This window comes from Haliotis asinina, chromosome 1 (assembly GCF_037392515.1).
Source record: "Haliotis asinina isolate JCU_RB_2024 chromosome 1, JCU_Hal_asi_v2, whole genome shotgun sequence".
NCBI classification, from domain to species: domain Eukaryota; kingdom Metazoa; phylum Mollusca; class Gastropoda; order Lepetellida; family Haliotidae; genus Haliotis; species Haliotis asinina.
The window spans coordinates 89,318,202-89,596,507 of NC_090280.1; the positions used below are offsets into that span (position 1 = coordinate 89,318,202).

At 38.5% G+C, this 278,306-nt stretch overlaps 1 protein-coding gene across 3 annotated transcripts; it reads right to left on the bottom strand.

The window, feature by feature from the left end:
* Positions 1 to 12,116: 12,116 nt before the first annotated feature.
* On the bottom strand, positions 12,117 to 132,452 carry LOC137254777 (P2X purinoceptor 4-like). 3 transcript variants are annotated; one of them, XM_067792552.1, is made up of 11 exons: positions 132,286 to 132,444; positions 80,739 to 80,895; positions 78,735 to 78,806; positions 75,827 to 75,902; positions 75,173 to 75,266; positions 73,421 to 73,507; positions 69,398 to 69,545; positions 64,566 to 64,696; positions 46,064 to 46,220; positions 45,207 to 45,308; positions 12,117 to 15,108 (listed from the first exon to the last, which is right to left on the bottom strand). In XM_067792552.1, exons 1-11 carry the CDS (start codon positions 132,420 to 132,422, stop codon positions 15,037 to 15,039), a joined length of 1,233 nt encoding a protein of 410 aa, XP_067648653.1. In that variant the 5' UTR covers positions 132,423 to 132,444; the 3' UTR covers positions 12,117 to 15,036. The 3 variants fall into 3 exon arrangements, with proteins under 3 accessions (XP_067648653.1, XP_067648652.1, XP_067648654.1); XM_067792551.1 differs by lacking the exon at positions 69,398 to 69,545 and adding an exon at positions 68,552 to 68,699 and having other exon boundaries at positions 14,153 to 15,108; positions 132,286 to 132,432; XM_067792553.1 differs by lacking the exon at positions 12,117 to 15,108 and adding an exon at positions 21,586 to 21,628 and having other exon boundaries at positions 132,286 to 132,452.
* Between the last annotated feature and the right edge of the window lie 145,854 nt (positions 132,453 to 278,306).

Consider the following 278,306-nt stretch of genomic DNA (forward strand, 5'->3'; position numbering starts at 1 on the left):
TATGAGATTTAAACTGTCAAGTCAAAGGCTTAAATAGCTTAAATTTAAAACATTTGATTCTGAACTTAAGAAATTTAAGAATAACCAGTACTATGACGAAGGATGCTTTTGTCATCGGTTCTGGAGTTTTAACATCTGGTCAGGAAACAGTTTCTGTCATATTTTTTCATTTTGAAATGTTGGTACTTACAAAATGCTCCTTTGAAAACTCTACATCAAGCCTTTTCTTTCCTTCAAGCATGGGTCCAGTGTTGTTGAGTTCCAACTGTTATTTTATAAACACAGTTTAAATCTTTTGGGCAGTGGGGTTGCCAAGTGGTTGAAGTGTTCACTCATCGTGACAAAGATCCCAGTTCAATTCCCCACATGGGTACAAAGTGTGCAGTCAACAATTGTTGTAGATGTGGAGTCCATTTCTGGTGTCTTCTACCGTAGTATTGCTGGAATGTTGCTAAAAGAGGCCTAAACCAATACTCACTCATTCATAATGGTTTTAAAGATTTTTAAATGATGCATATCCCATGGTTCAAAGAGGGCCCTTATCCTGTCTTGTCCTTGTTGTTTCATAGATGCTGGCTTATCTTACAGTTATTTATTGAATTGCAAATTGATGGCTTCCTGACAAATGTGTAGGCGTATTTTCAGTGTTTTTGTATCATGATAATAGTTTTTTTATGAAAGAGAAATGATTGATTATAAAATGTCTGATTTAAGGTCTCTCATTACAGTTATCCATTTGGTCTGTATGTTTTCAGGTTTTATGGATTTAGGACCCATTTAAATCATTAAATTTTCTGATGTTCTTTTATTTTTGTCTCAGTTATTGTGTTTAGAATTTTGGAAATTATGTTCAAAGATGCATGATAAATAATCTTTGGATACTGATAGTGACAGTAAATGAGTATTTGTTCTCAGCATTTTATGTATTTCAGAGAACACAGGTTTCCATTAAGAATTTTCCCCAATTAATATATAATAAAATTGAAGAGATATAAACCAAATTGACAAGAAGATTATCTAGTCCAGTGGTAAAAGTTGCAGCTTGTTACACCAGCAATGAGTTCTATTCTCAAATGATTGCTGTGTGTGCAGGCTCTTTTATACCTCTGTCAGTATTCATAACATCAGACACAAATGTCACAGATTCTACACATTGCACTTGGCAAATGATGAAATTAACCTTTCTACACCAGCACAGTTGTTTGAACATCTAATAACTGAACTTCAGAAGAAGCTGATGATATTCCTTTAACTTCTTTGTATGAAAACTGAGCATGTAGGCCATACTTGTGACAGGTATTGTTAAGTTGCTTCAATATGTATATTTTACATTTAGCGTATTAGATAAATCACAGTTATCACTGAATTCTCATTGTGTCAAGTTTTTGTTATGTTAGAAACTGTTAAGGAAACTCTGACCACATTCAGAAACACTTGTGTTGAAATCAGCAAATCCTGGAGATATCTATTTGTGAAAAATCTGGGACAGAAGTGCTTGTCCATCATAATCGTATGGGAAATAATTGGTTTCAAGCACCAGTTATTATCTCTCTTGAAGATCTTGGTAAGGATTGGTCTTCTAGAACCAGTGCTTGTCCAATCTTAAAGATCTAAGGATTGGTCTTCAAGAACTAATGCTTGTCCGAGATGAAGACCTGGGTAAGGATTGGTTTTCAAGACCCAATGTTACAAACTAGAATATTGCTGACAGCTGTGTTAAATAAAACCACAAAGACATGATGCTTGTTGCTGAAAGTGGTCTTAAACTAAAGTCACTCCAAAAGCAATTAATAATCATGAACTTCTCAATTTTTAAAAGAGATGATTTGTTCAGGATCACATGAAACAAATGAATAGTATTCACTTAATATTAGGCCTTATTTTCAATCTCACCAGTCTAGAATGATCGGCTTTTTAAATAATTTTCCATAACTTGTCATTAGTTCCTTAAAGTGAGCATGACTTTTCAGTGTCTAATGTTTACTTTCAACCTGTGCCTTATCAATGATGTTCAATCAGAATGTTTCACATTTTGTAAATTTGGTAGTTAAGCGATGTGAGAGAAAAAAAATTGTAAGTTGTTTCCTCATATTTGTGTGATAGATAAGTGGCTTTGTGACAAAAATATTCACATCTGTGAGAACAATGGATGCTGGTGCCATGGAAACAGGCCGCCATGTTGATATATGGGGAATCCCTAATAAAAGAGTATATTGAAAGAAAATGGCAGTGTTGCTGAATCCTCAGTTACTGTAGATGTGATATTGTAAATGATCCACTTTTGTATGTTTCCTTCCTAGTCTGTCAGCCATAAGTCTGTGATAGATATTCATTTTTTATTGCATGACAGATGTTTGTGGTTTACAAACATTGTACAAACACTTGTGTGATGTCATGGAGATTGGTCTTCAAGAACCAATGCTTGTCCAAGATGAAGACCTTGGTAAGGATTGGTATTCGAAAACCTGTGCTTGTCCTTCATAATCTTAGGATTGGTCCTCAAGAACTAATGCTTGTCCGAGATGAAGACCTGGGTAAGGATTGGTCTTTGATAACCAGTGCTTGTCCTTCAATGAAGATCGTAGGATTGGTCCTCAAGAACTAATTCTTGTCCGAGATGAAGACCTGGGTAAGGATTCTTCTTCTAGAACCAGTGCTTCTCCTTCATAAAGATCTTAGGATTGGTCCTCAAGAACTAATGCTTGTCAAAGAAGACGACGTTGGTAAGGATTTGTTTTTGAGAACCAGTGCTTGTCCTTCATAAAGGTCAAATGTTGTACAAACACTTGTGTGATGTGTGATTTTCTTTGATAAGATGTTGTCAGTCTATGCATGCCAAGAAAATGACATATTAATGACATGTATTTTTACAGTGCTTATGCTTGTAACCATAGTAACATAAAATACTCTGAACTGTATATTTTGCATTATAAATGTTCATAGAAGGAAATCAGGGAAGGCGATGTATAAAATGGCAATAGTCCCACTTGTTAAAAAATATTTTCATCCAAATCACTGTACCTAACGTGCAGTCTAAGTAAACTTATCCTCAGTACTTTTTGTTACACTCCACCACTGAGTCTAACAAAACCTTATGGGAGGTCGCGTCAGGAAACCTTTGAGATTGACCAATCAGAACACAGCTTACCAAATCGCGGAAGTGCACATTCGCACATACCTTATGAACTTTTTATCTCGAAAAGGTTCGTACCCGAACGATTCGGAATGCTATTTAGCATACGCTCGCTTCCAGGTGATGCACACGGCGTACGTACTGCCATGTCAACGGTGAGTAAACAGTCGCTGAAAATAGTGTTTTTGACAATATTCAAGGATGTTATCTTGCGGAAATATTAACTAATGGTTACCATGTCAACAGAAACCCCAAAGCGTATATACTGCAGGTCAAATAACTGTTAAATGCTGATTTTTATTTGTAGAGAGATCTGTGTTGGTGACCTGAAAGTCCCTCCGATCCCTAAATAGTAGTCGTTGTCTGATTGGTTAAGTCTATTTAACCATCTCGCCTTTGATTGGACTGTCATTGATTGCTCAAAGGTTATCTGACGCGACCTTCTAGGTTTTGTTAGACTCAGTGGTGTAGTGTAATGAAATACACTGAGACGAGGTTTACTTAGACTGCCTAACGTGATGCTGGTAATGTGGGTTTCAGCATCCAAACATGGCAGCAGGTAAGATCACTTGACGATGATTTCCCTTGAATTGACTATTTTCAACATGTATACAATCAACATTATTTAGCATACAGATAAACCTTGATTGTGTAAATTTAATTAATGCATTTAATTTGTGTTTAATGTAATTGTGACTGACTATTAAACAATGTTTGCATTCCCAGGACCATAACACTAGATAAAAATGTTGTTTTTAATTATTTACATGTATAATTTTTATAATAAAACTAACAATACTGACTAAACATCCAGACTTCTAGTTACGAACATCCTCATGTGATATTGATATTGCTTATTTTTCAAGATATAGACATTAATACACAAAATTAGTGCTTCAGTGTATTTGCACCATGATGTTTTGACAGTGTGCTAAATAATGTTGATTGTAAAATACACATGAAAGACTGCTAATTCAAGGGAAATAACCCAAGTTATCTTACCTGCCATCATGTTGGGATGCACAATACCAGCATCACCTTAGGTACAGTGAGAAAATGTTACAGGGTGATAATGTTTTGACTGACTGTGTCACTAGAGGTCATCATCAGAATGACTCATTGTAAGAAATATGTAGTTAGTCCAAATATGGATATGAAATATACTAAGGGAAAGAAGACAATGATCCACATTCAAGCACAGGTTAAGAATGTTAATGCCACTTGAAACTGGAATGTCCAGTTATACAAAACCACCTCAATCAGTCCAATATTGTGTGATCTATTCTTGGCTATGTTCTCCTGTGCACCTGGCAGAGCTAGAATTCTTCTGTTCCCCAAAGTTAAGTTTCAGAGTTTGCCAGTGTGATATTGGTACTTACTAGCTTGATCAATATACAGGCATCTTTACTGACTGATTTGGAAACATAGAAAGAAGTATTCTTTTTCTTGATTGCTACAACGTATAAATGATGATGGAAAATATTGTTTGACAATCTGATTAGACTGATGCCAGATCAACCAAATTCTTTCAGGTGTGATCTAAAAATGAGTATGAATTACGACACTTGGTATTTCATGTTTTTCTACTTAAATAGACCATTCAATGGATGTGAGACTAAATACTGGCTTGGCTTGGTCTTGACCCAGTCAAATATGAAACTGAACTTCCATGCATAGAGTGGTGGGGTAGCCTGGTGATTAAAGCGTTCACTTATCAGACCAAAGACCTGGGTTTGGTTCCCCACGAGTGCAGTGTGTGAACCAAATTTTTGGTGTTTCCTGTCATGATATTGCTGGAATGTTGTTAGAAGTGGTGTAAGACCTAACTCACTCTGACACTCACTCCTGAAACCTATGAAAGGCATTTGGTTGAGAGAGTTTAGATTTACACCACACTCCGCAATATTCCAGTTCTATTGCAGCAGTCTGTAGATAATGAGTCTGGACCAGACCATCCAGTGATCAACAGCATGAGTTTGAGTCTCAGTTTACCCTGATTTTCTGTCTAGGCATGTCAGCACAATAACTCATGCATGAGTTTCATAAAAAAAAGTAGGAAACATCTGAGACTTACATCAATTTTGGATTTTTGCAGCTGACAACCATGTATAATTAGAATAAAGTTCCAAGAGGCCATGCTCGCTGTAAATGAAATAATCACAAATATCCATAACTTCTGCTGCATAAATATGATCTGCCTACTGCCTATAAATAAATAGATAAATAAATATCTTTTTTTCACAGCAGATTGTTTATTAAAGATGTGTAGCTTTCCTGTAAACCCAAGGCTTAACCTGTTTTTCTGCTACAGGTACTAGAGTTTAGTTAGACTGAGTTTTAAACTACAACAGTGTATTATGAGGTAAGTTTGGGAGCTGAATGTGAAGCTTTGATGTTAAGCGATCTGATGTAGGTACGTGTATATGGTGACAGGATTGCAGTGTCTAGTAAGTAACAAGTAAGTATATTTTATGATTTGTAAGCACAAATATTCCATTTATCCTATCAACCTGTCTGCAAGTGAATCAGAAAACAGGCCAGGTGAACTCCCATACTGAACACTGATTCTATTGTTAAGATTGGATCAATTCCGTTGCTATGACAGATTCTAGAAACTCCATCAAAGACAGTTTACCTCCCAAGTTAGATTTCTTGTTCAGGACACTCAACATAGTTTTATTTTTATAGTGGGAAATTATTTTTAAAAATTCCAGTTCAGGTTTTTTTAAAAACGTGTTGATATTTATAAGACCATTGCTTAGGACTTGTAGGAGATTGGAACCACCAAACTAGAGGTGGCCATACATTGGACACCAGGTGTCTAATGAATTATACAACCCTTGTACATTCCCTTTGTAGCAGAGTCAACTCATGGCAGCCGAGTGATGGTAGCCGGAATAAACATTATACATAGATTTGGTAGAGTATGTTGTTTCTTTACGAAGAACAGCAGTCCAGCTACTGATCTGTTCATCATTGCAAGCATCACCCATTGATGGCTTCAAGCACATGTTAGAGCCTAGGGTGAACACACTACAGCTGCATGCATGCAGCCTCACCCAAGGTGGACGCATGACAGCTGCATGCATGCCACCTCACCCTAGATGGACCAAAGACAGCGACAGGAATGTAACCTCACCCAAGGTGGACGCATGACAGCTGCATGCATGCCACCTCACCCTAGATGGACCAAAGACAGCGACAGGAATGTAACCTCATCCAAGTTGGACAAGCAACAGCTGCATGCAACCTCACTCAATGTGGACAGAGCAGCTGCAGGCATGCAACCTCACCCAATGTGCACATATGGCAGCTGGAGGCAGGCATCCTTGCCCAAGGTTTCTGCATGAGGCATGAAAGCATTATAATTAATCGATATTTCCTTGATCAGCAGGATACTGACAACTAAGTCATCTGACTGCTTCTGACAACAATCGTAGAGATAAATTTTATTTCAGTTTATTCAGTCACAGAAATTAAGTAACAAATCATCACATGACAATGAAACCGAAACAATCACAGGAATAAACAATTAATCACATATACATTATAACTTAACAATTAAGTACATAAAACAATGCTCTGATAATCAAGTTGCCAAAAATAAACACAGACTACTCTGTAGCATCAACATTACTAAAACAAAGTGGACATATAAGGAGAGGATATATATATATGAAAGTGATAGTAATCTACAAGGCTATATTTCCTTAATTTTAACTAATCATCACTGATTTCAGGCCATTAACAATCTCAGCACTTAGACCACAAGAAACAGTATTAAACATTATTTACATTCCTTCAAATATTTATCATGTACTTTCAATACCTTCTAATTGAAGGTGATCAGCTCCTGCCCCTTATCGATGTTTACATCCATCAGATAGAGTGTTTCCACTGTTGGCACAAATTAAAACACAGATTTAATCCTGTCGATGAACGACATTCTCAGTAATTTGAGAAGTCTCTAGACATTAATTTCCTCCAAATACCTATTGTTTAGTGTCTGTACCAAAGGGGATGTTTTCAGACTTCCTCCCCAACATGTTAATATTACTCCCAAGACACACAGACATCAGGTCCACAGACACTCATGCACACATCGCCAGGACACATCTAAACAAATAAAAAAATTTTCAATAAAATCTGAAAAAGTTACAGAATTCCATAAAAAGTTTACAAACTACTAAGCCCAAGATTCAAATCATAATATTTGCTGTTGATGGAAGAAACAAACATTAACCTTGACTATAATCTGCTCGAATTGAAAACATACCAATGAATTTCACTTTAAACAAAAATGTAATTGGAACACACATAAAATGCAACACTGAGAACAAGGATTGGAGTTAGTTAACGCTCATCACGTCCCGCACATGCATTTGTTTCACTATTCCAACTACTGCGCTCACCCCCATGTAATACAAACCAATAATAACGATTTGAACATAAGATGAATACAATTCTGAGACTTCAATTTTCAGTTGGCATGGGATGATTATGAGGATCTATAGTTGGTCTACTCTTTTGTTTGAAGTGAAATTCATCAGTACGTTTTCACTCCAAACAGACTATAAACTAGAGTTCGGCGATGGTAACATTAGTTTGGTGATGGAAGTGTTAGTTCGGTGTTGGTAATATTAGTTTTTGATAGGTCTCCATCATCTTTTAAGTTATCCAAAAGCATACTAAAACCTAAATCCATCAAAAACACCTACCAGTGTGTCCATATGGGATGGACTACTCACTCTGGCCCCCCTGTGTGTGATAAACCTGAAGATGGTAGTGATTTTGCCCTGTTTACAAATTCATATTTTAACATTTCATTTGTCTGAAAGTTGTGTGTAGATCGTCTATTGTGTACTTTTCATAACATCACCCTCACAAAATAAAGGAAATGTGATCAATATCAAATCAAACACACAACCAAACAAATTACTCGACTACATTTTCATCAGCATTCCGTCAAAAACGTTTTCGTTTTTCGGCTTAGTGTAATCTAGTGATTTAGAACAGATTTTCTTGTAGCATATTGAGCAAAACGTCCTATTAAGAACATCCTGTAACATAATGAACATGCTGTAATCCTCACATATCTGATGAATGTGTGAATAAAAGACCTTGAGATCACGTGGACTTTCATACGTAAATTGTCTTTTGAAAAAAACCCAACAAAACAGAACCATTGATGCATCTTGATATAAACAGCCAATCAACAGCCATGTGTCATGCTATGCAGAGTGTTCTGCCAGCCTGTTGGTTGAAGGGGTCACTGTCTGTCTTGGGTGTAACATATAGGGTACATCAGTCACCTTTTGTCAGGAAATTATTTGTTTTAGTTTAGGGAAACATACTACATACTGTCTCCTACAATTGGTACCCTGTCATCTCAATCACACTGTCTGAGAAACCGGCCCATCTTAAATATGTCCCTGACCTTAAGATAAACAAAAAAAAAAAAAGAAATAAATACACAATAATAATAGCCTGACTGTGCCCAGTTAACCTGAACCCTCTCTGCTGCTCAATATCCTTAATCTGAAATAAATAAATAAATAAATAAATAAATAAATAAATAAATAAATAAATAAATAAATAAAAAGTAAGTAAATAAATAGATAAATAAATAAATAAATAAATAAATAAATAAATAAATAAATAAATAAATAAATTAACAGTAAAATATTTTGTCAGATACTTCTAAAGAAGAAGGTCATAAAAACAAGCAGAATTATGCGTTTTCAAAGCTAACAATAATAAAAATCGAATTATATTTCCAGTATTTATCATAGGAAACACACACTATCAACAAAATGGAATCAACAAAACACAGTGAATATATTCAGTAGAGTATTGCACTTACATCAGCATGGCTTCAAGAAACCTATTGCCAGAATGGCATTGACCACCCCCACATGACCATCACGTCAGAAATCACTTCTTAATATACTGCTACATGTATTTCCTTCCAGCTTTCAGGCATGATGATCTGCATCAAGAGATGTTTTCCGAAATAACGATGTCAAATGTACGCTGTCTATTATTCAAAATACAGTTTAAAAATTAAAGTGTGTTTTCCTCAGTTTTTTGACATTTGTTAAATATTCAAAATTGAGTAGCAAACATTTCATGAAGAATTCTGAGGAAGGCGACATTTTGACAAAGATTCTAATGTCGTCAAGTAAGTGATAACAACTTGAGAATCTGTGTCAAAATTGTCATCTTTCACAGAACAACAGAAGATGTACATCAATAAAAATAGCCATCCTCCTTCTTCATCTACTCAACTTCTGAAATGCCTATCAAAGATGAACATTTCACGGACAAATGCACATGAACACTTTCCCCTTAGGTGACCAGAAAGTAGTTCCACTTTAAAAAAACTTGCCTCATAGCTATAAACAGTAAATATCTGACACATGTAAAGTTGTCGTACAAGATAGTATAATCTGACTGTCCAGTCATGTGGTCAGGTTGCCTGATGGTGATAGGTCAGTTGTGCTGGAACACTACAATGAAGCATAACAAGCTCAATGACATTATACATCAACAAAACATGGATACTTAAAAGGATAGTAAAATATATCTATGTGACATACATTTGATCATCAGACTCAGTGACCTTGGTCAGTTGGACCAGTCTAGCAAAAACTCAAGATGTCTAGTCCTCACAAGAAGTTCAAAAAGAGGTTTTGTCAAACAACTCTAGTTACCATTAACATGGCAAAATCGGATGTTATTTGAATTCTGTTGACTAAAGTGTTACATGTACAATCTATATTCAATACTCAGCCACACACAAGATGTAAAGATGACAATTAATTTTCCCATTGGCCTCCAAGTCACTGACAATTGGTTTGTTCAAACATGATCACCATTTTAGCCTGGACAATTACAGTTCATTATGACTAAATTGTTCCAAATTTCAACTAAAACACACACCAAGAGGTTGAGACCCAAGAAAACAATTTGTTAATCCACCTATTCGTTACAAACACTGTCAACTATTTTTTGAAGTATTAATAATATTATGATTATTCTTCATTTTCAAGAAGACTATTCAGATGAACAGGTAATATTAAGGTTGAATTGGATGTACAAGAAATTAATGACATTTCAACCAGTATAACTAGCATTATGATACACACACGACTTCATGACTCCTCTCATACGTCTCTAACATCCCTGTACATTATAATTAGATTCACCATCTCAAGATAATCTGGAATACAGCATCTGTGTCACAGACGCTTGGATGTACCACAAGGTTCGAATTCAGGCTCCTTCAGAAACACTCACACAAACTTCAGTTTTCACACTTACATTATTTACACAAATGTAATATCTTATTGTTTCTGCAATAGACAGATACACAAATATTATACCGTATTTTTTCAACATTAATCTTTATCATTTACAGATTCATAAAAATTCACAATTGTTTTCTGTTACTTCTACATTAAGTCCTTTTCTTCGGAATTTCTGACAAACAAAAGTGAAATGAGTTGATTGACAGAAATTAAGGATTTTCATAAATACTTGAACAAGAGTATTGTTTTTAAGGAAATTAACCTTTCATCAACTGTATCAAGTGTCTTGCTTTTGTTTGGCTCCTGTCTGAAAATTTAGGAGGTGTATCAAAATAAATTAAACAATATTTTAGTAAAACCACTATGTGGTAAGAAACTATGTGTCAAGTCATTTTGGGAGTCAAGTACAGGGAGATCCCGTTCTTAACCATCATTATCTGGAAGAACATAGGATCCATGATTACCTAAGGGACACAACTCTGCAAAGAACACTGCGGTACCTTTGCCTGTGGTCCAATCATGTGCAATCATGTGACATACACGTATGATTGTCTTGCAGCTTTAATTTTAATGTAGACTATGGCTCTCAATCGACAACAAACAGGCAACTCTAGGACATTTTTCTGGAACCATCTTGATTCAATAAACGTGACCTTTGCTGCTAAATATACACCCATCACATAAAAAATAAAAACTGAAACATTCTACACAAGGACTAAAACTGTCACCCTCAATATACTACCTGCCAGTACGTTCAACAAAGAAATAAAGAAATATACATCAATAGTGCTGATCTTAAGTGGACAGTCTGATGTCAGGAAGCCACACCCCTTGTTTAATCAATGTTGTCTCTGTTTGAATGCAGCAGCCATAGCTGGTCAGCTTAGAGCCCTTATTCTCGAAATGTTCTTAGCCCTTATAATTCTTAACTTAAGAAGTTTACAGGGCTAGGAATGCTTCGAGAAGAGCTCGCCATCCTACAAATCATTGCTCAGGTACTCTGTGAACCGAAATGGCTGATGTCAAAGTGTTCTGTGGATTATGGTATTTTCAGGGTTGTAACATCTGATATCTGATTGGCTGTTCTCATGGGTTTCTGTGGCAAGCTTTCACAGTTTTTCAGGATTTTGGCACAACAGTCTCCCAAAGCACCTTTCGACTGTCTGTTGTCATGGTTTCCGTAGTCAGCCATGACAGGTTTCAGCATTTTGGCACAACAGTCTCACAAAGCTACACTTGATTAGCTGTTGTCATGGTTTTTCATGGCCAGCCATGACAGTTTTGGGGATTTTGGCACAACAGTCTCACAAAGCAACACTTGATTGGCTGTTGTCATGGTTTTTCGTGGTCAGCCATGACAGTTTTAAGGGTTATCGAAACATGGTCTCACAATGGACAATTTAATTGGCTGTTGTCATGGTGTTGTGCAATCACTCATGACAGTTTGTTAGGGTTGCAGCACAACAGTCTCACAACACACCATCTGATTGGCTGGCATCATGTTGATCCGCCACGACAGTTTCAAATCGCATCATGACTAATAGTTAACTTCTCCATAACAACCTATCATTATACGAGTCTTACTTGGTCAAATGCACATTTACATGATTCAGCCAGTGATTTCTTGGCTCATAATTAACTTCAAGAATAACAACATGATGTCATCATAACAGTTTTTTGTGGGAAAATGAATTAATTTTAAGTGTCAATAAAATGTTGTGACAAAAGCAGTCATGACTAACCTATGGTGCAGTGGTTGAAAGATACACAATACAAGTGTGGTATTTGGGGGGCTACTGTCCGACACTGTCCATATTTTACAGCATATTCAATTAATGTTGCAAGGCGAACAAGCACAGACAACGCAAGGCGTTACCTTAAATGATGTCTTGTAATATGATGAATGTTGAACAAATCTACATGAAATATTCTTTTGCAAAATGATTTTGGATATCATCTCATACTGTCAGACTATCTGTTTATCAGAGAATGGAAATAAATGAGTGAATGAGTGATTCAGTTTTGTTTTATGTTGCTTTGAAAACTATTCCAGTTGTATTATGGTGTGTAAAATTAATGAGTGAGTGAGTGACGTTTAGTTTCAGCAATATTCCAGCTATATGGTGGCAGTCTGTAAATAATCAAATCTAGACCAGACAATCCAGTGATCAAGAGAATGAGCATCAATCTGCATAAATAGGAACTGACGACATGTGTCAACCAAGTCAGTGAGCCTGACCACCCGATCCCAATACTTGCCTCTTGCGACAAGCATAGTCACCTTTTGTGGTAAATATGGGTTGCTGAAGACCTATTCTACCCCAAATCTTCACAAAAAGAGGGGGAGAAACTGATGCATGTCTGAGATGGTTACCACTTTGGTAACATTCATGAACAATGGTACAGACACAAACATACCTGGAATCATGATCAGGTCGAACAGGGACATGAACCTATTATCATACCCTTTAGGCGCCCCTATCTCTTGTCAAGTGGAAATAACTGATAATTGGTGAATACTTGGAACTGATGTTGCAATGGTTACTGGTTACCATGGAAATCACCAAGTAATGACAACATCATAACTGTGCATAAATTTCAATGTGAATTGTGTATAGATATTTAATATGAGCACATTTGGCATGGGAATTACAGAGTGAGTGAGCGTGTGAGTGATTTGTGTTTCAAGCCACTTTGAACAATATTTCAGCAAGATCACAGTATGAAAGAATGATGTTTGCGGAATGTCTGAATAAATACACTGTGTGCTACTGAAAAAAGTTAAAGAACATCCAATAATTTAACAAGGATTATAAGTATTATATCATATTGGGTAGGAATTGCAACACTTAACTCCAATCATGGATGTTCTAGTATATTATGTTTGATTAGTATATTATATTTGATGCATCTGCCCCTCTCCCCCTAAGATCAAGTCTAAATAATGTGTGACCCCGAAGAACTTAAAGCCAAGTGTGATTTCAAACAGCTATATTTACAAAGGATATACTGGACATGATTTTATGACACTGTGTGAACTAAGCATTCATTAACTGTATGAGTGAAGTTAGATTTATGCCGCTTTACACAATTTTCCAGCAATATCACGTCAGGGGACACCAGAAATGGGTTTCACATATTGTACCCATGTGGGGATTCGAATCCAGGTCCTCAGGGTGATGAGTGAGCACTTTAACCACTGGGCTACCTAGCCACCCCGAGAACTGTATGGAAAACCTCATGAAATATACAATCACTGCTAGAGCTAATGAGGACCTGACAGATACTCATTGACTTCATGTCACCATTTGTCAATCCAAATTGTGACCTGAAATGGGATGTGCTCAAAAATTTGAGAATCAGTTGTGGTAAGATCTGTTTTGAATGAGACTGATTTAGATTAAGTTTCATCTCAATCACATGTTACATGTCTTAAAGCTTGTGTTAAGCTGGATGGAGAATCATAAACATCGGACACACGTTGTCATGGGGATGAGATAGTTATGGTGATTTTATGTACATGGACTGCAGCCCAGGGAAGAAACACCTCTCTCCCTCCCCCAAAAACACTACTTACAAATCCAAGCAATCGCTAACACTACAACATAACAATAAAACATAATTTGTGTTGGTACAAGAAACACTAGGTCCACACATTCTATCTGAAGTTTCCTCCCTTGCATTGAAGCAATATTTACTTCTCTAAACATTTACATTCCTTTTAGTTTAATCCTCTGTGTTTTCATATGAAATTAATGATTTATTAATACTGTTTTGAACATTTTACACTTTTGTTAGACCCTGAAAATAAAAGATAAGAACATTAATAACATGGAAAATCATTAGGTGTTGAACCTGAGTAAAAATTTTAATCTTACATTACCTTTAAAATCACAGTAACAAGACTTAGTGAGAGTATCGTTGTTCCAGCAATATGACACTGGGGGTTACAAGAAGTGGGCTTTACACACTGTACCCAAGTAGGGAATCAAACCCGGGTCTTCAGTGACCAGCAAACACTTTAACCACAGTGCTATCCCACTGCCCCTAAATCACATGGTAAAGCCTTACCTGATGATGGGAGATTAATAGTCAAATTACATGCTTCAAGTAATCTAAGCCATATTTGTGATACACCAAGTGAGACTGGCACTCAGCATCATAGCAAAGTGCTGATTTCAGACACAGACAAAGTCTTGTTTTCTTTCTTGACCAAACATATTGATAATAACTTGTAACAACCTTGCCAAGGGGTTGATAAACTAGACTTACCTGCCCTTGTTTACAGTCATTTGAGTTTGAACACACAACAGATATTGGCTTCCTACACTACATGAAGTTTAGACTTAAGAGCATCTGCACACAATTACTACTTATTATTAATACTAGTCTCATACAAAATTGCTACATGATTCACACAATTCAGGAGATGCCAAGGGTCAGTTTGTATTTGTCTCTCAAGTGAATCAGTAAGTCTGCAATAATCAGAGGATGTGATGTCACAACACAGGAAATGATGTCACTGAGAGGCGGAGAGAGGTGTATATCACAGCATAGCACTTCAGTGGCTGGTTATTCTGGCATCTTGTGTGACTACTGTGGCAGGCTGACATTGACAGGGGGGTTATCTCCCTTGTTTTCTTTGTACTGGTCCTCCTCCATCACCTAGGCAACAAAATAAAACAAGTCTTTACAATTTTGAAAACACATGTTTCCAACATGATCTGAAAAGGAAGATTTGTGAAAAAACAATCAAAATTGAATTTCAGAACTTCATGAAACCTAAACAAAAATATTACAGAATAACTCTGGATTCTTAAAAATCAATCGTCAAATTTCTCTAAAATTGAATTAATGTTTACCCTTTGAAAACATGTATACACTATATTAATCATCTTTGATAACTTGGAAATTAGCATCTTTGAACAAAAGTCATTACATAGCCTTATCAAATATTTTGAAAATATGAATCGCATACATAACGAAAAAACAACCATGCAAGCATTCACGACTATAATCATAATCACACATACTTCAAGAAAACATCACATCATCATGCAGCTGTATCTGTAGTACAAATCATCAGAATCGCACTGCTTGTAATGTAATGTCGACACCAAATACTGCTAAATACAACTATTATTAGGTCTCAACAAGAGACCTGTTATATTTATGTACTAAAGTATGAAAGTATACTGAAAAAATAAAGTTTGGGGTCATGAAACTTTCACAACAAAAAATAACCATGATCACAAACTTCCTTTGTCCATCAAAGTTTGGCACAATCTGTCCATTTTATTCTGTCACAAGTAATGGACCCTGTCCATACAGATAAATTACATTAATATATTGCACATCAAAAGAAATGCAAGTTTTGAAAAAAAATGAAAAAGTAAGCATTCATGTTTGTCTGCTATTTAAAAACTTGACCAAAAACAGAGTTGCCTTTCTTTTGCTGTTCAGTATATGAAAGAACTTGGTGATCCTGCTCTTTTTGAGTCATACATCTTACTCACAATGAGAAACCTATACTGTAGTCATTTTTGCAAAATTCTTGATGATAACCTACATGCACTGCCTTTGGGGTATTAATATAAAGTAGTATTTTTCTAACAATCAATATTTTACTGCTTTCTTAACCTAGTTTATAAACAGCATGCATTTTTAAGAATTCATAACACAGCAATGCTTGTAATCTCACAAATATACACATAAATATGAAAAATATCTTGACTAAGTTTTTTATCAATGATTTCACTGAAAAAATGTGATCTAACCATGAAATAAACAAATACCAGTTTGACTGACAGCTCATGCATTTCTGAAGCATACATCACTTGACTGATCAGAATCTCACATACAAAAGCTAAGATGGGAGAAATAAAAAAGTAATATCTACAATGTTTTTATACGTTTGTTGTTTTTACCAGCTGTGGACCACAGCCATTCCAGTTGCGCTGCTTTAAAATTGATGAGAAAACAAAGTGGTGGAGTTTACTTGGCAGGTTCAATCTGTGTAGTGCTTTGTGTATTTACTGTTATCTATGGACACAATCCTGTCTTGAAAAACTCCCCATTTGAACTTGCTTACTTTGAACCTCACACTACACAGTGATGTGACAAATTTTATAAAAAAGCACTTAAAATAATTCTTGCTTTGAACCCAGGAGAAGCATTGTACAGCAACATTTTGACCCCCCCTCCTCCCCCAACTTCCTACACAAAAAATGCAGAAAAATGTATTGGACATTTTTATTAAAAAATGACTTTTTCAGTTAAAAATCAATTGTTTCAAATTGTCGAACTCAGATTGAAATTTGAGCAAAAACACAATTTTGTTTTAGAAATTTGGGGCTGTTTAACCATCAACATCTACAAAAGTATACCATGAGAGATTGATCTCTCTTTGAATCCAACAAGAATGATTGCCCCCATCAGCCGAATAAGAATATCACCCTGAACAACTTTCTGTCCTTGACCCCTACAAGAGTGTTCTGTCCTTGACCAAAGGGCACTGCCCTGACAGATTGTTGTGTCCTTGACCCCTTCCAAGGCACCACCATGGTGACCTTGATTGCGGTGACCCCACAACTGCACCATCATAATGGATTGCTGTCCACTTGACCCTTACAATGGCACCACCATAATGGACTGTTGTGTCCTTCAACCCTACAATGGCACCACCATAATGAACTGTTGTGTCCTTCACCCCTACAATGGCAACACCATAATGGACTGTTGTGTCCTTCACCCCTACAATGGCACAATGGCAACACCATAATGGACTGTTGTGTCCTTCACCCCTACAATGGCACCACCATAATGGACTGTTGTGTCCTTCACCCCTACAATGGCACCACCATAATGGACCTCTGTGTCCATGACCCCTACAACCATTACAGTCTGCTATATAAATCCCATGGTATACATGCAATGGATAACAGGAGTTATGGACAAGCAAAGAGCATTAGGAGACTACTCTTACGTATTACCTGTTTAGAGTGACTGGGCACCCATCCTTACACAAATCACCATAGACAACAAACATGAGGTACTGGGCACATGATCTATAGTTATTCATGTAAATGTGATGAACATTTTGAATATTTTGGTGTGTATGGTTGCTCACATCCTGCATATCATTCTGAGTGATTCTTTTTCTGATCAAGCACACTTAAGGGAGGTGATTCTTGCACAAACTATTGCACCACCAAAGAAAAGAAAACTGCCCTCTATTAAGAAGTGAGACAATGATAGAACTATGGGAAATATCCAAGGATGCTTCTGGTGACATTGCTGGACATGATGGATCTGCTATCTGTACAATGAAGCAAGTTCTAGTCATTGTATTTTATACAGTTGACACATTCTGAGAAATTCATGCATACTGGTATATGCTACATCAAGAACATACCTTCTTGAGAGAAGTAAAACATAAAACAGGCTTGATGAACATCTTTTTGGTAAAGCCCTATCATGGAAAGATGGGCATTATGAAACCCGTGACAAAGGATCAAAACCAAGAGATATCTGTACTCAAAACCAAGATCACAAGATAGGCAACTCACACAACGAATTGCCTGAGATGACTGACCATCTGTGCTAACTCCTGTGCTGCAAAAATTAGGAATTATGGCTCAGAGGGGAAGTAATGACAGAAGGCTTTGTTGTATGAGATCATGAATAATGAAAAACTGTAACAAAAACTGAAATATGAAATGCGACGGTCAATTGCTGTTAAAAACTAGAAAGAATCCTGCATGATTCAAAATGAAGTTCATTGCTGCTGATGTTGTCTTCATGATGCAAAATCACATTACTGACTGCATCACACTTCGATCAAGCAGACTTGAGACAAAAGTTACTGAATTTATCTTTATGACTCACAAGTTTATCTTCATGACTCACATGTTTATATTTATGAATCACATGTTAATATACAAGACTTAAATTTACATTCAAGACTCAAGACTTCATGACTCATAATTTCATACAGACATGACTCACGAGTTTATTTTCATAACTCGCAGGTTTATTTCAAGAATTAATTTAACATTCATGACTCACAAGTCTATATTCATGACTCAAGTTTATGTTCAAGAATCAAAGTAACATTCACGATTCACAAGTCCATATTAATGACAAGTCCATATCCATGACTCTCATATCTATATTCATGATTCACAAGTTTCTATTGATGACTCACAAGTCTATATTCATAACTTGTTTGTTTTCCTGACTTGCTATCATATAAATAACTCTCTCAAATGTGTTCATGACACTTGCAAAATATTTAGTGAGATGTGAGATGTGAGATGTGAGATGTGAGATGTGAGATGTGAGATGTGAGATGTGAGATGTGATGACTCCGAATGACCTACAGCAACCCTGTCCAGAGAGCATGCTAATAGACTCCACTGTGTAGCCAAGAGAAGAAGCAAAGACAGTAGAAGCAAGAGATCCCGATAGCTACCGTGTATCCACCACCAACATCAACATGGCGTATGTGAAACACAATGTTTTAACTTAACAGATTCTACTTTCAAGTCCAATAATATGATATAATAGGTTTAAATTATTCTTATCAATATTATGAGAACTGAAGATACAATACAAAATCCAAACAGAAGTTAACTTATATATCATTGATGAAATGCACTGCTAGTTCCTGGCTAATGCAAAGAACAAAGAAGGTCATGACAAGCAAATACAAGGCCTTTCAGAAAGCTAAATGTGTACTAATACAATTCATGAGTGAGTGAGTAAGTAAGATTTTGCAGTACTTTTAGCAATATTCCAACGATATCACATGCTGGGAACACCAGAAATGGGCTTCACATATTGTAGGGAGGTCGAACCCAGGCCTTCATTGAGACAATTCAGCACTTAAATCACTAAGCTACCCGACAACCCAAAATTATAAACAGTGAGCTACACTTACATGTATATATTTTACTTGTAAGTGGGCAGTGGGGGCCTGAGGAGAAGAGACACAAGGCTTCAAACACTGAACACATGTGGAGAATTGATTCTTACCCAGGCTTTCAGCGTGACCAGCTAACCACTAACCTCAAAAAGCTATCATGACAGGAACATCCTTTGCTTTCAAGGGTATTAAATATCTCTTATCTGTATCTATTCTGATTAAATGTCCTGGTCCTACTTTCTACAACAGCTTTGACTATAAACCGTATCCCTCATAAATTATCTCAGATAACTCCTACAGCTCGTGAAAGGGATTCATTTTGATTAGTATTTATGACAGGATTGTACCAATCAAATTTGGCTCAAAACACAGCACTGAGGTATACCGGGCTAAGGAATATATCTGGCTATTGAGCAGAGATCAGTTATGTATTACTGGAGAGAACTCAAAATAAGGTAAGAATATATATACAATAGTTATAATAACACAATACCTTGAAAAAAGAGGATGTGCAAGATTGAGATAGTCTTTAAAAATAATGATAATAATTATGACGATTATACCATGTGATATAAACAGTGAGTAAGTGAGTGAGTTTAGTTTTACGCTGCACTCAGCAATATTCCAGCTACATGGCAGCAATCTTAAATAGTCGATTCTGGACCAGACAATCCAGTGATCAACAACATGAGCATCGATCTGCGGAATTGGGAACCGATGACATGAGGCAAACAAGTCAGCGAGTGTGACCACCTGATCCCGTTAGTTGATTCCCCTCATGTTGGGAACCTTCAAGGGTCATGTGATATAAACACTGGCATGATATTAATATGACTACCACAAATAAAGTAATCATTTCCTTCTTGCAAACAGACTCTGCATATCAACATTACATTTTAATAACTTAAAACGAAATAATTAAGTGAAGGGTTCCATTGAAAAAACATACATGTCCCCATCTTGAAAAGTAGTACTGACTTAAAAATGACTTAAAATCTTGGTCTTTTTTTATTTTAAATCCCTAAGTAGTACACCGTTTTCATGAAATGAAAAATAAAATTTTAAGTACCATTGGTGATTATCAAGTGTCAGCTCATTTTGACAGTATTACCGGCAACTGATTCCCCCTTGATTATTAACCTTGGTGATAAAATAGAATATGGACCACTTTGGGGACAGTACGCATGGTCACATGCCCCATTAACCAATATACTGCTGGCCTATAAACGATGTCTAGACCAGACAATGATTGCTATGGGATTAGTATATTAGGATATTATGATAATTCATTCAATCAACCAAGTGACTCCGCCTGATTCCCTGATCGGGTTGTGTCACATAACTGACATTGGTTGCTGAGGACCAACTTCCAGGAAGTAACATGGTGTGTTGAATGTAGAATCACAGACATCTATATAGGCATGTACTGGTTGTGGACACTGGATTTATGGAGATTCTATCCACAGAAGATCTAGAATAATGGCAATTTTTATGGTTATAAAAAGACTTTTATTCTGTGAATGGTGACATTTCCACATAGATTCTAATGTCCTTGTCAAGCACATTGTCAGTTCTGACATCATTTGCTTGACAATGACAGTACAATCTGTGACAAAACATCAGAAGTTGTATATCCATAAAAACTGTCAGCATTCTTCACTAAATCAACTTGCAAAATGCACATCAAAGAAGTCATAGAAGATCTTGATAGAATTGGTTTCATGGAATTCTTAATTATGATACAGTGAATAGTGAGAATGCTTACCCGAGGAGCATATTGAATGAGTGAGTAAGTGAGTGAGTGTTTCAGAAATTTTCCAGCAACCTACAGATTATTATCCTTGGACCAGGCAAACTAGTGACTGAGCATCATGAATAGGGCAGACATTATATACCAAAGAGGAAAAGAAACACAACTGTATTTTTTTTTCTCTTTGTCAAGTTTGAAAGTAGAAGACCTAAACATGAATGCTTACTTTCATGAGATATGATTTTTTTCAAACTTGACTTTCTTTTACTCTTCAGTATGTGTACAAAAGCTTCCATGTAATTTGGATAAATGGAACCAATTCTGTCCTTGACATTTCCCAGGATACCATGGTTACTAAGAGAAACAAGACTTCTACACAGTTGGTTAGTTAGCTAGTTGTTTACAGAGATGTTAATATGTTCTATGTTATTTGAGTTATGAAACTATCATCATCATCATCACAATACTCACATCATCAGCTAGTCAATTTCTTCATACTCAGCAGCTCCCTTTGAGAAAATAACATACATACATATGAGGTCCTTTAAATATGAGCAAGTTTATACACTCTCTATTCTAGTCACAGTGTCTTCTGGAAAAACAGGGTTGAATGACTTGTTCAACATTTTGCATTAGTCTGGACTAGCATAAACACAACTTCTTGGACTAGTCAGTACTAGCTTCTGACTTTACTAAGTATACAAGAAATGTTTTGTATGAGTGAGCCTGTTTGGTTTGACACCATTTTATATATCAGCAATATCACAGTATCTGAAGTGAACTTCAACCATTGTACCCATGTGGGGAATTGTACCCAGGTATTCTGTGTGATGAGTGAAAGCTCGTAGCAATAGGCTACCCTAACAAAGGTGACATGAGATGGAAAGGTGTCACAGATGAAAAACCAGGAAAACTCAGGTTAGTGAATATATCTGAAAAAGTTTCCTTTGTGAATTAAGCCTTCTGTATAGCATGCATTTACTGGGTTTTTTTCCTATTGCTGTACGCATTAAAAAGAATATTGAATCACTGCATAGTTCCCTTAATTCTAAAGAAGAAAAAAAATAATCCTAACATTTAAGTATTCCACCCCATGTCTTAAAACTGAAAAAGAACTAGACTTCATTGTGCTAAATCTGAAATTAAAAATGTTGAGTGTTTAGCAAAGAAGATTCTTGGTCTCCCTCAAACTTTCTAAAGCTTCTCAAAATCACAATGAAACACTGGTGAAAAGAAAGATCTGCAAATTAAATTTGATAAAACATTCCAAACTGGTAACCATGGTAACAATGAATCTAATTTGAAGTTTACTAAATTTACAATGACATAGTGGGTGAGTTGTCTGGCAAATAGATGGCGACAGAATCAAACGTCATCAATTTAGATGCCAAACATTCTTGTAAACACTGAAGTTCATAGTGGCCATGTTGAATTATCCTGATCTCTTCCATAATACATAACTTAATCTCCATACAGTAGCTACTTTATGCCAGTGACAGTGGACATACAAATGATTTATCCGTGAATTTAGACACAAACCTTTAAATCTCGTATTTCATTTGAATATCTTAGAAATCATCATCAAATTAGGCTCTGAAATGATATATGCCATTCCAAAAAAGCACGGGATATTGGATTTACAAGATTGATTAAAAATACAAATGATGAAGCCAAGGAGGAAACAGATGATGAAGAGAAATGAAGAAAATGTGACAATTTCTTCCATTCCTTTGGAAATGTTTTATGTGTAAGGACATTAATTACTTTTTCTCATATGCATTGGCATAGTGGTATGGTCGTAAAATGGAATATCCCTACCTTTTTGGAATGGTATATTTTACAGATGTAATGGCCTCAACAGTCATAGTGTCAATAAAAATATACAAAAACATCCCTGATTTCACTTAGATTTTTTTTGTTCTGGTGATATCACTCACTTACAAACTGGTGTGTGTATTGGGTGAGTTGTCCAAGGCACCAGGCTAGCAATCAAGCGACCTTGAAGGTGCCAGGATCGAGCCCACCTGTGACCGGGTGTAAAAACCATGGACTCAGCTTTGTGTGCTGCCTCTCTTTCAGTGTTGTCACCACCCCTTGTGTACAGAACACAACCCTGTCCACTTAAATGAACCCACAAATCAATTGGTAGATGACCAGACGGTTGTCACATGAATACGTGCAAACACCTAGCCGTGGGTACAGCGATGTGCAGTAAACATGGACAAAGTATTGTGACTGTGTGTTCCAGTCCACCCAGCTGTGGGTACCTCATGAGTATGAGAAAGCCACATTAACTTGGTGCGTCTGGTGGGTAGCAAGAGTTGCATGATCCTCAGGGAGTCGAGACTGAAATTATGATGAGCCATTATGGTGGACATCCAACGATCAAGAGGAAACAAAGTGCCTTTGAGCAGTTGTACTGGATAATCTACACAGTATGTAAGTATGTATGTGCGTGCGTGCGTGCGAGTGTGTGTGTGTGTGTGTGTGCTTGTTCAACTAAAATATACAGCAAGCGTTATACCCATTAGTTTCTTATAAGGACTTTAGCTTGATTTTGTGTGTTTGTTGTTTAATCCTCTCAATGCTACCGTCGAACCCATTCGACAGGAGTGCAGGATAATGACATCTCCAAATAAAACTTGCAATAATTATTCAACGAGTCGGATTTACGTGTCATATGAATGATGTATGGAATGTGCTAATTCTCACCTTTTTAAATATGTAATGTTCAATACGTTTATATACCTTAAAACGAAACGCCCGCGAATTAAAAATGAGATCGCCGAATTTCTCGGCACGCAGTCGAAAATAACGGCCATTGTTGACTTCCAGCGCACCACGCCGTGTGGTACCCAGTCTAATATTTTCTTCATAATGAAATATTTTTTGATAGTTTAATCGATATTTTTTGTTCCTTGACGAAGAGAAAGCTCATAAGTTTCCCATTTTCTAAAAATTAGTAACTTTCGGCTCAAATAAATATAAACAAAACCAATCTCAATGTTATATCATCGATTGGACGAATAGAAACGATCATGGCAACGGCGGTAAACAAACAACTCCACATGTATCGTGATGCCGAAGAAAATGTGCCATCCTTTTGACATATCCAATTATTTTATCTGGAATTAATTACACGGTGTGAATAGGTAAATGTTATTGCCTCTGCACAGAAATTACCAGATTTAGCGATTTTATTTTGATTTGGTTTGATAAACCTTCCAACATTCACAAAGTTGACAGCCGTTGGTGACCCGAAAGGGCGCGGCCAAACTCGCGGTCTTTCTAAGTGACAAGATACGAAGGATGTTTGAAAATATGCGTTCATAAGCAGAATCTGAACTCATATACATTGCAAGAAAACGACTCAATACCTATATAATGCAGATCATGAAACAGTATCACAATATTTGTAATTGTACCCACCCTTGATGAAACCGGAAGCACGTACACGGCATGGCACTCGTGGAAGTAAAATGTGAACGAGTTGGAAAACGACCATTGATACATTTTCTAAACTGATTCAAATTCCCGTAAGATCAATACTATACACCAGAATTACTTTTCAGTCATCCTCAGTCATTTACTGTTAGTTGTGTTCAATAGCAGTTGTCATTTGTCGCTTGTGTTGTAGTATTTCTCCTGAAGTTAGCCGTCGATGTGTTGATCTTTAGTTTAGCAAATCCGAAGTCGATGATTTTCGCGGTCTATTTTTTCAAAGAATGTTCTGACACGGGGAGACATATAAATTGTCAGTGTGTCGTAACAATAACAGAATATTCTTCCGTGTATATCGTTACAAGAAGTACAATTTTGATGATTGAAGATGTCATGAAAAAAAATCATTTTTCCTTTTGCAGAAACGAACGAAACCAGAGCTAGTGTGAGAATGTAACGTACAGTAAATGTATTTCATAAAAATTAATTACTGCTTAGAAAACAACTGTCATCGTCTTTGTGAATCAGTATTTATTTTAGACATTAAAACAGCTAAACATCACATCTTTTGTTCACGAATTTGGAGCAAAATTGAAATTATTTTGTTACTCCAAACAGCAGAGCTTTCGGAGTTAATTCTGCCTAGTATAATGCAGGTAATGTTTCAGATCAAATTGTTTGACGTGTGTGCATATTTGTATAAAAAAATCATGTCATGTGGCTCAGTCCGTGGTTCCATAGAGCTTTTAGATATTGCACTAGTGCAATCTGAACTGCAAAATGTACCTCTTGTTTATGGCCATACTTTTTACTTTTTACTTTTTACTTTTTACTTTTTACTTTTTACTTGCACACTGTCTATGTTCTTATTTTACTGTTAAAACAGACTTCATCTGGGAAACAGACTGATGATCCAAACTCTTGGAGCAGTGATTACACTGACAGTGATCGAAAGACAGACTTATTTTTTTCTTGTGATGAAATTTCATGAAGTAATATGAAATTATCATACCAGATCTAGAATAATTTTGTTGTAGTGATGTTTTGAATATGGAATATCAAAACTACAAGTGACAGATAATTAAGTGTTGAGTAGGAGGTGCAACCTATGTTAGTCTTTGGCATCAAGGTAATCATGTGGTGGCAAGTAAATTTCTTTTTTCCTAATACTGAGCTCTGCAGTGAGTGGCTTTTGTTGTCCAGTTTGGAGATATTCTTTAAGATTTCAATTTGGATTTTTTTCATTGCCATGTGTATATGGCAAAGACATATATATCAAACGCTTCCAGATCTTTAACGGAAGACTGCTCATTCCTTGGCATTTTGTTATTCAAGGAAGACTGTTCTTCATGTTTCTTGTTTCATGATGGTTTAGGCTATTGAACACTAAATAATTGGAGTATATCATCATCAGACACTTCAGCAAACAGAAACAATCCTTGAAAGTTCATTAGACCCATTTCATTTTGTGACATTGTTCCTAAACCCAGGAAAAGACAATAAGGTAGAATAATATATATTTACAGAATATGAAGCCTGTTTACTTTCACCAGAGACAATATAACTTCTTATATGTATATGGTTTCTCTTTTATCAAATGATAACATTTTCTGATAAATTTACATGTACTGTTACTTCAACAACATAATTGACATTATTTGTCACATGCGATTCAAAATAATTCAGCAAACAAAGTGGTACTGTTGAAAACAAAAATAACTCATCACTCATGTGTATTTGATGTACATTTTGGCACGATATTATGAAGAAATAAAATACACAAAATAATTTGTAACCTCTATCCATATATTTTATGGCATACATGTAGTTGTAATAAAAAATTGTACAAAACTGTCAGCTTTCCACATTACTGAAAGACATTAATTAAAATTTGGTTATTTGCACGTTGCTAATGCATTGACAGATTTTAAGTGTCTTTGCCCTTGTCTATTTGAGAGAGAAAAATAATTGTCATATTATTAATATCATTTAACATATTAAAGTATATGAAAAGATTTAAAGTTGTAACCAGTTATGAAACATAAAGCACTGACAAATCTATCGTAATTATTCATCAAGAACGTTAATTCATTGCATAAAATTATGAATGTAATTCAACTTGTTCTAAAGTGAGACATATAATTTTCCCAATCATGTAATATGAAAGCAATTTTTATCAAATCATCTCCGATTTCATGTGAAACTATAACTGAAAATATATTTTTGTTTATAAAACATATATACTGCAGTTCTTACTACACTACATCGTCATAAAAAGAAAAGCATGAATGTTATTTTGAAACACAAATGCCACGCCCATATCCGCGCACCTGTTGTTGAGAATGATGTTTGTACACGTTTCTGTGTTGGACCATGTGAAAAAAAGAATAAGCTGGGATCAACATGCATCACAATTATATCTTTGCTATCTTTATATTCAGTGGACAATAAAGTAATGTGCCTAATATGAACAAAAATTCAAATAAAAGATACTGAAAACTTGCATCTGCAGTGTTGATCGACTACTGTTTCCGGGTCACGGGAGCATACAAGGTCAAACTGGTTCGGCTATGTGCGAATTATATAGTCAAAAATACACCAAGAAAATTCTATGAGCTCTGATTAATCACTTTAAACAGTTATTTGTGCTAAATTCAGACGAAATATCTCCAACTTTTCTGTTCATATTCAACAGCGAATGAATTTCATCAGGCAATCCCCGTCTGTGACATCACATCCGGTGACCTTTGCACTTACTAGAAAACAAGTTAGATTTCACGATCTTAATTTTCGTCCGTCTTTCGTCATGCTAAACGGAAAATGATACATGGAACACTTGTAGAATGAGAAATTCTCCCTCTTTCACCAGGTCTTACACAGAAGAGTTCTGTAATCTTTCTTCTGACCAAAAAAGCTATATTTTATGTAGGAGTTCGACGAAGCGCGCCATGTTTGTTTTTTAGTATGCGTAACACGATTTAACACTGTCTTTTTGTGGGTTTGTGCAAAAATTAATGAACCATAAAACTTGATATTTGCACTCATGAATGCTTATGAATCATATATTTTATTCGGCTATTTTCATTACATGACACGTTTAAATAAACGTAATAGTGCCATTTCAGTAAGACCTGTCATGACATCGAAAATGTTATTTGTTTACGACGAACGTTTTCGATTATTTTTTTTTCAGAATTATTTTTTAATTTGTCGTCGCGCGGATATTTGCCGATACAAATATACGAAATTAAAGTCAGATACTTATGAAATATCAGTAGTAAGAATATTGAAATCGGTTTGCGATAATTGGACAATTTATACGGTTCCTAGTATAAAACGCATCCGGCTACCAATCGAGTAATTCAGGTAAATTCAGGAAAATTTACTATATTTATGTTTGTCTTGTAATTAATATCTGTACGTTTGAAATTATCTGGATATTTTTTGATAATAATGTTTATTTTTGTATGTAGTATTAATGAGCTGAATATTTTTTCAGTTGTCCCTTATTTAGTGACGCACTGAGTGTTTGAAATCACCCACCCTCTTATTAACGCCTTATGCTGAAATTAATTCAGCAGGCTAAAGGTTAAAGCCGCACTCATAAATATTCCAGCTATATGACAGCGGTCTGTAAATAACTGAGTTTGGAACAGACAATCCAGTGATCAACAGAATGAGCATCAATCTACACACTTGGGATGACATGTGTCAACCGAGGCAGCAAATCCGACCACCCAATCTCGTTACTTGCCTCTCATGACGCTCAAGACCGCTCAAGAGGCCATTTGATATATATACACATATAATCCCGGCTTCACAGTATTCCCAACTGTATCATGTATATGGAACGCCTTAATGGAACAGTATAGAACATGAGTGATGTTCACTCAACTAAAGAAACATCAGCAACATCAATCATTTCATAAACAGGAACATTCTGCAAAATCAGTCTAGCAGCAAACCATTTTTTTCTCTAAGCCCGATTACAAAACTTTACACTTACATAGTATTGTGGGCTCTCTGAACCTTTTCAGCAACAATCATGTGTCAACCCCGGCTTTTTTTTTATTATTATGGTAGCCATGCCCCTGTATGATGCTACCACCAAACCAATAATATTCACAAACTATGGAATTAGTGACACATTGTTCAGAAACCAGGCACCAAACAAAACATTTTTTTACATGTAAGCCTGTTAGGTTGCAAAACTTTATAAATTTAGATAATATTGATAGCTTGCTCAACCTTTTTAGCAACAATCTAAATGGCATTGTGTAATCAAAATCATGTGGAAGCCCAGGCTTTTCTTAATAATGGTAGCTACGCCACTGAAAATCTTGTACATTGCATGTAACCAGTCCAGTTACTGTTATGTATATTTTCAAAGATATCACTTATTGCAGAACATTGTCCACTAATTGTGCAATATTTTATACCAGTTGCACAGTATTATATACTATCTGCACAAAACTTCATAACAATTGTACTATACTGTATACCAGCTGTACAATATTGTACACTATCTGTTCAATACTGTACAGCAATTAAACTATTCTTAACATAAATTGTACAATACAGTATCTCAGTTGTACAGTACTGAATACAATCTGTTCAATACTGTACAACAGCTATACTATGCTTAAAAGGAACTTACAATACTGTTACCACCTGTTGGATACTATGTACAACCTTGAACTATACTGTATACAATCAGTGCACTGTTGTATACAAACTGTCCAAAATTGTACACAATATTATGAAAGAACAGTACAATATAATCCACATGATGGCTCAAACATTATACGAGACAAAACACTTCCAGGATTTCCATTTCCCAAATGACGACCAAGCTCCAAGACCATCTTGCTCCAGAAAACATTATCACACATTACAGACAACAGATTTAATTAGAAGCTCTGAGCTCAGTAGAAAAACCACTGAAGACAGTTCACAACGACGTGGTATACACACCTTTTGAAAAAGCATTATAGCAAGAACAATGATGACCTTAGGATATTTGACAATATATGCCACACAGCTGCTTCAATATAATTATTTCAATACGGCATTGAATGACTAAAAAACAGACATAAGTAACACACACCGCATGCATGTACTGACGCTTTGTCAAAATGGATGTTTTTCGTGACTAACTTGCCACCATGCTTTGCAAACAGACAGAACTGACACAACAAGAGAAACAACATATAACTTGTTGTAACGATACTAGTATCTACACCATCACCACAAATGGTTTACATACTGCTACCTTTGGGCCCAACTTCAAAATAGTTCTGGATGAGGAAGCGACATGAATGAAAAGGAAGGGATCAGTGAGTCTACACATAAATCTACACATCCTACACAACCATTCTAAGACAGGGATATACTGAGTTGGTTGGTTGGATGGTTGGTTGGTGCCACACTCAACAATATTTCAACTACATGGCAGTGGTTTGTAAATAAATTCGTCTAGACCAGGCAATTTAGCAATCAACATCATGAACATCGATCTACGCAATTGGGATATGATGACATTTGTAATTGAAGTCAGTTAACCTAACATGCTGATGCTGTTGGTCAACTCTTATGACAAGTATGAGTTGCTGAACACCATTTCTAACATAGGTCTTCATGTAAACTACAAAAAGGATATGTTGGGAAGTAACTGTGAAAGAAAGTTGTTGTTAACACCTCAGTCAGCAGTATTCCAGCTGTATCATGTCTAACCCAAGCACGATCCAGTTCAAAATATCGAACATTAGTGAGTTTAGTTTTATTCCGCTTTTAGCTATATTCCAGCAATCAATGAGTAAGTTTGAGAGTGAATGTGAATTTAATTTTACACCATTTTTAGTAACATTTCAGCAAACATGACAGTAATGGCTACAACACACTGTAAACATGAGGAACCAAACCTCGCTTTTCAGTGTAAAGAGCAAACACTTCAAACACACAGCTATCTGATTGGCCAAGGAAAACCCACCTGGAGACAAGGAAATTGGGGACATTCTGCCAGGAATCCCCAAAGCAAAAGCAATTATGGGGACCTGTACAAGCTGGGGACAGAGGCACAGGTCTTTCCATGTCAAGTTTTACTTATACTGTAAGAAAACTAAATTAGAAAGTTGCTTTGCTAGTATGGAATATGAGTGAGTGAGTGAGTTTAGCTTTACGCCTCACTCGGCAATATTCCAGCTATATGGCAGCGGTCTGTAAATAATCGAGTCTGGACCATACAATCCAGTGATCAACAACACGAGCATTGATCTGCGCACTTGGGAACCGATGACATGTTTCAACCAAGTCAGCAAGCCTGACCACCCGTTAGTCGCCTCTTACGACAAGCATAGTCGTCTTTTATGGCAAGCATGGTTGCCGAAGGCCTGTTCTACCCCGCGACCTTCACGGGTCATATGGAATATGATGCTGTAAAAGCATATCAATGGAGGAGAAATGGGTTGTAAGAGTATGGATGTAGGAGAGCAGACTTCAGATGTAGGACACCCTAGAATCACAGCTACGCTATGTCTAACCATCAAAGTCATCCATAATTTTTCTATACATTTCTCATTTCTATCCTTCCTTCCCATGAGAGTATAGGAAATAATATGGACCATATATTGTTTTAAAATGTCTTGTAACTTATTTTTGATACATTTTAAAGCTGACGTGACTTTGGAAAAGTCTTTAAAATAAAGCATGATGAGTCGCTTTGCTTTGGAACAAGCTTTTTAAATGAGTGTGCATGGTTGAGGGTATGGCTTTTAGCACATATATGTCTTGAGTGATGGGGAAAACAGAAATATGAAAGTTTTTATCATTTCAGGTCTGAAAGAAAATTCAGGGATGGCAGAAGAAGGGAACACATAGACTAATCTAATATCGATTCAAACTCTAATCACTATTTCAGGGACACTGTTTACTTCACATCACTGACAAAAACATCCTGCTAAATGCCACAATCTTTCAGTTAAATGACAGCAGTCCGTAAATAATCGAGTCTGGACCAGACAATCCAATCACGAGCATTGATTTACACAGTTGGGATACGGTGACGTGCCAACAAAGTCAGCTCGTCTCACCACCCAATGCCATATGTGCTTCTTACAGGGATGCCAACCCTAAAGTGTTGTAAATAGTAGTTTCAGGGATCAAAATTAGTAGTCTGACCATAAAATTAGTTGTCAAATAAATACTTAAAATCAGGATGGATTCTGAGAAGGACGGTATGACATTAATCAAGAGAGCTTTAACTTCACATACCTCCAACAGCAGATTTCCAAATTATCAGTATTAAATTTCTTCTTGCCAATTCTTTTTGGCATAAATGTACTTAACTGACAAAAATATAAGTTTGTGTCTACAGATAAGAACTGTCATGAAGTTTATTCAAATTCTGTAGAATTTCTAGTGCAATCGTATTTGCATCTCTGCTCTTATGACAAATGGATTGCTGAACACCATTCTCTGGTAAAGAACTCCTCTCTTGAGTAAGTGGGTGAAACAAACATGGTTTCATGTCACTTTTAGCAATAATACAATCATGTCACAGTAGGGGACACCAGAAACAGGCTTCACATATTGTACGTATGTAGGATATCGAATCCTCTGTGAGGAACGAACGATTAATCACAAGGTGAGCCCACCTCCACTCAACCTTCTTGAACAGGCAGCTTTGATTCTATACTCCCAAAGGAGCTGAGAGTTAAAACTGAATGCAACTGATCACATGAGAAGGGAAAAAAGAACCTCTGAACAGCCTAGCTGGAACTTTTATATAAACCAATTCTTCTCCTCAATATTGCTGTCTGAAATCTAAAATTTGCCTTTATTCTGGTCTTTAATGTTGTTCGCACCATACCTGAGCCCTTGGTCCCACCACAGTTGTGAAGAATGGTTGACGATAGGTTTTAAAATTTATTACCAGAGTCAGTTTTGCCTTTCTGCCATTTCAGCAACCACATCATATATTTTCTATAAAATGAAATTCTAGAGCACACTCCTTTCCTATTTCAGTGAAAGAGTGATCTGTATGACAGACTGGCATGAGGGATGCAGCGACCAATAGCACTGTCAGAACATGACCTTCTACCGGACAGCAGATAAAAACATATCAATGACAAACTGAAATGGAAATAGATGATAACACTGTCACAAATTTCAACCCAGTGGTGTCAGAGAAAGATATATTGATGTCTATAAACCCATCCCTTGTTTAGACCTTCATGAACAATATATGTTGTTCACTGGTCGCAAGGGGGACCATGGGCTCATGTACCCTTGAGGTTTGTTCATGTTCCCTGAGCTCGCAGGGACCTGAGTGAACAACATATTCATCTTACCGAACACCTTAATTTTAATTTTGAACTGTTTGAATCTGTTGAATGCGAGGTGAATTGCCATTTTGCAGATAACACAAGGTAAACAGATTTAGAGTTATCTCCCTTCCATCTATTTTCAATCACAAAACATTGGTAATTTCCATGCTTGATGCGTGATTCAATGTTATTCGAGGTACCATGAAGCACCAGAGGAGTGCGGAATTCCCAGAAAATAATAGAATAGCGCTCAGCCAGTCAGAAAGCGACATTCATGTGTGAGGTAAGGTAATGCCAATTAGCAGACGTTGTCATCACATCAGTCCCGAGAAGAAAACCACAGCAGCACCCGACCAGTTGAGACCCTGCCAAGGATGTAGTCAAGAGACCCAGCCACATATGCACTGGAGAGAACCTGCCAAGGATGTAGTCAAGAGACCCAGCCGTAGATGAAATGGAGAGACCCTGCCAAGGGTGTGGTAAAGAGACCCTGCATTGGCTGCAGTGAAAAGGTCCTGTTTTGGATAAAGTGAAGAGCCCTGCATAGGATGCAGTGAAGAGACCCTGCCAAGTATGGAATGTTGACACCCTGCCAAGGATGCAGTGAAGAGACCCTGCTAAGTACGGAATGTTGACACCCTGCCTAGGATGTAGTGAAGAGACCCTGCCAAGTACGGAATGTTGACACCCTGCCAAGGATACATCGAAGAGACCCTGCCAAGTACGGAATGTTGACACCCTGCCTAGGATGCAGTGAAGAGACCCTGCCAAGTACGGAATGTTGACACCCTGCCTAGGATGCAGTGAAGAGACCCTGCTAAGTACGGAATGTTGACACCCTGCCAAGGATACATCGAAGAGACCCTGCCAAGTACGGAATGTTGACACCCTGCCTAGGATGCAGTGAAGAGACCCTGCCAAGTACGGAATGTTGACACCCTGCCTAGGATGCAGTGAAGAGACCCTGCCAAGTACGGAATGTTGACACCCTGCCAAGGATGCAGTGAAGAGACCCTGCCAAGTACGGAATGTTGACACCCTGCCTAGGATGTAGTGAAGAGACCCTGCCAAGTACAGAATGTTGACACCCTGCCTAGGATGTAGTGAAGAGACCCTGCCAAGTACGGAATGTTGACACCCTGCCTAGGATGCAGTGAAGAGACCCTGCCAAGTACAGAATGTTGACACCCTGCCTAGGATGTAGTGAAGAGACCCTGCCAAGTACGGAATGTTGACACCCTGCCTAGGATGCAGTGAAGAGACCCTGCCAAGTACGGAATGTTGACACCCTGCCTAGGATGCAGTGAAGAGACCCTGCCATAGATGCACTGGAGAGAACCTGCCAAGGATGTGGTAAAGAGACCCTGCCAAGTACGGAATGTTGACACCCTGCCTAGGATGCAGTGAAGAGACCCTGCCATAGATGCACTGGAGAGAACCTGCCAAGGATGTGGTAAAGAGACCCTGCCAAGTACGGAATGTTGACACCCTGTCTAGGATGCAGTGAAGAGACCCTGCCATAGATGCACTGGAGAGAACCTGCCAAGGATGTGGTAAAGAGACCCTGCCAAGTATGGAATGTTGACACCCTGTCTAGGATGCAGTGAAGAGACCCTGCCATGGATGCACTGGAGAGAACCTGCCAAGGATGTGGTAAAGAGACCCTGCCAAGTACGGAATGTTGACACCCTGCCTAGGATGCAGTGAACAGATCCTGTCAAGGATGCACTGATGACACCCTGTCAAGGATGCACTGATGATGTGCCGCCAAGGATACATCGAAGAGACCCTGCCAAGGATACATCGAAGAGACCCTGCCATGGATGAAGAGAAGAGACCCTGCCATGGATGAAGTGAAGAGACCCTTTCAACTGGGTGTATGGATTTACCATATACACACTTGATTTTGAATGAACCCACAAAACATGCTGCCCTTGAAAACCACTGACACAAAACAGCTCATAAGCAAACATAAAGAGTAAGTGAATGAATGGATACCTAACTTTGAAACATGAACCTTGTATCTCTTCAGTGAACAAAACACATTTCTGGCAAGAACTGTACCAACATGCACAGTTACCTCTTTATGTATTACCAATAGAATATTTGCAGAAATACCCCTTACAAAACTTCAAAAATCATATCTGAAAACTAGGTGGAATTTGAAACAGGAGACTTACAAGATCAAACAAACCTCATCAAATACAGGAACAAATGTTGGAATCCATCAGTGTACTTACTTCTTCCAAGGTCAAGGTAGCTGTGCAGTGTGACTTACTACAGACATTACAGAAGGGCCAAGGAACATGAAAGTTTATCACAAACGAGTTTGTCAGTCCTGTTTTTCCTTAGAAATTGTTGTCATCTTTAAAATACTGAATCCCAATGTCCTATAACTGAAAACCAAGATGTTTCAAATATTTCATACCTGTTCTCGATGCTAAAAGGATTTTAGCCCTTCTGAATGGTTTCATATCTGTATTCCAAGTTTTATAATTGAAAGCCAAACCATTTCAGCCATTTCATACCTGGTCTCTATGCCCACAGACATAAAGCCAAGACTTTTGAGTTATTTCATACAGGACATACAACAAAGATGTTTCAATGATTTCTTAACTGTATTGCATGTCCTACAACTGGAAACAAGAGTGTTTCAATGATCTGTTCCTATCCCATGAAAAACAAGACTTTTCAGCGCTTTCATACCTGTTTTCATGCCGTAAGATATATAACGAAGATGTTTCAATGATTTCAACCTTTTCACCATGCCAATTAATGATTTCATGTCTGTATTCCACCTACTACAATTGGAAACAACAGTGTTTCACTGATTCCATATCTGTTCCTGTCCTATGAAAAACAAGACTTTTAATGGTTTCATACCTGTTCTCCATGTCCTGAGACATAAAACAAAGACGTTTCAATGATTTCACACCTGTATTCCATGTCCTACAAGTGGAAACAAAAGTGTTTCAATGATTTCATATTTGTTCGTGCCACATGAAAAACTTTTCAATGATTTCATACCTTCATGTCTTCATGTCCTGGACATAAAACGAAAATGATTCATGATTTCATACCTGTATCCCATGTCCTACAACTGGAAACCAAGGAGTTTAAATGATTTCATAGCTGTTCCTGCCTTATGAAAATCAAGACTTTTCAATGATTTTGTACCTAAGATAAGTCTTATCTCTAACACAGCAACATTTGTACAAAGCTGAGTACATCAATCTCAAACATCCAACATAGTTTGACCATATGTGCAATCAGGTGAAACAACAGCAAATTGCAGGGTAATGTCATAAGCCAATCACGTTGAAAGAAGCATGGAGGGATAGATACATGACCTTGAACAATATTCAAACAGCTGGAAAAAGCACAATGATAAAACCGCCATAGATGCTGAGACCTTGAAAATGACAGACGAACAGACACACAGGTAGACTTCAGCCACAAAAGGACACAACTGGTGAAAGAGAGCAAGTGAGTGAATGAGGGAGAGAAATAAAGAAAGAAACCAACCTGTATTAGTAAAGAAAGAGGGACTGAAGGGAGGAATACGTGGTTAATCTTCTTCAGTCATTGTTCCGTACTGGAACTGTCCTGCCTTACAGTCTGGGGAACCTACTAGCTCCACCTGGGAGAAGACAAGGGAAACATTACAAGGGAGGTCACTCTAATACTCAGCTAAAACATGCTGTAGCAATGTACTACATCAACAAGGTCAAGTCAAGGTCATGATCAGACAAGATACAAAAGGAAATACATTTTACAGTACAGAATACAAGGGTTGAACAAGACATCTACAACAGTGGGGTTTGCAATAGCTTTTTCTTCTGATGTACCATTATTGTTTTGGTCTGATAAAAATCTGAAATACTGAAGCTCTGAACAAAAAAACTGAAACAGAGATCCCAATCCATACAAGGGATTTTCTGCTTATAAACTATTGTGGTGTCAGTGCTTGATAGGAATATAAGAAAGCATTTGAATGTATCATACTTCTCAACATACACTTGATCTGCATTTGTGGATTTGCCACAGTTTGCAGCAGTATATGTGTATCAGATCAACTCCTTATTCTAGCCTCTGCTGATGATTTCAGTCTGGTTACAAATACATGTCCCGGTACATGTCAAGGTAATAATGCATGCTTAATCGAAGAGCAAACACATTATCTATAGAGGAACAAATGCATGTTGTGTCTTGGCATAAATGAATGTTGTGTCATGTTACAAATGCCTGTTGTATCTTGGGCAAATGCATCAATCTATCAAGGAAGAGATACATGTAGCGTCATGGTATAAATGCATGTTTTGTCAAGGTACCAATGCGTGTCTCTCTGGTTACAATTGCATGTTCTATCAAGACCCACATTGTTTTAGCTAGCTGCAAATGTATGTTGTGCCTGGGTACAAATGTCTGCTTTGCTAAGGTGCAAATGCATGTTCTGTCAATCTACACCTGCATGTTCTATCAAGCTACAAACACATTGTTTTGCCAAGGTACAAATGCATTTTCTATCAAGGTACCAATGTATATTCTATGAAATAACAAATACATGTTTTACCTAGGTATAAATGCATGTTCTGTCAAGGTACCAATGCACATTTTACCAAAGTGCAAATGCATGTTTTATCAAGTTACAAATGCATCATCTGTTTTGAAAACTTTATGTTCTGTATGGAAAAAAATCTATTCACATTTATCACCAAAACATTTGAAGGAGTTCCATCATATCAATGTTCATAATTATTTAAAGTTCATCTAACACTTATCCTTAGTTTTCTTCTTTTTGTCTTGAGAAGGTATAATGAAATTGCTTCCTTTTCCCATGACATTTAACAAGGGCCTACCTGCATCCCAAAGATCTTGCCATGATAAACCTAGCAAAGCAATCTGCCAACAACCAGTATCAGTGTCCACTATCAAAAATTGAACTGCCAGCATTCCAGAGATCAACATCTTCTAATAATTAAATATCTCAGAAAATGATCACGTTGCCATAAGGTTTCATTCCAATTGCTAACGGCAACCAGTTTTGATGAGAGGCTAAAGTTTCATTGTTGTTGCACACGATACCCTCTAAGCATGCCAAATATCAAAGTAGCATTGGCTTTGTCATTTCATTTCCAGCTGCATAATAAAGACATATTCTATATTCCAAAAGCACATCATTAAAGTCAGTTTCTGTTACAACTATAGATAAAGAGACTAGAGCTCACCATATTTTGAGGAATAATAATAAGGTCTGAAAGGGCATATTTGATAAAAAATCTCAGAAAAACAAACACCAGAAGGTTCTAAACAATGGCCAGCCTCACAGCACATTCATTTAACTACACTTATGCATGGCAAATGGCTGGTCTAGTTGTCTAAGGCGTAGCAATTCTTCTGGGCAGAGTTACGTCCCTTTGGCAAGACAGGAACCTAAGAATGTTGCTTCAAATTCCAGTTTTTCCAGGTTGTTGCTAGGTATGTCAGCTCTTGGATTTCAGAAAGTGGTTCAAGCCTTGATCATTTCTGGTTCTACTCCATCATAAAGTGGTCTCCCTTTCATACAACTAGCATATGGTTCAATCTGCCTGAAAACCCCACTTCTGTCATCCACCACACATACATACATACATGCACAATGGCAACGGCTGTACGATTATGTTAAACATGACTGCTGTAGCGATAACCAGAGCAGAATCAGTGAGTGAGTGAGTGAGTGAGTTAAGTTTTATACCGCTCTCAGCAATATTTTTAGATCTATATGGGGGCGGTCTGTAAATAATCGAGTATGGACCTGACAATCTAGTGATCAACAACATGAGCATTGATCTGCGCTATTGGAAACCAATGACATGTGTCAACCAAGTCAGCAAGCCTGACCACCTGATCCCGTTAGTCACCTCTTACAGTCGCCTTTTATGGCAAGCATGGGTTGCTGAAGGCCTATTCTACCCTGGTACCTTCACTGGTCAGCAGAATCAGTAAATAATCAACTATCAGTGGCAACCCAAACTACTGGGATAAGATCATCAGTCCTACATGGCATCCCTAACCATAAGGATAAGATCACCAGTCCTACATGGCAGCCCAAACCATTAGGATAAGATCACCAGTCCTACATGGCAACCCAAACTATTAGGATAAGATCACCAGGCCTAGATGGCAGCCCAAACCACTGCGATAAGATCACCACCCCTACATGGAAACCCAAACCATTAGGATAAGATCACCAGCCTACATGGCAACCCAAACCATTAGGATAAGATCACCAGGCCTAGATGGCAGCCCAAACCATTAGGATAAGATCCCCACCCCTACATGGAAACCCAAACCATTAGAATAGATCACCAGCCTACATGGAAACCCAAACCATTAGGATAAGATCCCCACCCCTACATGGAAACCCAAACCATTAGGATAAGATCACCAGCCTACATGGCAACCCAAACCATTAGGATAAGATCCCCACCCCTACATGGCAACCCAAACCATTAGAATACGATCACCAGCCTACATGGAAACCCAAACCATTAGGATAAGATCATCAGTCCTAGATGGCACCTCAAACCATTGGGATAACATAAGAAGCATATCGGATGTGATAAGACACATCTGAGGACCTACTCCTTCCACAATACATGTACAACAAATCTATCATTGAGCTAGCTTCATCATCCCATGAACCAGGAGTGAGTGAGTTCAGTTTTACGCCAGTTTTAGCAATATTCTACCAATATCACGGCAGGGGACACCAAAAAATTTGCTTCACACATTGTACCCATGCTGCTGAAGAAGAGGGGAATTACACCTTGGATACCTGGAGTAACAGTTTCATCATCCATCATGACACAGCTAACACAACCATAACACAAAACAGCATCTTACAAATGTTCAACACAGCTATTATCTCCTGGACTAATCTATTGTTAAAAAAAGCCCATTCATATTAAATATTCTGTTCTTTTGAAAGGGGAAGATAACTCCTGTTCAGTTGCTTGGGAAAATCTTTATCATTTTGTGACACTTGCAATACAGTTGAAAATATAGATCCACGACAAGCATAATTGTTAGGGACTGATTTTCACCATTTGCTTAGACTAGGGCTGGTAACTCTAACTCAAGGACTGATACATGCAGGGTAGACAACTCTAAATACAATTCAGGGTGCACAACTGTAAGTCTGAATCAGGGCTGACAACTCTTGCCACACTATAGGGTAGTCAACACTAACCATACTTCCAAGTTGACAATTCAAATCACACTATGTACTTCTAACAAAATTGGTGTGTTATACAATAAATAAGAAGTTGCCATCTATATACTTGTCTCATATATTAACAAACTTCTAAATACCCCTAAAAAACCCATACTAACTAAATATACAAAATTACACTCATTTAGATGTGTCCCTGATTATTAGAGCTGGTCATGTGTTCAGTTCCTCGAACACTGAAGAAGCTGTTATCAGCTACAAAAACATAAATCATCCCACTTTATCATGGTTATCATGATTATAACATTGGCACAGAAACAATCCAGGACTACTAACTATAGAGGAAGAAACCGATACAGCATGATGTGACAGTAACACACAAATGACCACCTATGCAATAGCAATGGTCAGCTTCGAAACAAATCTGCAATTATCCCACACATTACACAGTTGTGGATTCTAATCATGACAAAATGACAAACTTGTGAACTAGTTCTTTGACAATTAACCTATAAAAATCCAAACACAAAGACTACTTGCCAAAAAAATGTGAATGTATGTAGAAATTGTTGTTTTACTGACCATGTCTTGTCATGCTACTGATGAAACCTTCATCATATTATCCAGGACTATGTAATCTACCACAACCTCTTCCAGTAGGCCGCTTTCTCAACACTGTGCAATCACAATCCTTGCTACCATTATCTTCTCCAGCTGTTTTACCATCCACTTGGCATACTGACAATCAAAATTGTGTAAAAACAGAAACAAAACTGGTCTTGTATGAAAATATAGATAACAACTTTGGGGCTCCTGCCACAATAGAAGATGAGATGACGCATCCTTGGCATAATTCAAGGACTTCCATTGAACAGAAGGAATGTCAGTGAAGGACATGAATTAATGAGACAGAACACAAACGTCAGAGAATTTTGTGATGCAATTGGTGTACATTCGTCAATGGAAGGGAAGGGACTGGAAATTGAAGGGGCTTAACAGAAGGGAAGGAAATCAAACTTCATGGAGTTTCACAGAATAGAAATAATTGCACTCCCAACTTCAAGGGGTTCAGCAAAAGAGAAGGAACTCCAACTTCAAGAGGCTCAACAGAAGAAAAGGAACTGAAACTTCAAGGGGTTCAATGGAAGAGAAGGAACTCAAACTTGAAGGGGTTCAACAAAAGGGAAGGAAATCAAACTTCAAGGAGCTCACGAAATACAAGTAAATGAACTCCAACTTCAATGGGTTCAACGGACGAGAAACAAGACAACCTTAAACTACGCCAGGGAATTCAACAGAAGGACTTCACTTCAAGAGAACAAACCCAGTCTTCAGAGACTTCAATGGAAGAGAAATAATACAGCTTCTGAAGAATTAGTTTTTGTCTCTGGTCAAAACTGTAAGCCCCCAAAATATCAGAATAAACCTTGTGTCTTACATTCTTGGTTTGTAGATTTGCAGATCTTCAAATAAAAATTCAGGAAAGAATAGAGAATACTATCAAGATGGAAAACAACTATGTCTGTGCATGTTAACCTCAAATACAAATATAACATGAATTATCAGTATTTCCCAAACATTCAAGCAATGCTGTATGCTAGCCTCAAATTCAAACTTCCTGAAGACTTGTAAATTCTTCTGAATCTTCAACAACATGCACAGCACCATGGGAGATAACTGTGAGCAGAGAGTGAATGTCTACTTTGTGTTTATGCTGTTATTTACAACACAGCCATTGCTGTCAACAATTAACACTGAACCAAACAATCCACTAAGAAGTCATGAACATCTGTCTACACAACTGGGATACACAGACCTGCATCAGTCATTGTTTACTTGTCATATGTTGCTGACATATTCCAGCTTAAAGGCAGTGGTTATCCCGATGCTGTGTGTGTGAACACATCATAACATAGATCACACCTGTGCCACAGAGCAATCACAAACACTAATAGCTATCATCAAAACCAATGCTTCACTGTGCATTTAACTCACTATTGGGTTAGTTCAGAGCAGTCAGGCAGCCTGTGTTATTGTAGTAATTGGTTGGTTGGTTGGTTGGTTGGTTGGTTGGTTGTGAGTGAGTGAGTGAGTGAGTGAGTGAGTGAGTGAGTGAGTGAGTGAGTGAGTGAGTGAGTGAGTGAGTGAATGAGTATCAACCAAGTCAGTCAGCCTGACCTTGATCCTCTATGTAGCCTTTTGCAATAAGTACTGGTTGCTGCTGCAGAGGCTTTCTTCAAAACCAATGCTTCACTGTGCATTTAACTCACTATTGGGTCAGTTCAGAGCTGTCAGGCAGCCTGTATTATTGTAGTAATTGGTTGGTTGGTTGGTTGGTTGTGAGTGAGTCAGTCAGCCTGACCTTGATCCTCTATGTAGCCTTTTGCAATAAGTACTATACTGGTTGCTGCTGCAGAGGCTTTTTCCAAAACTTTACAGCAAAGTCGTCAATTTGGAACCATTTTCAGTTGATCTCTTGTACAATCACATCTGAGACCTGCCAGTGGCATTGTTTCAAAAGAAAGGAAACAACAATTTCATTACCTTAAACCATGTGTAACACTTTCACAATAAAATGCAACACATATTGCAATATGCAAACACATATCACAATATACTGCAATAAAAAAAATTCAGCAATACCCAAACATAATAGGCAATGATCAATGCTCTTGGATTACATTAAACCATCAACACAATGTTCACTGGAACTCCTGTTAGCCTTAAATACCTGTATCATATGCATCTCATGTATTAAAATATACCTTATGAATGTTCAACCACCTGATGAAAAGGCAACCCTATGGAGAGTGAGTGAGTGACTTTTACACCATTTTTAGTAACATTCCAGCAATATCATGGTGAGGAACACCAGAAATAGGCTTCACACAGTTTGTACCCATGTGGGGAATTGAACCCGAGTCTTTGAGTAAGATGGTAAGAGGGAAAAGGAGAGGAAAAGTGGAAGAGGAACTGTTCTAATCCAGAAAACCACATGGGTTTCAAGTCATGCTAGATTGGCCCGTACTAAATCCTAGTGGTCAATAACATAAGCATTGAACCATGCTGTTAGAAAATGGCAGTACTAAACAGTAAATCACCAAGGTCTGACAATGCGTCCAACCAATCCTCATATCCCTTAAAAATCCTCATATTCCTTGAACATGCACATTATACAAAGGGCTCCCATCCAGTCACCGTGAGCATGGTGTGAGAATAGGCGAATTATTTGAATACTGTACTAAAACCTTACAGTAAGCACTGAACACAAATGACAAAGTCGTATGTCTTTAGATGATTGAGTGAATCTGTTTAGTTTTACGCTGCTTTTAGCAATATTCCTGTAATTTCATAGCAGGGAACACCAGAAATGGGTTTCACAAATTGTACCCAAGTGGGGAATCAACCCTTGACCTTCACCAAGACAAGTGGAGGCTTTAACCACAAAGCCACCACAATGGCCGTTTCCCATTAAATCTGAATAAAGCATATATATGTGTTTTACAGCATGGGTCCAATGACAGAATTTCTGCTTCACATAGCAAAAAATTTTCATTTAATATGACAATTCAGAGGTGAAAAATGTCAAAACGTCATTATTTCTGTAACATGTCTCTATATTGTTGAATTGTATAACAGATTAACTGATTAAAATATGACACATTTCTATGATAGGTCAGACTACTGTCTGACAACTAATCATACAAAATCTTACAAGCAGAATGACCATTATTTTAGTAATGAAGTATCTGCAATTTCACTGAAGGTCTACTCAAGATAATTTGTAACCAGTGAACTAAAACTATAAAAAATGATTGATATGTAACATGAGTTCTGAAAGGTCAATGCTATAAAGTTCTGACCATATAATCAACATATATGGTTACAATTTGAAAATGAAACCTTTGAATGTATCTCTGCACTACTGGGTTAATACTGTTTTTCAGGGCATTGTCATCTGTAGAAGCCCTAGGTCAATTAACTCCCCTATCCTGCTAAAGTGGATAGAATATGCATTGAAAATGACAAAACACTATCATAAATTTAATAGTAAGTTCAAACAACTTACTTGCAACGAGCAGTTGACCCAACACAGTTAGATCATGGAAAGAGAGTTATGATATTATGGAGCGTGTTAATGATCTGTCGTTAAGGAATCCGCGAGCCTAATTCATTTCCATCACTTCTGATAACAGAGAGAGGTTTCATTATAATATCATAAATGTTAGCTATGACACTATGATTTATTAATCACTGTCAGATTTAGTCAGTGTACACATAACAAACATGTTGAAGAAAAGGAACTACTTTTTCTGTCAATTGTGCAAGTTCAAGGGGTCATATGATTAACCTTTGACCTAGAGAAACCTTGACATGGTTTAAATAATGACTTTCTTTCACGAAAAACAGCATAACACAGGTTGAATTAGAATGGGAATAACTGTACCGTGTTTGATGAATTACACAGCAGCAAATTTAACGTTATATCAGCTCCGCTTACGTGTCAAACTCAGTACAGTTATCCCTAAAATATCACCCATGGCATAAATGAAAAACGATTATCAATATGAAATTACTTAAAATACCATAATTAAAGTATCATAATGAAATATACTTATAATTTACATAATCAAAGTTGTGTCCATAAAGATGGACTAACTGTCCATGTTCCGGGTGTTCTTTTTGTTAGTGAGTAAGTATGGTTTTATGCCGCCTTTATCAATATTCCAGCATTATCACAGCAGGAATTACTAGAAATGGGCTTCACAATGTACCAATGCATGACAGCATTACAAATGACCACTTTAACCACTAGGTTCCTCCATATCCCCCTTTTTGTTAGTACTCCTTGCACAAACAAGTCCCCATTCAAGCTGATAACTCTCACATATTTGGGATATATTTGCAGTGTGTTTCTCTGATACAAATTATCAATACATAGCTAACAGGCATTTATCTCTATGACCAACATCAATAGCCAGCTCATTGAGCAAAATCATAATTTAATTTAACAGTATTCCAGAAAATACATCTCCATGATAAGGATCTCAAGATGAGATGTGGACTGGTACAATGAAGTAAGGTTAGATTTAAGAAGACCAATGTTACCTCGTAAGCGTCGTCTCCTGTCACGGTTAGGTACTTCTTGTCCCGGTAATACGTCCTTGCTTTCAGGAAGTATAGAACCACAACATCACAGACAATTGTGGCCTGAAAAAGACAACAGTGCTTAAAAGACATCCCACCATTTTCAAGTGTATAGAAATCAGTGAAAATGATGTGATGAATAGACCCATCTGTTTCAAATCCATCAAATGTCTGAGATAGAATTATCTACTTCCATTGAGAAGTTAGTCAGTGAGGTTAGCTTACACTGCTTCAATAATATTCAGTCACCATCACTGAAGATTCTTTCTACTGTACAGCCTGAATTACCTAGGAAAAGGCACAATAAACCATTCTGTAAACCACAGGTAAAAAAGGCAATGAAGTGGGTCCAACCCTCCCCTTCAAAACATAATTTGACCTGCCTACCTTGATCTTCATTGGTGGCACACACTATGTAACTCTACACCCACTGCAATGGTTTTTAAGTAATCAAGTTTGGATCAGCTAGTCCAGGGAACAGCATGATCAGCACTGATGTCTGATCTACACAGTTGGGATATGACAACATGTTTCAACCATGTCAGAGAGCCTGACAAACTGATCCTGTTAGTCAACTCTTACAACGAGTTTTCATTGCTGAATAGAAATTCTAGCTGGGATCTTCATGGATACAAGATAATATTACTGGCAAACTGGAAAAACATTCTTCTTTAACTATATAGTAGCTTTGCCACAAAGACATACACAGACCTAACACTTTTAAAAATGAAAAGAAATTAACAAACTTAACCTCTTTTTTACGTATTTATGCTAACATTATATCTAAGCCTGTAGATAGTTATTGAAAGTATACTTACTATAGACAGCAGTGCCAGACCACTGCCAATGTTCAGTAAAAGAGGCACAACGTTGAACTTGCCCGCCCGCCCCTGCACGGTAAGGATGAACCTGATACCATAGGCCTTCACCAAGGTCCGCTTTCTCACATTCTCCTCCATATAATGTTCCGCATACCTGGAAACAATTAACACAACTTATACATGGCCGATGATACTTGCAATATTCTAGCTGTTTGACATACTGCATTTGGGGTTCACTTTTCCATTGAAGTACAGTAGAGATTCTATTTCTTTTTCCCTGTTTAATACCATCTGGCATTTGAACCCACACTCTTTAGGCATTAGGCAACTAACTGGAAGGCTAACTATTCTCAAAACGTTTGTAGCCCTACTAACTGCTTAATCCCATTCCTAACACAATGGTGATCAAAGTTACGAATTTTTAGGTTTACACTGGTTTCCAGGATAAGGGTTCAGAGGTAAGTGTGTGAGTGAGTGAGTGAGTTTACTTCTATGCCACACTCAGCAATATTCCAGCAATATGGCGGCAGTCTGTAAATAATCGAGTCTAGACCAGACAATCCAGTGATCAACTGAATGAGCATCCATCTGCACATTTGGGAACTGGATAGTTACCTCTTACGACAAGCATAGTTACCTTTTATGGCCAGCATGGGTTGCTCAGGACATATTCTACCCTTGACCTTCAAAGGTCCAAGGGCCCAGAACATAAAGTTACTGATACAACACAATTAGTCACTACGACATCTACCAAAAATTTAAAGTGTGACAACTGTTAGTCTAAAAATAGCTGTCAGCTGTGTACACGTTTCACTCCAACTAACAGCTAATTCAGTTAAATATGATCAGATTTTATAACTTCGAATCATTTTGACTCAATGATCCGAAATTACATCTTAAGCAATCATATCGTTAGGGAACACATATCCAACTACAATGTGATCCTAACACATTTTTCTACATACATATTTAATATAATAATAAACAAATTAATAATAAAAAAAAAAAAAAAAAAAAAAAAAAAAAAAAAAAAAAAAAAAAAAAAAAAAAAATAAGAATGACGGTACTAAAATCTACAAGTGGCAGGCTGTGCGCCATGGTCCTTTCATAGATTTGACTAGTGGTGTTTCAAAACCTCAAAGCTAAAATGATACTAGATTACACTGATCTTGGTCTGCAATCTGCATCTGAGATGTTCATGACTCTAGGCTTTCTCTCATATTACTGGAATACTGTTTACAGGGTGTTAAATCCAACTCGGTAACATAGTAAATCTCAAAGTTTCAACTGACAAGAGAGAAACAGAATGAGAAAAGTTCATGTTCAATTGTCCAGCTGTTTCATATGCAAGTAATCAGAAATAATATTAATCTTGAGCTGTTAACTGCCTTTACGATGTTACTGTAATCACACTTGTATATGGGCACTGTATCTCAGGTGATGCAAGTAACGTACATCACCAGTATCCCACTATGGTGGCAGGTAGATCGCTTGGCGATTATTTCCCTCAAATTAGAAGTCTTCCACGTGTTAACAATCAAAAATACTGATGTACGTAACTGTAAGTCTGAATGTCGGTTGAGTCAGCTGGCAGTTACCAACATCCTCGCATGATTTTAAAACTGCTTGTTCTTCCACATATAGACATTAACAAGCACATTTCGTGGATGTTATGTATTTGCACCATCAAGGTTTATCAGCGTGCTAAATAATTTTGATACTATACACATGGCAGACTGCTAATTTGAGGGAAATAACTTACTAAAAATCCATCACATTTATGTCCAAATATGGATAATCAGTAGGCATAGTGACCATCATCATAAAGGAAGAGCTTGTAGATATAGAAAGTTCTCACTAAGCTACCATGTTTAAAGCCATATTCTGAATTGTGCCAAGCTGCATCAATTGACCTAGTTTGCAACTCAGATCGTTCTCCATAAACCTTGCAACATTATATTGATAGTTTCTGTCCGATGATGAATGTCGAGGAAATAATGGCGCCCAATTATGGTGAAATTGTAGGAATGATAAATCTTCGCTTCTTAAATGGAAAGTCGTAAAGGCCATTAAGCAGCGCATTCTGGCACTCAAACATTGGTCCATGTGAGACGTACTTCTAGCAAGATATTAATATTTGAATGATATCCTGTTTTATACAAGGTCATAATTATTTATGCACTCAGTTTACTGTTAGTGAAAAATCCTGGTTGGTAGGTCAGGAATAAACAAAACATAAATTTTTTAATACTTTTTTCAGCTCTTTAAGGCCAGATTGATTTTTTGTCCTCAGAAAACTCAAAGGTAGGAGGGAAAAAAAAACAATTAAAATCACCAATCAAAGTAATATTCCATCTAAGTACTCAAAGTATTTTAGGTTTGACAATTTATGAAGTGTATATGGGGTGAAAAACAATCTAATCATTTTGGCCAATGAAAACATTAGGATTTTATTTTTTGAGCGGGGAAAATTCACTTTTATTTTTTTTTCTAATTCTTGAAAAAACACAGCTGGTGGATCTGTAAAACACAAAATAAAATTCAGGAAGTGACTGTTCATAATTTATGGCTCAGGGGTTGATGATTTTTCTGGAGAAGCAGGGCCTAGATTTCTAAGCTCTCTAACCGCTAAGATAGTTCTAGGTGCCATACATTAACTTTTACTTACGACTGTCGTAGCACAAAGACAGCTTCGAAAATCTAGGTGCAGAAAAGTATGCACTATGTCAATGATAAGTTTCTAGACTGATACGCACTGTGTTCACAGTAGGGTATTTGAAGAGGAAATAAAATCATAAATATATAGTCCTGATCTTAAGTGCACGTAATTTTCATTACAATCCTGCATCAAAATTTCAAAATTTCTTGGATTTGCTATTTGTTGCTGTTTTGATTTTTTAAAATTTTAATCATTTCTTATAATTATGTAGATCAGAATCTATGCTTCTAAAACATGCACGCAAAATATTTTTTGCATGTTCTTATTATTTCTTTGCATGTTTTAGAATTTTTTTTGCATGAAAAAGGCAAGTTTCTGCACTAACACAAACACAGCATACACCTAGTGAGTTGTATGTATTATATGTAAGTATTATGGCACTAATACATGACGTGTTTAGGAAAGTTGACTGGGATGAGCAGTAGCAGCGGCACCTTGGTTGTTACACAGTGTAATTTAACTTCATGGTCAAACCTTGAGGAATTTCAGTGATATTAACAGGGTGATATATTATTAGTTTCTCTAACTAGTGGTTACTCTGAGAATAATTACCGAACACTTCTCCTGCTGGCTGTGCTTGTAAAACCTACATGTTTTCAATGTTTATTTCGACAGACAAAACGTGATTGGGGATGGTAAACCAGTAAACGATTCTGACAAATTGTCACAAATGATCATAAAATTAACCATGTGAGTGAGTGAGCGAGCGAGTGAATTTGCTGCTTAATGCTGCCCTTAGCGATATCCCTAGTATATGGTTGAGCTCTGTAAATAATTGAGTCTGAACCAGTCGATCCAGTGATCAACGGATCGAGTGAGCAAGTGAGTGAATTTGTTGTTTAATGCTGCCCTTAGCAATATCCCTCCCATATGGTTGAGCTCTGTAAATAATTGAGTCTGAACCAGTCGATCCAGTGATCAACGGATCGAGTGAGTGAGTGAGCGAATGAGTGAATTTGTTGCTTAATGCTGCCCCTAGCAATATCCCTCCCATATGGTTGAGCTCTGTATATAATTGAGTCTGAACCAGACGATCCAGTGATCAACGGCATGAGAATCGATCTACGCAACTGGGATATGATCACACATGTTAATCAAGTCAGACAGCCACCCAATATATGCTGATAAAGATTCCAACTGTGCATTCTATTGAAAGTCATCTGAATAGATCGTGTCAATGAAAATAAGTAATAACACCGCTCACATGCTTAAATAAGGAAATGTTTGTTTCCTTGCCTGTCTTCCAGTAATCCTGACTAGGAGAAAACTATCACCTCAAAACTGACAAGTTAGATTTTAGCGACACAACACTTTTCATCTTCAGATTAACTTCCTGTAACCTATTTCACATTTATTGCCTATTCCAGAGGGATACAGAGAAAACGGCCCCCAGCTAAAACGGCCCCCAGAAAAATCGAGAAAACAGCCACTGCTCATGACAAAACGGCCCCTAAGCCCGGAGAAAACAGCCTCTGTGTCTAGAGAAAATGGCCAACATCAAAGGTGATTATAATATTGAAGGAAGAGAATGTGTGGGTGTTATATTATTATAATACTGAAGGTTGGATAAAAAAGAAGACAAATGTGAGACAGTGTTAATATTGTTATTATAATATTGAAGGAGAGATGAATAAAAGTAAAATTAACTACATATGGTTTTCTGCTATAATGGCCATTTTCTCTGAGCTTATGGGCCGTTTTCTCTAACACCAATGGCCGTTTTCTTGTGAGCGGTGGCCGTTTTCTCGATTTCTGTTTTGGCCGTTTTTGTTGGGGTCCGTTTTCACTATAACCCATTCCAGAAAAGAAAAGAATTTTGATCACTCAACTGTAGCTGTACCACCTTATAGAGAACAATCTTAATATGACAATCAAAGATGACAGTAGTGGATTTACTATCACCTGAGAGCATGGATGCTCAATGAAAGGGCCCTGAAACATTTTGCTAGTTGAAACTGTGAAATATCTGTTAAAAATATGACACTAGAGTGAGGGTCTTGAACTGAATTCTGGCTTCAACAGGAAGCCAATGCTGACTGAAGTCTGTTGAACATATGGCACAACATTATACATTATCAAGTTAAACATACATTCTGAGAATTCTTTTCTAGCATTCCCCAACATAAGAAAAGACAAGGCTAAGACGTAGATGAATTGCTCCAGGAACATGACACCAATCTATCTGCATCTGTGTATGACATGAGTTGCTGTGTACAGAGACCCACTATTAATCTGACTGTACAACATTTATGTGCACTTTTTTTGTGCAGATTTTTCCCAGTCTTCACTCTTAGATTTCACACTGTATGACACAGTACATGCATCGAGAATACATACAATCCAGAAATTGTTACCTATAAACTTTTAAATGAATAGTGATATTTTGAAATAAATGAATATGTCCTTGTATTGTTAATCAGTTTGTAGACATTTTTCAGCATTGGACTTCAACCTTGTCTGCTGAACAAAATGAAAGAAGACAATTGTCTTAATATCCAAACATATAAAACACTTTTATTGCAGAGCTGATTACCATCATTTTACATAAAACATTTATGATAAAACAGATATTAGTCTTAATACAGAAATCAGTTTTAATTAAATGCAGAGAACTGGCTACAGATGACTAAGACATTTTACATAAAAATATATGCACTGCACAGACAAAGTAATCTATCTTCCATAGAGATTGTGAAGAATTTAACTTCCAAGTCCTGTATGATCTTCAATATTCTGTCTACACATTGTGAATTGTCATCATCACATACTCGGCAATTTAAAACCTTACAATGTCCATTTTCAGTGTTATTAAATCCATCAACATTGCCTTCTGGCGGACATCTCAAACAGTCTCAGAAAATAGCAAGTTAGCCAGTCTCCATTGAAACAGAACATTCTTTTTTTTCAGAACATTCTTTAATGCTAACCCAGCAGCACCCAGTTTGTTCATTTTCACACTCAAATGACATACTTCAAGCAAACCTTGTATTACCACTCTAGCCCTGCTCTTCACTTCAAGCTAACCTAGTATTACCACTTTAGCCCTTGCTCTTCACTTCAAGCAAACCTTGTATTACCACTCTAGCCATTGCTCTTCACTTCAAGCAAACCTTGTATTACCACTCTAGCCCTTGCTCTTAGCTTCAGGCTAACCTAGTATTACCACTATAGCCCTTGCTTTTCACTTCAAGTAAACCTGGACTTCTCAGTTTAGCCCTTGCTCTTAGCTTCAAGCTAACCTAGCCTTGCTCTGCAAGCAAATCTAGTATTCCTACTTTAGCTCTTGGTCTTCCCTTTATAAATATAGTATTCCCACCTTATCCCCTGGTCTTCACTTTAAATCAAATCTAGTATTCCCACTTCAGCCCTTTTCTTCCATTTGGATCAAATCTAGAATATCCATTTTCTCCCTTGATTTTCACTCTGGACATAGACATTATTTCCACTATGTAGCTTCTCAGCAATCCCATCACCTACTCATGAACAGGACAGTTCCCACCTAGTCCAACAAGTCATCAAGGATGTTTTGCCACTTCAACACTTCAGACAGGGCCATCTTCTTGTCAGGCTCATACTTGTACACATTCCGATATACACATCTGTAGAGGACTTGTCTCAATACAGCCTTGGGAACAGACTTCAGGCTCAATCGCACCATGGTCATAGACTCCAGATCTATTGCATACTCTTGCTTCCCCTTAATGGTTTCATACACACAGAATTCATCTGGGTTATCTTCATCATCAATTCGCCAAGATTTGGCTCCTTTCTGGTACTGAAAACCCTTCATGATGAAGGGTTTGGTTGTCTGTGCTAGAACTCCAGCTGTGACCAAATCGTCAAAGAGTGGTGGACTACCACAACTGGAATTCTCTGATAATGTATAGAAGATAGGGGTAGCCAAGGTCTTCTCAGATGACGGACTGAAGATAGGAGTCAAAACATTGGTCATGTCGTTATTGTCTCTGCTCGAGGTAGTTGGATTTGGGGTCGTCTCTACTGATGGGGTAGAAAGGCTGGTCCAGAGGTCATTCTCAGGTGATGGAGATGGAATGATTCTCGAGGTCTCATCAACATTTGAGGTGGCAACTATTTTCTGTTGCATGTTGCAGGTGCCCTTTGTCCCTTCACTTGGCGATGAGAACCCAGGAAAAGAATTTGCGCCAAACTGAAATACACTACTGACTGGTGACATCTTGGAGCTCTGAAGCTCTGATGAGCTCTCCAAACTGTTCCTAGGTTTCTGTGGTCTGGTTCTTGGTTTCACTCCAGACCTGAACACCTTGCACTTTGGTGTCTGAGTGCTGGCATGACAACCCTGATGACAGTCTGGGTCTGTCTGAGTGTCCCTGGTCTCCTGCTGACCCAGATCTGTTTGAGTGGTTACCTCCATGATGCATTCACTGTCTCTACTGCTCATCTGAGTAACTTGTTCCTTTTGGCCTGAATTATCTGTGGACTCAGTTTGTGACCAACCATCCTGGAAACATGTTGCAGCTGTTTGGGTATTAGCTGCTTCTGTGACATCTGGTGAATCAGTCTCCATTGTACCTTCCTCAACATGAAGAGGTACCCTAAAGGAGTGTGTCTGACAAGCAAACTCACTAAGGGCTTGACTGGAATCTGTTTGAACTGAAATAGTTTCACCTTGAGGATGGACTAAATTATCAGTTTGGGAGGCAATGTCACTACTGCCTTGACTTGAATCTGTCTGAACTGAAATAGTTTCACCTTGAGGATGAACTAAAGCATCGGTTTGGGAGGCAATGTTACTATTGACTTGATTGGGATCTGTCTGAACTGAAATAGTTTCACCTTGAGGATGAACTAAATTATCAGTTTGGGAGGCAATGTTACTATTGCCTTGACTGGAATCTGTCTGAACCGAAATAGTTTCACCTTGCGGGAGAACTAAAGCATCGGTTTGAGAGGCAGCATCACTCTGGGTTTGACTGGAATCTGTCTGAACCGAAACAGCTTTACCTTGAAGATGAACTAAATTATCAGTTTGAGAAGCAATGTCACTGAGAGTATGAGGGAAAATGGTTTGTCCGGGAGCATTCTGTTTAGAAAGCATTGCAATGGAATCACTATTAAAAGATTCACTAAACGCCTCAGTTTGTGCTGAAACAGACTTTGCTTGAGAATGCCCGGTTAAGCAAACAGAAGTAGATCCATTGAAGGCATGAAAGGTTGGTATCAACCTGTTCTCAACTTGTACTGCACTGCTAACACTTTGGGTGGCTGCACAATTACAATCCAACACTGATCCTACTTGTACAAACTTGGCTTCAACTTTAGTGTCAGTCTGTGTCCAAACACTGACCTCATGGACACCTTGACTGTGAGCTGAATAATCTGTCTGGGTTGTCCTTCCATAACTGGACACTGTACTCCCAGCCTGTGTGGTCCTGTCTTGACTTGAGTGTTCTGGGTAGTAATCCGTCTTACCAACAACCACAGCTACCATCCGCCGTAGAGGACTCTTGTTCAGGGACTCGGTCCTTACATCACTCTTTGGTTGGGGAGGTTTCTTCTTCAACAAGTTTGCGAAAAACTTCTGTGGTGTCTCTGCCTGATGAAAGGTCTCAGTTGTAGGAACATACTTCAAAGGTGTCCGAGCAACAGATGTAAGTTGACTTTCATAATTTACATGACACAATCTTTCAGATAAACGTTCTTGTTGCTCAATATTCTTGTCTCTCCTAGAAACTTGGGCACTTTCTTTGTTGAAACTTTCATGTTTGTTTCCATGTGGTTTGGGGTGAAACTTCTTGGCCTGTCTGCTGTTGTCAAAAGAAAAGCAGAGTTTCACCTTGTTGTCAGTCTCCTTGAAGTACCAGGACTCTAAATAGAATTGGGACTGTTCCAGTAGATGCTCAACAGCCTTCTGTGGTAGACTCTCAGCAAGTGATGATGTCAGCATGTTGATTCAGAATGACAACAGGAAGGTTCAACAATACTTTTATACACAGGTGAAAACAATGCATGTCTCAACATAGCTCGTTAGTGCTAATTGATTCCACATAGTAACGTCACTGTTCAGATAACCTCAATGGTATTAAGATAATCTCTTTTGGTTGAAGAAAGGGGCCATATCATAAGTGGCTGGGGCAGATGTAGATGAGGTGTGACATGACTGATTATTGGTTTAAACATTTCTTAACAATATTCCAGCAATATCACAGTGGGGCACCAGAAATTGGCTCCACACATTGTACCCATGTGGGGAATGAAGCCAGGTCTTTTGATAATGATGAGGGAACACTTTAACCACCTGGCTACCACACAGCCCCACGTGTAATAAGAGATACACTGTGGACATCTACTAAAAGCAGTATTTACAAGGTGTAAATGAAATCTGGCAGGAGTTTCATATATGTCTTTGTGTGTATCTTATGCAAATGAATTTAAAACATACATACACTAAGGGTAACAAATAAGGCAACATCTGAAGAAACAAATTTGTATATTCTTTTCTTGGTTTCTTCTCAAGCTTTGCATTACACGCTACTGAAAATATGGAAATAAAGGAACACTGCCATGAAGAGGTGTTATCTGGTTTCCCTCAATATATGTATAAAAGTTGGTTACCCTCAATATATGTATAAAAGTTGGCTCTTGTTTTATTTATGGCAACTAATATTTTTGATATGGCTCCTAAGCAGACAATTGTTTTAATGATCACCATGGTCCATTGCACCCATGGTTTTTAAACAAAGGTGGCTGCACAGTGAGGTCAGCCTGCCTCCTTAGCCCTGGGAGACAAGTGGCATCAATCACTGATGAGGCAACCTGCTTAATTAGCTCATTCACCCTTTGCTTCTGCAATTAAGGACTATCAATAGAAGCTCCACAGGCTTTAAGAAAGTTAACTGTTTGTGTAAAGTGGAATTTAATTAGCCATTGTTGTTTATGGTACTCCATGTCTTATTGAGGTTGACAATAGCTGACAACTTCAAACAAGAGCTACATCTATCAAAGAGACACTAAACACAACAATCCTTTGATGAAAGGGAGACTTTTGTGACATGTTTTCAATGACAGTGATAAAAAATATACCGACTTTTGACAGATTGTGCAACATTTTTTCAAGACCAAATTTATCACTTTAGCCTTAGAGGTTTAGGTTAGATGAATACATCACCGTAATAAAGATTTACTTTAAAAATTATTTCACTAATATGACTTACATATATGTTTATTTCTAATTTTATTCTTTATATACATTTAGTTATACCTTTCTTTATTCATTTATTTACTCATGCTTAAATATGAACAATACTGTTTCTATACATACGATTTATTTTCTAATCACCTTATAATTACCTGTTGAAAACAGTTTTAATTACATACACACATCTGTCTATTCATATATCAACTATAAACTTTAATTACTTTTTCAATAAAACATTTGATAACAGCAACTAGCTTACTTTTTACTCCTTATAAGTATCCCAAGAGTCACTGTTTCTTAAGGTGTTCCATTTCTTTTCAACATATTTACTGTATTTTCTAAACACATAAAGAATTATTATGGATGACAACTTCTTTATAATCTTTATCATAATGTTTCAATCTCAAGCAAAGCATCCAATGCATGCAAATATGACTTCTAAAAAGTTCTAATCTAAAAATATCAAATGCAAAACAATTAGTTTCTCATAGCATATCATATTATAGATTGGATTACACTTTTTCAGTAAAGTACAGATTCTAGAACCTCCTCTATTTTTTGTGTAAGTGGTGGCAGAGTGGGTTAGATATCTGACTTAGAGCACTGATGATTTGGTGCCTAATTGATTAAGTGTTACCCCCAAAATAACATGTTAGATTTGAACACTTCCTGACAGTCTATTCCATAAAATTAATCATTTCAAAACCTAAGTCATGAACATACTGAATAATAAGTACAGTAACTATCTGGAAATTATGTGCAAATGAATTAGTCTTATGGAATTTACACAGATACAAAGGAATACATTGACTTGACAGAAACTACATACATGCAACATTTTTCAGCCTGTTTCTCAAGTCAGTCACACAAAAGCAATACTTCATGTATGTCAAAATACTTAGATTCACAGGCAAAAAAAGATTACTTATCTGTGATATAAACAATCAATTGTGAATACAGCCTCAGAGAATTTATCTGAGTTCAGAAGACAAGCAAGCAAGATGGCTGATAAGCTGTTACTGACATTATTGAAGACATTGATGAAAACCTTGGGGGAGAGAATTTCACTTCAGGACAGTAAAGCAGATTTCTCTTAAGTACACAGATTTTCAATATGTTGAGAGAAACCCATGAAAATGGGCAACTGTTTCACATTTCAGTGTTAATTCCCAGCCTGGATTTCTACCATTTCAGTTGGTATAAAATGGGTGGTTTTACACTTCAGCATATTGACATAGCCAGTGTTTTCAGCAGAAACATAAAGTATTCCACTGACCTTGAGTGGGCTATTTGAAAATTTGAAACAGTTAAGGTCACTCTATTTTGCATAAAAGATATTTCATCCTGAATGTTAAGAGACAACTCATGCCATAATCAGAAGACATTTCTGCTAAAAACTGTCCATTGTACAATCACTACTTCTGTCTGTCAAACTGTTACTGCCCTAGCTTCTCCCATGGGTCCAGCTATTTAAAAATGAATTACTGAAATCCTGACTTTTTTCAATAAACCCCATTTTTTTGTCTCCCATATCAGAAAATTGGTACCTTAGGATGTCTTCTTGATTAAAAAGTCTAACACTCCCCTAGGTTCTAATCACAATGGTTAAGCCAAACCAATTTTATTTCTTCTTTTACATATTTTTGTCCTCAAGACTGGAGATGGAAATAAATAAAAACAAGTATCACCAGTCAAAGTAAAATTGTTTTAAATACTATAAAGTATTTTAATACTGGCAGTTTATGAAGTGTATAAGGAACAAACACAAACTAGGAAACATTTTCTTGTAAGTTTACATTTTTGGGCAATAAAAACATGAGTATTTTATTTATGAGCAAAAAATTGTTCTCCTCATCTTGAAAAAATATGACAGGCGGATCCATAGAGCAAGAAATAAAATTGGTCTTGCCTTATCAGTTTAAACAAGCAGTAGACTGTCACTGCACAATATTGATTTTTTTCAAATAGTCTGAAATTGCTTCTCACTCTTTGCAATACTAAAAGAAGTTTAGAGCTACCCCATCTATTTTTATTTTCAGCTTAAAAAAGAATTTGAATGATTAAAACAGCAGAAGTGAGATTAAGCAAATGTTTGAAACAAATACTAGTCCCCTGTGAAGATCTGCCTTCAAATTGGTCTTCAGGACCCATACTTGTTGCAAGAGGCAACTAATGGGGTCAGGTGGACAGTATTGCTGACTTTGCATGTCATTGTATCCCTGTTGCATAGATCATGCTATTGATCAATGGATTGTCTGGCCTAGACTTGATTACTTACAGACCACCACCTCCATCACTTTTGATCATTTTAGTCTCTGCTCTCTGGAAACTAACTGCCTCCATATTTTAGCTAGGGAATCAGTTATGGGAGACAATGCTTAGTTTAGTCCTTTTAAAGTTGAGTGACCTTTGTTCAGAAATGTCATCTTGATGGTTAAGTACAACTGTAAATTTTCAAGAAATTTTTGAAAAATTGCAATGATCCACAGAGAAAAAAATGCATGAACTTTGACAATAAGAAAACTCTCTTGTCAGATTTCACAGATTAGGAAACGAAGCTTGCTGAGTTAATTGCTCCAAATGCTTTTTGGAGTTGAACTAACTGAATTAAGTGAACAAGATTCTGAAGTGCTTTTCACGAACCGTCTAACAGAGAACACAGAATACAGATGAGTTGATAAAACTTTGAAATGCTCAGTTAACAATTTGATGTGTTTGATGTAGGCAGAAACTCAGATGAGATTACATTTATCATCTATAATTCTCATCTTTGAACTTTTAAATTAAACACTCCTGGCTTCAAACAACTGCATGATTTCCTTTGTTTAATTATATCAGTTTTCTGCATCAATTTCTGTCTTCTGCATAAATTTCTGAGTGAGTGTTGTTTCTGTGTCTGTTTTCTGCACTAAGGTTCCAATTCTTGTGGCTAAATGTTTCCTTGTGCTAAATGTTCTTGTTCAAATGCTAAATGTTCCTGTTGGTAAATGTTTCCCCATGCTAATTGTTCCTGTTCCCAATGTTAAATGGCAATGATAAATTTCCTCATGTTAATGTTCCTAACATAAATTTTTCCTGATACAAAATGCTTCCTCTGAAAGCTCTTGATTGTAAATGTTGCTGACTCTAAGTATTCCTGTTTTAAATGCAACTATACAAGTATCACATGATAAAAAGGAGACGAAGATGGAAGACATGAACCTGTACTCCTATTGTATGTTAATAAACCCTAAAATACTTCTGTTAACTGTTATGAACATTCATCAAACACAACTGCATATCTGATCATTTGCACACAGAAAACTGTAAATCGAACATGTCGGAATCAGTGACACCATTCAACACAAGTTGGAATCAGTGACACCTTTCACCACAATATTACATCAAGCCCTATCCATTCTATCATCGGCTTATCTAGTAACAGTTAGTAGGTAAGACCAAAACTTTCCTTGTATTCTTGGAAAAATAAACTCCAGAGTAATTGCTTGATTAGCCCATCAAAGACTATAGAAGGGTTCACAACAGAGTTTAGGAAATAACAGCCAATAAGTTTCAATGTACTCAAGGTCGACAACATTGATGGAACAGAACCAACTCAAGATGGAAAGGATGACATTCAGGTTTAATCATCTGCTTCTGAACCAGTCAGGACAATATCTCACAGCCAGACATACTCATCGTGAACTTCAACACGATATCTCGATACATTTGTCACCATATTGCTCCTTGAAATTCACTGTGTATTTTCCAATTTCCAGGTCCTGAAACACTCACAGGTGAGTGAAGAGTTGAACCATGAAATCATTCAAGAGTCGACATTTCAATTTGAATAAGGATCAGACACCTTTTCGAAGATTATGTGTTCTTCTGTTTGAGACACACCAGGAGAAATAAGATGTATTGCCTTTCAAGGACATTCAGAAGTGGAAGCATAAGTAAAGCCAGATTCATGGATATCAACTTCTTTATTGTGGGCAACACAATGTTTCAGAGTGTATGCTTGCTCCTTCATCAGGTGAATTGTGGGTCAGTACCAACGGGGCTATATATACAGAGGCGCTACAAAGAAAACATGTTGCCAGTAATGAACTAAAACAGCATGGTAATAGGCTTGATGGGATACAGCACAAATAGGAAGAGGCCAGTGGTTCCCTAAAATAACAGAAGGACAGTGATGCACTAAAATAATGATGGGGTAAAAAAAAAAGAAGCATCGCCATTCATGAATAAGTGTATGGATATGGATATATCAGGTGAATGAATGGCAATGGATGAATGTGTGTCACCACATCCATCAATCATCCATCAATCCATTCATCCATCACACCCATTGCTCAAAAATCATCTATCATCCAGAGACACATCATCACCCATCATCTATCCTCCCATCCATCCACCCACCCACATATCCATACACATATTCATCCATCCACCCACCCACACATTCATCCACACCAAACCCACCACCAGAAATCCATCCATCCATCCCTTTGTTTCAACACTTGAACTTTGATGTCGCAATGAACTACACAACACCCAGACAATGATGTGTTGGTAGTAACATGTGATAAGAAGCAGCCTACCAACCTACTCTGCTACCGTCCCTACAGTGCACCAATCTCTGAACAATGGGCAATCCCTACAAGTTCCTTTAGGGTGTTTACTTGGTCTCCCAACTTAAAATTCTATGAAGTCTATCAGTGCTATAATTACCCTTACATCAGAGACTTGGTCTCAGTTTCACACAGGGCACTAATCATAACGTCTAGCTTTGAATGACTCATACCTCAAGCGCACTGTACCTCCCTGGGAGTATACCAAGTGACATTTCCTAAAGCCCTGATCATGTTGTTTAGTTGTCTTGACGTGACATTGGGCAATATATATATAAGGTCATTCTGACTCGAATGCAGACTCTGTCCAGCTCAGAGAATTAATGCAAAGTTCACGTCTCATCACACTGCTTTTGTAGATATGCATGCCCACGATAAGTTTCAAATTTGGGCGAATCATTCGTGTAAATGTAAGTGATTATTTTGTTTCATTGCTGTTTATAACTACACTGGGCAATATTCCAGAAAGATGTTGACATGACTACACTTTGCCATTTAGAAATGTAACACTGAGGGTGTGGATTATAATGTATCCCAGATGGGACTATAAAGCTCAACAAAAGTATTAGATTCTGTAATTTTCTGAGAAAGCGTAATGCCAAATATACTCAGGAAAAAAATAAGGGATCATATGAAAGCTCAAGTGTTCCTTTTTTATCTTCTAGGTTTCTCACAAGCATTGTATTGCACAGTATGTGAGTAAACCTGGAAAAAAAAGAAGGAACATTTGTGCTTTCATGTGATCCCTAATTTATTCCCCTTAGTATATAATGTGTTACATGTGACAACTTCTAAATAGCATTGTGTATTCATAGCTTTCGGCTGTGGGAGTCTTGACAATTGATGCTTATCTGAGGGGTACACAAAGTCTTTGGAGGACTACCAGTTGTCTGACTTTCATGTTAGTGGAAGTCTTAGTAGCTGAGTGGGTTAGATGGCTGGCTTTGTATGCTGGCGACTATGTGCCTGCCTATGAGAGTGTGGTTTCTACTATCTCGTACTCGCAAATATAACATGTGTTATAGACATTTGCTGCCTGAAAATAATCAAACCTGGACATGACAATCCAATGATCCAGTGAACTGATGAAAGGGTCTCATATGACAGCGAAATGTTGGGTTTGAAAGGATTAAAAAGAAAATTTATTCATTATTGATCTCCTGGTCAAAAATAATTCTGTTCTGTAATTTTCAGTACCCCAAATAATCAAAGGCCCAAGTTCACCACCTGACTAATCAGCACAGCAAGTTATATTAAATAGCTTTGGAGTTGTGCTCCGGAAATGAGCACTACCCTGATTTCTAACTTGTCCTAATGAATCATAAAAAAAATATAAAACAAAATATTCCAGGTAACGAATGGCACTACACTTACTTGCATAGAAAGTTTCAAGAAAGAATATTCAACAATACAGGTGTTGCATCCTGGAAATGGGAGGAAAAAGACAACCAGAGGGGTATAAAATAAGTGTGTACAGAATTATCCAGCCAAGAATATTTATACCTTTTTTCCGACAGAGACAGAGAGTAGGCTGGCAAGGGAGGAAACTCTAATCACATTCTGCAACTACTATGGGTGCAACATATGTCATATTTGGGATTTCACTTTCTTAGTAAAGTACTAACTCAATACTACTTTTTTGGTTGAGTCCCGACCCTCACTCAGTCAGGCACCTAATCGCCAACACAGAAAGTAAGCCGCCTAACCTGCTCATCCACCTCGACTTCCACATGGAAAGTGAAAGTGAAAGTAAAATCCCAAATATGACATATGTTGCATCTGACCACTTTCTAAATTTGCATTGTGTAATCATACTATGGGTGCAGGTAAGCCTTTTCAGGCCTAAGGCTGCCCTGAAATCAACCAACCACTCACCCACCCAACCTACCCACCTCTAACCACTACTCTTCAACTCACTGGATACTGTATTACAGAACAACTATGACTGTCGTAGGTCACTGAGTACAGTTTTATGCTACTTCAGCAATATTCCAACAATATCACATTGGGGGGCATCAGAAAAGGGCTTTGTATATTGTGCCCATAAGGGGAATCAAACCCAGGCTTTCTGAGTGACGAGCTAATGCTTTAACCACTAGGCTACCCAAAAGTCTATGTTAATGTATGAGAATTACCATCACCTACGACTAAGAGCATTTCATAGCACAACATGGACAGTCCAGATAAAAAGGGTTCCTTTGTAAAGCACTTCTTAAGATTCACTTCACATCTGTGCAGTGTCTTCATTTTTAGTGCAAGTCACGATTTGTCTTGAGACAGTTTTCATTAACCCTTGCTCTTTCCTACTAAAGCTACTCAAGGAAAGAAAGATACATTAATTCGAGAGCGTGAGACAATCTAATGTTCATCTCATCACTTGTACCCTGTGCACTTTAGTGTTGATTGTTGTTTGACTGTTCAGTAATTACTGAAGGTTTAATGTAGATGTAAGTGGATTTTCTTTCGGTAGTTTGGGAACTGGTAATATATACCTGGAAAGTACTACTCTTCACTCACCGCAGGATTTACTGTTATTCAAAGCTGCGCTACACAGCCTAGTCAGGATAAATTGTTATTTTATTAAACAAAGATTATTCATCAAAAGTTAATATTTTGATGATTTATATTATTGATGCAAAAAACAACTTCCTCCTTCCTATTTGTCCTGTTATCAGCCAATAGAAATCACCCTCAGTGAGTGTGAGTGAGTGAGTGAGTGAGTCAGTCAGTTTAGTTCTAGCTGCTTCATCAATACTCCAGCAATATCATGGCAGGAGGATACCAGAAATGAACTTGACACATAGTACACACGTGTCGAGTCTAAGCCAGGTCTTTAGCCAAATGAGTGAACTTTTTCCCCACTAGGCTACCACAACGCCTTCAAATCACCCTCATGAAGCCATCACATTTGTATAACTATGTAAGCATTGATTGAGATCTTTTTCAATTCCCATTTGGGAATTTGTACTTAATTTGCTCCAGGCATCAGAAGAATATTGGAATCTAAGCAGCTATAGATAATTCCTTGTAGTGGAGAGGTTTGTCCTAGTTTTACGTGGTGATCAGTTTGGAATGTGAAGGAATGGAAAGTGTGTACACCACACAACCATGAATGTACACATGATGTATGGGCCATTAAAGACACATACACATTTATCATATGAAGGCTTGAGTAATGGATTGGATAAAAAAAACCTTCTCTGTTAAAAACTGCTATCATGGTTTAACCTCACAAGTACATACTGGCTTTGCTTTTAATAGTCAAACTGACCTAAGGAAAAAATGCATTCGTGCCTGAAGTCTAAAGCACAACCTGATTATGGTTTCTTGTTTGACCTCACATGGCAATTGAAGAAATTCACAAGCATAGATAAGGAACACTTTCATGTTTAACCTCACAAGCACAAGCAAGTAATGCTTTCCAGATAAATCTCACAAGCACAATCATGTCTGTAAAGAAACGCTTTCATGGTTAACCTCACAAACAATCAAACAATGCTTTCATGATTAACCTCATAAGTAATAGTAAAACACATCCATTTTCAAGTAAAGGATTTATTGTTATTGTTATATCAATTATATAGCACCTTGCATGTATCTAAATAGTTGCTCACTGGATGCTGTAATCAGAATCTGATTATTATCACTCTGGATAACCCTAGCTGCCTTGAATGTTAATGGTCACATGACCCATCTCACCGGGTACCCATTTTCTGCTAGACGAACAGGAGAAATTTTGAACAAACTCACTTGCTTTGGGTGAGACCACTTGCCTAAGGTGAGGCTGGACTGACGTCCTATAAACACTCACTAGTCAAGCTGACAAACACGATCACCCATCCAAGTACCCTCTGAACTTGATAGTGCTTAACTTAAACTGATTCTTGACCTGTGCTCTACACATATGACCACACACCAACACAAGCAAGTAATGTTTTAAGGGGCAAGCTATGAAGTTCTTAATTGATACTGACATCTATTTGACCTTACCTGAAATTATATCCTTTGGAAACTTTATAATCATCACTATCCAGTCTCCGAAAGCTGTACTCTGGGACACAGTCATCCACGCTGTAGTCAAGGTTACAGTCCCAGTTTATAACAATCTGTATCACACCACCCTGTAACAAGGTATAGAAGCTGCTATAACATGGGCAGTGATATATGATAATGAACAAATGAAATCATCATGTTTCAAGACAGATGAAGAGGATCACCTACTTCATCCACGATCAAGTCATGTCAATGCATCCAGATCTGTGTAAATATATTTTTTTTATATACAAAATGGACACTGATCACTGTCCTAAGACCATTATAATTCCCAAGTCCTTTACAATATGTTTATCACAGACTTTCTGTATGTAAACCCTGACAAGGTGGCACAAAGCCATTACAATATTCCATTAATCCTCAAATGCAGCTTCAGCAGAACTATGTAAAGCTGATATAAACAGACAATGCTGTTCATATTTCTTGTTCTTTTGGAGGCCTTGGGCACTTCTTCCCAAAATATCTGTTTCAGAAAAATTTCCATTTCAGTTTTATGAAATTCAATAATTAACTGCACTAATGGATTTCATAACAAAATTGCTCAGAGAAAAACATACTGAAGGAAAGAAATAAGGGATCACATGAAAGCACAAGTGTTCCCTTATTTGTTTCCAGATTGCTTCACAATGTATTCTATACACAGCTTGTGAAGAAGTGTTGGACAAAAATAAATCTTGTCCTTTCATGTGTTCCTTTATTTTTTTCTCTCAGTATTTTATTGTGTTTCTTGAAACAGTGGTTGTAAAAGATAGTAGCATCTGACAAAACAGGAATTTTACATAGTTGAACCCATAAACGAAATGATATCATCTCGCTAAAAATGTGGACAAAATCACTTTACATTAATACATACAATAAAATAAAGCACAAACATTAAACAATCCCTGCAATTTGTAAAATTAAAAAAAGCCCGAAAACAGTCCGGTGCAAAGGTTAGAATAAAACACACTTTTTGCAAACTCTAATAAAGAACACATAGCATCAGAAACTGTGACAAAAAAGCACTCCATCTCAACTATAAAAAAGAACACATTACACTTTATCAAAAACACTCACTCGTCACTGAATATAAGAACATTATCCTCAATTTGAAAAAACACAGATTTGAAACTTTGAAAAATCAATAACAAGAAAAATTTCATGGTCTGTGTAGCCCAAAATGGGTAGATGTATGACAAGTAGTATGCTTGATCATCACGTTGGGGAGTCCATTATTTTCTAAAAATACATCAACAAATTATCCTCTGGAAAATGAAGACATGAAAACAAAAAATAATTGAAGATTTGCAATGTGAAATAATTTGTGGATGGAATCTGACATGTTAAATGAAACTAAAATATTAATCAATACATGCTTGTGGGCACTGAGATGTTAATAATGGTTTTATATTGTAAAAGTAACAATTATTGTCAGTGAGTTCTGCAAGGAAAGATTTGACAGATTGTGAATTAGTTGAGCTTGTTTAAAATATTAGCTGTTGAAGTTTGTTGATGAAAAACAGTTTTCGGCCACAGTCAGAAAAAAAGCCTTCTCACCAATTCAGCCACGGTAGTTTCCAAACAGTATTGTGTATCTATAGCTTTGGACATGGGAGCTGTGTCAATTTACACTCATCACAGTTAGGTGCCTGAGTCGGGGGTGTGGGTTCAAATCCCAGAGGGGACAAACCAAACAAACTTACGATAATCTGTACTACACTGAGAAAGTGTAAACACAAGTATTACATGTATCACTGCTACTAATGAGAATAATAGTAATAAAAGGCAAACTATATTTTTATAATATTTCCAAACCACACAGAGCCTGTTCAAAGAGCCACATTAATAACTATGTCAAGGAATGAGTGTGAACACAGTTTCAATTCTCAACTTCTTATGGAGCATCCAGTCAAGGAGACACTTTAGGTCATCCTGCCAGGTACCCCTTTACTGCTGGGTGGACAGGAAATCCTGCCACAAACAAACTAGGCCTTGAAAAGCAGTTTAACTGTAACTTAAAGAGAATGCTTTATAGCTACAGAAAGCAAAATGTGATGTTGGATGGGTGCCTCAATGTTCATAAAGCTACGAGGGGATGTCAATAAGTCTTGAGCCTTGCATAGAAAAACACAAAATATTGGTATGAACCACATTTATTTTTCAACATAGTCCCCTCGTGAGTCAAGACACTTGTTCCATCTTTTCTGCCAGGCGCTGATGCCATCTCTGTAGAAGGCGCTATTTAGCAATCCCAGAAGACGGTCGCCATTACCTTCTGCACTGATTTGGAGGCTTTGAACTTTTTGGTCCTGGTAGAAGTGACATGTTTCCATTCCACGGATTCTTCTTTGCTCTCAGGATCATAGTGGTGGATCCAGGTTTCATCACAGGTTACTAGCCTAAAGTGAAAATCTTCTGGATTCTTGTTGTATCTGGATAGAATGGGGTTGCTTATGGTGACCCTTGTTTGCTACATTTCATCTGTAAGCATTCTTGGCACCCATCTTGCGCACGCCTTAGACATGACGAGATGTTCATGAAGAATTGTCTCGATGGATCCGTGTGAAATGCCTGTGGTCTCTTCTAACTCGTGGAGTGTGATTCGACGATTTTCCAGCACAAGTCTATGCACTCTGTCAATGTTTTCCTGGCTAGTGCTTGTTGTTGGGCGACCTGGACAGTGGTTATCTTCAAGACTATCTCTACCATGCTTAAATTCATTGCCCATCGTTTGATGGTATCAGATGAAGGGGAAGATTTCCCATAAACTGCTGAAAGCCTTTCTTCAATGTTCTTCACCGAGTTTCCTTCAAGAACTAAAAACTTAATTATTGCTCTATACTCAATTTTATTCATTTTCACAGCCGTGAGGGGGGTCTCTTTCTGTCAATGTGAGCTGTTCAATAACTTCTGAGAGTAGGATACCAAGACTTATATATCACATCAGCTACACCCCAAGGTTCAATGTCGTACCATAGGCTGTGACACATGGGTATGAAAAATGCTCAAGGCTCAAAACTTATTGACATCCCCTCGTATGAGAATGGGTATGGCGAAAAATGGTCGAAGATCATAACTGGTAGAATCCACGTACATGGTGAAGAAGGGACACAACTCCGAACATACTAGCACAAGAACAATCATGACGACGAAACTGACCGACTGACTGAGTTTCGTTTTATGCCGCTTTTAGCAATAATCCTGCAAAATCATTGCAGGGGACATCAAACAAGGTCTTCACACATTGTACCCATGTGGGTAATCTAACCCGGGTCTTCCATGTGACGAGGCAATGCTTTAACCAATAGGCTACCCACCTGCCCCATTGAGGACTAATAGGTAGATAAATATTAGCAAAAACACAAATCATCGCAGTTCCGTGCGTAGCATGCTCCAAGACACCAACATTCCATGCAATGAAAAGATTAACAACATGACAATCAGCTTGGATGCGAGTTCCATAACTGTTAGCACAATGCCTAAATCTGAAAAGTGAATTATTTCATTAAATAACTCTGCAAAAATTTCCCACATGCAAGATCTTAGAATGTAGTAAATGAGACCGATGTTCCTTGAAACAGTCAAATTCCCTGAATTCTACCCAAAACATTAACTCATAAGAGAAAAATTCAGATATGAGATACCCCTACAATATTTTTCCGCCTAAATCCTCAAACGACAGAAACAGAAATTCAATCAAGGGATTTTGAAATATTTTCAGTCATGGCGTTCTATGATTCAATACAAAACTATCTACCAATAAACTAAATAAGCAGCAATTTGGTTGAGTTTATCTAAGTTTTGAAAATTGAGAAATAGTTAAAAAAATATTGCACACAGTCAAAATGCAGATGGGAAATTTCTCAACATAAACATTCGCAAAACAGAAAAAGACACCATACTGTCATTGCAGGACACAATTTTGGCATGGAACTGATAATTACCGATAGCGCTAACACGGCGTAGTCTTGACTTGTGTATTTGACAATGTCAGCAAGTATGAATATTGGACAAAACTTATTAAGTGGGTCCGTAGGGGAGAATCGACAGTTCCCCAAGGCTTGGTCACTTTTGAAGCCAAGAATGTTCCTTCTGAAAGACAATATTTATAACGGTTACAGCAATGGTCACAATGTACTTCTACATGTCTCCTGAAGCATGAGATCTCAAAATGTATTGCAGGATTGTGGTTGATACAAGTTCCTGAATCAATTATCCTCCAAGTCTTGGTGTCAAAATTCAGAATAAAACATGCTTTTCTTATGAAACACGACAGATGCTTATAGTTATAATGAAAATAAAGATGAAGTTTTTACAGAATTTCAAGAATCATGCTCAACTCCACCTTCAATACAGTTTGAATCATTCTCATGCTTCAGATTTGTTCAGGTTTAGGAAAGAAGAATATTAAAAGAAATTCCAAAAAGTATATAAAAGTCCACAACAGAAATCAGCAAAAAGCATCACTACTGAAGTTCAGGGACACAAGACTCTTTCATATTGCTGCAATTAATCTGTCATACCATGTCCTTTTTTAATGTCAGCGTTTTTTAAAATCATGCCATGGCAGAATACCTACAGTAATATGAATGAAGTTTGTCATCCTTAACTTTTAGTGAGTAGTGCCTTTTCAGTCACAACATCAAAAAGTTTCACATTATTTCATCTTCAATATTCTTCTGACAGAAACCAGAACTAGTATGTCTGCATCTAAAACTGGTCAACTGGCTTCTGCTGGTTAACCCTAGACCAGACCAGTTACAACCAGATCAAACTGGTGGGACCAATACCTGTTTGGCAATGAGCGGATAGTCTTGTCCTGTGCTGTTGATAATACTCTCCAAGACAAATATGGGACAGAATTTGTCCACTGAGTCGGAGGGATTGTTTCTACACATCTGCAGATATGTGTCCGATGCATTGTCAGGCAAATTGCGTCTGGTTGAGAAGAAAAATAAATACAGAACAACTGATAAAATTCAAAATATGAATATAAAATTTGGTTAATATTTGATTTGCACAGCTACTTGTTAATTATAGTACTTTTCGTTGCAATGTAATGTCTTTGTTTTTTGTTTAGTGCCGCACTTAGCAATATTCCAGCTTTACGGTGGCAATTTGGAAATAAATGAGTCTGGACCGGACAATCCAGCGATCAACAGCAACAGCATCGAACCACTTTTTTTTACGATATGATGACATGTGTCAAGTCTGACTACCTTGCTGGATAAGTCACCTGGGTTGTTGAATACCATTTCTACTCTGGATCTTCACAAATTTGTAGTTAATTAGTTCAAGTCGCATCAACCATGATGTTAGTTGAGGAGGACCCAATTCCAAACAGCATAAGTGAATAATAAGTTTTACAGACACTCATTAACTCCTAAATTTTTATGTGTTTTGATTTAACTATCTTAAGTGGCATTAATACTTATGGTAGTTGAAAATCAAATTCCAAATAAATACTAAATATTTACATTTGAAAGTACTTTTGTTAATTTTTTGCTTTATTGAATTCATTAAATTTCGTGAACAATAACATGAGTGGCAATAAAACAGTACCAGCTGCATCATTACTGCATCATTACTGATAAGGATGCAGTAACAGACAATAATTTCATAATCAAAGGCAAATGCAGTAAATATTTGGGTCTGATTATTGGAAAGGCAAACCAGTGATTTACAAAATGATCTTAGGTACAATTCAACATAATAATTTAAGCAATTAGAGACTTAAATAAATGAATTTAATCACGTAAAATGATAAAAATAACGTAGGTCATACACTGAAACTAAGCGTTTAAACGTGTGGGTGGTGGAGTAGTAACTTAGTGCTGAAGACCCGCGTTCAATTCTGCACATGGGTACACCAAGTGAAGCCCATTTCTGGTGTGCACCACCATGATATTTCTGGAATATTGCTATAAGCAGGATGAAACTCACTCTTAACTGTGAGTGAATGAGTGAGTTTAGTTTTACGCCACACTCAGCAATATTCCAGCTATATGGCGGTGGTCTGTAAATAATTGAGTCTGGACCAGACAATCCAGTGACCAACAACATGAACATCGATCTGTGCAATTGGGAACCAATGAAATGTGTCAACCAAGTCTGCGAGCCTGACCACCCGATCCCGTTAGTCGCCTCTTACGACAAGCATAGTCGCCTTTTACGGCAAGCACGGGTTGCTGAAGGCCTATTCTACCCTGGTACCTTCACAGGTCCTCTTAACCATGAAGAGAATTGAGTGACACAAAGTACACACTGGTATGTTTTAGGTGTCCAAAACGTGTGACCACTGAGTTACCAAAAGCCAAATCTAGACACTGGTGTGTCTAAGACTGAAATACTAGTTTTTCACCAAATGTTTCTTAAGTCATTTAAGAAATGTTCCTTAAATCCAAGGTGTGGACATTCTGGTTCTTTTGACCTCTTGATCAATGATCATACTTTTCTGAAACGATCCAATCAGTGATTAAAATTAAAAGCAAAGAAGTATATCTTTTACAGATTTCCAAGAGGAACAACAGTTTCAAACCGGAGTGAGTAAGCTCAGCTGTATGCTGCTTTCAGCAATATTCCAGCAATATCATGACGGGGGACACCAGAAATGGGCTTCACACACTGTGCCCATGAGAATCAAACCTGGGTCTTAAGTGTGATGACCGAACACTTTTACCACTAGGCTACCCCTATCAGCCCTTGACACTGGAAGGGAAATTTTAATTTTCTTTTGAATGAGTTTGGTCTTGAATATTTTTCAAGTACCACTGTGAACAACAAAGTCTGCTTTCAAATGTTGAATTTTGTGTCACACTAGATGATTCCACACGAGTACTTTGTCAAAGCATTACTTTCTGTGAACACCACCTTAGCCAATGTTTTCTTGAGCATGACATCCTAGCACCAGAGTGGCCTTTTCATGGAAAACAAACTATGTTCTCCTAACAAGACAAGAAGAAATTATTGATGTTTCTGGACTGATCTTATGCTAATAACTGATTGACATGAAACTCTTTCTCTGTCCAAACCTTTACCAACATCTGTTAGAATACTTTTGGGAATAATCAGATAAGCTTATGAAGATATATTCTCTGTCACAGATTCTGTTATAATTTTGATTGATGATGTATCAGATGTGACCATGTGAGTGCATGTGATCAAATAAATGCAGCATGTACGTCACCAGAGGTGGACACATAATCCGTCCTCATCTTGTTATCCCTCATCCACAGTACCTCCAGTGGCCGATGTGGCAAGGCAAAAACATACTTGTTGGGAAAATTAAGTCAGAACATTCTTAGTTTGTCAAGGACTGTTTTCATGATTTGTTTGATCATATATACCAGATGCCATTGCACTGTTGCTCCTCAAACTGTACTTAAAAGATTATGTCAACTACAAAAGTCTGTATAAGCATGGGTTTATGGGCTTTTAGCAATATTCCAGTAATATTCCAGCAATATCACCATGGAAATAGGCTATACATAATGTACACATGGGGAAATGAGCTCAGGTCTTCAACACGGTGAACGAATCTTTTAACCACTACTGTACCAGAGTATGAAATAAGGACTGTCTGATTGCCTAAGATGGGCTAGATTTCTCAAGGAAGGTCTAAATTTCCAGCTAGCCAGCCTGATGGTCTGGTAAGAAGTTCAGATAATATGTTCCATACATCTGAGTAAATCTTAAAATCTATATTTTATATTGTGTGTTACATTGAGACTTGAAGTTACTGTTTAAACACTGAACAATCATATCGCAAGCTCAGTGCACTCTGTTGTCATATATTGTCACTAAAACAGCGACTAAACAAAAACTTCAGACGGAGCTATTTTCTTTGGATTGTCTAAATTTGGGCCCTGATGTCTAGCTTGGTTTATGGTTTCCTTCATACACTGATGTGCCCCTCCCTTGAAACCAGATTTTGAAACCTTCCCTGAACAGATGACAATTTTAGTGAGATAAGCCAAGATACAGAATATGTTTAAGAGCACCGATAATACAAGATCAAATTATATAAGATTGTAAAAAAAGGAATATTTATTCTCATTTCCACAGCTAACTAACACGTAGCATTTCTGAATTACATTTTGTAAAAGAAATGGTTGAGTAACGGCCATAAAGTTGTTTTTTTTCAGCATGGCTGCTTTGTCAGCCATCTTGAAACTTTTCTTTAAACAAATTGATGAGTGGTCACAAGGGAAACAAAATTGTAGTTTGTGATCAAGCACTTTTATGAGAAAATGTCAAAAATTTCCCTTTAGCTTTGCAGTGACAGCTTTCATGAAGAGTCTGTCATGATAAGCAGAAAAGACGTTTTTGTTCATTTTGGGGGTTCGCTTGTGATACAGTTCATTTGAAAAATGGTGTTAATGGTGCTATAATTTTGTTAATGGTGTTACAACATTTCAGAATTTTCAGACAGGATCTTAATATCTATCAATGTTCCAACAACACCATTTACAGAGGACATGGAATTTTCGTTCCAAGCTATTCCAAGACTTTCCTTCATGTATCTAATAAGGGTACATGAAAAGTTTGCAAAACTTCTTTCATCGTCTACTGGATGTACTTAAAGACTACAAAAGATTTCCTTTAGAAGTCTAATAGGTTTACTTCAAATGTTTGCCAAGATCTCTTTTAGGTATTTCTTTAAGACTTTCAGTATTTCCACTCGGGATGTACAAATTCACTAAAATCAATGTGAAGATTTTCTAAACGGGCGTGCAATGATTTATATTCAAGAGGGAGACAAAGGTCTAACATATCCTTTTTGAAAGAATGCAATTAAATCATAGAAAACTTACCTTTTCACCTTAAATTTCGGAAACTCCACATTATTTTTTATGAAAACTGTAAAGGCCTTTGATTCCAATAAAACTGCAGTCTTTGGTCTGAAGCAGAAATAAATTATCAGCAAAAATATGCACACAAAAGGAATCAAATGTACACAGACCTGCACATTTATTGATTCTTGTTTCATGGCATCGGGACATGTAATGGACCATTTCAAGGGCGATATGATTGAAGTGTCTCTTTTCTCTTGGTTTATCATCTTTAATGGTGTATTTTCAATGCATTTTTGTGTTGCTTATGGTAATATTGCAGCTGTGTGAAGATAAACTGTCAATAATAACATCAAACCAGGTAATTCAGGAACTAACATTGATCCGTACGAGAGAGGGAGTGGGTGAGTTAAGTTTTGCCAAATCTCTGAGATGCTTGTTTTACAATTTTCTGCAAATACATAATCTTCTGAAAGCCAACATGCTGCATTTGGGTGCATGTTTAGTCAGTGTGTGGGGTAACAGTTTCGGCATAAAAGGATTTTACTGACTTGAACAGCTTTGCCAAAAATTCAACAGAAAAGGTGTTCACTTTCCTTTGATCACGAGTTCTTTAGTCGACACACATTGTGCCCCAGTGGTAAATTGAACCTGGGTTTTCAGCATGATGAACGCATTAGGTTACACCACTACCAGTGATTAGTCAGAAATCTCCTACACCAATATTTTTTGTATCAAACAGTGAGAAGTCAGTTAAAACTTTCAGAGTTGTGTTTTTGTTGTCAGAGGACAGGTGCACAGACAGGAGACATTAATGACCTTGACAGAAATAATTTGATCCAGATTAACTGTCAGCCCTTACAGGCACACAACATAATGTTCTTTATGAACATCAATAAAAATATGACCTCACCTGAAATAATAGTCCTAGATAGTATTCAAAATATATGGCTAGAGGTGCAACAGAAGGATTTGTCACAAAGAAAACAACGTTTTGGCAACTCTGGTCTCAAGAAGTAAGTTGTAGGCCTTCCCCCCAAAATATGCAATAACACAAGTGGATGCCATGTCACTGAGTGAGTGAGTGAGTGAGTGAGTGAGTGAGTGAGTGGAAGCAAAGATCTGTTCAAGTACCTAACTGACATCAAGTATGAATGTTTGGTTTGTTGTTTAATGTTACACTCAGCTATACAACATCAGTCTGTAAGTAACTGAATTTGAGTCGCACAATCCTGTGATCAGCACTATGAGCATTCTCCTCAGCAGTTAGGATAGGATGACATACATCAACCAAGTCAGTGAGCCTGACCACCAGATCATCATGGTAACTTATCACAAGCATGGGTTACTGAAGATTCTAACCTGGATCTTCATAGGTGAATGTTGGTAGCTGGCTCCATCTAGTACCATATGTTCTTGAGTATATGTTAGAAAAAATACACAGAATCTCATAAATTCTTGGATGCTGTTCAATACTGCACTCAGTAATATTTGAGCTAAATAATACAGTTTGGATGAGACAATCTGGTGATCAACAGCATGAGCATCGATCTACGCAATTGGGACACAATGAATGTGTCAATGAAGTCAGCAAGCCTGACCATCCGATCTTGTTACTCGCCTCTTGCAACAAGCATGGGTTACTGAAGATCAACTCTAGCCAGGATCTTCACAGGTAACTATCAACAGCTATGAGCAATGACTAGATTACATCAATTCCACACTGTAAATAACTTTCAACTGTTCAAACAAAATGAAAGGGAGACTACTCACGCTTCATCAATCTCCACGGGACACCACGCATATATTTCACACACTCTTAAGGTATGATTTCGAGTTGAGTTTATACAAATTCCAGTTCTATATCCTGTAAAAGAAGATTGAATAAAAGGAAAAAATAGTCATGTGGGTATATCAGTTATTTATTGAGAAATAAAGACATAACAAGTCCATGTTTCATTTGCCAGGCAAGGTAACATCAACTGCCATCTTTGGGGGACGCAACTGGGAATAAAAATACTGACATATTCTAAAGCTTGCACACACTCACTCAATCCACAAGGAAACTAAGACTGTTGTCTATGAAACTTTAATAGAAATATCACATCCGCAGATACACTGTCCAAATTTGTTTTAACATTGATGTTATAGGTATTGTAAAAAAATCAGATATTCTTTAGATTGTCACTGGAGCATTAATACTGAAACATGTAACTGACAGCCAATTCATAGAAAGTAAACAAATGGAAAGAAAATTTTCAAATTGTTACTCTTGATTCTGAACTCCCTGAAAGCCAAACAAAATAGTGACTGATACTATGAGCAACAGAACAATGACACCCATTCAGCTAAGTAACAGATCCTGACTACACCATCCACCATGTTACATTAAGATTGCAAGGAGACCAGAAATAATTGAAATCTTACCATTGCCAGCTATTACAGGTGTATTGGGTGGACAATCTGCATCTGTTCTACACAGGGCATCACTTACACCAGGATCCTAAAACAAAGAAAATCAGTATCAAAAAGTTCAAACACTTCAATACACAAAATGGTTTGACATTGTGCACAAGTATTTAAAATATTCTTCTACAGTACACCAGTATAATAATACACTAGTACTTGAATTAACTGAAATGTGAACATTCTACACCAGTAATTGAAACTTATGTTCCAAAATAGTACACCAGTATTCCAAAATGTACATCTGAGCCCAGTAGCGAAAAATAATCTGAGCTTTACAACTATTAAATATCATAAGGTCACATTTTAGGTTTGGCTCCAATTGTAGCCTTGTGGGCTAAGATCACAAAGTAAACTACAATTGAAGTTAAGAAGTGGTGAAAACAAATAGTATGTAGCGAATTGAAGGTCATTGCAGTCTGTGAACAAACTTGTTAAAATGGCTTTTGAGTCAGGGTGTATTTCACACAAATAATCTTGCTTTGAGTGTAAAAGTTGCATTTCTATTCTGTTAAAACTGCATGATTCACACTTACACTTAAACGACACCGAGACAGCATCACATATTTGATGCAACAATCCAGGTTGTGAACTACATAACTAACAGGTCGATAGTTGTTATCATTCCCTCCCAAATCCATGTTGGAAGAAATGTGGAGCAACACACATTTGTGATACTGCTTTTAGTAATATCCTGGTAATATCATTGAAGCGACACCAGAGAGCATTATTATGAAAAGTGACAACCATTGACTAGCAAAGGCTATGACCTTTTTGAAAACTCAAGGGTAGGTAACCTTACTTGAAACACAAGATGGGAGTGGTCTCCCTTTGCATATTATGCTGATGACCATTGAATTTCCTTTGCTAAATGTTTCAGTGCTGTCAACTTGCAGCTCATGATCTTATAGCTGTAGTTTATTGGGATTTTTAAAGAATCATTATTTCTTGAAAATTTGTGACTGAGGGTCACCAGGACTGGTTCCACTTTTGGTACATACAACATGTTGCACTCATATGTTGAAGGTTTTGATCTTAGTTAAGACTCCCATCTTATTCCAAGTTGCCTACCAGTTTGTGCCAAGGGGATTGTATGTTATGAGGGGCTAAAGGTAGGTTGTAAATGAGCTTCTTATCTGCATGCAAGAAGGTCTAGTATTCAAAACTCTTCGAATATTTTTCAGTAGAATTCAAAATGTTTTCCCAATAACCCAGTATTCCAAACTTTTCTAACAGGGAACTCAAGTTTCAAAAATCATTTTAGAATATTTTATCTCCAAGAAGTGTATTCCTTGTGGTGACATTTATCACTGGATAATTCAGTTTTCAATAATTCAAGATCCTTGTGCCCAGATTCAAATACTGTTGATCACAAAATGTAAAACTGCTTTGATGGACACTTGTTATTGTGCCAACACCAGTGATGTTTGCCATCAGATAATATAATTAATACGCTCCATCAAGCTTTCCAAGTACTTGCGTAGTCTCCTTCACTGGTCAATGGTCAGCCAATGGCCAGATGTCAGTCAGCAAAGAGACAATGTTATGTGCATAAACAAGGTCTGGGACTCTCAATGCTGCTGTAACCTGTGAAGATCCGGGTTACAATTGATCTTCAGCAAATCACGCTTGTCATATGACAAACAGGATGGCATGGTCAGGCTCACTAACTTGGTTGACACATATCATGATATCCCTACTGAAAAGATCCAAGCTCATGAAGTCCAGAACTGGATTGTCTGGTCCAGATCCGACTATTTAGAGACCACCATCATTTGGCTGAAATACAGCTGAGGGTAACATTAAATGACAAATTAAAAAAATGCACCGTCAAATCAAGACTTTTGCAAGCCTGAGTGCACAAGTGTTCCGTTATTTTTCCCCAGTTTTTTTCACAAGCTGTGCAATACAAACCTTGTGAAGAAAACAGGAAAAAGATAAAGGAACACTTGTCCTTTCATGTGATCCTTTATTTTTTTCTTCAGAATATGAACAAACTTTAGCATACTATGCATACAACTTTCAAGAAGAGGGAAAGTACTACGGTCTAATCCCCCCAATTTTTCACACTGGATGTCCTAAAACAATTGCAAGATTATCAAATATATTGTCCTAAATCATTTTTCAGAAAAATAATTATTTTACCTTCTTAATTTCCAGTCCAAATGAGTGAAAGATTTGGACAAGCACATGTATTTATATAACAAACAAATATAATCAGCAAATTCTGGATGAAAAAAATTAAACAGTAATACTATATATATCATACATAGCATCATGTACTGATCGCCATAGCAACTACATCAAACAGGCTGAACATTCAAGGACATATTTGTTACCTGTGGCCATTCAGGATCACATTTACTGAAGGAGATTTTGAAAACTTGATGCTGACTCATTGATTAATGATTGCTTCAAAAACCCATGTATATCCTTTAATTGTATTGTTTGATCTAGTGTGCCCAGGGCTGAAATCTGGAGACTTATACAACTGATGTCAGATCTTAGGGAAGGGCAGTATCATAGTGAAACAAAAGATCTATAAAGAATATGCCTGTGACAAAGGTTACAGTTACAATAGTTACTATAGATATAGTTACTATGATTCTTTCTGGATTTGGATCTTGGGATCAAATTGCAAAATCCCACTGAAAACAATAATTTCTCAAGCTATACAGGACAACTCAGAATAGCCTAGTGCTTAAAGCGTCTGTTCATCATGCAAAGACCCGAGATTGATTTCCAAGGGTACAATGTTTGAAGCCCATTTCTGTTGTCTCCTGCCATGATAGCGCTGAAATATTGCTGAAAGCAGCGTAATTAAATGCTCTCACTCACTCACATCAGGACAAATCTAATCACAACTCACCTCTTCACATTCTGAGAATGTCTGGTTTGGTGTAATCACCATGTTGGTCATCACAAAGAAGGCATTATTTTCCTGGAAGGGAAAGGAGAACATTAACCATCATTGTACAGAACCAAAATGAAGAGCATGGAACAGAACCCTTAACATTCTTGCTTTCTGTCATGAATATTTTGAAATTTAGATTCGGATAATTTCAATCATGACCAGCTTGTGTCAAGCTGAATAGCAACTCGTGACCAGATAGAAGGATTTGAAAGTGATGTATGAACACCAGAACTACTTTAAACAAGAATACTATCTCTATTTCCGTTTAGAAGCAGTGGGTAGCCCATTAGTTGAAGCTTTCATCCATGGCACAGAAGACCTAGGTTTGATTCCCTACATGGGGACAATGTGCGAAGCCCATTTCTGGTGTCCCAACTGTGAAATAACTTGATTATTGCACAAACAGGGTAAAACTAACCTCACAACTCACTATTATTGTTAAACTTCAAAGGCAATAGTCATTACACAAGCACTGAAACAGAACAGTTTTATACACACTTAAACTTCTTATACATAATACTATCGTTAATGGTTACAGCGTCCACCCAAAGAGTGGAGGATCAAGAGTTCAGTCCCAACTCAATCGTGCCAAAAGATGTTAAAATATGGTACTGGTTTGTACTTGTCCCACTCTGCATTAATGGGTAAAACAAGGACTGGTTCAGGTTGGAGTCAGTAGTACGTGTCGGAATGGGGTATTCATGCTTAACTGCGGGATGGTATCTTAGCACTACAAAATCAGCTGAAGTCTGAGCTAGTACAAGCAGTCACACATGCACATGCATGCACATCACCATATCAGTGAAATATTCTTAAGTAGGACATTAAACTCAATTCCATCCCACCTCACTTCTAATGGTACATTTTGTTGAAACATCATTCTCTTCCCATTTCCAACCATATATTTCTAAATATGGTTTGAAGATTTGAAAAGAGTAAATGTATACTGGTTTAGTGTAAAGTATTTACCTGACATTTTCCTGACATTTGAGAATCGCAAATACAATTTCTTGTCCTTAAATATGCAATTACATTAAAATAAATTCAGCTGTAACAAGTCTTTATTTCCCAGTATAGAAAAGCAAATAGAAGCATCTAGTTTAATCATCAGACTTATCGCATTAATGTTTCTTTTAAGTAACTGTGTACATGCATCCATATATATAGACAACTGTAACACTATCTCATCTCATATTTCGAGAAAAAAATTCCTCATAAACATTTCATAAGTTTGTAAGTTTATAGGTCCACATTATACATTAAAATCATCAGTTGCTCTTACGAGCAATATAACACAGGTATTTAACAGAAGGATTACAATATGTGCAAATGCCACTTAAAGTTTCAACTTTCATTACATTGGATTTGTATGGAAATGTTCAATGGTTATCTTTAAGAATATTTAACATCATTTCATAAATATCAATGGTCTTTGTAAATCTTCTTCAAAATGCCATTCTACTGCTATAGCTCTGTATGCAAATTTTATCAAAGAAGCTTTCATGTTTTGTTGCTCGTTACCACTGTGTGAAATAGTTTCCAAATTTTGCTAGTCATGGGTTTAGTTATGCCTGAAAGTTACTAGTCTACGAAATAATTTAATAGCCCGAAATTTGAATGTAGAATCAAGCAAAAGATTATAAAAACGTAAAATACCATCAAACACAAATGACCCCATGAAAATTCACCAGTCAGTCAGTCCAGTGACTGAAGATGTACTGGCACTATTGGATTTTTACTAGCCATGGGCTAGTGGGCCAGTCGCTAATTTGCATACTGCTCATTACTGTAAATTTATCTATGCATATTCTGTACATATCAGTTGTGAATATATGATGTATAGATATCTTGTGTAATCAAGTACCTTGTATGTGTGTGTATATTTTATGCAATCATTCGGTAGGAGAGCATGCGGCTGTATTACCAAATAAATTCTTCTTCATTGGTTTAAATACCAACCTGAGGGGGCACTATGTAATCTGCAACATCCCACACACGGGTCCCAATACCTGGGTTGTCTGTGAGGTTCGTGAAGGCCACTCCTTTCACTTTGGTCGTAACGGCACTTTGGACATCCTCAAAATCCTGGTACCCTTTCTTGTAAACAATGGCATACCTGCAAAAGCACACAGATGACATAGAAATAATATGAGAAGAAATGTTCGGAAATTAGTCAGGGAGTCAAGAAATTAGCTCCATACTTTTCTGTTAATCAATGAATTACCTGCAAATGGAACATCTGACATAATACCAATTCAATTTGAAAAATGTCCTGAAATTATAGTAGTTAGATGCATTCCTTTGTGAAGTTTCTTTGCTTGTTTATTTGTTGTTCAGTTCCTCACAAATATCCCAGCGATATGATGGCAGTATGTAAACAATTGAATCTGGAGAGAGACCAGTGATCAACAGCATGAGCATCGATTATGCAAGTGGGATATGACAAGTCTGACCACCCAATATGTTAAGGTGAGTCTCTTGCAAAATAAATGAGTTGCTGGTCACCAATTCTATTCTAGCAGCTCATGGATTTCAATTGTACTAGTTTTAATAGCATCAGCAGTGATACTCAGGGAAAAACATGGGTATAAATGAAAAAAAAAGAAAGAGGTAAATGGGTTTATACAATTCACAAGAACGACCTCGGCACAATCAAAACCTGGGAATATTCTAATTCCAGGATATCAGTTGGGGACAAAGTCCCTGATCAGACAATCCTGTGATTGATATTATAAGGAACAAGTGACACTGTTCAGTTGACACACTATACATCAAACTTCATGACATCAATCACAGGACTGACTGGTGCAGCTTTGATTAATAACACACCGCCATCATTTACCTGGAAAATCGCTGAGCCCTGCATAAAACCAAGAACAAACAAATCCATTAAGCGTAGTCTTGTTAACTATGTACCTACAACTGCTCTTAAATAGCTGGAATATTAAGTACAGTGTTAAACAAACAAACTAACAATCAAAACTTCTCATGATCAGGTCAGGCTGCTAGAGATCAATTTGAAATTGGAATCGCAACAGGTTAGTTTGTGAAAAATATTGATATCAAATTGTATAGAAAGAAAACACAATCACATCGAGCAAAGGTTTTCAAAGGTGAACATACGACATAGAATGAGATGTACACTGAAGGTTTTAATATTGTTGTCAGGAGAATATCATTTGAATCATCCAGTCATTGCACGCATGTACAACCATTGGAATATGAATTATACTAAAAATAAAAAAGAGCATTGCTTTAGTAAAAAGGAAAAATGCAATTTCTTCTTGCCATAATGATCATATGACAATTGGGAATACTTTCTTGAACAAAGCTATGTCTTCCTCCCATTGTAGTTCCAGGCATTCCAAGACACTGACAGAACACAATGACTTGAATAGAACATTCCAAGAGATTAATGTCTGAATTCATTTCATACAGACTAAAGATAAAAGGAGAATGTCCTTTGTATTATTTGAATTTTTATCTCAAATTGTCAAGTGATAAAGCAACATCATGTGGTTTGATACAGCTGGGAATCAAACCTCTGTCTGTCTGGAATTACGTTCATGATTGGATATCAGTCTCCATTAGACTGATTCAACATGGCGCTATTTTTCAAAACAACCTTAACCCTGAGACTATCACATTAGTCTATGTTAAGGTCTTGCGTAACAATCACCTTAGCACTAAGATTGTCACAAGTCTATGTTAGACTATTGGGTAACGATCACCTTAACCCAAACACTTTCACAAGTCTGTGTTATGGTTTTAGGTAACAATCACCTTAGCACTAAGATTGTCACAAGTCTATGTTAATGTTTTTGTAACAATCACCTTAGCACTGAGACTGTGAGAAGTCAATGTTAAGGTATTTTATAACAATCAGCTTAGCACTTACCCCAGGTACAAAATAGCGGAAGGTGACAAGAAAATGATAATCGTTTGTTAAACAATGACACACAGTCTACGTAAACTTATCCTCAGTACTTTTCGTTACACTCCACCACAACAAAACAAAACCTTATGGGAGGTTGCGTCAGGTAAGCTTTGAGATTGACCAATCTGAGCACAGCTTACCAAATCGCGAAAGTGCACATTCACACATCCCTTCTTTTTATCTCGGAGAGCTTCGTACCCGAACGATTCCGAATGCTATTTAGTGTACGCTCGCTTCTGGGTAATGCACATGGCGTACATACTTCCATGACAACGCTGAGTAAACAGTCACTGAAAATAGTGTTTTTGACAATATTCGAGGATGTTATCTTGCGGAAATATTAGCTAATGGTAACCAATTCAAGAGAAACCCCAAAGCGTTCATATTGCAGGTCAAATAACTGTGTTATATGCGGATTTATATTTGTGGAGAGATCTGTGTCAGTGACCTGAATATTTTGAAAGTCCCTCCGATCCCTAAATAGTAGCCGTTGTCTGATTGCTTAAATCTATTTAACCGTCTCGCGTTTGATTGGACGGTTATAAGTAGCTCAAAGGTTACCTGACACGACCTTCTACTAGGTTTTGTTAGACTCAGTGGTGGAGTGTAACAAAATACACTGAGACTAAGTTTACTTAGACTGTAAGACACATCATCAGAATTGGTCTGTCGATTTCATGTGGCTGTGCAAAATTGGGTTTTGTTGCAATTATTAGATTTTGTGCTAGTGAGCAATTCATCGGTCTCAAATGGAATCAAACAGACTGTACATTGTTTAATCTATCAGTCACATATCATAACAAGTCCAGGTACTGAGTTGGGTACCCAGGTCCAACTCATTACCCACCAACCCAGAGTTATCCCTCCCTGCACTGACTCACAATAATTGTAAAGCTATTGTGTTTTGGGACCTCTACAACACCAGTAAGTCAACTGTTGTTTCAAACAGTACAAATAGAAATTTTCAGAAGATAGTATTCTCCAAACAACAACTTGTTTAAACAAAGGTTAATTACCACCCTTCTTGTACATATTTGTGAAACTGTTTCAGGTAATAGGTTTCCAAACACTTTAATAGGAGGCCAGAATTGATGAATAATTCATACTATCAGGGGCATGTTCAGATTAATCTATTTAAATATGTTGTGATATAAAAGATTCATTAGAAGCAGTGGGGATGTATTCCCCAGATTCTCTACATAAGTCTGCAAAGTTTGTGGTGTTTTCGTCTCGTGATACTAATGTCCATAATCAGTGATAATCTTGTCACCAAGCTTAACTACACAGGGGACTACATTCAACATCAGAAATGCAAAGAAGATTTAAAAGTTTCTGATATGTGATGTGAAAGCTGGAATGCTCAAGCCACACCAATTTTATTTCATTTTTTACAGATCTGCCTGCAGTATTTTTCAAGAATTGGAAAAAAAATACGAGTGAATTTTTCCTGCTCAAAAAATAAAATCCTAATGTTTTTACTGGCCAAAAATGTAAACTGACAAGACAATCTTTTTTTAAGATCATTTTTCACCCCATATACACTTCATTAATTGTCAAAAGTAAAATACTTTGAGTACTTAGATGGAATATTACTTTGATTGGTGATTTTATTTTTATTTTGTTTTCTCTCCTGGTTTTGGGTATTCTGGGGACAAAAATCTGTAAAACAATAAAATTGGCCTTATCAGAAAAAAAACCCAGAGTCATCATGCATGTTCTCAGCATACATGTCATATTACAAACAAGAGCTGTGTGAGTGAGGGAGCTGAAATGAAATTATACATCCTACTTCATTATCATAATGCTTGAATGTGTGTAATGCATGCATTACGTCAGGATGTACATACTGTTATCTTTTGCTTAATGCTGCACTCTGCATTATTCCAGCTATATGGCACCAGTCTGTAAATAATTGAGTCTGGACCCAGCAGTCTTGTGGTCAACAGCATGAGCATGGATCTACACAATTTGAATAAGATAGCCTGGCCACCTGATCCCCTTAGTCACCTCCCACAACAAGCATGGGTTATTCATGATCATTTCAAAGCATTTGGTCACAATCATCTAAATCCTGAAAATGGGATTTCCACTACAGCCTTGGGACTGTCTTTACAGTTTCTATTGTGATCATTTTTCATAGTATATATTTTGACAGTTCTTCACAGTTCCATTTTGACTACTCATCAGTGTCCATTTTGACCATTCCTTGCCGTTTCGATCTTCAGATCACTATATGGACCATTCTTCACTATTTCTATTTTGATCTTTGTTCACACTTTTTATTTTGACTATTCTTTATAGTATGTATTTTGATCATTCTTCAGTTTCTCTTTTGATCATTCTTCATAGTTTCTAATTTTATTATTTTGAAAACAAATTTTTTCTATCTACATCATTCTGCACATTTTATATTTTGACAATTCTTCAGTTTCTATTCTGATCATTCTTCATATTTTTTTATTTTGATCATTCTTCATAGTTTATACTTTGATCAATCTTCATAGGTTCTATTTTGATCATTTATTTTGTTCATTCTTCAGGATCATGAAAGTTTGCATTTTTGTGTTATCACAAAACTCAGCAATATTCAAGCTATATTAAATCATAACACAATCCACATTTTGGGATCAACCAAGTCAGACAGCTAGAGCATCTGATCCTGTTTGTCTGGCAAGTGAGAGCTTAAGAAATGTTTCTAACCTCGGTCTGATTGACATGGGCAAGTTATGATGAGGGATAATAATTTAATAATAATAAGAACAATAATTTACCTAGAAATGGAAAACAATTTGCAAGTATTAAGTACGGTCCATATGAAAGTGAATTAGATTTAAGTCATTTCAACATCTGCATTTCTAACTATCAACTAACATGATCAATTTTAAAGATTTTAAGAAAACATTTCTAATGGATACTACATACCTTTCAGAGAGTGGTCAAATGCAACATGTTTTAATTGGGATTACACTGTCTTAGCAAAATACAGATTCCAGTATTTTATTATTTTTCAGTCTGAGAGACTGCCATTTAATTGCAAGCATGGAAAGTCGGTGATCTAACACACTCAGTCAATGAAGCTTCCAAAGAAATGAGAGTGTTTCGCTTTATGCTGCTTTTGGCAATATTCCAGCACTTTCATGGCAGGGACATCATAAGTGCATCACCAGGGCTCCACACATTGTACCCATGTAGGGAATCGAACCCAGGTCTTCGGAGTGATGATCCAAAGAAAAATAAGTGTAAACAGTCATGGCTCCCATTACCAGAGGGACTGCGAAAGTACAATCCTAAATAAAACATATGTTCAGTTAGACCACTTTCTGAAAGGCAATATATATTCATAGCTTCAGCACTGGGAGCCGCGCTGGACTCAACACCACTAAGCCCAACTGTACTTTACTTCAAAAGCATGATCTCAAATATAGCAAGTGCAACATTTCTATTTAGTACACATGAGCATTGGAACAAACTAATGCTTCTCTCGCTTCTTCAGTTTGGGACTGTCTCCTAACTCTTTCTCCACCAACCAGATCCTTTTACTACCATGACAATGAGGTCCCAAAGGCTCTGAGGCCATAACTGAAGCCTACGTTGATCAAGTGAGTGAGTGAGTAAGTTGAGTTTTATGCCGTACTCAGTAATATTCCAGCTATGTGGAGGTGGTCAGTAAATAATTGAGTCTGGACCAGACAATTCAGTGATCAACAGCATGAGCAATGAATTGCGCAATTGGGAACCAACGACATGTGTCAACCAAGTCAGCGAGTCTGACCACCTGATCCCGTTAGTTACCTCTTACGACAAGCAAAGTCACGTTTTACGGCAAGCATGGGTTGCTGAAGGCCTATTTTACCCCAGACCTTTACGGGTCACGTCCATAAAAAAACACATAAGTTTTTGAAAGATCTTTGCTACTATATTGACAGGTAGGTTCCTAAAAATGTACATATTAATTTGATGTGCTTACAGCTTTGGCAGGTTTTCAACCTTTGTCTCAGATCTCGTGATGTCATGGTTATTTTCGTCCTGTAACTGAAGTAGACCCGTGAAGGTCCCGGGGTAGAACAGGTCTTCAGCATCCCATGCTTGCCATGTAAGGTGACTCAGCTTGTCGTAAAAGGCGACTAACGGGATCGAGTGGTCAGACTCGCTGACTTGGTTGACACATGCTATCGTGTACTAACTGCGCAGATTGATGCTGATGCTGTTGATAACTGGACTGTGTGGTCCAGACCTGATTATTCACAGACCACCACCATATAGCTGGAACATTGCTGAGTGCAGCGTAAAACTCAACTCACTCACTCACTGTAGTTGCAGTTGGAAAGATCAGAACTTGTCAGTCAGTACAGTTATACAGTTGAAGGTTTGATCACATGAGGATCCTTCCCTTACACGTTACATCCTTAACGTTTCATTGACACGTCATTGTATCCCAATATCATAGATCTATGCTCATGCTGTTGATCACTGGCTTGTCTGGTGCAGACACAATTATTTAAATACCTCCATCATATAGTTGGAATATTGCTGAGTGCAACATTAAACAACAAACCAACCAACCAATCCTAAAAAGACATCATGAAAAAACCAAACAGTTTCAAGATGAAGAAATCAATGTATGTAGATGATGTGAGCCAGTGGCTTGACGTTACTTAATAATTCTGGGCCCTTATTCTCGAAATGTTTGCAGCCATAAGAATTCGTAACTTTGATCGTAGCCAATGTGTTAAGAATGGGCTTAAGAAGTTCGTAAGGTTACGAATGTTTCGAGAATAGCTAGTCAGGGCAGTTGGATTTCTCTGATCTCATTCATCATTTGCCATTGTACAAAGATTAATTACTACCCCATATGATCAGTATCACTAATGTCACATTAGACAATTGCCACTAATGTCAGGTAAAGATTACATGACAGACTGGGCCAGTGTTGTTTACAAAGGGTCAGTGTCAGCAAGGTGGGTGAGCTGTCAAAGGTGCCAGGCAAGTGATCCAGACAGGTTGAGACGTTGGGATCGAGCCCACTTGTGACTAGGTGTAAACACTTTGGAGCCAACTTTGTGTACAGACTCTTCAGTGTTGTCACAATCACTAGTGTACAGTACACAATCCTGTACACTTATAACAACCCACAAATCCATTGGTATATGACTGGATGGAAATTTGCCAGCCAGTTGGGCCAGTAACTGTGGAGATTTACTGGCCCAACTGGATTTTTACCAGCAACTGGCTTATGGGCCAGTGGTTATTTCACACACTGTATATAATTACTTTTTCATTGATTTCAATGGTTTTAAGTAAGTTTTAAGTTTAAGCTTCAGTTTTATAGGAGATGTGATGAATATGTATTACTTCTTTGTTGTTTATTTTTCTAAGCATATGACTGTAAATCATCACAAATGACAATTTCACATTAATAATTTCCTAATTGTTCAGCTGGCAAGTCTTAGCAAAATTCCTTGCAAACTAAAACTAGAGTTAATGCTGCATCTACTTTACATAAAAAGTTGACAATGAAAAAATTAGAAAAACTAGGAAAACTACAAAAACTACTTGCAGACCATGGCACTAAAAACCAACACCAAAGCTCCCTGCAGACAACTTAACTAAAGGTGTCAAATTCATTTATAGTTTTCTTAGTTTCGGTCCATCTTACAATTTGTAAAAAGCTTTCTGTGGTTTGGATTGAAAAATATACAGCCAGTTTTTCAACAAAAGAAATATCTGAATGTGTATCTTTTGACTTTTTACCTGGAGAATCTGTGGCATAACAAACACAGTAATCCTGAACTCACCTGAGAAGTACGTGTCACAGGTTAATATAGAGACGTTAGCACAGGGACTTACTTAAACACAGAAAGCTGAGTGAGTTTTATGCTGCTTTTAGCAATATTCCAGCAATATCATTGTGGGGAACATCAGAAATGGGCTTCACACATTGTACCCATGTAAGGACTGAAACCTGGGTCTTTGGCATGACAAGCATACACCTTACCCACTGGGCCTTGTCACACAGAAATGTATGTTAAGAGATGGTTGTTAAGAGATGCACTCAGCAGTAATACAGCTACATGGCACTGATCTGCAAATGATCTGGTCTTGATCAGACATCCAACTGGGATACACTGACATGTGTCAACCAAGTCAGGGAGTCTCATCATCCTCTTAGTCGTCTCTTACGACAAACATCGGCTGCTGATGGTCCATTCTAACCGTGATCTTCATGGGGTACTAACATGGAGGGATGTGTGAATGCCAAGCAGAATAGCAATGAAACTGTGTCAGAACTGTAACAAATGCTCTCTATGTGGTACCCCCAAAAATTCAAGGTTTGGGCTAATGCTGAATCAGATGTGACAAGTCACAGCACTATGAACAACTTTTTAAAAAATCTGTTAAAGAAGCCTAAAAGACAACAAACCAAAGAGTATCACACACATCATGTATTGATCCTTACACTTCTCAATAACAGCAATTAGTGTGGGAAATTTCAAGCCATGTACCTTGTCCTGGATCAATTGTTATCGACCTTCTCTCCCGTTCCCCTTCCTCATTTCTCCAATTATCAAATCCCAAACCTACTCTTTTTAGAATATAATATTTGTAAAGTAGTAAAGTAAATAGAAGCAACAAACTCCTTTCTGCATTCATAAGAAATCTCCACTACAATTGTCATCATATCATGAATATTTGTTTCCATAGTATCACAGCTATACAATGCTGTTGTAAACAAATTGAGTCTGGACCAGTGTTAATAATGTTAAATTAACATTAAACTAATAATGCAGTTTATTGAGGAATAATTGTATTGATAACTGAAATCCTGACATAAATCACTTTCAGTGTTTCAACTTCCATAATGAACTGATTAAATACTGAACAACTGTTGACACATTTGAGGTTCAACATCTGCTTATTTACTACTAAAAAAATCAGACCATGGTTTAAAAGTGATAACTATAGACTACCTACAACTGGTATGGTTCAACTGACCTGTAACATTGTGCTCATTTACCACTATATATACACACAATTTGCCATGACTTAACATGCATTTTTCAAGAGCATATTGCATCAAACTGTTAAACATCAAGCTCTTTTTCAGAATTTTGCACCTAACTGTGGTACATTAATGCAACTTCTCTAACGCAGAAGGGTGGTTAACTCTATCAACTTTTGTATTATCATATTGTCAACTTACAGTATTAATCAACCGTACAATGTATCTACATATATTATTATTCCTTACTATTATGCCATTCACGTTCTTATGTAAGAGCCACCCAAACAAAATGTTATCCACTGTTTGTACTCTGGACCTTAGGCCCCTACTCCTAAATAAATTGAACTTGAACTTGAACTTGATAACTATAGTAATATAAATAAGATACAAATAATGGTAATTCTGAATTGTATATAAAAGCTAATATCGAGTAATGGTGAGTGAGCATTGTTCCACCTATCGTTTAACAATTTTCCAACAATAATACCCCAGATACGGACACCGGAAATGGGTTTCACACAATATACCCATATACCCATATAGGGAATTGAACCAAAGTTCGAGGTGTGATGAGTGAATGCTTTAACCACATGGCTTCCTATACTGACAACAAGTACTGAAGCCATGTTACTAGGATGACAACTGAATCTAACAATACTGATCCCAATAATTAAAAATAATGGCATTTGATCTACTTCATTTCCATAAAATGTTGAAATAGATAAAACTGGATTAAAATTGAAGATGAAAGCAGATAGCTGTACTATAAATTACAAATAAAACTTATTAGAACAGCAAATATGATGACATGATTAGAATGCAACATGACAAGTGCCATATGATTTTATGTTTGACCTCCAGCAAGCAATAGATCAATAATAATATTAATATGCTTTGTCTTATTTGATATCAATTAAAATTATGTTCACAATAAAAATAATTCAATTCAAAGGACACCTACAAAATTACCTATATAAAATTACATACATATCAATTAAAACCATGTTAAACATAAAACCATCTTCAACATATAAATATCAACATTCAAACACAACTAGAAACTTACCTACATGAAAAATTATATTTTGGTTTCAATAAAACCTTTCAAATGGCTCAATAATGCACCAAGCATCAATTCTTTTATCCTCTACTGATTTGAAAAATGAAACAGCTAAAGTTGAAAAATCAGTATGTTTGGAGATTTAGTGAAATATATCAGATGACTGAATGATTAGACCTAACTCTCATTATAACCTTTAAAATACATAATCAATTTAAAAATGGAACACCTAAAATTGAAAAGTCAATTTACACTAATTTAAGTAAAATATGACAGAAGGAATAAGGAAGCTCCTTACACCCTCATTTTAAAAAATATATTCAATTAAAAATAAAAAATTCAAAACGGACAAATATACACAAATCTGAAAAATCAAGACTGAGTCTGCTGTTGGTACAAACAATCTGGAGTTAAATGGTACGGACAGAATAGAAAGAACAACAAAGAATATAAATAAGTTCACTTGCCCAATGACATAAACAATGACGGTTAGCTGCAGCCCAGCGTTGATTATGCCCACGGTCTTACTCTTAAGCGATATAAGTTGTGGAGTGGAATAGTCAAAAAGTTGTTTGATGTCGGAACAAAGCAGTTCTGAAAGTGCCATCTTGTGACACATATATCTGGTCATGTGATCTCACATCCTGACACGATATTGTCGCACATTGCAGTATCGACGCAAACCAACTTGACACTTCCCCCGTGGATTCCACAAGTGGTATTTATTTATTATATCCAAACTGTCTTTGAAGGTACTCCCTTGTGAAGACCAGTCAGTTGCGTATCACCCTGGAGGATTAAGTGACAAGAATACTATAAGCAGAATGTTGTTTTAATACCGTTATCAACATCTGGGGAACTTATTGCCGACACACAAATATTTGCCTCCTCCTTCCAGAAGTGATATGGTTACCTTTGACATTTGACTTGACGAACTAACAACAATATTCCCTGCACATGGTGTACATTTCACATTAAACACCGATTCCTCTGCAACACAGCTTTCCAGTTAGTCGTCAATTTCAAACTTGTGCTCGTCAATTTCAAAGTCATGCTCGTCAATTTCAATGTCAGTATACAAGGTGTTCCATCTGGTTCGTCCATGTAACATTACCAAAGCTGTTTCCTTCATATAAATGTCAGCCATCAAACTCCACTACTTCAACAAGATCCAAGACACGAGCTAAGTCTGGCTATATTCAGAGGTTCGTTGAAAAGACCCTGTTAAGTCCAGACAGAATTCCTTCTTCAGTGAACCCATCGCTTTCATTATGAGAGGGGATTTCAGGACCAGCCACATACGAATCGACACACATGCTCGTCTCTCACAATAAAAGTCTCAAGCTCAGCCAATGTATCACATGATCAAACTCCATCAGGGCAGTGTCAGTCAGTGGAGACGGTTCTTTAAGTTGCTATGGTGCCAAAAGCCTCTTGGCACCATATACACAATTTATTTACATTACTGTCAACCCACAGTGATACTCTTCTAGAAACTGAGCACTTCACACCCTTTATAACATCCCCTTTCAGATTAAAGTGCAACCCACAATCCATAAACAATCTACACTACAAAACAATTCTGTAATAAAAGTACGGAAATATGACTTTAAAAAAGTGAAACAACAAATATGAACAAGCTATTAGGTTCTGAGTCATATAAATATTCTGTAATCAATATTGTTATTCCATCATCTGAAAAAAAATCAATAAAGAATGAAATGTCAACATCAACAACAAGTGATCATTTACTAGTTATTCCACCAGTTTTATATACAGCAGCAAAATTACAGGATCAGTTTCAAAGGAATCATGGTTCCTGAAAGTCTTGTGTCTTGGAATATTCACTAAAACAAAGAAATGGCCACCTACCATACAATCAAGTTGTCAAACATCAATATATCATTATCTACATCAAGCCAATCTAACCATTGTTGCTTCTCAGATTCATAGTTATTATTTATTGGATTTGAATTTGAAACTCCTTTATAATGAGAATGGTACAATGACCTACAATTCCAGTTATTTTATCAGCAAATGGTTCTCAGATTCAGATTCTATCTCTGCCTATGCATAATTACGCTTCCCTAACTTATCATTGTTACAAATTCCATACACCTAATTCTGCAATATAGTTACTAAGAATTCAAATACCATATGCTTCAGTGTAAAAGGTAACAACAGTTGTAGAAAGGCAGTGCCCATTTGACAAACAGGCAATGAGTTATGACGCCCACCTTGAAAAATTAACATTTTAGCTGGGAGATTTAATTAAATGTCATTTTGACAAAAGTTTACTGAAAATGTAGCTAATCCAACCTTCTTAATTTAATGATGCAGTACAACCATGATATGATGCAAGCCCCACTAATAAGGATTTAATACAATTTGTTTCCTGATTACAATATTTATGTTTCTTAGGTTCATTTTATCTTCCTTTTCGTAGGTGATTCAAAATCCACAAGAACATTTTTGTATTTCAAACTGTGGAGGCTGGATATTGTTGTAAGATATAAGCTTGGGGACATGCTGCTATTTATGGCCAGCCAGAAGATATATTGCCTTTACTGTTTTTTAAAGTATTTGTTATTCAAATGAAATTCCATGAATGTAAATTGTAATGTAATGAATCATATGTATTGTAATACAGGAGTTATAAATCAATGTATTGTCTCGTGAGCCTTGTATCTCAAATGTGACATCAGGCCGGGCTAGCTATTTTTGAAACATTGATAGCCATACAAACTTCTTAAGCCCATTCTTAACACAATGGCTACAATCAAAGTAAAACATTCTTAGGGCTATGAATGTTTCAAGAATAAAGGCCCTGGCCAATTTTATCTCTTGTTTTATGGATTTTGCTATATAAAAACGTACAAGTTTCCATATTAACTCTTTTGGTTTGCTTACATCAACTAAAAATAGGCTAAGTAAGTTTGGGTTTCACACTGATATCAAAAGTATTTCACTTATATCACACTAACATCAAGATTCTATTTTTCGAGGGGGAAAATTGATTTTTATTTGACTTTATATTCTTTGAAAAATGGCACCAGCTGATACATAGAACAAGAAGTAAAATTGGTCTAAAAGTTTCAAATATGTATCTGTTTTAACAACTATATTCATAATGGCATTCAATATTGTTTGTAATTTAGGAAAAAACATGATTAGCAGCAAGCATGACCAGACCACCACTACAGGCACCTTGGCCTGAATCCCAGTCATTAAAGATTAGAGACATCATCACCTTCATGCTCTGGTAACATAATTTTTTTTACAGGATTTTCTTCACTGTATCAAAACAGAAAGTGAGTGAATTTAGTTTTATGCCACTTTTAGCAATGTCCCATAATAGCATGGCCAGAGACACCAGAAATGGTCTCCGCACATTGTACCAATGTGGGGATTTGAACCTGAATTTGGTGTGACGAGTGAACACACAAACCTCTATACTCCACCACCTTCCCCATATCTAATAAGGACCATGCATATTAACAATGAAATGTATAGATTAAAATAAGGTTATGAGGAAATCAAAGGGGCTGATAATTTTGGTTCATTATGCATATAATTTGTTATATACATTGTGACTATAATAAACAGCAGATAGCCTGGACCAAAAAAGATAAAATTTTATCGGTCAGTTAAGTATGAGTGTGTTTGTCATAAACATAGTTCACTGTTTATCTGATCTGGCTCTTTTAGCATTTCGGTAACATCATTTGTTCCCATGTAGAGAATAGCACCCCTGCCTTCGGTGTGATGAGAGAATGCTTTAACCACTAGGCTACCCAAACGCACATCATACAAGCTGAGAGTGATTGAGTGAGCGAGCTAGTTTGTTTTACATTTTTGGTTTCAGCAATATTCCAGCAACATCACAGCAGAGAAAACTAGAAATGGGGTTCACACATTGTAAACATGGGCGGAACAGAACCTAGGTCTTCAGCATGACTGAAGAACGCTTTAACCACTTAGCTACCCAATCCCCTCATCATACATGTTGAGTGATCGTGTGATCGAACAAATGTGCATGGTTTCATGTATTTCGGTTTTGTCAATATTCCAGCAATATCAAACCAAGGTCAATGGCATGCTAAGTAAACGCTGTAACTATTAGCCTTAGTGATCCACTTGATATACAAACAGATAAATGTCTCTGCCAACTCAACACACGATACCTAGTATCTCATAACCATTAACCTTTAACAATCTGTTAACAAAAACATAAATTAACAGCACAAACATCTGATACATTGACAAAAGTATATCAGGAAATCATCTAATTAAATCTGTTGTATTAAGCAAGACAAGTAAGTCATTCAAGTAGTTTATAGCTGTCAAAACATTTTACTGATACAATACAGGCAGTTTAATCAATATGTGCCAATCTTAGTTCATCAGCCAGTGGCTTTTACAGACCATCCACAAATTTCAGAGACTATGCTATTTGATGCACATTCGTTCTCCACTAGCCTGCAGTTATAACGTTCATCTATGACTCATATTGGTGAAATATCACATGGCAATATCTGGCAGGTACCAATTCCATCTTACTGCTTGTACACAGACTTGCTGAACCTGTACTGTGATTGGATACACTCTGATCAACATGTGGTCACGTGGTGTGATAGTGATTTTACAGCTTTACATGTCGCTACTGCTCTCAGTTGGAAACAAACAATTAAAGACCATGTCAAAATCAGCGCAGACACCTTCCCTAGAAGTTAGCACAGACTATGTGGCACTGTCAAACTTCACTAAGACGTATCGCAATTACCAAATCATGATTCATTCACTAATTGATTAGGTGAGTGAGTGAGCATAGTTTTACATCCCTTTACACAATTTTCTCATACAAATATTTCAAACTTTTTAACAATTGAACTTCTTTATGAACTGGCTAAACTAATCAACTTCAATTAAATTTGAAACTTTCAAACCGACAAAAATTCTAATATTTCCTGATTGGCTTTAGCTGTTGATGTTTTACAAAACTGGTGCTTACCTTACAGAATACTGGATTCTACATTTTGTTTTTTCAATGAAAAGAAGACACTTATTTTTCTGATCTTTAAGAATCTGATAGCAAAAAAACACAGTGCCGCATTCATTTCCTGAACATGGGAAGAAAATTTTCTTTCTAAAAAGTCTGGAAATCTCATTCCAATACACGTCATGGAAGCATCTGGAATCTATGGAATCAATTACCTTTCAACTCTCTAAACAGGGCCATGAAAACTGATGGTGTAAAGACTGTTTTCCTTCTTACAGAAATGAAAAAATATACACAAGAAACAAAAACCAAAGTTAAGCTTGGTATTTTTTTCTATGAATTCAGATCTTGAGGCTGATCAATTGATTATTTGCTGAAATAAATAGCAGAAGACTAGCCTGAGGTGCTGCACAATTTCTATAACAAGATTTTACATTTTTTAATCTGCACGTAATTGAAAACTTAAAGATGTCGGTGAAAATGTAATCATGAACCATATTCTGGGTTGATAAAGTTTCCATTCCTATGTTTGCTGATGACGGGTCTTAAAGACTTGTCAAACCTATAATGACACTTTCATAAAACCTGGATGCCACAGACAGAACCCGTATGATTTCTCTATTTGATTTTCTCCTGATAAGGTTGATCAGTTGAATGAATAAGCAGAACTTCATTGCAATGGGCTCAGTGATGACTCGCGATGGAGAAGCAAAATTACCCAGGTCCCAGGAGAGAACTACTTCAACATCTGTTCAATAACAGACCTTTGCTGTTTAAGTAATTAACACGTACATTCCGTACTGAATAAATATGCAAGCTCCAAGCTACATTTTCTCCAAATACCAGGAAGGTTGTCTTTAAATCATGAGAGTGTATGCAATGAATAATAATCAGGACCTAGATTTTCAAGACGGCTGTAAGTGCCATATATTAACATTAACTTTAGACTATCTTAGCTGTAAAAGATCTTTGAAAATCTAGAGCCAGATCTAAAGGCTACATGTTTTTGTGGGCATTAAAGGTTTGGAAGAACATGAATGAATGATGCTCTTTCGCAGATAAAAAATGTCACCAAGATAGTCACTTCAGCTAAATCCTGACAAAAACAATATGGAAAAACGTTATGGATAACAACTTCTTACTGATAATATATTTGTTCTCCATAAAGTTTGTTCAGTATTGTACTTTTAAAATTCCACTCAACGAAGTTATGACGACATTCAAGATACAAAAAACTTAGACCATTCAGACCTGTCAATAGATGACATTAAATGACAGATATAAATCTGAACAATTATCTAAATCTAAAACAATTTACAACATTAAACAGGAGCATAGAGCACCAGCAACTGAAGGTCAGTGATCCATACTAGCAACCTTAGAGACTTACAGCGTTTTTGATACCAAGCTGGATTTAAACCATCATTTCGGTGGTGGTGATTCAGCTCTTGATCTATTTACAGATCCAGTTAAGCCAGACTGATTTGACTTCTCGTTTTATGGATCTGTTTGTCATATTTTTTCAAAAATAAGATAAAAAAAATGGAAATGAATTTTCCGAACTCAAAAAATAAAATCCTAATGTGTCTGTTAGTCAAAAATGTAAACTTACAAGAATTGTTTTTAGACTGCATTTTGCCCCATATACACATAATAAATTGCCAAAATATAAATATAAATATAAATATAAATATAAATATAAATATAAATATAAATATTGCCATAAAAGGCGACTCAGCTGGTCGTAAGAGGCGACTAACGGCATCGGGTGGTCAGGCTCGCTGGCTTGGTTGACACGTCATTGGTTCCCAATTGTGCAGATCAATGCTCATGTTGTTGATCACTGGATTGTCTGGTCCAGACTCTATTATTTACAGACCGCCGCCATATAGCTGTAATATTGCTGAGTGCGGCGTAAAACTAAACTCACTCACTATTTCCCCTCTTGCCTTCAGGTTTTTTGAGGGCAAAATCTGTAAAACATGAAATAAAATTGGTCTAGCCTTTTCAAAATTGTTCAGATAATTCTATTTCTTTTGAAAAATGAATCAAATCAACAGACATTGCTAAGAAGCTCCTTGCCTGTTTTCATGCTTAACACTTTTACACTTATGCAACAAACTTAAGTAAGTGAGTGAGGTGTCACATATCCTTTAATAGTATTCCAGTTTTGATATGGTGTTTCAGCTGGACATGGAAGGGGAAAGATTCAAGTGACTAACATCTTAAATGTTCACCACTTTGGTGTGACAGACAAAGGGGTACTGTGCTGATGAACCTAGAAACCAAATTCAGTCATGATTTTCCCCTGTGGCCAAGGCACAACCAAGCTGTGGCTCTCAAGATGACTGTATAACCTATGCTAAATACAGCTAATTGTGAAACATAATTCTAACACGTCCTCAGACATAATTATCAGTAACTGCATCTCATCGGTTTCATTAACATCATGGACACACAGACAAAAGGACAAAATTCTACATATTAGCAGAATTTCTGCTTTATTGAATTTGCTGCAAAAATTACACTGAAAATTAAACGCTAACAAGCCAAAAATATACAAATTTAACCTACCAGGAAAGAACCACGTGTCACGAAGAATTATTGGCACCACCTATGACTGACAAGACTATACAGGTAGGATACCAAGAATCCCAGGATCCACTTGTGTGGCTGTTGTTAATACATTCAACAGATCCATGAATGTGACTGTAAAATGTGTTACGGAAGGATCCAACGAACAAATGGATACAGAATTGTACTTGTGACTGCTTTGACTCATGTACAAGGATTACACTACTGCCTTAAAGTTAATTCCTCTTGAACATGTTGAAAATGTGTGTGACATGCTTGTGACATGGGTGTGTATTGCGTGAGTCCCGAGTCACACGGGTGTGCAATACATGCAATGCATTTATGGCCTGTGTCACATATGTGTGCAATGAGATGCACACGCACGTACCATGCATGTAACATGGAACCAAGTTTCAGTTGAATTTGATGAAAAGGCACTGATGAAAAGCGTCATGAATAACCTGAATAAAAATATATGTGGAAAATGTTTACATCAATATCCACATAAAGGAATGATACGCCATTCATCTGTAGCTAGTAAAGAAAACTATTCCATGCCTTGTGTCTTTTAACAGTTTAACATGCAAACAAGTGAGATATTGTTTAGGTATTTCACATTGGTGTACAGTCTCACTGACCGCCCAAGATAACACACCTGTCCAAGATAACAGATGTGTCCACTATTATTAACAAAAGCAATTTAGTTAGCCAATAATGAGAAATGCTTATTGGCGGTTAATCCTCTGAAGGAAGGACATTGTTTTCAGATGCATGACAGGGTGTATTCAGTATAGATTAGTAAATCTACATACATAAACACTAAATCTTGATAAATCCACTGGGCCAGATAAAAGTAATACATCAATCAGTGTGTTACCAGTCAATCCTTTGATCGATGTTTGTTTTTGTAACTTAGCTGATAATTTGTCTAGCAGCATTTTCCTGTGTATATTACATAACATGCAATACATTTGCCACATCAGACGTTAATTTATAATGTTGAATATTTACTCCAGACAAGAGAAATGCCAAATGGGAACCTTTGTCTCTTAATCTGAATGGTGTTACCACTAATTATATCAGTCATAACTTCATTAATTGACCATCAAGTGAATGATGACAAATAAAGTGTGTAGGTTTATACCACCAAAAACACAGCTGTATTGCATGTACAATATATTTTTAATTGCCTGCAAGAAATTGTAAACTAACACTGTTTTGAAGAAACGAACGAAATTTCATTGTTGAATAAGAAATACATATAAGCATGTGTACATACATGAACATCAAAACCTGTATATACTTATTTTCCTCATAGGTTTAAGATTTTTCTAGCATAGGTAAAGTAGGGCTATAGATTCAAATACACTAAATGTGTCTTAATATCACAGGTAATAGTCATCTTACTTGTTTCAAACAAATTTTATTTCAAGAAAACGAAAAAGGATTGGCCAACAAGCTCACTGGGCTCATATCAATGCCTCTCCAGAACATGTACTATATTACCGTGTATAAGCCGAATTTTGAGATTCGGCTTATCTATGAGATATAATTTTACGAAAGTATTTTTCAGGTCGTCAGGTCCCTGTCAGGATGAGCGGAGAGATTAGCGGTACGCCTGCCTGCCTTGAAGTTAACAATGATTACAGCCACTTTGTTATGATTGATCAATAAAATACATTTTAAACTATACAGTGTTCATTATTTTAACAATATTTTGCTCTTAGTCACTATTACAGGTCGCACCTACCTATTTACACACAATAAATCCACCCAAAGAGAATACATAATCCTGTCCAATCGCCATTTGCAAAATGACATATGCGAGAGATATACGATTTTGGCATTGATTTTGAGGGTCAAGTACAGGGTCGGCTTATACGCGGTAATATACGGTACATAGTTGAATAAGCTATTTACAACCAATCAATTGCCAATAAAGTAAGAGAATGCACTGGTACCAAATGCTTGCTCTTTGAATGAAATCGGGTATTTAATTGTTGAACTTCACAAACAATTTCATCAGTCATGTTACATGTTTTCGTCTGTGGAAGAGGCTGTTTTTAATAATCAACATGTTTTTCCTGTTTTTATAGACAAGAGTTAAAACATTTCAGTGTTCAAGTTCAGCCTTTCTTAAAGGTTACATGCAACCAAAAACACAAGCATGATTAAGACACAATTACCACTTATTCATGACATATAATATGCATTGCTGATTATGAAAAAATACCAAATATACAAAATTATAAGCATATAAAAGTGAAATATTTCATACTAGAGTTTACATATGTGCATACAGTAAATGTCCAAATAATGTTGCATCGACATATGTCATATTTGGGATTTCACTTTCTTAGTAAAGTACAAATTCTAGTACTTTTTTCGGTTGAGTCCCATCCGGGATTCGAACCCGCACCCTCAGAGTCAGGCACCTAATCGCCAGCACACAAAGTCAGCCGCCTAGCCCGCTCAGCCACCGGTGGCATTTGACCACTTTCTAAATGGCATCGTGTAATCCTAATGTTGCATCGACTGATTAGACATTATGTTGCGCTGGCATTACATTCAACAGACCAGAGAAAACAGCACTACTGTTATGGTTTAACTGTCGCAGTCAATAATAACTTTTTCCCTCTCTCGGCAGTCATTATGCCAATGGCCATCTCACACATGACTGCGCGGTGATGTGTATCAGTCTCTACCTGTAGGAGGTAATTACTAAAACCCCAGCCTGCTATTCCCAGGGTCAAGGCCATGGAGATCACACAAGATGATCGAAGCTATCATAAGGTAAATATAATCCAATAAAAACAATGCATCTAGTCATATATAAACTCACCTGAAGTTGTGTCACAATTTTTTAATGTGAATTTACACAAACCTTTCAAGGACAAGAAATCCATGTCACAAGAAGTCAAAACAAAGGTCATATATATTAGATGGGTTCTCCTTTGGTTTGTCCCCTCCTAACTGTGTGTGTCAAGGGTTGCACACATATGTGCAATGCAACTCACACCCATGTGCAATGCGTTTCACACAGGTCTCACACGCCTTGTTAACGGGTTGCACATGAGTGACCAACATGACTCACACGGGTTGTGTCAGGCGTTGCAGATGTGTGTAAGGTAAATGAACTTTTAGGCAGTAGTGTAGGGCATATTCCTTTTTAGTGTAGGGCATATTCCTTTTTAGTGCAGGGCATATTCCTTTTTATGAGCATACCAATAACAAATGCCAGTGCAAATGAGAAAAAGTAACATATATCCAGACAGACATAACATTTCTATAGGAATGGAATAAACTGCCACCTTTTCCCGTCATTTCCCTTCATCATCTTTTTCCTCCTTGACTTCATTATTTGTATTTTATCAATCTTGTGAATCTACTATCCCCTACTTTGTTTGAATGGCATACTGAACTCAAAGTTGAACTTTAAGTAGTATATCAACAATTATTTGATCCTGGACGTATGATTGTCTTGTTGTCTGTTGTGACTGATTCCTCTACAGTTTCAATTCATCAATGACACTAACGTTAACTCCGGCAATATATCAGTAACGGTGCCATCATCCAGATAATTAACATGTATTTGTACCAAACGCCCAGCCATAATAAGACATATGCACCTCAACATCTGAGTACTTAACTACCAAGCTTTCTACTTCCAATGCTGATCGGAATAAGCATCTCAACATCACATATTCAAGCAGGTACTTGTTTCCCAACATGGCACAAATAAATCATCTTGTATTGCCACAATGACCATAAAATAGAGTAAAAAAACATCCAAGCGCACTGAACAATATCCTATTTCAGAGCTCATTTTCAATAGATTGGACTCTTATCTCTTCATGTAGAAGATACCATCAGTTCTGTAATTTGAAGAAAAAAAAACATTCTGGAAAGTTTCCAATACAAATGAACTTGGAAACTTGTGTGTTGTCAGTGAATTGATTGAGACTTGAACCAAAGTATAGAGACTGACTGTGAATAATTCACAGATATTTTACCATTCTCCAGCAATGCAATGGAAACAAATTATTGCCTCTAGAACCTGAGGTCATATATCATTTCATTAGTTCAAGAATAGCTGCCATGTGTTCAAAGGCAAAACAAAATATTTACCTCGTTTCATGTATCTGTACAGATGTTGAAGACTTATTTTTGTCAGGTTGTACATGAAAATTTCTTTATTTGGCAAAGTCAATTTTTTTTCTTGTTTTATGGATCCGCTGGTCATATTTTATTACAAAGAAATGAATAAATAAAATTTTCCACACATAAAAAAAATAAGATCCTAATGTTAATGCATTATGAAGGGTCTCTGACTTGGCTGACGTGTCAGCGTATCCATATTGTGTAGATCGATGCTCATGATGTCTGTCACTGGAGTGCAGTGTGCAAAATAGCCACTGGCCTACTAGCCAGAGGCTACTAAGAATCCATTCATGCTAGTAAATCTCCACAATCACTGGCCCAGGCGTCAAACTATAAATATATCAGTCTCTTCGACGTAAGTTACAATACACTCTTAAATCATGCAAAATTATGATCTGCTAAAATTGTTTGTCATCCAAAACTGTGTTCCATAGGAGATATTGCTTGTGTGAGATCAGATGATATCTCCTAGGAGATATCGCTTTGACAGTAGATTTAGCACAATGCCTTGACAATGCTAGACGTCATGAACTTGATGACATCACAATGTTATGACATCGTTGCTCTGCAAATCTAAAGCCAGTGCTGTGTTCAGAGATGTACATTTTTCATTGCAAACTAATGAACAATGATTCTGGATGATAAATAGAATCTCACCCTTGTGTCTACTGATATCAATTATATCAACAGGTTGATAAAGGTAAAAATATTTGTTACTTTATCAACTCTCTTTTATCATATTAGCAGCTTAATGATGACGTATTTGAACATAAAATAATTCATATGTTTTTCCTTATTTGTTTCAGATGGTACTTTACCTTTTGTAATCTTTTGTTTAATTTCCTGATTCAAATTTCAGGCAAGTGAAATAGTTTGAGTGCTAGAAGAATACCACGTCTGATCTTGAACCGGCGCTTCTCCATGATTGACTGTCGCACTTGCCTCAACAAGTTAGCGTAATATTCAACATTCATTGTTCTTCCTTTTGGTAAGTAATCTATGTGGATGACGCCTTTGCTATCCCAGAAGACTGTCGCCATTACCTTCTGCACTGATCTGGAGGCTTTGAACATTTTGGTCCTGGTAGAAGTGACATGTTTCCATTCCATGGATTCTTCTTTGCTCTCAGGATCATGGTGGTGGATCCAGGATTCATCACAGGTTACTAGCCTAAAGTGAAAATCTTCTGGATTCTTGTTGTATCTGGTTAGCATGGAGCTGCTTATGGTGACCCTTGTTTGCTTCATTTCATCTGTAAGCATTCTTGGCACCCATCTTGCGCATACCTTAGACATGATGAGATGTTCATGAAGAATTGTCTCGATGGATCTGTGTGAAATGCGTGTGGTCTCCTCTAACTCGTGGAGTGTGATTCGACGATTTTCCAGCACAAGTCTATGCACTCTGTCAATGTTTTCCTGACTAGTGCTTGTTGTTGGGCAACCTGGATGGGGGTCATCTTCAAGACTATCTCTACCTTGCTTAAATTCATTGACCCATCGTTTGATGGTAGCAAATGAAGGGGAAGACTTCCCATAAACTGCTGAAAGCCTTTCTTCAATGTTATTTGCCGAGTTTCCTTCAAGAACTTAAAACTTAATTACTGCTCTATACTCAATTTTATTCATTTTCACTGCCGTGAGGGGGGTCTCTTTCTGTCAATGTGAGCTGTTCAATAACTTCTGAGAGTAGGCTACCAAAACTTATATATCACATCAGCTACACCCCAAGGTTCAATGTCGTACCATAGGCTGTGACACCTGGGTATGAAAAATGCTCAAGGCTCAAAACTTATTGACATCCCCTCGTATATATTTATATGGATCTCACGTAACTCCCAAATTGTTTTTAACAATGTTCAGTTGACTCCTAATATAGAAAGACAGAATAAAATTGTTAAGATCTGTATCTTTGGCTATTGTTGCTTGCTTGATAGGTGTTTAACCTGGCACTGACAAATTCTATAGCAGGATGACAGTACTGAAAACTTTTACGTCTGGACCTGATTATCCAGTGACTAGGATGCGTTTCTCATCAACTCTGAGGACAAACAAATGGTCTTCCTTGACACTTTCAACATCATATGTCGGTACTGCACCTATTAGTATCAGAGGTACAGATTAGGTGCTTTTATGTAAAAACTGAATTCCTGTTATGTCTGTTGTGTACAGGTACGCTTTAAGTTTGTAAATACTCAATAAATTTGATTTTGCATGTGTACACACAAAATACACATAACAACAGTGGTATGTTGAGAGAATTTATTTCAGCATATGAACTTGGCAACTTGCTGTCTTTCTCATCATTTCTCAAATTGTCAATCAAATAACAAACACATAAGCCAAATATTATACATAATTATACTTTTACAATTGATGAAAAATGGCAGAATACCCAAATGAGTGTGAGTGAGGTGAGTACAATTCATCTGTTTACTCAAAGGAAAACTAATGAGATACAAGCGAGTACTTAACTCAATGATCTAAAATGTTAGATCTGAGTATCCACACAGGTCCTTGGAAGAGATACTGATATCCTAAAAACTCTTTGTATTAGTCTCATTACAGCAGCTGCATTTTACAAAAATACCTATCTACATTGTGAGGATCCGATGACATGCATCCACTAAGTCGAACAGCACAGTCACCTGATCTAGGAATTCCATTCATATGACAAGCTTACTTTTCTATTCTCATGAACATATTTTTCAAAATGTTCATTTGATATATTTCCACCTATGCAAAGTTAGTCATGAGCTTATCTTTCCTTCAAGGGTCTTGTATGCATTTGATTTGATTGATGTTTAATGCTGCACTCAGAGCTGATCATCCCATGGAATGTTTACACAACACTAGCAATATTCAAGCTACATGGCTGTGGTCTGTAAATAATTAAATCTGAACAATCAAGTGATCAACAGCATGAACATTGACCTGGGGCTTTTTCATCCAAGAGCATTGCAGTTTAACCCATTACATGCTGAATGAGGCAAAGCAGATGACAGACAATAGGCCATATGCAACACGTGAATATATAATGGAATCACTCTCTGTCAGAGCAGCTTCTGGACGTATGACAAATCAATGGTTGACAAAAAGGGGTCTGACTGTGTTTCTTTACATACTGGTATCCCTTGACATGATATTGCTACAAGGAGCATAAAATAAAATTCACTGGCTCACTTTTCTACATGAAATGCATGTCTGCGTAAACAGATCATTCCCCGTTTGTGGATGTTCACTATATTGATGAATATGTTTCCTGCACCATTATTTCCTATATAAACACTGCATAAAGACATACATCTATAAACATCAAGGTCATGAAGATAAAATGTGGAACTGTTCATATACTATCCAAGTTTGTAAACCCATATTTGGGACTATACCAGTTCTCGTCATGATGTTCCCACAGACAAGAGGGCAAAGATGTATGAAGTCATTAGTGCCAAAACGGCCTTGGTGGAGCTATAATTGTCCGTCCTGTGACACCCCAGCAGTCCTCAGAGACCATTTTTCTTCCATAATTACAATCATAAAATCAGATTCTCTCTTCCTTCATGTTTCGCCAAAACTTGAGTTACAAGGTCAAGGTTATTCTATTTCGTTGCCTGCTGAGCTGACTACATGTAATGGGAATTCATGTCAGGATCGTAACAAGCTTAATAATTACAAAACGGCTTTAGCTGCTTTAACAATAAAGAGATAGCAATACAGGTCAAGGTGAGTCAGGTCAAAGGTCCTGGCAGCAACACTGGGGTTTGGTCGGCAAAAAAATTGGCATCAAGGTATATATTTTAACTGACAAGGTCATAGCACAATGTAAATAGCGCTAAAACTCCATAAATTACAACATATATCTTGATGCCATTTTTGTGCAAAAGTATGTAAGAGAACAAGCTCAGAGTCATTCAAAATAAGCATTCTTTTTGAATGTTTTCCAACTGCTGTTTTCAAAGCAATATTTTTTTATTCACTTCAAACCTTGCAATAAAGCATCTGGCTCCAAATCAAATCCACCTCAGATTTAAACTAAGTATGTTTATCTCATCATTATCATTTGGTTTAATGTAGCCAAGGATCTAACCTCCAACTTTCTTTCAAGTCTCAGGGCGGATAGTGTCCATGAGACAGATCGAAGTGGTCAGTGCTGGACAGGTCAAATGTGTCTGTGATAAAAGCCAGGGCTATTGTATACTTTTTTCATAACAAATAAGCTTCCACCAAAATGACGATTAACATGTACCAACTAATTTCACATCATATGCCAACCGATGTGAGAAAGATGAAAGATTCAAATTTCAAAAGGCCATCCAAAGCCCACTGACTTCAGGATTCAAAGAAAATATTCTGCGAATACATTTTCACTCTAAAAATATTTTTTTATGACATCTTTTTTATTTTGTGAAACACAATGTTTTGGAAAAAAATCTTACTCTTCTTCAGGTGAATGAATAGACTGCAAGACTTTGATCTTTTCTTAAAGCTGGGAACAGCTATAAAATATGTCGAATGAATTTTGTGTGTCGATACACTTTTCTGTGTGCTGATACTATACTTATTGAAAAGCTTTGGAAACACTATTTATATCAAAAACACAGTTTACTAAGAGCACATCCAAAAAGACACACATCATATCTCCTTAACACATGGAAAAAAGATTCAACCCAAAACAAAAAAACCCAAACAATTGTTATGACCACATTTGTGTAATCCACCAGGCAAGATTTATGAAACATGGGATGTCAATGATGCATATTTTATGTGTGTGAGTTTAGTTTTGCACCACTTTTAGCAATATTTCAGCAAGACAGGCCAGGAGACACCAGAAATGAGCTTCACACAATGTATCCATGTGGGAAATTGAACTCCGATCTTCGGCATGATGAGTGAAGGCTTTAACCACTAGGCTACGCCACCGCCCCTCATACTGAGAACAGAATAATCAACAAACGTATCAACCTACTATCGCCCAGTCAGACATTCTGTTCTGTTTAACCACTACTACATTCATGTTCGTGGTCACTGTAACCCCCTGAGCTCTTCCACAGATGTCAAGATTCATCAAGCAGATGTGCAACTGGATACTCTGTTTCAGGGCTACACGTTAAAACATTTGACACCTTCGTTTCAAGTTTTTTCCGTCCAACTCAAAACTGTTTTTCCTTCTACCAGACTTGTGGATTTTTTTAAGCCTCCACTCCAACATATAGATAAAGCTGTATTGATTCAAACACGAGATGCTATGTTGAGATGGATGCAAGCAGACGGCATTATTTCATGTCCAAAATGGTCCCCTCATGTAGTATGTCTCATTGATAAGATGAAAGCATGCTTTCACAAATTCCATAAAATGTCATTCATCATCGGTATGTCTGATGTTGGGATATTACATCCTATTTGCAATCAGAAGCTGTGAAGAAAGATGATACACATGGATATATGGTAGTCTTGTACAGATCAAAAACTTTATGATGATGTCATGCAACTGTTGCAGCTGTTCTGAGCAAAAAAAATTTTCATCATTTTAGAGAAATAAAACTGGCAATGCACAATCGTTATGCAAAATGATGCAGAGATTACATATAAACTATAAGTTGGAACAAGAGTCGTCAGAAGATAACAAATTGACCTAACAAATTTTGAAGAACAAATCATCCAACAGTTCACTTGACGAGTCAATTTCTGTCTATTCTGTCCATCTGGATGCAAGAACAGTTATTTAAGATACTATGGAATTGGGATTTGTGAATTTGTACTTCTATGCCGGTGTAACAGACCAAACTTTCCCCCTTGCCAAACCTTCCTCTGGGAAATTTTGGCCTTGGACAATCTTTTCCCTGTAGAAAGAATATCCTTGGACAAATCTTCCCTCGGCCAGAATCTCTCCAGGGAAAGTTTTGACCAGGGAAGAAATGGCCAGCTATACTGGGTATACACCAATATCAAAGTCAAAGGAGAGATCACAAACATTAAGAATCCCTCATAGCAAAAGACACCAGTTTGAGGTATGTACGTTTAATAACAGAAGAAAATAAATCAGCTCTTTTCGTGGGTTCAAGTTCCAGAGTCAAGAGATTGAATGTATTTCTTAATTACAGAATCGTTGATCTGAGAGAGATTACGCATCATCTGTGTGAATGACTTTATGGTGAGTGCAACACAGATCCACATCACTCAGTGTCCACAGAAGTATAACAGACCACACATTCATGGTTACGTTTCTTTAGTAAAGTACAGATTCTAGTTCTGTTTTGGGATGAGTCCAATCCAGGATTGAACCCCGTACTCTCAGAGCAAGGCACATTATTGCCAGCACACAAAGTCAGCAATCTGACCCACTCATCTGGTGTGGCTTCATAGACATATGCCAACTTGATCATATACTTGTGTCCCCTCTGACGAGTGTAAATGCACACAGCACTGTTCCCACATTTTAATCAGAATTCGGGTTGGATCATGCATCCTCCTATCCTATTTTCTTCAAAATTTGAAGAATTCTTTTGACAAATTTACAGACAATTGTGTTAACAATTTTGATTCATAAGTTTTTTTTTATCAGTATGTCAGTTAAGTCATCATGCAGTTCCTTCCACAATCCACAGTCCTCAACTTCTCTGAAATCAAATTCCTCTGTTTTCTCAGAAGACAAAAACAAACCAAAAAAACATATTCCCATAGCTGGTATTTTTACAAACATTCTGAGAATTATTTTTTGAAAAGGGCAAAAAAGCTGATGTTTTAAAAAAAAATCCTTTTCTCTCCTCTTCCAAGAATCTGTGCATGAACAAACATAATTGAACACATGGAACTTTAGAAAGAAAAAAGAATGTGAACCTTCACTTCAAACAACTGATTCTTCTGACAACTGTTAAATTTATTAAATCATCTCATGTAAAATGTCCAACTGATGAGTTTTTATAATATTGTTCCCAACAATAAAACAGATAAATGTCGTATCACTTTAACAGGTCAATAAAAATTGAGAACTGGCAGAATTCCTCCCACTGACTGTTACATGATAGTGAGTGACTTTAGTTTTCCACCCCTTAAGCAATATGCCAGCATTATCACTGTAGAGAACATCAGAGATGGGCTTCACACATTGTACTATGTGGGGAATCAAACCTGGGTCTTTGGAGTGATGAGTGAATGCCTTAACCACTAATCTACCTCACTGCCCCTTGTTACATGATAAATGTTTGTCCAACAAACTCATGCTGTAAGTTCTTGTTGTCTGATGCTACACTCAGCATTATTCGAGTTATTTGGTAGCAGTATGTAAATGATCAAGGCTGGGCCAGACAATCCAGTGATCAACAACATCAGCATCAGTCTATGAAAATAAAACATGATGACTTGCATCAATAAAGTGATCAAGCGTGACCACTAGATCCTATTAGTCACCTCTTCAGACAAGCATGGGTTTGTGTTAGAACACAAATTCTAACCCAGAGCTTCAGTCAGATATCATGCTATACATAGAGAATACAAAACGACCTTCTGTGTAACACCATTTGCATTAATTGAGTTAATGATAAGCGAGTTTAATAAAAATGGTACTTCATGGAAGCGAGTTTAGTATTCTATATATTACTTGCCAATTTAAATTGACAGAAACTGCAGCAAAATTGCCAACGGTGTGAGGACTCTCCGGTTTCCACCAGTCAAGCAAGGTCTAATAAAATTACGACATTACCATTGTGACGTCACAAGTTTGAACCATTGTTAAGTCAAATGTCAAGCGGTATTACACTAGTGTGATATTGACGTGAAAATATTATGCCTTTGTCACCTCATCTGTTGATTAATCTGTTCGCACCAATTATGATACAGATGTTTCGGAAACACCTAGGCTTTCACGATTTACCGATCACAAATGCTTTGAATTTCACTCAAAGTCGTACTGCAACATAGTAGTACAGTTAAACATTCTTTTGAAACTTTTCTCCCTTTGGCAGATTCACACATTTCACCTCACCCTATCTTGATGTGCACGAAAAAACAGGACAGTTTCGTCACAACTGAAAATGTCATCTGCAGAATAACTGTCAATCAATGTTGGTAAGTGCGTCTTAAAATCTTCCGTATCATCAGTATTGACACTCTTTTGACTTTCAATTGTTTCGTATCATGACGTGTTTTCCATGACGCTAGCCAGCCATCTCAAGCTTTGAAATCGTCTATGTCCAGATTTGATGCAAACTGAAAAGCCTCTTTTCTTTCAGAATGGGACCAGAAATTGGTAAATGTTGCAGCCAAAACCAAACAAAGGTCAACTTGTTGATGCGATCAAACTTGCTGCTCTCATTGAAACGTTTGGTTTTGGAGCCAATGTTTTGTTCAAATTTAGACTGATAGAAGTCTATCTATCTAAGAATACCCGAAACAATTTGTCTGGCAGTTTGATACTTTGAAGCAAGTTCCTTTTGAGATGGCTGGGGTTAGTCTTTAATCTTTTCACTTTTTGACCTAAGCAAGTTCCAAATGTGCCTGCTTGGCTGGCTTTGCCATGTTGATATGATGAACGGCTGTTGATGTGCGAAAAACGCTTCCTGTTTAGCATTCCCCAAGTGTGACACATGTCAACTCACTAATTACCTGTTCTTGTTTAGCCATACAGAACATTCAGTTATCTTTATTGGCAAACAGGTACACTTGTAGTGACATGTGTTTCTGCACACTCGTAATCCTTTATTATTTCAACGTACGATTTAATTGGTGACGATACACGTTGCCAACTCAGCACACGCCAAATCAGACAGTGCCATTATAAACATATATTCGAGCAGCTCATTTCATGCCAAGATCCAGAATTACTAGCTGCCATGTTTCAGAACTTTTAAATGATGATATATATACTAGCCATGGACGGGACTGAGATTTTATGCTGGTGTTGACAACTTGCTGGATTTGACAGCTGCCGATTTAAACAGCTTCCGCTGTATTTAGCTATTGCTTCCTAGTTTTTTCTTCAACTGATGAAGGAGTTAGTATATACTCTGAAATGTCATGTTTGTCATAAGAAGGAAGTTAACACCCATCAATTCTCACCTTTCATATGTATCACTTCTAAATCAATTCAAAGATTTCACAATAACTCTTCCATCCATTGGGAGACACTTCAGAACATCAAATATCTATCAGCTAATTATAATTTTAGCTGACAAAATCATTGAAACAACAGCCTCATTGAGATTGATAATCTATCAAGAACAATAATAGTGTAACATTTTGCAAACATTATTGGTAAACTCTACACAGTATTGCTGTAAAAGTTTCCGAGACAATTGGTCTGGGAATATCAATCTATGGTATACATCGTGTTACCGAGACCTGATCCATCGACAACTCCCTGTCTGAAAGTTGTGAATGTCACACAAGCCTGGATGAAACTAATGGTAAACTCCGCAATTCCTGTGTGGGGTCTCTTTGCGAAAAGTAATATCTCTACAACTATGAAAGAAAGAATTTGAATTCAGACAGGACAAAATTAACTACTCTGTTTCAGGTAATATGGCTTGGCTTTTTCTTGACAATGACTGGAAGAGGCATACCGTATATTACTGTGTATAAGCCGACCGCATAGATAAGCCGATCCCCTAACTTGACCCCCAAAATCAGTGTCAAAATGGTATGTTTTGTGCATAAACTGACCCCCTGCATCAAACATCTGCCAGTTACAGTCATGGATGTAAAACGTAAGTATGGTCGTGGTCAATCCACACCACACGAAACCTCACAGTTACAGTCTTGGATGTAAAACTTAAGTATGCAAAGTGAGAATAATATCGATTGTACTGACCATTATTCTCAAAATCTGTGTTTGTTTTCCGTTCTATATCCACAATAATACGTTAAACCCGACAGAATTAGAATTATAAACAATTTTTCCCTATCTTATTGGAAAAAATTCTCGTACACGTGCATCATCAACGTGTCCATATCATCAAGTTGTCAAAGAGCAAAGTAACGATGTTTCAGGGAGATAATTAATCAACAACAGTACTCGTAAAAGTTGTCAAAGGATCATTATAACTTACTACGTCCATCTTTTTTGAGCTATTGTGTGCCGTACTTCAAGTGACATTTCGGCTTTCGTGTACTCGAACTTGATGCTCGGACACAATGTTTAATGATACAAAATGTGCACGAAGCATTTTTGTCAAAGGTCATAACCTAGCACGATAAAGGCACTAAAGTCCATAATGTATGTATAGGTGGTGGTATGTTGTCTAACACATTCAGAATAGCATGATTTTACTTAAAACTTTTGTCTGAATCTATAAGTTTACAAAGGACATTATCCATTGCTGTTTTCTGATTGGCTGCCATAGGTCACATGTTTGATTTTGACCATTCACAATCCTCATAGCAGACTGTGGCAAATAGTGAGTGAGTGAGTGAGTTTAGTTTTACGTCACACTTAGCAATATTCCAGCTATATGGCGACGGTCTGTAAATAATCGAGTCTGGACCAGACAATCCAGTGATCAACAACATGAGCATCGATCTGCGCAATGGGGAACCGATGACATGTGTCAACCAAGTCAGCTAGTCTGACCACCCGATCCCATTAGTCGCCTCTTACGACAAGCATAGTCACCTTTTATGGCAAGCATGGGTTGCTGAAGGCCTATTCTACCCCGGGACCTTCACGGGTCCTGTGGCAAATAAGCATCATTAGAAACTAGTTTTTATCCAATAAGATTGCTTCTTACAAATCGGAAAATACTCTTGGCATGGTTGATCTTCAGAGCTTTCGAATGATACCCGCTGTCAAACGAATCGCTGCCTCACATGTTATTTGTATGGAATTTCGAAAACAGAGGTATTTGCCCCTGTTGTATCCTGTTACCGAGCGGAAAGCCATTGATATTGGGGAAAAGAATATTATTTGAGAAATCTATAGTAATCATTTTCCAATTACGCGAAAATGAAAATATAAAAGGGTGAAGCAGTATCGCATCGTGGCTCTCAGCTGGGGGATATAATGACATGTTACAAAATGAATGCCCCTACTCCAAAAATCACTCACTTCTTGAAAGTGCTTGTGCAATGCAAACAACAAAACAATAGCAATCGGGCCCACTATCACTTGCGTGGCACCTACGAAACAACAGGAAGCAATCACCATATGTGAAGTGACAGGAAACAGCTGATCAGATTGGCACGTCAAATGGCGACAGGACAGGAATATAACTTTTTAATAATTAATATTGAGTGTAAATAGGTAAGTATGGAACTTAATAATGACTAAGGGCAAAATAATTTGAAATAATGAAAACTGTATACTTCAATTTGGATTTTATTGATCATGTATAACAAAGTGGCTGTAATTGTCTTAAACTTCCGAGCAGGTATACTGCTAACCTGTAAGATCATCCTTACAGGGCACTGACGACCAGAAAAATACTTTCGTGAAATTACGCCGCATAGATAAGCCGACCCCCTTCTTTGGTCTTCAAAATCCAGCTTATACACGGTAATATACAGTAGAAGAAAATACATAGATCACCATGAAAATAATCAAGCATTGAACCAGACATTCCAGTGATCAACAGCATGTATGAAATTGGGATCCGGTGACGTGTCAACCAAGTCAGTAAGCCTGATTACCCGATCCCGTTAGTTACCTCTCAACATGCTTAAGACCAATTCTAAACCATATCTTCATGGGTCCTGTTCTTACGACAAACATGGGTTTGCTAAAGACCATTTCTAACCCAGATCTTCATGGGTCCTGTTCTTACAACAAGCATGGGTTGATAAACACAAAGTCTTACTTGCTGATGACAAGACATTAAAGAGGTCAAAGATTCCAAAATTGTTTTATCCAAGATATTAATCAAGCAGCATCAAAATCAGTAATTTCACACAATGAAAAGTACCAGCAGTGTTGTACAAGATGTTGAAATGTGGGTCCTATACGTAGAGACATATTGATTGCATGGAGAAAAACTATATAATGCACACAATAATATTCACTGTACCAAATTCTAAACAAGAAATATAAAAGTTTCCATTAAATATATGATTATTACATTTACTGTATAGGGCACTACATTATGTGTCACAGCGCCAATGAGTCTCCATAGTAACAGCTTGATGATGAACAGTGTCAGAAGAACTGATCACTTGTCAAAACGTCTGAACAGAGATATTCCAGCGAGACCTTCTTCATCTGATGACCATGCACATCTAATCCTCACCAAACAAAGGTATCAAATGGTATAAAAGACGTGTGTCCAATTCCCTCAGGACAAACTTATCTACTATTCCTTATTCCCCAGAGCTGTAACAGTATTCCTAATTCGTCGGTTCCAGAAAAATGGTTAGGTAACGCCTCTGGGATTCTTTCAGAAACAGATTCATGTTCCATCATCGAATGACATCGTCTGCGATCATATAATCGGGAGGATCAAAGGTTCAGCCTTCACTTGTGGAAAGCAACATCCATGGACACAGGGAATATGCTCTATAACCTCGTTTACACACATAAAGGATGCAGGAATGCAATGAGAAGTAATCTGTACCATTTAGATGACTTTGTGGATTTTTTTCTCAAAACATGTTCAATGACCTTTTTTTCTTTTCTTCGAGGTTTTTAGGTTCAATCCATTCTTGGTTTGCTGTAGGTGAGTGGAAGTGAATATTAGGATTAAAATAGTGTTTCATTTCTGAGCCAAAGCATGGCTAATACTGAAATGGCTTGGCTGAAATATTTTCAATATGGCTTGGGAGGAAAGACTAAAATTATATAAATAGCACACAATATGATTCATTTCATGGAAAATGTGGAAAATATGACCAGCTGAAATGATTTCAAAGCTGTTCTTTTCCCCAAGTTCAAGAGATTTCAAATATCTGAAAACAATTTTGCTCTGCAACCCTGTACATGTGGAAGGTGATCTTCAAATTTTAAAACAATACATCCATTATGTATTCCAAATTATTGGTTAAACAAAAATTCTTTTGTATTTTTAGGTTGAAAATATGTAAACTGACACAACTCTTTAAAAAATTAGAACATTGGAGAAATTACCAAAAACAGCTGAGCTTAGATTGCCCATGAAACAATTTTGACAAATACTTGTCATATTATAAGTTGTTCACTGGTCGTGAGGGGACCATGGGTTGATGTACCTTCAATTGTTGCTTATGTTCCCTGAGCCCTGCTTGGAACAAACATCGAGGGTACCTCAACCCATGGTCCCTGAGGGACCAGTGAACAATGTATTTATCTTACCAAACACCTCAATGTTAATTTTGAACTGTTTGGGTATTGGATCATGCACTTCAGCCAACCTGTGTGAATCAAACGATTTGATCGAGTCTTGCATCTTGCTGTTTTTTCCATAGGTATTATGTTAGTAAAGTCAATGCAGTGTAATTCCCCTTCTTAATATTCACAGGCAATACATTTGAATGATTTCTCAAAATATACGTGTACAAAAGGATTGTCCACACAAATGTATTGCTCGTCATGGTTTATTCATCGGACTCATTGTACTGTTTATCAGACAGTGTATTTCGTTTCAGTTTGTGTACTTGCGAACAGTTCGCGAAAACACACCTGACAACACCTTACTTCGCGGAGTGCTCAAGCATGAAAAAGGCATGCATTTTCGCCACGTGTGTGGATCGGAGTGAAATTGTAGTTAGTTCACTTCGATACATTGATTAGGCAGCACGCCTTGAGATTGTTAGTTAGTTAGTTAGTGACTGACTGTGTCAGTTAGGTAGCAAATTGTTTGACAGAGGTTGAATGTTATAGAAAGTTAGTAAGGTAAGATAGTGTAATGTAATTAAAGGTAAATTAAACCAAATATTAGAGTTTGATTTAGTGCTGTCGTTTTTATTTAACAGCTTGTACAGTTCCTGCTGACCAATACTTATTGGAAAGAGAGTCAAATGTTTTTGTAGCCATCGCTAGATTCTGCGGACGACACAAAAAAACATATTTAGAGTTATCTCTCTTTCATCGATTTCTATTCGCAAAGCATCAGTAATTTATGTGCATCATGCATCATTAAATGTTATTCAAGACAAAAAAAAAAGTAACTACCACGAAGGACTGAATGAGTTGCTGTTGGCAGCAGGGTGCATTGCAATACACTTCGCTTGTACACGGGATACATTGAAAATAATAGACGAGTGTTCAGCCAATCAGACAGCGACATATACAAGTATGTGTGAGGTAAAATAATACTGGTTGAACAAATTTTGAAGTTCAATACGTAAATTCTCCCTTTGGTATAGAAGGTGGTCCCAAAATTTGAAAACAATCCAACTAACAGTTTTCAGATTATTGGCTAAACAGGTTTTAAATTCGAATTTTTAAACTGATGTCATTATCAACAAATGTCAAAATAAATCTTTGCCTTGCACCTCTCCTTTAGACCAAAGAGGTGGTTTCCAAAGTATCAAAATTCACATCATTAGTTTTCAAGTTACTAGTTGAATAAAACTGTCATTGATAGACATATGCTTTCATCATACAGTAACATATAATTAAAATTAGTTGGTTCAGGAAACTGTACATTGGTTCAAAACCTTGATCAATTCTGTTAAATCAGTGAACAGAGAAAATGGTCCACAAAGCCATTTTTCCTAACTGATCTGTAAACTGGTTTAGTTTCACAACTGGTAACTCAAAACTGGTTTGCTGCCCATTTCAAACTGTTCTACATGTTCTGTAACTGGTTTACTCCAGTGTTTTACAAACTGGTTCTCATGGCCGTTTTGCTTAAGGGACCAGTTCATAAGTTCAACTCAAATAAACAAATTCTTCATAAATCTTGATTTATCTCAATCAATCCATCCTCCCCAAACCCTAAAAGACTTCTTGAGTTTTGTGGCATCTCAAGACATACTATCTTGGGGTCAGAATGTGTTTTGACAAATGTTCAGTTTATAGGTGTTGAAAATCATTTGTAATGCTTCTTATAGATGCAAGTTTCAACTCTGTTCAGCTACAATTTAAAAAACTGACCAGTTGCACAAGTTTATTTTGTCAGATGGAAAACTTGTATAGCCAATAACCTAAATAAAAAGAATATAGATTTTTATCCTGCCTGAAACTTTTGAACTGGTCCCTGACAAGAAGTATGATCACGAAATCAAAATACTCCACTGAGTAATGATTACAGCGCATAAAATAGCTTCCTTGTCTTGTTTACAATGAATCTAAAGTCTGACCTCAGCTTTTGAAAATCTCATTCATTCATTGAAAACATATTAGCTTAGCAGCACTGAGATTGAGGTTTCCAAAGGAAATATTTTCAAGCATCAATAATCATTAATGTGTATATAAGAAGAAACATAACATACTTTGACAGAGCGAACTGCATAACTGTCACTTAATTTCCATTGCAGTCTCTACCATTTGTACCTCTTCTGTTGTAACAGATATGGTATCATGACAGTTGACATCATTGTTCCCAAGACAACCAGAGACATCGTGTCAGCAAAAAGCCGAAAGAAATTAGTTAAGGTTTGACTATTCATATTGTGTTGACTTTTCCAAGCACAACCATTTTATTTAGAACTTAACTTAGAACAAAATTCAGGTTTCTAATCCAGTTTGAATTAATCAGCTTGCAAAAAATAGTCCTTTTCTTAAATATTCCTCTGCATTACAAACCAAATGGTTACAGTTTATCCTAAAAGCCCTAGTTAAAAGACATTATATTGCAATATTAAACCTTTACCCCAAACTCTACACAAAATTGTTTCTAGTCATCAGATTATGTGACACATAATTACTTCAAGTATCAATCCAATATCAGTCCCAGTATCCAATATCAGTCCCAGTATCCAATATCAGTCCCAGTATCCAATATCAGTCTCCATATTCACAAATGGCAACTAAAAGGATCAGGTGGTCAGGTCGACACATGTCATTCTTTCCCAGTTGTATAGATCAATGCTTATGCTGTTCATCACTAGAGGCTTTCAACAACCCATGCTTGCCATAAAAGGCAACTATGCTTGTCGTAAGAGGCGACTAACGGGATCGGGTGGTCAGGCTTGCTGACTTGGTTGGCACATGTCATCGGTTCCCGATTGCGCAGATCAATGCTCATGTTTTTGATGACTGGATTATCTGGTCCAGACTCGATTATTTACAGACTGCCGCCATATAGCTGGAATATTGCTGAGTGCAGCGTAAAACTAAACTCACTCACTCATCACTGGATTGTGGTGTTAAACAACAAATCAATCAGGCTCTTCATCAGGACCATATTTTTTAACATACTGTACATGCATGTATAATGTGCCCTCCACATCTACAGGATTGAGTATTTTTTTAAAATATTCTGAACATAATGTGCAGACAAAAAATACACTATCTCTTCCGCAAATGTCAATAAACAAACATTTAACCACAGGGGCTTGTATTGCTGAAACTAATACGTCCTGGGTCCAACAAGCATACACTGAAATCTATATAAAATATAAAGCAGGAAAGGGATGTAACACGCACAAAGTTTTCAAGCACCCCACTCGCGATTATGGACGAATTCTGGGTGGGAAACCACAATTCTTACTGTAATAAAGCCAGATAAATTCCCTTTCGAATAAATCCAAAATTATCAAAGTCGGTGCACTCTGTACCAAGTAATGTTGATTGGAACTTGGGAAAAGACAGCTTTTCATTTGCAAGCCAAAAATTTTCAGCAATACAAGCTCCTGTGCATTTAACAGCAATGCAACAACTTGCCATTGTTTAAAGAGAACATGGTTGGTTACTGCTATTGGTGCCATGAAATGAAACTTATGAATATCTTAAATGGCATACTTTAACTCATTAAAAATCATTAGCTGTACCTTAACTATATGATGTCAGAAAATAGCTGTTAAAAATTTGTTTGAAGCTATGAAGTTATGTTTTTAGTTAAATTTTTGCCTGAATCACCGGTAGATTGGGGAGAATCGTGTAAAGATGATTGCTACTGGTTTATGAGACAATATTCATGGTAATCTTAATCTCCACATCTGAATCATTGCCTTGGAGATATAATTTATATGGTAAATTGTTGTACCTAATGACCTTTTATATCAAATTTCAAATATTTATTGGCCATGTTTTTAATGCTTGTTCAATGATAATATCATGATGAATACTAACATACTAAGTATAACTGGATACTTAGGCTGATATTCAGACACTATACAAATTTATGAAAGTCTTGGAGCAATTATGAAGCATCTGCACAAGATACAATCTGTGCAACAAAGCTGAAACAATTTTACTGAGCTTGAGAAACTAATGTAAGTTAAGATTTTATGTCACATCGGCAATATTTCTGTCATATGATGACTAAAAACAAGTCATAATTTCATAATAAATAATGGTAAATTATAAAACCCTGTCAAAGAAGGACAGAAAACAAGTAGTTTATCACAGATTTCAATTTAATACTTGCTATTAACTCTAAAACATTTTAACTATAGATCACACCAGTCTATAAAAACAGGCAACGTTAACAGACTGCCAACCACAGACTGTAGATCACCATACAAGGGACTATAGGGACTTAGTGTACACTTGCTTCCTGCATGGGCCCTAACTGGATTTACACCATCCCTCAGCAATTTAGACAAATCAAGCCATACATTAAAATGATACATATTCTACAATTAAAAAGAGTGGACAGATCAAATTGACATTGAACGTGTTGGGAGTTGTGTATGCTCTCAGGGGGATAATAAGTTTGCAACACTTCAACCCCCAGCCACTCACAATCTCAGTTACTGATTCAATCTTCTGATTATAAAAATACATTTACCTAAGAACATTTTTCTCACAATTTATCAATTAATTAAATTTCTTCTAAAAAATTCAATAATAAAATGATAATTAACATTACAAAAAAAAATCTTCAATGTTCTGACATTGAAATATTTATCCCTTGTGATGGAAAAATCTTCAGTAGCTTAAAAACAGTGATGCATTAAAAATAGGAAAATTGATGAATAATTCTCATGTTAATACGTATGAATTTTGAAACAATTCCTATCAATCTTAGATGGTCTTCATGATTTGCTTAATACCAATGGTTATTGATTAATATGCCCTTCACAAAGCCCAAGAGGGTTCACACAGCAATATACAAGTTACATGGCAGCGGTCTTTAATGACCGATCAGTCAGCATGAGCATCAGTCAACCCAAAACAGAACTTATAAGCTTGGAGGACCTCATCCTCGATATCTCCAGGGTATTAGTTCCTATAAGTCTCCACCATGCCCTGGAAGCATCTGGATAATTTTATTACCTCCCTTGGCTGACTTTCTATCCAATCAACAGGTATCTAGCAAACCAATCACAACTCAGTTTTGCTTTTTAAATCATCTAAGAATTAAATTTGGAAGCACAAATCATGCAGAGGTTCTCTGAATGATGTAGAAGGAGTTCATGCATATATTTGTTTTTCAAAATTTCAGTCATATCTGTGAGTTTGTGTGTATGATTTCCCCCAAGTCTGTGTCACACTGCAAATAAACCTTTGCAGCTGCGACTGCTATCTTTGTTGACACTGGCAAGCTTGGATGTAATGGCGGCTTCACTGATTGGCTACTGTGTAAATGTGAGCCAAGGCAAGACACAACAAATACCTTTAGCCTAGGTAGTGTTAGACAAAGTGATCCAGGCACTGCTCATCTGACACATGCATTCTCTTCTCACAGAGGTTACTCCTGTCATCTCTTCCTTTGTAACCTGTGTTCTTATACAACCATATCATGGTGCCAGTGATCTGTATTCATGATTAGATACAATCAGATTTAGTTGTGCAATCTGCGTTGTTTGCTTCAAAAATGATCATTCACAAAGTCCCGGTAATTTCTGTATGGTGCCGGAAAACTAGAAGCTCTTTCCCACCAAGATGCCCAAATAGATTGTTGAGACAGAACTCAGTCTTATAATTGTGGATAAATGGCATCTCCACTTCCCCGTTGCTGACAATGGCCAAGCTTGCCACTAAATGTTGTGTCACATCAACAACAACATCTTGTCAATTGATTCCTGCACTGTACTGAACTAGTTTCTGCTTTTCAGTTGAACATGAAATAAGGAATCTATCCTCCCCATGTTCAGTAACTAACTCCATGGTGGAGGCCAAATTGGATGTAAGTCACGTGTAACACGTGATTGGATTGGATAGAAAGAAGGGACACAATTTGTGTTGAGATTCTTGGCTGCTAGGGGATTTTACGAGAAATGGGAAATATGGCCATGTTAGAACAGAGGTTACATAGGAAGATATGAATAGAATAACCCCTGCTGGAAGAAAATGCTTCCACATGGTGCTTGTTTAATGAAAGTACTTATAGAGACTCGTATTCATGTTGAGTGAGTGAGTTCAGTTTTTCAAGCAATATTTTAGCAGGGAAATCCAAGGTCTTTACTAAACATGAAGGCCACAAGCCCATATTATTGTAACATACGATAACGTAGAACAATCAAAATATATTGGAAATATGATATAAGACAATTAAGAAGTTAACAAAGTCTGTATCTATTCATAAGCAGTATATAAGTATTTGCATATTTGTAAAAACGATTCACTGGAAGCGGAAGGCATTTGAATGTAAACGTATCTGGAATTCTGTTATAAACATGGAAAATAATGATATATCTTCAGAATATCACTAACTCATTTTTTTCTCCAGAAATGGATTTCACACATAGTACCAATGTAAGGAATCAAACCCAGACCTTTGGTGTGACAAGAATATGCTTTCACCACAAGGCTACCCCATGCCCCCAGAATATGCTAATGAGTGTAAACTCACATTTTGTAAACTCAGCTACCTACAGATTATGCTCAGTTGGAGCATGTACCAGTCCTCTCTTGTTTAATTGTTAGCTGAGCTAGTTTTTTGCAAAGAACATATGCTCTATTATGGCTTAGCGTAACATATATTTCTGCTAGCCAAATCAAATATTTTCTGAGACATTTTTCCAGCAGCTTGCTGGTAAAGAAATGCTCCAGTGACAGCAACCTGTGAACGTTAGAATTGGTCTTCAGTAACCCATCAAACCCATATTTGTTGTCAGGTAGACAGACTTGCTGTCTTGGTTCACATACTGTAAACAGCCAAATTTTCGCGACCGTTTAGTTTTCGCGAACTTCGCGTCAGACTTCATGGCGCGAGAATAAAAACACGCGATAATATAGATATATCATACAGTCTATTCAGGTAAGTCAAAGACACAAAAACAATACAGGTGTCATTGCTCAATCACGTGTCACCGCTGGGCTAATCTGGATTAACACTGCTCAACCACGTTCTATTTTCACTGCTGCAACACCTAATTAAAAAGGATTAATTCTGTAATCAATTACATTAATTTGTTGTTAGATCACTTCGCAAATCTGTTTATTTTATAACAGCTCAATGGTCACAGACCTGCATGTCGTGTAAAAACATTCAGAGATGCCCCTGTAACAAGATCACCTTGCGAAAATAAGAAAGCGCGAAAAGGTTCAAAGGTGCGGAAATAAGACAGTTTACAGTACGTCATTGTATCCCAGTTGTGCTGATCAATGTTCATGCTGTTGATCACTGCACTGTCTGGTCCAGACTCAGTTATTTACAGACTCTCGCCATATAGTTGGAATATTGCGGAGTACAGTGTTAAGGAACTAACAAACCAACTACCAATTAATGTCTGCTGAAAGTCGCTTTTGAGAAAACAAAACTGCTTTGACAACTGGCATTCAGTCATGTGTTTTCAAGCCGTTACTGATTGATAATCACTGAATGTTTCTGAGGTTGTCCAAAAGGAAATTCTGAAGTTCTGGACTAATTTTTTAAAAGGTTTTGTCTCTATATTGATGAGTTAAACAACAAACAGCAAACAAAAATCAGTCAATTCAGTAACAGAATGTGCAAAATACAGCTACAGAATATAAATGGTCAAACAAATTTGAGTGGGTTAAAATATAAAGTCATATTTGCCATGAACAAATTTGAAAAACATATCAGTTTCAGAGATCTGTGAGGTAGATCATCACCTCAAAAACAGTTTCAAAAAGCGTTTAGTGCTGTGCGACAAACCACAGTGATAAATTGTCACCTGGGCATTTCAAATGTCTTGTGATAGGCACTGTTGACATAAACAGCCACCCAATGAAGCGAGTGATGTACAAGATGTTATTCAAAACTATCACAGCTACACTCAGCACTTCAGGACCAATAAAGTTTGTGCTACAGACTTTGATATTTGAACATTTGAATAAATTAATGTTAATCACAGACACATGGAGCTACCACATGACACCATTTTTCTAATATTTGTTTGTAATTTATGACATGTGAAAACTAATGACACAAGGCTCCTTAAAACTGATGAGGAATCACAACTAAACAACCATTAGAAATGATTGACTTTTCACCTACCACTGGCAATGGTTGAAAAATATTTTTAAAAACCCAAATGTCTTGAAAAAATACTATTCACTGAATTTAATGAGATTACATTTCTGTTTTTGTACTGTGCACAAGCTCTGTTTACAGCATGGCTACAGTTAATGTCAAAAGTTAAAGTGTGGAATTAATATGAATACATATTTAGAGTAACGTTTAAATTGTGGATTAATTTAACTGAAATGAAATATTTTCCATCATAATTAAAGTTTTGTATAGTAAATAAGATCCTAGGGGAATATGAACCTTCTAAATGGGTTGACAATCCCTAAGAATTAGTTATTCTGGGTATTCTTTCAAAAGCTCCATGCCTCATATATTCCTCCTGTCATCCTTCTGTATTCTGAGAAATCAATAGAACCAAACAGGCAGTTCCTTCCAGTATATCTCATTTCAAGCAATCAAAACCTGATGCCAGCTGACAGAACCCTACATCTTTTAAACAGCATCAATAAAATTTCACATCAAACAAACATGCTCAGTTTCACATAAGAATTGATGTCAATGTTTTTTGTGTTTATTTGATTGAAATGTAATAACCAGTGCGCATAAATATGTAAATGGCGATGAATTCTTTGTCTAACATTTGCCGAGTGATGTCTAGAAAAGGAACACATTAAGTGTTATTAAGTGACGTCCACTACGATGACAAACATTACTATAGACAGGAAACTGATTTATGGACCACTCTCTATTATGTTTTTAATGATTTCAAAGTAAAGCATCCACAAAAGAGCTATGTGGCACTGATTAAAAAAATGTGAATTGGGATTCAACAAACACATCATTATTCCGAAAATGCTAAGTCTGACCACACAAGTATTTATTTGTTTAGTTCTTGAATGAGTAAGTGAGTGAGTGAGAAAGAGAATGAGAAAGCGAGTTGAGTGAGTGAAAGAGTGAGTGAGAGCGAGCGAGAGAGTATTTTTAATCCAATTTGGCTGCAAATCAGCAATACTGCCAACAAAAGAAGGCGTACATTGATAAGAAAAAAAAACGTTCTTCTTCTTCTTTATCGTCACTGGACGTTTTCCTTGCATGATGTAAAATAGGCTCCAGCAAAGAGATCTAACATCCATGTAAAAAATGACATCGGGAACTTCTTTTAATGACTGTGAATTCATGATCACTGTCAAGTAAAGTTGTCAGGTAAAATCAAAGCGGAAGCCATCGACAATAAGTGGATAAGACATCGTGTCACATGATACCTGCATCTACTCATTTACTGCTGGGTGTTTACATAACAGGTGGAAATACAAGTGTGTTTGTTTTAACTTGGTTTTGGCGATTAGACAAACATATTGTTCAATTTTAATAAGGGTGAAAAGGTATGCCCTTACACTAGACATTCGGTTCCGTCTGTTTTGGGTTGGTATATGCATGAGAACTTACTTCTGGGAAAATAGCGGAAAACTATTATAGAAATGCACAGATTTTGTCCAAATGATTTGATTTCTGGACATTTTATAAAAAGTTTAAAAATCTGAATAAAATGATGGCACGAAAACCGAAAAATACCAAATTTTTTTAAGGTATTACTGTATGCCGAACCACATGCAAAATACTGTGGTTCAAATAATATAAGGGTATACCATTTCAGGTTAATTATGGAAGGTAACCTTTAGAATAGCTTTTCCCCCATGAGAAAAAAAACAACTCTCGTCTTCTCTAATTGCCTGTGCTCTGAAACTTAGTATATCCTGCATTACCAGCCGATGAGAGGAAGTTTGTGCAGTGTACAAGTGAGTGCAGAGCTTAGAAAGATGCAGGAACTAAATGTTTACAACTTTGGTTGAGCCAAATAAACAGAATGGAATTGGATTGGCAGACAAATTAAACAGATTTAGAAAGTTTTAATGGCTTCAGATAATTCTTTCAGCTATTGAATGTTTACTTAGATTTAATCATTCTCAAGTTTATTCCCCTAGGTACTTCAGTCTGTTTTATATTTGAACTAAATTTGACTTCAACATTTCAGAAAAATAACCATCATGTGCTCTGCCAATTGAGTGTCACGAACACTCTCTACTGAGAAGAACATCATATGAATCTATCTAGCTGTTGTTTGATTTCATATCAGCATTCAAAACTTAGGAAATTGTTTCTGAATGTTTTATGAAAGTTAAGCAGAGAGAGTTCAGTCTCTCATTCTACAGAGACAAAATATAATGTCTAATGTAATCACTATTTCATCTTGTACTATATGTGCCTGTGTTTTTTCAGGTTGAAAAGAACTGGGCTGTGTTTGCATGCCTTTGTGACCTGTACTACCAACAGGGCAGGATATGCTCACATTTTCATGAACACTTGGGAGGTGTCAATATTAGTTAATTTCACATGCTGATGCCAAGCAATGAACAGCAGTTACAATGAGTTCAAGGGACTACTGATTTTATTTAATTACAACCACAGTTCAAATACATTTTTAGCAGTTAGTTGGCAGTGAAGTTTTCACTTTCACAAACCACCAGAAAGCCAGGACAAATAATATTTTCTTTCAGGTGTTGTGGGCCATCTTGATATAGATCGATAAGAATGATTCTTTCAATATACTTTACTTTATTATAACTTAGTTTAACTGTTCAATTACCATAAAATCATGTGAAATTTATGACACTATCATATTTGCTAACAATGAGCCAATGTCAAGTATAGTCTGGTTCATAATTATTGAGAATTTTTCTTCTTACTTTGAGCTATCCTAACACCTCAACTGATTCACTGATACTTAAAACTAAGTAATGGTATAAGGGAGGTAACTCATCTTGGCCTACTGAGTACAGTACAATTAGAGTTACCTCCCCTGAATCTGTAGCAGACGTCATTTTCCTCAGCACTGTCAACAATGTCTGCTGAAGATAAAAGAAGGTTGATTTTTGAGTTGTGTAATCAAGGAATTGATGATGTAAATACACTGGCAGAGAGAACAGGAACTCCTCTTTCTACTGTGTATAGGATTAGGAAGAAGTTTAAAGAGGGAAAGGATTTTGGGCATCAGAAAGGAGCAGGGAGACCCAGAAAATTGGACTTCTCAGATCGCGTCCGCCTGGGAATTTTAGCGTCTAAAAAGCAAAGGGCAAGCATCTCCAACATCAGGTATGAAATGATAGAAAGGGGATCAACAGTTGTATCAAAATCTACAGTTAGAAGAAATTTGATTGATCTTGGATGGGAGAAAAAGACTGGAATTCCTTCTCCTCTCATGAAACAAGAACATAAAGACAGGCGTGTTGAGTCGTGTTTGGCACATGAAAACTTTGACTGGGAAAATGTGATTTTTACTGATGAAAGCTCAATATGGGTATATCCCAATAATGTGAAAATATTGACAAAGTCTGCGTCAGCACCGTTGTATCGACGACCTAAATACAGCCCAAAGTTTCATGTATGGGGAGGGATATCCTTATTAGGAACGACCCCGCTGTGTGTGTTTGAGGGAAATCTGACAAGTCAACGCTACACTAACATATTAGATAATTTTCTGCTTCCAAGTGCACATGTGATTTATGGAAATGACTGGATTTTGCAGCAAGATAATGATCCGAAACACACCGCAAAACATGCCAAGCACTGGTTTCAGGAGAAAAATGTGACTGCATTATCATTTCCTGCATATAGTCCTGACTTAAATCCCATTGAGAACATTTGGGGGATGATGAAGGAATGTGTGAATCAAAAGGGGTTGACAAAAATTGAAGACATGAAGAGAGAAGTGGTCCGATACTGGGACAACATAACTCACGAGACACTAACCTCTCTGATAGGAAGTATGCCTACCCGTCTTAGAGTGTGCCGTGAAGCTCAAGGAGACTTGATAAAATATTAAATTGTTACCTACACAACATGAAAAGGTCAGTTCACTTTCACAATACATTCAATTTTATCTGATTTGTTCTCGTTTAATAATATGAAATGCTTTAGCTATTCTCAATAATTTTGAACCATACTGTATGTTGCTTTACAATGTAATAGACTAATTTGCACGCTAACTTTAAGAAATGTGAAATCAAACTGTACTATTCATGATGCAGCTCTGTGAAGTTGCATTACAATGTGTGTGTCAAGAGTTAGTTCACGGTTAGCTGTGCAAAAATGAACAGTGATTATATTTATTAATTTAAAGAAATTATCAGTGATATATGCTCTCTTCATTTGCAAGTGCCAGTAGCCATCTTCGCAATGTCAAGCAAATTAAAAACCTGACATCCTAATCCTCATAAAATTGCCCTGGTGTTACAGGAATCAATTGTAAGGAATCAGAGCTAAAGAAAAAATGAACAGGTTCCATCTATCACTGATTATGTTCCAGCATGTGACCGTAGCGCTACAACTGTCGTAAGTCTGTATTGAAGTTACAACTGTCGCAATTGTGTGTGTAAGATACTACTGTTGTAAGTGTGTGCTAAAGTTACAACAGTCATAACTCTGTAGTAAAGCTACAACTGTCAAAAATCAGTTGCAGTTGTCGTAACTCTGTGTAAAGCTACAACTGTCATAAATCAGTTGCAGCTGTCGTAAATCTGCGTAAAGCTACAACTGTCATAAATCAGTTGCAGTTGTCGTAAATCTGCGTAAAGCTACAACTGTCAAAAATCAGTTGCAGTTGTCGTAACTCTGTGTAAAGCTACAACTGTCATAAATCAGTTGCAGCTGTCGTAACTCTGCGTAAAGCTACAACTGTCATAAATCAGTTGCAGTTGTCGTAAATCTGCGTAAAGCTACAACTGTCATAAATCAGTTGCAGCTGTCGTAAATCTGCGTAAAGCTACAACTGTCACAAATCAGTTGCAGCTGTCGTAACTCTGAGTAAAGCTACAACTGTCATAAATCAGTTGCAGCTGTCGTAAATCTGCGTAAAGCTAGAACTGTCATAAATCAGTTGCAGCTGTCGTAAATCTGCGTAAAGCTACAACTGTCATAAATCAGTTGCAGCTGTCGTAACTCTTCGTAAAGCTACAACTGTCATAAATCAGTTGCAGCTGTCGTAAATCTGCGTAAAGCTACAACTGTCATAAATCAGTTGCAGCTGTCGTAACTCTGCGTAAAGCTACAACTGTCATAAATCAGTTGCAGCTGTCGTAAATCTGCGTAAAGCTACAACTGTCATAAATCAGTTGCAGCTGTCGTAACTCTGCGTAAAGCTACAACTGTCATAAATCAGTTGCAGCTGTCGTAACTCTGCGTAAAGCTACAACTGTCATAAATCTGTGTTATGGTTACAACTGTCCTTTTCCTAAAATGGCTTTGACAAACAAGGGCCAAGACCAATATCTAATTTTCTCCAAGCGAAGGACAACTTCCTTCTGTCAAATGTTAACATTGTTCTTACTGGGTTAATTCAGTATGAAAGGCTTTGGACCAATCCTGTTTATTTCCTAAGCATTAACACCCCTTTGTTCTTGAAGGCCTCTGTGTCTTCAACTGCAATTCTTCATTGTGCAATTAAAGGCCCACTGACGTCCCAAAGCTGATTTGCAATTCAGCTTCCATTCTCAGCAAACCAAGATCCAAGGAACATTTGGTGTTGAAACCATTGGTGGTATGAGCCATTCAATGAGGAAACTGACCTTCATGTTGAATTGTTCCTTTGAAATAAAAAGTAGGCGAAGAGCAAATTATAACTAAATATTCACTCAGGTTTGCAGGTCATAACAAGTTAAATAATATTCAGAGATAGTACAAAGTGAATACAAGTCAAACATTAACGGATTGGTCATAATGTGCTTGATCCACATATAAACAATTATAAAACAGTAGGGGATATTCCCTTTTGCCAGCATACCACTAGCCAATGTCAATGCATATGATAAAAAGTAATACATATCCATACAGATGAAACATTTCTAAAGGAATGGAATATATTGTCACATTTTCCCTTAATTTCTCTTCATCATCTGTTTCCTCCTTGGTTTCATAATTTGCATTTTATAAATTTTGTAAATCCAATATCCCCTACTTTCCATGAATGGTATACTTCTGAAGTTTATATCTGAATTACTGACATGAATTGACTTGGGTTATTTTTCAAATTCAGCATTGAATTCATGGTCAGTGTTTCGAGGAGTTTAGAAGCAAACGTGTTGGAATCTGGGAACCTTAAACCTTGATTGGGTGCTGTCTATCACCAAACTCAGCAAATTCCAGCTGTATGGTGGAGATCAGAAAATAATCAAATCTGGACCAGACAATCCACTGATCAACAGCATGAGCATTGATCTACACAACTGGGATTTGACGACATGTGTCAACCAAGTCTGTGATCCTGACCAACCAGTCCCGTGTGTCATCTTCTACAACAAGGATGGGTTGCTGAAGATCAATTCTAAGTGGATCTTCACATGTCCTTGAAACTTGCCTTAAGAAGCTACCATCATAAAAACCAAAACTTCACGAAAGGTTTCAGGTGTCCCCTGCATTGCTGGAATATTGATGAAATGGTCATAAAACCATGCTCACACTCACACTTCTGTGAGCCAGTGATGTAGACCACAGTGGATAAAGCCATACAGTATCAGACAGATAATTTGTCAAACATTGTTTCCAATGTGTCTTCATTTTTCAACTACACCTGATGGTGAGACAAGGGAAACTAGGGGGATATCTTAGCCAACTATTTTGTTGTTGAGGCCTTGCGGGGCAAACATGTGTAGTCTAAATATCCACCTAAGTTCCAGGGATCTCCTCCAGAGTCTGATGTGTTCATTTTGAACGAAACTGGTCACCCCCCTGCTACTCACACATACTGCCTATCCCACTCCGATGGGGCCCACCGTCAGTTACACCTGATGGTGGTCTATGAATATGGCAATATTCGATCAATATCACAGCAGGGGACACCAGAAATAGACTTCACATAGTGTACCCATGTGGGGAATTTAACACATCCCCTACAGCCCTTGTCAGACAGGCAGTCTGTAGTTTCGACTTAGGCATTTAGTGACAACCAAGTCAGTGAGCCTTAGCATCTGATCCTGTCAGTTACCTACTGCTACAAGCATAAGCTGCAAGCATCCAAGTAAATATTACTCATCATGACAGTGTCTGACTTGGCAGTCAAATAATGACTCCACTATAACACCTCTTCCTGTAGGGTGAGTGAGTGAGTTTAAATTACTCCATGCTCAGCAATATTACAGCTATATGGCAGCAGTCTGTAAATAATTGAGTCTGGAGCTGACAATCCAGTGATCAACAGCATGAGCACTGATATGCGCAATTGGGAACCGATGACATGTAAACCAAGTCAGCGTGCCTGACCACCCAATCCTGTTAGTTGCCTCTAATGACAAGCATAGTCGCCTTTTATGACAAGCATGGGTTGCTGAAGGCCTATTCTACCCCGGACCTTCATGGGTCAGCAAACACTTAAGAACTGGGCTACTTTGAAGCAGTTCTAGCAATAAACACTTACCCATAGGCATATGTCATGTAGATTTCATTTCTGGGGTGAATATTTTCAATTTTGCAAGTATGAATATAATTTTACTTTATTTTCAAATGAGGACCAAAGAGTTCAATCATGGAAAGCAGTTTCAAGAAGTCAAATCACAAATCAATTTTTGGTTTTGGCTGAAAACTATTTGGACATCATTTCAGTCAATTGACTATATATCACCTTGATGTGGGAATCAAACCTAAATCATTTACCACTAATTACAAAATAAAAATATTGATTGTATGAAATCATTTTTAATACTGCATATTTTATGTATAATGTTGAATAAATCAAAAACTCTGTACCGCAGATTTAATCTTTCCCAATCGCCCCTTGAACGATTGTTTTCATCTGAACTTAACAACAGGAATTGTTATATTAAGCGGTATTGGAACCATCTATCATTGTGTCTATCTATCATTGTGTCTAGTCATGCTGATTCCGGGCCCGTGTCTTATCTGGGTGTTTCCCATGGGAGAACACCTCACAGACACATTGCCAGGTGACATGCATAATACTCATTTAAATAGACGACAATAAATCAGAGCCTAATAACCCGGCAAACTGCAAACTATGACTACTACAACCCATACAGAGCCTCAAAAATCTAAACGTCACGTGAATAACAATGGGAACGACAGGGAGATCTACCTTGATCATTCATGGCAGGGTGGCTTTGTCGTTCATAACTTATGTCATAAACATATAAATATGAAAATACTTTGTACATTTCTTACAAAAACATACTGTCATGTCACTAACGTGTTCACGATTGTTTAACGGGAATATATTCGTGTCAATAAAACAGCACACGGATCTCACAGGGGCGTTATAACGAAACATGGGCACACCTATTTCCGACAACACGGTGAATGGATGTATGAAAAGAGATACTTACCCTATTACATAGCTGATGACGCAGAGCTGGAGAAATCGGTTGATTATGCCGACTTTTTTGCTCTTGATGTGAACAATCCTTGGTGTATCGTACTCAAAAAACAGACTCACAGCTGACCTCACTAACTTGGGAGCCATGTTTCGACAGGCGGTCGAGTAGCGAGTCATGTGATTGAGCTGGCACGTGCCGCTTCCCGCTACAACAACACCGTCACTCCGCCGATAAGGCTGATCTCGCTACAGCGCAAGTATTCGTTTCTGTCAACACCAGAAACTTCTCTACCTTGCAATATTTCTTCAATTAGGTGCATCGTGTATACATTATCGAATGCTGTGTCAAGAGACCGGGAACTTAAACCAAATTGTTATTTTTGTCTATGGTGAAATAATGATCCACACTCTTTCTCACTGAGCGAGTTTCCGATGGGAACAGAACACCCCTTCTTCTATCGCAGTGCTGTAGCTTGTTCCAACAATCATCATTCGTCTACTCATATTATTTGATTTGTCACATAGCTTATGAAAATATATTTCCAGGGATATATGTGACGGCGAGGTGGACAAGTATACAACTATCTCCTTTCTGGGCTACTTATATACTGCATCCTGCTAAAAAAAACTTTTCCGTCTTGAGAGAATGCAGATTGGGTGTTGTTTTGAAATAAGGAGGCTGGAGCGCTATATATAATTATGTTGCTTTCCAGTCTGAGAAGAGCTGACAAGTGTCGGCACCACGTACAGACAGTCGTACAGTCGTGCAGATCATGAACTATGTGGACAGCGAGTTAAATTCCATTAATCATGTGCATAGTTATCGCACCTAGAAGTTATAATTCTATAACACTAGACTACCGCTAGATTAAGTTAGCTTCTTGCTTCAACTTCGTTGTGCGAGGCCCCGCATGGATCAAGTGTAATAAATGGGAGTCTGGCTTTGGGGGTGTCTACTGGTGTATAACCAAGTTTAAAGTGAAAGAAAGAATATGGAAGGTTACAGTTTTGCAACGTACTTGTCTAAATATTATTCCTTTATCTCATACCCGTGAAGGTCCCGGGGTAGAATAGGCCTTCAGCAACCCGTGCTTGTCATCGGTTCCCCACTGGGCAGATCGATGCTCATGATGTTGATCACTGGATTGTCTGGTCCAGACTCGATTATTTACAGACCGCCGCCATATAGCTTGAATACTGCTGAGTGCGGCGTAAAACTAAACTCACCCACTCATTCCCCCTTATCTGATGTCTCAATTCTGTGGATGCAAAGTTGCGTCATAGTCTTGAGAAACCAAGCCCTCTGTCGTCATATTTCTGGAATAATGCTAAAAGGGCGGTAAAACTAAAATCACTCACTCACTCACTTTAAAAACCCAACAGTATAATCATCGTAGAGGGCGGTGGGTTAGCCGAGTGGTTGAAGTGTCCGCTCGTAAAGCTGATGACCAGGGTTCGACCAGGGTCCCACATGGGTACAATCTTACAGTGTCTGCCCATTTCTTGTGTCACCTGCCGTGATGTCTCTGGAATATTGCTAAAAGCACCGGAAAAAATAAAATCACTCACTCACTTTAACTAAGAAGTGTAACTATAGTCGAGGGCGGTGGTGGTAGCCTAGTTGTCAAAGCCCTTGTTCGTCACGCCAAAGACCCGGTTTAATTCCCCACATGTCTATAATGTGAGAAGTCGATTTCAGATGTTGCTGAATTAATATTACTAAAAGCGGCGTAAAACATATACTTGCTTACTCACTCACTCACTCACTTACTATAATCACCCTAGATTATACTTACGTCCTTGTAGATGCACATGATGCTTCAATGTCATATGCAGTAATTATATGTGTGAGATATGTGTTAAGTCAGGTATGTAGATCTGATTTTTGCGAAGGCCCAGGTTTCCAACATGGATACAATGTATGGAGCCCACTTTGGTGTCTCCTACTGTGGTATTGCTGGAATATTGCTATTAGCGGCGTAAATCTGAACTCACTCACTCACTCACTCGTGATGAGCGCAGTTTTCGGTGTTTTTCTTTGGCGTGACGAGTTTATTGTCTCTGGTATTTAATCAAACGTCGGCATGAAATGAATATTAAAAGCCATGATTTATTATCCATACGCCACCTCGGTGTATAAAACAGGACAAAGTGCAGTTGCACAATTTTATCCTTTGTGAGATAACATGACGTCATCACTGATAACGTACGCCTACATGTCACGTGACTGGTACTGGCTGTACCGTGAAGCGTAAGATAGGAGATATGCTATCGCTAGATCTGTAGACTGTTCCATGGGTGTATGTCCGTGCCGACAGCTCTGGATCGATGTCATCTGTAATATAGAAATCTTGTAGTCTGAGCATACGTGAACAATACTGTTAGCCAACAAATTGCAAAATGGATGTTGAAGGAAATGATTGGTTGGCTGTTATGTCACGTGACACTCAGCAGTAATCAAGCTATATGCCGGCGGTCGAGTCTGGGCCAGATGATTCAGTGATCAACAGCATGAGCATCAGTGTACGCAATTTGGATACGATGATGTGTCAACCACGTCAGCGAGTCTGACCAGCCTGTCATCACTATCGTGATGGCCGTGGACATTCACTTCCAAATTAACATCATTATGATAATATTAATATAGCTATATTTTCTATTTATTATAGAATAAGTCTATAGCGCTGGCAGTTGTTTGCCTCAATCACTGGATGTCCGTCTCAGCGTCACATCATATTATCAATCTCAACTCCCCGGGGAGTATATAACTCTTGCTGCCACTAGGCGCACTGAGTTTTATTGTGGCTCTCACATCCTAACGAGGTGCCCAATTCACAGCTGGGTGGACTGGGACACATAGTCACAGTTTTTTGTCCAAGTTTACTGCACGTTACTGTACCCGCAACTAGGTGTATGCACGTGTTCATGTGGCCACCATCTGGTCATATACCAACGGATTCGTGAGTTATTTTAAGTGCACGGGGTTGTGTACTGCACACTAGGGGTTGTGACAACATGGAAAGAGTCTGTAATCGAAGTCGAATCCGAAGGTTTTTACACCCGGTCACAGGTGGGCTCAATCTCAACCTACCCGTGAAGGTCCCGGGGTAGAATAGTCCTTCAGCAACCCATGCTTGCCACAAAGGGCGACTATGCTTGTCGTAAGAGGTGACTAACGGGTTCGGGTGGTCAGGATCACTGACTTGGTTAGCACATGTCATCGGTTCCCAACTGCGCAGATCGATGCTCATGTTGTTGATCACTGGATTGTCTGGTCCAGACTCGATTATTTACAGACCGCTGCCACATAGCTGGAATATTGCTGAGTGCGGCGTAAAACTAAACTCACTCACTCACTCACTCACTCAATCTCATCCCCGCTGGATCACTAGTTTGGTGCTTTAGCTCGCACCCCGCACTAGTGTGTATGGCGTAATAATTTGTAATTGTATAAAATAATTATTCCTTGCCATTTATCAGAACTATATCTTCTGAAGTTATATTAATATACTGTCTTCCTCCTTTAGCAATTATATTTTCTTAATTATACCATTCAAAAAGTAGAGGACATTGGATTTACAAGATTGATAAAATGCAAATGATGAAGCCAAGGAGGAAACAGATGAAACGAAATTAAGGGAAAATGTGACATTTTTTCCCATTCTTTTGGAAATGTTTCATCAGTATGGATATATGTTACTTTTTCTCATTTGTACTGGCATTGACGTCGTTCATAGGGCCATCGACGTAGGTACATCATCTGAAAGTGTTCTGCAACATATGTCATATTTGGGATTTCACTTTCTTTGTAAAGAACAAATTCTAGTACTCTTTTTGGTTGAGTCCCATCCGGGATTCGAACTCGCACCCTCAGAGTCAGGCACCCAATCGCCAGCACACAACGTCAGCCGCCTGGGAAGAATTCATGAAGTGTCTGCGAATCCGATGATGACCTGGCTGGTGTAGCCTAGTGGATAAAGAGTTCGCTCGTCACGCCGCGTAGATCGCGTTTGATCACCGATGTGTCTATAATATGTCTAACAGCTACTCAGCACTTCTGCTATGATTTCGAATCATAACCAATATACCCAATTATCCCACTTCGGCCATGATAGATCACACATGACACTTTTGCTGTGCACGGTTCTTATTGAGGCCGGTTCAACGCGACCTAACAAAATTTAATTTTCTTTGTGCTAGTGTGTTGGTTAAAATATCGATGGAATCAGGTTTATTTTGTTTCTCTATTGTTTAACGCCGCACTCAGCAACATTCCTGGTATATGACAACGGTTTGTAAATAATCGAGTTTGGACCAGACAATCCTGTGATAAAATATCATGAGCATCGGGCGTTGGAATATGATGAAATGTGTCTACCAAATCAGAGAATCCGACTACCCGACCCGGTTATTCGTTTCTTACGACAGGACTAGGTTGTAACTGAAACTTTGGGTATGTTTCTGATGACTTTATCCGTCACCCAACAAATTATTGGAATTTTCTCATTTTCTCCTTTAAGACCAATTCCAATCTTGTAGTTAGCCTGAATCAGTGTATTTGCCTGATTTGACCCAACTGCGTTCCATGGTCTCGCGTGCGTGTGACATTCAAAGAATTTATAACTGTCTAGACCTCAGTCGTTAAGCTTTGTTGTCACATTAAGCTAGCTCGATATGATGGATTCACTTAACGTTCTCACGAGTTCATTGTATGGCACGGAAGGGTAGCAGATCGCTGGCATACTGCGATACCATGCCGCGGTTTACGCGCGTGCAGCTCAGAAACCGGACACAGGTTCCCAACCGACTGTCCATGAAATCCAAGCAAGTACTCGTCGTTTTGACATGACACCTCGAATCCCCAACCTTCAGAGTTCTATGACTAGCGGTAGAGTGGCCTAGTGGTTAAAGCGTTCGCACGTCACGCTGAAGACCCGGGGTCGATTCAGATAAGATAAGTTAAGATACGGTAATACTTTATTGTCCATGTAGCAGAAATTCCCCACATGACACGCACGCACACACGCACGCACGCACACACACACCGTATAGTTGCTAAAAGCGGCGTACACTGAACCCTCGGCCAATGCTCCAGGCAAGCACTGTGTCAACTAGACCACTTCGGCGGCCGACACTTTGTACTTGATATATCTTAAAACTACATTGACACATTGAAATAAAAAATACCATTTATTTTCTAAATATACAGGACCAGAGCCTTCGAACATCTCTACCCCACTAGGGTTTAAAAGATATAAATTATTCTTAAGAGAGAGAGAGAGGGAGAGAGAGAGAGAGATTCACACAACATATGATCATTTCAGTTTAGTTCCGTTTCAACTGTACTGGGACGTTGGCCAGGACAGACACCTTTAACATAACGACATCAGCTGTTACCACTTCACCGTCACCATCTTACAGTGATTCTGCAACCAGATCTGATCTTTGACAAAAACGATGCTGACTTTGTAACTCTGACACGTGGAAACACGGACTGGAGGAAGGATGAGTCAGTAACGCCAAGTTGCATCAGCTGAAACAGAGTTCCACACATCCTGATATATACTACTGTTGTTGTCATCGTGTAAAGCCAGGTGGTATCTACATTTTAAGAAATGCTACCTTCTATACACAGTGATAGATATTCCTGCTATAGTGTAACGCCGAGTTGAATCTACTGATAAAGAAATACTACATTCTGAATATCCTGATAGACATTCCATCTGTAATCGCCGTGTAAACACCAAGCTATATGTACGTTTTAAGAAATGCTGCGTTCTTTACAGAATGATAGATATTCCTGCTGTTGTCGTGTATTGTCGAGTTGAATCTATAGATTTAGGAGCGTGTTCTACATATCCTGATAGATATTCCTGCTGTTGTCGCCGTGTAGCGCCAAGTTGTGTTTACCTTTTAATAATGCTGCGTTCTATCCATAATGATATAAATTCCTGCTGTCGTCGCTGTAAAATGCCGAGTTGAATCAACAAACATAGAAGCGCTGCGTTCTACACACCCTGATGTTTGTGACTGCAAGCGACATTAACGGAATAAATCTTTCTCCACAAAGCGACTCTGGAAGTGTCTGTTCAGGTATGGGATTTACGATGATGTAGTACTACCAACTGTTTGTGCAACTGGACCCAGTCGTTCTGTCAACATACATGTTATGGAAACTTTTAATGTTGGCACAGTTATTAGCGTAGTTTCACGGAGGGTTCCTCAGGTCACTGTACGAATGACAGTATCGTATATATATGTTGATGTTAGTACCGGATCGTTTTCCAAAGCACTTGACATCAACAAAAACATATCTTTTTATCAATGAAATACAGTTTAACGAGTCAGTATATACTGTATCCTTGGGACCGGTGGGGAGCCTAGTGGTTAAAGTGCTCGCTCTTCACACCGAAGACCCGGGTTCGATTCCCCTCATGGGTACATTCTGTGAGTCCCTCGTCGTAAAATTGCTGGAATATTGCTACAAGCGGCCCAAAATCATACTCACTCTCTCTTAAGCGTTTTTTTTTCAACAAGAGCCATTTCTCATAAATAATGGATATTATGTTTTCAACCAACCAGCTTGGCTAGGCTGATATAAAATAAAGATTAGCCAAATGCGTTATTGTTTTAGTTCAACCCTCAAGAGCATGCAGGATGGTGTTTGACTCTGTTGATTATTACAGATACAGTAATTTGATATTAATGAGGACAGTGAAGAAACTTAACTTTTTAAAAAATGATCGCCTTTTCATGTTTTCTGAGACAGTGGATTTTGTAAACTAACTTCTTTCATTTTTTTCCATGGATGGCAAACTGATATCAGTTACCTCAACAGAACAACTGGATCCTTGAACTGTTTGAATGGTTTAGGCATGCATTTTCATCTGAGTGTTCTTGGATGAGTTTTCTCCTTGAGTGTAGTGTGCGTTTAGTGTCCAAATATTGCTTGCCAGTTGTGCTAGTTATGCCTTAAAGTTAAAACCCCACAAAATTATTCACAAGCCCGAAAATTGAATGTGGATCCACATTACGCAAAAGATTAGAAAAATAAATATCTATAAGATATAATCGCCATGACACGGGTTTCATCATAAAGTTGCCAATATCTTGCATGATTATATGTATAATTATATGTATTGTGTATTATAACTTAATTAGTGAGAGAGTGTGAAATGTTTACAAAATGACGCCATGAACACTCACTAGCCAGTCGGGCCAGTGACATTGGAGATTTACTGGTCCGACTGAATATTTACTGGCCACACTGCTTGTGCAAGTGAGTTTAGTTTTACGCCGCTTTTAGCAATGTTCCAGCATTACCACGGCGGAGGCCACCAGAAATGGGCTTCACACATTGTACCCATGTGGGGAATCGAACCTAGGTCTTCAGGGTGGCCACCACTTTGGTCCCCCACCTTCCGATTCTCCTTGACCTGACCTACACTGCTATGAAGGCAATTCTAAACTCGTCAAATTAAAGAGAGCTATTTTAGACGGTCCCGTGAAACCTGAACACGTTGCTTTGAAGGCCTTATTCCATTCGAAGAAGCCCCAATATATATTACTCGCAGAAAATCAAACACGAATGATTGAATCTACTAAACATTAATGGAAAGAAAACAGTAACAAAAGCTGGCGACTTGTTAAGGTATCTGTGATTGCAGCATGAAGGACACTTCTTGGAGGAATTTTACATGGTGAATTAGTTCCGTCGAATAAACCAGAGAGAAGAATCTCCATGAAATTAACTTCAACACTTCACGTTTGCTGTTTTGTGTTCTCATCCCCTAAAACCACTTACAGACGCGTGTTTTCTGTCGACTCCCACTCAACAAATGTCAGTGTACATCATGTCTGAGCTTGTTTGACATTTGGCAGTGTTATGTGCCAATGGTAAGGTGTCCGTGGTTCTATTTCCATGAGATGTGACCTCAAATTGTACGGCACTTGAGTGTTGGGTGAAAATATCAAAATGTCTTTTCATTTTAGTGGCTATTATTGAAACTGTTTTTGACACTCTGTTGATAAATCTTTAACAAATATAAGTACATAAATCGAACTGAATATAAGTATTTGCAACCCATGCTTGATGTTAGATGTGATCCCGTGCTCAAGGTCACTTGACACAGGTCATCTTATTCCAAGTTGCCTGCGACTATGCTTGTCGTGAGAGGAGACTAACGGAATCGGTAGGCTCGTTGACCTGGTTGACACATGTCAGCGGTTCCCAATTGCGCAGATCGATGCTCATGCTGTTGATCACTGGACTGTCTGGTCCAGACTCGATTATTTACGGACCGCCGCCATATAGCTGGAATATTGCTGAGTGCGGTGTAAAACTACACTCACTCGTTAACGATGTTGATGATGTCAGTCACATTAATGTCATTTTAGTGTTGAAGATTATAGTTAATACTGAGTCATGTCACACACGTAGACACTCATCCTTTCCGGGAAGAAGCGGCGAAACAAGTTAACAAATCGCTTAACATGAAATGCACGTGTATATTGCCGCTATAAGACAGTATATGCGACACGTGAGCAACACAGTAGTAAAAAGAACATTAAAAAATATGCCACGTTTGAGGAAAATCGAAAAAAGAGAGTGTCTGAATGGTCCAACAAGGAGCAAGCGCGTCGTCATTGCCAGAATCTTCTGCAGCGCTGTACATTTCACTTAGGAAATACTTTTGTAACGGCAATGAGCCGTCAGCATGATGGTGTGGGGTGGATCTACGGTGATCTCACAACGAGACTACTGATTATTTACGGCAACCTGACTGCAAAAAGATACTGTGAGGCTTTTGAACTAGTTGTGTTGTCATTTATCTATCCAGCAATAACCACGTGGCATTTTCTGCCAACACGATAACGTAAGGTCTGATACAGCAAGTCTGACTCACGTCTTCCTGCATATATCAACACCTTTGAAAGGCATTTTAGAAGTCGTATAGATGAAGGAAAACCAAGTTCTGTGGACAATCAGCTTCTTCTTTATTGCAATGGGTGCGTGTAGGTACTAACACCGTTATCGAGTAAGTGTCATTTCCTTAATATTAACGTCATTGTTTTCCTGTGACCAGCATGTTCTCCCGACATGAACACGATAGAACGATTGTGGGACTACCTGTATTGACCAATAAGAAGACTACCAGCGCCACCTGTCACCAATCAACAGCTGAAGTCACCTACAGGAATGGCAATCACACCCATCCTCACCCGTCGTCGTCACATTCACTATTGTTTCAACATGTGATGACATTTTTGCTTTTTTAACCGCCTTGATGATTTGCGTAAAAGTTCAGACTCAGATACTACGTGTCTATCAGTGTCACTCAAAGTCAAAGTCGACTTTGTATAAAATGAAATTTTGTGCATTTGCTGTAGGATTGAATTAAGTTAAACTGATGTTCATCAACATATCTTTTCGTGTCCTTTCTTTTCAATTTGGCCCTAATACGTTTCCAGACCTTTTCGTATTTACGGCAGCGGAGATTTTTCATGGTACTTGCCCTGCAGGTTGAATTGACCTTTCACTAAATGTTCTGCTTCGTGACTTAGTATGACGAGCTATGGTGTTTTGATAGATACAAAGGAACGCAAAGAAAGGGAATCTAGGTGAAGAGTAGGGAAACACGGAAAGCCAGGTGAAGAGGGAAAGCAAAAGGAAACTAAGGAAAGCCAGGAGAAGAGAAGGGTGGCAGGGAAAGCAAGGGGAAGCTGAAGAAGGGTAGGTGAAGAGAAGGGAAGCCAGGTGAAGCGAGATGATGACACTGAAAGCCAAGCGAGGTCACTGGAAGCATGACATGGCTGATTCGTATACGTAAACACCCACACAGAATATTCAAATACATTTAAATTGTTCAAGAATTTGTGAATGTTCGAGTACTCTGACGCAACATCATTTACTCCTCGTGAAGAACTTACCGATTTGTCAGAACAAACTACATCAGGGAGGTTAACTGAAAACGCCACATTACCTACCTTCTCTCTCTCCCTGTCTCTCTGTCTCTCGCTCTCTCTGTGCGTGAGAGATAATGCCTGCTACAACGATAATGTAAGGGCGTATACTAGTACTTCTCTCGCATAACTTGCCCTACTTGTTTGCCTCGTGAACCACTCATTCCTCCCCTTCACCCCACTGTTTTCATCCTATCTGCACACCCCCCCCCCCCCCCCGTAACTCACTAATTGACTGGAACACACATAAAGTTGGATATGTATTACATTTGAATTTCGAAACAAAGTGATATCAAAAGACATTGCTAATAACGACAATGTAAGGGCTATATAAGATCTATTGACTTCAGTTGAATATAACATTAATGTTCTTCGAGGTAACGAGGTGTCTATGAACGTCTCTGTTTCCATCTGAGACTGCACCCTCTGTGCTTCTGTTTTGCTGAAACAAAGATGTGTTAGTAGATGAATACACAACCACGTAGATGTTGAAATTTCATGTCATCATTACGGTCATAGTATGTCATTCGATCTGGACAAATGACACTCAGTCCTCTTGCTCACAAGGAAGGTTCACTCTCTTGCCAAAATATCCCACCTTTGGCGATGGAGGGTTGTTTAATGGACACTGGAAAACACGTAGACGCTCAAATTGATTTCCTTCTGGACTTTGACAGAAGCATAGATCATTTCAATAGGAATCACTGTGACCTCTCCGTGCATGTAACGCATTTCTGTTCTTACAGGTGCATACAATAACAGAAGGGATGTCTACGAAGGCCGGAACAGTCGCGGGGGCAGCAGGAGCAACAGTAGCAGTAGTAGTAGTGGTGGTGGTGGTGGTAGTAGTAGTAGTAGTAGTAGAAGAAGACAATATAGCAGTAGTAGTTGTAATAATATAGCATGAATAGTAGTAACAAGTAGGAGGAGGAGTAGTAGTTGAAAAAGTGTAGTAGCAGCGCAGAAGCAGACGTAGAAGCAGCAGCAGCAGCAGTAGCAGCAACAGCAGTAGTAGTAGTAGTAGTAGTTGCAGCAGCAGCAGCAGTAAAAACTCTAGTCGCTTGGTTGGTAGTCAGTACACTATATCCATGTTAAACTGGTCGCCATAATCAGACTCATTTTTCAGTGCGCTTTGAATACAAATCAATACCCATCAAAAATTAAAGGTTCCGTCACGGTAAGTGAAATATGGTTCAGCTCAAGTGTAATTTAAAATCCTTCACAACTGTTGTGATCCCCAGATACAGGTGATTAAACAACATTACTCGTGCATGTAACGCAAAATACCACATGCCAAGTAGATGTAAAGCGTTTGGTGTTCACTTTAGAAGTAACTAGCACATGTCGGCTCATGTAGATTTAATGGCACTATTATGTCAGGGAAACTGCAGTCCCTCGAAGGGGAAAATGTACAATATATTCACCAACCAGATCATTGTATTGTCGTTAACTCACTCAATACATCATCTCGTAGGAGTCTCTGAAAGGCATCACTGACCTCATGACCCCATTGTAACTGACCACAGCTAACATGAAAGGAAAGATTCTTGAGACCGGTTCCAAAATCATGACATTTTCTTTGAATTATTGCAAGAAAGGATTCACTGAGGTTATCCGAGTATTTGATGGTTAGTTAATGTGAATATAAGATACTTCAACTGCAAACCAGGAACATGACTCCGATAAAGCAGCTGTGATATCACCGAATCGGATTCTACAACATCAAGTACCCGGATCTTCGGGATGACGAGTGAACGTTTGAACAACTAGGCTACCACCCCAGGTAGATGGCGAAGCAAAGATAGAAGTCATGCAGGTCTTTACCTCGTTGGTGAAACGCATAAGCAGGTGTGTATTGCTGTCAAACTTAGAAACATAACTAACTATCACACCGTGAAAACACTCTCGGTTACCGTTCCTAGTCTGTCAACACTACACCCGTGCTCGTTCGTGTCTTTTAAGTGGTTATCGACTATGTCCTCTGCCACTTCCAGTTTTCAAAGTGACCAATCAGAATTACACTTGTTACACAGTTACGTACATTTAGTCATTGTTTAGTGATTATAGCAAGCCAGAATGTTCTGATCCCCATAATAGAAACCTGTCATGTTTATGTGTTGCCATTCGAGTTCTGCAAAGAGGGTTTCTTGTTACCAATGCATGCTCCTCCAATGAACCAAACGCATTTTATATAAGAAATGCAAACGGGAAGTACACGAAGAAAAGATAAACAATGAACACAGTACAAAAACATGGTGGCGTCTAGTTAAGAATTATGTAAAAAGTAAACATATCACCAATATTGACACCTTCGATAATCCATAACGACAAACTATATGGTGATAGTGCCGAAACAGCAAACGTTATGAATGATTTCTTTGCAGATCAGGCAAGAGTAGCTGCTCCAAATAGTGACATTCCCGAAATTCACTCAGAGGTAGATAACCCATTATGTGACCTAACACTTAGCTCGCAAGAAATCAACGATATTCTCTTTTCTGTTGATACCACTAAAGCAACAGGCCCAGATGGTATTGGCAACAAATTCCTGAAAATGAATGCAAGAGAATTAGCAGTTCCCTTATCTGAAGTTTGTAATATATCATTAAAGAACAAAGTGTTTCCCGAAATTTGGAAGGAGGCATTAGTTGTTCCTATTCACAAAAAAGGCAGTATAAATGAATGCTTTAACTATCGACCAGTCGCACTAAAAAGCTGTGTAGCAAAGATTTTCGAACGATGCATTTTCAAATACGTATTTAATCATTTTAGGGATACTTGCAAACTTACAATACGGTTTCATGGTAGGTGATTCCACAGTAAATCAATTAACGTACCTGTATGACTTTATAGCGGGTGCAGTGGATAAAGGTAAGGAAATTAGGGCTGCATTTTGTGACGTGAGTAAGGCTTTTGACAAGGTCTGGCATACAAGTATTACACACAAGTTAAGACGTTATAGTATCGGGGGGAAATGGTTTGAAAGTTATCTAGACAACAGAGTTCAAAGAGTTGTTATACATGGTTATACGTCTTATCAAAGATCACTCTTAGCTGTCGTTCCACAAGGCTCTGTCCTAGGACCCCTGCTGTTTATAGTATGTCAACAACATTGTTGAATGAATTAACAGCAATAACCGTCTCTTCGCAGATGACACATCACTTTATGCTATAATAGACGATCCTACCGAAACTGCTCTGTGTCTTGATAATGATTTTCGTAAAATCTCTGATTGGGCTGACAAATGGCAAGTTACATTTAATCCTAATAAAACAGATTCTATACAATTCTCTCGTAAAGTGCGGCCAAGCCCCAAACTAAATTTAACAATGAAGGGTTATAACATTAATGTTAATAGCCATAAACATTTGGGACTAACTTTACGGCAGGACTGCTCCTGGACAGACCATGTTAGCTGCATTGCTAAGAAGGTCGCACCCATGGGAAACTGTCTTAGAGGTTTGAAATATCGTCTCTCACGGGAACCTTTGCAAACAATGTACAGACAATTTATTTTGCCTATTTTCGACTACTGTTGTCACATATGGGACAACTGTACCAAACAGCCAGCAAGCATTAACACTTGAAAAACTTTATCTTGATGCACTTAGAACTATTTGCGGTGCTGTTCGCGGTACGAGTCATAAGAAAATTTATGATGACAGAAATTTCCAACCACTATGTACTCGTAGACACATCCAAAACTAACATTTTTCTATAGGATGGTTAATAATTTCACTCCAAAATATTTGAGCAATCTCGTCCCTCCTAAGGTATTAAATGATACTTGAACATAAACCCCTTTTAAAAGACTGCAACATCACCATGTGCAGGTATTATGGAAAGTTTGTGTGAAGTTATCCACAGTCTCAGGTCAGTACCAGCACTACAGTGAGAAATAACATAATGTCTGCAAAGTGCGTTGTAAACGATGACACTTTGATCAGTTTGAACACGTATTGCTGCCTAGGAATTACTCACTGCACGTGCTCGACCCATTTACACATTAGAATGGAGGTCGTATATTAGAATCGCCCCTGAGAATGAATCAGGCTATTTTTATTTGCACCTTTGACCTGTCTCCAAAACGTGCTAACCATTTAAATTTGTATTCTTCTCACTTATCCATTTTAGCCTACACCGCTGCTTGGAAGTGGTTTACTTTAATTTCGTTTTCAAGAAATTTTAAGAAGGAGCATTGACTTGATAGGGTTGTTTATGAATTCACAAATGTTGTTTCATTTACATGCAAAGCTTGTTTTTGGCTTGAAGGCCTCTCCATGGTACGACCAGACCACGAGTACACCACGAACAGTGATAGTGATAAAACTGTTATGAATTCCTAGGAATTTTGACACTAATTTGATTAGAAAGTTTCAGGAAAAACATGGCGGGTATAATTTCTTCACGAATTGCACTCCGGAGTACCAAAATGTTCGACTCTCCTTGGTTCTAGGTGTCTTGAATGTAACTCTGAGTCTGCTTCCTGTCTGCTGCCTGAAAAGAGAAGTTGACTTGCACAGAACTGTTGATTGTACCATATTGACTGCATCATTGTAAAGGATAAAATAAAGGATAATCATTCAAGAAATTCCGGTGTCTTCAAACTGATGCAAGCACACAAGTACTATGTGTCTGCTCGACCTGAATAAGGAATTACTGAAGCGATAGTGTAGGTGGTTTATACTTCGCTGAAACATGATGACGACAATTAGGTTGTGGCTTGCTTCGGAACAGCTGCAGATTGACTAAACTGGTGGTGTTAAAGGATACTCGACTGGCGGAATACAATCAATAAACCATCAGACTATCTTTGATATGGTAGATGGGGTCTAGTACAGATTAAGACAGATACATAGTTCTTGTTTAGAAATTGTTTAGAAAGGTCTGAAGGTGCTTTCGTACGAGTTGGTTTTATAGATCGGTCAATCAGGCTTGACGCTTCATGAGTTTCGACGTAATTACTTAGAGGCCAACTTCCAAGTTTTAATGTTGATGTGTATGCCCTTTCAAACCAAACTCACACTCTTTAGAAAACATTGTCCAAATCGTTCCGTAGAATACAAATTCCATGTCACCCCACGTCTGTTTAGTCAGCACAGATGTCTGTGACGGCCATAATGAGGATCAAAGTAGAACAACTAAAACAGTCAGTACTTATTTCACTTCATACGAAATTCATAATGCACTGACGCCAATGTTGAAGAAATAGACTATACTCAAGATGCTCAAGATCGGATAAATAAGTGGCAGGGAATACAAATATGGAAAAGGAAGTCACCCTCAGAGTTGATGAAACATCTGTGGGAACCGTTCACTGAGATGTCGGATGTTGTCTGATATTATGTGTCATGGATCCCCAAAATGGTCACAACCTCATCTCCGTGGGAAATAATTTTTATTCTTGAAGCGCAAACTTTGCAACTATTCTGTCTTGAACACACATCCACCCAATAAAGTATATTCAATGGTCAGACGTAAGGGGAATATGCTTTGGAACATAAAATGCTATAAGCAAATGTTATGTGAATTTTTGAATAATACCCACTGTGTAACAGCAAAAATTGCAAACTCAAGGAATATGAATGTGACACCTGCTAGATGTCAAAGGTGTCTTATTAAATCACTGCCATTTGCCCCTGGGGCACAATAACAGCATGTTTTAACACGAAAACAAGATTCTTGGTTGTCAGTAAAATTCCCGAAAGATGCTTTTGGCGACCCGTACAGGCGTCTCAGGTTTGTGAAAGGACAAACAACTTATCTTATTCCATGTAATTCCATCACAGAATATCATAATTTCCCCAGAGATAGAAAATTAGGTTTGACTTGTGCATTTTCCAGATTGACAGTTCACAACAGTCTCTGCGGTGCCAAGACAACATTGGTAAATGTCACCAGTCAACTGAGCCAGATTTTACTAATAATTTTGTATACTTAAAAACTCAAGCTAAAGATCTTCTTTTTGTGTCTTTTAAGCACTGAAATGAAGTAGTTGTTATGTACTGCTCTGTTATATTTTCATACACACTCACTTTGTATCATGGTTGCATGAGATTGGAATGATGTCCAAATGCCGCACACTGGACAGGAGACCGTATTTCATGTTGCACATATGTACAACAACACCCCTGAGGTAAATTGAGATTAACTTTGTAAATCAGACTAAAAACGATACAGTTACGCTGAAACTGCCCTAAACTCTTCGTGATATGATATTGATCCACGTCTTGTAAACACATCTCACAAAGGAGCCTTATGCTGAGACTTTGCATCTCCACAGATACCAGACACCAGATTTTATTCAGGGTTCTCTATAAGGATCCATTCTGTCAATACGAAAACACTTCGGCGTCAGGAAATTAACAAGATTTGAAACTGAAATCTACATATCGTGTTTTTCTGTCTTTGACATATTCATGATTTATTACGAGATTTTTCGTGGCGTATTTTCACCAGTGTGTGGGTAATTATAGATAAATTGGAAACACATGGTCAGCATTAGGAGCTGAGGAGGTTTCAACCTAAGAAAAGAATAAATGGTCAGATCTTTGAGGTAAAGTCATGTTTTCACATCAAAATAACAACTGTTACAGTTGTACATTAAAGCTACCAGAACCATTCCATTTGGTCGTATCCTTTCCGTTGGTCATTTCCGAAACAGTCCAGTCCGATATTAGCTCGTGTATGTCGTGACTTTTTGAAGATACGTTGCAATGTCCAGTGACGTGGACAGCATTCCCTGCCTTTGACGTATGACTCTTATGAGCACTGAAAATGTTTGTTGCTTTCATATACAGGAATCTATTCCGTGACCTGAGTTGATTTTTGTGAACCTATAGTTGTGGTATTGATGAGTCAATAATTATTTGTCAAGAATAAATTCTGAAGTTAAAATTATTATAGTATTTCAGCTTTACCTTCAAATTCTATAAACTCATCTTTTATGAAAGTCACGTAATTGTGCGTGCTATGATTCAGTGTGTCTTACATTTCATGTACATTATAGTATGCAATACGGATAAGTACATAGAATGGTCAATGTTAGAATGACATTTATTATGCCAACTGAGATAATGCTGAGACAGACTGACACATAACAATGCTAAAACTCAAACAATTTCCTTACGATCCTTTTACGATGCTTGGTATGTCGCAGTGTGGCGAAGGTATGAAGAAAGAATGCAATTGTAGTGTAAGCAATTTCTTCATCAAAAGAACATTCTCAGGAAATAAGTGGGTGAGTGAGTTTAGTTTTACGCCGCACTCAGCAATATTCCAATTATATGGCTGCGGTCTGTAAATAATGGAGTCTGTACCAGGCAATCCAGTGATCAACAACATGAGCATCGATCTACGCAAACGGGAACCGATGACATGTGTCAACCAAGTCAGCGAGCCTGACCACCCGATCCCGCTAGTCGCCTCTTACGACAAGTGTAGTCGCCTTTCATGGGTTGCTGAAGGCCTATTCTATAACAGGACCTTCACGGGTCTCAGGAACTGATATTGACGACACCGATATATACGGTTCACAAGGCACATATGCAATGCTGCGTATATTTCACTTCAGGGATGGACAGAGTGTAGTTTCTACTGGTCTTAAATGACAGACAGACAGACAGACAGACAGTTTATTTGCGTAATATTGGCCTTGTGGCCTATAATACAGTTATACAGTTTTTTAACCGATGTAGAGTGGTCAACTGGGTGCAGATCTTGTTTGGAATATATTATGCAAAAATACGGCAGTAAAATATATTACCTGAATGTTCCTTGATTTGAGGATTGATTCTAAGGCTAATGGACCTCTATACACTTTTCCAAGTTGTAAGAAATACTTTTCACGCCAACATTCGTAATATTTACACTTGAAAAAGACATGATTCTCATCTTCAACTTCCAAGGCATTACATACTGTACACACAAAGTCTGTTATTGCGGCATCTTTCTTACATCTAAATTCTTCAGATTGTTGTGGGAAATTCGGAATTTGCAGTATGCACGTATTAGGTTTTGTTTTTTTAATTCAGTGATATACGGTTCCAAGTGAAGGTTATATTTGAATTGTGAATAGTGTTTTAGAAAAGTTGAGCTACAAACATCATTATGCCAAGTCTGGCAGGCTATATCTTTGATGCGTTGTTCGAAGGTTAGGATGAATAACTCTACATCGCCAACGCCTTGGTTTAGCCATACATGTGAAAACCCGTTTCTGAATAAAATAGACCTCACACTTGACACCCAAGTTTTTGCCCAAATCGTCAAACACTTTGAGCATCTTATAACACTGTATGGGATAACGCTGTGGATTCATGTGTAACAGTCTGAACCAAAACTTAATTACTTTGATTTGGCTGAAGACATACATTGGATAACGTCCAAGTTCACCGAGTATGGCCTTGTTGGATGCAAATTTTCCAATTTTGAGAAATCTTTTAAAATATATCATCTGAATCCTTTCAATTGAATCTGAATACTTGTGTCCCCAAATTTCAGCTCCATAGAGTAGTATTGGTGCTATCTTCGTGTCAAATATCATCCGTGCCGTAGAGTAGGTTATTTCCTGTTTTTTCCTAAAGATTCTAAACAATGAAAGACAGGCTTTGTTTGCTTGTTGTGCAAGGGTTTCACACGCTTTTGTCCATATTAATCTTAATGAAAACACAATCCCAAGATATTTATAGTAACTAACAACCTCCATAGGTTGATTACCGAAGAACCATCTTTCCGATTTTGTAAGAATTCCGCCATTTCGAAATACGATGATATTTGACTTTTTTAAGTTTAACTCCAGTCCCCATTTTACACAAAATGACTCCAGGATCCTTCGTTGTCGTTGCAGACCAATAACACTCGTGGCAAAAAGGACGATGTCGTCGGCAAATATTAGTAGCAGTAGATCTCGTATATCCTGTGTAACGAACACTCCACTGTTACAAGACCTGTACAGTTCGGTGGCAAATTCATTAATAAACAGAATAAAGAGTACGGGACTTAAGACACATCCTTGCCTTACTCCACGGGAGGTATCAAACGCTACCGTTCTTGAATTACCAACTTTAACACAGGCCTTCACTGATGCGTACATGCTTTTGAGTAAGATAAATAACTTTCCATGACATCCACGTTGCACGAGCACGTATAATAATTTATCTCTGTCTACAAAGTCAAATGCTTTTTTAAAGTCAATGAATCCACAGTAGAAACGACCTTTTGTTTTACACAAGTATTTGGAACACAATGCCTGTAGCGTAAATAAATGATCTGTAGTAGAATATTGTGGACGGAATCCTGCTTGACATTCAGATACTAATTCATTGAGTTCAATCCATTTTCTAAGTCGTGACTCGATTATTGTTGTAAAGATTTTTCCCATGATATTTAGTAGGGAAATTCCTCTGTAATTTGATAGCTCAGTCTTATCACCAGACTTAAATATAGGCAAGACCATTCCAATATTCCAGTGTGATGGGAATATACCCTTATCTAGGATCTTATTGAATAACAGCTTCAGATATGGGATTATCAGCTCCGATGACAGTTTGTAAAGTTCCGGAGGTACCCCATCTGTACCAGGTGCTTTCCCATTTTTGAGGTTAGAAATTGCATTTTTAATATCTGCTTCAGAAATTTCGTCATTGAGATAGATGTCCTGGTCAGCTAACCCACCACAGTCATGGCACGAATGGTGTTCAAGAAAGTATTTGACATGTTCATCGAAGACAGAGGTAGTTTCGGATAATGTAGGATTCAATAACGTCTTAAAGTAACACTGCCAGTCCTGGGCTTGAACCCATGAGTCATTACTTGTGCGAAATGCTTGTTTTATCCTTTTCCCAAATTCTTTGCAATTTCCATGTTTTGCTGCTTAGGCGATCTCGTCTGCTTCTTTCTTATCGAATTCAGTTTTCTTGAGACAGCACAACTTTTTAAAGGCTCTTTTTGATTCTAAGTACTTCCTTCGATTATCGTCACAGCTGAATTTCCTAAATCTGTGAAGGCATCTATACTTAATGGTTTTTAGTTGTTGGCAATCGTTATCAAACCAGGGTGGTTGTTTGAGAGTCGTTCGAACATTAAAGACGGTCGGTCTGAGTTGTCTCCCTGTAGCAGCAACAATATTAGACAGTTTGGCAACTGCACGATTGATATCACCATCTAAATACTCCAGGAATTCCGAGATCATCCCCATCACTTTGTCAGAAGTATACACATCAGTGAAACGTTGTCTATCACTATTGCTATTAATATATCTTGGCACTTTCAAGAGGGGTATGCTAGGCGCAGCTTGGCTTATCATAAGCCTTGTGACGTCACTGAGATGACATGATATAGGGAGATGATCAGACTCTGACCTTGGTATTACACTCATATCGTAAATTCTAGTAAATAGTTCACTCTAGATCTATACCAGTACATAGTCAGCAACGCTGGCTCCAGAATGGGTGATGAATGTGAAATTACCAAGTTTATCACCAGGTTTCCTTCCATTAGTAATATGAAGGCTGAAAACTTTGCACAAGTTGAGAAGACTTCTACCAAAATTATTTGTTTGTTTATCACATGATACTCTTTTCATGTCAAAACTGTCTTTTCTATAATCTTCCTGGAGTGGCAAATGTTGAGTATCATCGTTTAAAATAAAATCTGGCTCTTCAGCAGTCCGTGCATTAAAATCACCAATAATTATAAATTTAACATCATCTCCAAAATCTGACATAATGTGTAGTATCTTTTTCTCGAGAGACGAAATACCATCATCAACTGAGTCTGCGTATTCATTTGCATATTCTGGGTGAATATACAAAAACAAAACAAATGTATTTTCAGAAAATGCACTTATTTTGAGAACAATTATGTTGGACCATTGATCATAGAATCTGTGGAAGTAAGGAGAAATATTTTGTTTAACACACACACTGATCCCTCCTGAGAATCTGCCACTATCACCCACACGGCTAGCGTCTGAAATAAAACACTCATATTGCTGGAATATATCATTAGGTCTAACTGATAAGTCAAATGAGTGTGGACACATGGTTTCTATAAAACAAAATATGTCAAATGTTTCACAAAATTTACATATGTCATAGTTTTCTATCTTTGATTGTAGGCCATGAATATTCCAAGAGAGAAAAGATAATAAACCAGAATCACTGTGACTAGTTTGTGTGTCGTCCGTATCATGTGGTCTTAAATGAACAACTTTGAAAGGCAGTTTGCAATGTCAGTCATTGGCTACAGCATAATAAGAAACGCTATCACACGTTAGTTTCACAGAATTACATTTCCCCTAGTGTGAGAGTATCGGGAAATCCCTTTACATGTTGCAGCCCATGCTGAACACTCTAGTCAGTAGATGACTTTAATAGCTGCCTGGGCCTCTGAAGCACGATAGGCAGTAGACACAAGCAGGCTACAGCAGGATGTGCGACAGGATTTCATAGTGAGTGAGTGACTTAATGCCCTTTTGACAGGATTTCATAGTGAGTGAGTGAATTAAAGCCCTTTTGACAGGATTTCATAGTGAGTGAGTGACTTAATGCCCTTTTGACAGGATTTCATAGTGAGTGAGTGACTTAATGCCCTTTTGACAGGATTTCATAGTGAGTGAGTGACTTAATGCCCTTTTGACAGGATTTCATAGTGAGTGAGTGACTTAATGCCCTTTTGACAGGATTTCATAGTGAGTGAGTGCGTGACTGAGAGAGATTGACTTGACGCTTTGACAGGATTTGATAGTGAGTAAGTGACTTGTAGCCGCTGCGACAGGATTTCACAGTGAGCGAGTGAGAGGGACTTGACGCCGCTTAGAGTGCTTCACCTTGATGTGAGGAGAAAGCCCATACATAAGAACATCAAGTCAAGTCAAGTCAAGTTTACAAGTTTAAAAGTGGAACTCGTGTGCTCAGATAAGATTCTCCCATACCGAAACATCAAGAACATTAACAAGGAGGCACGTATGCACTGTCTTATATTGATCTAGGCATAAAACATCTTTGAAAGGCAGCTTGCAACTCCAGTTATTGGTAACATAACGTCCTTTACACAGCATAATAAATACCATCATCAAACGCTCGTTCCACAGACTTACATTAATTCGTACTGATGTTATCTTGAAAAAAAAACATTTCCCGTGTGGGAGGATGACGTTAACAGTTGTCGTTCTGAATCATGATACGTCGTTAAGGCATAAGTAGGCTGCAGTCTCCTGTAGCAGGATGTGCTCCAGGATTTCATACAGTGAGTGGGTGAGTGGGTGAGTGGGTGAGTGGGTGAGTGGGTGAGTGAGTGAGTAAGTGAGTGGAGAGAGTGACTTTGAGTGGTTCAACTTGATGCTGGAGCCCAGACATGAGGACATGGTGAAAGTCGTGGTGTAGGGTAGGGTGCTCATAAACTTTGAAACATAAACAAGGCGAACATGGATTCGAACGTATAAACAAGGGACGTAACTCTGAACTACGATTCAGACTTGTCATAAAAACAACAAAATCCGTTTCAAGCCAATATAGTCAGGTCAGAGAATGACGTAAGTAGTTATGGTATGCCATTCAGTCTAATGCATCACGTTCATCATCACAATCCAGTCACTATAATACATGGGAAATGGCCGGATTAACCAGTTCGTCCAGCCTACAACTGTCCATCGAGCTGAACTCGGTACCACAAGTGCGCATGCCCTTTGGCACATGCTCTTTGCTACTCACATAACAACCATCCCCGGCTATAAAATTATATATACGCCCCCAGACTGAGCTTTCAGGGAATGAGACCCGTGAAGGTCCGGGGTAAAGTACGCCTTTGGCAAACCCATGCTTGCCATAAAACGTGAGTCTGCTTTTTGTAAGAGGCAACTAACGGGATCGGTCGGTCACGCTCGCTGACTTGGCTGACGCATGATATCGGTTCCCAATTGCACAGATCGATGCTCATGCAGTTGATCACTGGATTCTCTGGTCCAGACTCGATTACCGCCGCCATATAATTAGAATATTGCTGTGTGCGGCGTAAAACTAAACTCACTCACTTAGGAAATAACGGAAGTACCTCCTACGACATTTCTATGATTTTGGACAGCTATGTTTCCTCAACATTGTCTTAATATGCGATAGTCCTGGCATTTACGTCAAACATAAGACCTTAGTTGTAAGTGCGATTAACACAAGCTCCAACAGAAGAGAGTGCAAGATCATAAAACACTCCAGCTTTCCTAGGTGTAGAAGTTTGGAAGATTCCTCCCATAGATTACTGATGAACGCATGATATGAAGCTAACCTGTTACACCACATTTAGCAATGTTCCAGGGCCTAGATTTTCGATGCTCCCTTAGCGCTAAGACAGATGTAAGTGCCATACATTAACATTAAAATTGCATGTGGTCAGTGATTGAGGCTGTGTATTGCATATTGTCTTTAGGAGACAGGCAGGCAGACTATAAGTGTCAATAAACCAGACATTGTGTTTTCTCTGTGACAGAGGCTTCTTACCAAAATCAACGAGGTTTTTTTATGTAACGGGAAGATTATTTACTTGTTTGTGTACACAACGAATACTCGAATAAACGAATTAGACGAATGCTCACGACCTCATACTCCGGGAAACTATTCACTGCTCATGTGTTATGCGCGCAGCGCAGCACGGCTGTTGAAACCACTTTTTCCCCCAGCGCAGGTTGGTGAATGGTTGAACTCCGATTTCGTGGGCTTTTTTTCGTCGCGTCTTTTTCAAGTTTATAGGTTGAATTGGCATTTTTGATTTGTTTCAGTAAGTGCCTACCGAAAGGTATCAGAATCTGCAAAGTTGTGTTTTACGTTGCATGTGACCTTTAATACTGTCTTAGCGAGCTTCGAAAATCTAGGCTCAGCAAAATCAGAGCGGTTGCCTTGAGAAATTAGCTTCAAGCTTAGTCTCGATGTAGGAATCAAACCCAGGCCAAATTCCCCAGGCATTATCCTACCCAAGAAATGTTTTAGGACAATCTGCAAAGCATTATCTCTAGGCGACAGAAACCAGTAAAAGAATCAAAACGTCGCTCAAGTCAAAATTAAAGAAAGACACAATCATTAGAGAAATTAAAGTAATAAGAAACATCTTATTGTCGATTGTTATATTCCGAGACTTTGACATGAGCATTATGTATATGAATCATTATCAAATACTGATAACAAAAAGTGTAAATGTAAGCGTTTCCTGTCGCACAGGTGGCACCTGTCACAAATACATGCATTGGCAAGTCACTCTCTTTCCCTATGGCAATTACCTCTGTAAATCATCAAAACAAACCTAAACATATTTCATGTTTGAAAATAATCTACTGAGTAAATGTTTTGGAAATATATCTATTATCTAATATCTTTCAAGTGTTTTGCTACACGATGAGAAAGAAAATAGAATTAACGATCAAAGATAACGTGTAATAAGAACTTGTGTCATGATAATACAATGGCGATCTCAAACATAACATATGTTATGATTTCATTGTGATGGTAACTTATTATTATGCTAACATTTGTATTGCGCCGATGTCCAGTTCAACTGCTTAAAGGCGCTTGGGTTTTCCCCTCGATCAGTTAATATCCATCACAACGGCGCGTCGTACTTTCAATCTCAACTCCCTGGGGATCATACAACATAATATAATGAGGTACAATTTAATTCGCATAATTATAATTGTTTGTACTTGCTTTGTCCTCTGACGAATTTAGAATGTACTAGAATTTTTGCTGTCTTTGAAATCCAACACTCTGGCTCATACACCTTCTTTGTGTCTTCATTCTGCATCATTTGTTTCGGCATCATGTTTGTTTTCGCCAAAGTAAATAAACTCTGGTTGCAGGAAGCAAGTGTCGAAGCCACCGCTGGTGTCATGACTTGGTTTCCCCAGATACAATGGCTTGGGCGCCTATTGAAAGAAAGGTATCGGTTGAAGCTACCGTAAACACCTGGTGTGATTGTGATTTAAGAGACAAATGTTATGTGTTGAATATTAAGATTTAGAAAGTAGTATGTTTGTATCTAAAAATACTGGGTGATATTTTCAAAACTGAAAAGTTTATTGCTACTAAGAGTAATAAAATGTTACCATTTGACAGAAAATGGTCACCACTGCAGCCATATATCCAGTATGTATAACTTTTATCCATATGAACTTTTGTCTTATTGTGTACTTGTGCTGTTGCATCATTTATTTGTGTAACTGTCTACTGAGTTGAATGAATGAATGAATAATAATAATAATAATAATAATAATAATAATAATAATAATAATAATAATAAGGGCCTGATGATGTACGCCTCTCCGTGGTGGGCCTAGATAGGGGAATTTTATTCCCTGAACTGAACGTACATCACCCAGTTAGGGCTGACCCCCCGAAGCTGGTTTTTACTGGGTTACAGACAAACAAGGAGAAAAACATCTTACAACTCCGCAGCCCAGTCAGCCTTCCTCCGGTAGTGACACCAACCACACTGGAGATGGGACTTGCCCCAGGGGAAGGCACAGAACCCGACCAAGAATATCTTGGTCACAACATCTAAAATCTACACTACTAGAGTGTGCGAAAGCGACTGGATGGCCTGAAAATCCACGAATTAACGGCAAGTCGCTTAAGCTGCATTGGGACAATGCCATGCCCATGTATGCTTACCTGACGGAGCAAAATCTCCGAGATCAACTCCGGCGGCTAAAACATCTTATGCCCCGTGAGCCAGTTCAACCCACAACTGGTGCCCGTCAGGAACCTTTGCAAGAGCAAAATGCTCAAGTGGCAGCAGACCCAAAACTTCTTATGGACGTCCGCGTCAACCTCTTTCCTCTTCCTGGTGGAAACTCTTCCGAGAAAGAGCCAGTTGGCCCCGAAATTTTGGACCCTCACTCTTCCTCTTCTTCAGTTGCAGACCTTACCGAAAATCCTGTGTATATTTTGTTTACTTCTATTTATGAGGAAATTTGTGATTTACCTTTAGAGAAACGGAGGCCAATTAAACAACTTAACATGTCTTTTCCCAAAAATGAAATTGATTTACTTAATGAAATTATCTCTTTAAAACTTCCTGTGGACTGTTCATTACATGAAGTAAATTGTTGTATCTATGCTGCCGCTCGAACCTTGGAGGAGCTTCACACAGTTTCCAAAGAAAAGTCTTCTAATACTACTAACAATAAACCAAGAAAAAACCGGTTTCAAGTGAAATTAACAGAAACTAGAAAATATATTTCCTGGATACAGATGTGCCTGAAATTAAGATCATCGGGGAATCCCATGTCTAAACGACAAAAGGCAATTTGGAGAAAATTAAAATTACAGTACAAAACAACAAAAGAAAAGGTACTTCTCCAAATTGTCGATTCCCTTAAGGCAAAAATAAAAATTTGGACTGAAAGAAAGAAAAAATGGGAAAAGAGAAACAAATTTATCAAACAAAATAAACTTTTCAAAAATAATGAAAGGCAATTCTATAGGCAACTTAAAACAAGTGGTGATGGTGAGCATGATAAACGGCCTCCCATGGCTGCCAATGAAAGGTTCTGGAAACAGTTGTGGTCTGTACCCGGCAACTGTAACCTGGAGGCACCATGGGTCAGTGATTATGACCATGCAATGCATGAGAAAGTAACTAGGTCGTTTGTCTGTTACATCTCACCAGATTGCCTTAAAAGTGTCATTAAAAAGTCCAAATCTAATACAGCTCCAGGGCCTGATGGCATTCGAAACCGGTATTGGAAACTGTTTCCCTGTGTCCAAGCACCACTCCTTCACTGTTTCAATTCTCTTGTGGATACAGGTGATGTTCCTCCATGGTTCTGCAAAGGTCGCACAATACTCCTTCCCAAAAAAGGAGACTTGACGGATCCCAAAAACTTCCGCCCTATCACATGTCTAAATACTCAATATAAATTATTCACAGGGTGTTTGTCAAACCTCGTGTCATCTTACTGCTCTTCCAATGAGATAATTTACAGAGAGCAGAAGGGGGCGAGAAAGGGATGTTGGGGGTGCAAGGATCAACTTCTTGTACAGAAAATGATTTTGGAAGAGGCTAAAACATACCACCGCAACCTCTCCATGTGCTGGATAGACTACAAAAAGGCATACGACTCTGTCCCTCACGAATGGATTCTGAAGTCTCTTCAGTGTATTGACCTCCCTGAGCGACTACTTGATTTACTCAAGTCTTTAATGAGTTGCTGGTCGACTCAACTTGAGATGTACTCGCAAGGAGAGGTGCAGACATCGGAATCTATTCCAATCAGAAGGGGAATATTTCAGGGGGACTCCTTCAGTCCATTGCTCTTTTGTCTGTCTCTAAATCCTTTGAGTTTCCTGCTCAACGGGGGGAAAGGGTACCATCCCGGACCTCCTCAGCACAGATCCCCAACACCTCTCACTCATCTCCTCTATATGGATGACATCGAGCTCCTTGCCAAAGGAGAGACCAATTTGAAAGAACAGGTTCTCCTTGTCGAGTCCTTCTCTAATGATATTGGCATGACATTTGGACTCGACAAATGTAATACTCTTCATCTGAAACGTGGCAAGGTAACTAATGATGGATCGGTCAAGTTACAAGGGGGAGGAGTTATTGAGCATCTTGTGGAAGATCAGGCCTACACCTATCTTGGAATGCAAGTTCGAGACAAGCTCCAGAATGCCCTGATTCAAGATAAACTTCGGGCCGAGTATAAATCTCGTTTAAAGAAAATCTGGAGTTCAGAGCTAAATGCTCGAAACAAAGTCAAAGCCACCAATACTTTTGCTGTGCCAGTCCTCTCCTACTCCTTTGGAGTAGTTGATTGGACAAAACAAGACATCCAGAGTCTTGACCGCCTGACCAGAAGGATCATGTCTGATAACAGAGCACACCACCCTCGCTCCTCTCTTAATCGTTTATATATGCCAATCAATTCGGGAGGTCGGGGTTTGATTAATGTGGAAGCTCTTCATGACAGAATTTTATTGTGTACTTTCGCACATATTTATTTGTCAGATGATCCTCTGGTGATGCACGTCAAGATTCATGATGAAAGCAAGGAATTCCACAGCTACTTTAAGCGTGCCAAGGTTGTTGGAGACAATTTGAAATTTGAAGTTGATTTTGTTGATGGCGATGTACTGCTGGACGGTACAGTGATGGGAGTAAACCAGGTGAAGTCTTTCACCAAGTCTGCCCAGAGTCGGTCCTTTGTGGAGAAGCTGTCTGAGAAGCCATTGCATCGTGTGTATATGCAGTGTGTGGAACAGAACAGCAATCCAAGCGACTCCTTCGCCTGGATGAAGTCGGCTGGTCTCAAATGTGAAACTGAGGGCTTCCTTTTTGCTGCTCAGGACCAGTCACTTCCCACTCGCAATCGCCAGAATGTGATTCTTAAAGAAAACATCAATATGAAATGTCGTCTTTGCAATCAATTTACAGAGACTGTCCAACACCTTGTTAGTGGATGCCCTTCCTTGGCACAAACAGCATATCTTAAAAGACATGATGGCATGGCTCGCTGCTTTTATTATCGTCTCCGCCATGCCTGTGGCTTTGACTCCGAGGTCCATCCATGGTACGACCCTGAGCATGTCCAGGGCGTCCTGGAAAATGACAGCTACAAACTTCTCTGGAATAGGCCAATATACAGCCTGAGACGAATTCCAGCCAACAAACCTGATCTTGTCCTTTTTGATAAAGCCAATGAAATTATTTATATCATAGAATTTTCTGTCCCTTTTGACAGCAATGTGATTGGCAAGATTCAGGAAAAGCATGATAAATATGCGGACCTCGCCTTTGAAATGTCTCGCTTACATCCCAAGTACACTGTCGTCAGGCTCCCCATTGTTCTCGGTGCCCTTGGTTTGGTACCTCCTGATCTCTTGGCGCAGATGAGGAGAGTGCCCGGGTTCTCCACCGGGAGCACAGCCCTTCTGACAATCTGGGTAATGCAGAAGGCTGCAGTGTTGGGGAGCCTTCATATTCTCCGGAAAGTTCTTGGTGGGTTCGACTAGGCAGTGTTTCCTGGGAGAAGTCCCATTCGCTGTCTGGGCTGCGTGTAGAGGGGGTGAGGGCCCTGAGCTGATGATGAGCTTGACCAGCCTGACTGTGCCAGGATCACCCGAACCCTCTCTGCTGCATTTCAATTTCTAATCTGTAAAAAATAATAATAATAATAATAATAATAACAATTCCAATGAGATAATTTACAGAGAGCAGAAGGGGGCGAGAAAGGGATGTTGGGGGTGCAAGGATCAACTTCTTGTACAGAAAATGATTTTGGAAGAGGCTAAAACCTATCACCGCAACCTCTCCATGTGCTGGATAGACTACAAAAAGGCATACGACTCTGTCCCTCACGAATGGATTCTGAAGTCTCTTCAGTGTATTGACCTCCCTGAGCGACTACTTGATTTACTCAAGTCTTTAATGAGTTGCTGGTCGACTCAACTTGAGATGTACTCACAAGGAGAGGTGCAGACTTCGGAATCTATTCCAATCAGAAGGGGAATATTTCAGGGGGACTCCTTCAGTCCATTGCTCTTTTGTCTGTCTCTAAATCCTTTGAGTTTCCTGCTCAACGGGGAGGAAGGGTACCATCCCGGACCTCCTCAGCACAGATCCCCAACACCTCTCACTCATCTCCTCTATATGGATGACATCGAGCTCCTTGCCAAAGGAGAGACCAATTTGAAAGAACAGGTTCTCCTTGTCGAGTCCTTCTCTAATGATATTGGCATGACATTTGGACTCGACAAATGTAATACTCTTCATCTGAAACGTGGCAAGGTAACTAATGATGGATCGGTCAAGTTACAAGGGGGAGGAGTTATTGAGCATCTTGTGGAAGATCAGGCCTACACCTATCTTGGAATGCAAGTTCGAGACAAGCTCCAGAATGCCCTGATTCAAGATAAACTTCGGGCCGAGTATAAATCTCGTTTAAAGAAAATCTGGAGTTCAGAGCTAAATGCTCGAAACAAAGTCAAAGCCACCAATACTTTTGCTGTGCCAGTCCTCTCCTACTCCTTTGGAGTAGTTGATTGGACAAAACAAGACATCCAGAGTCTTGACCGCCTGACCAGAAGGATCATGTCTGATAACAGAGCACACCACCCTCGCTCCTCTCTTAATCGTTTATATATGCCAATCAATTCGGGAGGTCGGGGTTTGATTAATGTGGAAGCTCTTCATGACAGAATGGTATTGTGTACTTTTGCACATATTTATTTGTCAGATGATCCTCTGGTGATGCACGTCAAGATTCATGATGAAAGCAAGGAATTCCACAGCTACTTTAAGCGTGCCAAGGTTGTTGGAGACAATTTGAAATTTGAAGTTGATTTTGTTGATGGCGATGTACTGCTGGACGGTACAGCGATGGGAGTAAACCAGGTGAAGTCTTTCACCAAATCTGCCCAGAGTCGGTCCTTTGTGGAGAAACTGTCTGAGAAGCCACTGCATCGTGTGTATATGCAGTGTGTGGAACAGAACAGCAATCCAACCGACTCCTTCGCCTGGATGAAGTCGGCTGGTCTCAAATGTGAAACTGAGGGCTTCCTTTTTGCTGCTCAGGACCAGTCACTTCCCACTCGCAATCGCCAGAATGTGATTCTTAAAGAAAACATCAATATGAAATGTCGTCTTTGCAATCAATTTACAGAGACTGTCCAACACCTTGTCAGTGGATGCCCTTCCTTGGCACAAACAGCTTATCTTAAAAGACATGATGGCATGGCTCGCTGCTTTTATTATCGTCTCCGCCATGCCTGTGGCTTTGACTCCGAGGTCCATCCATGGTATGACCCTGAACATGTCCAGGGCGTCCTGGAAAATGATGCTTTTAAACTTCTCTGGAATAGGCCAATATACAGCCTGAGACGAATTCCAGCCAACAAACCTGATCTTGTCCTTTTTGATAAAACCAATGAAATTATTTATATCATAGAATTTTCTGTCCCTTTTGACAGCAATGTGATTGGCAAGATTCAGGAAAAGCATGATAAATATGCGGACCTCGCCTTTGAAATGTCTCGCTTGCATCCCAAGTACACTGTCGTCAGGCTCCCCATTGTTCTCGGTGCCCTTGGTTTGGTACCTCCTGATCTCTTGGCGCAGATCAGGAGAGTGCCCGGGTTCTCCACTGGGAGCACAGCCCTTCTGACAATCTGGGTAATGCAGAAGGCTGCAGTGTTGGGGAGCCTTCATATTCTCCGGAAAGTTCTTGGTGGGTTCGACTAGGCAGTGTTTCCTGGGAGAAGTCCCATTCGCTGTCTGGGCTGCGTGTAGAGGGGGCGAGGGCCCTGAGCTGATGATGAGCTTGACCAGCCTGACTGTGCCAGGATCACCCGAACCCTCTCTGCTGCATTTTCATTCTAATCTGTAAAAAATAATAATAATAATAATAAGGGACTCTGTCCCTCACGAATGGATTCTGAAGTCTCTTCAGTGTATTGACCTCCCTGAGCGACTACTTGATTTACTCAAGTCTTTAATGAGTTGCTGGTCGACTCAACTTGAGATGTACTCGCAAGGAGAGGTGCAGACTTCGGAATCTATTCCAATCAGAAGGGGAATATTTCAGGGGGACTCCTTCAGTCCATTGCTTTTTTGTCTGTCTCTAAATCCTTTGAGTTTCCTGCTCAACGGGGAGGAAGGGTACCATCCCGGACCTCCTCAGCACAGATCCCCAACACCTCTTACTCATCTCCTCTACATGGATGACATCGAGCTCCTTGCCAAAGGAGAGACCAATTTGAAAGAACAGGTTCTCCTTGTCGAGTCCTTCTCTAATGATATTGGCATGACATTTGGACTCGACAAATGTAATATTCTTCATCTGAAACGTGGCAAGGTAACTAATGATGGATCGGTCATGTTACAAGGGGGAGGAGTTATTGAGCATCTTGTGGAAGATCAGGCCTACACCTTTCTTGGAATGCAAGTTCGAGACAAGCTCCAGAATGCCCAGATTCAAGATAAACTTCGGGCCGAGTATAAATCTCGTTTAAAGAAAATCTGGAGTTCAGAGCTAAATGCTCGAAACAAAGTCAAAGCCACCAATACCTTTGCTGTGCCAGTCCTCTCCTATTCCTTTGGAGTAGTTGATTGGACAAAACAAGACATCCAGAATCTTGACCGCCTGACCAGAAGGATCATGTCTGATAACAGAGCACACCACCCTCGTTCCTCTCTTAATCGTTTATATATGCCAATCAATTCGGGAGGTCGGGGTTTGATTAATGTGGAAGCTCTTCATGACAGAATTTTATTGTGTACTTTTGCACATATTTATTTGTCAGATGATCCTCTGGTGATGCACGTCAAGATTCATGATGAAAGCAAGGAATTCCACAGCTACTTTAAGCGTGCCAAGGTTGTTGGACACAATTTGAAATTTGAAGTTGATTTTGTTGATGGCGATGTACTGCTGGACGGTACAGTGATGGGAGTAAACCAGGTGAAGTCTTTCACCAAGTCTGCCCAGAGTCGGTCCTTTGTGGAGAAGCTGTCTGAGAAGCCATTGCATCGTGTGTATATGCAGTGTGTGGAACAGAACAGCAATCCAAGCGACTCCTTCGCCTGGATGAAGTCGGCTGGTCTCAAATGTGAAACTGAGGGCTTCCTTTTTGCTGCTCAGGACCAGTCACTTCCCACTCGCAATCGCCAGAATGTGATTCTTAAAGAAAATATCAATATGAAATGTCGTCTTTGCAATCAATTTACAGAGACTGTCCAACACCTTGTCAGTGGATGCCCTTCCTTGGCACAAACTGCATATCTTAAAAGACATGATGGCATGGCTCGCTGCTTTTATTATCGTCTCCGCCATGCCTGTGGCTTTGACTCTGAGGTCCATCCATGGTACGACCCTGAACATGTTCAGGGCGTCCTGGAAAATGATGCTTTTAAACTTCTCTGGAATAGGCCAATATACAGCCTGAGACGAATTCCAGCCAACAAACCTGATCTTGTCCTTTTTGATAAAGCCAATGAAATTATTTATATCATAGAATTTTCTGTCCCTTTTGACAGCAATGTGATTGGCAAGATTCAGGAAAAGCATGATAAATATGCGGACCTCGCCTTTGAAATGTCTCGCTTGCATCCCAAGTACACTGTCGTCAGGCTCCCCATTGTTCTCGGTGCCCTTGGTTTGGTACCTCCTGATCTCTTGGCGCAGATCAGGAGAGTGCCCGGGTTCTCCACCGGGACCACAGCCCTTCTGACAATCTGGGTAATGCAGAAGGCTGCAGTGTTGGGGAGCCTCCATATTCTCCGGAAAGTTCTTGGTGGGTTCGACTAGGCAGTGTTTCCTGGGAGAAGTCCCATTCGCTGTCTGGGCTGCGTGTAGAGGGGGTGAGGGCCCTGAGCTGATGATGAGCTTGACCAGCCTGACTGTGCCAGGATCACCCAAACCCTCTCTGCTGCATTTCTATCTCAATCTGTAAAAAAAAAAAAAATAATTATAATAAAGCCTGATGATGTACGCCTCTCCGTGGTGGGCCCAGATAGGGGAATTTTATTCCCTGAACTGAACGTACATCACCCAGTTAGGGCTGACCCCCCGAAGCTGGTTTTCTTACTGGGTTACAGCAAGACAAGAAGATTTCAATCTTTCACTTCCGCAGCCCAGTCAGCCTTCCTCCGGTAATGCCACAAACCATACTGGAGATGGGACTTGCCCCAGGGGAAGGCACAGAACCCGACCAAGAATATCTTGGTCAAACCATCTCAAATCCACACTACTAGAGTGTGCGACAGCGACAGGATGGCCTGAAAATCCACGAATTAACGGCAAGTCGCTTAAGCTGCATTGGGACAATGCCATGCCCATGTATGCTTACCTGACGGAGCAAAATCTCCGAGATCAACTCCGGCGCCTAAAACATCTTATGCCCCGTGAGCCAGTTCACCAAACAACTGGTGCCCGTCAGGACCCTTTGCAAGAGCAAAATGCTCAAGTGGCAGCAGACCCCAAACTTCTGATGGACGTCCGCGTCAACCTCTTTCCTCTTCCTGGTGGAAACTCTTCCGAGAAAGAGCCAATTGGCCCCGAAATTTTGGACCCTCACTCTTCCTCTTCTTCAGTTGCAGACCTTACCGAAAATTCTGTGTACATTTTGTTTACATCTATTTATGAGGAAATTTGTGATTTACCTTTAGAGAAACGGAGGCCAATTAAACAACTAAACGTGTCTTTTCCCAAAAATGAAATTGATCTACTAAATGAAATTATCTCTTCAAAACTTCCTGCGGACTGTTCATTACATGAAGTAAATTGTTGTGTGTATGCTGCCGCTCGAACCTTGGAGGAACTTCACACAGTTTCCAAAGAAAAGTCCTCTAATACTAAAATGAACAAACCAAGAAAAAAACGGTTTCAAGTCAAATTAACAGAAACTAGGAAATATATTTCCTGGATAGGGCTGTGCCTGAAATTAAGATCATCAGGGAATCCCATGTCTAAACGACAAAAGGCAATTTGGCGAAAAATAAAATTACAGTACAAGACAACAAAAGAAACGGTACTTCTCCAAATTGTCGATTCCCTTAAGGCAAAAATAAAAGTTTGGACAGAAAGAAAGGAAAAATGGGAAAAGAGAAACAAATTTATCAAACAAAATAAACTTTTCAAAAATAATGAAAAGCAATTTTACAGGCAACTCAAGACAAGTGGTGTTGATGAGCATGATAAACGGCCTCCCATGGCTGCCAGTGAAAGGTTCTGGAAACAGTTGTGGTCTGTACCCGGCGACTGTAACCTGGAGGCACCATGGGTCAGTGATTATGACTATGCAATGCATGAGAAAGTAACTAGGTCATTTGTCTGTTACATCTCACCAGATTGCTTGAAGACTGTTATAAAGAAGTCCAAATCTAGTACAGCTCCAGGGCCTGATGGCATTCGAAACCGGTATTGGAAACTGTTTCCCTGTGTCCAAGCACCACTCCTTCACTGTTTCAATTCTCTTGTGGATACAGGTGATGTTCCTCCATGGTTCTGCAAAGGTCGCACAATACTCCTTCCCAAAAAAGGAGACTTGACGGATCCCAAAAACTTCCGCCCTATCACATGTCTAAATACTCAATATAAATTATTCACAGGGTGTTTGTCAAACCTCGTGTCATGTTACTGCTCTTCCAATGAGATAATTTACAGAGAGCAGAAGGGGGCGAGAAAGGGATGTTGGGGGTGCAAGGATCAACTTCTTGTACAGAAAATGATTTTGGAAGAGGCTAAAACATACCACCGCAACCTCTCCATGTGCTGGATAGACTACAAAAAGGCATACGACTCTGTCCCTCACGAATGGATTCTGAAGTCTCTTCAGTGTATTGACCTCCCTGAGCGACTACTTGATTTACTCAAGTCTTTAATGAGTTGCTGGTCGACTCAACTTGAGATGTACTCACAAGGAGAGGTGCAGACATCGGAATCTATTCCAATCAGAAGGGGAATATTTCAGGGGGACTCCTTCAGTCCATTGCTCTTTTGTCTGTCTCTAAATCCTTTGAGTTTCCTGCTCAACGGGGAGGAAGGGTACCATCCCGGACCTCCTCAGCACAGATCCCCAACACCTCTCACTCATCTCCTCTATATGGATGACATCGAGCTCCTTGCCAAAGGAGAGACCAATTTGAAAGAACAGGTTCTCCTTGTCGAGTCCTTCTCTAATGATATTGGCATGACATTTGGACTCGACAAATGTAATACTCTTCATCTGAAACGTGGCAAGGTAACTAATGATGGATCGGTCAAGTTACAAGGGGGAGGAGTTATTGAGCATCTTGTGGAAGATCAGGCCTACACCTATCTTGGAATGCAAGTTCGAGACAAGCTCCAGAATGCCCTGATTCAAGATAAACTTCGGGCCGAGTATAAATCTCGTTTAAAGAAAATCTGGAGTTCAGAGCTAAATGCTCGAAACAAAGTCAAAGCCACCAATACTTTTGCTGTGCCAGTCCTCTCCTACTCCTTTGGAGTAGTTGATTGGACAAAACAAGACATCCAGAGTCTTGACCGCCTGACCAGAAGGATCATGTCTGATAACAGAGCACACCACCCTCGCTCCTCTCTTAATCGTTTATATATGCCAATCAATTCGGGAGGTCGGGGTTTGATTAATGTGGAAGCTCTTCATGACAGAATTTTATTGTGTACTTTCGCACATATTTATTTGTCAGATGATCCTCTGGTGATGCACGTCAAGATTCATGATGAAAGCAAGGAATTCCACAGCTACTTTAAGCGTGCCAAGGTTGTTGGACACAATTTGAAATTTGAAGTTGATTTTGTTGGTGGCGATGTACTGCTGGACGGTACAGTGATGGGAGTAAACCAGGTGAAGTCTTTCACCAAGTCTGCCCAGAGTCGGTCCTTTGTGGAGAAGCTGTCTGAGAAGCCATTGCATCGTGTGTATATGCAGTGTGTGGAACAGAACAGCAATCCAAGCGACTCCTTCGCCTGGATGAAGTCGGCTGGTCTCAAATGTGAAACTGAGGGCTTCCTTTTTGCTGCTCAGGACCAGTCACTTCCCACTCGCAATCGCCAGAATGTGATTCTTAAAGAAAATATCAATATGAAATGTCGTCTTTGCAATCAATTTACAGAGACTGTCCAACACCTTGTTAGTGGATGCCCTTCCTTGGCACAAACTGCATATCTTAAAAGACATGATGGCATGGCTCGCTGCTTTTATTATCGTCTCCGCCATGCCTGTGGCTTTGACTCCGAGGTCCATCCATGGTACGACCCTGAGCATGTTCAGGGCGTCCTGGAAAATGACAGCTACAAACTTCTCTGGAATAGGCCAATATACAGCCTGAGACGAATTCCAGCCAACAAACCTGATCTAGTCCTTTTTGATAAAGCCAATGAAATTATTTATATCATTGAATTTTCTGTCCCTTTTGACAGCAATGTGATTGGCAAGATTCAGGAAAAGCATGATAAATATGCGGACCTCGCCTTTGAAATGTCTCGCTTACATCCCAAGTACACTGTCGTCAGGCTCCCCATTGTTCTCGGTGCCCTTGGTTTGGTACCTCCTGATCTCTTGGCGCAGATCAGGAGAGTGCCCGGGTTCTCCACCGGGACCACAGCCCTTCTGACAATCTGGGTAATGCAGAAGGCTGCAGTGTTGGGGAGTCTTCATATTCTCCGAAAAGTTCTTGGTGGGTTCGACTAGGCAGTGTTTCCTGGGAGAAGTCCCATTCGCTGTCTGGGCTGCGTGTAGAGGGGGTGAGGGCCCTGAGCTGATGATGAGCTTGACCAGCCTGACTGTGCCAGGATCACCCGAACCCTCTCTGCTGCATTTCAATTTTTAATCTGTAAAACATAATAATGATAATAATAATAAAAGTATGTTTGCTTTCGATCCATAACTCCAGAACAGGAATGTCATCGGTTTTAAAATCAATCAACATGACATGAACAGGCTTCCATACACAAAAATATAACCAAAGCGAAAGCAAGGTCAGCTTAACCAACCTTATCTGTGGTCATGTGCGTGGGAAGCGGTATAGCGAGGATGCAACGGAAGTATATGTTGGCTGCGATAACAATACCGACTAACACAAAGGATGACGCGGATGTATTACGCTCTAACCATCCATATGGCCACACAATATGTCAAAGATCTCTGTCAGACTCATCGATGTATTATTATCCATATTGTTATCATTCATATCACCATGCACAGGCGTGTTTCACTTGAGCTGAACTCTGACACGGTAACATCAAAACCAGGAAACATAATTTTATTGTTATTTCCTATGATTTCCGGCTGTGTTTTTATCCACTGTTCTGACAAAGTCAATGAATAATGCATGTCATATTTCTCGAATTTCATACGGACCTTTGGACATGAAAAAATGGGAAATAGCATCTGGTATTTTATATTTGGCGGAAGCAATGCAAAATCTTTGTATGATTGCATTTTCTCTATTGTATTTTCCTGTACTTGTTCTCCTTCTTGGGTAGACTCCATGGTCTAGTCGATATCGGAAGGTCGGGGGTTCAGTCCACGGCCGCATCACACCAAGAAACGTGACTTGGTACTTGTTGTTGCCCTGTCTGAAGGGACGGAACAACGACTGTTCTACTATGTGTGAATACCCTGTGTCCCTGTGTATCTCATTAAACTGCAGCTAGACACAAACACACACACAAACACACAGACGAACACACACACGCGCGCACGCACACACACACACACGCGCGCGCGAACAAATGACACAAGGAGACACAAATGCTATAAATTGCTGTAAGCGTATCAATACTATTAACTAAGTTAAAGCCAGTTTCAACTCACTTTACTCCAATGTGTTTCCTTCTGACGCCACTGACTAGCTTCAGTATCCTGTCTTTGTATTTTCTGGTGAGTGAGTACAGCTATTTCACAACAGGGACACCTGACATGGACTTCACACAATATGCACATATGTAGAACTAGGTGTTTGGCGCGACAAATGACTCTTCATCCACTAGATTCTACAGATCAGGTAGACACTATTGGTCCGGGGTAGAACAGGTCTTCAGCAACCCATGCTTGCCATAACCCGTGAAGGTTCGGGGTAGAATTCACCTTCAGCAATCCATGCTTGCCACAAAAGGTAACTATACTTGTCGTAAGAGGTGACTAACGACATCGGGTGGTCAGACGTGCTGACTTGGTTGACACATGTCATCGGTTTCCAGTTGCGCAGATCGATGTTCATGCTGGTGATCACTGGATTGTCTGGTCCAGACTCGATTATCTACAGACCGTCACCATATAGCTGGAATATTGTTCAGTCAGGCGTAAAACTAAACTCACTCACTATTGCTCAGAACTTGCTACCTTTGGTTTAAACAGCACCTTCGCTATTAACATGACCACAAAACTTGGGTATTAGAACGTGAATGCGACAGTTCTACGAAACTCTACTGCCTTGCTGATTTCATGTGTAACCAACACGTTAATAGCCCATTTAGAAAAAGGATGGTTGAGGATGTAGTCAGTAATATATCAGTTACATAACGAATGAATGTGAGAAATGGGATCTGTTGTAGACGAAGCCACTGATCGCACACACGAGGTCACAGAATCAAGCAACAATGTCATTTTGGCCACCTGATCCACAGTTTCGTTGACTGTTGCAACAGGCACTTTGTACGTTCTTTTAACATTATGTCTGGAAGATGTTCTCATTGGAGATCCCTGTCCCGAATAGATCCCAGTCCACTATGCTAGTCGTTAGATAGTCAGGTTCGGTAACTTGTCACTTGTTATCCAACTCAACCAGCGGACAATTCGCTCACACTTTCATTCACCAGCCTAATTGATCCAAACTCGATTATTTTCAGGGCACCACATATTCAAGTAAAATTTCAATAATAAAAACCCAAACAATTAAAACCACAAGAACTACTATGTGCTTTGTACCGCGGCCGAATTTAACGTTTGTGGTTTTAAATTTCACTATCCGACAATACTTCATATGCTTAGTTTCGACCCTCTGCTTTCTCTTAGTGGTCAGAGAGGGAGAGGTGGAGAGGTAGGGGATCAAGGGTGGTCGAGGGTGGTGTCTTTTGTTTGTAAGAGACATTATCTTTTATCCACGCAGTCATAATTTCTCAAGTCACAGTGCTACATTTGTTGCAAGTCAGCATAGATGTAGGTCATTATGTCTCTTGATGGCCGTAGTTCAATAAGCATGAGATAAATATCTGCTTGATTTGGACACAGGACGGCTAGATTCAGCGATGGGTCGTCACGGCTCCAATTCGATGGAATACCTTTGGCAAACGTTACAATAACCAATAATCTGTTATTCCTGTACACGGACGATTAGGGGTAATTTAACTTATGTCTGAGGCTGGTCCTGTAGCTATTTTCCATATTTGAATATATTAGTACCTGTCATAGATCCATATCATATGATTTGAACGCTTACCGAGTTTCCACAGGAAACAACATTTTTAGGGGCATAACTTTTACTTTTTCAAAACCTATCTGTGGAAATTACAGCCCTGGAAAATTCCTTTTGGATGCCAGATTTTCGCGGAAAGATGAGCATGTGGTCACCAGGGACACCTGCACCCAACATGTCAATTGTTCGTGAGAATATTGTGGACATTTCTGTGTTGTTACAAGCTCGCATTTATTTCTTTATCGATTTTACAGAATGTGTACAGAAAAGATACAGAAGTTAACAGCAACTATATCTTTGGTTACAAGGAGGAAGGCGGGCACAAGAACAGCGACAAAAAGGACTAACAAAAATGTTTTGTACATATTTGCAGTGACAATTTAGTGACAGGTCCGTCCATAAAGCTTTTCCAGCCAAGAGCAAGCATACACATACATAAACGCTTAATGAACGGGATCAATAGAGTGTAGTTTTGTGTAACACGTTGGCTTCACGCCTTCCTCCACATGGAAGCATCAATGTGGTGTCAATGCATTAGTTGACGGTAGTTTAGAGATGACTCTTGGTGCTTCAAAGTTTACTCTGTAAGGTTAACTGTGGAAATTCGTTTATGGGTTCCATCTTCCACGCCTCCTGGCACATGCCCTGAAATCTGTTGTTTCAAACTGACAGATGCAGAATATATACGAAAATTCCGTGGGATGCAGTAATACATATTTTACTCACTGAAGTTTTGATGGTACTGGCTACCGACCAGGTATCGACGCGTGCCAGTTATCACCAACACCTGGCTGTAGCGCTTGCATAGACAGCTTGATTTTGACTCTTGCAAACTATCACTCTTATGATCAGTCAATGAGTGATTTACAACGGAAGTAAAAGGCAAGCGATAACTGGTCGCTAGTCAGTACATTGCGGATGCAACCTTTTCGAAAGTGAACTGACTGAAGTCATGAACGGTGTGTTTGTAATGCATAATTCAAGTTTTTATTGCATTTGGGTTTTGTTCTGCATCTTAAGTGAATATATTTGATTTACATTTTGCTATAACATAATTAGGACTGTCCCAGAACACTTAGTATCGGCTTAACAGACATTGCCTGTTGATACTAATTAAGGAATGTGTCATCAGAATTGACTGTAATATATTGTGACAGTCTGTAATGATATTGTATAAACTATCTGCTGTCGACCGACAAGTTGAAACTGTGGTCACTAAGACGAAACAGGTTAAAAAGGCCTACGGGATTTTAGGTCACACCATACGTATCAAGTTCCTTTAAGAGCACTTAAATTCTTTTTCCTTACAATTTGTTGCGAAAAATGTTTTTCAAATCTTAATTTTGCAGGTGATATGCACTGTCGAATATTGTACGGAGTTATGACTGAATCGCCTTATAAAACCTTTTTTGAAGAACCTGATTTATTTCACACGTCATGTAAAACGATTGCGGGATGTATACTTGCATGTGAAGACAGAAAAGTACATCTGTTATAGCAACAAATCCCTTCAAAGTGCAGTTTCCAGGATTAAAAGTCTTCATTACTCGGAAAAAGTTATGTAAACAAACCATTAGAATGTAGAACCCTGATGTGATTTGTGATGGCGTCATATGACATTGTCTATATAGTGTTCTAATCCATAAGTTAATGTTCCTGTTTCATGGTAAAGTTTTTACGTTTGCGTGAGAAGAGGACAACATCGAACTATTTCACGACATTTATGTTTCTCTTCACTAGAAATGGGAGAAATAGGGATGCAGATGGTTATTAATGATGCAGGCAAATGCAGTACATGCGGTTGTACCACGTCAGCATTTCCTTATAGCGGCCATAACAGTGACTGATGGCATGAGCTGCCACCAGTGTACAGCAACACGCCACCATCCACATTACTAAGTAACAGTAACAGTAGTAGTAATAGCGGTAGTAATAGTAATAGTAATAGCGATAGTAATAGTAATAGTAATAACGATAGTAATAGTAATAGTAATAACGATAGTAATAGTAATAGTAATAGCGATAGTAATAGTAATAGTAATAACAACAGTAATAGCAATAGTAATAGAATGCTTATATGGCGCTCGTATCCAGGCACACTGCCTGCTAACGGCTCTATGTACATTACTGTTCCCGGTCACCGGACACTATACCACTTCCTGATAATTTATCAACTCCCTGGGGATCATACAGTCATGCTGCCTGTTAGGCGCAATGAGCTAAATACTCACATTGCCAGCACAGCACGATTTAACAGTCGGGTGAACTGAGGCAATGTGGATCTAACTGTGTTGTCCAAGGGGGAGACGCAAATATTCCCACCTCGGGACCTGAACCTGGGTGCCTCCATCGGGGATCGAACCCGAGCCTTCAGGGTGATACGCAGATACTGCGTTAAACTGCGCTCCACAAAGTATGATCACTCGAGCCTCAGACAGACTCCTGGATGAGGATGATGTACCTGGGACCGGCTAGACATAGACAGCGAGAAGAGTATGTAAGATTCGAATTAGTTACCGAGTGGTTAAAGCGTTCTTTCAAAAACTCAGGTTTCATTCCCAGTATGTGGTGCATAGTCTTTTTTCCGGCACATTGCTGTGTCGTTGCTGGCACATTGCTGAAAGCGACGTTGAGTCAGTCAGTCAGTCACTCAGTCTTGCTCACAGTTCCTAAACCACATTATATTTTCCATCTGCACTTTTTGCAATGCTAAGGATCTAAATGAAGCAAGTCTACTTTTTCGAAGGTTCTGAATCCGATGCTCCTTTTCAATATAAATGGGATTATTTGTTACTATCAAAATGATATGTATCCGGAGACTTAGCGTTGGTCGAATCTAAGTTGTTGGAGTTCCTCTAGCTGTAGTCTAACTAGGAACGCAAGGTGAAGAGAAGGAAGGCAAGGAAAGCAAAAGGAAACTAAGGACAACCAGGTGAAGAGAAGGAAGGCAAGGAAAGCAACAGGAAACTAAGGACAACCAGGTGAAGAGAAGGAAGGCAAGGAAAGCAAAAGGAAACTAGGAAAACCAGGTGAAGAGAGCGAAGGTAAGGAAAGCAACAGGAAACTAAGGACAACCAGGTGAAGAGAGGGAAGGCAAGGAAAGCAAAAGGAAACTAGGAAAACCAGGTGAAGAGAAGGAAGGCAAGGAAAGCAAAATGAAACTAAGGACAACCAGGTGAAGAGAAGGAAGGTAAGGAAAGCAAAAGGAAACAAAGGATGAAGAGAAGGAAAGCATGGTGAAGCGAGGTGAAAGCACTAAAAAACAAGCGAACTCACTGGAAGTATCACAATATCTCTGGAAGTATCACAATATCTCTGGAAGTATCACAATATCTCTGGAAGTAGAAGTACCAGAAGTATCTCTGGTCGTACCTAAAAAATAATCAAAGGAAAAGTCCACATGGACTATTCCTCTACGTAAACACCCACACAGAACTTTCAACCAGATTCTACTTTATTCCACATTTTGTATATATCTTTGAGGACATGGTGCTGTGACCAGACATTATCGTGTATTCATGGCGAACGCCCCAATGTACCAGATAAAGTACACAAGGAATGTTAACTCAAAACGCCACATTGCCTTTAAAGTTATTCAGTACTTACGACTACAATTCCAGAGGGAACGTCAAGACATATTGAACCCGTCAAACGTCGAGATCAGGTGATTTAGAACACTGTAATGTACTGTATGAAATACTATTCTGGAATTTCTCTGGTACTGGTGGTACCACAATGGTTACCGTGGGTTTTACATATCATTTACTGTAAGTCCGATATGTTAATGGGTACATAATGGACATCAGGGAACTATTTGGCTGGAGGGACGTTTGAAAATCGCTTAAGGAAAGTCTGCAACGAAGTCGACATGATGGATTTGCCGTCATCTCACAGGAAGATACAGCGTGTTTGAAACAGTGACCAAAACGCCTAATTATCATTTTCTTCCAGACCCGCGAAGGTCCGGGTTAGAATGTATCCTATGCTTGTCGTAAGAATCGACTAACGGGGTCAGGTGGTCATATCATCGGTTCCCGATCGCGCACATCGATGCTCATGATGTTGATCACTGGATTGTATGGTCCAGACTCGATTATTTACAGAAAACCGCGATATAGCTGGAATATTGCTGTGTGAGGCATAAAACTAAATTCACGCATTAAATTTCCTACACAAATCCTACCATTGGAACAGACAGTATAAACGATCAAACAGTAATATACATTTCGTTATGTTACGCCTCCTATCGACTTTCTGCTATGTCTCTATGATTCCTTCCCCTTTTCCCCTGTTTCAAGGACAACATTATTGATCGACTTATTGGGTGATGTTGTTCTTTGATCTTGCCTGGATAACCTCATCGGTTTCAAAACAAGAGGAGTCGTTGAACTTGTCCGGTAAACACTAAAAACTGATGTGTGATTATGTAAGCATGTGGATTGTACAGTGTGAAAGATTGTTTTCTACGTCTGCCTCATAATATGTGCTACGTGCTGGAGCCCTGAGTCTTCTACTCCCTACATTACTCAGCCGTCACTCCATCTCTTCCCTCCTCTGTCAGTCACTCCGCCGCTCACTCACTCATTTGTGATTTAAATGACATGAAACTGGTCTACTAAATCTGAAACACGCCTCAAGTGGTAATCCGTAAAAAGAATCTCTGTCGGACATTGCCCTCGTGCAACACTGAATATATACTGTCCTACGTCAACATCTTAACAATGCATGAAAGTTTAAAATTTATTGCGATGACACAAGTTAAACAATTGACATTGACAGGGGCACAATTACGGAATACAATTTCGGACAATGGGGCTACTTAGTGACATCAATATTGTAACGACCGATCATACATCCACATTAAATAATAACACATTGATGATGTGATTGGTGGGTTGGATGCTGGCAACGACGCTGAAAATAGGAACGTTGGCATCAGCGCCGGTGCAACTGAACGTCTTCTTGCGCGGTCGTGGCTGTATGGGCACGTGGCTGACTTGTCAGGAAAGTTGTCAGGAACTGAAAGATGTCATCACAAATTAGGTCATACTTTCAAACGAAATCCAAGACGAATGCATTTTTGTAATCATTTCTCAAGATAATGAGAATGTAAAAGTCAAACGTGACATTGAAAAAGTAAGACTGATTCTGAATTAAAAATCGATTTAAGTGTAATCGTGAATCAACCTTTTACTTCTTGACTTTTCAGTCCCAGTGAAAAATATCCCTACTCAAAACTCATAGTCAGCGTCAATCCATACTTGTCAGTATGTGAAATGAAATGTGAACCAAAAGGGCTTGAACGCTTACTGAGCAGATTTCTGAAATTTTGTGAAAATATGAAAAAACACATACAGAACCATTTGAACAAAATTGGAAATGCATCACGTTTATACTATGAATGCAAACGTTTCCATTGTTTGAAACAAATGACAATAAAGAGGTGTTTTTAACCCTTATACGTAAAATTAGTTAAATCATGCAACGTTTATGGAAGCTTTGAATCTCCGCGCTTTTTGTTATACGATATATAGTTGAGACATTTGCCTTCTAATATGAAAACACGAAACACCAATGCCAGACAGCCGGTCTCAACCATCCACAGAAACACTCCACTACCAGTAAAAAGCAAACCAGTGGTGGAATGTTACATAATGGACCTTAAACAATGTTTGAGGTAACCAGGCAAAATGACTCCAGTGTGTAGTTAAGGGCGTGTTGGTGTTTGACGCTGCACTAGGCAGTATTCCATCTAAATGGCGTCAGTCTGTAAATAATCAAGTCTGGAATCGAGAAATGGTTTAGTCGTTTGCGGTACAGTTATTGATAATTATGGACCTGTTTTTTTCTTAAGTTAACACCTGCAAATTATGAGGGAAGCAGCTCACTGACATCTGGAGGTGGACGACGTCACCAACAGCGAGGGAACCAGAAAGCTGTTGCGTATCAGAATCTATTTCATCGAGATCCCCCGACGGATTATTGAACAGGACTTATTAACCATGAAATTGTCATCTCGAAATGAGCATTTTTCATGCCGAAAGCACAATTTTTCTGGGATTAGGTATCGTGACTACTGTTCCTGTGCGATAATACTTTAAACGATCAGTTTGTATGTGTTGTCCTGTAACCTGATGCATGGTGAAGTGAATCCACGTCCTTATCGAAAGAGAGGGTGAGCTATTGGATACTGAAGAGGTCAAACGCCATAAGAGGTGCTAGGAACTTGTCAACACTATAGCACAACATAGGTGTTGTTGATGATGTTGCTAACGGTGTTGTTGGGGGTGTTGTTAACATGGTTGACGAGGTTGGTGTGTTGTTGGCAGTGTTGTTAACGGTGTTGTTGGCGGTGCTGTTGACGGTATTACCCAGATCATGGGAATGGTTAGCATCAGGCCACCTCTCATGGACGGTGGCCCAGCTGATTAGTGAAAGATCTTTGCCACATTTGAGTGAGTGAGTGAGCGTTTATACTGTCTGTTCCCATGGTAGTATTTGTGTTGGAAATTTAATAAGTGAGTTGAGTTTTACGGCGCACTCCGCAATATTCCAGCTATATGGCGGCAGTCTGAAATAAAAATAATCTAGTCTGGACCGGAAAATCCAGTGATCAACAGCATGAACATCCATCTGCGCAATTTCAAGACAATGTGGCGTTTTCAACCAAGTCAGCGAGCCTGACCACTCGATCCCGTTAGTCGCTTCTTAGTCGCCTTTTATGGCAAGCATGGGATGCTGAAGGCCTATTCTAGGACGTTCACGGGTCTTGCCAACACAGGTACCTAACAACACAGAACAACACAGGTACCTAAATCATTTGAATTTGAATAGGTCTTCAGCAATACATGCTTGTCGTTAGAGGCGACTAAAGGGATCGGGTGGTCAGCCTCGATGACTTGCTTGTCACGTCAACAATACGTGAACTGATGCTCATGCTGTCGATCATTTTAACGTATAGTTAGATTCGATTTTTTACTGACCTCACCCATATAGATGGAATGTTACTGAGGACGGCGTTAAAAATAAAGAAACCACGCCTATTACTCCTCCTCCTTCTTCTTCCGCTACAACTACTTGTACTACTACTACTACTGCTGCTGCTGCTGCTGCTGGTGGTGGTGGTTCTACTACTACTACTACTGCTAGTACTACTACTACTACTACTGCTACTACTACTACTACTGCTACTGCTGTTGCTGCTGCTACTACTACTGCTACTACTACTACTACCAGTACTACTACTGCTAGTACTACTACTACTACTGCTGCTGCTGCTACCACTACTACTACTACTACTACTACTACTACTACTACTACTACTACTACTACTACTTCTACTACTACTACTACTAGTACTGCTACTACTACTACTAGTACTGCTACTACTACCACTACTGCTACTACTAATAATACTACTGCTGCTACTGTTACTACCACTACTACTACTACTCCTTTCTGCTGCCTTTACTACTATTCATAATGTTATTATGAATATCCCACAATTCCGTGATCCTTTCATGCAGTCGTCAACGTTCTTTATGCAGTGAGTGGAATCTGTTTTACGAGATTATTGAGGGTGGTTCTCGAGGGTCGAGTTTTCGCAGTAAACTGAGCTGATAATAAACTAATGTGAGTGGGTTTAGTTTTACGCCGCACTCAGCAATTGCAGCTATATGGCGGCGGTCTGTAAATAATTGAGTCTGGACCACGGACTAATGTGTGTATATAATTATTGTTTTGTTCCTGTTACTTGTTAAACGTCTTAGTCTGAATGTGTGTGACGAACTACGGTCATGGCCCAGTAAAATGGCCACTTGACTTCAACACAAACGTGTTTTACTGTATATAAACATAGGAAACACCGTAACCATTCATCACTGATGGTATAAAATGTCATCTGGAGACTCAGATGTAAGAAATATTGGATAAAGGCACCCCGAGCATATTTCTGCAATTACGACTGGTTTAATAGCCATTTGATCATGTCTAATATATCATTGATGTCGGATATTCTGATTAACCTTAAACCGACAGTTATAGGGACTATGCTTGTCGTAAGAAGCGACGAACGGGATCGGGTGGTCTGACTCACCGACTTCGTTGACACATGCCAGCGGTTCCCATTTGCGCAGATCGATGCTCATGTTGTTGATGACTGGATTGTCTGGTCCAGACTCAAATATTTACCGACCGCCGCCATATAACTGGAAAATTGCTGGGTGCAGCGAAAAACTAAACTCACTCACTCACTTCAAGTTATAGGTGTATGGATTTTTAAGCTGCGCTTGAGCAATATCACGTCTGTGGACAGTAGAAATGGCCTTCGCACGTTGTACATATGTGGGAAATCGAACCCGGGTCTTCGGCGTGACGAGCGAACGCTTTAACCAACAGGCTACCCCACCGTCCCTATTATATTGCGTTGAACGAATCTAATAAAGTCAGAAACAGGATTGTCTAGTCCAGACTCGATTATATACAGAGCGTCGCCATACACACTATAGCCTCGGTTATAACCAACTCACAGAACTAATCATTTTATTTGGATATATAGCCTGTTATAGGCTCATGCTCGACTACAATATAACGCAAATTACCGGAACAAAATGAACCATCGTTATAATCATCAGTTCGTTGAAAAAGCATCCATTATAAACGTAGGCATGCAGTGGGATAAAAAAAAGAAAAGTTCCCACATGTAATTTTCAAACATGAATCAAACATCATTTGTACATGAATCTATCGATCAAAGTTAGTATCTACGTAGCACACGTCATATAGGAGAGATTATACGTACGTGGCGTAAAATACAACAACACTCCAATATGATTTTATACTTCTGTTGCAAAACTAAGAAATACAAAATATACCTCGTAATAATGAATAACTCATGCTACGTGTTATCGAACAGGTCTCGTGTTCACATATGTATGTTGTATTCTATTAAACACAGTGGGGAAGTTTAAAAAATGGCGAATGCAGCGTTAAGGATGCAAACAAATCCTCTTCTGGTTTAACTTACCATATTTTTGTATGTAGTATCGGATCATACACGGAGGCCAAGTGGCCAATGTTGCTCCGTAAATGCGACATTGCATCCATTTACGTTAACAATGGCCTCCACAATTACACGTCTCTCGGTGCAAGGACCAACTTTCAGCCAACTTGTATCGATGTTTGGCGTGGTATCTGGCTGTAAAGATGCTTCATTAAGTTGATGGGGAATGTGAACCGTGTAATTTGAAGTCAAAACGATATTTTTATCAATGCCTTCTCGAATTCAAAATGCAATGCTCGAGTACCAATGGATAATGACATTTAGCCCTACATCGAAGAATATGTATACGGTGTTCAATCAGTCAGATGATCAATATATGTCAAAACAACCTGTAAGGTTAGTTGTAGCCTATTGGTCAAGCTCTTGCTCGTCATCTTATAAACACAGGTTCGATTCCCACACAGTGTGTGTGAAATCAATGTCTGTCCTTGGCGTAGTATCGCTTGAAGTTTGATACAAGGGGACATCCAAAAGTAGCGAACCTCACCACGACAATGACATAATTCTAGCTTGACCAATATGCTACACTACCGCCCCAACTAACCTTATTGGTTGTTTTGACATATATCAAACTTATGACTCATTGAACACCGCATACATATCATTCGATGTATGTCATTATCCATTACAGCCTCACGATCCCCATGTTGTTTGACATTTTTATCTGGGTACCCAACACCCAACCCGCACACAGAACATACAAGAGCATGGTGTGAAATGTGGGGAATCGAACCCGGGTCTTAAGCTGACAAAGGATTTACACTAGGTTTAACGGACGTTCAATACAATGTCAGTACAATACACATAATAACAGTAATAAATACAATGCCAGTACAATACACATAATAACAGTAATAAATACAATGCCAGTACAATACACATAATAACAGCAATAAACACAATGGCAGTACAATACATATAATAACAGCAATAAACACAATGGCAGTACAATACACATAATAACAGTAATAAACACAATGCCAGTATAATACACATAATAACAGTAATAAACACAATGCCAGTACAACACACATAATAACAGTAATAAACACAGTGATGATAATTTTCCCATTGTGCAATAGTGAACAAGCTTCCAAGCTAAGGCCAGACTGGGAACACAGTGTGAAAAGTGATCTTCACGTTACATCTGGTTTTGATGTAACATGAGATGCTATGTGAGATGACTGAGGCAAGATTGTGTCTCCACATATGAGAAGTACTTCCTGAGGTGTCTAGTCCAGACATTTCTTTAATAGAGCTCTCGGCAATAGTCAGTCTATACGACGGAGGTCGATGAATATATCGGTACAGGCGGGACAAACCACTGATTGATGTTACGAGCATAATCCTGTCATGATACAATATCACGTAATTAGCCAAATGACTGAGTCTGACAACCAGGTCTCTTCATAATAAGTGGCGGTAGACAAGTAGACAAAGCCTTTGCTCGTGACGCCGAAACCCGGGTTCGATTCTCCACATGGGTACAAAGTGTGTTCCCTGCTGTGATATTGTTGAAATATTGTGAAAGGCGTAAAATCATACTCACTCACTTCATTATCATGGTGTTAAATATTCGTTAAATATTTGTTCACTCACTCACTCACTCACTCCAGAGCGATATAAATACCGAGGACCATTTCTAACCCGGAATCTCAACTCAATCACATAAGTTATATGGGATGAGAAATGTCGGTTATGACTTCATGACATATGTTCATCAGTTCAGCGTTTTGAACTTGGATTGCTTCGACACAAAATAGCTGTACTGATCTTGTAGCGCAATACAAGGTTGAGCAATCAACACTTCCGACGTCTGATTACACCCTGCAAGCTGAGTATTTAATCTGTTGTATATTTGATGCAGAACGAATAGCATTGCCTCGAAAACAAAATTTAAATAATTATAGATGACAAAGATCAAGCGTACCTGTCTTGAATTTTGTAAGTGTACAATGGTAAGGCAGGAAAAGGAAGCCAGGACGGACAAGCAGTCTAGTACAAGCAGTCACATGCGCACACACATGTGTTCATAGAACCTGCATAGGGGAAAGCTGCCAAAAACCGGAATACCGAAAAGTAATTTTATCACGAGAGAAGGGATTTTATCATTTAAGCAAAAGCATTATGCATGACATAACTTTATGCCATAAAGCATGTACGTCATACCCCAAAGGTATAACTATGCAAATTAGATATGCAAATTAGTTAACCGGAATGGCGACTTTCGCCGGTGTGCATGCGACCATTCCTCAGTGTTAATAACTTGTTGTAAATGTATAAATGCTAGTGCATGAAACATGTTGTGTGAACCTTTAGCGAAAATGCTACAAATACAAATCGCTTTAATGATCATTTCAGTCACAAACTAATAATCAATTGCAAGTAGCATGAAAAATGGTAACTGTTATTAAGCATGTACAAAGTACTTAACGTGGGATAATTTCTGTCAAGCTGTGATCTCCTACAAGTAAAGTAGTCTGTCTTAATATCAATAGGGCATACCTTACCCCATTCTCCATGGTTTGACCAGTGACTCTCAAACACCAGGCGTTTGACCACGTCCAAGTGCATGTATACTGCTAGGTAAGTACGTAATAGGAACTGACACAAACTTAAAACATGAATTGATTTCTGTTTCGTTAAGATGTGTGATTCCTACTTTTTTATGCATTTTGCATCTGGCAGCAGTCAACTGAATATCCCTTTGCGCTTGTGGTCTATATGAAACTAATAACATATTTATACAGGCAGGGTACGCTGACGAGTTTCTTTATATCAGGAACACACTGGCACCAATATGTACTTATGACCGTTATCAGGAAAAAAAGATTATTTGACCTCCTGGGTCCATTATGTAAATATGTTTTTGAATTTTCATTTTACTCCTGTCTCGCCGGTTGTGAAAGCTAGAAGTGTTGTGATTTTATTCATGTATTCCTCAACAAAACGTTCATTTATGTGAATTTAAGATATCATATTGTAATGGAGACAGCGAGTATCCCAGTGCCAGCATGCCGAGTATCACTGAACCGTTTGACTGAATGGCTGATTGTAGACAGCATCAAACAGATATTGGTTCATGTGAAATAGCAAACATTTTGAAACTTTCTTAAGTTAATTGAAAAATCAGAATGTGTTTCGTGTCTAGTTTAACACCACCATCACAACTGTTCAAGTTATATGATACTGATCTGTGTGTAATCGAGTATACACCAGACAATCAGATGACTGACAACAGGAAAGCCAATCCTGGCATTTGGGAGTAGATGACATGCATTTACCAAAGACCATCCGACACATTCGGTCGTCTCTTGTTGCTGGGAGACAAACATCGGAATAACACAAGTACATACATTATATATAGAAAAGTATACTTTCATATTGGTCTGAAACAAATGTTTTAATAATGAATACATATTTAGTATACATTATTTGGACATATAATGTTGATAGTGACCAGTGTCACCAAATTAAACTTTTCGGTCAAACTTTACATTTCAAGTTTAGCTGGACATTGTCAGCTACTGAACCGGTACATGATGTAAGAGCAAAATTCCGGGTGTAATTTCTTATAACAAACTCCTACCAGGTTATCAAACCCGGTGGGGAAACACGAAGCACGCAGGTAATGTGCAAATCAGCGACAGCGTAGTGTAATGACGGGAACTGGAGAGAACTATTTAACAACGGTCGGATCAGAGCTCCAAAAGATTCTAAATTGAAACTTCTCAGTGGTTTTAGCCAATAAAAAACATCAGGTGACAAAATACTCAACATGCATTTTATATTGGGTCGTTTCTGCTTAATTATCATAGTCCCACTGGAATCAGTGAGTGAGTGTGTGGGTGAGTATGGTTTTGCACCGTCATGTGCAATACTACCATTACGACAGGGGACACAAGGAATGGGCTTCAAAATTTGAACACTTATGGGGAATCGATTCTCTAAATGGCAATGCTAAGGCTGAAGAAGCATTTGGCTCCCATTTAATCTGTTTAAATGAGATTGAAAAGGTGTATATAAAAGTGTTTGAGCTGGTGTGAGAGTTTTCTATTTCATTCCAAGGGTGGTCCTTTGTGTTCAGTTATGTCGTAAGGAAAGACCTACCGTGGCCACGTGAACATAAACACGTCTTTGAGGGAAAGAGTATCCACCAGCCCCTATCATTTTATCTTTGCCATTTCAATCTTAATTTTATAATGTAAAACTTGATGAAATTATTCCAACAATTAAGCGAAGACACATATTTTCGAATTCGTTCCACTTTGTAAATTAGCTCGCCCCAAGCACTCAACACGCTTAATTTTAATTTTATCTGTAACGATACTGTATTTCAATTCGAAAGTTCACGACAGGGAATGAGATACACTGATACAGGGCTAATTGTATGCGACCCATTCTTCGCGTTTTGTTACAGCTGTGTTTTGTATTCTGTCATAGAAATTGGAATCTCCTGTAGTCGTTGTTGTATGCAAATAACAAGATAAGAAATGCAATCTAACTGGAAATAGTTTTCATCACAATGGCCGTAACTCGAGCTCAACAAGGAGTGAAACGATCGCCGAGAAAAAGTAAGTTTGAAATGGTATTGGTAGAAGATTAGTGCTATTTTCAGGGCATTATCATTTGCAGAAGCCCGAGGTATTTCATTAACTGTTGAAAAGACAGAGTGCTCTGCAAATGACAATGCCCTGAAAACAGCGTAACTGTTATGATAGCTGAAATGGATAGAATTTTCAGTACAATAAAAACATAACGGTATCGGCTTTGAAGCATCGGTTGTTAACAACAAACAAGGGAGGTCACTGACTCACGCTTAAGAAATATGTAAACGTCATAGAACAAAACAAATGACGTTACTATTGAGCGTGACGACATTCGACCTTAACCTTGCCCATACTACCAGCCGCCAATGTTTTCAGTGCTCAGTAACGTTCGATGTTTTCATTGCTCAACATTGTAATTTATGGTAGAACTGTTAATGCTGACATGGTCAAGAAAGTGCATACTATGTTATGGTTAAATATTTGCTGTGACAAAAGGTATAGGAAATTCTATCAAAACCAGCAAAATATAACACTGAGAAGTCTGAAAATGTCAATAATTTGAAAAAACAAAGGCAAGATACAACAGATTCACAATTGAGGTTTCATGCAGAATGCAACGGAGTCAAATCTAAAATAATGGATCACAAATATAATGTCAACTCATCACAGTCTTGGTGTGAGAGTAAGAAACAGTGTTACTGAATGTAACACAGCGAGTGGTCAGGCAGCAGTTATGTAGGTCAAGCGTTGACGGAAACAGGCAGACTTATTTACTCCAGTTAGTCTCTGTGTATCCCTGGATTTCGTCAACACGACAACAAACCTTTATATACAAAGTCACTGATTCAAGAACATTCGAGCACTTGCAACCACCGCCATCAACGCAAACCCTTCTCGTAATCTAACTACGCTCTACTAATCAAAACATAACTCAACGGGAGGTAACTCTAAAGCGTTACCTTAAAGCCTGCTGCCAAAATACGAAAAGCACTGAACATTTATGATACGAAATGTGACCTATAATAATTATCACTCAAAACACTAAACGTTGTGACCCAATAACAATCATTAAATTATCAATAATACAATTCACAGAAAATACACTCACGTCACAATTAACACAGGTATATGTGAGGAATGTGATTAAGAAAGGTGGTCAATATTGAACCCAAGTTCAAACGAACCGAAGGTTATTGAATATCAAGGTCTGAGCTCCTTATGACGTTATCTTATCTTGACGTTACAGAGGGCACGATAATGGTCCGTTGTCGATATTGAACGGACATGATAATGGTAATTGTTAAGCAATTGGGGACGTTATCAAGTCACAGTGGTCCGCTCATTTCTGATAACATGCAGGCGTTTGAAAGATAACTGTATTCCCTTTAGCTATAATGACAAGAGACTCTGACTAGATTAGGCTAACGATAACCCTTGCCACGGGAACGTGAAAGTAATTTGTTATTAATGCTTTGCTTGTCAAACGTAATTTACCGCCGTGACAAAGTGTTTGCATACAGTCCATCTTCAAAAGCTAATCAACATGAACCCCTCTACTGAAACCTGTGGTTTGGCAAGTTCCAGCCTTCTGACTCATGAAGACATTGAGTTCCAGAATGAAGGATCTGTGCCATGGACCTGACATTCTTTTGAAATCAGGAACAGTAAAACCCACGCCCTATAACCATGCGGGTCTAATCGAGTACCATGTATTTACACAGTCAAAACTTTTGCAAAGCAAAGCAGAATTTAGAACAACTCAGAAATACTTGAGTATTTGTTTTGGATTTTGTTACAGATCAACCACACGGGCCCAATAACATATGCTCCTAAATGAATCAGACCTACCGTTATTCAGCAGTAACATGTAAACATATCATTATTGTTTGAGTAATGGCTTGGCTTGTCAGCACGAGGATCCGCAAACCTCGTTTCTCTTTCAATTACATTCCTGAGATTCCCATTGTTTTCATTGAGATATTTTACACCCAACTCTCACGAATGTTAAGCATTATGTCTGAAAAGAAAGGAAAATCGACCGTCTTTAAGAAACATACAGTGTAGTCGGGCGCTGTTAAGGAGTAGTGTCGGGGATTGTAATGCTGTGTTTGTACAGATACTGCAATACAGCGAGATCAAGTAGAATATAATACTGAGCTCAGTCTGTATTGCAGTCGGACCAGGAATTAGGAACCAGTAAGGGACAAGGTATGAGAAATTATGTCAGGAGTACGTATGTCATTTGCTCCGTGTTGTTACCAGAAGGACTTTCAGAACAGCCTATTCTGCACAGATAACTTTAGCCTTGGCCATCTTACAGTACCAGCAATTATTTCAAGAATGGTAATTCTTTACAGTTTATTCAGGCATTCTGTGCATGTATTTTCTTATTTGAATCCCTCATTTGGTTGGTTAATGTTTTCATCCTTACCAAAGATTTCGAAGGGACATGTTTGCAGTTAAAGTATTCATTACAAATCATCGAACACACAACCTCAGTGAATCCGTTCGTGGAATAATTCAAAGAAAATATCATCATTTTGGAACCGGTCGCAGAAAACTTTCCTTTCATGTTAGCTGCCATCAAAGTAATTCATAAGGTCAATGATGCTTCTCAGAGACAGCCAAACCCACGAGATGCAGTATTGATACAGTTAACGACAATACAAATATCTGCTTGATGAATGTGTTTTACAATTAACCCCTCAGATAACTTTGCTTTATAGTATCATTAACACAGGATGGTATGATATATATTGGCAACTTCTAAAGTTAACCCCCACTATATGCCTACTGGGCATGTGTTATTTTGTTACATGTACGAGTAATGTTTAACAACTTTTATCTTGAGATCACAGCAGTTATGAACAATTTTAAATTACACTTGAACTGAATCATATTTCATTTACAGTATCGGAAAGTTTCTTTTTTCTAAACAGTATGACAAATGAACCTCTACGGCCATATGATTTATTCGGCTGCTGCTGCTGCTGCTGCTACTACTACTACTACTACTACTACTACTACTACTACTACTACTACTGCTGCTGCTGCTGCTGCTGCTGCTGCTGCTGCTACTACTACTACTACTACTGCTTCTGCTGCTACTACTACTACTACTACTGCTGCAACTACTGCTACTGTTACTACTACTACTACTACTACTACTGCTGCTGCTACTACTACTACTACTTCTACTAGTGCTGCTGCTACTGTTACTAACACTACCACTACTCCTTTCTGCTGCTATTACTACTATTTATAGTATTATATAAATATCCCACAATTCCGTGATCCTTTCATGCAGTCGTCAACGTTCTTTATGCAGTGAGTGGAATCTGTTTTACGAGATTATCGAGGGTGGTTCTCGAGGGCACAGTTTTCACAGTAAAGTGAGCTGATAACAAACTAATGTGAGTGGGTTTAGTTTTACGCCGCACTCAGCCATATTGCAGCTACATGGCGGCGGTCTGTAAATAATCGAGTGTGGACCACGAACTAATGCATGTGTGTAATTATTGTTGTTGTTGTTGCTGCTGCTGCTGCTACTGCTACTACTACTACTACTACTACTACTACTCCTTGTACTACTACTACTGCTCCTACAGGTACCACGACTGTTTCTGCATTCGTCACGATGTAAGCCTCTAACGACCATCTGAGTGTGCAACCCTTCTGTCATTGCATAGACAAGTAAGGAAAGGAAATGTGTTACGTGCACGGAGAGGTCACAGCGATTCCTATTTAAACGACTTCTGCTCTGTAAAGGTCAGGACTGAAATCGATGTTGCTGTATTCCACTATTCATAAAACACCACCTGTAGCTGCTCCATCACTAAAGGTGGCACATGTTGGCAGGAAACAAGAACTTCTTTGTGAGCAAGACGATGGGGTGTTAGCTGCACAGATGTAATGACATAATATGAGTGTAATGATGAAATGTAATGTTAACATCTATATCTTGATGCCTTGATCTACCAATACATCGTTGCTTCAACAAAACAGAAACACAGAGGAAGTTTATTGACACCCGTTAAATCGAAGATCATTATTTTTTTATTCAGCTGAAGCCAGTGTCTCTATATACATCCCTTACTGTTCCTTTCAACAAAACAGAGCACAGAGTATGATGTGAAAATACAGAAGCACATGGACACCCAGTCAACTCGAACAACTTTAACTTGAAGATCACAAATTTTGTATTTAATTTAAGTCATGCCCTTACATTATCATTATTAGCAACGTAGTTTGATGTCATTTTGTTTCAAAACACAGTTCAAATAAAACATATCCAGCTTTATGTGTACTCAAACGGGTTAGTGAGAAATGAGTTAAAGACGGAGGGAGGGAAGGAAGAAGTAAGCCACTGGGTGATGGAGGAGTAATAGAATGTCTGAGGGAAAGGCAAAGAAGCAGGGCACGTTATGAGAGAGATATGTAGAAAACAACCTCATCTTTCATACTGCACAACCTATACGCTTACATAATCGCACATGAGGTTTTAGTGTTTACCGAACAGGTTCAAAGACTCGTCTTGTTCTGAAACCGATGAGGTTATCCAGGAGATGTCAGAGAATCGCATCCTCCAATAAATAATTTCACTGATGTCCTTGAAATAAAGTTGTTAAACATGGGAAAAGATCGCTAAGACAGAGTGAAAAGGTCGAAGGAATTCTTAATAAAATCAAATATGATTCCGGTTTGCTCGTTCACACTGTCGGTTCCAATGTTAGGAGTTCCCTCTTTCAAACCTACTGCGAATAACCCCGCCTCCAAAAGTACAGCGTTTGTATAATGTGTTATTTGAAGAACTAACTAGTTCCTCCAGTCTTTCCTCTGTAGATTTTCACACAATTCTCCACCCCTAACCACCTGCCGCCAACCCCCAGAGAAAACAACTCATTCAAAAATCAGCCAAAAATAGTATAGCAAATGGAGATAGAATATTTAACAAAAGCAAACTATAACCAATCTAACAAACACAAAAAATGAAACAGAATAGAAACAAAAGTCAAAACAAAAAAACCCTCTCCCATAAGTAAAAGCTAAATACCAGTAACCAACTGCCAAAATCAGAAAATAAGGAGGAAACAGTCCTAACCAAAGTCATTTTACTACTTGCTTTACGTTCATGAAACAAACAGCAGCAAGTGCAAACATGAAAATACCAGCAACAAACTGCGATACAATCGTACACCAAAATCAGGAACCGAAGATGAATGAGTGTGATAAATAAAGCAAATGAAAGTCAACTGTACTCCTTGCTTTACGTTCAAACTAAGAGGTGATATATGACGTATGTATTCTCAGTTCACCAGATCTTCAGCTAAAACAAACGGTACCCTCTGTGGCATAATCAATACCAGGCGTATTCTAGTATTGTACTCCATACAGTATGTTACGGTATATTAGATCACCTGATCGTGACGGTTCAGTATGTCTTGACGTTCCTAGAGTAATTGTAGTCTGCGTTGCCACGGTAGTTGTAGTCTACGTTCCCACGGTAGTTGTAGTCTACGTTCCCACAGCAATTGTAGTCTTGAGCAGTTAAAAGGCAATATGGCGTATTTTGTTAACATTACTTCTGTACTTTCTTCTGACAAACTGGGACGTTCGCCAAGAAGACACAATAATGTTTTGTCAGAACACCAGGTGTTGAAAGATATTGTAGCAATGCTGAGTAAAATATCATTTCTTTGAATGTTGTTTACATGGAGGAATCATCCACGTGGACATTTCCTTTGATCATTTTCGTCGTTTGAAGAATCACTAGAGAATAATAAAATACTTCCAGTAGCTTCACTTAGCTTTCGGTGTCATTCCCTTGCTTGCTTCCCTTTGATTATCCCAGCCTTCCTTCCCCTACTGGTCTGCCTTAGTTGACCCGTGAAGGTGCGAAGTAGAATAGACACTTTCAGCTACCCATGCTTGCCATAAAAGGCGATTATGCTTGTTAGAGGCGACTAACGGGATCGGGAGGTCAGGCTCGCTGACTTGGTTGACACATGTCATCGGTTCCCAATTGCCCACATCGATGCTCATGCTGCTGATCACTGGATTGTCTGGTCCAGACTCGATTATTTACAGACCGCCGCTGGAACATTTCTGAGCGCGGCGTAAAACTAACCTTACTCACCCACTTTCTTAGTTTTCTCCCTGTGCTTCTCCTTTTTTCGCATAGTTTCCCTTAGCTTCCCTTCTCGTCATCTGGCTTTACTTCTCTTCTCTTTGCCTTCCTTCACTTCACCTGACTTTACCCAGACTACCTTAGCTTTCCCTTTCTCCCTCGATGTCTTCCACCCAAAGGTCATCTCCTTGTGGTACCAAGTCACCTACGAAAGCGTTTAGTGAAACGTCATTTCAACCTACTAGGAAATTGCTATAAAATAGACTTAATCAGAAAAAGGCGTGGAAACGCATACATTTAGCGGTACTTTCATGCGTTTTAATGTCTTCGTAAAGATATGCACAGTTATATATGGAGATTAAATGATCTTCTGTGCTGATTAAAGTATCAGCAACACAGATGAAAATAACATCCAGTTTTGACAGTGGCACGAATATGCTCCCATAAGAAGTAGAAAATCTGACAGCGTTTAAATATATTCATGATCTGTCTGCCTAACACATGATACTTGTTTCTTTACACATTTCAACAGATTCATATTTCCATCATCCAATATGAAATCTGAATGCTCTTGTCTCGTTATTTGCACATCGCTCAATCATGAGAACAAACCCGATACATCACAACGTGTCGCAACCTATCTTTATGATAAGATCAAAAGCATCATACAGTATTTATGAGTCCTACATCCCTGATGTTAGTCATGCGGTGTTAAACAATACTCACTCACTCCACTGCCCTAGAAATATCCAGTCAAGTACAGTAGTAGTAAACATCTATAAAACAGTGTTTCTGCCCATTTTGGGGCTAATTTATAATTAATATCCCTTGTTGATAAATAGTCTGTAATTAATCACGTAGGTCGAGCCGTTTTACTTTGGACAGAGAAGTTGAATACATGTAGATGAAAACAGATCACGTTGGCCTGTTTTGTTTATAAGTTAGCAATGGTAAGAGAATATTTTAATCATACGTGGCCGTATATTTCCACGGTAGCGGGGAAAAGTTAGATCAGAAAACATTGCACTGTTTCGGAGCAGTCGGTATATAGTGTACGGAATCACAATCAAATTCATTTAATAGCATTTGACCATGGCATTGTCTGCAAATACAGACTATTCCAAACAGCCACATGGAATTCACACCAAATGACCCCAAATCGTTATTGTTACCATTACCCGTGAAGGTCGCGGGTTAGAATAGGCCTTCAGCAACCCATGCTTGCCATAAAAGGCGACTATGCTTGCCGTAAGAGGCGACTAACGGGATCGAGTGGTCAGGCTCGCTGACTTGGTTGACACATGTCATCGGTTCCCAATTGTTCAGGTCGATGCTCATGTTGTTGATCACTGCATTGTCTGGTCCAGACTCGATTATTTACAGACCTTCGCCAAATAGCCGGAATATCGCTGTGTGCGGCGTAAAACTAAACTCACTCACTCACATCAAATTATATGTGTTTGTATTTTGCATGTGACAGGCCGACACCTATGAATATCTCCGTAGGCTTGTTGTTTTAATTTGAGTTATCAATATCTATTTGAATTTCAAAGACGGGACACACTGACGAGGTTGTACATATCCAGAACTGGCATCAACTCGTATTTATGGTCTCTACCAGAAGAAGCTTATTTTACCTCCTGGGTCCGTTATGTATATACGATTTTGAATTTTCATTTTACTCCTGTCTCCCATGAAAGACAGAAACATTGCAATTTTATTCATGTACTCCTCAACAAGATACTCATTAATGTAAAACTGGAAATTCATATTTGAAAGGAGACAGCGAGTATCGTAGTACAAACACACGTGGAGCATAATCCGAGATGAGTGAGTGAGTCAGCAATTGAGCAATATCGTGCTCGGACGTCAAAATGGGCGTTATCGCGCGGACGTCACACACGTTCTCTCACGTGCCCACTCAGACAGCATTCCGTATGAGGTCAGAACAATGAAGACACTTTCAAATCCAGGATCAAACTTAATGTGCGTATGTGCAAGCGCGCTTTTCGATTAGTAGCCAGGGAAGATATATGAAATGATATATAAATGAAATATTGTGTCTATTGTTTTCACTGAGTTTAATCAAGAAATTCATTGTTACTTGTTTGAATACAGGCACAGACAATGCAGAAATTGAATTTCTTGCAATTTGTTTGTTCAACTAATATCATTTGGCTAGCCTTTTGGAGTTAGTTGGTGAGTATATTTGGTTCTTACGCCGCTTTTGGCAATATTCCAGCAACATCACAGCGGGAGACACCAGGAATGGGCTTCACATACTGTACCCATGTGGGGATTTGAACCCGGGTCTTGGACATGACGAGTCAACGCTTTAACCATTGGCTACCCCCACCGCCCCATATATTGTTTTGAAATAACCTTCATGACTAATACGTATATACAGATCACTCACATTTTCCCAAGATTTGTTTATGCTGTTACATGAATCAGACTTACCTTTATTCAGCATTGTCATGTTAGCAAATCATTGATGTTTGAATAATGTCGATTGAATGTCGCGTTGAATTGTCAGCATGAAGATCCACAAACCTCATTTCACTCTCAATTACATAGCTAAGATTCTCTATTGTTTTCATCAAGCTATTTTACATCCACCACTCACAAATGTCAATAATTATGTCTGAAAGAAAAATGTCAACGTTGTCTTTAGGAGACATGCAATGTTAAGGAGTAGTGTCAGGCAATATAATTCCGTGTTTGCACAGATACTGCGATATAGCGTTATCAAGTAGGATACAATACTGAGTTCAGTCATCTGTGTTGTTGTCGGACCAGGAATTAACAGTGAGAGTAAGTGAGTTGATATTCCACGTCACCTCGGCAATATTTCAGCCATGTCGTGACGAGACAGGCATTAGGAACCAGTAAGGACAAGGTATGCAAAGTAATGTCAGTTGCTGCATTTAAAGACCTAAGGAAGAATCTATTATGCACAATAACTTTAGATTTGGTGATAATTTTTCAATACGAGCAATACTTTCATTGATAATTCTTTTCAGATTATCCAGGTATTTTTATACTTTTTCCTATTTTAATACGTCTTGCCCAATAACTATGGTCATTTTTAAAGCTCTAAAAATGTTTTGTTGAACATAAGCTGAAGACAGTTCTATTTTATGACATCATTGTCAAAACACAACATGTGTCGGGCGCAACCATCTACATTGATTCGTAACATGACTCATGTTCTACATAAATGGGTTGAACAATGGACTTGCCTTTGCGTGTGTTTATGACCTAAGCAACCATTCGGGCACAAGGTGATGAGTTATTCGCGAAGAACTGGTACTATCACTGTTTCACATCCAAACACGAACGCTTGCCTATAACGTACCCGAAATAGTAAATGGGTTTTGCTTTTAGTAGAGCTTTCTTTGATTAAGGAAAACGTGGCTCTCAGCTTTTATACGTGATTTATGTTGATCGATACGTATATAGTAATGTGTTGTTATACAAGCGACCTGACAATTTCCATAATTCTGGAAACTGTCTACTTGAAACAGACATTCAGTTTGTGAATGGATGCTACTTGATCTTGTAGAATCTTGGCATGATCTTACATGATCCTGGCGCATGACCTTGGGCAAATTTGCAGTAGAAATACGATAGACTGACGTTAACCAACCATTAAACTCTCAGATAACCTCAGTGAGTAATTTCGTAGAATAATTCAAAGAAAGGGTCATTATTTTGGAACCGGTCACAAGAAATTTCCCTTGTATGTCAGCTGTGATCAGTCACATTGGTTCATTTGGCCAGCGATGCATCTCAGAGACACCCAACACCAAGAGATGCTGTATTGAGGCAGTTAACGACAATACAAAGATCTTGATGGTGAATATATTGTACATATTCCTCCTGAAGTGACTGCACCGTCCCTGATATAATAGTATCAGGAAATCTTACAAATGCTAGTTACTTATCAGGTCACCATGTCTTAAGCAAATGGTGTTTTAAACCCACGGTACCCTTTGTGATATTCTTTCCTCGAGGGATTGTTTGCACGTGTTTGAAAATGAAGATGACACTGTCCTAAACAAAGCCATTATAAATCATACTACCACTTGCTTTCCGTTCATGCTAATAGGTGACATAATACGTCCATAATGTGCCCATAAGTACACAAATCTTCAGCAAATGGTGACGTGAAACCCTCGTTACGCCTTGTGGCACCAGTGCCAGAGAGAGATCTCCAGAGTAGTGTGCCACAGAGTAAAGGACGGTGTTCTAGATCACTTGATTTCGACCCTTGACAAGTTCAGTATATCCCGAAGTTCCCCCAGGAATTGTAGTGTAAAGTGGTTAATAAGGCGTGTTAAAATAACCTTCCATTTGTAATTTGTTTTGACGAATTGGGACGTTCGCCATGAAGACTAAATAATGCCTAGTCACAGCACCATGTACTCAAAGATATTTCCAAAGTGATGAATAAAACAGAATTTGTTTGAATGTTCTGTGTGGGTGTTTTGGTAGAGGAATTATCCATGTGGACTTTTCCTTTGACTATTTTCTCCGATTGAACCACCACAAGAGAATATTGTCACTCTTGCAGTGGCTTCACCTAGTTTTCAGTGCCATTTTCCTCTCCCCTTTCCATTTGCCTTTTTGGCCTTCATTTCCTTCACCCGCCATACAGCGGGAATATTACTGAGAGCGGCGTAAACTAAACTCACTCACTCACTCACTTTCCTTCTTTCTTTCATTCCACCTGGCTTTCCTTAGCTTTCCTTTGCTTTTCTTGCCTTCCTCCCTTCTGTACGTGTATCCATGATACCTATTATGCCAGGGGACAAGGGGGTAGCCTAGTGGTTAAAGCGTTCGCTCTTCACGCCGAAGACCCGGGTTCGATTCCCAACATGGGTACAATGTGTGAAGCCCATTTCCTGGTGTCCCCGCCGTGATATTGTTGGAATATTTATAAAAGCGGCTTAAAACTAACCTCACTCTCTCACCCATTATGCCGGACTACGTACGTGTGCGTATTCCTCCACTATGACAAGGATACCTCAAACAAGTGAGATTAGACCAACACTTTGTGTACGTGTACGTGTATGAATATGTAATATTGTGATTGTAACACATAATCCCATTTAAATTGAAAAGGGTCATCAGTGAGATGCAAGTTTCAGAACCTGCGAAAATCTAGACTTACTCATTTTATCATTTGAGGAAGGGGGAAGTAAACTGTGCTCTACCGATCTCATTCACTAAGCGTTTATGTATGCATATACATGTTTTTTTGCTAGAAAGGGCTTTATGGATAGACTGACTAAATTGTCAGTCGAATTATATATACGAAACATTTTTTGTTCGGCTTCTTTGTCACTGTTCTTGTGCCCGCCTTCCTTCTCATAACTGGGAAGTAAGTAAGTAAGTAAGTAAGTAAGTAAATAAATAAATAAATAAATAAATAAATAAATAAATAAATAAATAAACACAGCACAGAATCGTCCAGAATATTCGGACAAATAATCGGCTTGCCTTGGCATGTGTTTGGTGCAGACGTCACTGGTGGTTCGAAGCTCACGTTTTGTGAATATCTGGTTTCATTCATTTTTTCCCGAGACTGTTATTTTCACAGACATGGTCTGAAAAATATTAAGTGCTATCCCATAGGAATACTATTTCCCACAAAATGTCCTGTCACTCGGAAACATGTATACCTGATGCTATGAATTTACGACACAAGTACCGATATCTTCAAATGTGGATAATGGCTACAAGATCAACCTCAGGCATAAGTTCAATTATCAATTATCGTCCGTGTATTTGAAGACCAGGTTATTGGTCATTATAACGTTTGTCAGTGGTATTCCATTGCGTTGGGGACGGTACAATCCAATGCTCAATATTGCTATGTCCAAATCACACAGATATTATCACTTATTGAACCACGGCCATCAAGAGACATAATGCCCTACATCTATGCTGAGGATGCCCTGCTGTAAAAGTACACGCTAATTTGCTGTAAAGTGCTGCTGAGACTGAAGAATCCCGTTAGGATTAAGATGTCAGGTTGGATATGTGGGTTTTAGACTGGAGGCCTCCCTAAAGGGCAATAATCGTGGCATGAAGATTCTTCAAAGACATTAGTAGTTGGTGTAGCAAAAACGTATGATCCAAATCACTCCATCAACTGGCAACACATTCAAATCCTGGCTTCCAACATCAGTGACTGGCACGAAAGAAAAATCCTGGAGTCAATCAACATTAGAAGATTAGTGCCCGAGATCAACAGGGATCAAGGGGTTTACCCCCATAGCGGCTGGATTTAACAAAGAAATTATACACTCTCAAACCAATCTGCCATATAAACACAACCCTGTCCTTATTGTAAGAATACCCTATCATTGTATTGCTGTCATTCATCTCGCCTCATTGCCTGGACATACTTAATTAATCATATCTCCTTCCTCCTTGTGCTTGTATATACGTATTTACGTATCCGGGTTCCTGTGCATCAATATAAACATACTGTTACAGTTCACTATATCATATAATAAGTAAGTCAAGAAGTTGTCCTTCATAAGATTTGTCTTGTAATCGTAGTACTTGGGAAGCGTTTTCCAAAATGGGAGATAACGTCTCTTAATACGAAAAAGGGGCCGTGGGGTATCCTAGTGGTTAAAGCGTTCGCTCGTCACGCCGAAGACCCAGGTTCGATTCCCGATTTCCCACATGTCTACAATGTGTGAAGCCCATTTTCTGGTGTCCCCCGCCGTGTTATTGCTGGAATATTGCTAAAAGCGGCGTAAAACTAAACTCACTCACTCACTAAAACGAAAAAGCACCCCTACCTATACTGACCTCCCTCTTTTCATCCCAGTATAGCGAAAGTAAAAACGTTCGAGGTTATTATCGGTAAAAGACTCTTATGGATCTTGTCATTTCAATGTTTAATTTTAACTGCTTCTGCTTATTTTGTCGAAGATCCCGTAACACACACAGGGTACTGACTCATGGTCGACCAATTGGTTTCCATCGCTTCAAACAAGTACCGTATTTTCACGTTTCTTGGCGTGACGCGACCGGAGATTGAACCCTCGACCTCCCGCTATCGACTAGACCATGGAGTCGCTTACCAAAATACCTGAGGAGATCAAAAACAGGAAAATGCAATGGAGAAAATGGAATCGTGCAAAGATGTTGCCTTGCTTCCGCCAAATATAAAATACCAAATGTCATTTGCCCATTCTGTCATGTCTAAAAGTCCGTATGAAAATCGAGAAACATAACATGCATTATTTGCGTGTGTGTGCATGCTGAGTGTGCTGGATTAATATTGCGTGCCCACCGAAATGCCAAGCTGCAATTTAACGAGAGACGCAGGACACAGAGTACTCATAATCGACCAGTCGTTGTTTCATCTCTTCAGACAGGGTAACAACAAGTACTTATTTTCACGTTTCTTGGTCTGACGCGACCAGAGATCAAACCACTGACCTTCGGACGTCTACCAGAGCATGGACGTATTGAAGTTTACAGATATACCAAGTATGAGACGTATTTCGTGCAGAAGAAATATAACCAGGCAACGGTTCTGCATTGCTTCAGACAACTATAAAATAACAGATGTTGTTGCGTATTCTCTGCAGTCCATACCACGCTACAATGTACCTGGCTTTAAGTGTAATGTTAACACCATACTTCAATGTCACATTTGGTACCCAAATATATTTCTTGGGGAGATCAGGTTTAAAATTCTGCACCCCATGTCGCCAGAGCAACTAATTTGTATCAATTGCTGGCTTGGTTGATGAATGCCTTGCCGTGATCCGGGTTAAAATTGATTTTCAGTAGCCTAAGCTTGTCGCAAGAGGCAACTAACGGTATCAGGTGATCAGGCTTTCAGACTTGGTTTGACGCGTGTTATCGTATCCCCGTATCGTAGTCTCAATGTTCCAGTCTCAAGAAGGGCAGAATTCAGAAAACACAGTTTTGGAAGAAGTTCGACTTACCCAGCTCCGAAAGAAATGATAGATGGAGAGGAACAGGTATGCTTTCCGTCGCGCACCTAGCAGAGAGGCGATTTAATAAAAATCACCAATTGGCACTTCAACAACCCCATCCCCCCAACCACACACACTCTCACTCTCCTACCTTTTACGATCCCACGTCAAGACATGTTTCATCACGATCATTGCACTTTCTGTGCAGAAGTATGTTCAAAAAAAGAGATCTGTATCATGGCACAAAGTGAACACGATGACCGTGTGACGTTGCTTGTGAACCTCCTCTTGTGCTGTATCTCTTCTTCTTAGGCCAGATGCGCTGTTCTTATGGATTGTAGTTTGTAACCATATATTGAAACTGTCGTTCCATATTACAAACATTCAGTACACGTTTCACACTGATTCTGTTTGCTGTTTTAATGTCATAACTTTTGCCCGCTGTATATAGAAGGCATCAAAATAGCACATTGTCTGCATATAAGGACTCTTGCATTAATCAGATTAACCATACAAATCTTTACTCAGAGACTCAGTAGTCTGCAGTATATCTTTATATCCTAATCAAAGTATATGTAGCATTTACAAACCATATATCGTGTCACATGATTGATTCCCAAGATTCCTTCTTGTTCATATTCAATTCGAGCGTGAACACAACGCCAGAAATAAGTAGATCCAGACGCCATTAGTCGTTAAAGCCAATGTATTGGTTAAATCAAGTGATGACACTAGATACGTTGCTTCCTGCAAATATAGTTAATTCACTAACGAATATGATGCAGAATGATGCGGAAAAGAAGATACATGAGAGGCAGTCTTTGATTTCAAAGAGATCACAAATATTTTTACCTTCTCGTCCGCGAGCAATTAAGTACAGAAAGTCGCATGTAAGCTGTATCTTTTGTCATTTACATTAACATACCAGAGAAACCTCTGACAATCTGTCTTTTGTTATTACGTGTTTTTAAGAGTGAATGAGTTAAAATGTAACGTCACTTCGACAATATTGCAGTCATATCGTGGCGAGAACGGTTTAAATCAATAATCAAATCAATAAACATATAACATAAAAAAACTGTCATCAAAGCACAGTAATCATACTCCCACTTCTACCGGAACCCTTGTTTATCCCACTTACAGCAAAAACCTGACATTTGACTAATAATGCCAAGACCATAGCATAATGAGTAAAACAGATCACATCACGGGCACGTATACGTTCGATTCATGTGGTGGACAGCTTCAGTTCTATTTCTAAATGGCACTGAGTATTCGTAGCTTTAGGATGGACGAATAGTTTAATCTGGTCACTTTTCAAGTATCAGATTAGAGCGTGATGATGAACATTGTAGTTTTATTCTGTAATGTACGTTACTGACATTGATGTTCAGGACATGACAGGACACGAAATGCTTTTTATACAGATGATGTGTGTACAGGTACCATAGATGGTCAAACTACTGATTCTTCACGGCGACAGCAGGTTGGTCCAGTGGCTAAAGCGTTAACCCGTCATGCTGTAGATCAGGGTTCGAGTCCTTGCATTTGTTGACTTGTGATGCCAAGTACTGATTATCCCGTCATGATATTGGTGAAAAAAAAGCTCTACGTCGATAAAACTCGTTCTCTCATTCATTCACATTTTTCAATCCCTTACTCCTAAAAGAACCAGCCATTAATTCGTAGTTAAGAGTTCGAATCCATGTTCATTCTGATTATGTTTCAAAGTTTAGTAGCACCTTACCCGACACGTCCTCATGTCCAGGCTTTCTTCAGATACCACAAAGTCATTCTCACTCACTCACTCTCTCACATATCCCAAAGCGCATCCTGCTGCGGGAAGCTGAAGCCTGTTTGCGCCTTAACGACATACTATGCTTCAGAATGTCTTAACATCATCCTCTCTACTTAATTCATTCTGCAGCATGGGTTGCACCATTTGAGATGGGTTACCCAATGACATCAGTGGAGGTAAAATGTAAATTGATAAACGATCGATCGTATGGTAAAGATATTTATGCTGCATAAATGACGTTGTGTCAACAATAATTGGAGTTGAAGCTGCGTTTCGATGATGCTCTTTTCCAGATAGAAGCCACGTTCTGTTCATCGATCGACACCATCGTTGATGTGAAATGTAGCCTGTATATGCGCCTTCGTGAGAATCGTGTATATCGGTAATGATGTTTTGTGAATTCACATCTAGTATCGTTGATGTTAGTTCCTGAACCTATATGGTTGAGGAAAACTTTGCTTCCATTACAATATTGGCATTCCTAGGGAGATATACATTGCATATCTTCACCATTATTAAACATCTGACTTTGAAAGAGGTTTAACAAATGAATCTCCAAAATAAGCATTTGTGTATAGTGACGTCAAGGTGTTGGCGAAAAGATGAGCACATCCTGCCCTACCGATGGTATCTGTCACGAAGAAAAATCAATTCTTCATGTGACCCGAAAACATGGAATGAAATGCACAAGTCAAAATGCGCTACATTTGGAACGGCCATCCCATTGTTTTCAACAAATCAGAAATCATTTATTTTCATGAGGCCTTAAATACCAACAAATGAAATTTTGAGCATGACTACTTACAAAACAAACACTTGTGAAAGTCAAAATAGCCATGTGTGAAAATGACAAGACACTGTAGCTTTAGTGTAAATGTGTTAGTATTTCATTTGAGAATGAAACCATTTCACAAATCATTGAACCTTCTGAAAAGCAGCCTGTCAAAATAATGACTCCACTATAACATCTCTACCTGTAGGGTGAATGAGTGAGTGAGTGAGTTTAGTTTACTCAGTGTTCAGCAATATTCCAGCTATATTGTGGCGGTCTGTGAGTAATCGAGTCTTTACCAGACAATCCAGTGATCAACAGCATGGGCATCGGTCTGCGCAATTGGGAACTGATGACATGTGTCAACCAAGTCAGCAAGCCTGACCACCCGATGCCGTAAGTCCCCTCTTACGACAGGTATAGTCACCTTGTATGGCAAGCACGGGTTCCTGAAGGCTCGTTCTACCCCGGACCTTCACGGGTCTCCTGTAAGGGACAATTAACGTATAAATGTTCAGACAAGGCATCGAAGCTTTCTACAAAACAAACAATTACCCATGTGATTTTGTTTTGTTATTTGACAATCTAGAGATAAACATTATCACCCATGCCAACTAATTATCTGACCATTCTAAGAAAGTATCCTTATCATATAATATAATGTACATGAAGGAAGCAATAACGTAAATCATAAGGCATAACTTATCAAATTCAGTCGATGTGACTTTATTGAAACTAAGCTTATAAATATTTTAAAAATATATATGTTTACAGAATTTCTAAAGGTTAAGGGGGTGACATTTGATATTTGTTGAAATACTGTTTTTACTTCAGAATTTACTCACGACAAAAATGAGTGACTCATTAATATAATACAACTCTAGGTTTACAAATATCCAAAATCTAATGGAGATCAGGTATCCACAGTAATGCTTCTGTTTGAAAGCAACATCCATTATCAGTGCTCATGCGTGTCATACGGAAAAATCAGGGAATGATGACTTGTCCACATCACTGGACATTGTAATGTACATCCAACCAATCGCCACACGAATGAGGAAATATCGGAATGGAACATGCTTCGGAAATAGCCAACGGAAAGGATGGAGCCAACATGGAAATTGTGCCATCAGCTTTCCTGTAAAACTGTTATGAAAATATGAGTTATTGAGGTCAGATCAAACGTTTGATCATGTACTGTTTTCTTCAGGGTGGAATCTATTCAGCTCCTTACGCTGAAAATGTGCCCTGAGTTTATCTGGAATTACCCCCACACTGGTGGAAATATGCTTCGAAAAATCTAATAATAAGCCATGAATATATCAAAGAGAGAAAAAAACCCACGGTATGTAGATTTCAGTCTTCAAGTCAGATTTCAAGTCTTGTTAATTTCCTGACGCCGAAGTGTTTTCGTACTGGAAGAAATGAGCCCTCTCTGACGTATCCCTATAGAGAACTTTGAATAAACTCTGGTGTCACGTATCTGTGGAGCGTCTAAGTGTAAGGCTCCGACGTGAGACGTATTACAAGACGTGGATCAATATCATATCACGAAGAGTTTAGGGCAGTTTCAGTGTAACTGTATCCTTTTTGGTCTGATTTACAAAGTTAATCTCAATTTGCCTCAGGGATGTTGTACATTTGTGCAACATGAAATATGGTCTCCAATCCACAGTGTGCGGCATTTGGACATCAAGCCAATCTCATGCAAACATGATACAAAGTGAGTGTATATGAATATATAACAGAGCAGTACATAACAACTACTTCATTTGAAGTAGTATACAAAATGTTTAGTAAAATCTGGCTCAGTTGACTGGTGACATTTAGCAATGTTGTCTTGGCACCGCAGGGACTGTTGTGAACTGTCAATCTGGAAAATGCACAAGTCAAACCTAATTTTCTGTCTCTGGGGAAATTGTAATATTTGTGATGGAATGACATGGAATTACATGTTGCTTGTCCTCCCACAAACCTAAGACGCCTGTACGGGTCGCCAAAAGCATCTATCGGAATTTTTACTGACAACCAAGAATCTTGTTGTGTTAAAACATGCTGTTATTGTGCCCTAGGGACAAATGACAGTGGTTTTATAAGACACCTTTGACATCTAGCTGGTGTCACATTCATATTCCTTGTATTTACAATTTGTGCTGTTACACAGTGGGCATTATTCACAAATTTACATAACACTTGTTCATAACACACATTATATTTTCAAAGCATAATCCTCTTACGGGTGACCATTGAATATGCTTTCTTGGGAGGGCTTTGTGTTCGAGACAGAATAGTTGCAAAGACTGCGCTTGAAGAATCAAAATTATTTTCCACGGAGATGAGGATGTAACCACTTTGGGGTTCCAAAACACGTAATATCAGACAACATCCGGCATCTTCAGTGAACGGTTCCTACAGCTGTTTCATCAACTCTGAGGATGACTTCCTCTTCCATATTTGTATTCCCTACCACTGACATATCCAATCCTGCTCCATGGGTATTGTGTATCTTTTCATCACTGGAGTCAGCGCATTATTTATTTCGTATGACGTGAACTAAGGACAAAATGTTATGACTGTTCTACTTTGATCCCCATTTAGGCCGTCACAGATATCGAGTCACATACTAATTGTCATCATCATGCGTCAGAGAAGTACAAACTACAGATACTATCGCTTCAGTCATTTCTTATTCAGCTCGATTAGGCACAAAGTATCATTATGCTTGCTTCAGTAAGAAGACATCAGGATTTCTTAAGTAATGACCTTTAAACTATTCTTTACAACGATGCAATCAACAATCCCCTAAAGGTGAGCGTCTTTGTTCATGATTCACGATAGGCAGATAAAATCAGAAAGGTGACGTTTCATGGCAGTACTATCAATTTATGTACCGAAGTGATTAAAGCGTCACAAAACACAAAACTCTGCATTGGTTCGGTGCCATATAAAGTGCCAGATATCATAGAAACATCCTCAACCACTGACCTTTTATGCATCTTCTTTGATAGAATGAGATTTTTTAAACATCTTCTAACGTCAAGTTTAATCCTCTGTTTTTTTTATATCTTTGTCATCTTTCTCCATCTCGTTATTATTATGTTTTACAGATTAAGATATATAAGCTGCAGAGTATTATTATGTTTTACAGATTGAGATAGAAATGCAACAGAGAGAGTTTGGGTGATCCTGGCACAATCAGGCTGGTAAAGCGAGTGGGACTTCTCCCAGGAAACACTGCCTAGTCGAACCCACGAAGAACTTTCCGGAGAATATGGAGGTTCCCCAACACTGCAGCCTTCTGCATTACCCAGATTGTCAGAAGGGCTGTGCTCCCGGTGGAGAACCCGGGCACTCTCCTGATCTGCGCCAAGAAATCAGGAGGTACCAAACCAAGGGCACCGAGAACAATGGGGAGCCTGACGACAGTGTACTTGGGCTGCAAGCGAGACCTGTCAAAGGCGAGGTCCGCATATTTATCTTGCTTTTCCTGAATCTTGCCAATCACATTGCTGTCAAAAGGAACAGAAAATTCAATGCTATAAATAATTTAATTGGTTTCATCAAAAAGGACAAGATCAGGTTTGTTGGCTGGAATTCGTCTCAGGCTGTATATTGGCTTTTTCCAGAGATGTTTAAAAGCAGTATTTTCCAGTACGCCCTGGACAAGTTCTGGGTCGTACAATGGATGGACTACGTTGTCAAAGCCACAGGCATGGTAGAGACGATAGTAAAATCAGCGAGCCATGCCATCATGTCTTTTAAGATATGCTGTTTGTGCCAAGGAAGGGCATCCACTGACAAGGTGTTGGACAGTCGACAGTCCTCGATATCGTTCAGGTGGGGATGATATCGTGCAACTTCTGGAGTTGGGATTTCTTCTCTCATGTCTGATATCTCACAACATTCAATGACTGTAGGGAGATCAAGCCTGCAGATTCCATCCATTGCTTCTATTTGCATTCTCTAGCACGACGTCCAGACGTCTGCATATTTCTAGTACCAGATGATAACGTGTAAGGTAGACTTTCACCACCAATGCCCAGTCTGTGAAAGAGTTGTGGTTTAGCTAGTGTAGAATTATTTTGATCATCTAAGATTTCATATATCGTCATTGGTTGATCATAGTGCTGGGGGCCATACACATTCACAATTTCACAGATTTGGCACAGGACGTTCCTGGAAAACGCTGGCCACATACTTGTGCGCACTTTGTAGTAACCATTTTCTCCTCCTCCCTGCCACGACCTGGCTTATCTACATGTAATGCAGTTGGATGATAGAAGCTGTTACAAACACCACATTTTACAGTTTCTGTGCATGACCTTGATGCATGTGTGGATATGCAACAGCGAAAACAGATGCCTTTTCTCCTCAGCAAGCCTCTCCTATTGGCAAGAATCATCGTCTTGAATGTCCTGCAAGAGTTCAGGTTGTGGTTTGTTGAGTTATGAAGAGGACAGAGAAGAGGATCTTGTCGTTTCACTGCGTCAATACCACAGGTTTTCTTGGCGGTGACCTTCTATGGTGGTAGTGGCATTGTGTTTTCATATTTGAAGCATAGGTCATTGTTGGTCCTGCTAATGTCCCTGATTAATTCTGTGAATACTGGGAATGGTGGAAATGAGAGGTCGTTGATAGTCTTGTATCTTGAGGTATGGGGGTCTACTTTTCCTGGTGGCCATATGGCAGCTTGTTTACTATGGGAACAAATTCCCGAAGAGGAGTCAAAATGAGACAACAGAGAGCTGTACTTTGGATCTTTTCTGATGGATTCTATTTCTGATAAAATGTCCATAAGTTCATACAGTTTTTCACTGTCTCTATTTGTAAGTTTCGGAGAGTTGTCCTGTTTCCTCTTTAGTGCATCTTGTATCATCTCTGGACAACTGTAGCGTTCATTTAATCTGTCCAAGATCCTGCGCAATCCTCTTTCTGGGTAGACCTAATTTGCGGAGCATAAACTTAAGGTGTGTTTCGACGAGTCTGGTCCTAGATATTTAACTAGTAAGTCAGTTTCTTAAATGTCACTGACTTCAGTTCAGAAACAAGTCTCCTGAAGTTTGCCTTCCAGGAATTGTACAACACAGGACGGTCGTTGAAGCTGGTAAGCCTTGACAGCATAAGATCCTTTTTAAGAAGAAATTTCACCAGTTCCTTCGGAGCGTCAACACCAATATTGCTGGTAGTGGGTTCCGATGGAGATTGTGCTGGCAGAGGATTTGCTCTTTCGAAGCATGTTGATAATACAGCTGGGTCATCTGGCAATGAATTAACAAATCTTCTGATTCTCTCGACCGCATCTTCCTCTGGAAGTGATATTCTTGATCCATCATGGAAGTCTTCAAGAACTTTTGCCTCTGCCTCTGCCTTTGCAGCTTCCTTCCTATGATGAAGAATGTCTAACTCAGCCTCCAATTCTGCTTGCGTTCTCTTAACTTCTGCTTCTTCCATTGCAAACTCCAGTGCTGCCTTGGCCGCCTCTGCCTTTGCTTGTTTACGCGCAAGGAGGGTAGATCGTGATGAACAACTCGTACGAGTGTGTTTAGAGGAAGACTCATCAGCTGGTTGCTCAGGATCATTCAACACACCTCCAGTATCCTGACCAGGAATGTGTTTTGAAGATGACACAACACCTGGTTGTTCTGGGTTATTTAATACCACTTTATCAGAAGCAGACATTTTAACAAACACTGGTAAGTAATAACTAACAATTGGAGTCTTAACTAATACATGTATGTCTCAAGTATCATTGGAAGGTTTAACTAAGCTAAGTCGCAATCATTTTCACCAGTTGGTCGGCACAGTCACAGGTATGTATCAGTAGTGCAGTTACAAATGCACATCAGCAAAACACGAGAATAAGTCACTATGAACAAAAGTTGGAGATCAGAATAACAGTCTTTACCATCAGAACACAGTTTTTACCAGCTGAATGATGCAGTTTTCTTTATCAGCTGTCCGAAGCTCAGGCATCACGAACATTAGCTCTTTCTCTCTCCAGCTTTATTTTCTAACAGCAAAAAAGTAAGAAGCTGGAACAAATACAAAACATGTTTTAACGGTAATGTTGGAATCCAGATTGGACGCATGCAGTACTAACAATCAGTCATCATAACTTCAAAGAATCCAAATTATTAAAATATTACAAAAGTTCTCCACAACAAGTGTTAATTAATACTTTGAGGTTAATTGTCGACAGTTAAAAATCTAAGATTTGATATGAAACTTCCTATTCACAACATAAACGAGTTGCCAGATACAGACCATGTGCTTTTTCAACAACAACGTTTTTAGTTCGATTTACACATAAATAAAGATTGTCATGACATAAACAAGGGCTGCAATGTTACGTTGATGACTTACACATGATATAAAACATAAACACTTACATTTTCGTTCCTCTACGGTTACCGGACGGATAAAACATCAGCGACAATAGGCACCATCCAACGGACGTCAATCAGCATGGGCGACAAATATAAATCAGCATTGCCCTGATCGGGAATAAACTAAATCAAAACGGCCCTCGTACAACCTTGCTACCATGTAACAGCACAATTGGTCATATTATGAAACTTTTCAATGAAATTAGTGTCAATTACCATAGCAAATTATCATCACTGTCGTAGCATACCTGTGTCGTGCCATGGAAGGAACTTTCAACCAAAACTTGAAACAATATTTCGCGTTCAGTAATCACCTAATGCAGTATCTGATAGCTTTCATAAAAAACCGTTAACCGTCACTATTTCTTTTCTGCCCAGCTGTGGTCCAGACTGGAATAGATACTTGAAAAGAGTACACATTTAAATGTTGCAAACGCTATGAAGACTGTTCACATTAGCAAATGAAAATAGCAGGTTTCATTCTCAGTTCCGCTTCTAATATGGACTTTCTTTCTAATGCATAAATGAGTCTTTGCACTTCCAGGAGTAAAGTAAATCCGAGACAGAACCACGTGTTTAATGTGATAAATGTCATCGTCCACCTCACTCACTCACTCGACTGATGCTCAGCTGGGATCGTCGGTAACTTCTCACAAACCTTCCATAATACCTGGATTCCATCACGTTGCTGTCTTTTTAAAATGGTTGTATTAAATGTTCGAGCTGAAAACCCTTACATCAGTACTTGTCCTTTCTCATGCGATATTGGGACAAAAATATTTATTGAAATATCCAACTATACGTTTGTTAAATAAATATGCCAGTTGGCATTATATCTAGTACGTAATTGACTGAATTCTTGAATACCAATTGTCAAGGAGGAGAAGAAAGAAGTCGGGAAGGAGTTATATTATTCAGCTCAATGCAAGAACAAGCGGTTTTATTCTTAAACCAAGAGGTGGAACAAGGGAAGATTTCTAGTTGTATAAATCCTCATACAAAAAGGATAAATATGAATCGAAAATCAGACCTAAGAACTTGGCCTCCTTGACAACTTTGATGGGAATGCCATTTAAAAACAGTTCTGGGTCCTCATGTGGTTTACATTTACGACAGAAATGTATGCAATTAGTTTTTGATTTAGAAAATTTAAAACCGTTTTCAAGACACCATTTATTTATTTTATTTAAACACAACTACGGTTGCCGTTCAATAGTATGCATATTCTTTCCGCGACATGAAATATCGAAATCATCCACAAAAAGTGATCCATCAATTGAATCGTTTAAAATCTGTTAAACTGTTGATCTTAATACTAAATAAGGCAACGGACAAAATTAATACTAAATAAGGCAACGGACAAAATACTACCTTGTGGAACACCCTGATCCTGATTGTAATGATCAGACAGGGTAGAACCCACTCGCACTTGAAATTGCCTGTCTTTTAAAAACTGTGATATAAAAAGAGGTAAAGAACCAAACCAAAATCATGTAAATCCTTTAAAATACCATGCTTCCAAGTAGTGTCGTATGCCTTTTCGAGATCAAAGAAGATCGATACTGCATGTTGTTTATTTACTATTACACTTTTGACAAAGGATTCTAAACGTACCAAATGATCAATGGTACTACGATTGTTTTCTTGGAACCACATTGAATATTTGTGATAATAACCATTCGTTCCATGGTTTTACAGAGACAACTCGTTAAAGAGATTGGTCTTTAATTAGATGGATCTGTATGAATCCTGCCAGGTTTTGGAATGGGGACTACAATGGCATTACGCCAGGAAGTTGGAAAATTTCCAGAAGTCCATTTTGAATAACAAAATATTTAGAAGTGTTTCCAAACATGGTTCCGGTAAGTTTTTCAAGAGCTGACAGTGTATGTCATCAGCTCCTGTTGCTAATGAGAATAATTCATTATAGTCTTCGCCATTGTCCGAGTTAAAATTGATTCTCTTCTTCTCCTCTTGTTTCTGGTATTGTTGAAACTTAATGAAGGAGAATGTTTAGCTTATTGGCAATATCAGACTTATCAGTTAATAAATTATTACCATCCTTGAGATGGTTAACTGTAGATTTGGAATCTTTGCCCTTAATTCTTTAAATCATATTCCACACCTCTGTCATAGGTGTACGGGAGTTACCTTTGGAAACATAATTGCTCTAAGAGTGACGCTTATTCTGTTTAAATGTGCGTCGAGCCTTGGCATTTAAATTTTTCAATTTAGCTAGGTTATCAACTGTAGGGTGGCGGCGAAAATACTTTTCCGTCTTTTTCCTATTCTTTCTGGCCTGTTTGCAGTCATATGCGTTACGAATATGTGGAGTTGCAGAGGAATTTGGCATTGTTTGGTCAGCAATATTATATATTATATCTGAAAACAGCTGTATGGGATCTTCGATATTCACAAAAACCGTCAGCTTTTAAGTGATCAGTGCAAAGTGTTATATATAATGACCAGTCGGCCTTGGTAAAGTTTCGTCTGGATAAAGGTGGATCATCCCCAGGGATGATGCTTATAAGAATGGTGGGGAAGTGATCACTCCAACATAATGCATCATTGACCTCTCATTCAAACTCATTACATAAATTAGAATCAGCAAATCATATATCCAGGGAAGAATATGTTCTGGCAGCTGAATGAAATAAGTGGCTAAATCGTCATTAAGAATGCAGAAATTATTATCGGATATAAAATCCTCGATGTTTTTCTCTGTAGTATTTGTGCTGACACTTCCCCAAAGTGGGTTGTGTCCCTTATGATCGCCCATGGTGAGTCATGGCTTCGGATGTTGATCAGATAAATTTTGAAGATCTGATTGTTGAATATTTGAAGAGGGAGGTATATACAAGCTGTACAAGGTCAGCGCAATGTGAAGAGTAAGACGAACAGCAACTGTTTGCAATTTTGTATTTAGAGCGACAGGGCTATGTATGATGCTGTGATGAACCAAAATAGAAGCACCACCACTAGCTCTAGCTTTATCTCCTGCAGGAGAAAAAGAGTGATAATCACTATACTGTCTCTGATTGAAGTTGCCTGTATATTTAAGGCATGTTTCTTGAAGACATAGTGCTGACGGTTTAAGATCCTGTACCAGTAGCTGTATTTCATTGAAGTTATTCTTTAGCCCTCAGCAGGTCCACTGAATCAAAGGCTGAGAACTATTCATCTCTTTGGTGGGTGAACTGGAGATCTTGCTCGCCCACTACGTTCAGGCGACAAACTTGTTGTTGTCTGAGGGACGCTTTCTGAAACATCCATCCCTTCAAGTGATCCAAACTTTTGATAAAGGTTGACGGGGTCATCAGAACCTTTTGATACTCTACTCGTTTCATTGGTTCGAGAAGAGTCAGTTTTACATCTGGATAACGCAGTTTTTGCTTTGTTAGGCTATGACGTTTGTGACGAATGATTCTATGTTTCTGTTCGTTGAATTGGAGTTACAGAAACAGTAGATGATGATACAGGAATCTGTTAGGCTGAAGAAGGCTCAGTAGTAGTTTGTGTGCAGGAATCCGACATGAAGGCTTTATGGAATTCATCCATGTCAGATCTGTTTGACAGCAAATAGAAGATGTTACCACAGCTGGTCTTCTAGTTACAGAAGCATATGAACCATTTGGATCGCAGGAAGATACGAGTTTCCTAGCCTCATTGTAATTAATATTCTGAACAGTTTTGATTTTTTTTTATCTCCATCTCTCTTTTCCACATGGGACAATCTTTGACGAGGATGAACGTAGACCAGAACAGTTGACACATTTCTTAACGTTGCTATCGGAATCTTCGGTAACATGTGTTTTCTCATCACAGTGGGCACAAGTGATAGTATTTTTGCAAGAATTTACCCCATGGCCAAACTTTTGGCATTTAAAACACCTCAGTGAATTTTGGATATATTGTTCAACAACAAGGCTGCAATATCCTGCTTTGATAGTTCTTGGTGGAGATGGAGAGATGAAAGAAAACAAGTAAGCATTTGTTTGAATTACTTCTGAGTGCTGACGAAGAGTAAAACGTTTCACATGTTTTACACCTTGGTCGTTTAATTCACAAACAATGTCAAGCTCAGACATATCATCTAGGAGGTGATCACGGTCCTTTACAATGCCTTTGCTTGAATTCAGTGACCTGTGGACTGACACTGAAACAGGAAGACCAGCCAAGGTATCAACAGATAGTAAATTGGTGGCTTGCTGTCCTTTGGCACATTCAATTAGAAGTGATACAGATCTTATACGCTTGATATTCTTTACATCTCCTGCTATACCATACACTCTTTTTGAAATCGCAAATGGATTCAGTTTGACAGGCTGCTTGTCCGGATATTCTAAAACCAGAAATCTTGGCCAGTATTCAACTTAATTAAGATATAGACAGCCTTCATTAGCATCATGATCATTGTCAGTTTGACGCTTCTTTTTCATTGGGGTTTCCAGAGCCATGATGACGTATTATAGATTCATCACCCCAGTTCCCCACCCACCACGGAGTGTCATAAAGACAATGCTATATACAAGTGGATCTCCGACTTGCAGCACCAAGGATACTGGGATGATATACTTCAGCAGAAGAATTAAACAAGTAATCAGTCTACCAGATTGGCCCGTGAGCCATCGTCTTCTGGCACCAGCATCTAGGCAAATTTTATCAAATTTGAAAATTCATATATCAATATATACTCAAAACCAATTATGCGACTATTCTGTCCAGTAACACCAAGCCAAATAGTTATTCAGCAATGAAATTTAGTGCTCATGGCTCGGCATGACCAGCCATGGTTGAACCGGGCCCATTCAACCACTCGTCTAGGTGACGTAAGGGTCGAAGGGGTGTGTTGAGCAAGGGAAACGCGGTTACAGGCTCCCAGTGCCCTCAACCCCCAGACTCCCGTCCTCCACCGACACAGGGCCGCAACCCACGGCAAACAGGTTGGTGGACCAAATATGCCCCGGATCCGCAAAGGGGTGCTGGCGAGCTCTTAGCGTTGAAGATACTGCAGTATAATATTTTCACTTCAATATTACACTAGTGTAAAAGCGCTTGACGTATGACGTCGAAATGGTTCAAAGTTGTGACGTCACAATGCATTAAAGATTTAGTATCAAACTCGCTTTCGCTCGTCTGATACCAAATCATTAACTCGTTTACTAAAAATGGTATTACACGGAAGGTCGTTTAGTATCCTCTATGTATTCAGGTAATTGACTTAGTCTAAAAACGTCTGGACTAGTTATCGCACTAAGTTGCGCAACAGGTCGGAACTCAGTACACAGGAAACTAGACTTTTGTAATCACTGTTTTGACTTGTTTCAAAGGAAGTGTTATCAATTCATTTGGAAAGGTAAAACCCAAAGAAATATTATTCAGCTACCACCGAAATTTGGTGGTATGAGTGTTTCTGATGTAAAATCTGTTATTGCTGTTGGATTAGGAGATTAATCTATAACAATGCCATGTGGACAAAGCTGGTTTCAGAATATATCATAGATTTGAATGTACTTTATTCAGCAAATTCCAGTTACAATACAGAGAAGATTACTCCTCACATTCATAATAGGTTTTGGAAGGAGAACTACCCCCATTTTCAACATACTTGTATACCTATGAAAACAGAAATAATGAAGAGAAAATGTAAAAATCTGTTTGGTATAACAATGCTGTTAGAATTGAGAGTGAAACTATTTATCTACAGCAATGGGTGCAACATATTTCGGCGACATGAACGATGGTGATGGAAAATATATGATTATGAAAACTTTTAAAAGGACATAACATCAAAACAGACTATTTGACTTATGAGGGAGTCAACAAATCAGTATCAACCTTTTTACACAACACCAAGCTTCTTGCTGAACCTAATCTAAATTCCATTTTGCCTGATAACAAGTCATTGGTAAACAACAAACAAAGTTGCTCAAATTGTTATAGGAGTTTACAAAGTTCAAAACATTGTTGAAATATGGAGGATCATTTACAAGATGAGCACACTGATAAAGAGTGGAAAAATATTAATCTTATGGCAAAATGATGAACACAAAGTAGTGAATTAAGATGGTTACATTTTAAAATAATTCATAATATCAATATACTGGTTACTAATAACTTGTAATATGATGTTACATATTTATTATCTAGAAACCAAACCAAATTTCAAACCATTACAACAAGAGTTATATAAATATTACCAAATAATAAAATTTGCAGCATTCTCAAACTGTAAACAGGCAAGCTTTCACGCCTTTTGTTCATCTCTGCATATGCTTTTCAGTAACCCTGTGCAATGTCTTAAATATGTCATATAAATGAATCAAGCCTGTGTACATTCATGACGCCATTTGGTTGCCTCTACGTATGCTCTATGCAATGTCTCAGATAGTATGTGAATGTTTCAGTCGAGTTCTTTCTACGTTCTAAATGGATGGGTCAAAGTATTTACCAATAGCCCAGAAACAACATCAACCACTGGCTTGGAATGACGAGCGAACGCTGTAACAACTGGGTTACCTTACTCCACTTTCTACTGACATGGTATTTCCAGCAATTCTCTCGGTTGCGTAGAAGCGTTCTCCTACCTGTACTGATGATTCACACTGGACGTTTATTGGACGTCTATATACTCCAGATATGAACATGACCCATCCCTATCTGTCCGTATGACTTGTGAGTCAACTCATCAACTTTACCTGTGTGTGGAGTAATATTCTAGCATCCACAACATTTGGAGTCCACATTTCAGAACTTTTATAATTCAACAGCCTTTATGAAGATTTCAAAGAGTGCCATAGGTGAAAATATTCATGGTCAAAGTATTTGAAAGCAGTCAAAGGGGTGTCTGATAGACGTAGGAAACATTTCTAAAGTGCACCCACCAGTAATAAAACATATGTCCCTAGCAATTCCCTATTGTGTTCAAATTGATTGTTTTTTCTAGGTCTTTGAATGTGTTAGACGGGTGCCAGCGATATTGGAAATATCAATCTCTGCACGAGCAATCTGCTTCATACATGTCTGAGCTGATATCAGCTTACATGTATGTCCCAGCACAGGAACTGAGTTCTCAAAACCAGAACATAACGACAGTGCCACAATACAAACTCATGTGCTTTGGTATGAGAGTGTTTGAAAAGTACTCCCCAACATATGGAACTTCTTTCCGCAAGATCTTAAACATCCTCCAACGTTGTTGAATCATTCAAAGAGAGTCTCAAAACTCGCCGATTAATGAGTCATATTAACATTGTCATCATCCCTTCCTGTGTACTTTTTGATTGCTGCACCTTCAACATTCTGCAAGTGAGTGAGTGAGTGAGTGAGTGAGTGAGTGAGTGAGTGAGTTAATATTCAACGTCACGTCGTTAATATCTCAGCTATATCACTAAGGAAACAATTTATATGAGAAAAATGAAAACATTTTAAAAAACGAAACCTGTCACGATGGATAGTCAAATACTATGGTATCACAGATATGGGTAAAACCTAGCATGGAATAGTAAAACATTCCAGTGATTAAAGCAGATAATACAATATAAATAAAGGGGTTTAGATCGCCAACAACTAAAGTGAGATCGCCATACTAGGGACATTGGGGACTTACAGTACCTCTGCTACCTGCATGGACTCTAGTTGGATTTACTTATATAAACCCTTCAGCCCCTGGAGAGTGTAGAGCATTCTTCAAGAGTAGAAATGAGGTCATTATAATTTTTCACTATTATTATTGTCCTGAATATCACAACTGATTTTTGCAATGAAAATGAGATAACTGAAAGCTTGACATATCTTAAGGAAAACATGTCACAGTATCGATTTACAGTTTAAATGTATGTAAATATTTTCGCAACAATATTTCCTTTCGCTCCAGTTTCAGCCAATAATTGGCCATCGTTGACACCAAAAGTTGCGCTGACAAAGACGGTGTCTCATCTATTTTATTATCTTTTTGTACTTGTTTTATACAGTGGCTGTTGTCACTTATCTTGGAAGACAAGTATTGGGATTTCACAGATTACTGTCGACCTACTCGAGACAAGAAGAGTTTAAGCATTTAGTGCACGTAATCTGTATGAGGATGAAGATGGTTTATGCGTCTGTGGCCTATCAAAGGTGACACAGCACACTCCCACATCCTGACAGTGTCAATAACTCAGAACTATCTCTGATACCCCTGTCGACCAGTTTTATGTTCTCGTGGGTATGCAAAGAGCTCTTTGAGAGCTTAAGCTGATGTATTTTCAGCGGATATTTATCGACTGACCTTCCCGGAAAGATGGTTGCAGTGTCAAGGTGTGATGTGTCCAGTATGGATCGTGGCAGATCTTAACAAATAACTGAGACTCGAGAACGGGGCTGAGCATTTACACCTTCATTAAATATTTCCCCTGACCCATTTGCAGCGGACAGAGTGGAAGGGAACTTATTGGCTCTTCTGTACATAGCAAGCATCAAGAGCTACACACGTTTCTCATCGTTTATGCAGCTGACAAACAGTAAACGGCGATTCCCAAACTGACAGTCTTCACTAGACGGACAGTGTCTTCGTGAATGGCTGAATGAGGTCGACCAGGAATGGGAACAGTTTTCAAAGATTTCATCAAAGGTCTCTTTTGATGTGCGACCTTTCAAGTACGAAAACTTGACCACTGCTCGGTGCTCAACTGGCTCCCCTGTCCCACCCTACTTCAATATAGCGCTTGTCAAAGAAATTGTCAAAGTTTTCATAGTTCAGTGCTGATACATGTAATTACCACATGCCCCATGTACACGTGTGTCGTTGCTCTCATGAAGTTTCAGCCATATGTGGAAACCATTTGGTCAGGGGAACTCTTTCATGAATGCCCCTTGTATGTCAGTTGAAGATCTATGCTACTATACGCCAATATTGACAAACAGTTGAATGTAGATCTTATCTAGTTATAGTGATTAATACACTCATACATTAACGTCGGGTTTGAATCACAAGCCTGTAAACAACGAAACTTCTTTACTTTGGACACTGTTAAACAGAAAACGTCAACATTCCAGATTTCGATATTTAACGCGGGGTTACACCTGGTTTTTAAATATTAGAAGGATTGATTTATGTTTTGTTGTTTGTTGTTTTTGGTCTACAATGAAATAATCGTTTCTGGTCAGAACATGATGAAACCAGCACCATCGGCCCTCGTACAAAAAACGAAGACATGCATCCACCCAACCACGTTAGTCGCCTCTAACGACAGACATAGGTTGTCAAGGACAAGTGTATACATTCAGCATTTTGTGCATTGCGTTATATATAGTGGAGTAGCCTAGTGGTAAAGGCGATCGCTCGTAACACTGAAGACCCGGGTTCAATTCCCCACATTTGCACAATGTTTGAAGCCCTTCTCTGGTGTCCCCAGCCGTGATATTGCTGGGACATGGCTAACAGCGGCGTAAAACTCTTTACACTGTTGAACTTCGCCCCTTTATACATACACACAATGTACACACGCACGGACACAGGCAAACACACGCACGCATATCATAACTTCTTAGCAATTACCCGTATAGTCGGATTGTTGTCCAGTTGGTTTCAGGTTTGTTTCCAAAATATTTTAATCCCTGGTTTATAATTTGATACGTATTGATACGGTGATTGAGTTGAAATGAAGACAGTAAGAGTTCCCATTTGTATTTAAGAATCAAAATCAAAATATACAAACGATGCTATTCATGCTTGTATTTCACATTAATTAAATAGTGAAAGATCTGAATTTATTTAAATAAAATTTTATAAAATGAAACATGTCCAACACAGCCATCTCGATAACTCTTTTCTTGCAATCTCAAGCTAGAAATAAGTAGACCTGTAACATTGACAGTTACATCATATATCATTACTTTCTAGTTAATGACAAACCTGTCAGTGCAATGTAATAACAGTGAAAGCTATGGAGGGACAAATATGCAGTTGATGAGAACACATAGCACGGGAAGCCATCGATGTCCGGTTGATGTCTTCCGTTTCTGTTCATAAAGCTGTTAGTGGAGTAGGGTAGTTGCATAACATCACGATCAATCTTGCCAAAGTAGATTTTCTTGGGATGAATTAGTTGAGCAGCATCATATGAACAATGATACAAGCATCACAACTGGAGGATGAAGAATTGGAAAGTCCACACTGGCATGTCTAGATGGCTTGTGGTTTGCAATGAGAGCAGTACACTGGAAATTTCCTCACCACCGTCAGACATGTGACAAGACGTATATCTCTGACCTAACATGCATGTGTCACAACAGATGTCTGGGTTATGCCCACTTTGTGATCTTAATGTTCAGTTGGCTGTAAGGCCCTTTGGCGTTTTGGCGTTATTAAAACAAGATGACGGAGGGGACCACGCACACACACACATACACACACAAAAAAAACCCAACCCATCCACCACCACCACCACCACCACAACTCCCCCCCCCCCCAAAAAAAAAAAAAACCAAAAAAAAAACCAAAAAAAAAAACCACACACACACGCGCGCGATAAACTGGAGTGCATTAACTGCCTGCCTTCGTCAACACTTGACCTACATAACCGCTCCATGACCGCTGGCCGTGTTACATTCACCATGACTGTTTCTCACTCTCAAACCAAAACTTTGGTGAGTTGATATTACATTTGTGACCCATTACTTTAGATTTGACTCAGTTGCATTGTACATGAAACCTCTCTTGTGAACCTTTGCATCTTGCTTTCTGTTTAATACATAAATATAGAAAATTTCAGATTTCTCAGTGTTATATTTTCTGGTTCTGATGGGATTTCTTACATCAATTTGCCACGGCAAATTATTCACCGTAACAAAATGGTGACCATGTGTGGAATGAAACTCGTGCTAGATCTCGCGTCACAACCTACTGACCACCAGAGTTATTTTAACAAGAAATCGACTCAAGACGAACTGTGTGTTAGGGAGATGAAAAGTAACAAAAACAACCACCCTCCTACACAAATAAATTAATTAATTATTTACACTTGTGTTCCATACAGTTATACAGTTATAGACAATGTAGGCCTATGTTAATGGGACGAGGCTACTCTACAGACACACATATACGGGAACATCCTACAATTGTATGTCTATATATAAACGTGGTGGGGTTATTTATACCATAGGGTAAATGCAGCCTTTTTGTGTGCTTCATGGGCACTTTCAACGAAATGTTAGAACATGCAGTGAAACATTTGTTGAATTTGCGTGAAATGAAACACTGTAAAAAAAGCCAAAAACAGGTGACTATAAAATGTTAAGGTGTGCCCATACAGAGAATGTTTATCCTTAATGTCAGCTGCTTTGACACAACTTCAAAACAAAAGGAACATCAAACCTCACCCATTATCTCAAAAGCTTCGGTCAAACTGACATAAACATGTAAATTAGCACTGATATTATATACACATGTCATACATTCGTGTGTAATAAGTATAATAAGCCACGTCCTTTTGACAATGTTCAACGATAAGAGCCCTGTTTGATATTTGTGAGCAATTTACGTAATTAGATAAACGCCCCGTGGACGCTGTGGTCCGTGATGTCAGCATCTAATGTACTATTTTTTCCGACTTGTGACGTGACCTTCGAGGACCCAAGGCCAATGATAACTTCAAGCAACAAAAGCTATATTGTAAAATTTGTGCCTGCTGAATTCTAGTGGTAGGACTGGATATGTCAGTATTCCTTCTGCAACACCTGGTGTCAATAATCGTTTAAGCTAGTTTGACTGTTAGGCGGAATTGAGTCTGTTTCGTATGATACTCGAGGCATTATATTTTACAAACACACGGTTGTTTGGTTTGACGTTTAACTCACCAATATTCCAGCTATATAGCGACGGTCTGTAAATAATCAAGCTTAAACCAGATTCCTTTAAGCGCGTTTTACAACAAGCATGGGTTGCTGAAGACCAATCCTAACCCGGATGTTCACGGGTAAAACATACATAAAGTATAGCACTGATTTGATACAGTTCAATAATGGCCAAACAACCAGTTCCTGCCCACTAACATTGCGGACCTGAACAAAAAAGAAAGCATAAACGCTGTGTCCATCATCTGTGTCCTAATAATACGTTCCTAAAACCTAACCATAATGATTTAGGAAAAGATAGATCAGCATTTCTTCAGTTTTCAGGCGGGGAACACTTCCTGTGCCACTTTATGTCCATAAGTGTCCCAGTTGCTCAAGCCCTTGTTCCTTCAAAGATATCAAAGAAAGATGTTTGATCAAAGTTGCAACATCAAATGCCTTCGTAAAGATTCTATGATAAGGAGGTTTCTGGTGAACATGTGCACGATATTTCCGGTTTTAACCCAAAGTGAGGTCCAATGAAATTACCATTTTACTGGTACCATATGATCCCTAAAACATGGCATGACGAAGCAATTGTTTGTGCTGGATGTCATTTTTGCGCCATGGTATCCCCACGATAGGCAATTTCCCTGTAGATTAAAGTAGAGTTTAGGAAATAGGATTTGGAGTGAATCGGGTTTTACGCCTGTTTTAGCAGTATTCCAGCAATATTACGGTGGGGGACACCAGAAAACGGCCTAACACATTGGATCGATGCGGGGAATCCAAAGTCCTTCGGTGGTACGAGCGAGCGCTTTAACCACTAGGCTACCCCACAACCCCACGAATAAATATGAGGTCGAAGACCATATGACCTTGACATTTTGTCTGTGGTGGACACCCATTCCAAGGAATGGTGTTGATTTCCTGGGATTGTGTCAAGCACCTGTTCTATTAGATTGGGTGATACTTGTTTCCTGATTAGCCATAAATTAGTCTGAGGCCAAAACGAAACAGTACATAGATGTGCTGATGGTCATGACATCTGCGACACCTGCCTCTAATATTCCTGACCAGGAGGCAGACGAGATTGACTCGTAATCATATTCTGGGTAATGTGTGTCACATTTACTCTATTCAGAATGAACGAGTTTTACCCTGCTTTTAGACCTGTTCCAGGAACATCATAGCGGGGAACACCAGTTACTACAATGGTAGTAATAATATTATGGTTATATATAGTTATATATAGTAATATATTCTGGTCATATTAACGTTACAGGGAATCATTAAGAAACAGAATGTGTAATGACTTTCTTTGGAGTCTGTAAATCTTTATGGTATATTATGATTACATATTATGATATCATAGCATGACATGAAGGGTTTTTCTTAAGCTGGCTGCATTGTGTAGATACCCTTGAGTTTTGGTTGGTAAGATAGTGTTCGTATGTAGATGTTTGCAATAACAGATAAATATAATATTGACAAAACACAGAAACAGCATTTCGTTGGCCATAGTTGTCAGCCTTAGCACACAATACAGTTTTAAAAAACATCGACAAAATAGGGTTAAAATAAACTCTTAAAAATGTCAGGATTGGGGTAATGGATTTTGATTCGAAGTGATGGAAGTCGAACCCTCAGAGACAGACACTTAATCTCCAGCACACAATGTCTGTGATCTGAAACACTCAGTCATCCACCAATATGGTCTGCTAACTGATAGTCAGCCTTAGCACACAATGCAGTTTTAAAAAACATCGACAAAATAGGGTTAAAATAAACTGATAGTCTAGATCACATACTCTGTTTACTCCTCTGAAGAGTGTAAACTTGCACGACCCCCATGGCTGAAATTTATGAAAACGCAATGCCTTTTTAAAAGTGATCAACATATGTTCTAAGTTAACATCCTGTTCAGATTTCCATATTAGATCCCCACCAGACTAGTGGCCATATGAGCCGGAATGCCGTCGGAATGAAATTGTCTGGAGATTCTCGGAAAGTCGAAGTGAATCCGAAAACTTACTGCATTTCGAATGCATACCAACTGTTTGAACAATTAGTGTAACATGCACGAATGTCTTGAACGTGTTGAAAACTTTCGAGGTACATTCGAAGTGGTAAACTATCGAATGGCATTTGAATTGCATTTGAAATGCATTCTAAGTATAGTTACTGCATTCTAACTGCATTCTAAATATTCTGAACATATTCGAGGGAGAACAGGAGAGACAAACCAGTTCGAATGCTGCCAGAATGTCTCGAATGCGACTCGAATGAGTCGGGATGCATATCGGTTGGTTTGGGAATATTCAGGTTCGTAGACCTAAGAATTCGTAACTTTTATCGTACCCAGTGTGTTAAGAATTGGCTCATGAAGTTCGCAGGGCTACGAACGTTTCGAGAATGGCTAGCCTGGTCATTTGTCACAGAAACGTCAGATAGCATTTAGGAGTCGCATAAATACAAGCGTGGCAAAACTGTCTATTCCAACATTCTCTCCCGAATGCGGTTCAAATTTTCGAAATAAGCGTGAAGGAGCCTTAAAAGACGCGAGCAAGACCAAGAGTTGTCAGATTGCCGCTTCTCCCGTAGTACTCATCACATCCATTTCACCTGAAAATAAAGTCATGATTGGAAAATACCTCGTGGAAGATGTGTATTAACGCATCAATTGTGGACCTACCCTATGTCCACCACGAGACAGCTGGAAAGCTTAACCAAGGCCTTGAATGTTGTTCCGATCGAACTATTGTTGTGCGACTGTCGAACGGTGCTTTTAAGGAATAATAATAACATTCCTAAACCTTTACAAAAAGGTGGACGAAATGGAAATCCAGAATGGCAGCAGCTTTCTCGATACTTTAGTTAATGTGTTTGCCTTTTCCTAAAGTGTTACTGCATTTGGAAATATTGGAGACAGAATGTCTTGAAATTAAGCGATAAGGCGTGATAATCGTTTAATGATGACACCATCGGCTGACTGGTTATGAATCATTCAATGCACTATGGGATCATGGTCTGGTATGTTTTTAACATATAGAATTGAATCTGTTTTTTTTTCATGTGATAGGTATGCCAAACCCAAACAACTTAAGGAAGTTTGCGGACTGAGTCTACAATCGAGACGAACTGTTTTCATTTTCCTAGTCTGCAGCCTACCTGCAATGCCCCGTTACCTGTGTATTTAGCTATAGACTGAGTGATAATATAAAGTGATATTAATGTGACTATCAAACCATGTGTTGAGTTAGTGTTTGTATTGATGTGCGCCAATATATACAATATGTTTGTTTTCCTTAATTCTGAAAAATGAGTTTTATGTCTGATCGTCATTATTGTGCTTGGACGTCGTCAATGAAATACTTGGATCGTTTTCAATGACGTTCTGAAAATTGACATTGTAAATTTACGTCGAGATACAAGACGCCAAAGTCATCAGTAACGACTGATCAGCGTCTAGACACATGTGTCATTTCAAACCAAATGACCATTTCATGTCACACTTCGTAGGAGTTCCACGCAGTCAATAATAACATTTGGCTGGTTTTGGGTTTCTTCATGCCAGAAGTCCTTAAGTGTTGAACACCAACACTGTTAGGAATAATTCCTTATATGCCCTTTTCAATCTACACTGGCCATTATATTTAATCATATTAATGGTAATTTCTGAAATAAGTGCTCGATATAGAGACCAAATGTCGTTTAGTCAATGATATCAATTGCTTGGACGTCGCTCGGGAAAATTGGTTTCTTGTTTGAATGTTTCAGCTCGAATCAAATTATATATGGCCATCCGTAATGTTGCTATGAGAAGCTCACCTCTCGGTCAGTCAGTCACTCACACAGTCGTTTGTTCACTCCTTCAACTGATGACGTGGCCGATTGACTCTGACGATGTCGCGTCTCTGTACACGTTGTTTGGTTGGGTTGTTGTTTAACACGGCACTTTAGTTCAGTCGAGACTGGACCAGACAATCCAATGACTAACAGTTTGAGTCAGCAAGTCTGCCCGTAAAAAATCCACATTTTCATTACATAAAACACAGAGGACATGTAGTGTTATCTTACCTCCCACATAAATGTCGCTGTCTGGTGGACTGAGCGCTCTTCTTTCACTTTCAATGTACATCGTGTACAACCTAGGTGCATTGCAATACACCCCGCTTCCAATAGCTGCTCATTCGGTACTTCGTGGCAGTTACCTTTTTTAAACCTCGAATAACATTAAATGACGCACGATGCACGGAAACTACCGATGTTTTGCGAATGGAAATCGATGGAAGGGAGAAATCTCCAAATCTCTTTTCTTGTATTGTGCGCAAAATGTAGCGATGGCTACGAAAACATTTTCAATAAATAAAGTTTAACAGAACGTTCAAATGTAGTCTATGTAAATATTAAGAAGGGGAATTAAATCGCAGCGACTTTACTGAGACAATACCTGCGGGAAAGTAAGCAAGATGCAAGATTCGAATCGTTTGATTCATACAGGTTGGCTGAAATGTACGAGCCGATACTCATGCTTCAAACAGTTCAAAATTAACATTGAGATGTTCGGTGAGATAAATATGTTGTTCACTGGTCCCTCGCGGATCATGGGTTGAGGTACCCTCGATGTCGGTTTATGTTCCTTCGGGGAACATAACAAAACATAAAGAAACATCGAGGGTACCTCAACCCATGGTCCCCTCCTGACCAGTGAACAAATGGTCTAAGTTAAACTACTGCACGTGCGTTTGTTCCACTGTTTCAACTGCTGCTCTTGTAATACAAACCAATAACAGCGATTTGAACTTTCACTTTATGTGATTTCTATTTTAGGTTAAAGTGAAAAAATACATCAGTACGTTTTCATTGCAAACAGACTGTATGTATTGTACGACGGCAACTAGACACAGTCAAAATGGCATGTTTGGGGTTATTCGCCTTTGCGACTGTCCTTCATCAGTGTTTGTAAGGATCAGGGATGATAATCTCTATAGAGTCTCCCTAGTACTGGTGAATATTAACGGTTACGATGTTTTTGAATTTGGCCTTCAGCAAAACATGCTTACAGTACGAACGATGTGTGAGATGGTTGATCAGGCTCGTTGACTTTGATGACGTATGTCACCGTATTACACGTGTGAAGATAGATCATGTCTGTCACGTTAATCACTGAATTCTCCTCGCCAGATGCCATCAGTTACAAGCCTGAGATATATTGCTGGAATACTGAAACATCAAGCAAGCCGGTTTATCGGTGTTTTTATTTTTGCCAATATTGACTTTCATTGTGGACTATTCTGGATAAGGTTCGTGATTGATTCAATTTGCTAGTTGTTGCAGTAAGGATATGCCACCAGGGAGTCTATATGTTGTTCAGTGTGGTATTAGCCTATAAGAATATTGCCCTTCAGCAGTGGAAATGAAGTCAGTTTTAGATATATTTCCCCTGCAAGGAATCAACTAGTGACTTAATTACTAACGTATCTGAAGGCTAAATGATTTTCTTTTGATGAAAACGTTTGAAGACAACATTCATTATTTAATTATTGATGATATCATCTTTATAACTTTAATAACGATGGTAAATAAAACAGAGCCAATAATCGTGATAAATGCTCACACTGGAAGAAATGTGGAAAAGCAACATCTTTCATCTTCCATGATGTGATATATGTACATGCAAAAGAACTTGCTGGTGTGTGTGTGTGTGTGTGTGTGTGTGTGTGTGTATGTGCGCGCGCGCGTGTGTGTGTGTGTGTGATGTGTGTACGTGTATGGGACTGGGAGTTTGAGTGCGGGTGTGCGGTGTGGGGTGTGGAGTTAGGGGTTTGGGTTTGGGTGTAGATGTGGGCATGGGTGGGTTTGGGTGTGCGGGTGCGGGTGCGGGTGCGGGTGCGGGTTCGGGTGTGAGTGTGAGTGTGAGTGTGGGTGTGGGTGTGGGTGTGGGTGTGGGTGTTGGTGTGGGTGTGGGGTTGGATAAATAGAAACAACCCATCTACAAATGCGTATTGTTTTTTGATGATTTTGCAACTTAGTTGCGTTGATGGTCATCTGTTCTCGGTCTATAGCATACTGGACACCAGCATAAATTACAAAGCACAGATATAGCCCAGCTACGATTTGAATCTATGGTGTGAGGATCCTTACATGAGAAAGGGACTGAATTACGGCGAGTTTCACTCTGGAGTAAATACCTTTCATTTTTAAAACATCCATAGCTGCCTGTCTGAAATCAGGGGTTTGGTTCATTGATTCATAAACTATTTGGAGTACACTGTTATTTTTGCTCTATTACGGCGGAACGATACCTGTAGTGGAGTTCAAAAATTGTGCGGAACTTGAGTCTTGGGAATGAAGAGCAAGCACACGGACCACTTAGCTAATCCACAACAACACTTGCATAAATTATCTGCCTACTGTTTCATTACTGTTATTCTTATTACTCCCGCCTGTGTGGAATACCAACGACAAATGATACTTAAACATCAACGAGAACATATGATTCCAATCTTAGCTGAACTAGCAAAGAAATATACATAACACCTACACCGTAGGATAAATCTGTAAATATTGTGAGGAAAACATGCAAGCAATCCAAACGAAGTGCAGTTTAATCAGATAACTCTGCAAGCAATGCATATTACGTGCAAGAACTGATAACAACATCTAACCCAGTCCCTCTCATTAAAAGAACATCTGCTTGTGGTACCAAGATAGGTATCAGAACATCCAGTGTAAAGTCATTTCAACGTACGTGGTCATTGCTATCAAACAATCTGCAAGTGTAACACGAAAACGTATGGAAACGTGTCTGAGCCATTCTGTATTGCTCTGTAATGTCCCAGTAGAGGAAGGTTTGTTGTACAAAGATTATAAGACGTTCAAGACTGTCACAAATGCGCAGAAAACCTGAGAACGTTTGAAGATACTCAGACCTGTCTCTTCGAGAGAACCATTGACTTGATCATGGTAGGAGGGCCTTTGCGCAGTTGTTAATTGGCAAATGCGTCTTAATTCAATTCTATTTTGCCAAAATTTTGCGTCATGTCTTGTCGCCTACATGTTATTTGTTACCGCCGCTGGGACAGGTCTCAACATATCAATTTCTGTACTACACACAGTTAGATTAGTTGACGTAAAGAAATCCTCCCAAGTGGGTCAACTTGCTGATTTGACTGCGCGGGCGAAATGTCATGTTTGTAGACTAGTCGAAGGATGAGTGGTGTAATTTGCAACAAATCCACAAAGATCTTGTAATATACGTGACAGCTTCATACCAACCTTTTCCCTTAGTGGATGCAGTTGCAAGAGGATATAGGAGGTCTGGTCAAAAAGTTCTAAGCCCATGTAATTTCTGGTGACACCAACTAATCTTAGGAGAGTTGTTGGACAATGTTCCTGATCAGCATTTCCAGTTATTTTACCGAAGCAGATCAACTAGTTCGAAAGCAACAGGTCCTGGAAGTATGTGAGACCATGTAGGCGAATTTGCCAGGGTGTACGAATCGTACACCCTCCTGAAATATGTCACGTGACACACTACATTGGTTGTACGAATGACCTTGACCTTAGATGGAATGTGGCTGTCAAACGGTGCACAGAAATATGAGTATAAACAATTGTTGCTAGAATTATTTATTTGTTCGTGTCAATAGACGTATAAAAGATATAAAATGTATCTGTATTTTATTTGCCGTTTAACAAAACCTCAAATTTGATCAGTTTTTATAATAAACTAAGCAATGCCGAGTTATCTCCCTTTATGACCGTTCAGGAAACATCATGGTGAAACATTTTTGCGTCTCATTCTGCCGAACGTTGAATGTTATTGTTTAAAGATATGCTGAATTAAATGATCCTGAGGGTAATAAATTCGTCACACGGTGTTTTGAAAGGGTGTACGGAACTGTAAGACCCTTGTCAATTCCGTATTTTGTTCAGCTGCGCCCCTGTCCCATCGCATGGTGACTGCGCTTCAGGAAAAACGGAATTGTCAAGGGTCTTACAGTCCCGTACACCCTTCCAAAACACCGTGTAACTAATAGAATACTCAGGCTTGTCCTCCGAAAAATATTACGTTTCGGATAATGGGAAATACCTGTTAAATATAAAAGTTCAAGTTTATTAAAGTTTATAGCAGTATTTCAGCCATATCATGACAAAAAAATCATGAATTCATGATAAATGCGAAAACTTTAAACACCTGTCGACGAATGACAGTAACCACAATACAAGTTTTGAAAAAAATGGGTTGAAGATCGTCAGTAACTGAAGGAAGATCACTGCTCGAGGGACCATGGATGAAATATATGAGAATTGATTACTGAAAATCAGTGGTGACAACAGTAAAGGGCAAAGATAATGTCCCCTACCGATAGCAACCGCGGTTGGCTATTGTTGCCTGAAAGTATAACATATTATGCTGTACTCCTGTCATAGCGGCCTGTAAAGAGACCAGAAATTGATTTGGATGATTTGAACTATCGATTTGAATTATACCTGCTGTATAAGGTTTAGATGAAAATCTCTTAAGATAATCCAATTGAGAAGTGACCATCATGAGTGAGTATGGTTTTATGCCGCTTTTGGCAATGTCCAGGAATAACACAAAGGGGTCACCAGAAATGGGCTTAAAAAACTGTGTCCGTGTGGGTAATCGAACCCGGGTCTTCGGCATGACGAACGAACGCTTTAACCACTGGGCTACCCCGCTCCACCGCCCCTGGTCACCATTAACCAATGCATGTCAATAGATGCGACCTCAAGGACTGGGTGGTCAGCCTCGGTGTGCCACCACAGCCATACTACGTGAGACATTGCTCATAATATCGATCATTGGATTGTCTGGGCTACGCTCAAATGCTTACAAGCCGACGCCATGTAGCTGGAATACTGAACAATGCGGCAATGAAGAAATAACAAATAAAACAAGCAAGCAAACAAACAGATATATAATTATTGCAGCACACCCTCCTGCATTCATCATTGAGATATGGTAAAATAATGGTGTTTGCATAAGCAAGATTTATGGATGTCACCTGATGAAGGAGGTCGCCTGATGAAGAATGAAACCTGATGAAGGAGCAAGCATACTTTCTTTTATTCACAACAAAGAAGCTGACATCCATAAATCTTGCTTTTCTTACGTGTTCCTCTTTGAAATGCCCTTCAAAGATGTATTCATGTATGCAGACAGAGAGTAACTGGATATGATATACTGGGAGTAATCTGAACCATTTCCACATAGTCAGGTTTAGCGGCAGTAGTCCTCTCTGTTGTCATAAAAACGTGGAAACAAAGTCCAATAGTTTAGTGAAACGCGCTCAATATCAAAATGTCCACAGAATATATAATCTTTGATGGTCGGAAGTTACATATTGAAAGTCTACACACTCTTTGAAACGTTTAACAAACACATGGTGAGTACAAAATCGAAATAGAATCTATACGATTCCTCACAATTACAGATCTGATTATCTGCAAGTTAGGTTTTTCATTGTTTATGATTATTCAGTTTGAAATGCTTATTTATGATTACCCCGCAGAGAGTATGGATATGAGAAATGACGTATATGTATTAAATATAAATATCATAAAACATTACTTTATATGTGAACTCCATTTAGCTTGGATTCACGTACAGTAATTTGAAATAGTGAATACCAAATACATCAATCTTAGACACCATCAAACATGGCTGCACACTTTTGTCATGCACTTTTGAAATGTTAGGCAAGACAGTAACATGGTGTTAGAAAGAGATTCGGGATTCGGAATTAGAATCCGATTCAGTATCGGGATTCAAATGCCGAAACTCGAATGTTAAGATTACTGAGATTTGAGGTTCAAATTTGGAAAACTGTAGTCTGTCTGTTTATGTTTTTAAGTAACGTAACATGGTCAAGCCAGAAATCCTAACCTCGCCAAAATAGGAATCAAAAAGACTACGACGCTGCTGCAGAATGCTCTAGCGTTTCCAACCCCAAATCGCATAATGCAAGGTTTTAAACAAACGTAATGTGTATCTAATCAATAGGGAGGCTAAATAAAATAGAGAAAGTTTATTTCCTAATCTGAAAATGTGTTCTTCACGAATCATCCTATCAAACCGATTCTGTGAATAAAGTTCTGAATGAATGTCTCAAACATCATTCTGAAAAACTGAAGTTTTCTTCATAATTTCAGATACAGAAGGAGTCATCATTATGTACAGGCAGACAAATACAGTTTTTGTAACATTTCCCGTCTTTATCCAAGACGTTTCATGCTTGGGCCGATATGTTTTCTTGAAGCTTTAAGTGGCGTTGCATGCCTTTATATGATACCGAATATCACCGCGAGCGCCACAGCTTTATAACGGCAACACACTTGAGTATTTTTCCTGACAAACAAAAGTTTGATATATGAATTTGCGAAAAACGTTTGAAAGGGCTTTCAAAGCAGATTTGGAACTGCCATCAATTACGTTTGATGTCATATCTTCTGTGTCACACTCGTAGACCTCTGTAAAGACACGTATTGTGGTGCTCGTGTACTTACACCCAACTGTGTGGAATGAAAATACAACGTATGAATATTATGTTTGTGGTTTCTTTGAAATGTGACCACTCACGCTGAGAAGTTTCTGATGTTTATGCGCTGTAAATGTGTAACTATGGACATACCAACAGTGTTATTGTAGTGTATATATTGGACAATATACATGCATAAGCTTTACAATTACCAGTGTATGATATGTATATGGTAGGCATTTAACCACATCATATGGCAGTATTGTTTACTAGAACAATGAACGAACCTTGGCTGTTCGACATGATGGACGAAGCGAAGTAAAACCTGTCCATCTTGTCCAGAAAATGAATAAACAAAACAAAACAAAACAAAATAGCCCCAAACATTTTAACACTTTAATTAGCAAGGAAACTACAGAATAATCCAGCTGATTCTGAATATAGTTATTACTGATTTGTAGTTTACCTTTATCTTTTTAAAAGTAGCCACAGTTGTAGTTATAATTTGTATAATTAATTAATGAAAGAAAAACCAGCTCCCTATATCTTTACAAGGAGACACAGACACACGTAGATCGTTCTCACTGACCAACCACCCTGAAGTTATGATAAGGGATTAAAGAGGTTTAGTGTACGCGGGTTAGTGATTACTGTGCTCACCATGAAATTTGGTCCTGGTGGGTGACACTAAATAGTTTCATCCAGGTGAACGGTGTTTACCGTTCCTGATTGCGGTTATTGATTTGTTGTTGGTTCTGGTTTTTTTAAATAAATCTAGTGAAGATTCTTTACCATCAACAATCAGTATATAATGATACATATGGTCGGTTATCAAGTCTGTCACGATGGCTAACCTACAAGTGAAGGTCAATTTCGTGATAACTAAGAGAAGAAGAGGTACATCTATCCACTGCAACTGTATTTGTTACACCTGATGGGAATCACGTTATGGAGGAACCTTATTTCATGGGGAGCAAAATTTAAGGACATCTGTTGTCTGGTGGATTATTCCGCGTCAGTGATTTGCCCACCTAGGACAATAGGTCGTGGGTAAACGAGAAGAACCCCCCCCCACATATGCATATATTCGTGTATAGATAGGGGATATGTGTGTGTGTGTGTGTGTGTGTGTGTGTGTGTGTGTGTGTGTGTGTGTGTGTGAGTGTGTGTCTCTCTCTCTTTCTCTGTTGTGAGCGCGTGTACTGCGTTCGTCTGCCTCATCTTCCTATCGGCTGCTATTACGGCAACTGGACACCAAGTGGAGTCATGTTTATTGGCTGGAGATTGATTCCTGTCTGTCTAGTGATCGCCGTCGGTTAATACCAAGTCATCTGATGGTGTGACATTTCTCTGAAATCCGTCTGTCCTAATATGTCTCCTTAACACATTAATTTCTAATCGAGGCTGACCTGTATAATCCACAGCCATGTCCACAGTGTATTGAGAGTAACGACACATCAGGCACTGAGAAATAGTGGTAGTCTGTGAAGGTGGAAGTAAGCAAGCATCTTTCAGTGTTAGTGAGCGAGTGAGTTTAGTTTTACGCCGCACTCAGCAATATTCCTGCTAAGTGCTAGCGGTCTGTATATAATCGAATCTGGACCAGACAATCCAGCGATCAACATTATGACCATTGATCGACGCAACATGTGTCAACCAATGCGATGACATGTGTCAACCAAGTCTGCGAGCCAGATCATCTGATCCCGCTACTCGCCTCTTACGACAAGCATGGGTTACTGAATATCAATTCTAAACTGGATCTTCCTGGGTACTGAATGTGAGTACTGGTATACAATAAGAGTGATTGGGTGACTTCAGTGTTATGGTTGGACACACCAGTATTCCAGCTACTTTGCGGCGGCCAATGATAATAAGAAACAGATGATGCAGAAGAAATAGAAGAGTGGAAAATGATGAATAACGGAAGAGGAAAAATGCATGAGAAGGGGAGGAGAAGAAGCAAGGAGAAAAGAAAGGGGAGACAAGGGAGGAGATGAACGAGAGAAGCGATAGAAGGCGATTTTCTTGTGTGTTATCTGTTACACAGAAACAGTGACGTAAAATATTTACCGTTAAAATAGACATCAGCTTGCGAACTTTGGTGTGCAAGGCACCAAAATATTCTCACACAAATTCTAAAAACATATAACAAGGTTATATGTATACATTTTATCAGCAGTTTAACTTTATTCAAATAATGCAATGAAATCCACAACGTACCACAAAGTACACATACAAATTGTTGCATGCATGAACAGATGCAACAAGTAACGCATGCATGCACCTAATTCATTTCAAGCAATCTCCGGACTGATGAATCAGTCTCAACCACTGTTGAGTTCAGTTCTAACATCAACATGTATGTATGTCTTGAAGAGAATTTCCTCAGTTCAACAGTTCAACATTTCGACCCACAATCACAGACAACGTACTCGAGAAACTGATTTGCAGTCAGCTTCCTCAGAAGTACCGAGGAACATACATTGCACACTGGGGCATTGCTGAGAATGCATTTCAATATATTTTCTCCAATTCTCACTCAACTTTCCTTATAACCGGTGCTTTTCGTTTGCTATGTGTGACGTCACAGGGTCTCAATCACGATGAGAGGCGTGTCACAAGAGTGACACGTGATGGACAAAAACTTTGCATAATCCTCATCAGTTGTGCCGTTTTTCGGTTTAGCTTACGAAGCTGCCTTGCGTCATATTTTGCATCTAATTAATTTTGAATAGATACACCAAACTATTCCTGTTATCAATACATGGTGCTTCAAACATATATTTTGGCTAACATCAAAGTGATTGATTGATTGATTGATTAACTGACTGATTGATTTCATCAGTAACATGGCGAGTAAGACAAAACTGAGCGTCAAACATTGTTTACATGAGAACACGAACACGATCGTTCGATGAGAAAACCCTATCCCACTGTCCCTTATCACTGAAAGGTTAATTTATATTTTACCAATACAGTGTAGATTTAACCCGCGAAATTTAATTTATGAAAACTGTCTTTTTCTCGTAAGCTACCAAATCATACCATATGCTACAAACAGAGCATATTTATATCCCAAATGACGTAAATCTAAATCATTTTGCATTACCATATTATTTTCAGACCAGTGATTAGTTTGCATATAAGAATGGGTCATTCCCGTAACCCGGTAGTATAGTTATACTGAAGAAACGGGTTCTATTCCCACATGGATACAATTACTGCCTTTCTGATATACCTCTCCGAGAAGTTGCTGGAAGAAAAGTGGTTTAAAACCTTACACATTCACTTGATAAACCAAACCCATGGTACCATGGGAATCTCTTCTTTGCGTGGCATTAATTCTCTGAGTGGCATTAGAAGTTGGTCTGATTGAGAAAGGGGAGACTTCTATGGATAATTGGATATACAGCTTATTTATCATTAATATGAGGCACGTTTCGGTGTAGCTACTTGCCCAGTGGGAATGGTCAGTAACACGTTTTTGTATACTGAACAGCTGAAGAAACGCAACTACGTTTTTGTCAAGTTTTTAAACAGACTACAAAAACAAAAGCGTGTACTTCTATGAGATTTCATTTTTTCGAAACTTTCTTTCTTCTACTGTTCGGTATACTTACATGATTTGTTAATACTTTGTTTCTTATTGATGACTTATTCAGATACGCTCTCTATACGTATTATGCAGGTGGTGTCAGGTAAGTTAAAATACCTTTGATGAATCGTCAAATGTGTTTGGAAATATGTACGTTTGAAAATGTTGACTGGAGTTCTGTTTCAAATCTGATACAGCCTGAAGCAGAGCAAGGTCTGTGTGACATTTGTACAATCGCGTCCAAAGGGCAGTAATATCATGATTGTATTTTCTTGCCAAGTACACAGCGATATTGCATTAGGATTACGGACAATAAAACTGCAAAATACACATTCTTCATTATCCGGAACAATAACTGATCTTTGATACCCGAAAGACAGCTTACTGGATATCAACAAATATTGGACATGTCAGTCATAAGACTATAATTCTCACAGTTATGCACTGTGCGGTCGATGCGTTCTAATTCAAGTCTATAGAATTGCGTAGTAGGAAAAACCTTTGCTTTTGACATTACACGACATCAAAGAGGTGCACCCACAAAAACGAGACATACTAAGCATATTGTGTCACTTCGACAAGTCAGGGAAGTGAGAAAGGGTCTCTGGATCGTACACTAATCATTATCTTAGCTCACGCATAAATTTCGCTGTCGGATCGACTGGGCGCTCTTCTATTATTCTCAGTGTACCCGGCTTACAAAACGAGGTATATTTCAACGTACCGCCAGTCAGTGGCAACTCATTCGGTACTTCGTAGTAGTTATTCTCTATCTTGAACTTACGTATGATGTACGGAAATTACCGATATTTTGCGAATGGAAATCGAGGGAGGTGGAAATTCTAAATCTGCTTTTCCTGTAAGCAAAATCTAGCAATGGATACAAAAGGATTTAAAGCCGTGCTTCAAAGAGTTCAAAATGTGTGTGCATGTACATTTTCATTAATATTATAAGCTTTACTTATGAGGTTGAATTAAATCGCTGTTTATATAACCTGCTCATGTGGAAGTGCAGTAGTAATCCCAACGTATTGAATATTGTACATCACAGGAACTAAAGCACATGTTGCAGTAATGGCTACATGAGATCACATTTCACATTTCTTCTAACATTTTTGAACGATATGCAAAATATACATCATAATAGTGAAGGTGTAATCGGAAGGATAAGGCGATTATGTTTCAACCGACCTTCGCTTCAAAGAGTTAGTGAGAGAGCTAAGATTTCAAGTCACATCGGCAATATTGCAGCCATATCGTGACTGAATCAAGTTACAAATATATTAACAATTATAGCTTAATTATATAAAAAAATCTGTCAGCGAAGGACCGTAAAACAACTAGATTATCACAGATGTAAATATATAGGTAGTAATTGAATCTAAAATATGTGGACTCTGCATGACAATACAACATACAAATAGACTTTGATTAACAACGACAGAAGGTAGATCACCATACTAGCTAGGGGCCATGGGAACTTCCAGTACACTAGCTCCGTGCATGGGCCCGAGCTGGATTTACACCATCCCCTCATGCGTTAACAATTTGGGCACATTCAGCCATACATCTAAAAGGACACATATATTACGATTAAACTAGCGGAGAGTTTGATTCTTCTTTGAATGTTTGTGGACTTACGTATGCTCTCAGGAGGTCAATAATTTTGCGGTACTTTAAACCCCCTCGACATGCTTGGCCGTGATTTTTTCCTGACCTTTCAATAGGTATTCATCTGTACATCTCGCCGCATGATGACCTCTGCAAATCTCGACTGACAACCCAAGTAGGTATAGACAACATAAGGTTTTATTGCATGTAATGTATTAATGCCCACTTGGGTGTCCCACGTCTTCTGCAACAGACCACGGATTATAATCAGTGTATGAAATAAGAAGTGGTGTCACAGATTTGTTGAGTGCTGCCTTGGCAGCAAGATCGGCCATTGTGTCACTAGAAATGCCAACGTGGTTGGGTAACTAACAAAAGACGATGGCCAGTAGCAATATCATTATATAATTCAATAATTTCAATTATAGGTGGGTGTTTATAAGAATTGTTTTTAACAGTCTGAGGGCAAGAAAGAGAATCGGAAAATATGATATTTTGTTTATATTCAGGATGTCTTTGAATATACTGAAAAACCGTAAAAAGTAGCGGCTTCGCTGACAAGGGTACACAGGATTTTGCGAGGACTCCTCCTTTGATTCAGGAATCGTTTGTATATAAATACGTAATGTAAGTAATCAGAATGCGTTTTTTATAATCGTTTTCATTGTAAATAACAGAAGAAGGCAGAAATGCTGATAGTTACTATTGTCGTTCAGCGTGATTTTTCGTCAGTCATAGCGTCACGCTCACGGAAACTATTTATGAATTATCAAATCATTGCATGTTATTTCATTTTAATTTGTCTCTGTTCTGTTTAACTGTTCTCATGAATATGTAACTACAACTCAAGGACAAAGATGCCACGATAACAAACACTTGTGTAAGGGTCTTGTAGGCATTTAGGATGTTTTGCCACTTTAACCATTATAGTTTTATAAATGATGAGGCTGTATAGTAATGTATTAAACTTTAAAGGTTACAGGCAACGTTAAACACAACTTTGCAGATTCTGATACCTTTCGGTATGCACTTACTGAAACATGTCATCAGAAACGCCAATTCAACCTATGAGGTTGAAAGAAACGCGAGGAATAAACTCCCATGAAATCGGAGTTCAAACGATTCACTAATTTTTTTCCCAGCGCTGAGGGAAAAAGTGGTTTCACAGCTATGCTGCCCTGCACTCATAACGCATGCACTGTGAATGGGTTCGCGGAGCTTGAAACAGTATACCTGTCCGAAGTATGAGGTCATGAGCAGTAGTCTAATCTTGGTGGGGTACACAGACAAGTAAATAATCCACTCTTTACATAAAAAATGTTGATTGTGATAAGCAGAGAAAACTCAGTGTCTGGTTTATCGACACTTATATATTGCTGCTTGCATGTCTGCTAAAGACAATATGCATTGCACAACTTCAATCACTGACCATATGCAGTTAACACCAGTCGGGCTTATAAAGAGCCGACTAAACGTATCGGTAAATGAAACAGCGGTCAGTGAAATGGCTTCGTAGCACATGAGTGCACACCCACCGTCTCTGTTTGGGCTCGGTATGGCGGTTGCTTCGTTTCGGAGGAGGCAAACCCAAGTACAAAATATTGCACTTTTGATTTGCGATTATACGCTTATGCTTTTGTTAATTCGTTTTTTCTAAATCAGTAATGCATTTAATACATCAGGAATAAGTGATAACTGTTTTTAACTATGTTTGAATTTTTGGTTGCATGTAACCTTTGAGCTACTTGTAGAGTCCTCGGATTGCCCAAGTTTTCTGAAGCATATATACTGCACCAGATATGAATGAACATTTTTGCAATACACATCTTTCTCTGGGTCCATCCATTCCGTCTCTCTATAAACGTAACACACTGAAACACAAATCTCTTTTAAGCGATCTATTAGAGGGTGTAAGAATTCATTTGTTCAATGCTTTACACCTGTAAGGAGACACTGTTAAAAACGTGGTGTTGACGATTCTCTCACGTGTTCTAGAAGTTGGTGTTTTTTATCTGCAAACCCATGTGAAACCTATACAGTGAAACCAAATACCTCATGCATCGATAATGACACTGTAATTGGCATGGGAATCGCGAGGTGTGGCCATGACTATTACTGTCAAGCAATTACGTGGATATCTATAGGACGACACATACAAAGCATGATCAGGGGACGTCTGTAAAGATGTCTGGCATCATTAGTCTGGAACATTAAGTGAAGTGTCCTCATTGACAATGCCAACACATATGAAGGGATACTTCGGGCTTATAAGTAAAGTTATTGACAAATTAAATGACAAGTAAAATTATTGTATTATGCATAGCGTGACCATCGTATGATGACGTAGATATTTGCAAAAGTACGACATTTTCTTGAAATCCAGTGTTTTGAAATCCTGTGGTGATTATATTATTCAATATGTTGTAAAAGGGGTTAATTTTATTGATAGGAAATGATAAAAATAACAATTTTGCATTCAATGACCTTTGCCCAAATTAGTGACTTACTTAGGGATTGGTTTAGCTTTGCAACTTCCCCGGAATATGTGGTTGGCTAGCTGTTACTGAAAAGGCCCCATGCATTCACATTTCTGAGAAATTCCACCATTCTATATTGAGTATTGTTGAAGTGAACGTCAGCTTTTCAGCCATATTTTGTCCATTAAAGTAGTATCGATTATTTGTGTCACCTGTCAGTGTTCTACTCTTTTTCATGTTTAGAACATCAGTACTAGTCGTTATTATAATAGCACTTATCAGAAAAAATGAGCGGTTCCTATATTAATCAGTGCTCACTTGTATTTTTGATTTTTGTCGATTGATAAAGGATCGAAATTGGATCAAGAACTGGGATGTCACTGAAGGGTTACTGAGGTGGTTCAAACACCATAGGGCGGTAGGTTAGTCAAGTGGTTGCAGCGTTGTCTCAGGTTCGAATCCCCACATGGATACACCGTGTGAAACTCATTTCTAGGGTTCCCCGTAGTGATATTGCTGGAATATTGCTAAAAGCAGTGTAAAACCGTACTCACCCAATCAAACACCACATATGATGGCTGACTGCTCAGGTTGTATGGTGTATAACGGTCCCAAGTTAACGATTACAATCGATACAAAGCGACAATATTCAGGCTCACAAGCGGAACCATTTACAATGTCTAGACCGAAACTGAAATTTGACAATATAGTGTGGGTCATACACCACTGGGACCAATGGAGAGCAAGATGAATCTGACACATCTAGTATGGAACAATGACCATACATCTCAGATCACTGCAGACATAATCAATATATAAGCATATTCCAACAAAGAGTGAGTGAGTGGTTGGGTTTAGTTTTAAGCCGCACTCAGCAATATTCCAGCTATATGGCATCGGTCTGTAAATAATAGAGTCTGGACCGGACAATCCAGTGATGTGCATTGATATGTGCAACTGGGAACTAATGACATGAGTCAACCAAGCCAGCGATGACCCGTTCCCGTTACTCGCCTCTTTCGACAAGAATAGTCGCCTTTTATGGACGTATGGGCTGATGAAGGCCTATTCTACCCCGGACCGTCACGGGTTTACAGTAAAGACTTTGAGGAAAATGAAATCAAATGCCTTCAGTGTTCTCCTCTGTATGATTTAGTGAACGACGAGGTATTGTTTTACGCTGCTATCAGGAATATACCAGTACGTAACTTGGCTGAAATCTACCACGAGCACGTGTTTTGGGATACCAATTTACGTTATGCATGCAGTATCGTCTGTGATCGTATTCTGCAAAAGTGAATACTTTGTATCGTTTCTTGTCTCCATGTCAAACTTCCATCAATCATGGGTGTAAACTTTCTTATGATAGCGAATTTGGAAATATCAGAGTTCACGTTGACTGGTCAGCTGAGTAAAATTAATGTCCAGTAGCCTTCTACATTCAGTTTACGTTACGGTAACAAGATGCTATATCGTCCAGCCATTACCACATTAAGGTGTGAGGTATGTTCTTCAAGACAGCCATTGAATGTACTGAGTGTCTTTCGGCGGTGATTATGTGTTCTCCACTAGACCGACAACTGGTCGTCACTTCAGTGTCTTCTTACAGACATCAACGTCAGAGACAATAAGAATGAAAAAGGTCATCCATGCTGAAGAAACTGATGTGGGTCCTACAGCTCGATCATCTCCAGAAGCGTCCACTGGATGTTCTTGTCCACACTCCATTTCTTGCAGCTTGCATATATCTTTGATTTAGGTTGGTGCTACCTTTACTGTTGGTCACACTGATTATGCGAAGACTTTATTTTTAGCGCTATGTACCTTGGTGAGAACTATGGTGAGAAGTGGCCTTCAGTAATCCTTGTTGGCCGGAAGAGGCGACTAAAGGGATCGGGTGCTCAGACTCGCCGATGTGGTTGGAACATGCCATTGTACGAGTATCTCAATTGCGTAGATCGATGCTCATTAGGTTCATCACTAGATTGTCTGGTCCAGGCTCGAGTATTTATTGCCGTCATATAGATGGATTATTGCGGCGTTCACCACCACCACCACCACCAACAACAACAACAACAACAACAACAACACCAAAAAGAACAAAGTAAACACCAAAAACTATGGTGACCCAGTCCATGATCTGTTCCCTCTACGATTTACTATGGTTTCAAGATAACACTACCCTGTGTCGTCTACATTCAAGTGTTCTCCTTCGTCAGATAGACCACAATTTTGTATGAAAATGCTACACAAGAGCTCAGATGGACACAGTACGTTCCACGTTCTTCCACGTTCATCCATATTTAATGTCCAATGACAAATGATTGACGAACTCCTCAGCTGCCAGTGTTTGGAATGATTAAGACTTCACATGGTACCATACATGTGTATGGCTGTCACGTACGGGAACAATTCTTGGCAGGCCACGAAACCGAGATCAGACCTAATCAGTCTAACTACTCATATCAATGCCAATACACGTCTGTACATCTGCCACATCTGTCAAAGATTTGTACATATTGTTGTCATTTGTCATAAAGTTGAGGTCAGTCTGTGAAACTATGCTCACATGTTGTCTTTCAAACTCATACCACAAAAATATTTACCCAAAACAAACAGCGTTGTTTGTTTTCTTCCAGTTTAATTCGAACAACGCTCAGGAAGCAAGGACCTATGTTCGGGGCAAATTCATCTAATGGTGCTGATGAACACGTGGTGGTTTGGGTAAGGACGTGTCTCTGTCAGTAAGTGAGTGACAGTTTTCATGCAGTTGGGATGTTGGTTCAGGATATACCGAAGGAACGGTCATCGAATGCGCATCAGTTGACATTGTGAGCTAGTGAGTAAAATTTATCGTCACATCGGCGATATTTCAGCCATATCGTGAAAGAGTCTGGAGCGGACAATCCAGTGATGTGCATTGATATGCGCAATTGGGAACCAATGACAACACGACATAATTATATAAGCATATAGTAATTAATGTCACACACTAAAAACTGTCAACGAAGGACAGTAAAACTAAGCAACTCAGCCTTCAGCAATTTAGATGTATCTAGTCATATATTACGATATTCTACGATTGAAAAAAAAGCAATTTTTAAAATTAACTGGAATGTTTTGGGACTTACGTACCCTCTCAGTATACATCAGTTGTCATAAGAAATGATGGTTTCATTATAAGTCAATCAAAATAAATGGGTATAAGGTACATCTCACAATGGTAAACTGACTGACACCCTTGTGCTTTGGTTTTGATGTGTGTGGCTAAATCAAACAGTTGGTAATATGAATCTATTTTCTTAATTTCGAGAACACTCTGTTAGCATGTATCACCAAGAATTGCATTCCTGTTTAGACAATAGTTGAAGATATCAGCTGTACAGATCGCATAAGAACTTAATTCAACCTGAACTGTATCTATCTGTATTGACATCTAGAAATATCAGACGCATATTTGTCAATTTTCGATTGGGCTTATTAGACTTATCACTAAACAAGGCGACTTTCAATAGAGAGACAGTTAAGGTTTTGTCCACTATGTAGCTCGGCCACAGGAGAAGAAATTCACTTCATTTTTGTATGCCCATATTATGTCGATTTAAGTAAAAAATATATCCCAGATAACTACCTATTAAAATATCCCTCAAATGCCTTTGTTTCCATTCTATCCTCCAGAAATGAAAGTGTAATACGTAATCTTGCCCTCTATGTAAAACATGCTGTTATCCTTAGAAGCACTATCTTATCTGAGCTATAATTTCTAACGTGAAATGCCTGTAACATGTGCTGATAATATACCTGTATTACTTGTATATGGGCCGGAGGCCTTAAGTACAATAAATATCTTTGACTTGACTTTGATTAATATGTGCTGTAGATACATGCATTTCATTATTATTTTATTATTGGTAGTATAAATTAGCAGCTGGTATTGTTAGTGGCTGTTTCTCAAAGTGAAACTATCGTAAAATTCTTGCCCTCCTGAGAGGACACGTAAGTCCCAAAACGTTCAGTTCCATTTTTGCTTACCCGAATTTAAACGTAGTATATTTGTTCTATTAAAATTTGGCTAAACATTCCTACAATCGCCAACGGCTGAGGGGATGGTGTAAATGCATCTTGGGTCCATGCAGGTAGCAAAGGTACTGTAAGTCCCCATGGACCCCGGTCTGGTGATCTACCGTCAGTTGTTGTGCATCTACCTTCTATAGCCCGTGTTTTATACTGTATTGTCTTCTATAATTGCAATGTTTTATTTTTTCGTGCTATGTTTATATCTGTGATAGTCTAATATTTGTACTGTCCATTGTCGACAGGTTTTTATAATGTACATATATTCCATTTCAGTGTTAAATGTTCTCGTCACGATATGGCTGAAATATTGCCTATGTGACGTTAAATATTAACTCACTGACCCTTGTGCGTTGGAGGTGAGTGTGTGGTAGATCTGCGGGCAATCAGTTCCTAGATGTGTGTTTGTATATGGTGAATGAAAGATATCAATCACCAGATCTGTATAGTTAATGTTACTTGGAGTACTGCTGCAGTGGATGAGTGGAGCAGCTCAACCTTTGCTAATTTCATTTATTCTGTTTAATAAATCCGTACACCTGTATCATTTCATTTAATTTGTCATTAGTTTAATATAAAAACATATTAAAAGAGTTTATATTTTGTTGGTCATCTCGTTTCAGGACAAGCAATGTATAATGGTGCCGAATGTCCACATATGAATGTCTACCTGGTATAGCCGAACTGGGTAGTATACTCTCCGTGGGAGTTGAAACTGATACGCCACATCTGAAAAGAGAGTGAGTGAGTGAGTGAGTTAATATTTAAGGTCAAATCGGCAAAATTGCAGCCATATCGTGACCAGAACATTCTTGTAAAAAGGAATGTACGTATATGGTAAAACAAAACTGTCGACGAAGGACAGTAAAACAGCTAGAATTCATAATGAGAATTAAAACTAGCTTGAAAAGTTAAAATTAATATCATTATTCAGACAATACAATATAAAAATGGGCTGTAGATCACCAACAACTGAAGGTAGATCACCGTACCAGAGGCCATGGGGACTTACCTACATGGTCCCTAGCTGGATTTACACCTTCCCCTCAGCTGCTGGCGATTGTATGCAAGATTAGCCACACATTAAAATGACAGAAACGCTACGGCTAAACAAAATGGAAGAATAAATTTGACTTAAAATCTTTTGGAACTTACGTACCCTCTCGAGAGGACAATATTTTTACGGTACTTCAACCCCCTTCGAGGATACAGCCACTAACAATCTCAGATACTAATTCAACTACCAATCATAAAATATCTATTTAATTATATGTATGTCAACAAATCTAATTCTTTTGAAAATGCAATAATTAAATGAGAACTTACGTTACTAAAGGGTCCTTCATAGTTCGAGATCTGAAATAATTTTTCCCTTGTGAGGGAATATTTGAATAGAGAGTAAATGTTTAAAGTGCGATATATTAATCACCGTGACTATGTCTTTATTGTTGTGAGAGCAAGTGATGACGGCTCATCCGTCCTTATTGTCCCACCTTCTAAATGTCTATCAAAGCTGTCACAGCATTCATGTGTAGAAATGTGAAACAGTGTACCGAGTAATTTGTGTATGTATTTGGTATGATAATAAATTTTGGTATAAAGACTAATGCAAATATAAATGTTTGAATATCTTAACTGTAGCAATAGAGGAATATAGCATATACGTAATTTTTTTGAAAAAATGACATCAAGAAGTATTTTCTAACACAATTTGGAATGTGTACGTTATGTATTAAATTGCTGGCCCACTTGTTATACTGATATATAGATATATAGAAAAACTAAGCCACTCGCTTATGTATCATGATGCTATGACTGGTTGTTGCGGTTCAAGGAAGGGGTAATGTAAAATCTGACCAGAAAGTGTGACTCTGTCTTTTCATATAAAGGAATAATGGCAGTGACAGCAGTATTGGTCCAAAACTAGATCAGTTCACAGCAAGTGTATTATTATGTCGCCTTCGCCATGTTTATTAGCAGTTTGACCAAGGAATGCCTTACGTTTGCTAGAGTGCTGTACACCCAACTGCTTCAACAGGAATCAAGCCTATGTGCTGTTTTCAAAGAATTTTACCATAGAAATGAATGTATACACGTCATAATCTTGGAAACGCTTCATGTTAATTGTAACTTTCACAATGTCAGCAATTGTAATGATTGGACGCAATAACAACGGAAATTCAAGCTTTCACCGAGAAACCTTTGGCGGCAATGAGGAAGTTGATAGCTTGAAGACATCAACATATACAAGGCCCCGAGGACTGTATTGACATTTTGAGCCAATATCCCCTCCACTATACCATTATTCTATATCGTCACTTGAATGAGTATCAGCTGGTACACAAGCCGTTTGTTTATAACCAGACTGATTGATAGGGGGAGTTGAACTAACGTTGGTTATTAGAAAGTGTGCTACAGCGTCCTATCTGACGAAAGAGTAATGTCCCATCTATTTCTATTCGTTTAGAAAATATGTTGGGCTAATATGCAAGAACGGAATGTAATAATCCCAGTTTATTTTCCGTATAACAATTCAATGCTTAGTTTATATATGAAAACTGATTCTACTGCACGTACATTAAATGAATGGTTCACTGAGTAGTATACCGTCCCCATCTTCCAATCTGTCTTCTCGTCATCTTAACGCCCAACATCCAGGCATGAAATTCACAATGGAACAAGAAACCGACAATCAAAGAAACAACTGACAGACCATTAACGGTGTCTCTAATTATATTGCTCTGTGAACATAATAGAAACTCCTGTACTAAGCTGTACGCCAAGAGGGATATTTTTTATTTTCCAGTTGTCAATTACATTCTTTCATGCCACAGACTGTCGGCGCCAGCTTATGGTGTCATCATTTCTCAATTTCTTAGACACTTTAGAACATGTAAATTCAATTGCTCATTTCGTTCACAATAGAACTTACAACCAGGCTTTTCAATCAACAGTCATCATCAAAGACCTACTCATGTCATTCCTGAAATTAAATGACTGGCTTTCAGAGGACCGCTGCTTGTCAACCTGATGCGCGGTGCCATCCCAGGCGGTTACCTTTTTGGCGTTTTCTCACCTCCTTACTCAGTGGGACTTAATTTTCAATGGAATGTTTGCAAATAGGGGTTGTTTCTGTTAGGAGAGAATATATTTACCACTTTTGGTACTTTCAGTTGACATTCGTGACTAAACATTTCCTTGGTTTGAACCTGTGAAGTTCCGGATTAGAACAGATCTCCAATAACCCCTGCTTGTCGTAAGAGGCGACACATGTCATCGTATCCCAGTTGTGTAGATCAATGCTCATGCTGTTGATCCTTGATTCGTCTGGCCCAGACAGGATTACAGACCGCCGTCATAAAACTGGAATATAGCTTACGTAAAACTAAACGCACCCACTCTTATTCTGTCGCTTTGAATAACTGAATAAATGAATAAAGCTTTCGTTAGTTCTTGTGAACATGTCATACACGTGTATATTACCTTTGCATTGCTCTGGTTCCATGTTGCAGGATATTCTTCCGTTATAGGTCTACAAAAACACAAGGATCATGCACAGCGACTTTAAAATGCTTCACAGATAGCGTTAATGAAATGTAAGCCATGTGTATCATTGTATCTTGCAACATATGGCTGATACATCTTGTCATTGTGAAGCCCTCTTGTGTAATTTAATAGTGGACTAAAATCGATGTACTCATCTTATTGTAGTTGTCTTGCATTACGAGGAGGACCCTATGTTTATGTAATGACTGTATGTCAGTACACGGGCTTTTAGGTATTTGACCTCTATATTGGTAGCTTCACTGTTGTTATTCTGTGTTGGTGGGTATATTAGTGTTCATAAAATTAGGTATTTTGTGAGTTGTTCTCTATTGTGTGCGTCACTGTTGGTATTCTGTGTTGGTGCAAATAGTGGTGTTCATATCAGGTATTTTGTGAGTTGTTCTCTATTGGTGGCTTCACGTGTTGTTCTGTGTTGGTGTGGATGCTGGTGTTTAGTTTGTATGTACACTGTTGTCCCTGGATGCAATTCGTGAGGCGTTCTCTTTGTACGACTTCTTCACATATTCGGGTAGGCCTACATTGTCATACCACAATTGTCTGTCGACCACTTTATACTTCAAGAAACCTGGAGACCATACATTTAGGAACATCACCTGCTACCGTCAGCCTGCACAGCAATGGCAAGAGCTCTTAGAGCACTACCATTGCGAATCACGATTAACGAGGTGAGGTTTATTCTCTCAGACAGTTGCTGCACGTATCAAATCCATTATAAATATTCTCCACTGGGTTCTAGCCGTCTTTCCGCTGTGTCGTGAACGACATCAGCATTAAGGCCATTAAGTACGGTACAACACAATGGAAGTGATGATCAGGTATGACTATTTCAGTTAGGACACTGGTTGGTAAGTTCCTGAAACTTGGCAATGAAATGAACCACGTCAGTGATCATGACTGATGAACCGATTGTGTATCAACAATTATTCCTGCCGAATTCACGTTCTAATTATCACTGCAGCGGCAGTCCCAGTCATTGTCTACACATCCATATCATAATGTGCGTTAGTTGGCAGAAATACATTTGATTTCGGGATTGCTTAAAAGGGTATTTGTTCTTGACAGGAGTTATCCTGACAAATAATGTCTTGTGGATCTGATAACTAATTTTCACCCCTCAATCAGACAAAAAATGCATGTCATGAAGCTTTGGTAGATGAACTGTACTCCCCGTCCAGACTTCCCAGCTCTCAGACTGGTGTTACATTTCTGCTCAAAATATATTGGCGAGTTATTGTATCAAGTTAGTGAAAACACACCACATAACTGAATTCTGACGCTTCAAACAATCCATTCAACAACTATTTTGATTTGTTGGCCACTGTTTACCCGGCGCGACATGTTATGGAGGTGGCAGCAGAGCTTGAAGCAAACGCCAGTCCGACTAGAACTAGATTATATTCAAAATATCCTTTTTGTAAATTATTGTTCACAGGGACATGATATCTCATCAATATGATACTGTCGAATTGATACTGTTCATTTAGAAAAGCAAATGCATGTGGAGTCTTAACATCGGTGTTCAATGAAAGTCAGTGCGCCTAGTAATACGTTTGAAACTATTATGCTTGAACAGAAAGCGAATATATCAATTATATTAGACGGCTTGAAAACCGATCCTTTGCAAACCATACCACTACATAACACTACAGTCCGAGTCTGACTATGTCCGACTAGTGCATTAAATGGTTTCAAAAGAAAAATGTACATATCCGAGATCAGTCAGTAGATTGTAATTGTATCAATATTTTATGAGAATATTAATTTGAATGACAACTTAAACATAGTCATAATTAAAGATCGGTTGTTGTATACCAAGAGGTTTACAACAATCAATTGCTCTTGGAACGTCATCACATTTGCTGATTCTTTCAATCCCGTCATGAAAGTGCAGTAATCTTGAATGCAGCGTTAAACCCCTGAGATCCTCATCTCACACAAGTTCAAGAGACATGAAGGATAAAGTCATGTCAAATGTCAAATGCAACGACTGGGAATCTGATGCCTAAAGCCGTCCAAGAATACACCAGCTTCTGTAAGCGTCAATTACAGAGTTCACGACCAGTCAGCCAACTGAAGGGCTGTCAGAACCTGCCCGTCTCTCTGGAACGGCTGTCAAGCAATGTCCGTATTGGCGTTCATGTTTGACGGGTTTGAAGGTTTGTTGTTGAACAGTTGCAAACATGGATGTTTACATTATGTCGGAAAATATGATTAGTTGCTAAGATAAACAATCATCCGATGTTTATCCAGATATGATTGTGATACAAGAAAAATGAATCTTATGAATATGAATGAAATATGAATGTTTTGGCACGCAGCTGAAATGTGTCATGTAAAATATATATAATTTTTTCACCCGATGAAGGAGAAACGTTTAGTTCCTGATAAAAAAGAAGCTGAGTAAAACATTCATTCAACATAAAACATTCATAAAACATTCCTCCTTATGTGTGTCACTTCTAAAGGCCATTAAAAGACCTGTATCATGGCTGAAGACAATACTTCTTCCTGGTGCACACTTGACTGTTTACAGGCTGTCACAGCATGTAAGGAGTACTTCTGTGCAGCATCAGGCAAAAAACGAAATGTTATCCTGACTTGTCATTGGTGATTTGCAGCTGTACACACAGATAATATTATGGGCTTTGAAGTAGCCTAGTGGTTAAAGCGTTCGCGCGTCACGCCAAAGACCCGGGTTCGATTCCCCACATGGGTACATTTTTAAGAGAATTAGATTTATTACATGACTTGTAAATAGATAAATATTTTATGACTGGAAGTTCAATTAGAAACTAAAATTGTTAGTGGCTGTATCCTCGAAGGGGGTTGAAGTACCGTAAAATTATTGTCCTCCCGAGATGGTACGTAAGTCCCAAAACTGTTGAAGTCAGATATATTCTTCCACCTTCTTAGCCGTAGAATATGTGTCATTTTAATGTGTGGCTAATCTTGCATACAATCGCCAGCAGCTGAGGGGATGGTGTAAATCCAGCTAGAGACCATGCATGTAGCAGAGGCATTGTAAGTCCCCATGGTCCCTAGTATGGTGATCTACCCTCAGTTGTTGGCGATCTATGGCCCATTTTTATATTGTGCTGTCCAAATAATGATACTTTTATATTTTTATAAGTTTCCACGCTAGTTTCAATATTAACTCCGATAGTCTAGTTGTTTTACTGTCCTTCGTCGACAGGTTCTACATAATATGCAAATATATTTCATTTTTTATGTCACGTATGTTCACGTCACGATATGGCTGCAACATTGCCGATGTGACGTTAAATATTAACTCACTCACTCAATCACATGGGTACAATGTGTGGAGCCCATTGCTAGTCTCCCCCGCCATGATATTGCTCGAATGCTGCCAAAAGCGATGTAAAAGTAAACCCATTCACTTAGATATTCATCATGTTTGTCTTTATTCAATCAGAAATGTTCAAACCCCTTTCAAACCAACTTAATATTACTATGAATGTCCACACCCTTGTTTTACTTGGAGGTTATCATGCACTATTGCCTACAGTCACGAGGGTGAGCATCAAAGTGTCTTTACTGGCTTTCAGTGGTCCATTCTTCGAATCGTACGCGCTTTTTGTCTTTTACTCCCAGTGGAATGAATTTTGGGAAGTAACCAACGATGTTAATCCTCTAATCCAATATCTGACGGGATTGTGTAAATCCAGCTAGGGTCCATGCAGGAAGCAAATGTACTGTAAATCAGCGTCATCCCTTGAATGGTGATCTATCTTCAGTGAGCATGGCATTCAGATATTGTAGACCGACTCCGAGCTCACACTCCCTGCTTCATCTCAGCCTACAACAAGGTATACTTCAAGGTATTTATTTTGAGACGATCTATAGTATTATCAGCCACATGTTTAATGTCTTTCTGATATTACTGAATCCAGAAAAAAATAGTTTACATCCATGTCCTATACAGCAGTGGGAACAGAATAGTAAATCAACAAATACAACAGACAATCAGACTAGAAAAATACTTCAAAGCTATATTTAACTGCAGAATAGTGCGAACTTGGTCATAGCATAGTAAAATTGGATAATACTGAAGATCTAGAGGTTTCTTACGGGTGTGGAAAGACCTTTGTCGCCTTTATCGTCACAGAAGTAATACCAGGAACAGACGCAAGTGTGCATAACGGTAATGAAATGTTTTCTTCAAGGAACGTCTCTTTCAAACATATCTGATATGCATCTCATTAAAACAACAGCGGTGAATCATTAAAGAATCGTGTTGTATTTGTTCGTGAGATGAAAGATATTGCAGTACTTCAATGAAGTACTTATTACATCTGAGATTTAATGATTGCATTGGTTTTGATCCTTTGTGCTAGAATATTTGGAGGAATAGAATATAATTGCAATTTCACGTGCCCGTTGGGCAGGACATCAGTCTAAATGAAATAGTGTCTGAAGACCTGTTATACGTATTCACCAAAGTGATTCATTTAAACACTTGTAATGATTTTTCCAAAATCGGTATGTTACTCTTAAAGCGAGGTAAATGATAAAGAAACGTTCGTTTTACAAGATGATGAAAGCATCTTAAAGATAAAGAAGATTATAGTGGTTACCATCCACTCATAGAGAAAAATAGCTTGGACCATTCGCTCAACAGCATGTGTTCTACTCAGACAGGTTCTTAGTCATCATGCATGATGCACTTGTGCAGAATGAATCTTTGCTTGTGTGTCTTTTGAAAAAAACCCGAAAACGTGCTAATGTGTTTATGGTGAAGTAAGAAGGAAAAACAGGAAAAATATTTGGAAGGAATCCTGTACAGCGAGCTGTGCTTACGATTCTTAACTATTGTGCCTTTGTGAAGAAAGCATATATTGGTTACATGTTCAGACGTTGACATGGTTGAATTGTAATTTTGTTGTGTAGAATTATATGGATTAACGTCAAGCAACTTGTTTTACTGTGTTTTGAAATGACGCATTGTTTGTCGTCTTTCCAAGATTATCAAGTGGGATCACTTCAATTTTCCGTTCACGAATTTGACCTGTATATCGACCAAAATGCCACCAGTTCTATCATAAATTATTCCGATACACATGCACCTCAGTGCATCTATACTGTATCAAAAGTTCAAGGACGTCAGCAATGGATGTCTGCCATGTGACACGGCACAACGACCAAGTACTGACCTTGACTGACTTTGTCAACGTATATATTAGAACTTGTCATTTTTAATATTCAACAGAAACAGATAAGGCTGTATTGTGTCACTGCTTTGTACGATGGCTCTACCAAAGAATAATTTCTTTCAGGTGATGGCTCTACCAAAGAATAATTTCTTTCAGGTGATGATCTCACATCGTCTAACTAGGATAAGGAATGACACCGAAACCACACCGACAAGGAACAGAGATACGTATCTCTAGAATGTCCATTAGCAGCAGGCCTATGGGAAAATTGTTTCAGAGATCTCATGGGATATCCTTTAATTTCATGAGAACAGAATGGGATTGTCACACGTGCCCGAACAGGAACGAAAGAGAAAGGTTACTGGGTTATGAAAATATATCCACTCTGACCCCGCCACCTGTCAACCATGGCTGCCAGCTTGAAACGTTTATAGCTGATACCCTTGACAACACCAAGCGTAACATAACTTTCATATGGTAGCATTTTATGTCCATTTCTTCAGCAAAGAACTGGGTGAATAAATGAATAAAACTGAGGGAAAGAGATGAAGGACCTTAACAGCAAATATGATAGCTTCAGTGAGAATGACATCTAGTCGAAGAGATAATCACCACTTCAAATTGTGTATCATAATTACATATCTCCACATCTGTTGTATCTCAGATAATAAAACCATCCCAGTTCTCGAGGGTTTCCCAAGTTTTAAGATTCACCTTCCCCATATGCGACGGGTTGAAAGGCATAAATGGTACTTAAAACAGTCCCAACATTATTTTCATAATCATAATGAGTGTGTTCTAAATGTGTTCCGTTGAAGATAGGTTTTCAGAATATTTTTGTTCATAGCAGTTACGTCATATAGTAAACTTCTGAAGTATCTATACGGCTTAGTACACACTTTTCTCCTTCTTGTCACATATTTCCTCACACTGCCTTTTTGATGCACTTTTGAATCGTGACTTAAAATTGTATTTTATAAAATAAAACTAATACCGTGCATGGCTTCTTATTGAATAACAGATTCACAATTTGAATACTATTCTTGGCCTTGAATAAATTCTTCAAGTGCGTGGTATGACAGGGTTTATTAATACCCCCAAAATTTACAATTTTCCTGAACGAGCAGAAAACCTGTATCCATGTCATACTGTTTCGGCACACTCTTTTAGGCGTTATATTCTGATAAGGTAGGAGAAGTAAAGTGACATTTACGTTGTCAGTTTACGACACCAAAATCAAGAGCATCACTAACACAAACAAATCTTCTTCTTCAGGATATCTTCTGCGATATTCCGACAAAACAGATCCTATTGGCAGCGGCCAACATGGCGATTAATATTATGAGAATGCATTGAAAAACATTGATGAGACCAAGAGCGTCCAAAGTAGCAATTACATGTATGATCCGTAAAAAACGGGCTATAGATCGCTAACAACAATGGTACTTTTGTGGACCCTAGTTGGATTTACAACATCCCTTCAGCCTTTGGTGATTGCATTGTTAGTCAAACATTAAAATGGCACATATAAGTATTAATACGTAGCATGAAAAATACTTTGAATGATGAGCCTAATGACACGTAAACATACATATTGCATGTGTTCAGAAACTTTCGTGACATATATCTTGCTGAGTTTTCAAACTGAATTGTATAAGTATGTAGACATCTTAGCGTACTTCATACATGTTCTGAGGATTTATAGCAGGCGGAATGACTTTTACACTATCGCTGAATGTTACCATTTACAAATGACATTATCATGGCAAACGCCTCAACCCTGATCGTCTCCAAATTGTACCAGACAGAAAGTAAATTCAATATCCCATGAGTGTGAAGATAATGAGCCTTATTGCACGGTTAAATCACCTTCGTTTAGCCTTTGTGGTTATATTTACTCTAATGTCCTTATTTCCACTCGAGACGGTTATCGTCTACATCCATGTATACTGAAACCATTAATTGGCGAGGTGTATTGGCACAAATGCCATAGAATTGCAAATATTTATTCATTTCAGATATTCGAAGAAGTCACATTAGGAAGTTGACATTCAAGTGGTGTTTCCCTTGGAATCCTGGAAGGGACTTGATTGAGTTGTCGGACTGTCGGTTCATCCTGAATGATGATTCGGATATTTAAGGAGCGCTGTCCAATATCTTGCATTTCAACGCCAATTTAAAGACAGTGCGACTATCCACAAACACGGAATGTTCGATCTTGACATACGTCGCGTCTTTTTCTCTTAGGCCTAAGTTATTACCGTACTTAAAGCACTTCAATACGACACAAGCAACAACATGACGATATCCTTTTCAGGATTACATACTTAACACATAAGACCCATGAAAAGGCATTAACACCAGTTCAACAACATATCAGTTTGGAAAGCAAAGAACGGTCACCACCTGTACCCATGTTCGATTTTTTTTCTTGTTTCTTGAGGTGTGTGACGTGAAGATTCTGTCTACTGAAATCGCCGCACACTCACGCATATGTATTTCTTTTATATAGGAAAATACGCTTTTCTTAAGAGAAACATGATCATACTTTGTTCACTGAACAGGAGTGAGTAAGCATGGTTTTATGGTGCTTTTAAGAAGGTTCCACTAGTATCACTACTCAAGAGATAGGATCCGCACTTCGGCGTGACGAGCAAATCTCAGAATACATTTGGTGATACCATGTTCAACGAAGAGCCGAGTTCCAAATGTTACAGGGTTATGGTGATAGGTGTTACTATTATGAGCTGAGTTTAACGTCCAAGATATGTGTATTAACGTCCAAGAGATGTGTATTAACATCCACGTGGTGTGTATTAACCTCACACGAGGTGTGTATTAACGTCCAAGAGATGTGTATTAACATCCACGAGGTGTGTATTAACCTCACTCGAGGTGTGTATTAACGTCCACGAGGTGTGTATTAACGTCCACGAGGTGTGTATTAACGTCCAAGATATGTGTATTAACGTCCACGAGGTGTGTATTAACGTCCACGAGATGTGTATTAACGTCGAAGAGGTGTGTATTAACGTCCAAGAGATGTGTATTAACGTCGAAGAGATGTGTATTAACGTCCACGAGGTGTGTATTTACGTCCACGAGGTGTGTATTAACGTCGAAGAGATGTATATTAACGTCGAAGAGGTGTGTTTTAACGTCCAAGATATGTGTTTTAACGTCCAAGATATGTGTATTAACGTCCAAGATATGTGTATTAACGTCCACGAGATCTGTATTAACGTCCATGAGGTGTGTATTAACGTTCACGAGATGTGTATTAACGTCCAAGAGATGTGTATTCACGTCGAAGAGATGTGTATTAACGTCCAAGATATGTGTTTTAACGTCCAAGATATGTGCATTAACGTCCAAGATATGTGTATTAACGTCAACGAGGTGTGTATTAACGTCCACAAGGTGTGTATTAACGTCCACGAGATGTGTATTAACGTCGAAGAGATGTGTATTAACGTCCAAGAGATGTTTATTAACGTCCAAGAGGTGTTTTTAACGTCGAAGAGATGTGTATTAACGTCCATGAGGTGTGTATTAACGTCCACGAGGTGTGTATTAACGTCGAAGAGATGTGTATTAACGTCCAAGAGATGTGTATTAACGTCGAAGAGATGTGTATTAACGTCGAAGAGATGTGTATTAACGTCCACGAGGTGTGTATTTACGTCCACGAGGTGTGTATTAACGTCCACGAGGTGTGTATTAACGTCCACGAGGTGTGTATTAACGTCCACGAGGTGTGTTTTAACGTCCAAGATATGTGTATTAACATCCAAGATATGTGTATTAACGTCACTCGAGGTGTGTATTAAGGTCCACACGGTGTGTATTAACGTCCACGAGAACTGTATTAACGTCCACGAGGTGTGTATTAACGTCCACGAGATGTGTATTAACGTCCAAGAGATGTGTATTCACGTCCAAGAGATGTGTATTAACGTCCAAGATATGTGTTTTAACGTCCAAGATATGTGTATTAACGTCGAAGAGATGTGTATTAACGTCCAAGAGATGTTTATTAACGTCCAAGAGGTGTTTTTAACGTCGAAGAGATGTGTATTAACGTCCATGAGGTGTGTATTAACGTCCACGAGGTGTGTATTAACGTCGAAGAGATGTGTATTAACGTCCAAGAGATGTGTATTAACGTCCCTGAGATGTGTATTAACGTCGAAGAGATGTGTATTAACGTCCACGAGGTGTGTATTTACGTCCACGAGGTGTGTATTAACGTCCACGAGGTGTGTATTAACGTCCACGAGGTGTGTATTAACGTCCACGAGGTGTGTTTTAACGTCCAAGATATGTGTATTAACGTCCAAGATATGTGTATTAACGTCACTCGAGGTGTGTATTAAGGTCCACACGGTGTGTATTAACGTCCACGAGAACTGTATTAACGTCCACGAGGTGTGTATTAACGTCCACGAGATGTGTATTAACGTCCAAGAGATGTGTATTCACGTCCAAGAGATGTGTATTAACGTCCAAGATATGTGTTTTAACGTCCAAGATATGTGTATTAACGTCCATGAGATGTGTATTAACGTCCACGAGGTGTGTATTAACGTCCACGAGGTATGTATTAACGTCCACGAGATGTGTATTAACGTCCAAGAGATGTGTATTAACGTCGAAGAGATGTTTATTAACGTCCAAGAGGTGTTTTTAACGTCCAAGAGATGTGTATTAACGTCCATGAGGTGTGTATTAACGTTCAAGAGATGTGTATTAACGTCCAAGAGATGTGTATTAACGTCCAAGAGATGTGTATTAACGTCCACGAGATGTGTATTAACGTTCAAGATATGTGTATTAACGTACACGAGGTTTGTATTAGCGTCCAAGATATCTGTATTAACGTCCAAGAGATGTGTATTAACGTCCACGAGGTGTGTATTAACGTTCAAGATATGTGTATTAACGTACACGAGGTTTGTATTAACGTCCAAGATATCTGTATTAACGTCCACGAGGAGTGTATTAACGTCCAAGATATGTGTATTAACGTCCACCAGGTGTGTATTAACGTACATGAGGTGTGTATTAACGTTCAAAGTATGTGTAATAATGTCGACGAGGAGTGTATTAACGTCCAAGATATGTGTATTAACGTCCACCAGGTGTGTATTAACGTACATGAGGTGTGTATTAACGTTCAAAGTATGTGTATTAATGTCGACGAGGTGTGTATTAACGTCCAAGATATGTGTATTAACGTCCACCAGGTGTGTATTAACGTACATGAGGTGTGTATTAACGTCCAAGATATGTGTATTAACGTCCACGAGGTGTCTATTAACGTCCACGAGGTGTGTATTAACGTCCAAGATATGTTTATTAACGTCCACGAGGTGTGTATAAACCTTGAAGATATGTGTAATAACGTCCAAGAGATGTGTATGAACGTCCACGAGATGTGTATTAACGTCCACGAGGTGTGTATTAACGTCCACGAGGTGTCTATTAACGTCCACGAGGTGTGTATTAACGTCGAAGAGATGCGTATTAACGTCCCTGAGATGTGTATTAACGTCCACGAGGTGTGTATTAACGTCCAAGATATGTGTATTAACGTCCACGAGGTGTGTATTAACGTCCACACGGTGTGTATTAACGTCCACGGGGTGTGTATTAACGTCCACGAGGTGTGTATTAACGTCCACGAGGTGTGTATTAACGTCCAAGAGGTGTCTATTAACGTCCACGAGATGTGTATTAACGTCCACGAGATGTGTATTAACGTTCAAGAGATGTGTATTAACGTTCAAGAGATGTGTATTAACGTCCACGAGATGTGTATTAACGTCAAAGAGATGTGTATTAACGTCCAAGAGGTGTGTATTAACGTCCATGAGGTGTGTATTAACGTCCACGAGATGTGTATTAACGTTCAAGAGATATGTATTAACGTCCAAGAGGTGTGTATTAACGTCCAAGAGATGTGTATTAACGTCCACGAGGTGTGTATTAACGTCCAAGAGATCTGTATTAACGTCGAAGAAATGTGTATTAACGTCGAAGAGATGTGTATTAACGTCGAAGAGATGTGTATTAACGTCCACGAGGTGTGTATTAACCATTGTTATTCCGCTTCTGATAACCACAGGGACATGATTCTGGTTAGATACGATCCTCCGAGAACGTCTTCACAAAACACACACGAATTCAATCAGACAGTGATGTGTTGAAACAATATCGTCGAAATCACTCACAGTCCTAAAGGGCCTTTAGTTGAATTATTTGTCTAGTGGCGAGCAAGCTTATCAGGTTCCAGAAACTAAGTTGCTGATAATTCAGACTTGTAATCCTAAGATTCGTCAGATAAAACATCAAATCGTGGAAGCGTTTGATTTCATTACATCCAACGGATGTCATCACGTGAAATTAAGGTTAAGTAAGACAGGCATTGAATCCAATTTAGTCCAGTTCACGATAACAGTGGCTATTTATAAGAGCTCAGTAACAAACTCTGGGCTATTGTGCCGTATCAATGGAATTAGCGTTAGAGTAGGACATTCTCTCCCCGTGTAAGTGTGAGTTCTACGTTATTGTTCGTACTTGATACCGACAACATACTGAATGTACTTTACTGTCGGAGTCTGTTTCGAATCCGATCCCTTACATTTGACGAGAGACACTAGTGTTGGTCTTATATGGGGGTTTGAAATCAAACGAAGTATGGTTTTCATCTCATGTACGCCTGACGTTTAAAAAGATCTTTCTGAACGGATTTGATGAATGTGTGATTTTCATTTGTAAATATATTAGTTTAGCCATATTATCGTATCCCCCAGAACAACAAAAATTAAATGAAAAAACAAACAAAACAAAACAAAAGAAAAACAACCCCTCTCCCAAAACAACATCAGCAAAGAAACAAAACAAACTAAAGCCAAACAAAAACGCCTGGCTTAACAATATAAAAAGATGAGACATAATTGGCACAATTTTATAACATTTGACACGCGGTCGTACCTTTCGACGGCAAATATATTTCTGATCCCAGTCTTCATTATTGGTACACAAACTACAAAATCATCAATAATTATTTTCAAAGTGCTGCTTGAGTGAGTGAGTGAGTGTTGAATAGACTCTTTTAAATTTAACCCCACTTAATCAACACTTGATTTAATTCTAACTACCGATCCATACTGACAAATTTCTAAAAATATGTGTGTGTAATACTTGAATTATTCATGACAGTATTCGTGAAAAGAACTTCATCTACACAATCGTCTCATTGCATTTTCTTGTCCATCCACCTCTACATTGTATGATTTGCTTACAGGATACGGTCTCGCAACAGAGGCATGCTGCTTAAGTGAGTGTTAAATAGACTTTTCCAAAATGTAACAATGCTTGATTACTTCTAATCACTAATTCCGCCTAACGCATTTAAAAAAATATGTATGTATGTATGTATGTATGTATGTATGTATGTATGTATGTATGTATGTATGTATGTATGTATGTATGTATGTATGTATGTATGTATGTATGTATGTATGTATGTATGTATGTATGTATGTATGTATGTATGTATGTATGTATGTATGTATGTATGTATGTATACATGCCAGGTTTGTTTGTGGGCTACGATTCTCATGGTAGGAGTATAGCTGTGCGGAGTCAGGCTGTAAACGGAATCATATTGCTTCATTTTGACACTAGTTCTTAACGAGTCTCATACGTAACAGACACTTGCAATATTAGGTACAGGCAGACCTTAATTTCTGCAAGTGTCATGCACTTATGCCATTATTGAGTGAGGGTGATTTTACGTCGGTTTTAGCAATATTCAAGCAATATCACAGCGGGGTCACGAGAAGGAGGCTTCACATTGCACACATGTTGGGAATCGAACAAGGGTCTTCACGGTCGCGTTAACCATTAGATTACCCCACCGACCCTTATGCATTAAGTAAAGGCACACCATGCACATACTATGGCAACGTATCTGCCTACCTAGAAAACCCAAGGACTACAAACGCGTATCCTGTCATCATACTCACTAAAGACTGATTGCTGCTCATTGTTGAAAGAAGTTTCTGTACGTGGGCTGTCTGCAGTCCAAAATATTTGGATCAGCATTATCTCCGACTAGACGAAGTAATATGCTATCACGTTTATCCCTCAACTGACCATCACTAGGTAGAGCCGACGCCTTAAGTTTCTTAAGGTGTAATGTTCTCTATGGCTAACACTCTGCATTTTGTTTCCGTGATCGTTTTCAGCTTGTACAATTTCATTTATTTACATTGTCATGCTTAAGTGACAAGGTTTGTTTACTTAAAAGCGAAAAAAGACAGAAACCTTAACCCACAAACACAATCCAATAACGATACCTGGTGATAACAACACAACAATGAATTTTCTAGGTCCATATGAACATCAGTTGTCTTTTAATCTTACAGAAGTCAATTCAAAAGTGATCACGTTCACATAATTACAACCTGAGATCACACAATGGCATATAAAGCAGACTGTTTACATGTCATAAGTATATCTGAAGAGACAAACGTTCTAGAATTTACATATGGTACACATGTGTGTGGACACCTTTGCAATGACATACCAATTCAACATCTATCACATCCTAAATACGAGTTAGAACGATAGTTTATTGAGCACTGTATGTGTGGTATGGTGGTCACTGGTATTCTAATAAATATGATAAAACCTGTAGAGTAGAAAAAGCACAGCTAAATAAATGGTACCATTAAATGATTGTTCGATGGTTGTAAGTCTATCTTGCTTCTGTGTGTCCGGCAGTGATACTACTGATAACGCCCACAGCTCAAATCATTCACTGATCATTGTAATCGAGCAGTATAAATATTGTATATACTATTGTATATTCTCCTATACTCATGTACCACCTCATACTTGAAAACGAAAGTATCTATACCTAAACGCCGCTATTGTACAACTGATCATTTGTCATTCCTATTACTGACAACGTCCAGAGAGCCTCTCAAACAATTAACACATCTTAAAACACAAAATTGATTTAGTTTCTAAGTTCTTAAACGGAATCAGGTGTTCGCAGGACAATTTCACAGCATGCTGGAGCGAAGAACGGGACGTGTGTGTTTTAGTGATAATTGAATGACACATCCGTCAGCATTCGGATTAACTTCTGATTTGCGGTCAATTAGAACAATGAAGATTGTTCACAATGTAGCGAAACAGAATAAACGAGATGCTGACATGTGTCTCTCGTTCTTATTCACAATTTTTCTCTCTCATTTCTTTGTCACTGTGTTGGCACGCATAATGTCCAGTAGACTTTGAATCACCACAGGCAATAACATACGTTCCAGCACTAGCACAAGTTAGTGAATTATTCACAGTCAAAGCTAATTGTGGACTCTCTGCCACCTTAAACTAGACAAACACAAGAAAAAAGCGTACCACGGAAACACTGTACATTTCAGTTTGTTTATCTTTTTGATGGTACAGACTGGTAGAGAAAGTAAGTTAAAACAAATGACAATAAAATGGGACTTAATTAGAGAAATGTGAGATTGATTACACAATGTGCCATTTTACTGTACCTATTTCGGAACTTCCGACTAGTATCGCTTGATTTAAAATGATGCTCTGTCTACTGTACTATACAGTATACATTATAGGGTCAGATTCTAATTATTCAAAAATCCAATATATATAAAGGCGAGATTTCGAAGTCAAGTGCCAAACTGAGACAGGGTAAGTGAGTGAGCCGCACTGGGTAGTTGTGAACAGTTGACATGTGTCAACCAAGTCAGCGAGCCTGACCATCCGATTCCGTTAGTGGCGTCTTACGACAAGCATAGTTTTATGGCAAGCATGGGTTTGCTGAAGGCCTATCCTACCCCGAACCTTCAGGGGTTCATCTGAGACAGAAAGTGTCGGGAGATCGGTTATTGTGGTTGTCACAGAGATTTGGAATTGTTAACAATCCAGAAAGCATTACCAGACTGTAATATCTGTAAGGTAAAGCGAAAACAGAAAAAGTGACATTTGTACGTCTGTTGCCGAAATATGTAACTTGAGATGAGCCAAGTTTTGAGACCCGTTTCCTTGTTTGAAATGGACGCACAGATCAGTATCGTTTGATTAAGGACGATCTATTCTACAAATCCTTGAAATCCTACCTTTGTTGGTCCCTAGTATGGTGATCAACCTTCCGTCGTTGGCGATCTGTAGTCCGTGCTTTAATTACTAGAATATGTTCTTTTCCATGCTAGTTTTACATCCATATCTGTTATATATTTATATAGTTTTATATCCATATCTGTTATATATTTATATAGTTTTATATCCATATATGTTATATATTTATATAATTTTACATCCATATCTGTTATATCCTAATATTTATAATGCCCATCGTAACAGGTTATATTCTTCAGTTTGTTTTCATTTTTCATATATAAATTGTTTTCGTCACGATATGGCTGATATATTGCCGACGTGACGGTTAAATATTAACTCACTCACTTAGTCATTCTGTTTTTACGGAAAACACACTGTATATCTGCTATAAGGGTATTCGCATTTATCATGCATTCCACTAACAGCTAGTTAGTGAAATCGGTCGATAATTGGATGGATCCATATAAAAACGTCCATGTTTGGGTGTTGGCACTACTATATGTAAGGAAAAAGGATATTTCCCTTATGTCCAAATATCATCAACAATATTATGACAACGTCTAAAAAACATAATTCTAGTAAGTGCTCCAGCTCCTGTAGCAGTATCATGGGCTTGACCAAGAGTTTAACCCAGTTTATTCGCAATACCCGATTTATCAGTAAGTAATTTATTTCCATGTTTATGGTGAAGGACACTAGATTTAGTACCTTTTCTGGACCATGCTAAATATCAACTCACTCACTCCTTCCTTTGTTGGACAAAGAAATGGGTCATTATAGGAGGCAGACTGAGTCTAGGTGGGAGACTTGTTACTTTTCACATCAGTTTGATTATCGGACCTGGCAGGTAATTACACAACTGCTGCTAATCATTTCTGATTAAAGCCGTCACTCGTCTCACTGAAGGTCCGGGTTCGATTCCCCAAATGGGTACTGTGTGTGAGGCCCATTCCTGGTTTCCACGGCCGCGATATTCCTGGAATATACATAAAGGCGGCGTACTCACTCACTCAACCTACCTTGTACCCGTTCTTAGATGTGTGATCAGTCTGCTCATTTGGATTATATCCCAGCATTAAGTGATGCGTAGGAACGAAACCCGGGAAACCTAGATTGTGGAGAACACAATCTTCAATGTACTTAGTCACATAGACAAGGCATCTGATATTGACATCCGTATTTCAGATACCTGTAGGCTCTCCAGGTCAATATCAAACAGGTAATCGATACTGATTTCCGCTACTGAATTTTTACCTTGTCACTGGCTGAATGCGACTCCACGGCCAGTTCAACTTGTCACTTAAAGGACTAATTTGGAACCATAACCAACATTGACTTTGAATGGCAGTGAGACGTTACGCGATTAACTGTCACCAAAACGGCACATCTTTTTAGTAGGCGTGATCTTTGAGGGATATATATGGATAACAGGAGACTTAATAGGAATTCATTTATGCCTGGTTTGCTTCACAAGCATCATGGACTATTGGGCGGTCAATAGTAACGCGGTGAATGTGTCATACCGTCTCTCATACTGCCACCGATGACGTTGTTAAAAACAACATACTTCCCTCCATTTGCATATGTATGTGTATCACTGATTTAATCAGCAGAATTCTTTCAACAAACAACAAGATTGGGGTTTAATCAATTACACCCACGTGTGTAAATGTATACACAAACCATATATTATATATATATATATATATATATATATATATATATATATATATATATATATATACACACACACACACACACACACACACACACACACACACACACACACACACATATATATATATATATATATATATATATATATATATATATATATATATATATATATATATATATATATATATATATATATATATATATATATATATATATATATACATTTTATTATAAAACGTTCGGACCAGAGAATGAACTGTCTAGAGTATGTGACGAATTGAGTGAGTAAGTGACACTAATTCGTGGATGTTTCAGATGGACGAATGTGGTGCTACTATGTCGATTTGAGGTGTAGCATTGTCAGACAACTATGTGATCTACCTGATGAGTGAGTGAGTTAATATTTAACGTCACATCGGCAATATTGCAGCCATGTCGTGATGAGAACAATAATATTATACATAATAGAGAATAGTAAAAAATCTGTCAACGAAGGACAGTAAAACAACTAGACTATCACTGACAGATATTTAAAAGTAGTAATTAAATCTAAAACAATTTAACTATATAGATACAACATAAAAACGGGCTACAGATCGCCAACAACTGAAGGTAGATCACTATACCAGGGTCCATGGGGACTTACAGTACCTTTGCTACCTACATGAAATATAGTTGGATTTACACCATCCCTTCAGCCGCTGGCGATTGTTTGAAAGTTTAGCCAAATTTTAAAAGAACAAATATACTAAGTTTAAATTCGGGTTAGCAAAAAGAAAATTGTGAAAGTTTTGCGCCTTACGTATCCTCTCAGTAGGACGATAATGTTACGATACTGTAACCCCTTCGGAATACAGCCACTAACAATACCAGTTGGTAATTTATACTAATACCAATCATCAAAATACATTTATCTACAGCATATATGAATCAAATCAACCTGGTGAAAGAGAACACTTACATGTAGACTACACAGCGTAAAACCATAGCGTTTGTTTAGTTGTTTGGTTGGTTAACGCGACACTCAGCAATAGTTCAGCTATATAGGCATATGTGAATATTGCAGCCATATCATGAAGATACAATGTAAAATTACATTGATACCAAAAATATCAGAAACTAAAACCCTGTTGACGAAGAACAGTAAAACTACTAGTAAATCATAATTAGAATTCTTCTTAGTCGTAACATTCCTATTCTGCCCTACCATTAAAGGTTTTGTTGGAACAAACAACATGTGCAAATAGATATCCCCTTATACAATATATAACTACGGGGAAAAGCATGCTGTAGAAATGTTACTTACACTATATAATCAACACAGTCTTTTTTAAACACACTGATTATATATATATATATCAATTATAGGTACACTTTAATTACCAAATATATATATATATAATTATAATTATAAATATAATTATAGTGTACCTGTGACTGATATGTATATAATCAGTGTGTTTAAAAAAGACTGTATTGATTATGTAGTGTAAGTATATATATATATATACATATACCGGTGTAAAGTGAGCCCACATTCTTAATGACTCGGAGAACCGCTAATTTATGGACCTTGCCTTCCACACTGGAGTTCTTTCTTTCGGGGCCAAACATGCCACGATACACCGATCTTATTTCACTGCCATCACAAATACAAACAGGTGAAACCACTCAGACAGAAGAAACTAATGAATGGCATACATGGACACTTTGGGAAGTTTGTTTAAGTTTGCTGTCGAGGTTCTTTTCATGCGAACACATGCGAACCCTGTCCCAAGTTGATGCCTGTGGTGAACGAATCAATCACAGTGAATCTCTTCCTGCTGATAGGCTCGGGATTAGGGATTTATGTCTGAAATCTCTCATTGAAGATACCACACAGTTGGGACAAAAATGGCGCCTGAAGATGCATTCCTCCACATACATTGACTACATAATGGTTCTACATATCTTGATTAAGGGCTGACTGTTACTGCCATTCTACTTCCCATCAGTAGATTGCATAGAACTTGTCAACTTGGCAATGAATACGCCAATTAACTTTGCTTATGCTGTTTTGCATTTATGAAATTCTTGCATCTCCAAATAAAAAAAACCCAAACATGTACATGTTTTAGAAAAACAAACCCTCTTTCGTTAGCAAAATACTCTGTTCTAATTTGGCCAAAAAAAAGATTAACTCTTGTATTACAACAAAATGCAATGGATTTGGTGATCAGTCCTGTCGTTATATCCAGGTTGGAACATTTGTTCTCAAAAAGCTTGGCTGTGGTAGTATATCCAGTTTGTCGTTATATGGAGGATATTATGTGGAGAGGAAATCAGTTCTGTCCTCTGTTACCCGATGAATGGTAAGAGACATGCAGTCATGTACTGCTTTATAACCTGTGACACAATCGTTGAACGACATTATGACAGTACAAATACATTTACGGCATGAGATCAAACCAGTGGATGCACAGCGCGACCAGCTTCAAAGTGACAGTAATTCATCACACAGCGGGCAGACAGGCTTCATTATATTGGTACCTCACGTCGTTACATCGTGACTGCCACCACCTCGGAAATGAACTGCAGAAGTCAGTTCTAGTCAGGCATTGTTTAATAGTATCTTGATACGCCATCATGCAAGTTTAGATTAGACTGACAGTGGAACAAATCAGAACTGGAGCAAACTCAGTCAACACTATTGAGGATCGCGGCAATGACCATACTGAGGAGCGTAACAATAGTCCAATATTAATGGCAATTACCAAGACACTTACTGAAAGCAGAAGGTGACCTTGCCAGACTGTTATCGCATACCCGCTGCCATGTATACTGGACATTGTTTGACATATGACAACGGGTATTTCTTTATTAAACATGTCTATTTTCTTCAGCTGATTAGACAGATGCACGAAAGGTCACATCTTAGCTTCGAAAGCGATCCTTAGCAATCTTTGAGTTGTGTATAGTTCGAATGAAGAGATGTGTCATGTTTTGGTTTTCATTTACAGTCATTTCTTTAAATTATATTGATAGATTACCACTTGGTATGATGACTTTTACGAACATTACCCTCACAGCATCGTATTACTTAAACTACACACGGAGCCAAAAAGTCAAAGGCAGTAACAAGGAAAGAAAAAAATTAATTACTGACGAATATATCCTTCATATTAGTAAATGGAACCAATCTGGACTGAAGTCTGGACTTTAATACCACTATTGCCACTTTGAAATCTCCATAAATGAAATTCTTCACCATGTCTTCTGAATGTGTCTACACGAAAGGCCGTGTAACGATTTCGTTAGCTCATCAACTTCTAAATGACAGTCATTATCGACACTGATCTGACATTGGAGAAATTATCTTAAGATGAAACACATTTCCAAAGTAGCGTCTACATTATCTGAAAGACAGTTTGAAAACTGCACACATTTTGCATGGCAACGAAAGACACATCTTTCAAAGAAGGCACACACACACGTTTAATGGTAGTTAACAATGCCACCTACTAGAAATGCTCAATCGCTGGTCATGTAATTCATAGATGTATACTAGTTTGTTTTGGACCTCGAATGTGCAGTGTTTCTAACGACCGGTTTCAGAGCACTTGCAATCTGTTGGAATACAACCAAGTTTTAAAGAGTGTGGTTAATCACAGAATGAGCTTATTAGCAGTATGGGGTTAATATACTATACAGGTGCAAGATAAAACGAAAAACATATGAATTATGTATTATGCATGTGGTTGTGGATCGTGATTTATATCATAGGAATACATTTTTCATGCGGTGATAATCCATGGGCATTTTGGGAGGTAATCAATTATTGCTGAACTTTTATTTGTATTATTAATCATATATGGCCATGTATTTGTTGCCATCAGAAACAATGCAACAGTGACAAATTCGTTAAACCATTGCGTTTTCCTTCGTTGGTAACTAACCAAACTGATGCATATAATTGTTACATGTAGATAGTTCATTAATGAATGAGTGTGTGATGCTGAACAATACTTTAGTTGCATCACTTTGGATATGCGCAATGACGCGAGAGTGCGAGAGGTGATCGTGTCGTTTACTTTATAAAGTAGGGACACATGAAAACACATGAATGATTCTGGAAAATGGATCATTGCTGAAGGTGAAAAGTTACTGAGCTGCCACAACCCTCCGTGTTGCTTTGATGCATTTCGATCTGTAAATAATGACATAGTGCTCATACCATTAACTACGACAATATGCATCCGAATTGATTTCTCAGCACACTGGTGAAATGTCATCGTCAGACACAATACAGATTGTAGAAGTCCATTTGTTACAACGGGCACGTTAGACATACATAATATAGGAATAGGGTGTATTGGATGCACTTATTTAGCCATGCTGGGACAACGTGACACTGCAAAAAACAGAAGCAGCTAAATTTGTAACAAATAATTGCCTGTTTTCTGACTGGACATTATACCAAGAGCGGCAGTTTTGACGTTTCTAGTACTTCTAAGGGTCATCACTGGGACTAGTATACATGCAAGATTTGTTCGTGCACAGGAGGGCGATTGTGGAATCAGATCATTAATAACATGGTCTTGAATAGAGCACATGTGAATCTGATTAAGAGGAGAGGGTGACTGGCTTTGTAGGCTTCACGAACATGTTTTGCACCACGACTTCACGAATGCAATGGAAACGAAATTGCTTCATATTTCTTCAGTATAAATCTTTGTTTGTGATTTGAACATGTTGAAGCGGCTTACAAAATATAAAACACTATGAATTACACTACCAGACGTTAGATTAAATCTAGCATTGCTTAAAATCAACATACTGTTTTTATTGAAATGGTTCAGACGACCTGACAACAGCGAGTTCACGATAATCTACCCTGTATTGCCCAGTTGAAGTGGAAACGAAACCTATTTCCTTGCCAACCTTTTTGCTTTAACAACAATATTAATCTCAGAACATTTTTGCTATTGTAATACATTCACAAATATGAATCACATTTTTTATGTGAAAGGTTTCTACCTGTGGGATGTTCTAAATGGTAATAACTCAGTATCATACAAAAAGAATATGGACATTCTACAGTTAGTGAATCAATTCATTATTACATAAACGTTTTGCAGTTTCTAATATTTTCCTGTTTGTATCATTTAACCACGAAACAAACTTAGGGTAATTTGTCTGTTTCCATGATTGTTCTCAATCAGAGATAACGTTTCCTTATCTTCACAGCTTATTATCAGGTACTACATTATGTATATATGTAAACCTTCACGTGTATCGTGGGGCGGTATTAATATAAGCCTTGTTTGCAAGTCCTTTTAGTTTCTGAATAAAGTACGTTTTAGCGACATTATCAACGAAATTGGCTGTATCATTATATATCATTATATATGCAGGACTGGTTTAGAACTATCGTACAAACGTGTCCACGAATCCTTCTGCAATATTTATGAAACAATTCCCATGGTTATCGGAGAGCCACAAGGCTGATCAAGAAGAGAGCGTTCGCGACCTGTTGCAAGAATCAGAGTCAGAAATCCTGTGATTTTCGTGACTTGTTAAAGTTTTTTTGACCCCGCGTTACCCCTGTCAATCACAACGTGTTTTCCTTGCACCTCGGGGCAATTACAGATCGTTTAAGCGACTGGAGACTTACGTTATTATTTCACTGTCGTTTTTTCTGCAAGAAAGATATTTATTCTTGGAGGCAGTGTTGTTCCAGATTAATAAACTAAAGAGACTCTAATTAAATGTATCATTTAATTTCACAATCATAGGCCATAATGTTTGCCTAAAACGATTGTGTTCTGGAAATGTTTTTAATTTAAAATGTTTCGAAGTGCACCCCTTTTACAAAATACATGCAATCTATATCTAATTTTACGCCGCACTCAATAGCAATATATCAGCTATATAGTAGCGGTCTCTATAATCGAGTCTCGGTCAGACAATCCCTTGATCAACAACATGGGCATCGATCTACTCTTCATATATATTCTGTAAGGCAAAAATGTCAGACTCTCACAAATCTTTAATGATGGTACACACACTTGTCAAGTTCCCTACAAGGTTTCAAGAATGTTCAACATATCATTCAGATTTGCCGTGAAAACACAAACATTTTATTTTATTTTTTAAAAAAATCACCCAATCCCTGGGCGAAAATTGCATCATAGGTGGCGTAGTAATACGCCGTCAGCAGTTACGGGGTTTGACAAGCAAATGATCATGAGTTCGAATCCCAGTTGGACACGATGTTTGTTTCGAGGTTTGTCAAAACTGCAAAATTTTGTGTGGGGTTAGACGCATTATCGAGCCGAAATTATAAAGGTCTTTAGTAATGATTTTCTGTTTCTGGAACAGTTACCATGACTCCATTCGTGTGAGGATCCTACATTCGTTACGGTCCTGCAGAGAAAGTGTCTGCCTCACACGTTGACATGAGATTCTGATAATTACTTCTGACTAGAGATGTTTCTGATTGGCATCTGTCTAAGTTGTCGCTGCCGGTAGGGTGGCATTGTAACCAGCACAATTACAATGTAATGTCATCTCTACTCCGTCTTTTTGATGTCTCCTGAAATGTCAAAAGGGAAGTTTGTTGATTAGGGAATGTTACTGGTTTTTCAGTTCCTAGCTGACTATTTCATTACGTAAACATTTGCTCCAAAACTGCTGGGTGGGGAGCATACTGTTTGTGTTTCGAGGTGGATGGTGTTTATTGGAGATTTTGTGGTTCAGGGCCTAGATTTTCGAAGCTGTCTTAGCGCTACGATAGTCGTAAGTTAATAATAAGGTATGACACTTACGACTATCGTAGCGCTAAGAGAGATTCGAAAATCTAGGCCCGGTGCTACTCTAAACTATATGTACATGACAGCGTGCTGGAGTGGGCGAGTTGAGTTTTACGCCGGTGTTGGCAAAATTCTAGCAAAATTATTGCAGGAGACTCCGGAAACGGCCTCACGCATTGAACCCATGTGGGGAATCGAACCCGGGCTTTCAGCGTGACGAGCGAAGGCTTTAACCACTAGATTACCCCATCGCACTTCAGCACGGTATACTGACCACACAGACGTCCCCACCTCTACACCGAGGAGACTACAGACTGCTTAAAACTAACTGATAGGCACTCCCCTAGTTATAGTTTGTTACAATCATTTTGACTATAACGAAACTAAATTGGCCTGGACTAAGACTGTAGCAATTCACTGTGTTAGGCACAGGGTGGTACTTGCGTTTTTCGCGTTCGTTTTTGCCTTCGAACGCTTTGATTACAAGACGGCCGCACCGCCCCAAGGTAGACAGGAAACAATTGACCAATAACCAGACATTTTAGTGTTTGAGTGAGTGAATGAGTTAATATTTAACGTTACATTGGACTTATCTCAGCCTTATCGTGACATTTAACATCTAAATGGAATATATGCATATTTCAAAACTCTGTCAACGAAGGACCGTAAAACAAGTAGAATATCAAGATTAGAATTAAAACCAAATTCCACTCATCAGTTTGTGTACATCAACCCTATTAATTGTATAAACAACTTTCTTTTCTTTTATTGTAAAAACAATTCATGTATATATTCACTCACATGAATGTAATACCCTGTGCCATTTGCTTGACAACGGCATTAGTATCTATGTCGAAACGTCGCGCTCACTGAATAAAAGAAGTTGTATATCCATAAATCATGGTCCTCATTCTTCATCCACTCAACTTCTAGAATATCTAATAGTATCAAAAAAGGAAGATCACCATACTAGGGACTTTTAGTGCTTGATAGCAGGCACAAGAGATACGATGGCATGCATCAAGCATTCAGGTCAGTAGATCACCCGAACCCATTTGTCAACATTATGGATCAGCGTGGGATGCTGACGAAATTCCAGTAAGGACTACCACTACTAATACGACTGCTGCTGTTGTTGCTGCTGCTACTACTACCACCACCAGAACTACCACTACTACTGTTGCTGCTACAACAACTACAACTACAACTACACGTGTTCGTTCAATGCCACGATGCGTTTTTGGACATTTTACTGCCGCTTCAGCACATGCTTTCAGTGATGACACCTAAATGTCACAAGAAACTGAAAAGAATGACGCGTCCCAATCGGAATTTTAGAAATGTACACGCGTACTTTACTCGGTGTTTCCCCTAATCAGTCTATTTGGAGATACACATCGATTCGTTAATACATTCATGCGTCGTAGCCATCATACGGTAAATCGGCCGTAAAATCAGGCATGCAATCTGACCATGTCTTTGGGGAACTTATATCATTACGGAAGATACAGCTACCACCAGAGTCAGTTATGCACTTATGCAGAATATGCTGAATCACATCTGATGAAATGAGGGATATCTGAGTATGTAGGCGTAGCCTAGTAGTTAAAGTGTGTTTCTTGTTTCCCCCGTCGTGATGTTACTGACATATTGCTAGCAGCGGCGTGAAATTAAACTCTTCACTCACTCATTATACCAAGCATCGTTCATCACAAACTGGACGGATGTTAACGTTGGCATCACCACCAGGCGTTATTGTAAACTGAAAATGAAAAACGACAGATCCTTAATGCAAAAAGAGTTCCCGTAATACGATTCTGACTTCATCATTTAGAGAGTCAGAGTCATTTAGAAGCAATGAAGAGAAAGACACATACACTATGTACACATCACCCCGATTCGCGCTACGATTGAAATCGTCGACTAATCGTGGTGACCCTGTCAGATCTTATCAGATCTCCAGGTCAGTCGTGGCAGTCGTGTTGATAGTAGAAAAATTTGGATGCTTCGAAAATATTCTACGATCAACACTAATGGCTGTCGATCCTAATCATCGCATCAGATCGCACTGAATCCTAACGCAGGAGTTCAAGAAACTGTTTAGTTCATGGTCTGTTGGGGTCAACATCGTACCTCAAATCGTGATCACCTCGATCATAATCGTGAGAGACATCGCGACCACAATCGTATCTTATCGCAACAGAGTGATGAACATATCGGAACGTACCTGCACGTACCACAAGGTCCCAGATTGGGGATCCCGATCGTGATGATCCTATGAGTTCGAGTGCCAATCGTGAAGTCGATAGGGACAATCGTGAACTGAAATTTATTTTCACTCAAACTGCAGCAAAAGAGGTACATAAATAGTGTTAATGCAACATAAGAATTTATATACAGACTGTATGATAGATACAATGTACATTAAGAGACGTTACTAATTTAGTTGTTGGAGTTAATTCTGAAATAAAGCCAAGAAGATTTTACAGAAAATTGAAAGTTTTCTTAAAGTTCCTAGGATATTCATGTTATGCATATTTGGTCTAATATAATAATACTTCTGAATATAATTTTCTTCTTTCTAATTCTAATTTGGGACATATAAGTAAATAATGAAATTCACCTCCAATATCGTTCAGGTTACACAAAGCACACTTTCTATCATTTGCTGGGGTTCATCGCCATCTACCTATCTCGATTGAAAGGAAAGGATTGGCAGTTACGAATTTTAATAAGTTGTTATAAAATTGTGGTATGGTTCAAATTTGCGAGATGGGTTTGAAAATGCTATAAGTGGTGGCTTTGGAACATGTTTCAATTGTCGAAATCCATGTTTGCTGATAGATATACCTTAATTTACTTTTGAGCCAAAATAAAATTTCAAAATTTCCGCCAGAAGACGAAGTCTGTTGTCTGGGGATAACTCCTATATTGCGTGGTTCTTTTCTGATCCAACATGATACTGATAGATTTTAATGCTGTATATATGGTATATACGCATGTATATACGCATGACGGCGCTCTCACATGGCACACGCTACCGTCTGTCAAACCCTGTATCCCAACGTGAAGTGAAGGTTAACTGCTCAGGTACAACATGCAGTAATCAGCATGAGTGATCACATGATAAACAGTTGCTAGGGCCATGACCTGGCATAGCCCAACGTGACACAATCCCTTGAACTATGAACCTTGACTAAAAGCCTTCAATATATGCAATGATCTCAGAATAATTGCATTTCTCTTGAAATGCTACCTTTGCCATTAATACAATTGATGCACTCTTTCACCACAAATGAACTAAATAACCTAAAAAAGACTATCACCTTTTTTCTTTTTTTACGTTTATATTGTTATTTGCATTTTATAACTTATCAGCATGACATTAACCACTACATACATTACTAAAATACGATTGGGAAATTGATGCAAGGTACGCTTAAATGTCTACATGATATACTAAAGTACAGAAAAAGAAAATGGTGTACCCGCCATAAACCCTGACGTTGAAGACTGACAGCAATACACTAGGCAGTTTTGGAGGGAGGTGTTCAAACGTTCCTTCCACTGGATGCCAAGTTTTTTCCAGAATGTTGCCTAATCGAGCCACTTTGGCGGACGCACTGCAAGTGCCATCACAAAAGCTGCACTTGTATGCCATGCTGGTTTGCGTCTCGGACATACAGAACAGCTTGGCTCGTTATCGACAGTGTGATTCTCTACGTCTCTGCACACAATAGCACTGTTTTCATCCAACTCTGTACTGTTTTTCTTCAGCATTTTCTTGAGATAATTTTCTGTTTCTGACACGATAGCTACATCAGCAGACTCTAATCTAGAATCTTCACCATCAGACACAGAACCACTCGCTTCATCACTGGCATTGCCATTATCATGTTCTGATGTTACTACTTCTCGGTTGAAGTTCCTGGAATTGAGGCACCTTCTGACTGTTCTGTGGTGTCTGTTTTACTCACTTGTTGGATTATCGGTAACCTGGGTCTTTAACACATTCCTTGGCTTAGGTGTTAGACGAAGCTTCTGATCAGTATCATCACTGTTATCAGGAAGAAGATGATTTCTGTGCATGGTTTTAGATTTTCCTTCTCCAGCTTCTGGAGTATCTAAATTTGGACGTTCCTCAACAACGTGCTTCCGTCTCCCATTTATCAGCAAGTTTATGTTTACCTTTAAATGCAAGCTTCCTTGCCAACACTCTATCACCTACCATGACATTTGCTCCCCACGTCCCATGACCTAAACTTTGTTTTTGCCTTTGCGTAGCTTTCGTGGAAAGTTTTCCTAAAAGACCATATGACTTCTGTGCCCTTCCTTTAAAGCTTTGGTATGGGACTGTTGTGGTTCCTTCAAGTGTTCCTTGTTGGTCTGGGACGGCGACCGTACATCAAACGGAATGGTGAAAACCCAGTCGTCTCTTGACGTGTTCAATTGTAAGCATGTGGCGTGTGCTTTCCAGTCTGTTTCCTTATATGGCTCTAGGGTACCAAACATATTGAGACGAGTGTGATTAAATCGTTCACATTGCCCATTACCCATGGACTGATATGGCCAAGTAAATTTTGACGCTTCACTGTTTTAATCGTAATATACGTGTATTTTTAATTTGTGGCTAGATGTGACTAAATTGCTAACATCTGAATGGATGGTGTAGATCCAGCTGGGGTCCATGCTGGAAGCAAATGTGCTGTAAGTCCCTAGTTCTAGTTGTTTTACTGTCCTTCGTTGACAGGTTTTTATGATATACACACATTCCTTTCAGTGTTAAATGTTCTCGTCACGATATGGCTGAAATATTGCCGATATGACGTTAAATATGACCTCACTCACTCTAGTAAGAATTCTACGCTCTTCTCAACATTTTCTGATAATTTTTCCAAGTTACAATTTGAAATCATTTGGTGCAACATTTTTCTCTTTTGCCTAAGCATCTCAACAGAACTCCCTTCCTACTGACTTACTCACGCCTTTCAAAGCACGCATCAAGACCCACCTTTTCTGAAGATATCTATAACATTTCTACCGGTTTCTAAGATCAATCGTCCGAATATAGAGGTCGTCTTCTGTGGTATCGTTACCCGTGGTCTTCTACTTCATTGCCTGTTGAAAGTCTGTCTGTGACATCGGAGAAGTCTGGACACTGTCAGCGGCGTGGAATAGAAGGTCCACCCTATTTGGAGGTGCGTTGCACCCATCTGGACCATCCCTACTGCTCGTTCCGTTTCTTCCTGGGTTAATCTTGGCATTCTCTCTGATGATTCTACGTGTATTGACAGTGTTTGACAAACAAATGTTTCCTGATATTTTGCCCGATATATTAATGAAATCCGATAAATGAGTGGGTGAGTTCAGTTTTATGCCGCTGTCAACAACATTACAGCTACATGGCGCCGGTCTGCAAATAGTCGAGTCTGGACAATACAATTCAGTGATCAGTATGAGCATCGATCTGTTCAACTGGGAACTTATAACATGTATTAACGAAGTGAGTGAGCCTGACGTCGCCACTTACAACAAGCACTGCCACTTCTTCTGGCAAGCATGGCTTGTTTCCTGGTTGCTGAACAACGGGGTCGGATCCTATTAATACATGTTTTTGCACTTGATTCGTGTCTCTGAGAGATGGGGCAACAAACTGTTTTTGACGATTTGTTTCGTGCATCGCCTACACTGGCAATCGATATCAAGCACATTTACATCAAATGTTTAGGAAAACGCCCAAACCATGACTAATTGAAAAAATCCACACTTTTTGTCGGCAATTTAGTTCTTTTACTGTCCTTTGTTGATAGATTATCTGTAATAACTTCATTCATTATTCAGGTATATATTTTTGTTGTCACGATATGGCTGAAATATTGTCGATGTGACTCTAAATCTAAACACACTCCCTTATTTTCCAGATGTCTACTTTATTGGTGACCTGAAACGTGCTTTGACGATAAATTAGAGGAAACTGCCATAACCGACTGGGACAGAGGTCCGTCCACCTTTCTCTAAGAGGGTGTTCTGGTAGAACAAACACATCCCTGACCCCACTGTTGGACGTAACTTGTTCCTGTTCAGACAAGAAACCGGAAAGAAGTGATAACCTGAAAGTGCTCGCACGTCATCGAAGTTGTCGCATTGGGTTTTCTTGTTTGCTGACCACCCAGTGCCGTTAGTCGCTTACGACAAGCATGGCTTACTGAAGATCAGTTCAAAGTGGGACCCTCACGGGTCTTTCAGTGCAGAAACATATTTTAATGTATGACACCTGTATCGATGAAGTAGAATAAGTTTAATTCAGTATTTCAGGCCATATGATCAAGTGCACAACATTCAGAACAATACTTTGTGGATGAACAGCTAAAACGATGTAATATATTAGAAATAATCAATATAATATATTAGAAATATTGCAATAAACTTTAACGGATGGACATCTGTTGTTAACAAGTTATTTAAACCTTAATCTGGATTGAAACACACGGTAATAACTATATAAATGCAGTTTTCTATGTACAGACTAGAATTTATATACAATTAAGAATGAAATTTAACTTGTGTAACATTAAAGTCACACTTAAAGAAAGGAGCAAACATGGGGATGCCCTGTTCGGCACCAACTGAACACGATATGATATTTAGGCCACATGACCAAGTGCACTACATTCCGAACAATACTGTGTGGATAAAAAGATGTAATATATTACAAAAAATCAATATAATATATTAGATATATTATATATTAGATGTCCTGTTCGACACCAACTGAACACGACATCATATTTACGACAGGGGACACTGATATCGGTGTGGTGTATTGTTGTTTGTTCATCCCAATGAAGCAGTGAAGTGTGAGTGTCTCACTAGCGTATGCATGACACACTACGGAAAGGAGGCAAAGTTTGACTTTGATATGTGTCAAATGAGTACGAACAAATACAATCAGTCTCAGGTCCTAGAATATGAAATGTTTGACACAAATCTGCATTCTGAATTAGTAAACAGGAACTATGTGCTAATGCCCATGTGTACAAGCGATGTCTGTGCGCCATGAAGACTTTTTCATGTCACTTGTAACGGAAACGAAATTGTCTTCCGTCTGCATGAGGGTGTAAATAATCATTCGCCTTTCCTCACAATGTACTTATTTTTTTTACGTAGACATTTAATTGGTTTCGTGCACAAACTGTCGTAAGACTGTATGGAAAAGTGACGGTAGTGTTTCCGTCGAATATCGAAACCATAATGCAATACAGGACAAGGAATATGAGCGAGTTTGGAGATAATCCTATTGTGTTTACACATTTTGGAAGTGATTATAGTTGACTGAACGCTGATTGAGCAATAACACAATGGGATTATTTCCATTCTACCATGACATATGCACCATGAATAAAACGCGTTTTAAATATGCACCCATTACCCTTGCGTAGTGTTTTAACCCTCCTGTGGACAGAACCCTCTAAATAGTTTCGTCCCTATTCGGGGTGTAGGATGGGGGTGGGAGGGGTGAAAGAAACAAGTTACATACCGTAAAATGTTATAAACATTTCCACAACGAATGTTTCTTAAAATACATTGCAAGCTGCAACATCTGTTCTGGCATTTTGTTTCTTTTATTCTGGAGAACTTCAATGGAATGAATTATGTAATAAAGAACACCCCTCTAAATTCAAAACTAGATTCGCCTAGTTTGACCTCTGTCCTGACGTCATTGGCACGTGCTATTTTCGAAACGTGACTGTTCCTGGATGAGTGTCAGTGTTTTGCCTAGTTCGGAAAGTAGTTACTATGACAACCTGACTGTTGTCAGTTTTGAAAAGACCAGACATCGGAAACGAAGAAGCAGTGATTGTGTGATTCGACTTACATGTTGAATCTACCGTGTTGTGAAGGTAACCGGCTTGCAAAATTGCCGAATACTGAAGTTTTTGAGCGCTCGAGGAATCTCGGTTATACGATGACAAACTCTGCTCATTATTATGGCTTGTAATTTCGCATACTTATTTTGGTGATTGTTCAGTCGTTTCATGTTGGAACTAGG

Bases quoted from the DNA above. Each gene is read 5' to 3' on its own strand.
- LOC137254777 (XM_067792552.1), bottom strand. From the start codon at position 132,422: ATGGCTCCCAAGTTAGTGAGGTCAGCTGTGAGTCTGTTTTTTGAGTAC. The intron at 80,896-132,285 runs GTAAGTATCTCT...GTGCTTTTGCAG, and splicing joins GTCATCAGCTATGTAATAGG to GTATGCCATTGTTTACAAGA. The intron at 75,267-75,826 runs GTAAGATTTCAA...CTTCTTTTACAG, and splicing joins ACCTGTAATAGCTGGCAATG to GATATAGAACTGGAATTTGT.